At 38.1% G+C, this 288,358-nt stretch overlaps 15 protein-coding genes, 1 long non-coding RNA gene and 5 pseudogenes across 25 annotated transcripts in view; 12 read left to right on the top strand and 9 right to left on the bottom strand.

Annotated features, from left to right (window-relative positions):
* The window catches only part of LOC113055236 (RNA binding protein fox-1 homolog 3-like), a 137,934-nt gene extending 96,853 nt beyond the window's left edge, over positions 1-41,081 (top strand). The window contains exons 3-13 of one of the 4 annotated variants that reach the window (XM_026221361.1): positions 9,065-9,298; positions 13,166-13,297; positions 22,148-22,201; positions 24,741-24,833; positions 25,874-25,934; positions 26,022-26,075; positions 30,071-30,203; positions 30,478-30,517; positions 34,224-34,282; positions 36,730-36,808; positions 39,798-41,081. In XM_026221361.1, the coding sequence (XP_026077146.1) occupies positions 9,065-9,298; positions 13,166-13,297; positions 22,148-22,201; positions 24,741-24,833; positions 25,874-25,934; positions 26,022-26,075; positions 30,071-30,203; positions 30,478-30,517; positions 34,224-34,282; positions 36,730-36,808; positions 39,798-39,842 (984 nt within the window). In that variant the 3' untranslated portion in view covers positions 39,843-41,081. The remainder of the gene's footprint in view (positions 1-9,064; positions 9,299-13,165; positions 13,298-22,147; positions 22,202-24,740; positions 24,834-25,873; positions 25,935-26,021; positions 26,076-30,070; positions 30,204-30,477; positions 30,518-34,223; positions 34,283-36,729; positions 36,809-39,797) is intronic. The other 3 variants (XM_026221368.1, XM_026221377.1, XM_026221387.1) reach the window with 3 other exon arrangements.
* Positions 41,082-49,320: 8,239 nt separating this feature from the next.
* LOC113055131 (nuclear factor 7, brain-like) lies at positions 49,321-56,111 on the top strand. The gene is made up of 6 exons (XM_026221141.1): positions 49,321-49,722; positions 49,821-49,916; positions 54,868-55,098; positions 55,176-55,198; positions 55,279-55,400; positions 55,615-56,111. The coding sequence occupies exons 1-6, from the start codon at positions 49,321-49,323 to the stop codon at positions 56,109-56,111; spliced, it is 1,371 nt and encodes a 456-aa protein (XP_026076926.1).
* Positions 56,112-60,440: 4,329 nt separating this feature from the next.
* On the top strand, positions 60,441-67,066 carry LOC113055147 (nuclear factor 7, brain-like; annotated as a pseudogene).
* A 1,642-nt stretch (positions 67,067-68,708) lies between these two features.
* LOC113055099 (tripartite motif-containing protein 35-like) lies at positions 68,709-74,100 on the top strand. The gene is made up of 6 exons (XM_026221083.1): positions 68,709-69,335; positions 69,738-69,833; positions 72,797-73,027; positions 73,113-73,135; positions 73,216-73,337; positions 73,514-74,100. Exons 1-6 carry the CDS (start codon positions 68,940-68,942, stop codon positions 74,032-74,034), a joined length of 1,389 nt encoding a protein of 462 aa, XP_026076868.1. The 5' UTR covers positions 68,709-68,939; the 3' UTR covers positions 74,035-74,100.
* A 3,206-nt stretch (positions 74,101-77,306) lies between these two features.
* On the top strand, positions 77,307-84,056 carry LOC113055452 (tripartite motif-containing protein 35-like). The gene is made up of 6 exons (XM_026221773.1): positions 77,307-77,710; positions 78,107-78,202; positions 82,260-82,490; positions 82,573-82,595; positions 82,676-82,797; positions 82,980-84,056. The coding sequence occupies exons 1-6, from the start codon at positions 77,315-77,317 to the stop codon at positions 83,498-83,500; spliced, it is 1,389 nt and encodes a 462-aa protein (XP_026077558.1). The 5' UTR covers positions 77,307-77,314; the 3' UTR covers positions 83,501-84,056.
* A 1,063-nt stretch (positions 84,057-85,119) lies between these two features.
* Positions 85,120-95,279, top strand: LOC113055155 (nuclear factor 7, brain-like; annotated as a pseudogene).
* A 2,386-nt stretch (positions 95,280-97,665) lies between these two features.
* Positions 97,666-102,343, top strand: LOC113055093 (tripartite motif-containing protein 35-like). Its single transcript, XM_026221069.1, has 6 exons — positions 97,666-98,284; positions 98,441-98,536; positions 100,401-100,631; positions 100,714-100,736; positions 100,817-100,938; positions 101,122-102,343. Exons 1-6 carry the CDS (start codon positions 97,889-97,891, stop codon positions 101,658-101,660), a joined length of 1,407 nt encoding a protein of 468 aa, XP_026076854.1. The 5' UTR covers positions 97,666-97,888; the 3' UTR covers positions 101,661-102,343.
* A 1,327-nt stretch (positions 102,344-103,670) lies between these two features.
* Positions 103,671-115,017, bottom strand: LOC113054994 (E3 ubiquitin/ISG15 ligase TRIM25-like). 2 transcript variants are annotated; one of them, XM_026220904.1, is made up of 7 exons: positions 114,904-115,017; positions 109,650-110,230; positions 109,137-109,232; positions 106,777-107,010; positions 106,536-106,686; positions 106,411-106,455; positions 103,671-106,304 (listed from the first exon to the last, which is right to left on the bottom strand). In XM_026220904.1, the coding sequence occupies exons 2-7, from the start codon at positions 110,205-110,207 to the stop codon at positions 105,766-105,768; spliced, it is 1,623 nt and encodes a 540-aa protein (XP_026076689.1). In that variant the 5' UTR covers positions 110,208-110,230; positions 114,904-115,017; the 3' UTR covers positions 103,671-105,765. The 2 variants fall into 2 exon arrangements, with proteins under 2 accessions (XP_026076689.1, XP_026076681.1); XM_026220896.1 differs by having other exon boundaries at positions 109,650-110,247; positions 114,904-115,009.
* A 1,243-nt stretch (positions 115,018-116,260) lies between these two features.
* LOC113054974 (tripartite motif-containing protein 16-like) lies at positions 116,261-122,194 on the bottom strand. 2 transcript variants are annotated; one of them, XM_026220821.1, is made up of 8 exons: positions 122,134-122,194; positions 121,988-122,036; positions 118,812-119,409; positions 118,578-118,673; positions 118,017-118,250; positions 117,254-117,398; positions 117,101-117,160; positions 116,261-116,970 (listed from the first exon to the last, which is right to left on the bottom strand). In XM_026220821.1, the coding sequence occupies exons 3-8, from the start codon at positions 119,367-119,369 to the stop codon at positions 116,321-116,323; spliced, it is 1,743 nt and encodes a 580-aa protein (XP_026076606.1). In that variant the 5' UTR covers positions 119,370-119,409; positions 121,988-122,036; positions 122,134-122,194; the 3' UTR covers positions 116,261-116,320. The 2 variants fall into 2 exon arrangements, with proteins under 2 accessions (XP_026076606.1, XP_026076617.1); XM_026220832.1 differs by lacking the exon at positions 121,988-122,036 and having other exon boundaries at positions 122,134-122,192.
* A 1,738-nt stretch (positions 122,195-123,932) lies between these two features.
* LOC113054276 (uncharacterized) lies at positions 123,933-130,229 on the bottom strand (annotated as a pseudogene).
* A 2,432-nt stretch (positions 130,230-132,661) lies between these two features.
* On the top strand, positions 132,662-142,582 carry LOC113054270 (E3 ubiquitin-protein ligase TRIM39-like). Its single transcript, XM_026219699.1, has 6 exons — positions 132,662-133,000; positions 135,049-135,144; positions 141,309-141,539; positions 141,618-141,640; positions 141,711-141,832; positions 142,038-142,582. The coding sequence occupies exons 1-6, from the start codon at positions 132,800-132,802 to the stop codon at positions 142,580-142,582; spliced, it is 1,218 nt and encodes a 405-aa protein (XP_026075484.1). The 5' UTR covers positions 132,662-132,799.
* A 5,140-nt stretch (positions 142,583-147,722) lies between these two features.
* LOC113054612 (interferon-induced very large GTPase 1-like) lies at positions 147,723-165,859 on the bottom strand. 2 transcript variants are annotated; one of them, XM_026220274.1, is made up of 7 exons: positions 165,806-165,859; positions 165,552-165,653; positions 165,176-165,235; positions 164,418-164,993; positions 155,353-155,952; positions 153,026-155,118; positions 147,723-152,638 (listed from the first exon to the last, which is right to left on the bottom strand). In XM_026220274.1, exons 2-7 carry the CDS (start codon positions 165,571-165,573, stop codon positions 147,884-147,886), a joined length of 8,106 nt encoding a protein of 2,701 aa, XP_026076059.1. In that variant the 5' UTR covers positions 165,574-165,653; positions 165,806-165,859; the 3' UTR covers positions 147,723-147,883. The 2 variants fall into 2 exon arrangements, with proteins under 2 accessions (XP_026076059.1, XP_026076064.1); XM_026220279.1 differs by having other exon boundaries at positions 165,552-165,648.
* A 4,548-nt stretch (positions 165,860-170,407) lies between these two features.
* On the bottom strand, positions 170,408-190,250 carry LOC113054263 (trichohyalin-like; annotated as a pseudogene).
* Positions 190,251-193,329: 3,079 nt separating this feature from the next.
* Positions 193,330-221,511, top strand: LOC113055174 (tripartite motif-containing protein 35-like; annotated as a pseudogene).
* Positions 195,877-196,313, top strand: LOC113055914 (uncharacterized). The gene is made up of 3 exons (XR_003277615.1): positions 195,877-196,061; positions 196,159-196,181; positions 196,262-196,313. It is a non-coding gene; the product is annotated as an uncharacterized LOC113055914 (long non-coding RNA).
* LOC113055406 (kinesin light chain 1-like) lies at positions 196,416-207,455 on the top strand. Its single transcript, XM_026221708.1, has 10 exons — positions 196,416-196,473; positions 196,554-196,767; positions 197,018-197,107; positions 197,500-197,601; positions 197,888-198,061; positions 198,391-198,490; positions 198,912-198,955; positions 199,044-199,111; positions 199,440-199,548; positions 206,299-207,455. The coding sequence occupies exons 3-10, from the start codon at positions 197,060-197,062 to the stop codon at positions 206,464-206,466; spliced, it is 813 nt and encodes a 270-aa protein (XP_026077493.1). The 5' UTR covers positions 196,416-196,473; positions 196,554-196,767; positions 197,018-197,059; the 3' UTR covers positions 206,467-207,455.
* Positions 221,512-230,851: 9,340 nt separating the features above from the next.
* Positions 230,852-242,996, bottom strand: LOC113055625 (jupiter microtubule associated homolog 1-like). The gene is made up of 5 exons (XM_026222046.1): positions 242,822-242,996; positions 240,325-240,464; positions 236,909-237,021; positions 234,803-234,833; positions 230,852-231,272 (listed from the first exon to the last, which is right to left on the bottom strand). The coding sequence occupies exons 1-5, from the start codon at positions 242,875-242,877 to the stop codon at positions 231,157-231,159; spliced, it is 456 nt and encodes a 151-aa protein (XP_026077831.1). The 5' UTR covers positions 242,878-242,996; the 3' UTR covers positions 230,852-231,156.
* A 444-nt stretch (positions 242,997-243,440) lies between these two features.
* Positions 243,441-250,345, bottom strand: LOC113055712 (small ubiquitin-related modifier 2). Its single transcript, XM_026222103.1, has 4 exons — positions 250,190-250,345; positions 248,956-249,087; positions 244,911-244,982; positions 243,441-244,027 (listed from the first exon to the last, which is right to left on the bottom strand). The coding sequence occupies exons 1-4, from the start codon at positions 250,208-250,210 to the stop codon at positions 243,965-243,967; spliced, it is 288 nt and encodes a 95-aa protein (XP_026077888.1). The 5' UTR covers positions 250,211-250,345; the 3' UTR covers positions 243,441-243,964.
* Positions 250,346-251,947: 1,602 nt separating this feature from the next.
* On the top strand, positions 251,948-259,324 carry LOC113054909 (nuclear pore complex protein Nup85-like). Of its 2 annotated transcripts, XM_026220712.1 has the most exons (19): positions 251,950-252,126; positions 252,414-252,507; positions 252,583-252,739; positions 252,813-252,883; positions 252,972-253,015; positions 254,260-254,329; positions 254,409-254,530; positions 254,617-254,751; positions 255,583-255,705; positions 255,780-255,911; positions 256,904-257,010; positions 257,089-257,172; positions 257,322-257,387; positions 257,968-258,119; positions 258,196-258,313; positions 258,386-258,486; positions 258,632-258,783; positions 258,952-259,041; positions 259,125-259,324. In XM_026220712.1, exons 1-19 carry the CDS (start codon positions 252,094-252,096, stop codon positions 259,221-259,223), a joined length of 1,950 nt encoding a protein of 649 aa, XP_026076497.1. In that variant the 5' UTR covers positions 251,950-252,093; the 3' UTR covers positions 259,224-259,324. The 2 variants fall into 2 exon arrangements, with proteins under 2 accessions (XP_026076487.1, XP_026076497.1); XM_026220702.1 differs by having other exon boundaries at positions 251,948-252,126; positions 252,414-252,739.
* Positions 259,325-262,769: 3,445 nt separating this feature from the next.
* Positions 262,770-270,853, bottom strand: LOC113054884 (ADP-ribosylation factor-binding protein GGA3-like). Its single transcript, XM_026220667.1, has 17 exons — positions 270,584-270,853; positions 269,750-269,834; positions 269,603-269,675; positions 269,424-269,522; positions 269,071-269,194; positions 268,890-268,993; positions 268,702-268,782; positions 268,214-268,351; positions 267,199-267,280; positions 267,004-267,120; positions 266,677-266,928; positions 265,968-266,041; positions 265,726-265,877; positions 265,254-265,537; positions 263,757-263,926; positions 263,414-263,524; positions 262,770-263,272 (listed from the first exon to the last, which is right to left on the bottom strand). Exons 1-17 carry the CDS (start codon positions 270,630-270,632, stop codon positions 263,162-263,164), a joined length of 2,106 nt encoding a protein of 701 aa, XP_026076452.1. The 5' UTR covers positions 270,633-270,853; the 3' UTR covers positions 262,770-263,161.
* A 3,950-nt stretch (positions 270,854-274,803) lies between these two features.
* On the bottom strand, positions 274,804-286,867 carry LOC113054703 (sterile alpha motif domain-containing protein 9-like). 3 transcript variants are annotated; one of them, XM_026220435.1, is made up of 5 exons: positions 286,213-286,867; positions 284,530-284,610; positions 280,021-280,080; positions 279,860-279,902; positions 274,804-279,739 (listed from the first exon to the last, which is right to left on the bottom strand). In XM_026220435.1, the coding sequence occupies exons 4-5, from the start codon at positions 279,881-279,883 to the stop codon at positions 275,267-275,269; spliced, it is 4,497 nt and encodes a 1,498-aa protein (XP_026076220.1). In that variant the 5' UTR covers positions 279,884-279,902; positions 280,021-280,080; positions 284,530-284,610; positions 286,213-286,867; the 3' UTR covers positions 274,804-275,266. The 3 variants fall into 3 exon arrangements, with proteins under 3 accessions (XP_026076220.1, XP_026076212.1, XP_026076230.1); XM_026220427.1 differs by lacking the exon at positions 286,213-286,867 and having other exon boundaries at positions 284,530-284,766; XM_026220445.1 differs by lacking the exons at positions 280,021-280,080; positions 286,213-286,867 and having other exon boundaries at positions 279,860-279,913; positions 284,530-284,766.
* Between the last annotated feature and the right edge of the window lie 1,491 nt (positions 286,868-288,358).

Here is a 288,358-nt window from a genome sequence, read left to right as displayed (position 1 = left end):
ACAAGAGCTAAATGCAGGTGTTTGTGACCTGTTTAAGTGTGCAAGACTATTTGAAAGCGCGACTGGCAGAATAACATATATCTCTCGAGCTGCAGGATTCTGGCTTTCGTCGTACGAACGAACACATCACGGACAAGATTATTTCAAAATACATAATAGCTTGGCGAATATAAACGAAAACAGCCACGTGAACATAAACTGGATCTACTGGATTTGAATATTAAAGTGACCACATTTACCACTTGCTTCTGTCTTCAATTTTAATCTATATAAAAAAGGAAACTCATTCGACTTGGCTGCTTTTTTAATGTGTGCGTATTTATTTATTTACCTTTTTATACATTTTGTATAATTTCATAGTTTGTGTATTACAATTATAAAAACCAAAATAAATTTAGCCACTCACATAGAAATAGCTTAGGCCTTAACCTTTTTCTGACAGTTTTAGGGATTTTTAAAAATCCCAAAAAAAACTTATTTGTGCTGCAAATAATAATTTCAAACTCATTTGATACTGACCTATGACATCCTGTGACATTATATTTATTTGAATTTACATAATCTCATGGATGTAACAGTAAATCTGTTCAGCTCACAGATCAATACTAAGCTGTAATGCAAGCAGAACTTTCACAAATGCTTATGAGTCATTTAAGGATTTGATAACACTGTAAAATAATGTCTAATTTGTTAACATTAGCAAATGCATTGATAACACTTTATAATAACTGCACTCATTAGTAAATAGTCAGTTCATGCTTTATAAAGCCTTGTCCCAATATTAATAGTCAGTAGTAAGCAGTTTATAAATACAGCTATAAATAGCTTGTCCTTGGTTTATAAGCACATTTATTAAAAAGGAGAGTAAAGGGTCAGTTATCTTCCTATGAAAAATAAAAGATAAAAATAAACAAACAACAACACAGATTGATACAGAACTCAGAAATTTTATTGTGGATTTATGATAAAATCAGCCTGTAAATGAATTCATACTCCTCCTCATACTACTCCATACTCCTTTTTCAACATGATGCCAATATACTGAGATGTTAAATTGTGAATGGGTTTAGGATAGCTTAAATGGTGTTGCCATAGAGATTTATTAAAGTAACATAAAAAATACAATAGTTATTTTACTATATCTTTAAAATTTTTCATGCTAACTCTTCATAATTTTTTATATAAGTAGAAGTCCTCATTTGAAGGAAGCACAGTAAGTTTCATAGCTTTATCATTTTCAAGAGCCAGCATAAAATTAAAACTATCATAACTTATAAATCAAGCTTGCAATTCTTAGTACCTATAATGGCCACCAGAGGGAGCTATAGGATTACTTTTAAATAATTATTGGAGAAACGAGTATGATTTAAATAATTTATAGAAATCTTTCAAATAAAATAATATGTATTTTAGGAATTTTACTGATAAAATGACCCTCACTTAATTAGAATAACAAGCTGAAGTATTGTGAACTGTATATTAAGAATAATTCTTAATAGGCTTTATGGACAGATACGTTTTAAGTGACTCTTGAAGGTTCAGCACCACATCCTCTTTTACCACTGTTTAAAGAATTAATCTTACAGAACAGGTGTGAATGAATTTTGGATAGCTTGAATGGTTTTGTCGTGGTGATTTTTTGAAATAATAGTAAAAAAGGAACCAGTAAAAAAAAGTGCAGCTTCTAAACACTTCAAAAAAATGTACACATAGAAGACAAGTCATTCTGAGGAAATATGCATAGTTTCATGACTATACAACATTATATGGATGACAGAAAATTAAAAAACATACATCTGATGTCACTCTGTCCCTCTGTCACTGTGTGTGTGTGTTTTAAGTGAATTAGGTGTGAAACTATCAGTGAGCATTTAGTCTCCAGCGCCAACATTTTACAGAACTGCCACTTTCCTGGAGTCTCAGAATTACTCGGTGTCAGGTTCTGAGAGATCTAAGATTCCAAAAAAATATTTAATTAGAATACCATGAAGTATTGTGAAATACTATATATTAAGACTTTATATATAGGCTTAATGAACAGATTAGAGTGACTCGTGAAGGACCAGCACCACCTTCTCTTGTCCGATGGTTTGAGGAATATATCTTCCAGAATCCGGGATTAAGATTTAGGAGCTCATTTTTATTCCACCTCCTTTCCTGAAAGTCTGTCTTGCAGAATTGACTAAAAATTAATCTTCACATTAATTCCTAATTCTTTTGCAATTCTTTTGTCAGTTCTTCTTGACCTGTTTTTCTCTTCCAGCTTTCCTGGACTATTGTATAGCACTCATAAATGATTAAATAAAAAATAATGGTAGTTATTAAGATTGATATGGTTTGGAATTGGTAAAATGTGCTTGGAAAAAAATCACAATAAAACAATGTTTTAATGTTTAAGTTTGGAATATTAACTGACATGAATGAATGCTATATAAATATTGTTCATGTTAACATAATGTTTATAAATGAAATCTTATTGTAAAGTGTTACTAAAGTTATATATATATATATATATTGTTCTGTGAATGTGATTTTAAAGTCTAGATGATTCGGATTAACCCTTTAACTGCCATATCAAGTTCAAGTTCAAGTTCAAGTTCAATTTATTTGTATAGCGCATTTACAACAGCCTCCTGGCTGACCAAAGTGCTTTAACATAAGAGCAAGAATATTACACATACATAAAAATAGACCAGACAAAAAATTTAAAACCACCCATTTCAAAATGTAGCATAACACAGTAGTCAGTACACTAAGGAAAATAAAAAAGTTTTTAGCAAAGATTTAAAAATAGACAAGGAAGGGGCCAGTCTGATCTCTAAAGGCAGGGTATTCCAGAGTCGTGGCCCAGCCACTGCAAATGCACGCTCCCCTCTACGATCCCCTCTATCCTTTAAAACCTCACTGCCAGAGGGATATTGTGAATGCATGTGCCCGCTGGGCACAGTTTACCTGATGCCACCGGGGTGGTGATGGCATTGGTGGCTTGAGCCCGCCATCGCTGCTTGCAGCTATATTTTTTTTTATAATCCTACTGCTCAAAATACCTGGAATTTTTTCCAAAATAACCACTATATGGAGTCAAGATATATTTTTGTTGTTGATATGGACTACGCTGACGAGAGTAATGTTCACTGTGAAGCTTACACTGTGATGTACCTGAGAGAAAACAGAGATGACCATCTGATTTTCACCAGTAAGAACAAAGTATTTTAAAGTTTGTTGTTTTACAGAACATCACAGTTATATATGACATGATAATAAGGCCTGAAGATTTTAAGGAAAATATAATTATATTTTCATAATGATTTTTTCCTTCTCAAACCTTGTCTGGGGTGTAAAAACACCCCTGGCCAAACGGGTTGCATCTCTTCCCCTCTTTGATAATTACTGTAGTTACCATGTTCTGAACATCACATCCTTTCTTTTCTCCCCAGATGTAATCTATATATATATATATATATATATATAGGTGGTTGAATAACGTCCTTTATCAACGTCCTTAATAACAATGGATGAAAAGTTTAGAGCTCTACTGATGATTAAGTCTAGAGTGTGTCCACCTTTGTGTGTGGGTCCATGTACATGCTGAATCGACAGGTAAAAAAAAGCCTCAAGTCCAAATATTCATTTATCACCAATTAACTGTTTGACAAACACTTCCTGCTTCGATGTCTGAATTTAAAAAAATCTCAAACATGCTCCGATGTCCCGATCTGAATCAACCGAGTCGCGAACAGGCTCCGAATTGCCGATCTGAATCAACGGAGTCGCGAACAGGCTCCGAAGTGCCGATCTGAATCAACCGAGTCGCGAACAGGCTCCGAAGTGCCGATCTGAATCAACCGAGTCGCGAACAGGCTCCGAAGTGCCGATCTGAATCAACCTAGTCGCGAACAGGCTCCGAAGTGCCGATCTGAATCAACCGAGTCGCGAACAGGCTCAGAAGTGCCGATCTGAATCAACCGAGTCGCGAACAGGCTCCGAAGTCCCGATCTGAATCAACCGAGTCGCGAACAGGCTCCGAAGTGCCGATCTGAATCAACCGAGTCGCGAACAGGCTCAGAAGTGCCGATCTGAATCAACCGAGTCGCGAACAGGCTCCGAAGTCCCGATCTGAATCAACCGAGTCGCGAACAGGCTCCGAAGTCCCGATCTGAATCAACCGAGTCGCGAACAGGCTCCGAAGTGCCGATCTGAATCAACGGAGTCGCGAACAGGCTCCGAAGTCCCGATCTGAATCAACAGAGTCGCGAACAGGCTCCGAATTACCGATCTGAAAACTTCGACCAAAGAATGTAAAAAAAATTAAAAAAATAACTCAATTTCTCTAATAACTCTACAAATCTATGAAAGCCTCAGATCACGTGTCTAAAAATAAATCGCTATAGTAAAAGAGAAGTAATAAGAGGAGTGAAGTTTCCTACCGTTCTGCTGTGTTTGGTCCTCACGCGCGTCTGACGCTCCGCGGCGCGTCTCCGTCCCTAACACGCGCGTTTACAGCGCTAAATTAATCATCTTTGCTAATTATTATACATTTACTTCATTGTCAGCTCCAGGTACTTCATTTATTATTGTTCATTGAACTGTTTGAAACAAAAAAAGGTTGTATTTCAGTAATAATTCTAAATTATCAAAATAAAATATATAAAATAATGGTTTCTATTTTAATATCCTTTAAAATATAATCTATTTCTGTGATGTGCGCTGTATTTTCAGCATCATTCCTCCAGTCTTCAGTGACACATGATCTTTAGAAATCATGAAAATATGATGATTTATTATTAGAACTATTAATAGTTGTGCTCCCAAATATTATTTTGGAATCTGTGATCTGTGAAAGTGTTTTAAAGTTTGTGGTTTTACAGAACATCACAGTTATATATGACATGATAATAAGGCCTGAAGTTAGGAAGAACATTTTAAGGAAAATATAATTATATTTTCATAATGATTTTTTTCTTTCTCAAACCTTGTCTGGGGTGTAAAAACACCCCTGGCCAATCGGGGTGCATCTCTTCCCCTCTTTGATAATTACTAGTTACCATGTTCTGAACATCACATCCTTTCTTTTGTCGCTAGATGTAATCTATATACATATATATATATATATATATATATATATATATATATATATATATATATATAGGTGGTTGAATAAAAATATTTGGGCATTATTTATAAGAAATTAGTTTAGTTAGCTTAGTTAGCACCAGCAAGCTTGTTAGCTAGACATTTAGCATCAGCTACAATATTTACTTATTTTCAGTACTGTTATGAATAAACATTCATGTCTGTCTAACGTTGTCTAGTTAATCCAAACAATATACATATGTATAACGTTACTGTTAATACACAATATAAAAACAGATGTCATGGTAGCATTTTAATAAAACTGTTAATATTACGGTAGAGGGGAATTTGGACATGCATGAGTTATTTTATTTAATCTGTGTTAGTTTAAGGTTATTTTATTTTATTTTTTAACCTAAAACACAGAGACGCTGACTGATGTGTCTGCATGTCAGCATTTCAGTGGGCTTAAACAGATCACTCTTTACAGCGGATTTAGTTCCCAAACAACTGACAATTTTGACCTAAAAATGATTTTCAGTTACAATAATTAATCCTAAATTTCGACATTAATAACTTACTTTTAGCAACATCAGACGCACGCACGCTCACAAGATCTGCCGGTTCTTACTTCTGGAGACTCGCACTAAACGGTTCATTTGAATCGGTGAGTGGTCGACTCCAGAACAGCTGCAATCGGATCATTCTAATTCGTAAACGAATCGTTTGGTCCGATTCGCGATCCGATTAAAGTTTATTTTGAAAAGACTCAGTTCGTTCATGATGAATCAGACACCGCTTCTGCGTGTCGGAGCACGTGATATATAGGGAGTAACGATATGTTTTATGAAATGTAGTGAAGTTAAAAGTACGATCTTATGCTTTGGAATGTAGTGAAGTAAAAGTAAAAGTTACTCAAAATATAACTACTCCAGTAAAGTACAGATACTTGAAAAATGTACTTAACTACAGTAACGAAGTAAAGCTACTCCGTTACTGTCCACCACTGGTGGTTGGAGCCAGAGAAGCTGAGCTCAGTCTGGAGTGAGGTGTCTGTGATGATGGTGAGGGATGTGAGGGCATCAGGGCAGGACTCGTGGTGTTTGAAGCTCTCTCCGAGTCTCCTCTGATTTATCAGCCTAATTTCTTCTCATCTGCTTCATCTGCCCTCAGAAAACGTGTTTGTCACGCACTTCAGAGCGCACTGGAGATCACACACGGCGAGACTTAGGTCTCTGCAGAGCAAAAGTGGGCGTTTATCACCATATGGGTGTTTTGAAACTGCTGGGTGTTTCTGAATCATGCAATCTAAATTATCCCCCTTACCCAACCCCACCCCTAAACCTAACGTCACTATTACATCAACTAATCAGGTATCATGGTGTAAAAACACCTTGATCTCGTAACTCCCATTACTTTCCTGCAGAGACCTATACTTGCACACGGCAGCGAGCTCAGCTCTGTGTTTCACTAATAAGCTCCTCCTTCTCCCTGTGTGACTCGAAGCGAGCCTCTGTGTGTGTGTGTGTGTGTGTGTGTGTGTGTTTCGCTGCTTTGAAACTCATGGCTGCTTTGTACTGTGTTTTCAGTTGCATCATGAAAGTTTTTACGTGTGCTAAAAAGGTCATTTTGGTCACTTTCAGGACTGGAAGCTTGTTTCTGACACACAATGTGAAGTAAAAATGATAGTTGTGACTTTTTATCTCACAATTCTCACCTTTTTTCTCACAATTTTGAATTTGTTTGACAATTCTGAGTTTATGTCTCACGATTCTAACTTTTGTTTTTGCTATTATGACTTTTTTTCTCACAATTTTTTTTGTTAACTTTGCACAATTCTGTATTTTAATGGCATAAATTAAGACTTTTTGTTAGTATTTGTGTGTTCTCACTACTTATTTTACATATTTACATACAGCTTAAACTAAACTTTATTTCAGGGTTAAAAAAAATTGTATTACTTGAAGTAAAATAAACATTTAAATAAATAAATAAAATAAAATATTTAAAAAACTTAAACAAGGGACAGTTGTGGTCTTTCATAGCAATATACGTTTTATAAGGTTAAGAATACTCTAAAAGTTACTTAAATGTAAAATGTTTTTATCTATTTAACACTCTTACCTGCAGTAGTGAAAGATGACTTCCCTTACTGATGATATCTTCCCTCGGGTAGATGGTATGTAGACAGCATATTCCTTAAATCGGGACAAACGACACTCCGTATGGCTTTCATACAAATGCTTTTTCTGATGCCTTAAATACAGGACAATTCTGTATTAACTGAAATGTTGTCAACTCTAGGCTTGGTGTGGCCTAAATACTTCACTTATGTGATTGGGCTCTAAATAGATACATAGTTAGCAAAAAATGCACACAATGAATGACGACTGACGAAAGAAAAAGCAGAATCCCGAACTTTTTGGCCAATTTAGAAAATACTGATGCATTTTTAAGGTGCAAAAAGACACGTCTGGGGAAAAGAGGATGTATGGTCACCCTAATGTAATGTAGTTGGCGTTTTGTTTTGTTTTTTCAATCTGTTCTCATAAAAATTCACGTTATACGTAGCTACCTTACTGCAACTTTCGCAGCTGTTTCAAAGAGAAATGTCCACTGAGTGGAGCTAAAACACAGGTTAAATGCGCTAACATGCTTGTATTAAATTGAAATAGGTACGTATTGCTGTGTTTTTATTAAGTTGCTTCTTGTATGTATTGTGGCGGCTCAGAATTCAGATATCTGGGGACTGTCGAAAAATGCCACACCAAACTCAAACCTTAATCTACCCGATAGTGTTAAAAAATGCAAATTTGATACAAAAAAAGCATTTTTCTGATGCAATAGTGTCATTTCAACTTCCATATATTGACGAACTGTGGCTACACGGGATTCAAACCCATAGATATAAAGCGGGATATGTGCGATGCGAACATTCAAAAGCATCATTTTTCAAATCTCCCAGCATATTAATATTGTTTTGGAAGTCATAACATTATATTCTACATATAATTAAATATATATAATGTAATTGTTTAAACCATATAATGCAATGCAATATAATGATGACTGAGAGACAATAAACATTCCTCAAAAGATGAGATTTGAGATGTTTTGGAGGCTTGTGAAGATCATTTCACATGCACTAATATGGTATTTTCTGGAAACCTTCCTCAAAAGCCAGATGATCAGATTTGATACATTTTAACATGTTCTCTAAATAAATAAAAAAGTTGTGTATATATATGATCTGTACAATCTGAAAGTGTTTATGTGAAGATGCGTCTGAGCGCTGTTAGCATTAGCAACCTGTCAGGAAAATCAAAGCTCTCAGTCAAAACATCATAAAGGAGGCTGACTGGAAAATCCCAGTGTCGTCTGGTCCTCCGAGCGGCTTCTGCAACACAGAGTCTGTTCATTAGTAATGATCAAGCATGTCTGTAATCCTCCATGAGACAGGATCGTGGTTTTCTTGGCCTATTTGATGTGCGTGGCAGCTGTATTCCCCCATCGACCCGTCAGAGGCGCAGATAAAAACGCAGATTGGGATTGAACATACAGCAAGTGCTGGGCAGATTACTTACAAACTGTAGTTACATTATGACAATTACAGTCAGTAATGTAATCTAGATTACTCATTTAAGGTAATGTAATCTGAGTACTTTCGGATTACTTTCGGATTACTTTCGGATTACTTTCGGATTACTTTCGGATTACTTTGGATTACTCTGTTTACTCTCTGATTACTTTTGGATTACTTCCGGATTACTTTCTGATTACTTTCGGATTACTTTTGGATTACTTTGGATTACTCTTGACCTTACTTGTTTATTTAATTGGGATTATTGTTGTAAAATGTAACATAGTCTAATTACAAGACATCCAACATTTTTTGTAATCTGACTGCACGTGCTACATGAGTTGTAATCAGATACCCAGCACTGCTCATATGTGAAAGCCACAGGGGTTTAATGTATGCTTTCATTTGCAGGGTAACCAGGAGGCCAGCAATCCGGTGGACGCGATGGCCCAGACTTACACCCCGCAGTTCACACATCCCCCGCAGAACGGCATCCCCGCCGAGTTCACCGCGCTTCCCACGCAAGACTACGCAGGACAGAACCGCGTCCCGGATCACGGCCTGACGCTCTACACGCCGGCACAGACTCACAGCGATCTGGTCAACGGCGACAGCAACACGCCAGCCATCAGCAGCACAGCACCGGTGCGTAAACACACCACTCAAAAAGGGTTCCCCCTCATTATTTGTGTCTTGTTTTCCAGTGCAAATATCCAAACGTTCTTAAATAAAAAAAAACAGCCATTTTTTAAAAAGTGAGTAATTTTTGGACACTCTTTGGAATAACATGCGCTGATGAATCATTCAAGCAATAAGACCGCAAGCATGCGTTGAGAATAAGGGTTTCACACTACGCCACTCGAACTTCGTCTGATGAACCTGTGTGTCCCGGAGCATCTGTAAGTGGACAGGGTTCACCTCGCATGAGTCAGAGTAAAAATATTCAGATGATGCAGTGATTATTAAGCTGTGCATGAGCAGGTGTGTGAGGAGCTGCTGTGTTTCGGGAGTACATGCTCCTCTGTCCAAAATAATGAGGCGAGAGCGAGCGTTTGACGCCAGTGTAAGGAGGTGTCACCCTCGCTACTGTTAGAATGACATCACCGTGTCTGTTTGCATCATTCCTGCTCCATGCAGTCGGGACGTTAATTGATGTTACTCTGCTGAAGACTCCTCTAAATACCACACTGTGTGTTCAGTGCATTGGGGAGCATTAACACGAATTCAGTGCAATGGCGTTCCTGTTGACAGATTCATTAGTTTTTGAGGCCCATGGCGTCTTACATAAGAAGCTACGTTTTCTCTGTGTAGTTTTCTCAGCGGCTGTGCTCAGAAAATCATCTCGTCTTTTATTGCTGTAATGCTCTTTTGGATTTCTGCTTTCTCTTTTCCTCCTGGCCTGTTTTATTTTTGCGTGTACATGGTGTAACATGAATAATTTATTGTAGCAGAAAGGTGGACACACTCGCTAGTTCATCTTGCTGTGCTGGGTGGATTTCTCACAGATCACTGTGAGATCACAGATCACTCTCTTATAGTCTTTCTATGGCTGATAATGTGCTTATATATAATATATATATATATATATATATATATATTGTATAATTAAAAATGTAAATATCCAAAAGAGGATATATTATTATGAGCATTTCAGTTATTTATTCTAGTTATTTATATTTGCCCTGTTGTCAGATTTATATTTTAGTTTTTCTTGAACTAAGCATAGATGTAACAATATTTAATGAGATTTACACTTTAAACAAGAAAAACACACACGCAAACCAATAAATAAATACATAAGATTGATTACAGTATTACTTTTTTATAATTTATGTAATTTATTTAATAATCAAAAATATTGAAAATGTATTTTGATAATTTAATAAATGCATTCAAATTAATAAAAATCTATGAATAAATATCGATTTATTTATTTTCAAAGGACATTAATTATTATGAGTGTTTTGGTGTAATGTACCACTATTTAGAGGTGTTTATGCTTACAACAATACTAACATTATTATCAATAAATAGATTATATTAATTAATAGATTAATTAATATAAATTAAACAAATTAAATTTGATATTTCTATATTTTTAGATTTATATTTTTTATTTTATAATTTCTATAATTAGGTTATCAAACTGATTGAAATCCAATACCCTGTTAGCGAACTGGTTTAGTATTTCTTGTTAGGAATTAATCTTATTATATTAGTGAGTTTTATGCTTGCAAAAAGAAAAACTAATTATTACAAATAAATACATATTATAGATTTAAAATCATTTAACGGTGTGTGTATGTATGTATGTATATATATAAACACACATGCATTTTCTCTTTTTATATATTTTTGTAATTTATTGTATTGTTTATTAAAATCTAAGTATTTAAGATTAAATTTGCTATTTTTTGTATTGACAGATGAAAGATCAGATTTTTTTTTTCTTGTTAAGCTTAAATCTAATCATATTTAGTAAGAATTATGCTTACAACAATATTAAAAAGATAAAGCATGAGTCATCGTGTGATCTTAAGCTCTGTCCTCATGGGGAGGGGGCGAGTCTCCTGTCATTACCCAGGGTGCAGTGAGGGCGTGAGGGGAGGAGTGGGTCGGTGGCCCCGTCTTCACCTGCGGCCCCAGAAACACACGGGCACAGCGATTGAATCAGACAGCTGTCAGTGAGAACAGAGCGTGTCAGAGCGCAGGCGAGAGCGATAAAAGAGCACAAACCAGCCTCGTTACTGCCGGAACAGTGATTATCATAATGACAACAATAAAGCCGACGGTCGTTACGCCGGTGATGATGATGATGCTGGGGTGATTAATGAGAACGATGCATCACACTCCTCCCTACAGCGGAGCAGCACGCTGAGTGTGTGTGTGTGATGAATGATGTACTGCATGTGTCTGCATGATCATACGTGTGATCATAAATCACCAGCAGCAGCCTGTGTCTCACATGAAGAAGAGAGGAAAGAGATCCACAAGGGGAATGTCATGAAACAGCTCATGTTTGACCCTCAAATCAAAAGAAAATGTAAGATATTAATATTTTTGGAACATCATTATCATGACATTCAAACACATTCCACCGTTTCTCATGTCGTAATGCAGAAGGAAAAACGTATACGTGATGTTATTTAAATTACAGCATCTGTAGTATTTTTTTTAGTTGCTGATTCAAAAAAAAATAAAAAAATTTTAAAAATCAAAACATATAACAGTTATTTTTAGAACATTAACATTGAAAATGACTCTATTACAGCAATGAGAATATAATGAGAAACATCACTGAGAACTATAAACAAACAGATGCATTACAGTAATGAGATTTGGGGGGTAAAAAATAGTTTATTGCCTTTTTTTGTCAGTGCATTGCAATAGTCTTAAAATAAGGCTTTTATGTGATTTATCCTTTTTTTTTTTTTTTTTTTTTTTTTTTTTGGTGACCAATGTTATTTTAGTATTATTTAGATTTTATTTTTTACTGACAGTTTTAGTTGGTTTTGATTTTATTTTTTATTTTAATTTCATTTAAGTAATTTTGATTGTGTTTTTTTTTTTTACATTTTTTTATAATTTTTTGTAGTGTGTATGTATAACTAATATATCAGTAGGCTTTAGTTTTTATTGCTTTTTATTTTAGTATTTTGTTTAGAGAAATGCTGAAATAAAGTAAAAAAATATATATTTTTCTTTTATTTAAAATTAATTAATTTAGTAATTTAGTTAATTTAATTGTTATTTTATTCAAGGGACAAAACCTTTTTTATGCTTTTAGTTTACTTTAATAATGCTGCGACCTTTGAGACCTGCAGCAAAAGAGTTTTTCAGAGAATAATGCAATATATCATACAGGATATTTTCGTGTTTTCATGAGATCCACGAAAGTACTTGTAGATCTGACTGCGTGTGTGTCTGTGTGTGCGTGTGTGTGTGTCTCCGTCACGAGCTGAAGCAATAATGTTGGTGCTGTGTTAATGTTTTGATGAAGCCCATGATGCTCTGGGGAGATTTGTTGAGGTTGTGTGTCTGAATGAATCTGAACATTTGTTACCTCAGTGATGACATTTTGATGACATGCTGCTGTAAGCGTGTGTGTGTGTGTGTGTGTGTGTGTGTGTGTCGTTCTGCTCGACTGAGCTAGCGGAGAGAGAAAACATCTGTCAAACACGTCTGAAGTTTCATTTGTGGCGGCTCATCAACATAACGATGGAAACATCAAGCCAATGGCCTCGGAGAGCAGGAGTGTGTGTGTGTGTCAGTATATCTGGTGTGTGTGGGCTCCTCAGACAGTAACAGGTGGAGATTAATAATCCTATAGTAGATGTGTGACCTCAGGTAGGCCACGATAACTCAACGTCTGTTTAGTGAAGAGTAGGCTAACTTACTTTCCTTGATCTCTTCTTTTCTTTCTTCTGACTCTCTCTCTCTTCTTTCATTGCGAGTCTAACCTGGAGGCACTGATGAACGGATGTCTCTCTTGTCTTTGTTTTGCTCGGACAGACAGAAGACGTGACGCAGACAGAAGTTTCCCTGCTTCATTTAGAGTCCACGGAAAAACAGCAGCCCAAACGGCTACACGTCTCCAACATCCCCTTCCGTTTCCGCGACCCGGACTTACGGCAGATATTTGGGGTGAGTTTGACAACTTCCATGTTTCGTTTCATCCAGCAGCTTCTTTCTTGGTTTCATCGCCTGGAGATTCACGCTCTTTAAAGGAAAAGTTGACACAAAAATGAAAATGTATTCACCTTCAGACCGTCCGAGATGTAGCTGAGTTTCTTTATCAGATTTGGAGAAATGTAGCATTACATCATTTGCTCAGCAGTGAATGGGTGCCGTCAGAATGAAAGTCCAAACAGCTGATAAAAACATCACAATAATCCAAACTCATCAAATGCCTTAATTATAGATTTGTTTCTAATAAACACGCAACTTTTCACTTCACAAGACATTAACTGACGGACTGGAGTGGTGTGGGTTACTTGATTATTGTGATGTTTTTATCAGCTGTTTCGACTCTCATTCTGACGGCACCCATTCACTACAGAGGATTAATTGATGAGAAGGTGATGAAATGCAACATTTCTACAAATGTGTAGAAAATGAAAAAGTCTAATTTATAATCCAATTTGAACTGTTTGCATAAAGTTTAAAAATAAAAATAAGAAAGAGTGAATGTGTACATGAACTGAAAATACAAAACGGCAAAATGTTTCTTCCCTCGTCACATTCAGTTATGGATTACATGATTCACTTAAAGGATTCATCCTATTTTTGTCAGTCGTTTCTGTTGTAAATAAAATAATTTCAGATAATAAATATTTAGATACTTCACTGCAAAGATAAAGAATATTTTTGTCTCGTTTTCCACTGCAGGTTACATTTACTTTAGAAGCAAAATTACTTATCAAGTCATTTAAATTCTAAAAAAGCAATTTATACTAATTAATTGCTATCATTACTTAAAATATCAGGTCTTGTGTTTTGCAAAAACACAAAAAATAAAAAAATAAGTTTGAAACCAGAGAATAAGAAAAAATCTGCCGATGGGGTAAGAAAAATAATCTTGTTGTCATTTTTCTTTCCTCATTGGCATGGAGACTTGTCTTTTAAGCATGAACTCTCTTAATTGTGAAGATCTGTTTATTAGTTTATTTCAGAAAACAGTATAGTATCGTGAGTTCATATTCATGTTTATTTAAGAATGAGGATATATTTGCAATGGAAAACAAGACAAAAATACTGAGTTTTTTGCAGTGTCGGAAAGAGATATGAGAGATATGTTCCCACTTTCCGAATATCTGAATTACATGAACTGTTCTCTACAGATGATGTGGTGAACTTACCTTTAGGGTAAATAAGATGACTATGGGCTCAGACACACACACACACACACACACACGATCTGCTTCCTTCTCATCATCTCAATCATCTTAATGAGCTGTCAGCAGCAGGCTGGCCAGGAAAGCTGCTTTAAACAGCGCTCGTTTGTTTGGGCTGGTGTCGGCTGGTGGCTCTGTCGAAAAGATGATGTTAATTACAGCACAGACTGCCGCTGAGCTGTATAAATTACATACAACATGGTCTGTGGCCCCTCGCTCACTTCCCATCATGCTCTCTGATAGCAGGATTATTGTTCTCGGAGGCTGCCAGGTTTGTGTGTGCCAGATCAGCACAGTAATTAGCTCACAGTTATTGTACATAGGAGGCGGAGAGATATAGGATGCAAACCTGATATGGACAACTAGAGACATTTGTCTAATTACTACTAACCAAGCTGGCATCGTTTCTTAGTCAGTCGTTTTGTCTCGATTTCTATTATAAATACATAAACATTCTTAAAAGATAAAATGAGAGATTTGCTGAAATGTAACATCACATCACTTGCACATCAATGGATCCTCTGCAGTGAATGGGTGCCGTCAGAATGAGAGTCAAAACAGCTGATTAAAACATCACAATAATCCACACCACACTAGTCCATCAGTTAATGACTCGTGAAGTGAAAAGCTGCGTGTTTGTAAGAAACAAATCCATCATTGAGACTTTTGTAACTTCAAAACATTGCTTTGTGGTTAAAATGCGTAATCCATAATATTGCTTTCTCAAATCAACTTGTCTGAATCAGGAGAGAAATATGCTCAGATCAAGAACAAAACAAAAACAAAACCGCTCTAAATAAAAAATAAACCGATGGAAAGGTTATTGATTATGGACTGATGATTATTCCCGGAAACAAAGGTTTGAAGTTCAGTAATTAATAATATGGAAAGAGGATGAGTTAAAAACGTCTTAATGATGAATTTGTTTCTTACAAACGCGCATCTTTTCACTTCTCAAGTCATTAACTGATGGACTGGAGTGGTGTGGGTTACTTGTGGATTATTGAGATCTTTTTATCAGCTGTTTGGACTCTCATTCTGACGGCACCCATTCACTGCAGAGCATCCACTGCTGAGATAGCGATGTAATTCTACATATCTCCAAATCTGATGAAGAAGCAAACTCATCTACATCTTGAATGGCCCGAGGGTTGGGTACATTTTCAGCAAATTCTCACTTGTTTTTCTTCACAAGTAAGCAGTTTTCACTCAGAAATTGCTTGAAGTTGACAAAATGAAATAGTATTTTCTTGAACATGCACTCCAATAATCATTAGTTTATTTACAACTTTAAAAAAGAAAATCTTGTTTTGTATTGTATTAATGGACCACGCACAGCTGTGATTGCTTGAAGCACTACAAGGTTCTGAGTGCATGCATAAGACATCACAAAAGGTAAACAAAGGCAATATGGCCATACTGTAAACCCAACACCTTGAGACCCAATCTCTCGCTATAAGCTCCATCTGCCTGCACGGACTCAAGTGAGCCACGCTAATGACTCGGTCCCTGCGCTAACAAAGCTTGGCGCCGTTGATTAGCCTCGTGGCTAATGGAGATTTAGCCTGTGGTGAGCGGGGCCGAAGGTTTGCCAAAAGAAAGCAGTGTGGCTAATTAGCTGCTTGGCTAACGGAGAGTCAAAGCTAAATGAGTGGGGCGTCAGGTTAGTGTCGCAGGCTAAAGCGCTGGAGTCTGGGAGTCACTAATGAGTGCAGAAATACAGGACTCATTATCCGGAGCCGAGCGGTTTATTCCTGAGGATGTCCATATGGAAATGTGTAGAAGAGAGCGTTCCTGGAAGTAAAACCTCTGGCTTTGTGTTGGATTTAGGGCTGTTTCTTCTTACCATCTGCCTGGGGCTCTCAAGGGCCGCTGGGAATTTCTCTCACAGGGGGCCTTACCTTCATCTCCGGCTTTCCCGCTGTGCAGACACTGTTATCATTGCACCTGTGGCTCTCCTCTTTTAAGAGACGGAATTAAAACCTGCTTAAATCGGACTCCTGTGAGATGCGAACAAGTCTTCATCGGCATGGAGAAACCACTCGCATTAGAGAAAACCCCACCAACCTGTGCACTTCAAAAGATGCAGAGCTCTGAAACAGCCTTCAATACTGCCTTGGTTTGCAGAATACAAGATCAGCCTTTTTTTTTTTTTTTTGGCAGGGTGCTTTGTGCATTGAGTAATTCCCTGTTCCCTGTTCTCCCTGTAATCCAGCTCCTGACGGAGATTTGTTTTACTCTGGCCATTCAAAATTGACTTGACAATGTCTTGCAAACTGCAATTTAATATCTGCATAAGTATTGAGGTTGCAAACAGGGTTTAGAATCGCTAATTTAATTTTCAAATTGGTCAATCAATTTCTGATTATGAATTGAGGTTGCAAACAGGATGCTAAATTGCTTAATGAATTGAAATTAAAGAGTGTAATTTTCAGCTAAAAAAGCTCATTTAATTTTTTTTTCAAATGTATCAATCTTCAAAAAGACTTTTAAAACTGTCAACTGTCATTTTTATCTAGATAAGCACATTTTAATGTAAGTTTTAATATTCTGTTTAATAATGTTTAAAATATTTTTAACTGTTTATGCTTCATACACAAACCAGTAAGTTTTATTTAGTTTATATATTCATCATATTTACAAATTCTAACTTTTGTGAACCAGGATGGAAGAACATCATTTCCCAGAATACACTGCACCAGTGTTGAATTTCTTTGAATGCATTTATGTTAAAATCACTCTTTTACGTGATTTCCTAGTGTAGTGTTCTTCCATAGTAAACGATGATACTCTCAAGCTGTCAGTCATATCATAATATAATAATTTGGCATTTGACTGGCGCTCTCATCTAAAGCGGCTTCAGTTGTATTCAACTGCAGTGCAATCCTCTGCTAAACTAATTGCTTCATTCCCTGCAGCGCTGCGCTAAGGTTTTACTGCACGTATGCATGAGATAACTGCCACCACAGGGGGTCACTGAGCATGCTCAGTACAGACAACCACTTCCCCAACCGTACCAAACTTTCCCACCAACTAATTCATCTCTATCACTGGTCCATTAGGCCTGGTTAAAACAATTAGCATCTGCAGCATGCTAGCCAGGGAAAACCCCACCATACAGCACAGAGCTCACACTGGGGAGTTAATGTGCTCGTGTGTGTCTCTGATTGAGCCCTCCACAGAATGAGCATGCATTTGAATAAACTGATAGATTTCAGCCCACAGTTTCCCACAGATGCTGATTGGATAAGCACTAATATTAAGCCATTGCGGCTGTACCACAAACAAAGAGCAGTGGTGGACGAAGTACACAAATCAAGTACTTGAGTAAAAGTACAGATACATATGGTAAAATATTACTCCAGTAAAAGTAAAAGTACTTCTTTTTCAATTTTACTTAAGTGAAAGTACAAAAGTACTCAATTTTTTATGTACTTAAGTAAAAAAGTACTGCAAGATAGATGTTTGCAATTTTATATAGGCTACTTAATTTAATTTTATTTTAGCACATTTTTTATAATCCTACTGCTCAAAATACCTTGGATTTTTTCAAAATAACCACTATATGGAGTCAAGATATATTTTTGTTGTTGATATGGACTACGCTGACGAGAGTAATGTTCACTGTGAAGCTTACACTGTGATGTACCTGAGAGAAAACAGAGATGACCATCTGATTTTCACCAGTAAGAACAAAGTATTTTAAAGTTTGTTGTTTTACAGAACATCACAGTTACAGTACAGACTAAAAGTTTGGAAAACTCATACAAAGAGTTTTCTTTATTTTCATGACTATGAAGATTGTAGAGTCACACTGAAGGCATCGAGGGCTATTTGAGCAAGAAGGAGAGTGATGGGGTACTGCACCAGATGACCTGGCCTCCACAGTCACCGGACCTGAACCCAGTCGAGATGGTTTAGGGGTGAGCTGGACCGCAGACAGAAGGCAAAAGGGCCAACAAGTGCTAAGCATCTCTCGGGGAACTCCTTCAAGACTGTTGGAAGACCATTTCAGGTGACTACTTCTTGAAGCTCATCGAGAGAATGCCAAGAGTGTGCAAAGCAGTAATCAAAGCAAAAGGTGGCTACTTTGAAGAACCTACAATATGATATATTTTCAGTTGTTTCACACTTTTTTGTTATGTATATAATTCCATATATAATCCACATGTGTATATTCATAGTTTTGATGCCTTCAGCGTGAATCTTCTATTTTCATAGTCATGAAAATAATGAAAACTCTTTGAATGAGAAGGTGTGTCCAAACTTTTGGTCTGCACTGTATATGACATGATAATAAGGCCTGAAGTTAGGAAGAACATTTTAAGGAAAAAAATAATAAAAAAATTTTCATAATGATTTTTTCCTTCTCAAATCTTGTATGTGGTTTAAAAACACCCCTGGCCAAACGGGGTGCATCTCTTCCCACTGATAATTACTGTAGTTACCATGTTCTGAACATCACATCCTTTCTTTTCTAACCAGATGTAATCTATATTATGTAATCTATATAATATATATATATATATATATATATATATATATATATATATATATATATATATATATATATATATATATATATATAGGTGGCTGAATAAAAATATGTGGACATTATTTATAAAAATTACATCAACTTAGCACCAACAAGCTTGTTAGCTAGACAGTTAGCATCAGCTAACAATATTTACTTATTTTCAATACGATGAACCTTCATGTCTGTCTACTCGTCTAGTTAATCCAAACAATATACATATGTATAACGTTACTTTCGATAAACAATATAAAAACAGACGTCACATAGGACATTTTAATAAAACTGTTAACATTACGGCAGCGGTGAATTTGAACGTGCATGAGTTATTGTATTTAATCTGTGTTATTTTATGGGTTTTTTTGTTGTTGTTGTTGTTTTTACCTAAAATTGATGTGTCTGCATCGTCTGCACTCGAGCATTTCAGTGGGCTTAAATAGATCACTCTTTACAACGGATTTAGTCCCCAAACAACTGACAGTTTTGACCTAAATATGATATTCAGTTACAATAATTAATCCAAAATTTCGACATTAATAACTTACTTTTAGCAACGTCAGACGCACGCGCGCTCACAAGATCTCCCGGTTCTTACTTCTGGAGACTCTCACTAAACGGTTCATTTGAATCAGTGAGTGGTCGACTCCAGAACAGCTGCAATCGGATCATTCTAATTCGTAAACGAATCGTTTGATGTGATTCGCGATCCGATTTAAAAGTTTATTTTGAAAAGATTCAGTTCGTTCATGATGAATCAGACACTGCTTCTGCGTGTCGGAGCACGTGATATATTATAGGGAGTAACGATATGTTTTATGAAATGTAGTGAAGTAAAAAGTACGATTTTATGCTTTGGAATGTAGTGAAGTAAAAGTAAAAGTTGCTCAAAATAAAACTACTCCAGTAAAGTACAGATACTTGAAAAATGTACTTAAGTACAGTAACGAAGTAAAGCTACTCCGTTACTGTCCACCACTGACAAAGAGTATCAACTTTGCCTCAAATTCAAGATCATTTGAGATATATTTGAGTGCATATTGAGATCTCTGGCGTTTGATTGCAGATTTCGATGTTTTTTAGATTTTAAAGAGATCTCATATGTGATTTTTCTTTTCTAATTGCAGTGTTGTTAATGAAGACGAAGGCTTCCCGAATCTTTGCTTCTCATGTCTAGCGACTCCTCTTTCACACAAACAGCTAATTAACATTATCATGTAATCTGATTAGTGCTGACCTTGTAACCCAGTCTATTCATCCTATTTTGTAGCCCTGTGTCTGTAGACAACAGCACCGCTCTTGATCCTATTAGCACTTCCAGTGTCATCTCTCTCCATCCGGCACGGCACTCGCAGAGCTTTTATTATATACCGCAGTGGCCAAATGATGGCCATGCAGCACGCTTGACAGGGGAATTACTTTTAATGAAATAATCCGACCATCGCAGACATCAATTAAAAGCCGCCCTCACTCTGCGCTCATTAGAGAGGTTTGCGCTCGTCCCTCATCCCTCCGCTTTCTAACGATCCACACAGCACGGGAGCTAAATCGAAGATTGGTGAACGTTTCCCCCCTTGGGAGCGATGGCACACAACAACATCAAGAGAGAGAGAGAGGAAGAGAGAGGAAAGTGGATCTTGTCATCAGTGAGATAGACTGTACACAAACAGTTCTGTTTATCTTTATTGTAATAATAATAAAATGTTGACATAATTAAATTGAGGTCACTGTCAGGCCTATGACGAGAGCTTATGCCAGAGACTACAGAAACATCACATTAGACATCTCACCTCACCTCACACAACAGACTTCTACTGAAAAACCTCACCTGAGAGACCTCACTGCAAAAACATCATATTAGACACCTCACACCACTGACTTCTACTGAAAAACCTCATCTGAGAGACCTCACGCCAGAGACCTCACTGCAAAAACATCATATTAGACACCTCACACCACTGACTTCTACTGAAAAACCTCATCTGAGAGACCTCACGCCAGAGACCTCACTGCAAAAACATCATATTAGACACCTCACACCACTGACTTCTACTGAAAAACCTCATCTGAGAGACCTCACGCCAGAGACCTCACTGGAAAAAACTCACGATAGACACCTCACACCACAGACTTCTACTGAAATACCTCACCTGAGAGACCTCACTGCAAAAACATCACAATAGACACCTCACATCACTGACTTCTACTGAAAAACCTCATCTGAGAGACCTCACTGCAAAAACATCATATTAGACACCTCACACCACTGACTTCTACTGACAAACCTCATCTGAGAGACCTCACTGCAAAAACATCATATTAGACACCTCACACCACTGACTTCTGGCGTGGACCTCACGCCAGAGACCTCACTGCAAAAAACTCACGATAGACACCTCACACTGAAAAACCTCATCTTGGAGACCTCACGCCAGAGACCTCACTGCAAAAACATCATATTAGACACCTCACACCACAGACTTCTACTGAAAAACCTCACCTGAGAGACCTCACTGCAAAAACATCACATTAGACACCTCACACCACTGACTTCTACTGAAAAACCTCATCTGAAAAACCTCACGCCAGAGACCTCTCTGCAGAAACATCATATTAAACCACAGACTTTTAATGGAAAAATCCTCACGTGATACATTCTAAAAAAATAATCTTAGAGACCTCACATCACAGACTTTACATGAAAGACCTCACACCAGAGACTCCATGTACATCACACTATATACCTCACGCCAGAGACCTTGGAGTCTGCAGACACTTAATAATACTGTGGAATGAGATTAAAGCAAGAGAATTGCAAAAGTTTTTCACAATCTAAACTCTGGGAAAGTAGTTTTCTGAAGCCTGCAGTGGGAAGCGTCTAACATGTCCTGTGTGTTATGTAATTTCCAGTTTTGCCGGATGCATGATGTTATTATTTCATCCCAGGTTTCGAGCCCCACTTTCTCATGGACACAGAGACTTCTAATCGATTTATCTCTCTCTTATTCCCGTTTTCATCTTGCTTTTCTCTCCCTCACTCTCTCTTTTTCTTGCTCTCCTTTTCTGCAGCAATTTGGGAAGATCTTAGACGTGGAGATTATCTTTAATGAAAGAGGATCAAAGGTAGGAATGAGGCTTGCTTTCTTCTCCTCTCTGTTTGTGAAGCCGCAGTCTTTCTCGTTCTCTTCTGAACTCTTTATTGGCTCAGAGACGCCGGTTTGATCTTCCTCGACTCAGATTAAAGACTATAAAGTCAAAGAACAAAACAGACACAGCAGTGCACATAATCAGAGCGCTGTCCATGGATAGAGGTCAGCTGAGGACTTCACACCGATCCACTGTTTGTTCAGACAGAAGACAAAATAAAGGAGAAACTCTAGAGCAGCTGATGTTTACTTCAGTGCTGTATGTGTAAAAATATTATTAGAAATTTCAAAATTTACTATTTTCCCTCCAAAACCTATGTTATGATATTTTGGAGATATTTTTGGAGCCATTAAACATTGAAATGCTCTTAATGTTTAGCCAAAAAAAAAAAAAAAAAAAAGTTTTTTGTTAATTGAAATAAAATTTGAATAAATAGAAAATAAAAAATAAAAACTGAAATATTTGGTGAAATACTTTAAAAGCACTAAAAATTAGTAAAAAAAACAATAAATCAATGAGTAAATATTCTACAATTTTTTTTTTTTTTTTTTTTTGAAGTAGAGGTTAATTTTTAAGTAGTAGTGAAATAGAAATAAAATAGAAATACAAATGTTAGATGAAAAACTTAAAACTAAAATTACTCATTAGAAATTAAAATAATAATAATAAACTGAACCTAGGTTATAACAAATGTATTTAAAAATAAAAATAAGAACAGATGACAAAAGTACTAAAACTGAGCTAAAATTGAAAATTAAATGAAAATATAAAATGAATCAGAGTTCAAAATATTAATAAAAATATAATAGTGCATAAATAATAGTATTTAAAGTCAGTTTGAATAGTTGAAAAATATCAGAAAAAGTAGCATACTCAGCTGATTTGCAATAGATTTCAATCAATTAAATTACATAAAATATAAAAAATGTATATACCAATATTTATATGTTATAACATTGACCTGATTGCTTCATTATATAGTGACTCTTAATGTTTGTCAGTGGTTTGATTGTGACATCTAGACCCGGTCTCCTCTATAGCCATCTACTAATTGAAGCTTTAACCCTGTGTTACTATAAAGTTGGCACATTTTTCGTAAACACTACAGTACAGTTTTATATCTGTGGTATCTAACAGAAATAATAGTCACAATGACATGACATACGTGCAGGTCAGTCAGTGTTCGGTGTGTAATCGTGTTCCTCCGTCCCCCACAGCTAGATAAGATAGAGATGACAACCACTCATTGCTGTGTGCCCCACAAAGCCCATTACCCATGATGCCTTGCTGCCCCCACCTCCAGTGTTGATGTGTAATGAACCCACCGGCCCATTAATAAACAATCTATTTTCTAAGAAGCAGCAATTTGCATTCAATATGTTTGTCCCTTTTGAAAAATGGTCTGTGTTTTGGCCCTCTGTGTGAGCTCATTAATGTGTGATAAAACAGAACAGAAGCAGACGTGTGAGATGTCCACGGTACTCACGCGGCCCTCCGTTTATTCCTTTATCTCTCTGACTGATATATTACATGAAGTTTCTGCGTGTGAGAGCGTCCACCCCTCGAGCTGATAGTAGCTCATCCTGTATTAGCCAAACAGCACCAGTCCATCATCAGTAGCCCCGCCCCCTCTCCACTCCTATTGGTCAGTGTGTCACCACAGACCACCTATAGGCAGACAGTATGAGAAATGTGTCTCATTAGAAATGTGTTATTAAACCAAATAAACAAACTATATGATCGATATCTTGTACTTAATTATAATAAAAATTGTAGTAATAGTGTAATTGTAGGAGACAATATAATTAATGTCACATTAGAATATATGATATATGTATAATTTATTTTAATATAATAAAGACAATATATTTTTAATTAATATTAATTGAATTATATATATATACACACACACACACATACACACACTTGTGTATGGTTTTAAGTATAAAAAAAATCTAATAACATATTTAAATAAATTATATATTCAATAATAAATTATAATAATGTAAATACTTTAAATGTAATACAAAATACAATGTAATAAAACAGTTGTTTACCGAAAGGAATATTTATATTAGTCCTTTATTAATATTAATTAAGCACATATTATTGCCTTACTCTACATCCCTAATACTACACAATACCTAAACTTAACGACTATCTTACTAACTATTAATAAGCAGCAAGTTAGGAGTTTATTGAGGGAAAAGTTGTAGTTACTAGTGAATAAGCGGTCCATTAAGTCTTACCATAAGTTACATTACACGTGAGCGTCTGAAAGAGGTTGATCGGTGTCGTATGTTATTTCTGTCACTAACATTATCTGATTGCAGCTCTTCACACACAGACTGTTGCTGGTGTTTTACTGTAGTGTCTCTGTATCCCTCCTGATCATGTTCCTCCTCTCGTGGGCTCCTGGCTCTCTCTCTCTTTCTCTCTCTCTCTCTCTCTCTCTCTCTCTCTCTCTCTCTCTCTCTCTCTCTCTCTCCTCATGCTTCACTCCATGCGTCCGCAGGGCTTTGGCTTTGTAACTTTTGAAACGAGCACAGAAGCAGATCGTGCGCGGGAGAAACTAAACGGTACAATCGTAGAAGGACGTAAAATCGAGGTGCTTTCCTTTTCCCCTTCTCTCCGTCCTCCCTTCCTGCCTGCTGACCTCATTTCCTGTCCTCATCCTGAGATTCCCGAGCATCTGCACAATACCTGTCCGAGTTTGTGTGTGTGTGTTTGTGACATCTGAAAGCAATATTCTGGGTTAAATATGACTTATGATCTGTTGACAACTTTTGTGAAAAACGTTTAATCTCACAAAAAATGTATCCAGGTCATATTTATTAAAGGCGTCATATGATGCATTTTTTGTGTATTTGGTGTAACAGAATATGTTGACATGCTTTAATGTTCAAAAAACACATAATTTTTTAAAATACTGTACATTATTGTAGGTCCTCTATGCCCCACTTCTCAAACGAGTCGTTTTCTACAAAGTCCCTCCTTCCGATGAGTGCAGTCTGCTCTGATTGGCCAACTGACCCAGAGCATTGTGATTGGCCGAACACCGCAAACACTTGTCAGAAATGTAACACCCATTTCCATAATCGCAATCTTGTCTTTGGTGTTACCATCAGTTCAAGCCTGAAACATCAATACAAATGAAGTTGAATATGACCCAGACTATATTTTAATCTCTGAGAACAACTGAATCTAATTTGATCTAAAGTTGAATCTTTAAAATACAGAAAGAGCTGAATCTCATTTTATTCAACATCCTCCACCGTTTTACTTTTAATAATGCACAACCAGTTTAAAACATCTGTATTTCATATCATACATCTTGTGTTGTTTACTTTTGTTATTAATGTGAGATTTTTTTTTTTCCATTGCTTGTATGTGTCATCAATTCAAAGCAGCAGTTAAATAACAAAAACTGCAAAAATGAAGCAAAATATCCAAATATAGTAACACATTCTGTAAAGTGTGGTGTGCATGTCTCAGAACAGCCAGAAGAGATGCATTATGGGTGATTACAGGAAGAGCAGAGGGGTATTACTCACATGCATGCATGTTTGCATGAGCGCAGTGTTCGTATGCATGTGTTTGTGATGTATGTTCCTGCGGCGCGCTCACATCTCTCTCTCTCTCTCTCAGGTGAACAACGCCACGGCGAGAGTGATGACAAACAAGAAAGTAGTAAACCCGTACACAAACGGTAAGCATTACAGCTGTTTAACGTGTCTGACTCTCCCTGACAGAAGCAGGATCTGGTAAAGCACATCTCTGTCCTGTGTTTCTGCAGGCTGGAAACTCAATCCGGTGGTAGGAGCAGTTTACGGACCTGAGCTGTATGCAGGTGAGCATCAGAGCATCTCTGTATTATATTGTCTTGCACACACAGATGACATTTGGACCACACCTTCTGCTTTTGGTGAAGCTGAAGCCAGCCTCATTCACTTACAGTATATGAAGTTGAGAGACGGTTCACTTGACTCTAATTCCACGTTGCATTGCAAGTGAAAATAATCGTTGTGATGTAGATGAGAATCTGTGGTCCAAAAGACCATTGTTTTTGCATGTGTTTGTCATGTATCTGCTGCTATTATCTCAGACGGGCTCACTGCAGATGTATTAGAGGCTCTGTCCCGTCCGGGCTGATTCGGGGTTAAATGTCTTGCTTAGAGGCACAGTGCTGATGTCAGTGATTTCCCACTTTATGGACAAGAAGCTAAGAGCGCTGTGTTAGCACTCCTCAAACGCCAATCCAGCAGCACCAATAAAACGACTCATGCTAGCGTGATATTAGCGAAACTTGGTTTCCATTCCTAATAAACGCACAGGCTATTGAACACAGCGTAACCGCTGCTGTAATTTATGGCAGTCAGATGGTGGTCGTATCATTAGCGCTGCTAGTTAGCTCTGGGCTCCATTTGATTAGCAGTCACGGATCACATTGCTTTTAAAACTCTTCGGTGGCACAAATGAAGAATTCAGTGCAGAGTAATTGGCTTCAGTTCGTTTCGCACACTCTGTTTTGAGTTCATCCTGATATGCCCTCGAGTCTCGATGACTGTAAAAGTCTTTCAGAAGGAAAATTAAATGACATTAGAGCTCAGCAGAGCCATACGCTAACACACACACACACTCTCTCTCTCACACACACGCACACACACACACAGCTAATTCACCAGAACATACAGGGTTACCTACAGATCCAGGTAATAGATTTAAATAAATCAAGTAAATAGATGTGTTTAGTTAGTTATTTACGTATATTTAAAAATATTTAAATATTACTTAATAGATAGATAGAGAAACAGAGGGATAAATATGTATTTAAATGTATATTTGTATGTGTATATAGAGGAATTAACTGGCTGATATTGATCTTTTTTGTATTTTCATGTTTTACTTTTATTCTGAAATTTATTAGAAATAAAATGTAATATTTAATACATTAACTATTAATGCAATATATATTTAATATATTGTTTTTTATTAAGATAATAATAAATTTATTTTTTTAATTATAGATTTAAAAAAATGTATATTACATATTGAGTCAATTTGCATGAATCAGCACTGAACTGATTCACAATAATGAATCAGACTTTGTTAAATACATATCAAAAGTGCATTGAAATATTTACAATCATGCTTTCATGATTTTATTGCAAATATAACTTTATGTACAAATAGATAAATATAATATACATACATGGTCCTTCAGGCTACATCAGATACTATTATGGTAATAATGTTGTAATTTAAGTGTTTTTAGCTAGTGTAGACAGTATAAAATGATGTACTGTGTGTGTGTGTGTGTGTGTGTGTCCTATGGATGGATTTTGTGAGTGTCTCAGATTAGCTTTCAGTCGGCTAACAGATCGAGAGCTGACGGAGTAATCGAGCAGTGACACACACACACACACACACACGTGCACACAGGGGTTTCTCTTCCTCTACTGCCGTCTGTTATACCGAGACTGTTTCGTCTGGAGGAAGTTCACGATCCGTCTCAGATCTCTGCCGTCACACTCAACCCTTTAGATCCCGCGGTTCCTCTCAGGGGTGTGTGTTCCCTCGTCTGCTGCTGAGATGCTCTTCATCAGGACTAAACGCCAGCATATGTTCAGTCGGCTACAGCTACAGTCGATAACATGCTCAGGAAAGTGTTTCTCCTCTCACTTAGAAATCAGACCATCACCCAAAAGGAACATTTTCATCATTTATTCACACTCATGTCTCGTTCATCATCCTTCTTAGCAGCGTCTCCACGTGTGTGTGTGTGTGTGTTGTGAGGTCACATGCAGGTGTGTTTTATTGAGCTGTGTGTGTATGTTTGAGAGTATTGTAAGGTGTATGTGCGCTGATGAAGTCTTTGTGGCGCCAGATTCTTCTTTGTTGTTTGCAACCCAACCCTTCCCATGAGCCTCTAGTGATGAGCGTGAGGTAATGAGCTCAGAGAGCACCTCTGTGTCTGATGGAAACCTAGATGCTGCGGATCTTTTCAGATGACTTTGACGAATGAAGAACTCCTAGTGATGATGATGCTAGACATTTTATAAAAATCAATAACATATATTTACTATTTGATTTATTTATATAATTATGTAAGTTAACATAAATGATAAAGATATGTTTTATGTTAATAAGGAACAATTATATAATGTATATAGTACTAAGTTGTGAAAATTAAGTAAATAGTGTAATTATTTTAAATATACTAGTATTTTAAATATATAAAATATAAAAAATACAATATATAAAATTTCATATAATAAATATATGTTATAATATAAACTGTAGCTATAAATATGCTTATATAAATAAAATAATTATACTATTTCTATTATATGAATAGTTTAGTTATTGTAAATATTTCTAAAATGAATAATATTAATATTAAATAGTATATCATTTTTAAAAGTTAGCCTATCACCTGCTCATTATCAGCTTCATTTGCATACATCAAACAACACTGATGAGTCCAACTGATTGTTACCTTGGTTTATGTAATTATTTGTTATAGATTGTTTTACACGCTTGTGGGACAGATAAACATTTTTTTGATGGGGTCCAAATTCTGTTTTCTACTTTTGTTGTGTGATTCATTGATAAATCTCGATAAACTTGGAGAGATTTATGAAGAATGAAACCATCATGATGTCATCTAGCAAACTTACCAATGGTGCAGCAAACCAACAGAGCTATGGTTAGTTAAAGCATTATGGTAGTTCAGTTAAAAAATATCCTGATCATTTACTCACCCCCATGTCATCCAAGATTCATGTCTTTCTGTCTTCAGTCGGAAAGGAATGAAGTTTTTTTTTAAGGAAAACACTTTTTCTCCATATAATGGACTTCAATGGGGACCAGTGGTGTAAAGGTCCAAATTGCAGTTTTAGTGCAGCTTCAGAGAGCTCTACACGATCCCACACGATATACTTTTTAACCACGAATGCTCGTCTTGCTCTTATAACAGCATTATTCCTTTGCTGGGATCATGAAAGCCCTTTGAAGATGCAGTAAAACTGTGGATTTTTTGAGATTTTCCAAAGTCCATTATCTGGAGAAAATCATGGAATGTTTTCCATCAAAAACCTTACATTTTCTTTTCGTTTGAAGAAAGACAGACATCTTGGATGACATGGGAGTGCGTAATTTTTTTTATTCTGAAAGTGAACTAATCCTTTAAGCAGAAAAAAACAACATTTAATGAGAAATAAAATATGTAAAAGTTTGGAAAAACAGCAGAAAAAATATATTCATTGCCCAATACAATGGATAAAAATAAGAAGTTTTTTTTTTTTTTTTTTGTATTGTTGACCAATAAAATGGTAATCAAAATGCATTTACTAGCCATTTAAAAGAGAGATAAAAAAAATCTTTTTCACACTTTTTAAAAAAAAAAACCTTTAGGTGGCCAATAGAAAATGCAAAATGTTAAATAAGAGTTGTGAAAGGAAAATATTTTTTGGGTGGCCAATCCAATTGAAAAAATTGAATTTTGCTGGTCAATAAAGTGGGTAAGAGTGAGAAAATAATGTTTAACAAATATTTTGGATGCAAAATAAAATGGGTAAACACAAGCCAAAAAAATAAAAAATGGGGACACAAGCCATATCTAGAGACCAAATCATACACACGTGTGGACACAAGACAGGAAAAAACAGACCAAACAGACTATTCTTTAAACACTTCAGCAAAATGACACAAAAAGTGAGTTTTGCACATGCACTCAGCACTCAGAATGTCTTTATCCATAGAGCCAGGTTGACTTCATCTGCAGCACTGTGTCCTGATAAACAGCAGGAGTTGCTGATGTTCAGTGTGTCTGTGTGTTTGCAGTTGCCGGTTTCCCGTATCCCACAGCAGGAGCCACGGTGGCATACAGAGGCGCTCATTTACGAGGCAGAGGTCGTGCCGTTTACAACACCTTCCGTACGGCGGCTCCTCCTCCACCCATCCCAGCGTACGGCGCGTGAGTCTCACCCGTAAACAGTCCTCTGCAGCTCAAATATCCATCTACAGTAATTAAATGAGCTGCTACATAATGAATGCAGTTAAATTATAATCGATTGACAGCTTGTATTTGGATGTGATGTCCTGCTTCAGTGCAATGTTTTCAGGTGCACCAAAATCATGTATTTCTCGGTCACATGACTTTATTCTGCACCCGTCCTCCTGATGCAGCACTTTTCCTGCTCATATCTGTGATAATCAAACGCTCTCCTTGTCTCTCCTCCGTCTCACAGGGTGGTGTATCAGGACGGATTCTACGGCGCGGAGATCTACGTGAGTAACTTTGTTTCTTGTGGGATGAGAGCGGAGTGTAATTCCAGTCCAGGATCTCTGGCGTCCATTAAGCAATGCCTCACTTGTGCCAAGAAACCTGACAACCCAATTCTAGACTCCCTTCAGTCACCACAAACTCAGAGTTTGCCAAAGGAGCAAAGCGCTCTCCATGTCTTTGAACTTCTGTACACACACACACACACACACACAATCATGCTTTCAAAACACTCATGCATTTGGCCGATGCTTTTATCCAAGGTGAATTGCATTGCATTCAAGGTATATAGGTTTTATGAGTTCATGCATTTACTGGGAATCGAACCCATGGCCTTGGTGTTGCTAGTGAAATGCTACAGACCTGACATTTTAACAGTTAAAAGAGAAAGAAAATGGAAAACTTGACATGTTTAAAAAGCGGTATGTTGGTAAAATACCAAGGAGAGCATTTACAGAGAATGAAATGCACTCCAGGTTAGTGTTCATTTATTCTGCTGTCAGTGTTTGTGAAAAAAGAGGTAAGGAGGTGAACTGAATGAAAAAGACAGGGAAAAATAGATTCTTCTGGTGGCCAATGAAATGGATAAACATAAGGTAAAAAGGGGGAAAATAATGCATTTGGTGGCCAGTAAAAATAAGAAAAAAAGACGAATGTGGGGGGAAATTATTTTGGTCGACAATGCTGAACAATATGCATTTAGTGGCCAATAAAATAGGTAATTTTAGCAAATAAAGTTCATTTTTGGTATTCAGTAAAAGCGGTAGAACAAGGGAGAAAGTGGTGATATACATTTATGGGCAAAAAATGGTAGAACATAAGAAGGTGAACTAAATACTTTTGGTTGCAATAAAATGGGCAAAAATAATCAAATCAAATAAATAAAAATCAAATAAATGACATTTGCTTGCTAATAAAATTGGTAAAAAGAAGAAACAACTGTGAAAAATTACATTTTAATGGGGAATAAAATGGGAAAAAATAAGAAATTAATGTTAAAATAAATTACATTTACTAGCTAATAAAACTGGTAAAAATAAGAAGTAAATGAGAACAAGTTAAATTTGGTGGCAAAACATGGGCAAAAATAAAGGACGAATTGTGAAAAATATACCCTTTGTGCATGGCCAATAAACGGATAGAAAATCGTAAGCTTCAACTTGATGATAAAACAAGTGAAAAAGATGAGCACACATTGAAGAAGGGACGTGTGCGTGTGTGTGTGTGTGTGTGTGTGTGCGTGTGTGCGTGCGTGCACCAAATGTCCCCACAAGTATAGTAATACCTGTATATTTTGACCTTGTGGAGACGTTGTTTGGTCCCCATGAGGAAACAGGCTTATAAATCATACAGAATGAAGGTTTCTGAAAATCTAAAATAGCAGAAAGTTTTCTGTGAAGGGCAGGTTTAGGGTAAGGGGATAGAAAATACAGTTTGTACAGTATAAAAACCATTATGCATATGGAATGAATCCACAAAAATTGGAAATGTGTGTGTGTGTGTTTGAGTGGTTTGTTCATTGGTGGCTGTGGACCCTCAGTAGTAAGCATTTTGTGGTTGCTTCGCAGTGAGTCACTGATAAGGTGAAGCGGCTTTAGATAAATGGATTCATCTTCCCACCAGCACTGCTCTTCACACACACACACACACACACATCTGTGTCACCCTGATAGTGACACACTGACCCGCAGGAGAACACACATATGCACACATCTCTCTTTCGTGCTCATTCTCTGCTCTCAGCTTATCTGCCCACTTTAAAAAAAAAAAAAATAATAATTTTATTTATTCTGTTCTTTATTTTATTTTATTTTGTGAACTGATTTTATTCAAATGAGAGTCTGTGTGGAATATACTGATATTTTTTGGGCGCTAGTGGCTTATAAATGGTTAGATTGCTTTTCTCTTTCATTTTAATTACTCCTTTTTCTTTTCAGATTTCACTTCTGTTCTCTCTTCTGCTGTTTCTTTGATTTTCTATCTTTTGTCTCTTCTGTTTCTTTTCCCTTTCTCTTCTCTTGCTCTCCTCACTTCTCATTCTCTCTCTCTCTTCTCTCATCTTCAGCAGTGTGGTCTGTTATATTTAGTGTCCTGATAAAGGCATGTTCTGTGTATTGGGCCGGAGGTGCTGACAGTCTGATTTATTACCCCGTGTGTTTGCAGGCGGGGGCTCCAATCAGCGCAGTCCCGCAGGAAGTTCACCACGCCTGCTCCTCCTCACTTCCTGTCCCCAGGGGAGGGGTCACATGACCTTGCAATCCCCCGCTCAACCTCTAACCTGATTTCATTGCGTTTTCACTCACAAACTTCTTCCGATTCTCAGTTTTCGGAGTGATGAGAAACCCAGCCCTTCCCGTAGCGTTGGAGAGTCTCCGTGTGCTCGTTTCAGTAACGCACAAGCCATTCTGTGCTGATGGTCTCAAATTCTCCACTCAATAAACTTCTTGTGCCCGATTTAAACGCGACACACACTATCAGTGTAAGCCTTCCACACTCAGCATCCCAAATATGAATTACCAGCGTTACCGTGTGTCGCAGCGCCCCCCAGTGGCACGGCGCGCTCGCTCATGGCCACTGTGTGTTTGTCGGGCCAGAGAATGTGAAACAGCGTCTGTTCTCATTCTGACGATCTGATTAATGTGTGTTATTAGCGATCTGCCTACAGACAAATGATCTTGACTACACCTCAGAGTCTCTGCTGATTATGATACAAGCGGCAAATCAACAGAATCTGCTCTGTTTTCGAGAAAAACCAAGAACAAAGACAGATGTGTTTTCAAAATACGGTATCTGAAGGCATCATATGCACACTTCAGAGGATGCTGTACAGATACTAGGCTGCAGAATTAACCCTGTAAAGTCTGATGTGTGAAATAATAATTTGAAAATTTGAAAAAAAAAAAAAAAAAGTTTATGGAACCTTTAGACAAAATGTTTTTTTTTTTGTTTTTTTTTGTGCGTATGTTTTTTTGGGGTATCATTTTTGACTTATTAAGCTTTTCTAGCTCATATAGTCTGATATAGTGAGAATGGAAGGGGGAGGGAAAAAAAACGTTTTTATTTTTAAGTTTTATTCAAAGGCCCAAACTGAGCAAAGATATGCAATTTGATGCTGAAAGGGCAATAAATTTAGTAATTCAGATTTGTAATATAAATCATGGACATGAAATGATATAAATATCAGTTGTCACTCTATATCTGTTAATAATATGTCTTAGAAAGATGATATTTAAATGCTTAGTTTGGTGAGCAAAACACATAATAATATAATGGTGACTGAGAGTTTGAACAAATGTTGAGATGTTCTGGAGGCTTGTGAAGATCATTCCTCCGCTGAGGAACAGTGAAAGTAAAGCTTCTGGAAACAAACACTCCTTGAAAACCTGATGATCAGATTTGAGACTCGCATTTCAATAATAATCATGTAAACCTAAGCTGCTTCAGTCCAGTAAGTTTCATCTGGAAATATTACTTACAATATCAAAGTTATTGTTACGTTTACTTTATTAAAATCATTAAGGATTTGACGGCAAAATGACATGTGATGCATGAGATGAAGGTGGACATCTGTACCACAATATTTTTGCGTGTGCTGCTCACTGGGTTTGTTTAACAGATAGTTGGTATATGTCTGTTTGTGTGATATAAGTGATAGTTTTGTTGATATTTGTCGGTTTTGTGTTGATCTTTTTGTCATTTTTGTGTTTTCAGGGTGGATATGCAGCTTACAGATATACTCAGCCTGCAACAGCTACAGCGTACAGTGACAGGTACCGTTCATACACACATGCAGTGTTGCATAACATGATAATGACATTTATTATGGCACAAAATAATGCATGCATATCAAGTTATTAAGATGAACAAGATCTTTTTTTTTGGGGGGGGGGTAGATGGGCTCTGCTGCAACCATAGGTTGATAGACCTCCTCATTCTGAGCAACTTTGCCTCTGGAACCATTGCTGTCAATCAGATATTTTGCTAAATAATTGAGAATATGTAAAAAGCCTACTTTTGCAAACTAGTCCTAGGTTTTTAGCTCCAAAAAAACACTGCAGTAAAATTATCTGGACATAATATCACTGCACCTGCTGAACACATGGTACGGCAGAAAAGTTCCTTGATTATTACGCTGGAATGAGAGAATAGTTCCTAGCCATATCGGTCTATAAAATTGCAACTTTTCATTTTACTTCTGTCTTAGTACATGATGTAACTACAAGTCAAGTTTTAAATAGGAAAAATATAGAAACTCTTTGGTCATTTTTGAGCGAGATGCTAACGGTCTAATGAGATTCAATGAGCTATGCTAAGCTACAGCTAAAGTGCTACCATCAGACCCAGAGCTTGGCTGAATTGATTCGAAAACAGTACAACACAACTGTTTCACTCTAGGGGAGTTGGAAAATGAGATTATTTTCCAAAATAGTGGAGTGTTCCTTTAATTCCCTTTTATTTCAGTTTTAGTAATTTTAGTGCTTACATTAATTTCTCTACAACAACAACTTTCGAATTGTTATTTAAATTTTCCATCTAATTTATTTCAGCTTTATTTCACATGAGGAGAAAATGAAATAGAGCCAGGGTCTGTATAGCGAGTGACTGTGGCTGCAATTTGCTAATGAGGAACTTGATTCAAGACCCTTCAACGAAACCAAGTCACCATTTTAAATATGCAGTTTTGCTTTGCAAGCAAATTTGTTTTAAAGGATGTTTCGATGTATTCAGTTTGAAACAAGACAATAATACTGATTATACAGATTAATGAAATGTTTTGGGCTGTGCTGAAGTCAGTGTTGTGCTTTCAAAGCAGGTTTCTTGCCAATCCAGACTGAGTCAGCACACTTAATGTCCAGTCTCACACACACACACACACACACACACACACACACATAGACATTAAAGTGTATATATCTATTACAGTAAAGCTGGCCTTTTCTCTCTCAGCCTCCATTGGTCTGCTGGAGTTGTTGCCCGCAGCCAGGGGCTTGTGTTTTCTTATCTGCTGTCTGCAGACCTTCATTTGCAAGCTATATGGAGAAGAAGCAGAAGAGAGTGGAATATGTGCAATATATAAATGAAAGGAAATGACACGTGTTGTCCGTCCTGTGGAGGATTAGTTCCAAACCAGCGACACAAAGCCCACAGCACCTTGTTTGCTTCCTTCACCTTTTTTTCTTTCGCTCATTATCTCTTTTCAGTCATTCTTTTGCTCTCATGCTTAATTCATTTTCTTCAGTCTTCTCTTTTCTTGTCGTTTACCCAAAGAAAGTGTCCTTATGCAGATTAAAATAATGCTAAAAGCAAGCAAGATTTGACTCCCTGTGAACCCGTTTACATCAAGTCTGAAAATGTTAATGCACTTTTAGTTGTAAAATGCCCCAAAAATTCCAACATATTGCTCACTGAAAAAGACCAAACTCCAAAATCTGTTTTGCAATACTATGTTATGACCTCAAAAGGCTTTTATCATAGTACCTGGAACATAAACTAAAACATTTTGAGGTTTGCATCACATAATCAGCTTCATTTGTATGGCTTTTCTGACGTAGAGAACATGCTTGGTAGCGCACCCGGTACAGCATTGCACTTGTGATACGAATCATGATAAAGACATGTGAAAGTGAGCTAAAATGTCATGGTTGCAATTATTTATATACTATAGGAAAAAATTTTCATATTGTGGGAAATTATTAGTGTGTATATATATATATAGTTATAAGTTTTATTTTATTTTATTTTATTTATTTTTTTCATTTTTAGTTTACATAATTTTGTTAATTGGTATATACTTCAGTTTAGTTTTAGTAACTGCACACCAGTTCTCACACAAAGTCAGAAAATGTTGATACAAATTTATATACTGTACCAAAAATTCATACTGTGCTTGGAGTGAATAATTTTGGTGCATATAGTGTTTTTTAAATGATATTATTAATTATTTTTTTTAAATGGCTTTAATTGTTAATTTTTTCAGCATGAATGAATTAGTTTTTATTTAATTGTTTAATGCATTTTTGGTTTAGTAATTAGACTAAGTATTCACATTAAGTGTGAAATCTTGGAGAAGCTTCTTTGTGCAAAAAGTAAAAAGATTCCTACCAAACTTAGTGAAAATAATTTTTGTGTATACATTGTATTTTGATTGGATATTTTATATTTACAAATGCAGTTTCATGAGTTGTGTACATGTCTTAAAGCATCTCTTTTTCTGCAGTTATGGGAGAGTCTATGCAACTACTGACCCATATCACCACACCATCGGCCCGGCAGCTGCTTACAGCGTGGGGACCATGGTAAGATAAACCACTGTTATAGACCCAGAAGAGTCAAAAACAACATGCAAGTGTATTGTGCACTTTGTTAGGATTGCATTAAGAACTGTTTTCCACCTTTACTGTCCACCACATATGTGCCAGGTGTGATTTTCCATGGCACGCTCCCTGACGAGAGGAAGTCAGTCGGTTAATGTCTGTTTTTAGCTAGAGTTTGCAGCTAACATCAAAGATGAAGGCACTAATGGGCCGTCAGAGTGAGGAGAGCTCGTCTCTTCTCCACTGCGTCGTTTGCTCTCTATTTCCCCTAAATTAATGAGCATGTAACGCATGCAGCAGTGTGCCGTGGGACAGATTTGACTAAAGGAGACGACAGAGGATGGTTTATTTCCAACCACCTCTCTCTATCAGAAAGAAACAAAAAAGACTCTTGTTTGGCACTCCAGAATGCATGCAATTTCTCAATGACAAGGATGTCAACAAAACACATTAAAATGAAATAAGAAAGAAAGAAGAAGCAGTAGTAAACAGTTCCCCCGGTGCAGCTGCTAGCTAAAAGCTTTCATTAATTAAGACGCTTTGTTTGAGACTCCCTTCTTTTACTTAATTAAGACTGTGCTTGTACGCTTTTCTTTAATTCCTGCTTCCCTGCAAATTTCCTTCCTTGTCTCTTCATTAACAGTGAGAAAAATGACCCCATCAGTGGCTCCGCTCCAAAACATAGTGAGCCGCCCGTCACAGACTGTGTTCTAGCAATAAAACTGCTATAGAGCACAGTTTACTACTTTTGTCTTGATACAGCACATTTAAAAATGTGTTAATACTCTATTTTATTAGTGTGATCAATATTTGTTTGTTTGTTTGAAAATAATCTTACAAGCTTTGGTTGCAATGCATACTGGGATTTTTTTATAATAATAATAATAATAATAATAAGGTTAATATAATAAGTAAAAGGTTAATATAAAAATAAAACTATTAAAATGACAACAGTTATCTGCCTTTCAGTCTGAATAAGTTGAAGTATTTTTCTTACCCCAATGGCAGACATTTTTATCACTTAAGTTTTAATTGTCGTCATGCATTTCAAGTATATGCATCTTGATGAGTATTGTTATTAAGTAAACGTTTAAAAAAATGGGTTTTGATCATTAAAATAAAGCTAAAATAAAATTAAAATATTAGATGAAATGATTAAACATAAAAATAAAGAAAAAAAACCTCCTAAAATCAATAAAACTAAAGACAAAAAGAAATAAAAATTTGAATATATATATTTTTACATATATATATATATATATATATATATATATATATATATATATATATATATATATTTTTTTTTTTTTTTTTTTTTTTTTTTTTTTTTTGTCGTTATTTTATTTATTTATTCTTTTTTTTTTTTTTTTTTTCAGCTGACGGTTTATTACAATTTTGCAAGAAAATAAGAAGCTCCTTCTGAAGTGCCTCTGTATTGTTTAAGAATGCTTTTGGAGCTCACTAGGTTTTGGAACAGATCCCAACGTGTCTTTTTAGATATACAGTATTTGTGTGTGTGTGTGTGTGTGTGTGTGCGTGTGTGTGTGTGTGTGTGTGTGTGTGTGTGTGTGTGTTTTAGTACTGATGTGGAAGAACCTGAGAACTCTGATTTACAGAGCAATCAAATGATCCCTCATCTCTCAGAGAGAGAGCACTTATGTTTTCGGCTCTTTCATCATAACTGATTAACGCGTCAGCGCGAGATGGGAGAGCTTTCACTTTTAAAATTCCTTTAATAATTAGTTCTTCTGAGGTTGCACTCAATTCTCTCTGCTGGTTTTCTCAGCGTCATGGATTTGCAGAAGGCTTCCTCACAGACCAGTGAGTGGGTTCCCCCTTAAATTAGGGAGAATTCTGCTTTGAAGGTCTCTGTTTTCTGGAGTAAATTAGATGCATGGTCTGGTATCGCTGGGCGTGTTAGAAGATGATCACTCGTACCCAGCGCCTGCAAGCTTTCTGCATGCTAAACTTTAAAGAAAATAATTGTACACACTTTTAAACACCATCAGCATTAATTTGATGCATAGTAGATCTATAATGCTTTCAAAGGCGACCGATGGCATTTCTGCACAATGCATGCAGACTGAGCACTAGTGAAGTCGCTAGTTAGTGACATGCCAGTCTCTTCATGGGCTGCATGACTCCTCGATCTCATCATTATTAAACTTAAGTTTTGAGAAGTTCTCAGTTCATCAGCATTAGTGAACACACACACACACACACACACACACACACACAGGAATAGTTCATGGAAAAATGAAAATTTGCTGAACATTTGTCACCCTCAAGCCCATCTAAGATGGAGATGAGTTTGTTTGTTCATGGAAACAGTTTTTGAGAAATGTAGCATTACATCACTTGTTCACCAATGAGTGCTCTGCAGTGAATGGGTACCGTCAGAAAGAGAGTCCAAACAGCTGATAAACACATCACAATAATCCACAAGTAATCCACACCACTCCAGTCCATTAGTAAATGTCTTGAGAAGTAAAAAGCGCACATTAAAATGTTTCATGCATCTAATAGTACTGCATTCCAAATGGCATGAATGAATGCATATCTAAAGTAAAACACAGAAGGTGGAAGCATACACTGTCAAGTCATGTGCAGCGTGTCTCAAAGCAAAAAGGAAAAGAAAAACCCAAGCTCAGAATCAATTCTGAAATATTCAGAATCTATTCAAAATAACTGAAGAGGGAATTGTGATTGAGAATAATTTATTTTTTCTCTCCAACTGTTTGGACTCTCATTCTGACGGCACCCATTCACTGCAGAGGATCCATTGGTGATGTAATTATATAGTTCTCCAAATCTGTTCTACTAAAACCAAACATTTGTTTTTTTTAAACGAACTGTTCCTTTAAATCAGTGCCGAATTCTAAAGGAAGGAAGTTTGAGAAGCAGGAATTCCGTGGTTGCCGTGACCACCAGCTTGACTCTGATTGGTGCTCTGTCATCTTTGATGTTGCAGGCGAGTCTGTACAGAGGAGGCTACAGCCGCTTCACGCCCTACTAGAGACTAAACCCCTGATTACCCAAACTAACACAAAACTAGAGACTCCTCCTGCTACACGAGGGCCATTTCAAACTAAATGCTTCCAGGTTACCCTTTGACCTCATCCCGACAACATTCTCTCAAAGGACGTTGTGGAAATCAATGGGAAAATCAGAAGAGCAGCTCATAAATGTGGAGTTGATGTCTGATTTTTAGACTTTCTGATTTTAGACTTTTTTTATGTCTGTTTTTGCATTTGTGTTCGGCCTGCTAAAGCAAGGACAGTATGTTAAAATGCGTTTTAAAACAGGAAGAGTGTGTGAACTATGTACTCCTTTAGATGTTTGTTTTTCAGTATTTATCATTGTGTTATGTACAGTATACAGTATAAGCTGCTAGTGTGAATTCAGACATGAGAAAAAAATATCTCAGGACTCTATTCCACTTTTATCTTAATACAAAACCACCCCAGAAAACATCTAGACTGACGATATCTCACCAGATATCGCCAGCATCCTCCGTGTGTTTGCTGTATGAATAAGCTGCTCTTGTTCAGTTGTTGGGGTTTGATCTGAAGAGTTTCTATGAATGTTGTTTCGGAGATGAGAGGACTCATCATTCGGCCCTCTCACGTTTGCACTAACAGATTTACCTCTGTACAGAGCGGACAGGTTTAACTCAAGCTAACTAATGCTGAATGAATGTGTGAGCGCTTGTACGTTAACATAAAATATTTAACCATCATTTCATATATGGAAATACTACATAAAATAATGTTAGAAGTCAACATAGAGACGTTTGGACCAATATGTAGAGAGAGAGAGAGAGAGGAGATTTTAAAAGCAAGGAGAAATAATTAGATTGATGAAAATATAAGGATTTAAAGAGAAATGTCAAAATATTAATAAATAGACTTAAGAAAATATATAAGGAGACATCTGGAGATTGAAGCAGATATACAGAGAAATGAAAATAAATAAATAACATAATTATTTAATGAGACATAGGCAGATTTAAGGAGAATTATAGAGAAACTGAAAAGAAATATTACGCTTAAGAAAATATGTAAGGAGACATGGAGAGGTTTAAGTAGACATATAAAGATTTAAGGGAACGTGAGAAATAGTTACATTTAAGGCAAGACACTGCAGGAAAAAAAAAAAATATATATATATGTTTTATGCCACTGTTCAATTTTGAAATTTTGGGCTATTTTGCTTTGAGAAAAAAACCTCCAAAATACATATTCAAGTGTTTATTTTATTACACGTTTTAGATTTGCATCTGTAGATAAATCTTACAATAAATATCTTTAAATCTGATTCCTTAAAAGTTTTTTTTTTTTTTTCCTCTTTAGTTTTACCTACAACAAACTTAACCGTTTCATTCCTCTCTATTTTCTGGTGGTTTTTAATGAGGGTTTTTTTCAGAAATCATTCGCTTGATTTTATTATTGCACTACAACTATTTATATCTGTAGATTTCAATTACAATACATATCTTTAATGGCATTTTTCACAAAATGAATGTGTTTCTCCACTTCAGTAGAACTTAAATATACTAAATTTTAGAGTTTTATTTCTATCAATATGTTGATAGTTTTTACAGAAATGTTTGTCCATGTACATAATTTGCTTGATTTTATTATTGTGCTTTATTTGCATCTAGATTTAAATTACAATACATAAAATACATTTTTCTAAATTAGTTTGTTTCTCCAATTCAGCAGCACTCATATTCACCATGTTTTACACTTTCATTCTATATTCTGCAGTTTTTTAAAGAGTTTGTTCATGTATCATTTGCACTGATATTACATTTTATCCCTAAAAACACTATGAGAAATGTCTTTTTTTCTGGCTGTTGACAGTGTTTTTTTTTTTTTTTTTGTATATATATATTTAGAAAACGTCTCTTTTGAGAAAAAAAGCATTAACGATTGAAAGTGAATCAGTTCAGACGTAATGTCTCTACCTCACTGATTCAAATGCAAAACATTGATAGAGACCTTAAGCAGTGCGACATTTGTAAGATTTAAGATGGAAACTCTCAAAATCACATCCCTGAGCTCCTGTTATTATGCTTAGGACTGAATTCATCTCCCATGTGCCGTAAAATGTCATTTTGATTAACATAATTAGGGCTATATCCTTAAAGTGTAAGTTTAAACTTAACTTTGAGTGAAGTGATTCGTGCAAAAGGGCCTTTATGCTTAAAATAAGTGAGTTAACAATGTTTACACACAAACATATCAGCAAAGTCTTTAAGGACATTTCCTTTGTTCCCAGATCTGCTGCAGATTTCTTCTTTCTCTTAGGCTCTGTCCACACAGAGATGCATTTAGCTGTATACGCATTCATTTTGTATCGTATAAGCATTTCGTCCACACGGATCTGGTGTTTTGGGAGAGTACATTGTTTGTAAACGGGTCCCAGATTGGATGAATCTGAAAACGCTGTCCTTGCGTTTTTGTGTAGACAGTGAATTCTTATATTTTCTGAAACGATGACGCCATCAGCTAATGTCTGGGCCCTAATTGGACACCTTTACGTCCCATAACAACCAAAACATGAACAAACACTGAACCATTGTCTCTTTATTGACTAACATTAAATAAAACACTAACACAGATTAATAAAGATTGTGTTTCATGTTGGTTTGTATACCGTGCGCAAGGTTTATGCACATAGTCCAAGTCTTCTTCTCTGGTTTGAGTGTATCTCTGTGGCAGAATTACAGCGCCACATTCTGGTCTGGCATGTATACTACATCTGTTTGTGTTGTTTTTCGTTTGGATGCAGATATTTCTTGAGACAAGGATTAAAAAAAGAGCAGATAGGCTAAGCTCTGGCTTCGTGTGGACATAGCCTTAAAGTCAGTGTCACATTCATTTATCACTTTTCTTTCATGGTCTCTTTTATGGGACTTGGTTTGCTGTTTCGAGAGAGCTCTTGTCATTTTTCATTGTGTAACAATTGCATCTCCAGCTGCAGTTGCATCTTCTCTGAAGGGAAGGTGTGAGAGAATAGTTTACACACGTTATTGCACTGAACTGCAGTATATGTGAGTCTCCAGCTGTATCTCCTGCGCTTTTATTCTGCTTTGACCTGTTAATGCTGCTGCTGATGATGATGTTTAACCAGAAAGAGCCTCTGTGGATGTGAAAGATGTGATTTATTGTTTTATTTCCACTGTGTCGACTCGCATAAATGTACAAAGAACCAGCAGATGGTAAACGATACATATATATATATATATATGCTAATTGTTTTAATACATTAAGTACATGAGGGAGATTTAATGTGTTGCATAATTATTGTGCAGCTCGTAAAGTCGACACATCAGCACAAGGATTGATTTGATTATTCCTCACATCTATGAAGTCTTCAGGTCTCGACTCATTCAGGCCGGCATGTTTACCTGCTGTTTGAGCAAAAAAAATTAAAATGAAAGACACTTAGTGTTGGAAAAAAAAGGACAAAAAGCAAAAAAAGTAATACATTTTATGTATACTTCATAAATATATGATTATCTTCCTAATTGTTTCAATACACCTATATAATGGATTTTGTTTTATTCTTTAAACTGTAATTTATTTTCATTTGCTTTTGTCTGAGAGTTTTGTCAAAAGTACTTTGGTTTGATGTAATCAACACTGTATATGATGTGATCGTTTTGCATATGAAAATATTTGATGTTTAAATATACAAGTTCATTATAATTCATGAATATGTCTACATAAAATAAAAATGTAACATGCGCTGGGGTCTCTTCCCTTGTGTCTGTGTATAAAATACAGCGACTCCGCATTTAAGAAATGTTGTGCTTACAAAATGTGCCTCTGATGTCATTCTTAAAAATAAACTACAGTTGGTTTAATATTTTGTCATGTGACTTTTGAGGAATAGTTGATTCACCTTTCTGTTGTTCTTGTTTTCTGTAATTTTGAACAAGCTTTACGTGTCCCTCACTAAATTTAATGAAAAACAAGGCAAATCACTTATTTTTTTTTATTTCATTAATTAATTAATTTTGCAGTGTATAATATCTTTGTGTGAGGAACAGACCGATGAACTTCTGCATGAAAACTGCAATGTCACACTCGTATTTAAAAACTGATGTCGTGCATGTTTCATGACTTAAGGCATTGTTTACTGTCAATAACTGTAATTTTCCTGAAACTGAAATGATATCATCTGAAACCAACAAGCGCCAATGAATAAATTCTTATCTGCTTTTGCTTTTTCAGTAAATACAGCAGAAGAAAAACACTATGAGAGCGAGCGAGATCAGTACTGAGCACTTCAGGAAAGCAAGGACCATCATCTAGACAAAACCGGAGGAGAACGAAGATAAGTGCCAGCCAAGAACATAAAGAACAAGAAGACAAACAGATGGAGAGAAAGAAAACACATTCAGAAACATTTTATTTTTCTATCTGTTCGCGTTCATGGATGGAGCAGAGGCGTGTGTATATCAGAGACGGACAGTAAGCTGACGCTGATATGACTGTGATAGGATCCTCATGCTATGGCCCCGCCCACAGCTTCATCCACCAATCAGAAGCGATATATGACAGAGCAGCCAAAGCAAGCCGAATGCTTCATGACTAATGAGTCGTCGTCTGCGCTGTGATTGGTCATCCATTCACTCATTTCTTGTGGAGACATTTCGTCGAGCCACTCACAAAATCGATTCATCCTTTGTGGGAGGAGCTGCTCTTTCACTTCCTGTTGCTGATGTCATAACCGATGTGATTGGCCACGCTGCTGACCAACTTCCTGTTGTGTTCCTGGTTAGGGCTCTGAGACTAAAGATGTCAAATACTGATCAGTGTTGTCTGGCGGTGGAGTATGTGGGTGTTGGTTCAGAGGGGGCGGAGCAAAATCTCTAGTTAGGATTTACTAAGGTTTATATAAGAATGATTTTATGGACAGTTTACATTGATATTCATTCTTAGCTCCTGTTTTATTAAGAATTTTAATACAGTGTCAAGCAACTCTGTCAAGTTGTCAGCAAATTAAAAAGTTGCAATGCCAACTTGCTTCTGTAAACAAAAACTCACAACACTTGCCCCGCCTCCGGGGTCTTTTGATTGGTCCACTGTTTTGAAACTGATCTTGAGGAGCTTAAAGTTAAATGAAAAGTTAAAATTCATATAAATTCACACAACGTTAAAAAACGTGGCACTCTTGCAAGACTCTGCAAAGATGTGAGTGCAACGGTCACACACGTTATTGCATTAGAAAAGTATTGCATTGGATTGAAAAAAAGGCATTCTGTGTGAAGAGCCCCTAAACTATTTCCCAGTACCACTCAGAAGATTGAGATTTTATAAAGTTTATTATATTAGTCTTATCTGCTTATACCAAAGTCTGTATTTACATGATCATAAAATACACGTAATACTGGTAACACTAATATTGTGAAATATCATTACAATTTAAAAGAACTGTTTAAAAAAAATAATAATTTTAAATTTAAAAATAAAATTTTACAACATATTCAAATAGAAAACAATTCTTTTAAATGGTAATATTATTTCACTTTTTTTTTTTTTTTTTTTTTTTACAGTTTTTACTGTATTTCTTATCAAATAAATGCCGCCTTGGTGAGCAGAAGAGACATATTTTCAAAAGCACTGAAAATCTTAAAAAAGATTAGTAACTTTTAAATATTGCTGTAATGTTATATGCATTTTGTTTAAGTTTCTTTTACTTTATTTACTCTATTTAAATTCAATTTATTTCTATTATTTGCAATTATTTTGATGTCTCTCAGCTAAGTAAGAGTTGTCGATTTCTGCATGAGTTCCCATGTTTACCATTACAGTGCCACGTGTATGAAACATGCGTGGAATGAATGTCTATGTAAATCATTTTTAATATTTATGCAACAACTTATGCAAAAAAAAAAGAAAGGCTTTGCATTTCCACCTAAACACAAAGTGCTGCTCCATGGGGCAGACAAAGATGTCGATCAGTGATTTATGGGCTATGAAACTCACTTGACAGAAGCGCTAGATTACGATGTTTACTCTTAAACCAGGGGACAAACTTCCAGCCAAAATGAACTGAACCACAAATGTAGTATCTAGTATTTAACTTAGGAGAAAAAAGTATAGTATTATTCATTGAATTATCATAGTGCTATATGACAAATATATCCACACGTTTATCTACACCGACATTAAATGCTTCCTTTAAACCTTTTTTACACAAACAGTGACTGTTAACCTGTTCTCTGGTAAGTTTTGGTCAGCTGTATGAAGTATTTCTGGGGTTTGATACGCCTGCGGGTGCGAGGGAGGGAGGGAACAGACAGAGTTTTATTTGGGGAAAGGCTTGAAATGTTAAAGCACTTTTTCCCTTCCCACATGTTTTCAAGAATGTATTGATATACGTTTGGCGTGTAACAGTAGTTGTATTTGTACATACATTAATAACATTTATTATCGGGCTGACGGGTTGAGAGCAGGAGCTGGTGTGTGTGTGTGTGTGTATTTCTGCGTGTGTGTGATGTGAATCTCATTCTGTTTTAATCCATTTTATCCTGTTTTAATTTGACTACTATTGTGTTAATATTAAGCTTCTTATATTTGCAGCTCTAGACGCCCTACAGAAACCCTTGGCATGATTAGCGTTTAATTAGGATGTTATTTAGTCCTTTTAATCAACAGTTTTATTTCTCTAACCAAAATTTCTTTATAAGTGCATCTACATTTCTACAAAACTTAGACTTGAACTCATTGAATAAGCAAGCAGAACATTAGCAAAGGCACTTTATATGCAAAATGAAATCAGATTAATGGATTTATCCGAGAGTGCTTTTATGACTTTTATATTTGGTTTTATGACTTAAGAACACTTAAAGGTTTACATTTAATGATTATTAAACGGCTTACATCAGGGATTCCCAAACTTTTTCTTTTATTGGTTCATATTTTGATAATTGAACAACACACTCACATGTTCATAGGTCTCCAGTGTTGATTAATGGTCACATGACATGCAGGTAAACAAACGTTTCCTTTGTTTAGTAAGTGGTTCATTTTTATGGTTTTATTTTGACATTTTTAAGGTTTAATTTGCTTTTCATTGCAATTAACTGATGAATACGCCGTTCTTTTTTATTGTTAAACTTTTTTTTTTCAATTTTATATTGTATAATATGTATTTATTTAACTGTTTTTTTTTCCCCCTAATTTTTCCTATTTATTTATTTATTTATTTTAACTTTTATGTTTTACTTTCAGTTCATATATATATATATATATATATAATTTCAAGTACTGGAAATGGTTTTAGTTTTAGTTTAACAACCCTAATCTGGATCACTCATCATTCATGAAGTTCTATGCATCTCCATCCCATGTCTGTTTGTTTATTAAACTTTACATTATTAATAATTTTGCATATCTCAAAAATCAACAGGAAAAATAGAGTTTTTTTCCGGTTCAGCTTGAACTAATAAGCTGACACACTTTTCATGTATCATATGTCATAAATCTGAAGCGTCTGCACTCATTACATTCCCTTCAGACATCACTGCACCTCATACATCTACACCCAGGCTGAAGGAGGAGCTGTGTGTGTGTGAAAAGCCTGGTTTTACCGTAGTAAACAGTTGTTTTTCTATCTGTGCTGTGCTGTAAATATGTCACGTCTCCTCTACCCCTCTTATTATAACCCAGCAAAATCTTGTATTTTGTTCTAAAATGTTTATTTGTAAGGATTTTTACAAATCTATCTCTTTCTCTTTTTGTAAGCACTCAAATGATTAAATATCTTAAAAAAAAAAAAAAGTTTTAGAAGAGAAATCCTGAAAGAGACATGTGTCTCTCTGAAGCGCTCCAGATCTGTGACCGACCGTATCAGTTTCTGCTTTCTTTCTCTTCTGTTATCGCTACAAGCTTCAGATGAGAACTCTATTTGTTATTCTGACATTAAAGTTATTATCATCATATTTATTACTACCCATTGATATGATCCCCATCGTTATTACATAAATAAACTTGTCTACTTAAGCATCTGATGGAGTTTATTTTGTCTCTATGTCGTCTACAAGTATAAAAAACAGTTTCCCAGTCTGAAACCCCTTGAGTCGTACGATAACTGCCCTTAAGAAAACATGATTCGTCTGTTTTCAAATTGTAATATGATACAGGAGCTTTTTATTATATATATATATATTTTTTTTATATATTTTTTTTTTTTGTGGATTGCATGATTGCACATTATTCTCACAGTAGCAATAACTTATTCAGAATTTATTGATTCTCCCTATTTTTTTTTCTTTTTACCTTTCAAATGTTTCTTTCTAAAATATCTTACAGCTTATGTACATTTAGTGTTTTCTTAACATTTCCACCTTGCATCAACTACGGATGAACACATTATCCATGTATTAATGTGTCTTTGGAAGCCTTTTTTTCTTTCAATCCCATTAAAATTACCAAATTCATGTTATTTCTTATGTGTAATGCAGGGATTCCCAAATTTATTTTTTTGCTTTTTTTTTTTGCATATTTGATTGACGTAATGTGTGATGCTCTTCATGCTGTTGTTAACAAAAAATTAAATATATTTTCATTCTAAGCAAGAAGAGAGAGAGGGGTGCAGAACTCGGCACAACACAGGACTTTAGACTTCTGTAGCTATTTAATGAGAATATATTGCGTTCTCAAGAAGCTTTGTTTATAAATCAGTTCATGTAACAGGACATAACTTGTTTAATTTAAAGGTTTAATGCCAGGATGATGTTGCATGGATGCGTGTGGGACTTCAGTGTGGCTTTACTGATATCTAGTGGTGAAATGGTGCAACAGACTCTAAACATGATGTTTTAGGTCCAGAGGACAGTGTTTAAACATCATCTTGAACATTAAAATAAATCATAATATCTAGACTTTCATAATATCTCTTACAACACTCATAATGATAATGTTTCACTTCAGTGAATATATCCTTATCCTACATGTGTGTTTTTATATTGCAAGTTTAAAAAACATATAGATGTGACAGAGTATGAATGTTAATTTGAAGGCTACACCCGAGGTAGATTTTTGGATTGGACTGACTCATTAAGTTTTTCTGAGGAGGTAGATCTCTGTCTGTTGCTGTATTCTGCTTGCATGTTTTACTGTAGTTTTGTTTTGAAGGGAATCTTGTTGATCAATGACGGCACACATGAACTTGAAGAAATCTTGATGGTGCTGTCTGACCTGCCACACAACATTCCCAAAGATGATCAAAAACTGATCCACCCTCTTAAAACACATACCAGGACGCCAGTCTCATCATTTCACTCCTTTCTGTCATGCGTTTATGAATCTCTGGACATAATCGAATCATAATAAAAACACGTTCAAACAGGATTTCTGAGGAGATTGTTTCTGAACAGACAGCGGATCATTGTGATTCTTCTGGTGATTGAGTTTTGAAACCGTCGTTCACAAAGTGAAAGTAAAGTTTAGATCGCTGGAGCTCAAACTGTGAAAATGGATTCACTAAATGTACCTGTAGAAGAACTTTCTTGTCCTGTGTGTCGTGAAATCTTCAAGGCTCCTGTCGTTTTATCATGCAGCCACAGCTTATGTACAGAGTGTCTTCAGAAGTTTTGGAGAATCAAGGGAACTCAGGAGTGTCCCGTCTGCAGGAGAAGATCCTCAAGAGTCAATCCTCCATGTAATCTGGTGTTAAAAAACGTGTGTGAGCCGCTCCTGAAAGAGAGAAGTAAGAGGCATTCATCAGAGTCTGAGGAGCTCTGCAGTTTACACAGTGAGAAACTCAAACTCTTCTGTCTGGAGGACAAACAGCCGGTGTGTTTAGTGTGTCTTAACTCTCAAAAACACATCAATCACACATTCAGACCCATCAGTGATGTTGTTCCATCATATAAGGTAAGACGTAACTCTTGTTTCAAATGTAAAGAACAATAAATAGCTATTAACACTGATAGCTAGACAGATAGATCAGTATTCAATTTGTTCAAATCTAGGAGGAGCTGAAAAACGCACTGACCTCCTTACAAGAGAAACTTACACATGAGGAGAGAATAAAAGGAGAGTTTGAGAAAACAACTGAACACATCAAGGTGAGGAAACAGAAACAAGAATCAAATGCACAACAGTCACAACAGAGTTTATCACGAACTTACACTATACACACGTAATCGATATAACTGGAAAAAAATGCTTGTTTAAAATCTAGCCCAGGCCTGTTTGAAGTTCCTCTACACTCAAAAAAATGTACTTTCACCTTTGCCAATTTTATTTAATCCGTTTTGTTATGATTACTTAAAAAAAATTATTTAACAATGTGAACTTGATTTAATCCAGTTCATTCAACAAAAAAGTGTGTATTGTCAGCTTAACTTAAAAATTATTTGTTCAGCCAACATAACATTGTTGCGTAAAAGTGACCAGATTAATGAAACCAACACAGACTTGCATCTCATTGGCTGAGGATTTCTGCAGTGTATTGTGGGTAATTGTTATTCTGTCACCCTCTTGGAGAAGTGTAGCACCATTAGATAGGTAGATGAGTAATACAATGTATAGTAATTATGCTGTTCTAATATATTTTAGAACAAAACAAACAAAGAAACAAATGGTTTGAAATGTTGCTTTGTGTTTCTAGTATGTTTGTTACATAATTGATAAATTGTAATTATAGTAAGGTCTGAATGGAGATGCATATTAATCAGCTGCTCATGATCCTAATGCAAGGGGGTGGCGTTCCTAAAATGGCATTATTCAAATTTTATGTCATCATTATTTAACGTTTTCAGGTACAATTAACTCATTTTTTGTTTGTTGACTCTATTAAGGTTTGTTAAGTTTACTTAAACTTATTTTGTAAAATGAACTTAATTATTAAAAACATTGTCCAAAACATTGCAAATTAGTTGGGCTGACACTATTAAATTAAGCTTTGCCCAACCATTGTAAATAAGTTGAATCAACCTTAATAAATTAAGTTGACCCAATGTAAGTACATTAAATTGGAGTAACAGAATTGCATAATGCTGAAATGAAGCAAATTAATCATGTGGAAATCCTTTCCATGATTTATGTTCGTACAAAGAGTTATTTTTTTGAGTGTATTATGGGTTATCAAAGGTTCATATTTTGGTTACGGAAGTCCAAAACAACCGGTTGACATGCATGCAAGGTCAAAAAAACACTTTCATTGTCTCATAATACCGTATTTTCTGGACCATAAGTCACACTTTTTTTCATAGTTTGGCTAGTCCTGCGACTTATAGTCAGGTGCGATTTATTAATCTAAATTAATTTGACATGAACTGAGAGAAATGAACCAGGAGAAAACATTACCGTCTACAGCCGCGAGAGGGCGTTCTATGCTGCTCAGTGCTCCTGTAGTCTACACTGAAAACATAGAGCGCCCTCTCGTGGCTGTATACGTTAATGTTTTCTCTTGGTTCTAAATAAATGTGACTTATAGTCCAGTGCGACTTATATATGTCTTTTTCCTCCTCATGACGTATTTTTAGACTGATGCGACTTATACTTAGAGGTGACTTATAGTCCGAAAAATACGGTATGCATATATTTTCACCTTATTTTCCCTACGACTACAATTATTTTTTTCCAAACCCCTCCGTTGCGTGAAGCTAATCTGAGGTTATTGGTCTGATTGGTCTCATTTTCCTTACATCATGCCTGTAATGACTGATAAAGCAGCATTTGTGAGTGCAGTGCTGCTTTAGTGCTTTTTATGTACAGTGTTACCGGGAAAGCTCTATTTTACTGCTCCAAAATCGGCACCTAGTGGCAAAGAATGAATTAGCATTTTCATTCAGACCAATGCAAAAAGAGTGGCCGGGCAAAATGCTAACGTTTCATGTTGACATCAACGACATTCTAATTTATTGAGATGCACCAATGTGTTTGTATCATATATTCCTTTATTAAAAGTAAAAAAATAAATAAATAAATAAATAAAAAAATAAGCTCTTTAGCTGAGCTCTCGTTCAGCAGGTGCACTGCAAACCTTAAGACCACCACCCATGTTTCACTCAAAACTGAAAGATGATGTGACTGACTACATAACCTGTCTATAAACAAACAGTGCACAAACATTTTTTAACAGTATAATAATCTTTACAAATAAAAACTTTTTTATGCAAGCAAAAAAATTCAAATCACAAATTGTATTGCAGCATTTGAATGTTGCTGTTGTTTCATGTAAAAATTACATTATTCAGTTTTTGTTGACTGTTATACAATGTTCAGGGAAGGGCCATCTCACTCCCACGTGAGTGTGTGTGTGTAAGGGATACTGGGGGAAAAGAGGTATAGGGGTTTCCCGCTGGTTCAAGTTTGGTTCTCTGAGCAAGTCAGTGTGTGTGACCAACACCTGCCTTAATAAACAGCCCTTTTGGTCCAACAATGGCATGTCATCTTCTCAAGATCACTATAGTATCTTCTTCAAAGTTGACATCTTTCATAGTTCCCTTTCAAGAGAACTTCGAATTGCGTCCTCTAGGGGTCGCTATGGGGAACACCTCGCCGTGACCCGTGTCTGAAGCATACATTGAAAATCACCAATGAGTTGGCTGGTGACAGCCCCTGACGTCACTATCGGCCTGACTATTGATAAATAGGCACCAGGAGAACAGTCACTCTCTTCTTCGTCTTCATTGACTGTTTTGTTTGAAGCATGCATCTGAACGACCACGGTAAGAGCGACCTTTCTCTGTTCTTCATGGCATCCACTAGCAAGAAATTTAGATGGTGTGTGCATCTGTGTCGGCGTTATTTGACACCTGATCACACACACAGTCTTTGCTTCATTTGTTTGGGCGAAGAGCACGCACGCGATGTCCTTGATGGGGCAATCTGTCTGCATTGCGTGCGTTTTTCTATAAAAAAAAGCTCTCCTCGTAAAGTCTCTTTTTAAGGAAAGAGGGGCAGCCATCTGCTTCCCATGGTTCAGGACCCACCGCTGCTGAGGCATGGAGGAGATCTCGCTGAGGAGTTAAGAGAGAGACTTTCCCTTTCGTTCTGGGAGGCGAAGGAGCACTCAGCTGCCTATAAATCCTTCATTCCACAAAGGTCGAGGTCCAAAACCGAACAACAAAGGGGTCCTGGCCCATCTCGATCTGAGGTTCAAAGACAGGCACAGAAGGCTAGTGTCATGACTCGCACTCCTCCCCCACCTGCGGGTAGGGGTAAGAGGAATCGTGGGTCACGAGGAGGTAGGCAGGACCTAAGGGATGTGATCCAGACGAGGCAGCGTTCTCATCCAAATCGGAGCGATACTTAGGAATCTACTCGTCTCGTTTGGGGCTTTTTAATCTGCTCTTATCCTCCCCATCCTAATTCCCCTGTAACCACCATCAGGCGGCCGAGATCACAGGTTTTGTGCTGCAGCCTCCTTGATCTTCAGGCCTGGCACGGCACTGCAAGGAATTTCATGGCCATTTAGCTGTTGCTGTCACATTAAGCAGGAAGTGAAGGTGGCAGTTACAGATGTCTTCTTGTATATTCTGCTTCAGGGGATTCTCCCCTCGCCAGAGGTTTGAAAATTTGAGCTTGCCTCCCCCGTGCGGTTCAGTGCCTCTGCGATGCTTAGGAACCCTTAGGTACACATGCTAAGCTCTGTGTACTTTCTGAAATCCTGTACTGTAAGGATTACGTGCTCAACTTTGTTCCCTTTCTTGAGATGGTTAGACCTCGTTTAGCAGCGCTTCCCTTTTACCAAGAAGGGTCGCATATGAGTCTGCTACTCTCTTTCTGAATTCGGAGTTCTCCTCTCATGTGAGACTGAGTTCTCCAGCATTATTTCCACAGATCGAGTTGATGACTCTCAAAAATATTGTTTTGAGATGCACTATTCCATCTATGAGCTTCTCTATCAGGTAGTGATGTCAGGGGCTGGCGCCGGCCAACTGGTGTGTTTTCAATGTATGCTTCAGACATGGGTCATGAGGTGTTCCCCATTGTGACCCCTAGAGAATGCAGTGTCTCGTTCCCCACTCAGGGAACCATGGATACATTAGTAACCTGAGACAATTTTTTTCTGCATTAATACATTTCTTAATTTGTAAAGAGAGAGACAAGTCGTATATGTCTACAAATCTAATTTAATCAGAAGGACATAAAGGGTTAGTTCACCCCCAAAAATTTATTAGGCTGTGTTTTACTCACCCCTGAGGCATCCTAGGTTTATATGACTTTCTTCTTTCAGATGAATTCATTCTGAGTTATATTAAAAAAATGGTCTTTGTTCTTTCACACTCTATCATTGCACTCAGCGGGGGTTGCATTGCTTCAGTCCAAAAGACTGAAAAAAGTCTCTCACATGGAGATCAGCTTTGCTCATGTCCCGCTCAGAAGTGACACACGCAGAAACGCAGTGGAGATATCAAAACAAAACACTGGTCACTAACTAGAAGTACAAAACGAGGATTTGTAAAGAAGAATGTTGGAGGACTTAGATATAAACTAAGAGGAGACTGGATTTCCTTTGCTAAAGTATGGAAACTTTGCTTCCTTTGATCCTGTAAACAAACGTTGGTTTTCATGAGACTCACCAGCGCGTGCACAACGCTGACCTCCATACGTCACAGTACTGGAACTGATTCTGTGTACAACTGTTGGAGCAAGCTAGATTCAAGTGATTATTACGGTTTGAATATGGATATTTGTCATTCAAAAACACGTCAATCTGCTACAGGGGGATTTTGTTCATCCCCCGGAGCCGTGTGAGACACTTTTTTTATGGAAAGGCACTTTTATTTAACATGTTTTGGACTGAAGCAATGCAACACCCGTTGACTGCAATGATAGAGCTTAAAGATTAAAGACAAATTTTTATCTAATGCAGACTGGATTCGACTGAAAGAAGAAAGTCATATAAGATGCCTCAGGGGGTGGGTAAAACACAGCCTAATTTTCATTTTTGGTTGAACTTACCCTTTAAATAGAAAGGTTAACAGAGATAACTTCAGCCTGCACATTAGACTAGTGATATTTGTTGATTGAGATGAATTTGATTTTAATGTGATTTGATTTCAGTCTCAAGCTGATCACACAGAGCGTCAGATTAAACAGCAGTTTGAGACGCTTCATCAGTTTCTCAGAGATGAAGAAGCTGCTACAATCACTGCACTGAGAGAGGAAGAGGAGCAGAAGAAACATATGATGAAGGAGAAGCTGGAGGAGATCAACACACACATCTCAGCTCTTTCACACACAATCAAAGACATGGAGGAGATGATGAAAGACAGTGACGTCTGCTTTCTGAAGGTCTGATTTCAGATCATTGATTTATTGATTGATTGATTGATCAGTTGTTGATGATCAATGGTGTGTTTGTTCTGCAGAAGTTTCCAGTCTCGATGGAAAGGTGAGTGATCTGCTGCTGTCTCTGCTCTCTCTGCTTCTGATCCAAAGTCACTTCAGTTCTGATCCTGAATGTTCTTCCAGAGTCCAGATCTCATCACAGCCGGATCCACAGACTCCTTCTGGAGCTCTGATTCATGTGCCACGATACTTGGGAAACCTGCCCTTCAGAGTCTGGAAGAAGATGCAGGACATCGTCCAGAACAGTGAGTCTGCAGAAGATCAGAGCTCTTACACGCACACACACACACACACACATACACACACTGGAAATGGTGCAAAGGGGAAGATTTACAGATTTAAAGATGTCTGTGTTTGATCAATAGGATGAGTGTCATTATTCATAATCTGTATTCAGGTTCACTCTTGATCATTATATGAACATCAGAATAAGATCATCTGTTGATTGTGTCTCATCAGCTCCTGTGATTCTGGATCCAAACACGGCTCATCCACGTCTCCTCCTGTCTGATGATCTGACCAGTCTGAGATGGAGCGTGAACAAACAACCTCTTCCTGATAATCCAGAGAGATTTGATGAGTGTTACTGTGTTCTGGGTTCAGAGGGGTTTAACTCAGGAGCACACTGCTGGGACGTGGAGGTTAAAGAGAGTCTGTGCTGGAGTATTGGAGTAACTACAGCATCAAACCAGAGGAAGGGACGGGATTTCTATAACACTGATGTCTGGAGTGTGCAGTATGATCAGTATGAACTTTATGAGCGGTCTGGTTTTAATATTAAACAATATCTTGAGCGTGTGAGAGTGTATCTGGACTATGACAGAGGAACCGTGTCATTCTCTGATCCTGTATCTAACACACATCTACACACATTCACTAACACCTTCACTGACACGCTCTTCCCATCCTTTGACAGTTTTTCCCCTCTCAGGATCTTACCATTGAATAGTCAGTAAACGTTACACCTGTAGGTCTGGATCTTCCTGCTTCTTTTATATTCATCAAATAGTTTTCATTTTTCTGTAGCAATTCAGAGTTTGTTAACATTTACCCTGTCAAGCCTGTGTGGTTTTCTTTTGTCTAAAATGCGTATATTATCATTGGGATTCACTAAATGACTGAAATCTCTTTCAAAGTTAGACTCAGATTCAGAACCAATTGTGATGATCTCTTGAATGTATTTAAACAGATATATGATTGTTATATCAGTGCTATTTTCTGAATAAAAGGTTAAAGGGGATGTCTAATGCTATTTTATGCTTTCTGACTTACACTGTTAAAGAGTTGGATTCTCATGCTAAAGTTGTTATTTTTTTTCCAGACAGTTTAGAGCTGTAACAGCAACACCTTGATACCATGATATTTTTTGCTTAATGTTGTCATAACGTCAAGATCTCATACCGGCCCATCCTTAGTTCACACATTGCGAGTTTTCTAAAAATGCAGTCCTCAAAACAGGTGTTTGTTTGGTTATAAAAAGCAGTTGTTAATCGCTTAAATAACAATGTGTGAACCTAACCATATTAAGAACTCAAATACAGGACGGATCACTGTATTCTGCTGCTGTGTGAGCATGCTCTGTGTGTCAGTCATCAGTGTTGCTACTGAAAGAGAGAAAAGAGAGGCATTCATCAGGATCTGGAGGACAAACAGCCGGTGTGTTTAGTGTGCAGAGATTCAGAGAAACACATCAATCACACATTCAGACCCATCAGTGAAGTTGTTCCAACTTGTAAGGTAAAACAATTTTTTTTTTTTCATATGTAAAGAACATGTTAAAGCTCAATGTAAGGACTAAACCAGTTTAGCCAGGTTTGGCCCAAACCTCTGGGATGGTTAATTAAGTTAAGCTATGCATACAATTCATATTTATTAGTATCAATTCTTTTAAAATTACATTTATTCAATCATAGTTTCATGAAAAATGTTCAACTTGTTTCTGAAAGATGCCATCAGCTTATATGTTGTATGGGGGAAGTCGTGGCCTAGTGGTTAGACGCCTAACCCTAGGGTTGTGGGCAGTGGTGGACAGTAACGGAGTAGCTTTACTTTGTTACTGTACTTAAGTACATTTTTCAAGTATCTGTACTTTACTGGAGTAGTTTTATTTTGAGTAACTTTTACTTTTACTTCACTACATTCCAAAGCATAAGATCGTACTTTTAACTCCACTACATTTCATAAAACATATCGTTACTCCCTATAATAGGGATTGGGCGTCGTGACGTCATTACTTGTCGTGGCCGCCACGTTGACTGCCTCCTTTACTGCCACTCAGACTACTGTGCAGTGTTTAGACATACTCCCTCTCATCCGTGTGTCTTAATTTGATTAATTAAAAATATATTTTAACCATTTTCAACTGTTGCTGTATTGTGGGGTGTAATAGCGCAACACATAATCGCCATGGGGAATATAAAATGAGAATGGATTAACTTTACATCGCTTTCCTGCTTGGAGGCACCACTACGGAGACCATAACATCTGAATATTAATTTATAAAGCTTAAAGGCAGGGTAGGTAAATGTATAAAAAACTTTTTTTCCAAATTTGTTTAAACTTTATTTATCAATACATAATTAAAATGTAAGTACTCTGAAAAAGAAAGTATAAAAATCGAGTGTCTGTAGACCTCTCACGACATTATTTCCATTCACTCCACCCCCTCCCTTCTGGGCTCCTTCCAAAGCCACGCCCCCAAAACACATGAACGCGCAACTCCGACCACTGAGCTGGAAGACGCATTATTTACCTGAGACGAGCGGAGAGGAAGGAGCACAGTGCATGTAGTGACATCATGTCAGAATCACATGTAATAAAAATAACTTTATATGAAGCTAAACCTGTTCGCAACTCGGTTGATTCAGATCGGCACTTTGGAGCCTGTTCGCGACTCGGTTGATTCAGATCGGGACTTCGGAGCATGTTCGCGACTCGGTTGATTCGGATCGGCACTTCGGAGCCTTTTCGCGACTCGGTTGATTCGGATCGGCACTTCGGAGCCTTTTCGCGACTCGGTTGATTCAGATCGGGACTTCGGAGCCTTTTCGCGACTCGGTTGATTCGGATCGGCACTTCGGAGCCGGTTCGCGACTCGGTTGATTCAGATCGGGACTTCGGAGCCTGTTCGCGACTCGGTTGATTCGGATCGAGACTTCGGAGCATGTTCGCGACTCGGTTGATTCAGATAGGGACTTCGGAGCATGTTTGAGATTTTTTTAAATTCAGATCTGGACATCAAAGCAGGAAGTGTTTGTCAAACAGTTAATTGGTGATAAATGAATATTTGGACTTGAGGCTTTTTTTATTACCTGTTGATTCAGCATGTACATGGACCCACACACAAAGGTGGACACACTCTAGTATTAATCATCAGTAGAGCTCTAAACTTTTCATCCATTGTTATTAAGGACGTTATTCATAACCGTGCTGAATATAAGTAAATATTGTTAGCTGATGCTAACTGTCTAGCTAACAAGCTTGCTGGTGCTAACTTGAGGTAATTTTTATAAATAATGTCCAAATATTTTTTTTCAACCACCTATATATATATATATATATATATATATATATATATATATATATATATATATATATATATATATATATATAGATTACATCTGGGGAGAAAAGAAAGGATGTGATGTTCAGAACATGGTTACTACAGTAATTATCAAAGAGGGGAAGAGATGCAACCCGTTTGGCCAGGGGTGTTTTTACACCCCAGACAAGGTTTGAGAAGGAAAAAATCATTATGAAAATATAATTATATTTTCCTTAAAATCTTCAGGCCTTATTATCATGTCATATATAACTGTGATGTTCTGTAAAACAACAAACTTTAAAATACTTTGTTCTTACTGGTGAAGATCAGATGGTCATCTCTGTTTTCTCTCAGGTACATCACAGTGTAAGCTTCACAGTGAACATTACTCTCGTCAGCGTAGTCCATATCAACAACAAAAATATATCTTGACTCCATATAGTGGTTATTTTGGAAAAAAATCCCAGGTATTTTGAGCAGTAGGATTATAAAAATAAAAATAAAAACGTGCTAATATAAAATTTAATTAGCCTATATAAAATTGCAAACATCTATCTTTCAGTCCTTTTTTACTTAAGTACAAAAAAAATTGAGTACTTTTGTACATTCACTTGAGTAAAATTGAAAAAGGAGTACTTTTACTTTTACTGGAGTAATATTTTATTATACGTATCTGTACTTTTACTCAAGTACTTGATTTGTGTACTTCGTCCACCACTGGTTGTGGGTCTGATTCTCGGACTGGCAATAGCACGACTTATGTGCCCTTGAGCAAGACATCGAGCCCCTGACTGCTCCCTGGACGCTGCAGCATAAACGGCTGCCAACTGCTCCTGTCTGTTAAAAGAATACATTAATTGTCCACACCCTAAATACAGACTAAGAATCCCTGTGTGTTGTTGAGTCCCAATGTGAGTGTCCAGCAGTGTATTAATTATCCAATCTGAGTGAAATCCTGCAAGTGTCCGGATAGGTGTGTCTAATAAAAAAAACTCCACAGTGTGGGTGTGAGTGGAAGCTGTGAATGGCCTCCCTGTTTTTTCGCCGTGCTGCTCTTCTTATAGTGTTTCTGCTTCCTGTGAGGTGACTGATCACCAGACAGACCAACCATACAGTGCTTAAAGACACAAATCAAATACATCAAATCAATGTAATAAATAGTCACACACTGACAATCCTCAAAACAGAGGTGTGTTTATTACTGGAACTTCGGCAAGTGAAGAAATCATTTAGACAAATATTTTATAATAACAGACTCTGGAGAAGCTATGTCAGCTTCAAACACACCAGCAAATAAAGTGGGGGAAAAAATGAAAACACTTGTGGCTTTAGTCTTTTTGTTAATGTGTTTTCTCATTGTTCCTCATTGGTTTCCATTATGTTTGAGAGTTTAAATGCACATTAATGAAAGTGAATAGAATAGAAGCCTAAAGATCCTGATGTTCCTGTCTAACCTGTTGCAAACCTAAACAAATTTGTTCAGAAACTGATCCACCCATTTACATCACTAACCGGGAAAAGACTGACGTGTTGTTTATCCTTTATATTGTTCTGATTTTGTTTTCTTAACAAATAAAAAAAAGATTCAGCAATCAGTCGAGAATCAAGAGGAACATGTCGAGGGAAGATTTTAAGGAAGTCTATTTCTGAACAGACAGCAGGTCTTTGTGTTTTTCATTCTTGAAGACATCATTCAGAAAGTGAAAGTAAAGTTCAGATCGCTGGAGCTCAAAGAGAGAAAATGGATTCACTGTCTACAGATGATTTTTCTTGTCCCGTGTGTATTGAAATCTTCAAGGATCCTGTTGTTTTATCATGTAGTCACAGTGTCTGTAAAGAGTGTCTTCAACAGTCCTGGAGAACTAAAGAAACTCAGGAGTGTCCTGTCTGCAGGAGAAGATCCTCAAGAGATGATCCTCCATGTAATCGTGTTTTAAAAAACTTGTGTGAGTCGCTCCTGAAGGAGAAGAAAGAGAAGTGTTCATCAGAGTCTGAGGAGCTCTGTAGTTTACACAGTGAGAAACTCAAACTCTTCTGTCTGGAGGACAAACAGCCGGTGTGTTTAGTGTGCAGAGATTCAGAGAAACACATCAATCACACATTCAGACCCATCAGTGAAGCTGTTCCAACTTACAAGGTCAGTTGAATTTGCATATGATAATAAACACTTGTTTAAGCTCATGCATTAAATACATGAACATATTACAGAAATCGCTGATGTTGTGTTTCTTTCATTTAAAATTCCAGGAGGAGCTCAATACAGCGCTTAAGGCTTAACAAGAGACACTTAAACACAGAGAAACAATGAAAGAAGAGTTTGGAAAAACAGTTCAACACATCAAGGTGAGATCAGATTCTTCTAACATATTTTACATGACATTGATGAGAACGGAACTTCGTATGACAGACACACACATTTGTTGGGTAGAAATATTAAATGTAGCAAATTTGCAAAAACGTTGACTGGTTCGATATGTTGCCCTCACGTTTAGTAATGACTTAACTCCTATCGATAAATGAATCCTGCTTTACCGCAGTGCGAAGAACTGTAACAAGTCATGTGAAACGGAGAACTAGCCCAGGGTTCCTCAAATCTTGCCCTGGATTTTCTAAAAAAGACATTGATTGGCATTGATTAGTGTGCTCAAGCGTGTTTGATTAGGGTTAGAGCTAAACTATGCAGGAAAGTGGATCTCGCGGTCCAGATTTGAGGATCCCTGCTCTAGCCTGCCAGACAGTTGCTTCAGTAGTGGGCAGGACTTAAAAACAGGTGGCAATGCCATTGGCTAGTAATGATGCAAAATCCAATTAATTTCGGCAAACCTTTTTTTTTTTTTGGACAGATTGGTTCAGTGAACCAGTTCAAAAAGCTAATTCACCATTTCAAGCAATGATATCACTATACATTTATTTTCTAACAACACATTGTCATGTTAGAGGGGTCATATGATGTAACCAGCTCTTGGTGCATAAAGAAGATCTGCAAAGTTGCAAAGACTAAAGTCTCAAATCCAAAGAGATAAGTCAAGACTCTTCTATGCCCCCCTAAAATGCCTCATTTCAACACACCCCCATGTCTACGTCCCTATGTTGAAATAATGCCACCCAAATGTTCACACAAAGAAAGGCACAGTGGTTTCAGTAACACAGTTAGTGTTGAAGCAGTCATGTCAGGGAGATGCTTGTGTGTTTCTAGGCAAAAGCAAAAGCACTTTATTTGGTCTTCAGAAAGTAGATGCATTTAGGAATCTTTAAGATTACTTTCAACAGAACAGCAAAGCAGACTCTGTTCCTCTTTCGGGCTTGAACTGATGGTAAAACTAAAGAAATTTTTAGCTGTCTTTACATCTGTTTTGAAAGAAGAAGATTGTGATTATGGAAAGGGGCATTATATTTCCAACGAGTGCTTGCGGTGTTCGGCCAATCGCAATGGACTGGGCCAGTTGGCCAATCAGAGCAGACTGCACTCGTCAAAAGGAGGGACTTTGTAGAATACGACGCGTTTGAGAGAGGCGGGCATAGAGGACCTACCATACAGTATTTAAAAAATAATGTGTTTTATTAACATTAACCCATGTCTACATATTCTGTTACACCAAATGCACAAAATAATGATTTTTTTCAAAAAAAGCATCATATGACCCCTTTAAATAAATGAAACATGCAAATTGTATGCAAATTGGAGATTACCTTTCATTCAAGTTAATGGTGTGATCACAGTTTAATTCATTCTTGCTGGATATGACAGATGTAGTGGCTTACTTTACAAGTTTCCTAAAAGGTTGGCATATTTTTATCCAAAGCGACTTACAAATGAAGACAGTGGAAGCAATCAAAAACAACAAAAAGAGCAATGATATGTAAGTGCTATAACAAGTCTCAGTTAGGTTAACACAGTACACGTAGCAAGGGCTTCTAAATAATATAATAAATAAAAAGAAAACAGAATAAAAAATGAATAGAGCAAAGCTAGTGTTAGAGGTCTTTACACACACACACACACACACACACACAATTGCATAATATATGAAAAGAAAATAGAATACAAAAAGATTAGAAAGGTAGTTAGATTTTTTTAAAGAATAGAATTAGAACAGTGAGTGTTAAAGTTAAGGGTCAAATAAAGATGGAAGTGATGTGTTTTAAGCCGATTCTTGAAGATGGCTAAGGACTCAGCTGCTCGGATTGAGTTGGGGAGGTCATTCCACCAGAAGGGAACATTTAATTTAAAAGTCCGTAAAAGTGACTTTGTGCTTCTTTGGGAGGAACAATCAAGCGACGTTCACTTGCAGAACGCAAGCTTCTAGAGGGCACATAGATCTGAAGTAACAAATTTACCGGTAGGTAAATGGGTGCATAGCCAGTGGTGGTTTTGTAGGCAAACATCAATGCCTTGAATTATATGCGAGCAGCTATTGGAAGCCAGTGCAAATTGATAAACACTGGTTTGACGTGTATTCTTTTTGGCTCATTAAAAATTAATCTTGCAGCCGTGTTCTAAATTAATTGTAAAGGTTTGATAGAATTGGCTGGAAGACCTGCCAAGAGAGCATTGCAATAGTCCAGCCTGGACAGAACAAGAGCTTGAACAAGGAGTTGTGCAGCATGTTCCCAAAGAAAGGGCTTGATCTTCTTGATGTTGAATAATGCAAATCTGCAGGATCGGACAGTTTTAGCAATGTGGTCTGAGAAAGTCAGCTGATCATCAATCATAACTCCAAGGCTTCTAGCTGTTTTTGAAGGAGTTATGGTTGATGTGCCTAACTTGAAGGTGAAATTGTGATGGAACGATGGGTTTGCTGGAATCACAAGCAGTTCTGTCTTGGCAAGGTTGAGTTGAAGGTGATGGTCCATCATCCAGGAAGAAATGTCAGTTAGACAAGCTGAGATGCGAATAGCTACCGTCGGATCATCAGGATGGAATGAGAGGTAGAGTTGAGTGTCGTCAGCATAGCAGTGGTATGAAAAGCCATGTTTCTGAATGACAGAACCTAATGATGCCATGTAGACAGAGAAGAGAAGTGGTCCAAGAACTGAGCTCTGAGGCACCCCAGTAGTTAGATGTTGAGACTTGGACACCTCACCTCTTCAAGATACTTTGAAGGACCTATCTGATAGGTAAGACTCAAACCATTGAAGTGTGGTTCCTGAGATGCCTTTTGCCAGTAGAGTTGATAGAAGGATCTGGTGGTTAGCGGACAGATCAAGCAGGATAAGTACTGAAGATTTGGATTCTGCTCTTCCCAGTCTTAGAGCTTCAACAACTGAGAGCAAGGCAATCTCAGTTGAATGTCCACTTCTGAAGCCAGATGGGTTGCTGTCAAGGAGGTTGTCGTGTGTGGGAAATGCAGACACTTGGTTGAACACAGCTCGTTCAAGTGTTTTTATAATGAAAGGAAGAAGATAAACTGGTCTGTAGTTCTCTAAAAGAGATGGGTTGAGGTTGGGTTTCTTAAGTAGTGGAGTTATACGTGCCTGTCTAAATGATGAGGGTAAAACACCAGTGTGGAGGGAAGTGTTGATGATGTGAGTGAGTGAAGGTACAACTGCAGGAGAAATGGCTTGAAGGAGATGAGATGGAATGGGATCAAGCGGGCAAGTTGTAGGGGGATAAGAAATGATGAGTTTTGAGACTTCTGCCTAAGAGAGTGAAGAGAAGGATGTAAATGAGTGTATGTTTGCTGTTGATATGAACTTGACTGATTCTTGTATGAAAAATTAAATGTGTTAAATTTTATTAATGAAAAACGTGGCAAAGTCATCAGCTATTAGAGATAAAGCAGGAGGGGGAGGAGGAGGACAAATAAGTGAGGAAAATGTTTTAAAAAGCATGCGAGAGTTAGACGAATTGTTAATTTTGTTATGGTAGTATGTCATTTTAGCAGTGGAGACATTAGCAGAGAAGGAAGAGAGGAGTGACTGATTAAGGTCAGCAGTATTTTTGGATGGGCACCAGACACTTTCAGCAGCTCTAAGCTTAGAACGGTGTTTTCGCTTAGAACATAGGATAACCAAGGGGCAGAAGGGGTGTTACGGGCTGGCCTGGAAGATAAGGGGCAGTGTCTAAACAAGATGTAAGAGTGGAGCAGAAAGTATCTGTTGCATATATACTCTAGCACACATTACAGGATATGTTCTGCATGTCTATGTAGGCTATATTGTTTTAGTTTAACTAGTACAATTATAATATGTATGCACAATAATCATAGCCTACAAATAAAGCTTCATCAGATTGATTTGTGAACCGTCTCGACCGGTTACTTCATAAGATCCGACACAAAATAATGATTCGTTCAAGGATCGAATATCACTACTGGGTAGTGCTCACCTTTCATGACAGTGACAGAACAAAAAACACTTATTTTTTATAAAATAAAAAATACAAGTAAGTAGGTAAGTAATAACAAAAAACAAATTGTCAATTGTATGTATATTACAATAGGCAGTTTTGTATGTACAGGTATATTATTACACACAGATCGTGCTTTTAGGGGATCATTAGACAAATGTAGCAAAGAATTTAATATTCATCAGTCCAAATGCTTAAATATGCATCTATTTACTTACTTTACAATCAAGTACATTTCAGTGTGTTCTTAAATGTCGAATATCGTTATTAGTAATTTTCATCAAAACACTGAATGACCAATAATCTGTCAAGCTCCTCCATTCTATAAATCTCTGTGGTCTGTTTTTAATGCAGAATACACATTTTCATTCAGACAAGGTTGCATACATTAATGATTAAGTTAACCTTTATATGCCATTAAAAGATTTTACTGACTGAAAGTTCAGTTGATATGCAGTTTATATTTATTAGATTATTTATTGTATTATTTCAGAAAAATAATAGAATTATACAATTGTATTATTGAAGATTAGTTATTGTATTATTTCAAATTATATTGGTTAATCGAGGTAACTATTCCACATTTTCCCAATCAATCTTTCTGCTGCTCCAGAAGAAGTTGCATCTTTGAGATAATTGAAGTGAATGTGATTTGATTTCAGTCTCAAGCTGATCACACAGAGCGTCAGATTAAACAGCAGTTTGAGAAGCTTCATCAGTTTCTCAGAGATGAAGAAGAAGCTACAATCACTGCACTGAGAGAGGAAGAGGAGCGGAAGAAACATATGATGAAGGAGAAGCTGGAGGAGATCAACTCACACATCTCAGCTCTTTCACACACAATCAAAGACATGGAGGAGATGATGAAAGACAGTGACGTCTGCTTTCTGAAGGTCTGATTTCAGATCATTGATTGATTGATTGATTGATTGAGTTGTTGATGATCAATGGTGTGTTTGTTCTGCAGAAGTTTCCAGTCTCGATGGAAAGGTGAGTGATCTGCTGCTGTCTCTGCTTCTGATCCAAAGTCACTTCAGTTCTGATCCTGAATGTTCTTCCAGAGTCCAGATCTCATCACAGCCGGATCCACAGACTCCTTCTGGAGCTCTGATTCATGTGCCACGATACTTGGGAAACCTGCCCTTCAGAGTCTGGAAGAAGATGCAGGACATCGTCCAGAACAGTGAGTCTGGAGAAGATCTGAGCACTTACACACACACGCACACACACACACTGGAAATGATGCAAAGGGGAAGATTTAAAGATGTCTGTGTTTGATCAATAGGATGAGTGTCATTATTCATAATCTGTATTCGGGTTCACTCTTGATCATTATATGAACATCAGAATAAGATCATCTGTTGATTGTGTCTCATCAGCTCCTGTGATTCTGGATCCAAACACGGCTCAGCCACGTCTCCTCCTGTCTGATGATCTGACCAGTCTGAGATGGAGCGTGAACAAACAATCTCTTCCTGATAATCCAGAGAGATTTGATGAGTGTTACTGTGTTCTGGGTTCAGAGGGGTTTAACTCAGGAGCACACTGCTGGGATGTGGAGGTTAAAGAGAGTCTGTGCTGGAGTGTTGGAGTAACTACAGCATCAAACCAGAGGAAGGGACGGGATTTCTATTACACTGATGTCTGGAGTGTGCAGTATGATCAGTATGAACTTTATGAACGGTCTGGTTTTAATATTAAACAATATCTTGAGCGTGTGAGAGTGTATCTGGACTATGACAGAGGAACAGTGTCATTCTCTGATCCTGTAACTAACACACATCTACACACATTCACAACCACCTTCACTCACACACTCTTCCCATCCTTTGACAGTTTTTCCCCTCTCAGGATCTTACCATTGAATAGTCAGTAAACGTTACACCTGTAGATCTGGATCTTCCTGCTTTCAACTTTTATATTCATCAAATAGTTTTCATTTTCTGTAGCAAATCACAATTATTTATTTATTTATTCATTTAGTGGTTTTATTAACTACCTGCTGTCTTAAAAGTGTGTGCGTGTATATATATATATATATATATATATATATATATATATATATATATATATATATATATATATATATATATATATATATATATATATATCACACATTTAACAGATGCTATTTGCAGTGCTATTTTCTGGGTGAAAGGTTAAAGGGGATGTCTAATGCTATTTCATGCTTTCTGGGTTAGAGCTATTTAGACTAAAATTAAATAACTGTTACATCTGTGAAGTAATGCTGTTATTCTTTGGCTCTGTTGTTTCTGTTATTTTCTATTTATTCTTCTGGATTGGTTGTGTATATAATAGGAGGTTGTTGCTGATTGGACCAGAGAAGAGGCCTGGAATATTAGTTCTTCTGGAAGTCGTCTGGAAGGAACCTCTGGGAGTCTCTGCTTGTTCTTGATTGACTGTTGTAGCACTGTGTGTTAAATGGTGGAAATGTAGTGTGACAGAGTGTGGTTTCTGTGAACTCTTTAACAGAGTGCTGTTAGCCTTTGGATACCCTGTGACCTTTCATGTTAATAACATCATTTTTCTATTGATTCTATATGTATCTTCATATTTATTTGGGAAGTTGAAAGGGGTAAGTGCATTTGTTTCTTTTGTAGGCCAAGAGACCAGTATCTGTTTATGGATAGACAAGGAGATAGGGTATATTATTATATGTTTTTTTGTTTGTTTTTGTTTTTTAGCCTGGTTGTCTATTATTTTGCAGTAGCTCACCCCTGAATGTTTTGCTTCTGTTATTTCTTGATTTAATTTTCTGCTGCTTTCTTTGTTATCTCTTTCAAGATATTGTTTGTAAACACAGAAGAACAATGCTATAAAAAACAACTAAGGGAATGATAATTGTTTCTTTTTGTCGTTTATGTTACACCCTGACCTCGACCGAGGATCGCCACACTGTAATTACAGATTTAGCTTAAATTAATATGTCCGTCTATATTTTTCTTAGAGCAGCAGTAGCTCTAGGGCCATCTACATCAAAAGCAGCAGGTCAGCCCACAACACAGCAAACATTTCAGAAACAATAATAATAATAATAATAATAATAATACTGTTGCAAATATTCTGTATGTTGTTTAAAAATCTAATATATTGTGGTCGGTAAAAGAAAAGTTTTTCTTTTTACCTAGAAATTTTAGAGCTGTAATCACAACATTGTTGTGATCAGAACTGTGTGTCTGGTTATAAAATGCGGTTGTCACTCCTGTATATAACAGTGTGTGAAAGTAACTCAAATACAGGACTGATAACTGTATTCTGCTGCTGTGTGAATGTGCTCCATGTTTCAGGAGTGAGTCATGTTGCATACACAGAATGAGAGGATTCACTCCTTCATTAAAATGCACTTGTAATTCGTGAAACTGTGCAGTGTGTACCTGGCCTTTGATGTATTTGTTTTCAATATTTAAATCTGAATTAAGTGGATGAAGTGGACACATAAAATATTCTCTAATTCTGTCATTCAATTTTTAAAAGTGCACTTAAGCATCTTCACACAGACCTGAAGCACCAGAACTGTCTCTTTCCAAACCTTTATTTTGTTTTCTAACAGTAATGGCAGACAATCATTCATATTCAAAAACTAAATAACAATCTTAAGACAACAAGCTCAGATTCAACACAGCAGCAAAGGGTCAAAGTACACAAGACACAATCAGTAAGATAGTAAAAATGCAGAAACTTTACCCTCTCAAAACACTTACCAGGAAACGACTGTCTCATTATTCCACTGCTTTCTGTCTTATCTGAATATCTGGACAAAATCAAAAACAAATTAGGATCAAGAAGGATTTTTGAGAAGCTTGTTTTTGAGTAGACAACAGATATTTGTAATTCGTGTGGTTATTGATGGATCGTTCATAAAGAGTGGAAATGGATTCACTGTGTGCAGATGATTTTTCTTGCCCCGTGTGTATTGAAATCTTCAAGGATCCTGTTGTTTTATCATGTAGTCACAGTGTCTGTAAAGAGTGTCTTCAACAGTTCTGGAGAACTAAAGAAACCCAGGAGTGTCCTGTCTGCAGGAGAAGATCCTCAAGAGATGCACCTCCATGTAATCTAGTGTTAAAAAACGTATGTGAGTCCCTCCTGAAGGAGAAGAAAGAGAAGTGTTCATCAGAGTCTGAGGAGCTCTGCAGTTTACACAGTGAGAAACTCAAGCTCTTCTGTCTGGAGGACAAACAGCCGGCGTGTTTATTCTGCAGAGATTCAGAGAAACACATCAATCACACATTCAGACCCATCAGTGAAGCTGTTCCAACTTATAAGGTAAGACAAATATCTATTTTTTTCATATGTAAAGAACAAGTTAAAAACCCAATGCCAGGACTAAACCAGTTTAGCCAGGTTTGGCCCAAACCTCTGGGAGGGTTAGTTAAGTTAGTTGTTTATAACACAAGCTATGCATACAATTAATATTTAATAGTATTAACTGTCTTTAAATTACTTTTATTCAATCATAGTTTCATGAAATATTTCAAATTGTTTGGAAAGCTGTGCATTTACAACTTTGTGACCAGCAGGTGTCGCCAACATGTGGATGTTTCCTCTCATTTTGTGAAGCAATCAACTGGTTCAATTTGATTCACAGTTTCAAAACACTCAGTTTCTCCCATCGCACATATCATATTCGGTTAATGTTTTATATCTTCTAAATTTGTTATATTGCAGGATGAGCTCCATACAGCACTGAAGTCCTTACAAGAGAAAGTTCAGTACAAAGCAAACATTAAAGAAGAGTTTGAGAAAACAGTTCAACACATCAAGGTGAGGAAGAAAAATCAAGAGTCAAATACTCAACAATCCATGCACCATGTTTACCATGCACATACACTATTAGTAAAAGTTTGAACACATATACAAGGTTTTGGCATGAAACTCTAGATGGTCCAGTCTGATAAGTCTAACTCAGTTTGACCTAATGACATCTTTATCACATGGCACAACTGATTGGTTTTCTCCTGCATCAGTAGCCAATGAGCTTGCTGCTCAACATTCAAATATATGACTAGTGTTTGCAGCAGCAGTCGCAGCTTGCTTCAGAAACCCCCCACTTTCCCCCCAATTGCTCTTGTCACGCTGTCTGGTCTCTGTTTCCCTGAGTCTCCACTAGTGGTCTCACTTCCTCATAAGCACCTCACCGTAGGCACTACAAATCACACAAAGCCTTGTCCCTTCATCACAGTAATTGCACTCCTGTTAATTGCACTCAGGTGTCTTCACTTGATAGTCATTACCCTACCTATATGGAGTCCTTTCTTTCCATCACCCCGTTTCCTCGTCTTCCGAGTTCCTGTTTCTAGTTCCATTCCTGTTCCTATCCCTATTGTTTGTTTTGGATTGATTTCTGGTTTTTACCCCTGCTTGTTGGATTCTGATTTGGATTACCCATTAAAACCCACACTGCGTTTGGATCTCTCGTCTCCTGTGTTTCCCTGGGTTCCCGAACATAACAGAAGGACTCCATCAATGTCGAGATCCAGCGGTGTGGGACTTCATTCCCGTTCCCCAGCCAGTATGGTGGAGCGAGAGCTAAATTCATAAGATTAACCACCCTCCCCCAAGAGGGGAATGAGGTGGGTGCTATGGCACATGTGTTCTGGACCCTGGCAGAGGGAATGGGATATAATGATGCGACCCTAAAAGACATTTTCAACACCGTTCTGGATGACCCGTTGCCTCATATGGAAATGGATCAGTTGGAAGCGTTTAATTTCTGGGAATTCGTGTTCTACCTACAACATCGGCTTCCGTGGGATACCCCAGCCACTCCTGTCTCTCCCGGTGGGATGGCCGATTCTATACCGGGGTCTACAAACAGGAGGACTGCCAGCCCAGCACCACTGCACAATTTTGCCACCAGCCCAGCGCCACAGCACAAGGTGGTCGCAAGCCCAGCGCCACAGCACAAGGTGGTCGCCAGCCCAACGCCACGGTGCAAGATGGTCGCCAGGCCAGCGCCACAGCTCAAGTAGGCCGCCGGCCAAGTGCCACTGCATAAGATGGCCGCCAGCCCGGTGCCACAGCACAAGGTGGTCGCCAGCCCAATGCCATGGTGCAAGATGGCTGCCAGCCCAGCACCACAGCGCAAGTTCCCGTTGACCCTCCAGAGTTGGGTCAGGTCCCTGTTGAACCTACAGAGTCAGGTCAGGTCACCGTTGACACTCCAGAGTCAGGGCAAGTCACTGTTGACACTCCGTAGTCAAGTCAAGTCACCGGTGATCTTCATGGGCAAAGGAAAGTCACCATTGACATTCATGGACAAAGGCAAGTCACCATTGATCTTCATGAACAAATGCAAGTCACCATTGATCTTCATGAGCAGAGTCAAGTCATCAGTGATCTTCCTGAATCCAGTCTAAACACCACGGAATTACCAGAGCCTCCCCACGTCTCTGCTGAACTACCAGAGCCTCTCCTCGTCTATGCAGAACTTCCAGAGCCTCGTCACGTCTCAGCCAAACTCTCTGAGCGCTCGACTGATCCTGTCGTGGCCACGGAGGCAACCCTTAACTTGTTCATGTTCTCTGTTTCAGACTTGCCTAACCAGACTTGCTCTCCTGTGTCATCGATCCCACTGTGGTGGTCTTCTGTCTCGACCGCACGGATGTGGTTGTCTTCTGCGCCACCCTGGTGGGCCTCTGTCTCGACCGCACAGATGTGGTGGTCTTTTGCGCCACCTGGGTGGGCTTCTGTCTCGACCGCACAGATGGGGTTGGTCTTCCGTGCCGCCCTGGTGGGCTTCTGTTTCGACCGCATGGCTCCAATTTCACTTTGCTCCTCTCTGGATTCCTGCCCTGTTGGCCCTGGGCCACTGAACATAACGTTCCGTTCCTTAATGGACTTGTGTTTTGTTGTTGTTTTTGTTTTTTGCTCTTCTTCTCTCTGTTTCCCTCTATGGACCTGTCCCTCCGTCCCTCCCCCTGATCCTCCGCCGGTCCACCTCCCTCCTGGGCTCCTTGTTTTTTTTTTTCTCTCTGTTTCCCTCTACGGACCTGGCCCCTCGTCCCTCCCCCTGATCCTCCGCTGGTCACCTCCCTCCTGGGCTCCTTGTTTTTGTTTTTTGCACTTGTTGTCTCTGTTTCCCCATTTTACCTGTCCCTCCGTCCCTCCCCCTGGTCCTCCGCCGCTCCACACTTGATAGTCATTACCCTGTTATATTAACCGGTCGTTTCCTGTTTGTTTTCATGGAGTCCTTTCTTTCCATCACCCCATTTCCTTGCCTTCCAAGTTTCCTCGTCTTCCGAGTTCCTGTTACTAGTACCATTCCTGTTCCTATCCATATTGTTTGTTTGTTTTGGATTGATTTCTGGTTTTGACCCCTGTTTGTTGGATTCTAATTTGGATTACCCATTAAAACCCACACTGCGTTTGGATCTCTCGTCTCCTGTGTTTCCCTGGGTTCCCGAACATAACAGATCTGCTATGAGGTGATCATATATGCTATATTGGGGCTATTTAATTTGTTATATTAGCAGCAGCAGTATTTCTTACATGCTCACAGCAGCATGTTGTGGATGTATTGGCAGGTTGAAGTCAGAGTGCTTGCTCTGCTGCAGCAGGATCGTAGCAGATCTATTCGGCCAAGACCAAATACATTAAAATTGTCATGTACATAACCATGCAAATTACTCTTGAAAGCTAACATGACAGAACTAATCTTTACCTTCAGTTTGTTTGGGACACTATAATTGACTATGATGACTGAAGTGAATTTGATTTGATTTCAGTCTCAAGCTGATCAAACAGAGCAGCAGATTAAACAGCAGTTTGAGATGCTTCATCACTTTCTCAGAGATGAAGAAGAAGCTACAATCACTGCACTGAGAGAGGAAGAGGAGCAGAAGAAACATATGATGAATGAGAAGCTGGAGGAGATCAACACACACATCTCAGCTCTTTCACACACAATCAGAGACATGGAGGAGATGATGAAAGACAGTGACGTCTGCTTTCTGAAGGTCTGATTTCAGATCATTGATTGATTGATTGATTGATTGACTGATTGATCAGTTGTTGATGATCAATGGTGTGTTTGTTCTGCAGAAGTTTCCAGTCTCGATGGAAAGGTGAGTGATCTGCTGCTGTCTCTGCTCTCTCTGCTTCTGATCCAAAGCCACTTCAGTTATGATTCTGAATGTTCTTCCAGAGTCCAGATCTCATCACAGCCGGATCCACAGACTCCTTCTGGAGCTCTGATTCATGTGCCACGATACTTGGGAAACCTGCCCTTCAGAGTCTGGAAGAAGATGCAGGACATCGTCCAGAACAGTGAGTCTGGAGAAGATCTGAGCTCTTACACACACACACACACACTGGAAATCATGCATGAGGAAGATTTACAGATTAAAGGTTGCCTGGTGTGTTTTATCGATTGGTCCAGTTCCATAATTTATAATTACCTTGATAATAAAGAATAAATTCACCTGTTGATTGTGTCTCATCAGCTCCTGTGATTCTGGATCCAAACACAGCTCAGCCACTTCTCGTCCTGTCTGGTGATCTGACCAGTCTGAGATGGAGCAACATCAGGCAACCTCTTTCTGATAATCCAGAGAGATTTGACATCTATCCCTGTGTTCTGGGTTCAGAGGGGTTTAACTCAGGAACACACTGCTGGGATGTGGAGGTTAAAGAGAGCTCATCCTGGGGTCTTGGTATAACTACAGCATCAAACCAGAGGAAGGGAAGTGATTTTTTTAAGACTGATGTCTGGAGTGTGCAGCACAAAATGTTTGAAGACTTTGGTTTTTCAGTTAAGCAGGTTCTTCAATGTGTGAGAGTGAATCTAGACTATGACAGAGGAACAGTGTCATTCTCTGATCCTGTAACTAACACACATCTACACACATTCACAACCACCTTCACTAAAACAGTCTTTCCGTTCTTTCATAGCATCTACCCTCTGAAGATCTTACCAATACATTATTCTAAGTCTAATACTATCTACAACCAAAGTAAATTCTAGCATGAACCAGGGGCGGCTTTAGGGGTGGGCTAAAGAGGCTGAAGCCCCAAATGTTTTCAGTAAAGCCCTGAATGTTTTTATGACCATGTCTTGTGCGCATCATCATGAGTTTTCATGTGCATTAAAATAATTTCTATTATACCAGCACTGCTTCAGATATTACTGTATAGCCTATAAATTCATAATACCAATCTCATCATCTGTTAAAATTTCATTATTGTTCTTGTACTGTACATAAATGGTAAACTGAAGCAGGATGCCTTAATCAGTTTTAGTTTTGTTTTTACCTTATCAATTCTGAGTTTTTAATCTAAAATCAATGACAATACACAGGGGAATTCTGGGCCCTGTGCACTTAATTTGGTATGAGGTCCCCTATTTTGCTTTAAAAAAAAACAAAAAAAAAACAATGTGAACCATTTAAACAGACAAAAATGTTTATATTTTAGAAATCAACTTTTTTTTTCCATTTAGTGGTATTATTAACTCCCTGTTGTCTTATTTAGACTAAAATTAAACAACTGTAACATCTTCAAGGTAGTGCTGTTATTCTTTGGCTCTGTTGATACCCTGTGACCTTTCTTGTTAATAACATCACTGTTCTATTGATTCTATATGTATCTTCATATTTATTTGGGAAGTTGTAAGGGGTAAGTAGACGCCTTTTGTAGGCCAAGAGGCAAGCATCTGTTCTTGTGTTTATGGATAGACAAGGAGATAGGGTAAATTATTATGTTTTTTTTTTTTGTTGTTTGTTTTTTAGCCTATTATTTTGGCAGTAGCTCACCCCTGAATGTTTTGCTTCCGTTATTTCTTGATTTCATTTTCTCCTGCTTTCTTTGTTATCTCTTTCAAGATATTGTTTGTAAACACAGAAGAATAATGCAATAAAAAACAAATAAGGGAATGATAATTGTTTCTTTTGTCGTTTATGTTACAACCTGACCTCGACCGAGGATCGCCACACTGTAATTACAGATTTAGCTTAAAGGGGGGTGAAATGCAATTCATGCATACTGAGTTTTTTACGCTGTTAAAGAGTTGGATTCCCATGCTAAACATGGACAAAGTTAAAAAAATTTAGTTGTACGTTTGAAGGAGTATTTCTGTTCCAAAAATACTCCTTCCGGTTTGTCACAAGTTTCGGAAAGTTTTTTTCGAGTATGGCTCTGTGTGACGTTATGGAGCGGAATTTCCTTAAATGGGTCCTGAGGCACTTTTGCCGGAAGAGCGAGCGCTCCCGTATAGCAGAGCACTGAGAGCACAACAGACTTCACTGATCAGAGCGAGAGCGTCGCCAAATGTCACAAAAGGAGTGTGTTTTTGGTTGCCAGGGCAAGACAACCCTGCACAGATTACCAAAGAAAAAACAGCATTAAGGGACCAGTGGACGGAGTTTATTTTACAGAGCATCAACGGAGTTGTGCAAGTGTTTGTGTTTGTACCCTGCATTTCGAAGATGCTTGTTTTACAAACAAGGCCCAGTTTGACGATGGATTTGCACATCGTTTATTTCTTAAGGATAATGCAGTCCCAACGAAAAAGGGTCACGATCGTGTGTTGGAACCACAGGCGGTGAGTAAAACTGCTTCAAATATCTCTGTGTTATTAACTTAGCTATCGGCGCGTAAGCACATAAAGTAAACAACATGTGATGTTGTCATCAAACTGCACTTTCCACATGTACAGCTTAAAAAAAAAAAAGACGACATAAAGTGGAACTTAGTCATTTTCCAAAACCGCTAAGCAAATATATACAGTTTCAGTACATACCACATAGAGACTGATTGCTGATGCTGCTCTTGTTCAATTTCAGCCTCTGGATCTGATTCTGGATCATAAATATATGCTGAATCTGACTGTTAGCCATGGTTTGTTTTGGTTGGTTTTGTCCTCACGGTATTGTCACAGCTTCGCTCTCAACGCAAAAGCCTACTGGCGCTCATGATTCTTTAGGGCCGTTTCATAGTCAACGCGAGAAACGCGAGCAAGCAATGCGAGCGACGTGAGCGACGCGCTCCCTTTCATAGTCTAAACAGTGAACGCAAGCGTCACGGGTGATGCGTGTATGCAATACACTGCTCAAGCAACAGGGGGTAGTAGAGTCGGGTGATATTAGTAGACTCGGGTCGCGTGATATTCAGATTACAATGGCAACTGAAGAGGAGTGTATTCTGTTGCTGATGAACTATCGTATAAATGTGGATGAATACATATAAGTTTGCATAATTTTTCCTCTTCGCCCGCCATTGTATTCAAACCTTCTTCTTCTGTAAACACAATATACTTGAATCAATGTACAATATTGCAATGTCGCGCCCACCGACAACGCATAGTATTGCGTGAATCGGCGCGCCGCGTATCAAAAACTAGGACGACACATTTTGCTACGCACCGACGCATAATGGCGGCCGAAGCGTAACGATGCGTAGCCTCGGGGACGCATATGCGTACAGATGCGTTGACTATGAAACGGCCCTTAGCTCTGCCCACACGTCACGCCTCCAGCCAATCGTGTTTTTCCGGGAAAAATCGGTACAGACTATCTTTCTCTTATGAATATAATAAAACTAAAGACTTTTTGGAGTTATGAAGGATGCAGTACTACTCTATAGGTACTCAAGATTAACAGGATATTGAGTGAAAATGAGCATTTCACCCCCCCTTTAAATTAACATGTCCATCTTTATTTTTCTTAGAGCAGCAGTAGCTCTAGGGCCATCTACATCAAAAGCAGCAGGTCAGCGCACAATACAGCAAACATTTCAGAAACGTTTCAGGAGTGAGTCATGTTCTATACACATGTTCCATTCGTAAATCTGTATTAAGTGGATGAAGTGGACAGATAAAATATTCTCTAATTCTGTCATTCAGTTTTAAAAGTACACTTAAGCGTCTTCACACAGACCTGAAGCACCAAAACTGTCTCTTTCCAAACCTTTATTTTGTTTTCTAACAGTAATGGCAGACAATCATTCATATTCAAAAAACTAAATAACAATCTTAAGACAACAAGCTCAGACTGAAGACAGCAGCAAAGGGTCAAAGTACACAAGACACAATCAGTAAGATAGTAAAAATGCAGAAACTTTACCCTCTCAAAACACTTACCAGGAAACGACTGTCTCATTATTCCACTGCTTTCTGTCTTATCTGAATATCTGGACAAAATCAAAAACAAAATAGGATCAAGAAGGATTTTTGAGAAGCTTGTTTTTGAGTAGACAACAGATATTTGTAATTTGTGTGGTTATTTATGGATCGTTCGTAAAGAGTGGAAATGGATTCACTGTCTGCAGATGATTTTTCTTGTCCCGTGTGTATTGAAATCTTCAAGGATCCTGTTGTTTTATCATGTAGTCACAGTGTCTGTAAAGAGTGTCTTCAACAGTTCTGGAGAACTAAAGAAACCCAGGAGTGTCCTGTCTGCAGGAGAAGATGTTCAAATGATGCACCTCCATGTAATCTAGTGTTAAAAAACGTATGTGAGTCGCTCCTGAAGGAGAAGAAAGCGAGGCATTCATCAGAGTCTGAGGAGCTCTGCAGTTTACACAGTGAGAAACTCAAGCTCTTCTGTCTGGAGGACAAACAGCCGGTGTGTTTAGTGTGCAGAGACTCAGAGAAACACATCAATCACACATTCAGACCCATCAGTGAAGCTGTTCCAACTTATAAGGTAAGACAAATATCTTTTTTTTCATATGTAAAGAACATGTTAAAAGCTCAATGTAAGGACTAAACCAGTTTAGCCAGGTTTGGCCCAAACCTCTGGGAGGGTTAGTTAAATTAAGGGTGTTTATAACACAAGTTATGCATACAATTCATATTTAATAGTATTAACTGTCTTTAAATTACTTTTATTCAATCATAGTTTCATGAAATATTTTCAAATTGTTTGGAAAGCTGTGCATTTACAACATTGTGACCAGCAGGTGTCGCCAACATGTGGATGTTTCCTCTCATTTTGCGAAGCAATCAACTGGTTCAATTTGATTCACAGTTTCAAAATACTCAGTTTCTCCCATCACACATATCATATTCGGTTAATATTTTATGTCTTTCTAAATTCCAGGAGGAGCTCCATACAGCACTGAAGTCCTTACAAGAGAAACTTCAGCACAAAGCAAACATTAAAGAAGAGTTTGAGAAAACAGTTCAACACATCAAGGTGAGGAAGAAAAATCAAGAGTCAAATACTCAACAATCCCAGAGAGTTTACCATGCACATACACTATTAGTAAAAGTTTGAACACATATACAAGGTTCTGGCATGAAACTCTAGATGGTCCAGTCTGATAAGTCTAACTCAGTTTGACCTAATGACATCTTTATCACATGGCATAGCTGACTGGTTTTCTCCTGTATTGGTAGCCAATGAGCTCACTGCTCAACATTCAAATATATGACTTGTGTTTGCTGTAGCAGTCACAGTTTGCATCAGAAACCCCCACCTTCCCCAGCTCTACCTGCATTGATCTGCTATGAGGTGATCACGTATGCTATATGGGGGTTATTTCATGTATGTTATATTTGCAACTGCAGTATTTCTTTCATGCTCACAGCAGCATGTTGTTGATGTATTGGCAGTAGGAAGTCACAGTGCGTGCTCTGCAGCGTAGCAGATCTATTCTGCCAAGACCAAATACATTAACATTGTCATGTACATAACCATGCAAATTACTCTTGAGAGTTGACACGACAGAACTAATCTTTCCCTGCAGTTTGTGTGGGTCCTAATGTGCCAGTATAGTAACAGGGACACTTGTCAAGTCAAGTCACCTTTATTTATATAGCGCTTTAAACAAAATACATTGCGTCAAAGAAACTGAACAACATTCATTAGGAAAACAGTGTGTCAATAATGCAAAATGACAGTTAAAGGCAGTTCATCATTGAATTCAGTTATGTCATCTCTGTTCAGTTTAAATAGTGTCTGTGCATTTATTTGCAATCAAGTCAATGATATCGCTGTAGATGAAGTGACCCCAACTAAGCAAGCCAGAGGCGACAGCGGCAAGGAACCGAAACTCCATTGATGACAGAATGGAGAAAAAAACCTTGGGAGAAACCAGGCTCAGTTGGGGGCCAGTTCTCCTCTGACCAGACGAAACCAGTAGTTCAATTCCAGCCTGCAGCAAAGTCAGATTGTGCAGAAGAATCATCTGTTTCCTGTGGTCTTGTCCTGGTGGTCTTCTGAGACAAGGTCTTTACAGGGGATCTGTATCTGGGGCTCTAGTTGTCCTGGTCTCCGCTGTCTTTCAGGGCAGTAGAGGTCCTTTCTAGGTGCTGATCCACCATCTGGTCTGGATACGTACTGGATCCGGGCGACTGCAGTGACCCTCTGATCTGGATACAGACTGGATCTGGTGGCTACGGTGACCTCGGAATAAGAGAGAAACAGATTAATATTAGCGTAGATGCCATTCTTCTAATGATGTAGCAAGTACATCGGGTGTTATGGGAAGTGTTCCCAGTTCTGGTTAACCTAATTAATGCAGCCTAAAAATCCTTTAACGGATTTGGATATTAAAAACATATTAGTATGTTATGTGTAAGCCAGGTTAAAGAGATGGGTCTTTAATCTAGATTTAAACTGCAAGAGTGTGTCTGCCTCCCGAACAATGTTAGGTAGGTTATTCCAGAGTTTAGGCGGCAAATAGGAAAAGGCTCTTCTGCCCGCAGTTGATTTTGATATTCTAGGTATTATGAAATTGCCTGAATTTTGAGAACGTAGCGGACGTAGAGGATTATAATGTTAACGGAGCTCATTCAAATACTGAGGTGCTAAACCATTCAGGGCTTTATAAGTAATAAGCAATATTTTAAAATCTATACGATGTTTGATAGGGAGCCAGTGCAGTGTTGACAGGACTGGGCTTATATGGTCATACTTCCTGGTTCTATTAAGAACTCTTGTTGCTGCATTTTGGACTAGCTGTAGTTTGTTTACTAAGCGTGCAGAACAACCACCCAATAATTAATTATAAGCATTACAATAATCTAACCTTGAGGTCATAAATGCATGGATTAGCATTTCTGCATTTGATATTGAGAGCATAGAACGTAATTTAGATATATTTTTGAGATGGAAAAATGCAGTTTTACAAATGCTAGAAACGTGGCTCTCTAAGGAAAGATTGCTATCAAATAGCACACCTAGGTTCTAACTCATGACGAAGAATTGACAAAGCAACCATCAAGTCTTAGACAGTGTTCTAGGTTATTATATGCAGAGTTTTTAGGTCCTATAATTAACACCTGTTTTTTCAGAATTAAGCAGTAAGAAATTACTCGTCATGCAGTTTTTTATATCGACTATGCATTCCATTAGTTTTTCAAATTGGTGTGTTTCACCGGGCCGCGAAGAAATATACAGCTAGGTATCATCAGAATAACAGTGAAAGTTAACACCATGTTTCCTGATGATATCTCCCAAGGGTAACATATAAAGCGTGAAGAGTAGCGGCCCTGGTACTGAGCCTTGAGGTACTCCATACTGCACTTGTGATAGATGATACATCTTCATTCACTGCTACGAACTGATGGCGGTCATATAAGTATGATTTAAACCATGCTAATGCACTTCCATTAATGCCAACAAAGTGTTCAAGTCTATGCAAAAGAATGTTGTGGTCAATTGTGTCAAACGCAGCACTAAGATCCAATAAAACTAATAGAGAGATATAACCACGATCAGATGATAAGAGCAGATCATTTTTTTAACTCTAAGGAGAGCAGTCTCAGTACCATGATATGGTCTAAATCCTGATTGGAAATCCTCACATATGCCATTTTTCTCTAAGAAAGAATATAATTGTGAGGATATACCACCTTTTCTAGTATCTTGGACAGAAAAGGGAGATTCGAGATTGGTCTTGAAGGTTTTGGGGACATATCCTAATGACAATGAGGAATTAATAATAGTCAGAAGAGGATCTATGACTTCTGGACTCACCTCTTTTAGGAGCTTAGATGGTATAGGGTCTAACATACATGTTGTTGGTTTAGATGATTTAACAAGTTTATACAATTCTTCCTCTCCTATAGTAGAGAATGAGTGGAACTGTTCCTCAGGGGGTCTATAGTGCACTGTCTGATGTGATACTGTAGCTGACGGCTGAATGGTTGCAATTTTATCTCTAATAGTATAAATTTTAGAAGTAAATTAGTTCATAAAGTCATTACTGCTATGATGTTGGGAAATGTCAACACTTGTTGAGGCTTTAAAGTGAAAGTGAAAGTGAAAGTGAAAGTGAAGTGACATTCAGCCAAGTATGGTGACCCATACTCAGAATTTGTGCTCTGCATTTAACCCATCCGAAATGCACACACACAGAGCAGTGAACACACACACGCACACTGTGAGCACACACCCGGAGCAGTGGGCAGCCATTTATGCTGCGGCGCCCGGGGAGCAGTTGGGGGTTCGATGCCTTGCTCAACTGTACATGCACTACCCCCACCCACAATTCCGTCCAGCCCGAGACTAGAACCCACAACCCTTCGATTGGGAGTCCAACCCTCTAACCATTAGGCCACGACTTCCCCCTGATTTTATTTTTCGTTAATTTAGCCACTGTATTGAATAAATACCTGTGGTTATGTTTGTTTTCTTCTAAAAGAGAAGAAAAGTAATCGGATCTAGCAGTTTTTAATGCTTTTCTGTAGGATAGGTTACTTTCCCTCCAAGCAATGCGAAATACCTCTGGTTTTGTTTTCCTCCGGCTGCGCTCCATTTTTCGGGCTGCTCTCTTTAGGGTGCGAGTATGCTCATTATACCATGGTGTCATGCTGGTTTCTTTAACCTTCCTTAAGCGTAAAGGAGCAACTCTATTTAAAATGCTAGAAAAGAGAGAGTCCATAGTTTCTGTTACATCATCAAGTTGTTCTGAGGTTTTGGATATGCTAAGGAATTTGGATACATCAGGAAGATAACTTGTCACTTCCTTCCTTCAGGTGTGATGTTTAAACCGAGGTCCTGACTCTCTGTGGTGGCACTTCTTGTAAAAAGAGTGGGGCTGTATGATTGTAAAGAGCTTTGGGTGTACAATAGTACATAAGAAAAGCATTACATTTTTCATTCATTCTCTATCAACATTTTACAACACTAATAAAGTCATCAAACAACAGAATTATAAATTCAGTGTGTCTAAACATTTGACTGGTGCCACAGATGATGTGAGGTGTTTAATCAGATGACTGAAGTGAATGTGTTTTGATTTCAGTCTCAAGCTGATCAAACAGAGCAGCAGATTAAGAAGGAGTTTAAGAAGCTTCGTCAATTTCTCAGAGATGAAGAGAAAACTACAATCACTGCACTGAGAGAGGAAGAGGAGCAGAAGAAACAGATGATGAAGGACAAGCTGGAGGAGATCAACACACAAATCTCAGCTCTTTCACACACAATCAAAGACATGGAGGAGATGATGAAAGACAGTGACGCCTGCTTTCTGAAGGTCTGATTTCAGATCATTGATTGATTGATTGATTGATTGATTGATTGAGTTGTTGATGATCAATGGTGTGTTTGTTCTGCAGAAGTTTCCAGTCTCGATGGAAAGGTGAGTGATCTGCTGCTGTCTCTGCTCTCTCTGCTTCTGATCCAAAGCCACTTCAGTTCTGATCCTGAATGTTCTTCCAGAGTCCAGATCTCATCACAGCCGGATCCACAGACTCCTTCTGGAGCTCTGATTCATGTGCCACGATACTTGGGAAACCTGCCCTTCAGAGTCTGGAAGAAGATGCAGGACATCGTCCAGAACAGTGAGTCTGAAGAGGATCTGAGCTCTTACACACACACACACACACACTGGAAATGATGCATGAGGAAGATTTACAGATTAAAAGATACCTGATCTGTTTTATCAATTGGTCCAGTTCCATAGTTTGTAATAATCTGTGTATGGTCATCAGAATAAATTCACCTGTTGATTGTGTCTCATCAGCTCCTGTGATTCTGGATCCAAACACAGCTCAGCCACTTCTCGTCCTGTCTGGTGATCTGACCAGTCTGAGATGGAGCAACATCAGGCAACCTCTTCCTGATAATCCAGAGAGATTTGACATCTATCCCTGTGTTCTGGGTTCAGAGGGGTTTAACTCAGGAACACACTACTGGGATGTGGAGGTTAAAGAGAGCTCATCCTGGGGTCTTGGTATAACTACAGCATCAAACCAGAGGAAGGGAAGTGATTTCTTCAAGACTGATGTCTGGAGTGTGCAGCACAAAATGTTTGAAGACTTTGGTTTTTCAGTTAAACAGGTTCTTCAATGTGTGAGAGTGAATCTAGACTATGACAGAGGAACAGTGTCATTCTCTGATCCTGTAACTAACACACATCTACACACATTCACAACCACCTTCACTAAAACAGTCTTTCCGTTCTTTCATAGCATCTACCCTCTGAAGATCTTACCAATACATTATTCTAAGTCTAATACTATCTACAACCAAAGTAAATTCTAGCATGAACCAGGGGCGGCTTTAGGGGTGGGCTAAAGAGGCTGAAGCCCCAAATTTTTTCAGTAAAGCCCTGAATGCTTTTATGACCGTGTCTTGTGCGCATCATCATGAGTTTTCATGTGCATTAAAATTATTTCTATTATATCAGCACTGCTTCAGATATTACTGTATAGCCTATAAATTCATAATACCAATCTCATCATCTCTTAAAATGTGATTATTGTTCTTGTACTGTACATAAATGGTAAACCTAAATGGTAGCTTTCAAAGCAGGCTTCTACCCGGCAGTCAAAGTGGCATTATGTCACAAAAGTGTGGGCTCAAAGGAAGACCACAAGGGTTTAGGATGTGATTTGGGACAGGAGCAGCGTCGAGTCTTCTGAGGTGAAGTGTTCATGGTTCACACACACTTTACACAGTCTGTTTAAGTGACATTTTACAGGCTCATTTCTGTACTGTTTTCATTGAAAGTGACGTGACATTCAGCCAAGTATGGTGACCCATACTCAGAATTTGTGCTCTGCATTTAACCCATCCGAAGTGCACACACACACGGAGCAGTGGGCAGCTATTTATGCAGTTGAGCAGTTGGGGGTTCAGTGCCTTGTTCAATGCCTTGCTCAAGGGCACCTAAGTCCTGGTATTGAAGGTGGAGAGAGAACTGTACATGCACTCCCCCACCAACAATTCCTGCCGGCCCGGGACTCGAACTCACAACCTTTTGATTGGGAGTCCGACTCTCTAACCATTAGGCCACAACTTCTCGACTTGGGTTCAGCAATACTTGTACTTCTTTTCTGGCATCTTCGTACTGAAATAAAGATTAAGTGAATATGATGAATTCGTTCAGACCTGAGTGATTTTGAGTGCTTGTGCTTGATGTTTGGAGAGAGAACTGCTACTGAATGTCTCATGATCACAAGTGAAAAATCATTTAAAAGGCAGCGCCAGTGAAAACAGACAGAGACAATGGTAGATTTAAGTGCTACTGTAAAGTTACCACCCCTGCCATGGTTCAAATGTTTGATAATGATAAACAGTTGAAAACATTCGCTAGACGTTTAGAAAATTATAAAATGTAATCAGTAACATTACTTTAATAAAGTAATTTAAATAGTTACATTGCTTATTACATTTTAAACAGGGTAACGTAATCAGTTAACCAACACTGCTAACACTTTCCCAACACTGATCTGTAGTTAATTAAAAAAGTTTCTTTTTGTATTTGACTTTTTTTTTTAGAATGTGTCACGTGCACTTACAAGAGACACTTAAACATGCAGAAACAATGATAGAAGTGTTTGGGATCACAGTTCAAACACATCAAGGTTAGCATTGATTATTCTGACGTAAATAAAAATGAATTCAAACATTCAACATCTTCATCAGCTTGACAACACAAGTGTTGCAAATCATCACAACACATGCATTCGTTATATGCATGTGTTGTGAAGAATTTGTAGTGCATTTCGCTATATGCATGTGTTGTGATGATTTGCAACACTTGTGTTGTCAAACTGATGAAGATGTTTTCTTCACTTACTGATGTTTTTTCAATTTGCATGTGTTTTCTTAAGTTGCAGCGTGTTGAGCTGTCTCGGTCACCATAAATATTGGGTAGAAACGTATACATTTATACATTTACACGCATACATTTACATTCATAATACACTTTAGATGGTTTCTGTCAGGAGTCTTGACATTTGCGTTGAAGCTCTTTTTAGAAACTTCTGGCAAGGTGGACGATTGAACTTTTTATTCTGGGTACAAAAATAGAGATTTTCAAATATAATTACTGTATAAAGACATGTCATGTATCCATACTGAAGTATTTTAACATCAGATGTCTGATGACAAATCTTCTTTAATATTTCAAATCACTATCCAGGGTCAAATAAGGCAGACAAAGAGTTAACAAACATGAGATCCAAAAAAAGAAGCAGAAACTCCACCCTCAGCACTTAGCAGGAAATGACTGTTTTTTATATTTCTACTTTCTGTCATACTGACTGTCTACAAAAGCATTAAGGAATTAGTGATCAGTTGAGAAAGAAGAGAAATACTTCAAGAAGGACTTTTCTTTGTTTTGTTTCTGAACAGACAGCAGATCTTTGTGATTCTCGTGTTTTTCATTTTTGCAACATCAGTCAGGAAGTGAAAGTAAACTTTAGATCACGAGAGCTCAAAGAGGGAAAATGGATTCACTGTGTGCAGATGATTTTTCTTGTCCCGTGTGTATTGAAATCTTCAAGGATCCTGTTGTTTTATCATGTAGTCACAGTGTCTGTAAAGAGTGTCTTCAACAGTTCTGGACAACTAAAGAAACTCAGGAGTGTCCTGTCTGCAGGAGAAGATCCTCAAGAGATGATCCTCCATGTAATCGTGTTTTAAAAAACTTGTGTGAGTCGCTCCTGAAGGAGAAGAAAGAGAAGTGTTCATCAGAGTCTGAGGAGCTCTGCAGTTTACACAGTGAGAAACTCAAACTCTTCTGTCTGGAGGACAAACAGCCGGTGTGTTTAGTGTGCAGAGATTCAGAGAAACACATCAATCACATATTCAGACCCATCGGGGAAGTTGTTCCATCATATAAGGTAAGTCGAATATAAATATGAGGATATAAACTTATATAAGTTCTATATCATGTACATGTCTCTACACCATTTTGCATTTGTGTATTATGTATGAAAACATATTACACAGATCTCTGGTGTCTTACAGATTTTAATTTTCATTTCAGGAGGACCTCAATACAGCACTGAAGTCCTTACAAGAGAAACTTACAAACAACGAAAAAATTAAAGGAGAGTTTGAGAAAATAATTCAACACATCAAGGTGAGGAGTCTTGATATTTTTTTGCAAATTTGATTAGAACAGCTGGACTGGGTTGCTTGACATAATTGCAGGTTTACTAATTGATTGGAATAAACACACACAGTTGTTTGCATAAAATGGAGAAGCAGAAGCCTCGGTTAGCGAGCTGCTTCATCAGTGGGCGGAACTTACACGCAAGCTGCAATCCCATTGGCTGGCACTCCCCTGTCATGTTTCACATTTTGATGTCAACAAATTAGTTAGGGAATGTAATTTGTATTCATGAGTCCATTAACCTGTCAGCCATTAGGTCGCTCAGACACTCAGCTTTTGACAATAGCCTATACATACTGCCTGAGCAAAAAGAGAAGTCCATCCATCCATTCTCCACACCACTTGTCCTATTGTTTGTCCCTCAGCTAGTCTATCACAGCATCTCGGGCCAAGGCAGAGAAACACACTTGACAGATGGCTAGTCTACCACAAGGCTAACAAACATGAACACATTCAAAAAGATAAATCATTTTTGATTACTGTAAGTTCACAGTAGCTATGTTTCCATCCAAAGATGCGAATTTAACTTATGCGCAAAACTGGAATATTGCATATAATATTTGCGAATAAAGCACTGTTTTCATCCAGCATGTCAAAGAGAACAAAATCGCCACTTCCTGATTAGCGACTTCCTAAAATGACCTAATTTTTTAAGTGAACTAGGAGAAGTCATTAAATACAATAAACTTCATATGTAATAAATTACTTGCGCTTCAAAGAGAGCAGACAAACACAATAAATGCGGTGCTTTTAGAGGTGGATGCCTGCTGTTTGGGAACGCAGTCATGTAAGACAGTAATTATACAAAAATACTTTGATGACAGACTTTCCTCATGCATTTCAGAATGACCAAAACAATATATAGATGCTGTGAATGAGATTTGTCTGCTGGTTACTCAATTTATCCCATCTCACAGCGCAAAGTCACACTTTTTCAAAGTGCATGGTGGAATTTATTCGGTAAATGTGTTTCCATCGTAGTTTATATGCATTTTTTCTAATCTGAGAAAAAGTTTATCCTACTGAGTGGTGTGCATAAGTTGTTATGTGCATTTTTAGAATTTATGTGCATCTTGGCATTTCCATCCATTGGTTTTAATGTGATAATCCAAAATGTGCATAAAAATTGGTGGATGGAAGAATAGCTAAAGCTAAACTGATGAAAATACTTTACTTTATTTTTACTTATTTGTTAGTCTTTAAGATAAACATTTAATGAATGTCCCAAGCACCACCACCATATTATTTTTTCTTATTAAAATGCCATTTGAAATTGCTCTTTTATGAAAAGATTTTATGTCTACAGAATAAGTCATGATTTTGAGATGATTAAAGTGAATTTGATTTGATTTCAGTCTCAAGCTGATCAAACAGAGCAGCAGATTAAACAGCAGTTTGAGAAGCTTCATCAGTTCCTCAGAGATGAAGAAGAAGCTACAATCACTGCACTGAGAGAGGAAGAGGAGCAGAAGAAACATATGATGAAGCAGAAGCTGGAGAAGATCGACAGACTCATTGCAGCTGTTTTATACTCAATCAAAGACATGGAGGAGATGATGACAGCCAATGACGTCTGCTTACTGAAGGTCTGATTTCAGATCAGTGATTGATTGATTGATTGATTGTTTGATTTGTTGATGAATTATGTGTGATGAATTATGTGTTTGTTCTGCAGAAGTTTCCAGTCTCGATGGAAAGGTGAGTGATCTTCTCTCTCTCTGCTTCTGATCCAAAGCCACTTCAGTTCTGATCCTGAATGTTCTTCCAGAGTCCAGATCTCATCACAGCCGGATCCACAGACTCCTTCTGGAGCTCTGATTCATGTGCCACGATACTTGGGAAACCTGCCCTTCAGAGTCTGGAAGAAGATGCAGGACATCGTCCAGAACAGTGAGTGAGGAGAAGATCAGAGCTGTCACTATTCATTTCTATGGTATCTCCAAATTAGGGAGCATGACATGGATTGTGATTGACTTATAAGACACACATGATTCAAGTTGATGGTTATGCTTTCTCTAATGTTATAGATGAGGAGGTTGGTATCTCCTCATATAATAAGAAAATCTTTGGTTTGTCTGACTGAAAATTTACAGGGAGATCCTCTGAGTTTCAGTGTGTGTGTGTAAGACTGATGGCGTGAAAAGTTTAAAATGCAGAATATTAATTATTGTACTTGAAAGTCGCTGAAGTAATAATTGTCAGTTATTCATGAATTAAATCAGCTGTAAAACGGCAAACTGTTTAAAGCCATTGTGCAAGATTCCAGTGTGTCCTTAGTGCTGGAATGTGGACATGGTTTATGCATTTCCATCTGAAGGGATATGCTACTTTACATAAAAACTAGCCTTTAAATAATATTAAAATGATGCCAATTAATGGCCATGCATCTTTTCTGTTGCCATAGCAGTTTCAAATTAAATAAAGCAATTATTTATGATTTCGTCCTATACCAACCACCAACCAATTTATTTTAAAGGGGTCATGAAATGGCTTTTTTTATCTACTACTTACGGACGTCTACTTGTGTTTTTTTTTAACTTTCAAAAACATCCATATCAATAAGTAATAGATTATTTTCTAACCTGGTTTTGAGGCTAAAAGGAAGGAGAAATTGCATCAGGAATCTGACACCATAGGGAACTCCCCAACTTAACATACCTGAAATCTTATTTCACAACACCAGCTTCACAACATGAAGTTGCAATTCACACTGGCCAATGCCAGCCAAGACGGTGAAAAGGGGGCAAAGTATGGCCACTATATAATGCACCGTCTTGGTGGCATAAACTAGGAATCTTCCGACTGAACTACCAGCAAACCAGATCTGAACAGTTAACACAGACATGTACGCAATGTCTCATTCCCGTCCTCAGATAATCAAGGTTACAACAGTAATCAGCTGGGTGATCTCCTCCCCGGTGCCTGGCGGTGGCACTGGACGGCCCTAGGCGGACGGCACGTCATTCCTCTGCCGTCCGGTGGACGGCTCCTCCGGGGTTTGGGCAGCCGGCAGGAGTCCCCCGTTCCCTGCTCCTCCCCATTCTTGGTGAATGGCGCCGACTCCTCCGCTCCCTCACGGATGGCAGCCACCCCTCCACATCACGGGTGGCCGGGAGCGAGCTCGTCCATCCCAGCAGCGAGCTCCAGCCCACCGAATCTTTAATAAAAAAATAAACAAAAAAAGCACAGCAGCCCCTCACGGCCGACAGCCGCGCACAAACAAAATCAAAACACAAACTAAAATCCAGGCTTATTTTCTTCCTTCACTGTCGTCGCTCCCATTTTATATCCTTCCATCTCCTCCGTGGCACTTGAGAAAGGTGGGTCGAGCAGGTGTCGCTCATCTCCAATCACTCCACAGGCCTCGCCCCGTTTCCACGGCTCTCGGCCCCGCCCCACTCATCACAGCTTGCTCCAGTGGTACTAAGTGAGCACCGCTGTCTGGGTGGTTGCCCTGCCTCTGAATTACAACTATATGCCGTAGTCAAAACAACATAGTCTAGTGGCTAGATACCACATGGAAAAGCACAAGTCCAGCTCACCAACAAGACCTGTGAGGCCAAGGAACATGTGTTCAAATTGTAAAATCGGGCAAAGTTATTCAGCAAAGATTATCCAGCCACCATACAAATGCCTTTGGTAAAAATGCCCTTAGAACAAGGCCATGAGGAGGTGACTGTTTCATTGAATGAGCTCTAACGCCAATGGGACAATCTATTCCCTGGCTAGAATAATCCAAATCAATCACATTGACTACCCAATGTAATAGCCGCCACTTAGAAAGAGGCTTCCCTTTAGTTCCACCTCCAAAGCACGCAAAAAGCAGTCAACATAAGTATGCAAAGCTCATACCGGACACAGTACATGATGTGGGGTGGCATCCGGGGAGGCAACCTACTCTGGATTGAAAGCAGAAATTATCATCACTTGGAGCAGAGAATACCCCACGCGGTTAAATGAAGCAAGGACGAGGTCGAGCCGCAGTGTGGTTTTAAGCAAGAGCTCCTTTAGGCCGATAGACTGAAGCAGCTCAAAGGGTGGCAGAGTCAGCATCCCCAGCACCAGAGCCAGATCCTAGGGTGGGATAGTGGAAGGGTGTAGTGAAGGGTGAGATGGTCTCGCACCTCTCAAAAATCTGATCACCAAATCATGTTTACCAACTGAGTTCCCATTGGAAGTAGCTTGAGAGGCTGAGATAGATGCAAATAAACCTTATGGGAAAGTTCTTTGGGTTGCAGCCATTCGATTCTCACAATTTAACAAAAACTCCCCATTTAAGAGCATACAAGCACCTCATAGAAGGGGTCCATCATCGTGTCCATCATGTGGCGACACAATGAGCACAGGTTTCCCGGTTCCCACACACCACACAGCCATACCAAGATGCCCACTTGAGAGTAGAGTAGTCAGTATCTCAAGCAGGTCAGGAAACCATGGTCTGTTTGGCCAGTATGGAGCTATCCTGCACAGGCACCCTCTCCTCTTTAATTTTGTGTAGCAATTGTGGAAAATCTTCAGTGGGGGTAACACATACAGACAGGCTTTCAATCACGGTATTGTGAGTGCCCGAGCATGAAAGAGGAAAGAGCTGTCGCAAATAGATACACTTCTGCCTTCCCTAACCACTCCTAGATCAGTCTCACTGATCCAGGGTTCAGCCTCCATCCTCCGTATGAAATCCCATTCCTCAGTAGCATTTCTGCGGCACTCTTTAGGCAACTTGGCTTTTAAGGCAAAGTCCGTCGTCACGTGCAGATCCTTAAATGCCTTAGGATCTGTCTCCCCCTTGGATTTCAGAAGCTGTGCCTGAAAAACCTGTAGCACTGCCATCGTATGAGGCACAGAAATCACCTCTGCAGAGACAGCATGTGCTTTATCCAGGATGTAGGTGGTCAAACGGCAGGGCTTCGATGGCAGCATCACCTCTACTTTCAAAGAGGCCGATGAGGGGCAGAGGAAGGCAGCGACAGATTCCTCTACAGGTGGAATGCACATATAACCATGTGTGTCTGCTTTTAAAGAAAATCTCAGCTCCACCAGCATGGCTGCGAGCCAACTTCGTCATGCAGATTGGCTTCATCATTACAACAGCTCTGCGATCCGAGGAAAGTAACCACAAATCCAACTTACTCTTAGTCCTCCTCGGTTGCTGTTAAAGACATCTCTGCAGCGCTGAACGAAATAATCTCTAAAGCACCAGAGCTGGGTCGAAGACTCCCTTCAGATGCTCCCATGCAGCATTCTCACCAGCGGCTCACTGGCAGCAGTGGGACACTGCCAGGAGAAATCAAGTGCTGTTTCTGCATAGGCGAGACCCAGGCACAGGATGCAGTAATTGTGGGTGTCCGGAGCCTCGGTGGGTCCCAAAGACAGCAATAACTCGACATTCTACAGCTGTCTTGAAGAAGGATGCTTGAAAGAGGAAGATTCTGTGTTTATGCCACCAAGGCAGCTCATTATATAGTGTGAGGCCCTGCCTCTTACCGCCTACTTGGCTGGCATTGACCAGTGTGCAGTGCAACTTCTCTGGCATTGTGCAGTAAGATTTCAGGAAGGTTAAGGAAGAAAGGTAGTTCCCCGTCGAGTCGGTCAAAGTGAACCATCTTCGAAAGGGAACTAACTTTCTGTGTGTCTGTTTGACAAGCAATGTCCTATGTAATTGGAGCTTTCTGTGACTTAGGTTAGACAGGTACACATAATCAGGACATATCAAGTGATCTCTATTAAAGAAATAGTGACACACAGTACAAATAATTTTTTTACTCACATAAGGGCCATTCCTGTCGGATCCAACATTGCTTTTTAATCTGTCTCTCTGCAAATCCAGGGTCGACTTGTGTCTTGTTTACAAAAGAATCCTTGGTGAAATGAAGTTCAACTACACATTCCTAATATTTGAATCCGAAGGAAGGTTATGCACTGAATATGTTGTCCACAATTAGGCATTGCAAAATATTTTATGATCTTAATGGCATGTTTATTGCTGGGTTGCTCAATCCAGTTTAGTGCCACGTACTGTATGTTGTTTCCCTACTGTATCCTGTGTGAATCAGTGGGCGGGGATACAGAATTAGATTTTGATTCTTCGGTGGAGGTTGTGTTTAATCTATCTATGACATCATTCATAGGCACATTCCAAGAAATGGCGTTTGCTGGGTCTGGTGTCAATAAAAGCTTTTATTTAAGTAACAAGGAAGTTTTCAGTTCTGAAACTTAGTACAATGATCTCTTATGTCAAAAGCTCAAGTAAAAGCTGATTTCTCAATTCATGACCCCTTTAAAAACTAATTTTTCTAAAATATTATCTTTGCATGCACGTTGTGTTCTGAAAATGTTTAAAATCTAAATGTTGCCATATAAACTGTATAACTTATACTATATGTTCTTATTAAATATTGCTTCTTGAGTAAATGTGACTTCAAGCACCAAGTCAAACAATGGGAAAGCATATCTCAAGCGATCTGTCTGTACCTGACGCAGTATCCGGCATTGTGAAAAAACGGATCCTTCAGGACGCCAAGCTATCCTGCCTGTTCAAATAACTTTTAATGGGTACATGCACACATTTTAAGGCCCAATATAATGAACATGACAATGTGGCTAAAGAAACACAGAATGTTTAAAATTTTTCATTTATAGCACAAGTCAAAACAGGTCTAACCATGTACATGCTGAATCGACAGGTAAAAAAAAAAGCCTCAAGTCCAAATATTCATTTATCACCAATTAACTGTTTGACAAACACTTCCTGCTTCGATGTCCAGAACTGAATTAAAAAAAATCTCAAACATGCTACGAAGTTCCGATCTGAATCAACCGAGTCGCGAACATACTCCGAAGTTCCGATCTGAATCAACCGAGTCGCGAACATACTCCGAAGTCCCGATCTGAATCAACCGAGTCGCGAACATACTCCGAAGTTCCGATCTGAATCAACCGAGTCGCGAACAGGCTCCGAAGTGCCGATCTGAATCAACCGAGTCGCGAACAGGCTCCGAAGTGCCGATCTGAATCAACCGAGTCGCGAAGAGGCTCCGAATTGCCGATCTGAATCAACCGAGTCGCGAACAGGCTCCGAAGTGCCGATCTGAATCAACCGAGTCGCGAACAGGCTCCGAAGTGCCGATCTGAATCAACCGAGTCGCGAACAGGCTCCGAAGTGCCGATCTGAATCAACCGAGTCGCGAACAGGCTCCGAAGTGCCGATCTGAATCAACCGAGTCGCGAATAGGCTCCGAATTGCCGATCTGAATCAACCGAGTCGCGAACAGGCTCCGAAGTGCCGATCTGAATCAACCGAGTCGCGAACAGGCTCCGAAGTGCCAATCTGAATCAACCGAGTCGCGAACAGGCTCCGAAGTGCCGATCTGAATCAACCGAGTCGCGATCAAAAAAAATAAAATAAAATAAAATAAAATAAAAAATATATATATATATATATATATATATATATATATATATATATATATATATATATATATATATATATATATATATAATATTCTAAGTAAACAACAATAGCCCAAGTTTAGTAAACATTTTTTATTGAAACTATATAAAATAATTCTGCATCTATTTTTAGGTGTGCCTGCTGCCACTGTGGGTGGCACATGCACACCCGTGGCTACGCCACTGATCTGTGTTTGGTTCACTCTCGATCATTATATGAACATTAGAACATAATCTGCTGTTGATTGTGTCTCATCAGCTCCTGTGATTCTGGATCCAACACGGCTCATCCACGTCTCCTCCTGTCCGATGATCTGACCACTGTTAGCTGGAGTGACAACAATCAACCTCTTCCTGATAATCCAGAGAGATTTGACATCTATCGCTTTGTTCTGGGTTCAGAGGGGTTTAACTCAGGAACACACTGCTGGGATGTGGAGGTTAAAGAGAGTCTTTGCTGGCATCTTGGAGTAACTACAGCATCAAACCAGAGGAAGGGAGATGATTTATTTGATACTGGTCTTTGGAGTGTGCAGCATGGACTGGCTGATTATTTTGGTGTTCCTGTCAAACAGAATCTTCAGAAGGTCCGTGTGAATCTAGACTATAACAGAGGAACATTGTCATTCTCTGATCCTGTGACTAACACACATCTACACACATTCACATCCACCTTCACTGACATTGTCTTCCCATTCTTCTATAGCTTTGCCCCTCTGAGGATTTTACCATCTGATAGTCAGTAAATGTTACACCTGTAGGTCTGGATCTTCCTGCTTTCATCATGTTTCCAATATTTACTCCATATCACATGAGTAAGAGTGCTGTTGATCTGAATATTAGTAGGCTATGGCTGTGATTGGGCCGCAGCTGATCACATGACTGACATCAGCACTAGAGACACACTGTCAGTGCAAACTAAAATGTTCTCATTGATTTGGTTTCTTTGTCATTGTTTTCACCTTGAACACATAGTAGACATACAGTACTACTTCTGTCTTGGCTTTACCTTTACTCAAACTGTTTATGAACGTACAGATGCATCCTACATGCCTGTAAGAGCTATACTCTATTGTGCTTATGGGTAAATTCCAAAGTTTATAAAAAATATTTTTTTATTATTATTATTTCAATCATGACAATGCTCAAAATAGTTTAGTATGCTGATATGACGACGTAAATGTTTTTGCTCTTGGTGGAATAGATATGTTACACTGCTGCTGCTGCTGATTACTGCTCCTTCTGTTATTGTTGCTGCACGAATAAATAAGTCATAATTAAATTAGAACAGAGAAAATATGTATGATGCAAATAGAAAAAAGCTTCAACCAATAAAATCACTCACAGAAATCAGATGAAAATGTCAGTAACAAAAGTGTATAGGTACATTACTTGACATGTATTTATATACCATCATAGTGTTTTCTGCACTGCCTTTATAATTTGTGCTGATTTAAATAAATAAGATAGAAAATAAAGCTTAATATATATACAGTTGTACTCAAGATTATTCATAATTATATTTTTTTAGTGTTTTTGAGTTGTCTGTAATGTAAGAGTTTTATAGTCTCCATGTATTTATTAGGTGACAGACATCTGAAAGAGTAACAAAGTGATATTTCAAGAAATGTTATTTCATGTGTATTATAGTGACAAATATTTAAAAAAAATGGTCATTTTCAGAATTATTCATACCCTTTGTTTTACAAAGTCGAAAGTGTTTTTCAATCATCAATATCCTTGGTTCTTGATCACGGCCTCCAATCGCTGCTTGTAGGTCCTCACAAGTCTACAGGTCTACTGAGGGACGTTTCAGTGGTTGATGAAGTTTTCTCAGTCTTGCTTCACAAAATACCACTGTTGGAGACTGGAAGGCTTCCTAGCCCTGACCCGGGTTTTCAACTCTTTCCACAAATCTGGTTCATGTCAGGGCTCTGACTTGGCCACTCCAGAACTGATGTTATCCCTGTCCCTGAACCACTGCTTGAGCACTTGTAATCTATGCTTCGGGTCACTGTCCTGATGGTAGCTCCAGTCCTCTGGTAGGTTGAGCTGTGCTGACACCACAAGTTTTTTTGTCCAGAATCTTGTAGTCCTCCTTTTTCATGATATCATTTTCGCGTTGTTACCTGTACCACTGGCAGAGAAGCATCCCCACAGCATAATGTGACCACCTCTGTGCTTGACTGTTGGGATGGTATTAAGATGGAAGGCTTCCCCTTTCTTATGCCAAATATATGCAATATCCGTATGTCTCAAGATAATTTAGTTTCTTCTGACCAGAGGATGGATGACCAAAAGTTTGTATCTCGATCTAGGTCAGGCCTCGCAAAGGCCATACGTGTAGCCCGATGTTTCTGGGTAAGGAGTGGTGTTTTTCTGGGATGATGTCCATAAAGACCACCTTGATGCAAAATTCGCTGAACAGTGGATCTTGATACCGATATTCCTGCTTGGTGGTTAGGGCTTTGGTTGTGACACTAGGGTTGTTGCTTGTCATTTCAGATCTTTCTAGAGACTCTAGAGGATACCATGTGCCTCCTGCCACACCTCTCCTGGTTTTTAGCTGTGTTGAACTACTTTTTGATGCAGTTCACTTCTGATTTTGAGCTTCTTGATGAAACTCTGTACGGCTGATCCAGGGACAAGGATTCTTTTGAAATGACCTTGTAGCCTTTGTCTCTGGGATGGGCTTTGACTATATGTGTTCGTAGATCAGGACAGAGGTCTGTCTTTTTGGCCATGGTGAGAGTGCTGAGGATAATTAAAGCTTTGCCACCTTAATTAATTATTTGCAGAGCAGGTGTTACCATTTAACATTCTTAGGCATAAACTGATAGGGATAAGAATTTTAAATTAATTTTCAATGATTATGGTCATGTGCACTTTCAATTTTGTAGATTGGAAAATAATTTAATAAAGATTAATTTTGAACAGTTTCAAAAAAGGCCACTAATAATCTATTGATTATGGGAATAATTTTTAACCAACTAATATGCAAGATTCTGCATAGCAGCTAATAGATATTTGATACAATGAAAGTTCCACCAAAGTAGTTTTTAACAATTAAAACTTTTTTTTTTAATTATTGATTTTTCAAAGGGGAAAAGGGAATGGGTAATTTGTCTGTGTGTGTGTGTGTGTGTGTAGCTTTTAACTATATATATTTGACTAACATTCCTGTCAGGTAATGCTTGTTAAATCCTGTGATATAAAAGCAGCTTTTAGTAAAATGACCTGTGGCATTATCTTTCTGGTTCTTTATACCAAGTTCCCACATGTTATTTGATGCTATCAAAACAGGGCGTTACATCATGATTGTGTGCTTGTGACTAGATCTGCGGGAGTTTGGGTAAGACTTTATTACAGCGGCTCCAGCTCATGATCATTTCTGTGCAGACTTAGACTCCAAATGAAAACACTGGCATAAGACATAGCTGGGACATTTTGCCTTCACTTTTCTAGCAGAAGAAGGTGCAGACATGGTTTCCTTTTTTTAACAGTCTATGGTCCTGGACCTGGAAAATGGCAAATCTCATTGCCCTTTACACACACGCTAAGCATAGCCCCAAAATTCACATATGTTTAGTAAAATGTTGCAGTGAAAAAAAAAAAGTGACGTGACATTCAGCCAAGTATGGTGACCCATACTCAGAATTTGTGCTCTGCATTTAACCCATCCGAAGTGCACACACACAGAGCAGTGAACACACACCCGGAGCAGTGAGTGAGCTGTAAGTCATTTATGCAGGAAATATGTCATGTAAGTAGTCAAGTGGTAAGACCGTTACCACTGAAGTAACCAAGGAGACAGACATTGTGCAACAGGCCTTAAAAGCTCCACCCAAATTCAGCACTTAACAGGAAGAGAATGACTTATTTCTCCGTCATACCAACTCTCTTCTTTCTTGACAAAAGCAAAAAACTATTGAAAAATTAAAAGAAAACCTTTCAAGAAGGATTTTTGAGAAGTTTGTTTTTAAACAGACAGCAGATCTTTGTGAATCTTGTTTTTTTTGCAACATCATTCAGAAAGTGAAAGTAAAGTTCAGATCGCTGGAGCTCAAAGAGTGAAAATGGCTTCACAATCGGAAGATGAATTGTTTTGTCCTGTATGCAGTGAAATCTTCAAGGATCCTGTTGTTTTATCATGTAGTCACAGTGTCTGTAAAGAGTGTCTTCAACAGTTCTGGAGAACTAAAGAAACTCAGGAGTGTCCTGTCTGCAAGAGAAGATCCTCAAGAGATCATCCTCCGTGTGATCTTGCATTAAAAAACTTGTGTGAGTCGCTCCTAAAAGAGAAACAAGAGAAGGGTTCATCAGAGTCTGAGGAGCTCTGCAGTTTACACAGTGAGAAACTTGATTTCTTCTGTCTGGAGGACAAACAGCCGGTGTGTTTAGTGTGCAAAGATTCACAGGAACACATCAAACACACATTCAGACCCATCGGTGAAGCTGTTCCAACATATAAGGTTAGTCGAATTTAAATATGAGGATATAAACTTAAATCATAAATTGTATATTAACAATATATACATTTCTCAGTATTTTGTTCATACTATGTAGCTATTACATACATGAACAAATTTAAAAAATCTGTGGTTTCTTATATTCTTTTTAAATTTCAGGAGGAGCTCAATACAGCAATGGAGTCTTTGCAAGAGAAAGTTAAACACAGAGAAAAAATTAAAGGAGAGTTTGAGAAAATAGTTCAACACATCAAGGTGAGGATTGATTCTTCTGACATTATGCATTTGTTTAGAACTGCTGAATTGTTTGGCGGGAGGGGAAACTTCTACATGACGCCATTTCCATGTTTACTCTGAGTGTAGACAAGTCAAGTCACTCGGCGGCCATCTTTGAAACACCTCTCGGGCAACCAAATGCAGCTCTTGTCCTGGTTGCATAAACACCTTCTACAAGTCATTATCAGCTGCTTTATTTGTTATATGTTTAACAGATTTTAATTTATGCATTTATTAACATATAAACAATTATCAACTTACAAACGGTTCATAATTAGCTCAAACGTCTGCATCAATTCACACTCTCAACAAATTAGAATACTTCACCAATAAATAAAAAGATTTGTGAATTGTTGGCCCTCTGAAACATATGTTCATTTACTGTACATGTACTCAATACTTGGTAGGGGCTCCTTTTGCTTTAATTACTGCCTCGTTTCGGCGTGGCATGGAGGTGATCAGTTTGTGGCACTGCTGAGGTGGTCTGGAAGCCCAGGTTTCTTTGACAGTGGCTTTCAGCTCATCTGCATTTTTGGGTCTCTTGTTTATAATTTTCCTCTTGGCAATACTCCATCGATTCTCTATGAGGTTCTGGTCGGGTGAGTTTTCTGGCCAGTCAAGCACACCAACACCATGCTTATTTAACCAACGTGTGGACAGGTGACGAATCCTGCTGGAAAATGAAATCAGCATCTTCAAAAAGCTGGTCAGCAGAAGGAAGCATGAAGTTCTCCAAAATTTCTTGGTAAACGGGTGCAGTGACTTTGGTTTTCAAAAAAACACAATGGACCAACACCAGCAGATGACATTGCACCCCAAATCATTACAGACGGTTCTCTCAGTTGGTTGTGAATCTTTTTCTTCCACACTTTTTTCTTCTACTCAACTTTCTGTTAACATGCTTGGATACAGCACTCTGTGAACAGCCAGCTTCTTTGGTAATGAATGTTTGTGGCTTACCCTCCTTGTGAAGGGTGTCAATGATTGTCTTCTGGACAGCTGTTAGATCGGCAGTCTTCCCCATGATTGTGTAGCCTAGTGAACCAAACTGAGAGACCATTTTGAAGGCTCGGGAAACCTTTGCAGGTGTTTTGAGTTGATTAGCTGATTGGCTTGTCACCATATTCTAATTTGTTGAGATATGCCGCGTTTCCACCGCAATTACCCGGAACATTTGTACGGGGAACTTTTTCCCCCCACACCTGTTGCTTTCTGTGTTTCCACCGTAGTCTAAAGTACCGGGAAGATTAGGCAAATAGACTGGTGACGTAGGTCTGCACACGTTTCTCAATACAAGGTATGCTGATTTTGGACTTGCATCCTCTGTAGTTCGGACTTTGTGCATTTGACTCGAGAGTGTGATGTCCGCGACGATGCAAGTCTGGTAATTCTGCAAACAGCAGCGTACTTGATAACATCAGTCAGCCTGCCTTGGCTACTGCAATTTTCCTCTCTGTATATTTACAATAAAACAAATTATGACAATACATGAATTATGATAATAATGATAATAATATACAAGTTTCACAATTTGATTGAATTACGGATATAAATGAACTTTTCCACAACATTCAAGTTTATTGAAATGCACCTGTACATGCATATTTCATTGTTCAGTGGATATGCTTACAAATGCTATCACATATAAATTGATCTCATTAAATAGCCATTTCAAAATGTGATTTTGTGACAAGATTTTATTCCGCTACAGTGACAGAACATCTAATGCTTACAGTACTAGTACTTTAGAAAGTTGTAGTTAACTAACCAACATTTATCTTCATGCTGCACCAGAATAAACTGCATCTTTGAGATAATTGAAGTGAATGTGATTTGATTTCAGTCTCAAGCTGATCACACAGAGCGTCAGATTAAACAGCAGTTTGAGAAGCTTCATCAGTTTCTCAGAGATGAAGAAGAAGCTACAATCACTGCACTGAGAGAGGAAGAGGAGCAGAAGAAGCAGATGATGAAGGAGAAGCTGGAGGAGATCAACACACACATCTCAGCTCTTTCACACACAATCAAAGACATGGAGGAGATGATGAAAGACAGTGACGTCTGCTTTCTGAAGGTCTGATTTCAGATCATTGATTGATTGATTGATTGATTGATTGATTGAGTTGTTGATGATCAACTGTATGTTTGTTCTGCAGAAGTTTCCAGTCTCGATGGAAAGGTGAGTGATCTGCTGCTGTCTCTGCTCTCTCTGCTTCTGATCCAAAGTCACTTCAGTTCTGATCCTGAATGTTCTTCCAGAGTCCAGATCTCATCACAGCCGGATCCACAGACTCCTTCTGGAGCTCTGATTCATGTGCCACGATACTTGGGCAACCTGCCCTTCAGAGTCTGGAAGAAGATGAAAGACATCATCCAGAACAGTGAGTCTGCAGAAGATCTGAGCTCTCTATCGCACACACTGAAAGATTTACAGATTTTCATGATGCCTGAAATGTTTCTTCAACAGGAGAAGTGTTGATAATACATAATAACCTATGTTAGGTTCACTTTTCATCATTATATAAACATCAGAATAAAATCACCTGTTGATTGTGTCTCATCAGCTCCTGTGATTCTGGATCCAAATACTGCGAACCCAGATCTCCTCCTGTCTGATGATCTGACCAGTGTGAAATGGAGCGAGAACAAAGAACCAGTTCTTGATAATCCAGAGAGATTTGATGATTGTCTTTGTGTTCTGGGTTCAGAGGGGTTTAACTCAGGAACACACTGCTGGGATGTGGAGGTTAAAGAGTGCTCACACTGGAGTGTTGGAGTAACTACAGCATCAAACCAGAGGAAGGGAGAAGAATTCTTTAGCGCTGATGTCTGGAGTGTGCGATATGATGAGTACGGACTGTCTGAAAAGTTTGGTTTTCCTGTTAAACGTAAGCTTGATCGTGTTAGAGTTGATCTGGACTATGACAGAGGAACAGTGTCATTCTCTGATCCTGTAACTAACACACATCTACACACATTCACAACCACCTTCACTGACACTGTCTTACCATTGTTTCGTAATCTTGATGAACAAAACTATCTGAGGATTTTACCAGTTAACATTAACAACAGAAAATCGCTGTTGAATCTGCTACTAAATTAATTACAAAAATAGATGTAAGACACAAGATTAGAATAAGATATACAAATCTTACATATTTATTCTGTGGAATCAGAAATGAATGTAGTAAATAGTACAAACATTAGTTAAAATTCAAATGGGTAAATATCAATATTCTCAGTCTGAAAGAAGATTATAAAGGTAATTGATGAAAGACTGATATATGACAGGTGATGAACATCATCATGAGGTGGATCAGTTTATAGTTGCTGTGTGGAAACATTGTGAAAATTGTGGCTAACTCAAAAGCTGCATCTTATCTTATAAGGCTACAGTATGAGGATACTCCTTCAGAGCTTCTTTTGAACTTCACAACTTATTCAGTTTGCGTGTTGAAACTTTTCAAGATTAATAATAAAATTGTTTTATGCAAACAATAATATGCATTTGTGACACTTGTGAACACACCTAGTGTAAACTTGTAGTTTATTTGGCTAAATAGAGTATTATACGGTGGCCTCACAACACTCAAATTAAGAAACAATTAATGAAGCATTGCAAATGTATTTCCACTAACCTTGAAATTATATTTAGTTGAGGGTTTTAGAGTTAGCCATCTTATATAGTAACATTTAACAATTAATCGTGGGATTTTTCAGCTTATTTCTGCTAATAATATCCAAAAGACAAAGGAATCATGCAATCAGGGAGTAAAAAAAAAAAAAAACATACAGTTTACCATCAACCCCACTAACCGGTAGCAACTGCAAAATAATCAAATCCTAGCCGGGTCCGACACTTTTTTGGGTCCCCTTGAAACATTTCCATTGTGGTCAGTGGCACGTTTTTTAATTTTTTATTTGTATGTGTTTATTTGGGACCGTTTTCTTACATTTACATTTATGCATTTAGTAGACGCTTTTAACCAACGTGACTTACAGTGCATTCAGGCTAATGTTTTTTACCTTACGTGTGTTCCCTGGGAATCGAAAATTAAACATGATTGCATTTAAATAATATGAAGTAAGCAATTCTAAACCAAAGCACCACACATGATAAAAATATTGTGCTTTTTTTTTTTATTAGCGTTAACGTTTAAACAAAACTGCAACTAGCAGCACCTCAACTAGGAAATAACTTTACCATTAAATAAACACAGAGAACTTTGAAAATACTCTCTCGATATAATTTTAACAAAATAAATACAAAATGAAATAAAACAAGAAAGAAAATTAAGTCTTCTTAATTTTATCAGGCTAATTAAAATGTATTTAATATATTAATCTAACCTTAGCAAGCATAGCCTACCTAAAATGCAAAAACTGAATAAGTGTATTTTTAATTTCGTTCACTTTATTTTTGTGAATAGCTGCCGTTGTTGTACAATAGAACACTCAAAACAAGCTCATTAAGACACAAACGCACACACATCTGAGATTAAATGTACGTAGATCTTTACAAAATACACCTGGATTATTAAAAAAGTGAAAAGCACATACAAGATAAAATGCAAACGCTTAGATTATTGACTGAGTGTATTGACAGAGCGAAGCGTAAAGGCGCTCAGCAACCTTTAGGAAATATTACCACTCCACTCCGCTAATGCTATGGCGGGAATGCTCAAAATAAATGCAGTTACAAATGAGAATTGTTTCCAGACGTCTGACTTGCCTTGCTTTGCTTTAGTCAAGTAAACAGCAGCTTTAATTTGTTTCTCAACTTCTTGTGTTGACTCCATTTCTACTACACCACACCACCGTTCCCCACGGGACTCCTGCGAAATGTTCTGACTGCCCACAGCAAAGGTAATACTGCCCGCTCCCACGAGATTTGCTAACCCAACGTAGCCCTCTAATTTGCAACATTTGTGTCGTCAAACTGAAGAATATTCTTCATTTGCTGGTGTTTTTTCAATTTGCATGTGTTTTATTAAGTTGCGGCACGTTGAGCTCTCTCGGCCAACGCAATATTAGCACCAACTAGTGGATATATTGAGTGAATTACAAGCGGCATTTTGGTCTACATAAAAGACACTGAAGGACACTCAGATTCAGTCAGAATACATTTTATTAGTCAAATGTGTAAGACAGACTGCGATTTATTGTGGTACTGGGCATTCCAGTACTAAATATTAATATATTATATAGAATATTTACAAAAATGCAGTTTACACAATTTACACAAGCCTATGTAAGTTATTTACACACAGAGCACATGTGCAGATATTTCATCCTACCTGTCAGATTATCCTACCTGACCACAAACTGGTCAAATTTCTCACACTGAACCTTACTGTATTTGGATTACTGTAATGTTAGGTTTAGGCACTGTTCAGTACGGCCCACTTTTGGGGGGTTTTCCACAGGGTACAGTAGCTACCTGGTACTTTTTTTAGTACCACTTCGGGTGAGGTTCCAAGTGAAACATACAGTTACCAAACCATGACGTGTAAACTCTGCTGATCACGGATTGGCCGGAGAGAATCGTCACTGCTGCGTCACTTGAACTTGGGACACAAACACAAAAGAAAAGCTAGATTTAAATCAACCCAGGCAGCGAAGGATCGAACGCAGCTGTTTTGAATGAGCGCACCTTTTTTAACAACCCAATATTGGCTGTTCCGTTGTCTGTTGAGGACTGTTTTATGTGTCTTCAGCTGTGGGTTGCTGTGAGCCAATAATTATCTGCTCCTTTCTCCAGAGCTCAAAATTAAAATGAGCAGCTGAAATTTTTCATAAAGATTTTTTTACATATAGACATTTTCAATTGCCAGGTGTTCTGTTCAAAGTGCTTTTGGGGGATATTCCAGAAAGTAGGTCGTGACATACTCGGATGTTTAAGGTAAGCAAGCAGATAAACTCAGCTTTCGTTTCCAAAAACGGAAAATACTTTCAGCATAGACGCTGATTTATGTTTCTGCCCGTGGGTGCCCATGACTTTAATATCAGCGGCTTCTTTCTTCTTCTTTTGTTCAATGGTCAAGTGTTTGTGTTTTTTTTTTTAAGCTAGTTATATAATAAGAAATATCACATATGTATTTTTATGATATAAATACATTATATAAAATGCAGACCCATGATGTGTGATATAAAATATAAATATTACCTTGTTATAATAGTGTTTTATAATATATAGGCTATATATGGAACCAAAAGCTGAGTTTATCTGCTAACTTACCCTTAAACACCCGGGCATGACACACAACCTACTACTGGAATACACCCCTGGTCACGTGATCTTGAGTCGTCATGTTCAGTGTGAACAAGACATGGCTTGTTTTTGATTGTTTGTGTGTTCTCCTGTAGACACTGTTGTGTTACCCTTTCCTTCCCTGTTTATTCTACCTGTGCTCTCTGTCATTGATTGTTGTTTTCACTTAGACCCTGTGTTCTTCCCTTAGTGTTTTGTTTTATTTTTAATTGTTAATAAAAAAATCAATATGTTCTTTAGACCTTGTGACCAGTCACTAGTCAAGCTCTACATTGTTGATTTCAAACTATTCTGCGCTGTATCCGATGTACATTTATCAAATGTTATGTTCTTGTTTATGTTGTGATATTTTACTTAAAATACGATGTAATGTTTTTTATTTTATATTTATATATTATGCATTTATTTATACATTTTTGACCATCAAGTGTCATTGCAGGAAAACGTAAATTCAATTTTTTTTATTTATTTTTTTATTTTTACAAAAGATATATTTCAGATAATTCATAAAACTATTTCCTTAAGTTATTTTTTTAAGAGTTGCTACTCTGTGTGACGACCTTTTATACAGTGTATGGTGAAGACAGACAGCAGTTATTCCTCTCCATCCTGAACTTCAGACTGATACGTTTACACTTGTGCGTTTTCGTTTAAATTTTCTGTTGGAGCTATACCCCCATCAAGCCCCGTCCTAGTGCCACACCTGCCAAATGGATGCCCTGAGCCAGTGGTTCCCAACCACGTTTCTGAAGGCCCCCCAACATTATAGGTTTCCTTAGACACACCTGATTCAGATGATCAGTTCAGTAGTAGAGACTCCAAGATCTGAATTGAGTTTGTCAAACAAAGGAGCGACACAAAATGTGCAGCGTTGGGCGGCCTCCAGGAACAAGGGAACCAATGCCCTAAAATATCTTATTTAATATTTTCTGATGAATTATATTTTCAAATTCTGCTCTTCTATGATCCTGACAGATGAGCCATAACCAGCAAAAAACGCAGGGTATAAGGGTTCAGTGAAAGTGGTCTGGACTCTGTGAAGGAGGGTCATTTTGTCAGAGACACTGTAGAAGGACAGACTTCCTGCTCCATGATCCAGATACACTCCTACTCTAGAGGAGCAGACAGCAGGGACTGAGACTTTCTTTTTGTCATGTGTGAAATAGAAATTTTGTAGATAAAAGCTGAAACGCCAGGACTTTTTGTTGTCACCAAGTCTACACTCATCACTGTCTCCTTTACGTCCAATTCCTTTGTAACAAACTGCTACAGCCCATTGCTTTCCAGTGCACTCGACCTCCCAGTAACCACGACCACACAAACCTTCTCGACACATGACATTCACATATCTATCAAATCGCTCCGGGTGATCAGGATAATGCTGTTTTTTATATGTAAATGATACTTTCCTGTTGTCCTCAGATAGTTTGAGGGCATTGTTTGTAGTGTTTGGATCCAGGTGAAGATCACAGAAATCTGAGGAGAAATGGGGGAAAATGTATATTATGCATTTAAGCTATAACAGATCATATACTTATTAATTATTAAATGTTTGCCTCAAGAAAACCGCGGATGAACTTACACTGCAAAAAATCATTTTGGGTCTTGGCAACACAGACTTTTGACACTGAAGAGACAACACAAACAAACATGTGATTTAATCCTGCAGAGTATGAATAGTAATATAAGATATCAAAATATTCAGACCTTGTTGTGATATTTTCGCTGTTTGTTGTTGACAGACGTCCTCCAAAACCTCCTTAAATATTGAGATTGAAACATCTTTAAAATACAGGTGAGTGTGCTGAGTGATGGGAACGTTTTCAAATGTCGGTAAAACACACACAGATTGACAGCTCTGAAACAAGACAAACAGCTTGCTATGTAAAACAGACTATTTAAAAATGTGAGTCAGTATAGAACATGGAGGTATACTGACGTTCATTACCTTCAGAAAATTGACCTGATCCTCAGTAATCAGAAGTTTTTCAATCTCAGCTTGTCTTTTTCTGAGTTCTGTCAGCTCTTGATCCAGATGTCTGTGAAGTTCCTCTGCTCGATCTATCTCTGTCTTCTCCTGAGCTCTGATCTGCTCTTTAATCTCAGAGCGTTTCTTCTCAAGAGAGCAGATGAGCTCAGTGAAGACCTTCTCGACGTTCTCCATGGTCTCTAGCGCTGAACTCTGTCAGAGACACAAAGATCTGATCTTGCAGATCATCGTTGTTACATAAAACAATGTAGATAGACAGTAAATTAGTGGCTGTCAAGCTCCAAAATGAACAGAAGTCTCAATAACAACATTGTGAAATCGTCTTCAAGTTACGTATGTAACCATGGTTCCCCGACGGAACAAGATGCTATGTCTAGCAACACTATAGGAACGCCCCTGCATAACCCCATTCTGAATATGTGTAAAATCCGCCCATTGGAGAAGCGAGACGCCACAAGTGGGCTGACATGAGCAACCAGGAAGTATAAAAGCGCATCCGGCAGAGCACAAGTTTTGATGAAGTAGCGCCTGCAGGGAGTATGATAAAGAGATCCAGCGTCTCGTTCCTTTGGAGAACCATGGTTACATACGCAACCTGGAGACATTCCCCTTCAGGAACTTGAACTGTGTTGAGAAAGGTTTTTGGAACAAGAATACCCACTGCGCCATACTAACAAGTCCCTACCTGAGTGTGTATCTCTTGAGCAGGACCCTGGAGAATTTGGGACCCTGGGGTAGATGCCAGGTCTAGATTATATTATTATCAGAAGACAGAGACCTAAGATTGGACGCAAGCCAACCCCCCAACCTTCTTCAGAACAATGAAGTAACAGCTGTAGACACGTTCTAAGGCCCCCTTCCTCAAGAGAGTATCTACTTCTTGATCCATTACCACAGCCTGCTCAGGGCCCACTAGTGTGGGAATGACCCTGTTGAAATGAGTCGGATGAGGTAGAGGTTTCCACATTGCCAAAAAAATCTACTAAGGGAACCAGACTCTCGAGGCTGACCTCTGGTGTTATTAGTGGAGCCAGTTTGGTGCCCTGAAGTGGATGACCAGAAGAGAATGATCGACCTGACTGCCGTAGCACCCTCACTCTAAGGGACGAGCTCTCCTGTGCTGTACCATTGCCAGGCGGCAGCTGGGAATTTCGCTCGTCGGAGCTCACTGAGCCCTGAAGCACAGAGAGTGGGGCTGTCCTCAGGGACCTGACCTGGTGGCATCAGGACCACTTTGTCAAACTCCTCTTCGACAAAATAAAGGTCTGCAGATCCTTTTCCGGTCTATTAGATCCAGACTGGAATGTGTTGCCCCGACCCCTGTTCTGTTGACGTAGGGTTGTAGGTTGCAATTCTCTGTTTTTGAGACTGGCAGTATGAGGAACTTGACACCTGGGGCTACTCCAACTCAGCAGCCCCATGGGAATGGGAGCGATGTGGGAGTATCTTTGAAATACCGTCCCTTGCTTCCTTGCTTCCTGAAACCTCTCGACAGCAGTGTTGACTGCATTGCCAAAAAGGCCAGAGGGCGAGTGCAGGGCGTCTAGGAGGAAGAATCTGTCCTTATCTTGCATATCGGACAGATTCAATGACAGATGTCGCTCTGTGGCCACTATAGCTGCCCTTGAACGGCCAATGGCTCTGTCCATTTCTTTAGTGGCCTAGAGGGACAAATCTTTAGCACAATGCAGTTCGGCTACCACGCCTTATTCCTCCTCCCTGTCATCCAGGTCCCTGAGAAGGTCAGATTGGTATGCTTGTAACACCGCCATGGTGTGCAAACATGCGCCAGACTGACCTGCCACCGTGTAAGCTTTCCCAACCAGACTAGATGTCAAACTAACAGGCCTGGTGGGAAGTTTTCGAGGCCTTCAGGGATGGTGCTGAGAATGGGGAGAGATAACTCGCAAGTATCTAGTCCAGCAGTGGCATGCTCCATATACCTTCTCATTCAGCCCCACAATGTTGGAATAATTTGAGACTGTGGGGCTGTAGATACGGGTTGAATACGTTTTCTCCCACAATCTTGACACCTTGACATGGAAATAGGGAAAACTGAAAGGCCCCATCATGAAGTCTGTTTATCTAGCTCTCAGGAAATGCAAATTTTACTTGTAGGATGAGTGTCCTGTTTCTCGGCTGGCCAATTAATATTTAATTTGAGTTCCTGAAGGGAATTATGTGATTAAACACTTTTTATATAATTTTTTGGAGGTCAAAACCCATTGGTCATTATTGTCCACTATTATTGAATTTAAAAGATCTACTTTTGTGTGTCAAACAAACTTTAAAACTAAAGAAGACATAAAGAAACATACTTTAAGAAGTTTCAGAGCGTCGCCGAGTTCCTGCTTCCCTCTCTCTCGTTCCTGGACCAGTTTGTGGCACGTCTCTTTTAACTCCTTTAACTCTTCCTGAGGATGTTAACATACAAAATAATAAAACAAAAGACAAAAATAGACTTAACACCATTCCACCGGTAAAGGGGTGTAACAAGGGGAATCAAGATGAAAGACTGTAAACAATAGCGGCTCCTGACTATACATTTTGATTGATGAGCACGATTAAACAAAACATTTATGACTTCATTATTTTTATATGCTACTCAGAACAGATGTTCCAACTAGCTACTGACTTGATGCAGACTAATATCTGACCAAAGCAGTTGTCATCTTTTGAGTCGTGAACACATCTACGTCGATTGAGTTTATATAGAAGTCTTTGTTTTGGGTTAATATATTGGTAGGCCTCTGTCCGAATTACCCTTACAGGCGAGCCACGGCTGATATATATGTATGCAATAAATAATGCATTATTATTGTTAATAATACCTTTTTCCTAGTCCATTCTGAATCCACAGACACCACACTGTGTCCTTTATGATCATCAGTACACAAACAACAAATGCACTGATGGTCGTCCTGACAGTAGATCTCCAGAAGTTTCCCATGACTGGGGCAGATGTTCTCCTGAATGTTTCTAGAGGCTTCGACTAGTTTGTGCTTCATAAACGCAGGAGATTGATAGTGAAGCTGCAGGTGAGTTTGACAGAAGGAGGCCAAGCACTGCAGACAGGACTTAACAGCTCTGCTCTTCTCTGTAGTGCAAACATCACACTCCACAGCAGCCGTTTGTAGAGACGTCTTCTGCAGCGTCTCCATCATCTCCGCTATCAGAGTGTTCTTCTTCAGTAGAGGTCTCTGACTGAAGCTCTCTCTGCATTGGGGACAGCAGTACGGCGGTCCCTGCTCCTCCTGGCCCCAGCAGTCAGTAATGCAGCTCATACAGTAACTGTGTCCACAGGGAATCGTCACCGGCTCCTTCAGTCCATCCAAACAGACTGGACAGCTGAACTGATCCACAAACCGACTTGCTGCTGATTCTGCCATTTCTTTCCAGTGATTTTTTACTTCTGTCCCGTAATAAGAGCTGTTTTGCCAAGAAAAGCAACAATATTTGTCAAATGTTATTTTTCACTTAAATGTGAAGCATTATAATCACAATGTTAGTAACCATATTTGAAAAAAGGGTTCTCTTATCAACTGCAGGCTCGGATATTGTTGCTTGTGGTGTCAATAGAACTCACATCTGGCCCATAATAGTCTTTTCAGACTTAATCGCCACAGAAATAATTTTGTGGTTTTAAAGTGCCCCTATTATGGATTTTTGTAAATTACATTACTTGCAGTGTGTAATACAGCCCTGTGTGAATGTAAACAGGCTGCAGAGTTGTAAAGCTGAAAGTGAATCATAAATAAATATTGTCTATGATGCTGTGTTCACACCAAACGCGAATAGAGCGTCAAATTCGCATCTACCGCATCTAGTTTGCCGCTTGAACATTTTGAATGCATTCACACGTCTAGAGCGAAATAGACAGCAAAAGTTTGAAGCGGTATTGACGCGCGTCCGAGGCGAAATCCGCTTCTTGTGGGAGGGGCAAGTGCTAGGCGGTTGTCTGTTTGCAAGATGGCTGATGTTGATCGAGCACTCGGGTCTTTTCCACTTTTTCACATGTCCTCTGAATAAACACATTATCTTTAATATAGCTGTAGGCTATATTAGGGGGAAAATAGTTGTAAAAAATGGCAGGAAGGCCTCAGGTCAATAAACGTGTACGTGACTCAAAAGTTAAGTGTGTATTTACAACACACTCTTCCAAGCGAGTTCCTTTTTATTTCTGAAATATGAACTTGTGTATGATACTTGCGTCATATAGCTCCTGTTGACTTCTCACTAACAACATCAGTCATTCCTCCATGGTGAATGAGTGACTCTTGAACAGGCTCCTGATTGGTTAAACGCAGCGCAAATTGATGCCAAAGTTAAAATTTTTCAACTCGGGTGTCAGACGTGAATTTGCGTCAAACACATGAATGCAAAAAAAAAAGCACCATCCGTGCCAGACGTTCAATTCGCATCATTGATGCATCAATGAGGCGTCAATGAGGCAAATTCGCATCTACCGGCGCGCTAAATGCCTCATTCATGCCACGAGACCTCCAGACGCGCGTAAACTCGTCTTTACATTGCACCAGACGCTCTATTCGCGTTTGGTGTGAACGCAACATAAAAAGAAAGTGGACTGAAAGAAGTATTTTTCTTCTTTGCACAGTTCATTTAAATGAATGAATTTTTGAGTTTTAAATTCAAATCCCATTCCATGAATTTCACACACCACAAATTCTCATATTTGAATAATGCCCGCCTACAATCTGCGTGGACCTCCCGCGAAACTGAACCGGCTTTAAACGCTGCAGTTGGTTTGTGTGGATAACAATGTTGAAAAGACGCTGTGCTCTGCGCTGAAAGTAAATTTGGGTTATTTTCACTTCCAAAGGATGAGGCTGTAAAGAATCAGTGGTTAAAATGCAACTTTACTAAGATACTACAGCAGTATAATCAAAAAGTTCTCATCATTTCACTGATGACTGCTTCTCCGACTGATTCGTAAACCCGTTGTCTTTGAAAAGATGAGTCAGTGCCATGTTTATTTGGACCTGCTTCCTCCTCTGAATAACAACCTGTAAGTATGATTAATAACTGTTGCTTTGATGTTCAGTCGAGTGTGCAAAATATGCAGGCTAACGTTAGTTGTTGTGCTATGTATATGCTCAGGATAACTCACGTTATAGTTTTGCTAATCAGTTATCTGTAATCAGTATTCAGTCATCTATTATCAAGAAATTTGTTGATTAGTGTTGTCAAAAGAGCCTGTACTTCGGTACCAAGTCGGTACTAAAAAATTGTTATGGTACTAGGTTTTTTAAAGTACCGGTGGCACCAAGTACCAGGTCAACCCGGTTCTTGATGCGCTATTCGAAAGGTGCATAGATGCGCTCTCTTCATAAAGCAACGAGACATGGCAACATCAAAAGGAGAAAACACACCAAAACAACAAAACACTTTAAAGACAGAAACCCAGATCAAATTAAATAGTTCAAGCAGGTTATCTTCACTATGTTTCCCATACATTTATTTATTTGTGGCGGATCAACACACCGCCACAAATAGATTTTCCAAAAGTATTTGACTTAGGGCCGTTTCATAGTCAACGCATCTATACGCATACATGTCCCCAAGGCTACACATCGTTACGCTTCGGCCGCCATTATGCGTCGGTGCGCAGCCAAATGTGTCATCCTAGTTTTTGATATGCGACGCGCCGATTCACGCAATACTATGCGTTGTCGGTGGGGGCGACACTGCAAGTATTGTACATTAATTCAAGTATATTGTGTTTACAGAAGATGAAGGTTTGAATACAATGGCGGGCGAAGAGGAAAAATTATGCGAACTTATACGTATTCATCCACATTTATACGATAGTTCATCAGCAACAGAATATACTCCTCTTCAGTTGCCATTTTGATCTGAATATCACGCGACCCGAGTCTACTAATATCACCCGACTCTACTACCCCCTGGCATACACGCATCACCTGTGACGCTTGCGTTCACTGTTTAGACTATGAAAGGGAGCGCGTCGCTCGCGCCGCTCGCGTTGCTTGCTCGCGTTTCTCGCGTTGACTATGAAACGGCCCTTAGTTGAATAAACATGATCACTGCATCAGCCACAGTCGAAACCTGGTGCGGGTGTTTTTATATCACTGTGTTTTTTTTAAGGAAACCGACTGTCCTCAGAAAGTTATTGATGTCATTTTTATTTAATCTTGTCTGTAATGCATGAGCAGTGTTTGTGAGCTTATTTGATTACAGCCGTTACTGGGGAAACCTCTCTAGCATGCTCTACAAGCGCCTCTTGCTGGCAGAGAATTAATTTGCATATATATATATATATATATATATATATATATATATATATATATATATATATATATACACACAACAGCCACAAATAGAGTGCAAGGCTGTGGGTAACATCGGGTTCTGTTATGAATAATATTCAATATTTTAATTTGAATGTCAGATTGAAATGAACGCTGTTATTAGAGTAGTTAATCGTTAGCATAAGCATGGCTAACGCTAATACAATGAGCATTAAAATTAGCTTTCTTTATTAAAGGTGCAATAGGAGATCTTGGAAAATGCTGACATTAACCTGTTAGTACTGAAAGCGAACGTCCCATCCTCCCTGCAATCACTGTCCAAAGCCATGCCCCCTGAACGCATTTATGCTCACAGACCAGAATACCAGAGACAACATTACTACGATAGGCTACATCAGCAGTTCCCAATTCCAGTCCATGTTCCAAAGTGAAGTAAACCCCTGCTCAAGGAGTAGGGAGCAATGAATAGATTGGAACACAGTTCATTCACATAGCTCGAGTTGGTCATCTGAATCGGGTGTATTAACTTAGCTAGACGTAAAATATGTGCGTGATCACTGGAATTGGGAACCGCTGGGGTACATCAATGTCATTAACCAGCAAGAAAACTTTAAAAGTAATACAATACCAGGAAGGAAGACCGGGTTGTTGCTGTTTGTCTGCCATTCTAGCTCTGTCTGTACAGTGTGTGTGAATGCACTAATGACATATTCTGTCTGCAAAAACAGGGTACGCAGAGGTATGCAGATACATACATTGACAGGCAGGTAGGAAAGCTGTTTAAAACGCACGGACCGTTTTGATTGGACGTACATTTCTTGGTCCTATGCCTTCGACAGAAAACATAAAAACATTTAAACCACTTAACTTAATGATTGCTATTGGGATGTGAGAAGACTTTCAACCAGTATAACAAAAAATGACAATCACCTATTGCACCTTTAACAATTTAATGTTCCTATAACTTTCATTAGGGTAAAAAAACAGGAGGACATGATGATATTTACTATCTTTACACACCAGAGGCTTTTAAATGAATTGTGAATCTAAAATGTGAGTGTTAGAGAATGTACACATGGTTAACACTTTTTTCATCTTTTTTTTTTTTTTTTTGGTTTTAAAATTTAAAAGCCCTTTAAAATTTAATATGTACAAATTGGATTAAATGAAAGTGTTGTGTTTTGCTTTGGTTCCGAAAAATTGTTCCAAGAACCGTGGATTTTCAATGAAATTGGAGTGTCTTTTGGAGTCATGATAAAGGATGGAGCGACAACCTGCAGTGCTTTAGTTCTTTGTCTGTGTTCAGCTATTACATTAAACCATTTTTGTTTGGGTCTTACAAGCTGTGGGTCCGGTTCTCTAACATATAAGTAAAACGACGTATTACTTATTATTATGCGGCTAACGCAGCATAGCCTATGGCTGAAGGCCTGACTGGAACCCCACAGTACGTCACTGCATTGCATACATGTAAACCTGTTAAATGGATCCCCCAAACCAGATTATAAACATTTAAAATACCATAACAGTGGCACTGTAAAGAATTATTGAAATTGTAAAGAATAAAATATAGTTTTGTAGTATAATTATGTAATCGAGTATACTGTTCCAAATGCTTTGCGCTTTTAGTATAACAATAGTATAATCTAAAAATTATCGTTTAGCAATGAAGTGCAAAACTGCATTTATCTACAGTAGTAGAAACGATCTGTAAAGTTACCCACTTACGAACTAATACATAATTGCATGCGATTTGTGTTTGAAAGCTATATTTTGGATGCTATGAAGCCCTTACCTCGAGAGAAATACACCTCAAAATAGCATTTGCCTTTATAGCTTCGCCCCAAAGAACAGTGCAGCGGATCTATTACAGCGGATGACGTCACGCGTTTTGTGAGGAAATAGGTTTGGTTGCTTTCATTTCTCTTGGTTTTTACTTCCTGGTTTCAGTGCGTACACAACTGGGCGTGTTTCAAATGAGAGAAATGATGAAAAACAGCGAGAAAGAGAAATAGGATATTTATTGGTGGTTTTTTTTTTTCATATGATCGACTGGTGTACATTATTGGACTGTAATTATTACACTTAAAACATTTAAAAGAGATCATTTCTAGGCTTAAAAAACTGAAAGCAGATTATCTTGACCACAAATAATGACAGATGACATTTCTGCAGAATATGAAATATATATTTGTTAATTTCTTTATGTAAAATGTTGAATTAAACATTCTATATAAATCTATGTATTTTGAAAAATTAGTTAAATCACTGAATAATGACAGACGAATTAAACGACAAAATCTCAGTCAATGCATTACATGTGAATTACACACACAGAACAGTTCTATAAACTATACACTTGTTTTTTTTCATAATAATAACAGACTTTTAACTGATATTTAAATGACTGAACTTAATTGGCCTACATAAAGATATCTAAAATGTAGCATAAACAAATGATTACATCATTAATAATAATTTTAAAATTAAATTATAAAAACACAAGCAAAGTTGGGATATGTATCAATTCTAATAAGGTTTTATTACCTCAATGGCTTAAAAATCACATTTGACTTTGAAATGAAAAGAACTATCATTCAAAACTATATTTATTTCTTGATTATTCTTATAGAAATCCCATTTTAAAATAAAATAAAGTTCATAAAATCTAAAATCAAATCACTGTCATCTAAAAAAGAAAAAAGAAAAGATAGGTAGGTAATTTTACCTCAAAAACCAATTGAATAAATCTAAAAAATATTGTTTTCTTAAAATTATTAAATCATGATAAATGAGAGCATAATCATTTAATAAATCTTTTAAGATATTTAATGTGAAAATTGACCCTGTGCTATACTCTACATAATGACCTCTTGCATTCATGAATAGTTCAGTTAATTTATGGTATAATTTATGGAAGTCTTGGCCTAGTGTTAGAGAGTTTGTCTCCTAACCCTAAGGTTGTGGGTTCAAGTCTCGGGCAATAACACGACTGAGGTGCCCTTGAGCACGGTACTGAACCCCCAACTGCTCCCCGGGCACGGCAGCATAAATGGCTGCCCACTGCTCTGTTTGTGTGTGTGTGTGTGTGTGTGTGTGTGTGTGTGTGTGTGTGCATGCGTGTGTGTGTTTGAGTGTGTGTGTGTGTGCGTGTGTGTTTGTGTGTCTGCGCACACTTTGATGGGGTTAAATGCAGAGCACGAGAGTATGGATCACTGTACTTGACTGTATGTCACGTCACTTCCGTTAGTTTCAATTTCCAATTTAGTTGAATAAAGAGGAATTCTGACACGTTCATAAAGACTTTCGTTCGCGCTGCAAAATAAGGTGGATACTTGGTCTTTTTTCAGCTCTATGATCCTGACAGATGAACGGTTTCCAACCTTAAACGCAGGGTATAAGGGTTCAGTGAAAGTGGTCTGGACTCTGTGAAGGAGAGTCATTGTGTCAGATACTCTGTAGAAGGACAGAGATCCTGCTTTATGATCCAGATACACTCCTACTCTAGAGGACACAGGGATTAGGATTTTCTTTTGAGCATGAATGAAACTGAAAATCTTCAGATAATAACCCAGTCTCCATGACATTTTGTTGAAGCCCAGTGCACAGTCATCAGTGCTTCCTTTACGTCTTATTCCACTGTAACAAGCTCCTACAGCCCATTCATCCCCACTGCACTCCACCTCCCAGTAGAAACGACCGGACAAACCGTCTCTAGACAAGATATAGGGACGCTCATTAAACCGCTCCGGTTGATCAGGATATTGCTGAGCTGTATCTGAAGATAATATTTTCCTGTTGTCATCTGATAGTTTTAGGCTATTGTGTGCAGTGTTTAGATCCAAGTTAATATCACAGATATCTGAGAAGGAGAAAATAACAAAAAACAAATGTTGAACAACATACACTTTGGTTCCGATATGGTCACAATGTAACATATTGTAACCACTGATACTTATCCATTAATAAGTGTTTCCCTCGATCACACTTACACTGCAAAAAATCATTTTTGGTCTTTGGTTCTGGAGGGTTTGTAACATAGACATTCGACACTGAAGAGTCAAAACAAAACATGCATACGGTCAATTTGTTGGTTTTACACTACAGAGTATGAATGGCAATATAACATAACAAATTATTCATACCTTCTCTGGATATTCTGGCTGTTTGTTGTTGAAAGACGTCCTCCAAAACCTCCTTAAACATTGAGCTTGAAATGTCTTTAAAAAGTGTGTGTTGAGTCATGGGAACGTTTTCAAATGATGGCAAAGGACACACGGACTGACAGCTCTGAAACGAGAAAAATACAGCACTGCTTGTTTTGTAAAAAACAAGAAACAAATAAAAAAGTGAAGCAGTGAGTAAGTACATAAACATGGTAGGATACAGTGATGAAATGACTAGGGCTCTGACGAGTTAATTAAAAAGCACAAACTGTGTTAAATAGACATATACTTTTATTTGACATAAAAGTAAAAAGGTGTCTGTCCTACAGTGTTTTCAACTTCATTAAAGTAAAGGATTCAAATATATTAATTAAAAATTTAACAAAATAAACGAAAGGAATAAACGTTTATAGGCTAATTTCCAACAAAAAATGGGTGAGACAAAAGTGAAAATTTGGCAAAAGAAACAAGATTCCATGTACAATGTAAATTTAATGAAGACAAATCGTAATTTGTGGAAAAACAGATAAGCAGATTGCAAACAGAATGCATGTTCCATGTTTGCAAAACCTATTATTTATTTTGTAAAGAAAACTTTGTACTTCTCTCATATCATAATATTCAACAGCATTCACATACCAGAAAATAAATAATAATAAAAATGTTTTGGCGTACCACTCGGACACTGTGGTGAGGCTGTTGTCTTGTTCACAAGCACAGCCCTAGAAATAATTTTTATTACCTTCAGAAAATTGACCTGATCCTCAGTAATCAGAAGTTTTTCAATCTCAGCTTGTCTTTTTCTGAGTTCTGTCAGCTCTTGATCCAGATGTCTGTGAAGTTCCTCTGCTCGATCTATCTCAGTCTTCTCCTGAGCTCTGATCTGCTCTTTAATCTCAGAGCGTTTCTTCTCAAGAGAGCAGATGAGTTCAGTGAAGACCTTCTCAAAGTCCTCCATGGTCTCTAGCACTGAACTCTGGTGGAGAAAGATGTGATCATGCAGATCATCGATGTGACTTGTTTTGGCGCAATAACCAAAATAAATGCAGTTAATGTGAGCAATTTCCAGCAAGTTCTCTAAATGTTCGAGCATTTAAATTAAGCTGCTTCTGTTCAGTGTAAACAGACAGTAAACAAGTGTTTGTCAGGCTACAAAATTAAAAATGTGATTATTTGTTTGTCACTAATTTTATAGCACGTTTTAAATCATTTTTGGACCTTAAAACCAATTGGTCACTGTCTACCGATCTACTTTTCTGTGTCAAACAAATTTTAAACCTAAAGAAGACATGAAGAAACATACTGTGAGAAGCTTCAGAGATTCACTGAGTTCCCGCTGACCTCTCTCTCGCTCCTGGATGAGCTTTTGACACGACACCTTTGTCTCGTTTAACTCTTCCTGAGGATGTAAACGGACAGAATTAATAAAACCATAATTCCCAGTCTGGTAAATTGGCATAACAAGGGGAAAATACAAAATAACAATAACAGTTATTATTAAAATATTTTATGCATTTTTTTGTATTGTCAATATTACCTTTTTCCTAGTCCAATTTGAATCCAGAGACACCAGACTGTGTCCTTTATGATCATCAGTACACAAACAACAAATTGACTGATGGTCGTCCTGACAGTAGATCTCCAGAAGTTTCCCATGACTGAGGCAGATGTTCTCCTGAATGTTTCTAGAGGCTTCGACTAGTTTGTGCTTCATAAACGCAGGAGATTGATAGTGAGGCTGCAGGTGAGTTTGACAGAAGGAGGCCAAGCACTGCAGACAGGACTTAACAGCTCTGCTCTTCTCTGTAGTGCAAACATCACACTCCACAGCAGCCGTTTGTAGAGACGTCTTCTGCAGCGTCTCCATCATCTCCGCTATCAGAGTGTTCTTCTTCAGTAGAGGTCTCTGACTGAAGCTCTCTCTGCATTGGGGACAATAGTACGGCGGCCCCTGCTCCTTCTGGCCCCAGCAGTCAGTAATGCAGCTCATACAGTAACTGTGTCCACAGGGAATCGTCACCGGCTCCTTCAGTCCATCCAAACAGACTGGACACCTGAACTGATCCACAAACCAATTTGCTGCTGATTCTGCCATTTCTTTCCAGTGATTTTTGACTTCAGTCCCGTAATAAGAGCTGTTTTGCAAAGAAAAGCAACAATATTTGTCAAATGCCATATTTTTCTGAAGTTAAATCATGGATATTCCCAAGATTTTTCATCTGGTCAAAAATAATATGAGAGAAGCTTGGGAATACGAGCGCGTGAATCATCTATTCATTTTATAAACCGTTGGTCCACTGCATACAGCGTAATATAATACAGGTACAATGCATTTAACCCTTCAGAGGCGTGCGTGCTGCGCATACGTGTTGTGTCATCCACCAGAACGCCTTCCGCGTATGGCAGATAATGGAAGTGAGAGAAAAGTGTTAATACATTTGAAATATGGATATTTTTCTTACAAAAATGTATGGATTCGCTACAGGAGGCCTTTATTCTGCAATAATAGAGCTTGGAATAGCCAGGACAATTTTTAATATAACTCTGACTGGATTTGTCTGAAAGAAGAGGATCATATACACATAGGATGTTTCAAGGGGAGTAAAATAGTCTAATTTTCATTTTTGGGTGAACTAACCTTTTGAGGTTATCTCTTGAATAAGGTCAGCTTCAGGAGTAACTGGTTTACTCTGAAGCGCTGCGTCGTCTTCTCTTGAATTGCATCAGGAAGGCTGAATTACAGTCTTGCACTACAGCGCCACACTGGTGAAACTGCATTATTGCAGGCTCTTATATTAGGTGTATTATGTCTTATATCGATCTGCCTTATAATGAGATCAAACAACTACGAAAACTTGTAGACAAATTTTTATAATGTTGACTATTCGTTTCAGCCCTAGTGTCATGCCACATCTGGTACTGTGGAGTACCAGATGTGGGCTACGTAGCTGCAAAAAAAGTTTTTTGTTGTTGTTGTTTTTTTGTCATGGTTTAGGGTTTAGCCCTGCACAAGTCTCCCTCATCTATCACACCTGATTCAGCTCATCAGCTCATTAGTGGAGAGACTGCTAGACCTGAAGTGGGTGTGTCAGATATAGAGAGACATAAAAAATAGCAGTGCTGGGGGTACTTCATGGAGAGCTTTGAAAACCACTGACCTAGTGTGTGTGTGTTCAGATGATTATAAGGTTCGAAAACGGTTGAACTATCTTTATGTCTGCAGTCTCCCATGGTTTTAAAATCATTTAGCTGCTAGCCTTATTCTCATGCCAAATTGGCAACTCTGCTTGCAATGTGAAACAAAGTATCAGTAAGTTTTGTAAGTTTTAATACTAAATTCAAACCAAAAATACTGTTTTTGCTAACTTAATGTAGCTTCAGTTGAAGCAAGAGCCATTGAAAAACAAGTTTTGATCTCGCCGCCATCGCTGCACGGTCACGTGGTTCATGGAGCTCTCCAAACAAACCAGCGCACAACACAGCTGAGTGGGTTCAAGTAGGATAGACAACAACTTCTTTATACAGGTATTTGCAGCTATTTTTCAGTAAACAGTGCAGCATTTTATGCATTGATTATAATGTCGATGACATTCACAGTATCATATTTATTCTGGCTTTCTTAAGCCTCAGGGTAGGCCTATTGTTTACTGATAATGTGAACATACAGCTTAACTATTTTTTCAGTTAAATAAGTGATTTATTTAATATTTTGAGGAGATCTTTTGGAACTTAATACAATTTGTGTAATAATTATGGTCCATTAATATCTCTCTCTCTCTCTCATATATGTAATTAAGGTTAAAATAGAGAAATACGTGGGGGGAGTGCATGAACAGTTCTCTCCACCTTCAATACCATGACTTAGGTGCCCTTGAACAAGGCATCGAACCCCCAACTGCAGACTGCAGACAGCATAAATGGCTGCCCACTGCTCCGGGTGTGTGCTCACAGTGTGTGTGTGTGTGTGTGTGTTCACTGCTCTGTGTGTGTGCACTTCAGATGGGTTAAATGCAGAGCACAAATTCTGAGTATGGGTCACCATACTTGGCTGAATGTCACTTTCACTTTCACTTTTCAATTACTTATTTTTAAGTACTTCTTTTGAATAAATATGTAGACATGATTAAACACTAGAAATAAAAAATACTAATAATTTGCATCCCTTTATACTGATACTTGAATAATTACATACAATTAAAGCAAGCAAATACTTTGTTTACAATTGTGACAAAAAGGCTTTCAACTGCATTCAATGTGGTAATCAATACAATAAAACTACCTGTAGCTTATTTATTATATTATATTAAAAAAAATCAACAGGTCTTTTTTTTATTTTATTTTATTTATTTTTTTGCATGATATATTATAAATATATCATGAATCTACAAAGATCAGTTATAAAGGCACCCTTTTGCTGAAGTTGTTTCAGTTTCACTTGATCTCTATTGTTCCTGGGAAAGAGCTGAAAACCACATGTTTTCAGACAATCACATGATCAACTGAAAATGATGCATCACTTTTCTTTCCAGTCACATGAATACTTTCCTTTTAGCTGGTGTAGTGGATTTAAGTATTGTATAATTAAAGAAAGTTAGCATTGTAATGTTTGAATCGGATGTCATAACACATATAAGTAGACCAGAAAGATTTTTATACGAGCAGTTCATTCATGGGTTTTCCAAAAGCATTGACTCTAGGCTCCTATCAACTTACAGTGCTTCTGAGAATCACAGTCCAGGCCCGTTACAGGAATATAAATGCTCTGTACACAGATGAATAATACATAATTGTATAAGATTTCTTTTTAAAAGCAGACAACATGATGAAGTCATATTTTTGGATCATTTTAAAGTTCTTACCTTGACAGAAATACACCTCAAATATAGTTGCTTCGCCCCAAAGAACAGCGGTGTGGCTCTTTTAGAGGTTACATCACTAGTGAGGAAAACTGTTTCATTTCTCTTGAATTTAAAAGACTTCTGGTTTTCAAGTGAGTGCGTAAACAAAATTTGCATGTCAAAGTGAAATAAATCTGTGAGAGAAAGCGAAAGAGAAGCAAAAGAGGAAAAAAGAATTTCCAATGTAAACGACTCGTATAAAAATAAATTGTTGAAAGTGAAAGTGAAGTGGCATTCAGCCAAGTATGGTGACCCATACTCAGAATTTGTGTTCTGCATTTAACCCATCCGAAGTGCACACATACAGAGAAGTGAACACACACACACTGTGAACACACACCCGGAGCAGTGGGCAGCCATTTATGCTGCGGCGCCCGGGGAGCAGTTGGGGGTTCGATGCCTTGCTCAATGGCACCTAAGTCGTGGTATTGAAGGTGGAGAGAGAACTCTACATGCACTCCCCCCACCTACAATTCCTGCCGGCCCGGGACTCGAACTCACAACCTTTCGATTGGGAGTCCAACTCTCTAATTAGGCCACGACTTCCCCTTAAATTAAGTCAACTTGGCTATTTAAATGAAATTAGGGCATTGAAAACATTTAGAGAGAAAATACGGTATATGTAAAGTGTATTAACAGTAAAGTGGTTATAAGAAAATCTTATTGTAGATATACGGAGACAGAGGCGGATCTACGGGGTGGCAAAGGGTGGCAGTTGCCACCCCTGGGGTACAGTTTTGCCACCCCATTTATAAATCAGATAATATTTTTTAAGTATATTTTATGTCCATAGAGCGTACACGTTGAAGGTCAAGGAAACCTGCGCCAAACTCCTTTCAAACAGAAATCGCCGATTTAGAATCCCCCCGAACCCCCCTCAGAGTCACAATGGTTTCACCCATCACCAGCACGGCAGCGAACCCCGCGAAATTTCACCACCAGTCACTGGCAGCAGGGCAGGCTGTACAGTTTATCTGTCTGCAGTACACAGTGTCTCGTAGAAGAGAGGTTGATAAGCAGTTAGCAGTGAATAGAGGTAAGTTTGAAACCAAGTCGAGAAACTCCATAAGTTACGTTATTTACATCCGAAATACTTGTCTCATCGAATTTTTCTATGATCGTCAGGTCAGAAAAGGGTCTTACGTTAGTCTAGCCATTTGTGTGTGTTTAAACCTATGGTTTAAACTAACTGTACTGCTGTCACAAAATTGCCATGCATCCACTTTCCCAGCATCAATGACTATCCAATTTTGAAAAATGGTCGACATGCCAAATTAAACTGAAATATCTAAGCGGTGTCATAAGCTGGTGATGCACAAGCACTGCACGTTTGACTCACACGGACTGTAGTGTAGAGAACAAAACACATTCAATGGAAACCGTCGCATTTTAAATTATGAATAACGTCCATGTCCCCCCTCCTGAAACCTCATGCCACCCCATGAAAAAAATCTCTAGATCCGCCACTGCACGGAGAAGAACACTTTATTATATTGTGCATGGTTTCCCAATAATGTAGAAATAACTGTCCAGTAGAGGACGCCAACTCACCAACAATGTGGAGAAAAACACTCTCCAAGAAGTCCAATTTTTTTCAATGACATATTAAACTTGTCACAAGATTTGAACAAACAGTAGAAGACTACTTATTGATGTTTACATTTTTTTTCCATTGTGCTACGAACATCGTTTACACACACTTACACAGCTTAGCGTCAAAACACATGAAGATACGTTTTATAATATATACATATGTAAAGGAAAATTACTTATTTATTTTCAGGCAGACAGAAAGTATCCACATTGTTATTTTCCACACATTTCCAACATTCCATTCCAGCACTGGTTCTCTTACACCGATAAAGAGGCACTATCGCATTCATCTTTAGAAATGCCTCCTCCAGTTTATTATTTCTGTCCTTCATCCAGATCTCTTCGAAGACAAATGCATTCATTCCATTTTTTCTTGTGTTTATCCAGTTTAAAAGACCATTCAAAATATTGTCTTGCCCACAAATGCATCTGTTCACACAAGGAGAGTTGTAAGAATAGAAAACTACACAGCTATTCTAATCTGCCTGCTCTAGAAGTTTGTCCATGGGTGATTCCCCTAAAGGATAGAGCAGAACATGCTCAGAATGTTCTTTTGTGGTAAGATTTGTCCTGGCAGCAATGACGTTGCGTGAGTCTGTGCAGAGTACACATTTCTGTCCTTTAGTGAGCTCATCTTTCACATGTTTTGCATCTTTATTGCTGAACACATTCTGGATATCAGCATGTACGTCTGTACACTGAGCACGTAGAACAGAGATCGCTATTGCATACTGAGCATCTCTTTGGTTTTGGGTTTTTGGCTGGACACTGTAGAAATAACATTTTTACAATTTAACGTTCACAATCACAATTTAAGAACCGAACAATGCAACTTTCCATCATGCAACAATTTTAACATGCATTTTACTGATTTAATATGTTGATTTTAATTTACTAAATTGTAAAAATACAGTACACTTACTTGTCAGCAAAATACTTGAAGATATTAGCAAGGGCTGCAGGGTTCACATCCCTCTCAATGCTTTGAACACCCAGATAAAGTAGGATGGTGAGCAAACTCGTTGGAACCAGTAATGCCTTCAAATAATAATAATACATGAATAATCTGAGAAAAGATTATACACTGAGAGAAATAGTTTTACATTATTTCTGGTTTTCAGAAGCCCATAACTGGGTTTAACTTTGGCAGACTTATTAAAAACTGCTGCTGTTTTTGCCTTCTTGCAAATGGAAAACTCCCAACATTCCTATAAACTTATTTAAAATACACCTATAAAAATATAGTTTTTAGGAGCTGTATGAATGTAACCAATATGAATGTGTACTAATTAAAAATGAAATATAGCAACTAATTAATCTGCATACAATGTTGCTATTGCGATTTACATGGAATGAGACATTGGTTCACTTTTCGCAGTAATGATGATGATGATGGTTATGGAGGAAATTAACCTTGTTCATTCAAATCGAAGTCATACTCCTAAAATGACATTTGAATGGGGTGGCTTATGTGTTAACCATGTCAGAACAGCACAAACTGTTTGTTTCAGTAGTGTTTAAGATCATATAAAACATTAGAGGGTAACTCAAGAATACAGCAGGTCATTGAGAAAGCATTCCTATGATTCTTGAGTGATGATGCATATCCTGTGAGCATGGGTATATCCTGTGCAAAAGTCCTTTCCACCTAAAACCCTGACATACACGTTCATACTGAACAGGTTCATCTCAAACTTGAAAATATTTATTCACTGATGCAAAAATGAGACAAATTCTGCTGTATAGCCGCTCTAATAAAGTCAATAGTGTCATTGTTCATTCTCAGCGACTGTGTAAAGTTAATCAATTATGAGTCCAATTAATCTAAAAAGCAGCTCTGGAGAAAACAGCGATGTCATCCCTATTGAAAATTTAATATACTAAAATGTATTTGAAAAACAAGTATACTAATTGTTTTTTTTTTTTACATATTTATGTACATTATTACAATTTCTCGCAATTGGTATACTGAACTCGTATACCTGTCTCGTCTGCTAACTCAGACTCGTCTGCTAAATTGCAATTACCAATTGTGTACTTTGATGAATTCCAAATAAAGATATACTGAATTAGATTGTGCTGAAGTGGAATTACTTCAGGTACACTTCAAATATCTTGCATTTAAAGACTGATATTATTCAAAGATTTGAATACTCCAAATAAAGTTTAGTTATAATTTTAAAATCATTCAGTCTTGAGTGATATGTCAGCAAATACATTAAGTATAACGTAATTAAACTTTCTCATGTCAGTAATATGGCAGAACTAACTACACAGGTCAGAGGCAACAGTGGCAACGAACCCAAGCTAGTGTTTGTTATAGCTTTTAGTTAAAGTCTAAAATAGTTTTTGTTCACAGAATGAGCTTTCTTCTTAGTGAGACTAAAGGGCATAAACGCAATCCTCATTTAAACATCCACATTTTCTTATAAATGCAATTCCCCAAAAGGCATGAAAAAACATACTGTACAGACCTTGCATAGTTGTGATCGTCTCACTGACTTCATGTTTTGTCTGTAAAAAGTTTCTCTCTGTTATGAGAAATGGTGCTGAGTTGTGAGTAACAAGAAAAACATCAAATAAGTTTTAAGCAAGGACATTTATAGGAAAACTATAGGCAGTTGCTTAAGGATTCTTCAGTTTAGGAGGAGCCAACAAAATGTCACATTTTCTTTCAGTTTCTTGAAAAGTAAACTGAAACAAAAGGAGATAGGACACCATTGTTGGCTATTCTGGAGCGTAGTTTTCCTGGAAATGATCTTGCTTATACCTTATTTTCATCATTAGTTCTCTAAGGAAATTTTAGTTTGTTCATTTTTTTGGAGTGGTTTTGGTGCATATCTGTTACGTTTGCCCTTTGTGTTGGATTATCTCGCTTTTGTTTTATTTACTAAAGCATTTAGATCAACTGTGCTTCCTCAGACTGGCTTTGACAGAGGGAGACATAAATGGGAACAAAATTCTACTCTGTTACAAGAGTTTGAGGCACTAAATGGCTAATAACCATCCATGAGCAGAATTTAATATTATGTCTGCAAGGTCATTTATTATAAATATTATAGCAGTTTGAGACCGGACACGATTACAACTTTATTAGTCACAAAACATGTTTAATTATTATACTGTGTGTATAATTCTAATTTAATAACCCGATGTGAGCTGGGAAAAAACAGTTGTATAAAAAATAAAAAAAACGACATGTGGAATGATCATCACTGTTTGATCATTGACAAGGATTTTCCAAAAAATTAAATGTCATCATTTCTTTTCAGGCAGACAGAGCACCAGTCATTAAATTACAAAAATAGATGATTTATTGAGCTGTATAATGTAGGAAATAAATGGCATGTGAAACATAGCAACTAATTGATTTGCATACAGCATTACCATTGTGGTTTATATGGATGAAATAAGATATTATGTGAAGATGGTTCCCCTGCCAGAGTAGTTAGTGATGATGTAAGTGATGATGAGGATGATGATGATGATTATGACTACACAGATTTGATCAATACTATAAGGGATAAAATTCTAACCATGCAGCCATCAGCCACCGTATTGCTTCTGATCCTCTGAGGAACAATTTCACACATTCTCTGCTATAGGAGATGAAGAAATGTATAAACTCAAATCATCAAAACCAAAATGTGTGTTAGACCCTATTCAATCTAAACTCCTAAAATAGGTGCTTCCAGAAGTCATAAATCCTCTTCTTTTATTAATTCATCAATATCATTAGTATATGTCCCCTTCAAATATGCAGTTATTAAGCTTCTGGTTAAAAAAAAAAACATAACTTGATCCTAGAGAGTTAGTTAATTACAGAATGATCTCAAATCTTCCTTTTCTGTTAAAAATAAATCAGGATTTAAACCGTATCATAGTACTGAAACTGCTCTCATCAGAGTTACAAATGACCTGCTCGTGGTTGTATCTCTCTATTAGTTCTTCTGGATATAAAGGCTGTGTTTGACACTATCACCAACAACTTTCATTTGATTAGACCACAAAATTATGTTGGCTTTAGTAGAATAACAACTGCAGCACAGAGCACCACAAGGGTCAGTACTAGGACCGTTGCTTTTCACACTTTCACCTAGCGTTGTTCGGGAGGCAGACACTCTCAGCTTAAATCTAGATTAAACACCAATATCTTTAGCCTTGCTTCTTACACACTATCACATTGCTATAATTCATATACGTTAAAGTATTGTTAGGCTGCATTATGTCAACTGGTACCTGGAACATTTCCCATAACACTTGATGTACTCGCTGCTTCCTAAGAACAATGGCATCTACGCTACTATGAGTGTTATTCCGAGATCACCGTAGCCACCTGATCTAGTCCATATCTAGACCAGATAGTGGATCAGCACCCAGAGATGACCTCTACAGCCCTGAATGCCAGCGGAGACCGTGTCAACTAGATGCGCTCTAGATACATATCCCTTTTAATAGTTCATCACCTCGACAGACTCACCAATGGAGTTTTGGTTCCTTGCCACTGTTGCCTTGGGGTTACTTAGTTGGGGACGCTTGACTATTTGCACAGACACTATTGGAAGAGAGCTGAACTGGATGATGACATAACTGAGTCATCAGTGAACTGACTTTACCTGTTTTTTCCCATCGTTGACAAGTTATTTTCCTATTTTACACTGTAAAGATGCTTTGACAATCAGTATTGTATAAAGTGCTATAAAAATAAAGGTGACTTGATGTCTGGATTGTGTAGTATGATCAGTATGTAGTGTCTGAAAGGTTTGGTTTACCTGTTGAGCAGGTTCTTGATCGTGTGAGAGTTGATCTGGACTCTTGACAGAGGAACAGTATCATTCTCTGATCCTGAAACGAACACACATTCACAACGCCCTTCACTGACACGTCTTTCAATTGTTCCGTAATCTTGATCAAATAACTTATCTGAGGAAGTTACCAGTTAAACTCTAACAACAGAAAATCACTGCTGAATCTGATCCTGCTAATAAATTAATTAAAAATCTAGATAAATATGAGATACTAGATGAAAACCAGTGTCCAGACGTAAACTTGCTTGTTCAGCTCCAGTCCTGATCTCAAACAACTGAAGCAGCTGATTAATCAGCTGATCTTCAGGAACACGTGATAATTAAAGGTGTGTTGGAACAGGGTTAGAACAGAACTGAACAGGTTGATTTCCAGAAACAGGACTTGGTACCCAAATATCACGTAAAGGCAGTGACTGTTGCAGTTTGTGACTGACTTTTATTTGGAACGCAGGATTTACTTTACTGGAGTTGTCAATTTGGTTTGGTATTTTTATTTCATCCACTGAAATGATCAATGGACTGCTGTTACTTTATTATTAATGCTTAAATATGCCTTAAATAGGCCTTAATGAATCATTACCACCCATTTAATTCACTCAATAATTTTACTCACCAGAATTGGAAATGTTGTGTTTTAATGAAAATTAAATTTTATCTGATTGTAATATAATAATTTCCTTGAATTAACTTGCTGAATTCAACAATCTGAGGTGTTTATGTATGTAGTGTAATGTTTTAAACAAAACTGAAATCTACAACACTATTTCAGTATTTTAAATCTTGTTTATTGTCACTTTATAGTACTTTATTTTTCTAAAAAAAATCTCAGTGAATAATTCTGAAGAAGATTGTGACAAGCTAATAAAACAAAACAATACATGATAATTTATACAACAGTATAAGAACATCCAAGTATTTATCATGCAATTTAGCATGTAATTAAACACTTTCAAGACCTGTGGACAAAAATATTACAATAGATAATTTGTTTACAAAAAATGTTGCTTTCATTTTTCAATTTATAAATGTGCCAATATATTTAACAATATATATTACTCTGACAAACAACTAGAATGACCCGTTTTTACAAATTCAATAATTCAAGCATGAACAGGGTTTTCACAGGTTTGGAGATTTCCCAGCTTCTAGCTGAACACATATTAGTTCAATCCCAGAGTTTCTCTTGAACTCCTCACACAGGCAGATCAAGTCAGGAGAACTGTTTTCATGGATGACTATAACTTGTCTAGAAATGCAGACATGAGTTGTGTATTTCTCATATTTCTCATTTATACAGATCTCCAGATATTTCAGGACCAAACTGAGGATGGACCTAGTGAGTGGACAGCCTTCTTGTAGCTCTCTGAAATCATCTGAACCTTTTGGGATAATATCCTCTAAAATATTGTTGTCCCCTGTTTCCATAGGAATTAAGCCTTTAAGGAGGATGTTGATAATTTTTGATCTTTTCTCGTTTGGCATCTTTTCTACACTTTTTGTGAGTAGATATGAGGGGATGTTTTTTAAGAAAGTCCATTTGATTTGCTTTGGTTTTTCTGTGAATTTCACACAGTGACATGAATCACCGATGTTTTCTTGGCTCCTTTCCTCTGAGAATGCCTCCAGTAGCACATTGATTCGTTTGGCCAGAACCATGGTGAAAATCAAATAATCCACATTGAAATGTTTTCTGCCACCTGATGTAGAGATACTTGCTCTGAAATCTGGAGGTAATTCATAGGATTTCATCAAACTGTTGAAACATGTTTTTAAGATCTCTGTAAATTGACAACAGAAATTCTTGTATGTTTGTACACTTATACCATCAGGCCCTTTGTGGCCAGAGTCAGTTAAAGACTTGATCACACTCAGTATTTCTGCACCATTAATCTTTCCTGCTCTCTTTTCTGGTTCATGGAATTGTTTTACTTGTGAAGCAACATGTGGTACTTTATTCACTTTGAGACATATCAGTAGAAGCAAATGATCTTGAACAGTCTCTTTCTCTTCTTGGATTTTGACATGTTTTATTCGCTCCAAATTGTCTTCACACAGAAGAAACATGTCTAATCTAGAATAACTGTCATTTTGACGGTATGTGAATGCCTTGACTGTTGGGTGGAAGTATGCCCAAGTATCCATAAGATTTAGAGAGGCAGTGAATCTTTTAAATGGGTCCCACTGTTGTGTATGACGTACTGTGTCTGCTGCTTTAGATGTTCGATCACAGCTAAGATCAAGGACTGTGTTGAAATCACCTCCAACCACAAGCACACCCTCAGCTGCTTCCCTCAAGTATTCCTGCAGTCTGTTTAGCATTTCTTTGTCATCTTTGTGATTGTACACATTAACTAAAGTGAACAGCTCACCATGAAGACGACAGAAGAGTACGAGATACCCCCCACTATAGTCCTCATCATGGCCAAAGTACTGGAAAGGTACAACATCTTTTATAAGGATCGCAACTCCTCTGCTTCTTGAATCATAGACCGTAAAGAAAGATTGCCAGCCTTTAGGCTTTTCTAAAGGCATGTCACTTTCAGGTCCGATACGTGTCTCTTGCAAAAAGAAAATCTCTGCTTTTAGCTCTTTTGAGAAATGGTCAATGTTTGGGTTTCTTTGTCCAGATATATTCCATGAGACAAAGCAAAGAGTTGACTCTTTGGATGATTCCATTACTGCAGCATTTGCGTGTGACTCCTCTGTTGAGCAAGTAAACAGAGCCTGGCCCATATGCATTTTTGGAAAATAGATTTTACAGTATTTTCATTACAATTAAACACAAAATCAACATGTTAAATTGACAGTCATTTTGAAGGAAGAAATAAGAATTTAATTTCTACTGTAACTATAAAATGAAATTCACTTAAAATATTGTGAAACTTACCTTTTCCACAATGACAAATTTCTAGCCTACTCGCTGCTTGCTTTGTTGTCTGTACAGTATGTTTGCATATGGTGTTGGATAACAACCATGTCATCACTGTGGGTGAGGCTTTATTCTAGTGCTTTCCCTTAAGAAACAAAAATATATGTGAATATATTGGCAGATATAATGTGATATAGGAAATATATTTTGATATATGGGTCTCTACTTCTTATATTGCAGAATATTGAATATATATATGAATGAACCATCCTTTTTATTAACAAGGGTTTACATACAGAATTAAATGTCTCAAAAATACATTCCCAATCAGCCTACAAAAGTCTGCAATTTTATACAGATTCAAGCAAATTAATGTCCATATTTTAACATACAGCAGACACTTTTATCCAAAGCGACTTAAATAAGGACAACAGCAATCAAACCAACAAAAGAGCAATGGGCTAGGTGCACAAGATGGCGCCGGTGAGCTTCAGCGACGCGAGTGTGTGCATACTTCTGGTCTTGCGACTCTCGCATTTACTGTAAGGGAAACTTACATACGAAACTTGGCTAGATGTACATAATTAATGATTTTCTAATTTAACAGCGGATAGTGGTATATCAAAAACATGGGGAAACATCCTCCCTACATTTTGTGTACCTCTGTGTGGAACTTCATCAAGATACAGCGCGGAGATTGCTTTATTCTTCTGTTGATTATGCAGATCAGCGTCAGCGTCAGGTTAATCAGTCCACAGGGATTTCTTCTTTCAAACACAAACCACTCAAATATGCAATTCTTTTCATTTTCGAATAGCTGGTTTTGTTCTGACTGTTAGGTCAGATATCATATACTTGTATTCTTACCTAGTATGTCTGCATGGCCTTATGCGATTCCAGTACGGTACAATGCTGCCTTGCGGCAACCTGATAGGCTAGCAGATCTCTACTTCAGGGTAGTGTTTTGTTTTATTTTTGATTATTAATAAAAAGTCCATCACTCTGTTCTTAAGACCTTGTGTATGACCAGTAACTGGTCAAACTTTAAATTGATTTCAATCCTATCCTATAAAAGTCATTTTCACTGTGTGCAGTTGGTGTTACTGTCTGACCTGCTGCACAACATACCTAAACTGATCCACCCTCCTAAAACACTTACCAGGAAGAGACTGTCTCACTTCTCTCCATTCTGAGGCTTTTTATAATATCTGTATGTAATCAGATAGGAATCAGCAATCAATGGAGAATGAAAACAAACACTTTCAAAGAGGATTTTTGAGGACTTTATTTAAGAACAGGCAGAAGATCTTTGTGAGTTTTGTGATTATAAATTTTTGAAAGTTACGTTTAGAAAGAAATGTTTCGATTTCTGAAGCTTGAGCAAACAGTGAAAATGGATTCACGCTCTGTTGAAGAGCCTTCTTGCAGTTTACACAGTGAGAAACTCAATCTCTTCTGTCTGGAGGACAAACAGCCGTTGTGTTTAGTGTGCAGAGATTCACAGAAACATGTCAATCACACATTCAGACCCATCAGTGAAGCCATTTCATCATACAAGGTAAGCTAAATGTGACCCTTGAGCACTAAATCTTAAAGTACCCCTATTATGCCTTTTCGAATGGACATGTAGTGTATCATGTAGCTGTATGTGAACATAAACTATCTGCAAAGTTGTGAAGCCAGCAGTGCACGATAAACAAAACAAAAAAAAAGTAGGCTCACGATGTCTAAACGATATACATCATGAAGTACATCATGTAGTAGCACATTTGCATAAAAGGAAGTGTGACCATAATGGTTAGAGAGTTGGACTTGTAATTGAAAGGCTGCCGGTTCAAGTCTGGCAGGGATTGGCAGTGGGGTAGTGAATGTTCAGTGCTCTCTCCACTTTCTATAAACGGTTTCATCGGGCGCACGCGCCTGGCCCTAAGTTAACTTCCGGTGTGTGTTGTGTATATCGGTCTGGCTGCGGTGCCTTCTACAAACGCAGTTAAAGTCAAGGTGATGAGTAGACTGAAGTTGGGCTCAGGTGGTTGTGCTGCGGGATGTTTCCCATACATTTATTTATTTTTGGAGACTCGCCACAATTTTAAAATTGATCAATTTTCAAAAAGGCTTCGTTGAATAAACATGAGTAACGTTACGTACTGCACGTTTAATAATAATAATTCCTTACATTTATATGTTTAAATATCAAAACGAGGCACGGGTGTTTTTATATCACTATTTCTGAAGGAAGACTTGCATGTTATATGCCTGATAAAGCAGCGTGTGAGCGTAGCTCTGCTTTGTTTAAAGCTGTTACTGAGGAAACGTCTATTTCTCGCGCTTTAAATGCAAGCATCTCCTGCTTGGAAATAATTAATTTGCATTTTCATTAAGTCCACCTGATTTACGCAGCAAACATATTTAGTTTGTTATCAAAAAAATATCTACTCTAGAGGGACTTGGCTGTTGTTATTGATTCTATTTGGAAGTCTACCGGAAGTTAAGTTAGGGCCACAAAAGCGCACATGCGCAGTAACGTTTGTTTATGTTATTGCCTTTGAAACCGTCTATACCATGACTGAGGTGCCCTTTAGCAAGGCACTGAACCCCCAACTGCTACCCTGGCACCACAGCAAAAAACTGCTCCGGGTGTGTGTTCATGGTGTGTGTGCAGGTTGGAAGGGAAAAATGCAGAGGACTAATTCCGAGTATGGGTCACCAAACTTGGCTGAATGTCATGTCGCTTTCACTTTCATAATATCCAACCATGTTTTACATCGCCAACTTGCCTGCCCACAAACACAGTAAAATGCCTGTTATGTTTGATTAACATCATGTTGTTTATCATACACTGTGAGAGTAAATTTGTTTTATCACATCTTGTAATTACCAAACTTGTCAACACTTGACGCTTCCCACTGAGAAACGTCCTGCTCCAGTTATGCTTGTTGATCAGTCACTTCTACGGTTTCATCATCAGACCTCTGCCATTGGTGAGGTACAATCAATACTATCTTTCCTATGTATTGACAAGTCTCCAGGGCTGTCATTCCATCATGGCAATGGGCATTTAGTTCCCGACACGCGCTGTACATGGTAGACCAATCCAAAGCCAATCTCTACAGCTATGGGACAATCACAAAGGACTGCGCAATCTGACCAATCACAGCAGTGAGGACTCAGTGAGGGGTTTAGAGAGACTGATTCTTTGAACTACTTTGCACAAGTCGTTTAAATTATTGATCTTTCTTATATGCCAAAAATCATTAGGATATTAAAAGATGATGCATGAAGATATTTTGTACATTTCCTACTGTAAATATATAAAAACTTATTTTTTTATTAGTAATATGAATGGCTAAGAACTTCATTTGGACAACATTAAAGGTGATTTTCTAAGTATTTGGAATTTATTTATTTTGCACCCTCAGATTCCAGATTTTCAAATATTTGTAACTCTGCCAAATATTGTCCTAGCCTAACAAACGATACATCAGTGAAAAGCTTATTTATTTAACCCTTATGGTTTTGAGATCCAGGGTCACAAATGTCTCTTGATTCATATGTTAACAACAATACGTATTTTATTTTATTTGTATATATATATATAAATTCTAGGAAGAGCTCAAAACAACACTGAAGTCCTTACGAATTAAAATTACACAAGGAGTGAAAATGAGAGAAGAGTTTGAAAAAACAGTTCAACACATCAAGGTAAGGAAACAGAATCAGGACCAAAATTTGTAGGATAATTTATAAGGTATAGGTAACTATACGGATTTGTTATATTTTATGTATTCTAGTTTATTACTGTTAAACCCCTGGTTTAATAAATAGGAAATCAGCACTATGTAAGGTCACTCACCCATTAAGATCAAAAGCCGTCTTTCAATTAAACCAGAAAAAAGGAAAAATCACCAAGCCTGCATTTATTTGATTAAATATACAGTGAAACATCAATATTATGAAATATTATTATGATCTAAAATAAATAAATAAACCTTTTCTTTGCAAATGAAATGTAATGCAAATTAATTCCTGTGATAGTGAAGCTGGATTTTCAGGAGCTATTATTTGTCACTCCAGTGTGTTTAATTTCAGATCAGACAAAATTAAGCCTTTATGGGACATTTATGGGGATTAAATTATTATTATTATTATTAACATTATTATTTTTATTTTCCTAAATAAAAAGCATCAAATAAGAATTGTTTTATTAAAAAAAAGAAAGAAAGAAACATAAGTCTGAATATTATCTGAGAAAAGATCTTGGTTGGTTTACTATACATGTTACACAACAGCATTGTTGATGTTTCAGTTAAAAGCAGGGGATTTTAATATCATGGAAATTCGTACCCCGCACTTTTTCAGTCAAATGTGTCCGCATAGATGTTTTCAAGAGCTGGTGTGAATAAATATAGATTTAAACTCAAAGAGACAGGATAGTCTGTGCATGACCTGATATTTTATTCGGACCCAGAAGCGCTAAACACTCCTGCAGTGTGTGTTTCATTCATCCTCGAAGCCGGTTTAGGCTTCAAAAACTCTCTTCAGGAGTCTACGGGTGACGTCACGGACACTACGTCCATGTTTTTATACAGTCTATGCTGCTGTCACAGCCGTTGCGCTAGGTGGGCGTGGCTTCAGCAACCAGCTCCCGCCCTTTTGCCCATTTTCGATTGTCTGGGAGAGTCGCACGGTGACGCACTGCCAAGATGGCGACGGCTCGCTCTGCACACTTTAGGCTTCAAAAAACTCTCTTCAGGAGTCTAGAGGTGACGTCACGGACACTACGTCCATGTTTTTATACAGTCTTATATGGTTTTGACAGGAGAACTGAAACTTTTGGAAACACGAAGACATTAATATCAATTGCGACAATATATGGTTTTTCAAGTCATCTCCAGCAGGTGATAAATACAGTATATCAACAAAATAGTGCTAATTGACATAGATTTATTACAGTATAGAAACTATTCTGCCTTATTATGTGATAAATAAGTGTTTGTAGTATATTTAAAAAGAATCATTATTATTTTTTTATTGTCAAGCAGATATAGATTTCTAAGCAAATTAAAAGCTAGAAATTAGAGAATAATTAAAGTTGCCTATAGTATCCACCACCAGTCAAGTCTGTTCTGTTCACCAAGCCTGCATTTATTTGATCCAAAGTACAGCAAAACATTAAACTCTGTATGTAGATTCTCTGTATGTTTTTCTCATACAGGTGAAACATTGTTGAAAACATGCAGCCTGTTTCTACTGTGGAGTCGCCGGCTTTCAGTCAGCTCCTTAGCATGATAACATAGATTTCATTTTTAAACAGCATTTATATATATATACATATATATATATATATATATATATATATATATATATATATATGTATGTGTGTGTGTGTGTGTGTGTGTGTATGTTTCTCTAAATTGTTTCTGAATAATTCAGATTGCTTTCATTTATTTATTTAAAAATGTTTTGTGTTATGTAGTCCATTGTTGATAGTTTTCATACTTAAGCTGTGAAAGGAACATTTTTAAGGGCTCAACACAACAGCTTTTATGATGCAGAAGCCACTTTAGTTTTTGATTCTGAATATATTATTCAGGTGTTTTGTTATTTATTTCAGAAATCCTTGTGATATAATATTCAGTTTGTGCTGGTCTGACTTAATCAAAATAGTGTTTAAAAATTACTTTCTGTTTTACTTTGTTTTTGTGTAGTAAATAAAAAAAAGAAAAGTTCAAAACGGGTTCGCGAAACATTTGAGTCAGTTTGGGAGTTCGGAGCATGAATCATTTGAGTCAGTTTGGTAGTTCGGAGCGTGAATCATTTGAGTCATTTTGGCAGTTCGGAGCGTGAATCATTTGAGTCAGTTCGGGAGCTCGGAGCGTGAATCATTTGAGTCAGTTCGGGAGCTCGGAGCGTGAATCATTTTAATTAGTTCGGGAGCTCGGAGCGGGATCGCGAATCATCTTTTATCAGTCTTTATTTTTTATTTTATTGATTTTTTTTTTTTTTTACGTTTTGTTTGAACAGTAGCCAGGTGGGAAGACGAGAAAAAAATTAACTAACTTACAATGTCACTTGCAATCGCTACTTGCACTCTCTGCTACCTGCGACACTTGCAACACTTGCAATCGACACAAATCGTGCATGTTGCCAATGGAGACAAGAAGCTGTGGTGGTGAATAAACGCAACACGCAAAGTTTCGCGTTAAGCATTTTTCCATATAGAATAAACTGTCTACAACTCGTTTATATCACTGTCTTTGTCCATTAAGCTACATTGTGTGTTTTATTTAGAATGATTTTCTATAGGAGGAAAACATTTAATGTACAATTTAACGCACTGCGTTCTGTACTCGTCTGCTTGCCTGTACGGAGCTGATCATTTTAAAATCACTTAATGCATTTCATAATGCACGTTCATATTTGCTGGTCTGTATATACTTTGAGTCAACAACAAGACATATAGGCTATGCCTACTGAATTGTCTTTATCATCTTAGTCTGTTATTAGGCCACATTAAGCGTTGTGTTCATAGCCATCTGCTTGCCTTGTTGTACATTAAATAATAACTATATATCGAATTTGGTCTTTTAATTGAACTTAACATATCCTAATACATTATGCCATATTAAGTGTTTGTTTTTTTCTATAGGAGGAAAACACTTAACGAAAGACTTTCTTTATAGTAGTAGGCCTACTAATTTAGTTTTAATCGTTTAATCACCACCACAGCGTCTTCTCTCCATTGGCAACATGCACGATTTGTGTTGATTGCAAGATTGGAGAGTGCAAGTAGCGATTGCAAGTGACATTGTAATTTAGTCTTGTCTTAACCACCTGGCTACTGATGTAAAATGTTGAGAGATTCAAACAAAAACTTATAAATAAATAGAACAAATAAATAAATAAATAAAGACTGCAAGTGACGTCGCTAGCGGAAGCACAAGTGTCTGAGAGTGCAAGTCTGAGAATGCAAGTCTGAGAGAGCAAGTGCAAGTCTGCAGCCAGACCCTTCTCGTCAGTTCTGGAGTTCGGAGCGGGTTCGCGAATCATTTGAATCAGTTCGGGAGTTCTTAGCGTGTTCGTGAATCATTTGAGTCAGTTCGGGAGTTCAAAGCGGGATCGCGAATCATTTGAGTCAGTTTGGCAGTTCGGAGCGTGAATCATTTGAGTCAGTTCGGGAGCTCGGAGCGTGAATCATTTGAATCAGTTCGGGAGTTCAAAGCGGGATCGCGAATCATTTGAGTCAGTTCGGGAGTTCAAAGCGGGATCGCGAATCATTTGAGTCAGTTTGTCCAGTGTTGGGCAGTAACGCGTTATTTTGACGCGTTTTGACAGTAACTAATACTGTAACGCATTATTTTTTAAATAAATTAACTCCGTTACCGTTACCATATGGTGCAATGTCCCTTACTTTTTTAAAAAATTAATTAATTTTGACTGAAGTGCCTAACCTGTTTGCAGAGGTATTGTATGTGTATGTTTATGTATGTTTCTCTAAATTGATTCTGAATAATTCAGATTGCTTTCATTTATTTATTTCAAAATGTTTTGTGTTATCTAGTCCATTGTTGATAGTTTTCATACTTAAGCTGTGAAAGGAACATTTTTAAGGGCTCAACACAACAGCTTTTATGATGCAGAAGCCACTTTAGTTTTTCTGAATATATTATTCAGGTGTTTTGTTAGGCCTATTTATTTCAGAAATCATTGTGATATACAATATTCAGTTTGTGCTGGTCTGACTTAATCAAAATAGTGTTTAAAAATTACTTTCTGTTTTACTTTGTGTTGAGTTAATAAGAAAAAAAATCCTGCAAATGCAGTGATGAAGGTCATGTTCTCATGATTTATTTTATGAATTAAAATGTTTCAAAACATTATATAATGTTTCAAAACATATATATATATATCTGAATGGTATAGTGTATAATGTTGCAAAAGCTTTTTATTTCACATAAATGCTGATCTGTTCATCCTTCTATTCATCAAAGAATGCTGAAAAAATGTACTAATCTGTTTTACATATTGATAATCAGCAAATCAACATATTAAGAATGATTTCTGATTAATGTGACACTGAAGACTGGAGGAATGATGCTGAAAATTCACCCTTGATTACAGGAATACATTACATTTAAAATATATTTAAATAGAAAACAGTTATTTTAAATAGTATAAATATTTCACAATATTACTGCTTTTACTGTACTTCGGATTAAATAAATGCAGGCTTGGTGAGCAGAAGAGACTTCTTCCAAAACATTAAAAATCTTAGTGTTAAAAAACTGTATAGTAGGCTATATAGATTACAGAAATGTTATGTATATATATTTATATATATATGTCTGTGTGTGTGTGTAATTTCTGTCCCCCTCACTTCTGAAAAGATGGCTATGCCCCTGGTTAAGAGTGATGTTAAATGGGTCAGAAACCTTTTCAGCATGATGTGCCATTTTTAAAGGGGTCATATGGTGCAATTTAAATTTTTCCTTTCTATTTGGAGTGTTACAAGCTCTTGATGCATGAAGAAGATCTGTAAAGTTGCAAAGACTAAAGTCTCAAATCCAAAGAGATGTTCTTTATAAAACTTAAGACTCTGCCAAGCCCTCTAAAAAGACTCTTTCAAACACGCCCCCACATCTATATGTCACTATGTGGAAATATTTAAATAATGGGACCCAAATGTTCACTTAAAGAAAGAAGGCGAGGTTTCAGCAACACCGTTAGTGTTGAAATAGTCATATCAGGGAGATGCTGTGTGTATCCAGTCGAAAGCAAAAGCACTTTATTTGGCCTTCCGAATGTAGATGCATTTAGGAATCTTTAAGATTACTTACAACAGAACAGCATAGCATTTTATGGACAGTCATTTCATGAACCTAGGAGAGGAGGTCATTCAGACTTTGATATGACAATTGACGCTTTTGAATCAGCTACTGGAAGTATGTTGTGTTATTAGTTGAAGTATTTCCTATTGACTCAAGAGGCAGTTGTTGCATCCAGTGGGAACATAAATACTGATTATAATGACTTATACTGTCTTTTTACATTTTGCGTTACATACTGCGCCGCATAAACATAAAACCATGTCTGCATTTGTGATTTAAGTACTTACAAACAACAAGTGCTCTACACTGCTCAAAACTCGCATTGGAATCATCAATGGCAAATCCTTTTCATATGTAAACCTGCTTACATACCTTGAGAAGCACCAGACTGTCCTCGCAAACAATGAGGAATGGCCGGGGGCTTGAGTGAGGAAAGACCCATGGCCTGAGTGAGCGACATCCAGTGGCTATAATGTGGAACAACCGGCAGATTTAACAAAGGAGTGGGATTGCGGCAACCACATGTGACTAACAGAGGAACGACTCCTGTCTTTGCATGAACATTTGGGTGGCGTTTTGCAAATCTTCAACATAGTGACGTAGACATGTGGGGGGGGGGGGGGGGGGTGTTTAAACAAGCCGTTTTAAGGGGGCTTGAACAAGTCTTAACTTTTATAAAGAATATCTCTTTGGATTGGAGACTTTATTCTTTGCAAAAGCTTGTAACACTCTAAAGAGAAAGGAAAACTTGAAATCTCATCATATGACCCCTTTAATTCTCACTATATAACAGTATTTATAGCTCTTAACAGGCTGTGTGACTGTGAGAAGTTATTTCCTCAAAATGTACTTCAGTATGTATTTTTTTTCTATTGCTTGCTTGTCTGTGATTGTCCCTCTGCGTGCCACTGTTGGCACACATGTCGTAGTTTGCCAACCCCTGTTTTAAAAGAACATTTGTTTTTGTTTTGAGTTTATCATGAATGATGTGTTGTGTTGATGTGTGTTTGAGATAAAATGAATGGGGTTTGATTTCAGTCTCAAGCTGATCAAACAGAGCGTCAGATTAAACAGCAGTTTGAGACGCTTCATCAGTTTCTCAGAGATGAAGAAGAAGCTACAATCACTGCACTGAGAGAGGAAGAGGAGCAGAAGAAACAGATGATGAAGGACAAGCTGGATGAAATCAACACACAAATCTCAGCTCTTTCACACACAATCAAAGACATGGAGGAGATGATGAAAGACAGTGACCTCTGCTTTCTGAAGGTCTGATTTCAGATCATTGATTGATTGATTGATTGATTGATTGAGTTGTTGATGATCAATTGTCTGTTTGTTCTGCAGAAGTTTCCAGTCTCGATGGAAAGGTGAGTGATCTTTTCTCTCTCTGCTTCTGATCCAAAGTCACTTCAGTTCTGATCCTGAATGTTCTTCCAGAGTCCAGATCTCATCACAGCCGGATCCACAGACTCCTTCTGGAGCTCTGATTCATGTGCCACGATACTTGGGAAACCTGCCCTTCAGAGTCTGGAAGAAGATGAAAGACATCATCCAGAACAGTGAGTCTGCAGAAGATCTGAGCTCTTACACACACACGCACACACACACACATTGAAATTGATTAATGGGGGAAGATTTACAGATTTTAAAATCTATGTTTTTGATCAACAGGACAAGTGTTATAATTCATAATGTGTGTTAGGTTCACTCATAATCATTAAATGAACATCAGAATAAAAGCAGCTGTTGATTGTGTCTCATCAGCTCCTGTGATCCTGGATCCAAATACTGCGAATCCACGTCTCCTCCTGTCTGATGATCTGACCGGTATAAAAGACATCTTATTAAAAAGTCAACCTCTTTCTGATAATCCAGAGAGATTTGACTATTATTCCTGTGTTCTGGGTTCCGAAGGGTTTAACTCAGGGACATACTACTGGGATGTGGAGGTTAAAGAGAGTCCATGCTGGAGTATTGGAGTAACTACAGCATCAAACCAGAGGAAGGGACGGGATTTCTTTAATACTGATGTCTGGAGTGTGTGCTATGGATTGTGTGAGCCATCTGGTTTCTCTGTTGAACAGGATCTTGAGCGTGTGAGAGTGTATCTGGACTATGACAGAGGAACAGTGTCATTCTCTGATCCTGTAACTAACACACATCTACACACATTCACAACCACCTTCACTGACACCATCTTTCCATTCTTCTGTAGCATTTTCCATCTGAGGATCTTACCATATAGTTATGGTACTGTAATTGTTCGTAAACGTTGCACTTATAGCTCTGAATCAGTGCGAGTGCAGTGAAATAAAAGCTGCTAAACTCAAAAACCCTTCCCTGGACAGCTTTACTTACTGAGTTTATCTGATCTGGTTCTTATTAGTCCTGTCACATACCATTTATTTGGTGTCAATCAATCATAATACACTGATTAAACAAAGAAATTAAAAGGTTGTAGGACTTGAAAATGATTCTCTTTCATGACTGTTGGATCTCCTCATATAAACTATTCATTAATACAGGTTTAAGTATTATTAATGTTTAGGAATTTGCAAAAATGTACTATGTGCCTGTAGGAGTTCAATTTGATCCTGTTTATGGATAACTTCATAATCTGTTATGAGAGTTATTTTTAGCTAATTTCTTCAGTAGCCTTTCAATCTTCTGTAAATACATAATTTTAGAAAGTTATGTTTTTAAGAGTTTGTAGTAGTCCTTGTGTTCAAGTAGAAGTATTTTGGAGGCAGTGCACAGAGGGTTTTTAAACAGGTGTTTCATTCATGTATGGGGAGGAGGCTTTGTGGAGGTAGGAAACATAATGCATACAGTCTTTAACACACACTTAAAGTAAAGTTAAATGAAGAATTGCATAAGTGGTGCGCATGCGCAACCAAAATCAAATATGCAATGTGTAAATATGATCAGACCGCTTATTTACATACTGACATTGTTTGACAGCTGTTAATACATAATCACTGTTTTAGATCGACTAATTGTAATACTGTACAAGATTTCCAGTTAAACTGAAATCATGAATCTAGCGTATGCGCCTCTGGTTTCAGCGCAAAATGTAAAACTGACATTCATTCACTGACACGCTTCACTCGGAAGCACACCTGAGTCACACTATAAGGTCAGTGTGAGTAGACTACCTGTGTCAGAAGTGGACTCGGTGAACAGCTGTTATTTTGTACGCAGGGCCTTTCTTATGTGAATGGGTTCAGCTGGCGCAGACGCACCAGGCCCCACGGCGTACTGTGGGTGAGATGTTAAACAGAGGTCCTGACTCCCTCTGGTCATTAAAAATCCCATGGCACTTCTCTGTAAAGAATAGGGGTGTATGCCCGGTGTTCTGGATAAATTCCCTCCACTGGACTTTGTCAGTCATGGCCTCCTAATAATCCCCATTCATTCATTGGCTCTACCTCTCTCTCTCTTCTCCACCTGTAGCTGCAGTGTAGTGAGCGCACAGGCTGTCTACATTGACTCATTAATTAATCCATTCACTCATAATAAAGCATAAATATTTTTGGCATAATTTATAGGCTACTATGTGATCTAAAATGTATGTATATATATATATATATATATATATATATATATATATATATATATATATATATATATATATATATATATATATTTATATATATATATATATATATATATATATATATATATATATATATACACACACACACACACACGTAAATAGTGTTTATTTCTTATATTTTTATTTTGTGACTTAAAAATGTTTTGAATAGAGACACGAGATAAACCATAAACTTACGTTTGAATTTGAATTCAGCGTCGTGCACAAGTTTGGTCTACTGTGCACGCGCCTGAATTTAACGGTCACTTTCCAGCGGACGGATACCAGAGATAAGGTAAGCCCTATCAATCCCGATTTTTATTAATCGATTTTGCTCTTGTAAATATAAATGTAACTCTAAATGTTTACTGTTTTGTGTCTCTAAACGTGATTTTGTAATTAAATGCACTTTTTAGTTAGCTGGAACATATTCTAGGCGAAATTTAAGATAGGCTACATAGTTCTCTCGTACTCCTAGCCTTGTTAAACCACAATAGACTGCCAACCACATAGTATTCACTTTCCTATTTTTGAACTTCAACTGTTGTGGAGAGTTTGTCGCTTTTTCTGGATCTATAATAACGCTCACTTGAGCCATATGCTGATGCTCTGATAATGAATCATTTACGAATCATTTCCATTTCTTCGAGACTCACTGTTTTTCGATGAATCATCGAGTCAGTGATACGGAGAGTTGTTCAAATCAAAAGATGCTCATGTGTCACCACCTACTGGTTAAATTGCTTAGTTGCTACTGATGTTTGACTTGATAAACAGCAGTAATTAGTGCTCAGATTGTTCAATAATATTTGTGCTGATCATCTATAATACTGTGCTATAAAATACAATTAAATGTTTTTGTTTTTTATCATTACCATCAGTGCACTGTGGATTGAGATGTGACATCACATCCTAAAGATATGGTTTAAAAAAAGGATTCAGACTGATAATTGAACTGATAATTAGTGCTTACAGGTTAATTATGCTAATAATGTCCTCCGTGTGTGCTAGAGCTGCAGTTATTGCAAACATCCTTTGATGAACAGTCGCCTGTACCGAGCATCATGGGACACAGTCGACATCTTCACTAGTCGGTTAATTCGTTTACTCCTTTAAGTGTTAGTCTGAATGTGTAACTCATGTTATGAATAGATTGTTGCCAAAACAACACTGCATGTCCTAATTATTATCTGTTCATTTACAAAAAAATTTATGTTAGCTTAAAGTCCTTATATTTCAATCATTATGATCGTTACATCAGTAACAATAATAAAGATTTAAAACTGATATCAGTAATATTCAATTCTACGTTAGGCATCACAACATTATAATTTACAGTTTGAGAAATTAATGTTCATTTTTCAGATTTGTTAAAGATTCAATTTAACAAAGTTCATCAGTTATTAGTGTTTTTAAATCGATATAAAAGTAATCTCATGACCCAGTGTAAGCCACATTCAAGTTGTGTTTTTAAATGAATGTATTTTTTTTACTTCATGTGGTTAAAACCAAGAATAATTGATGAGAAACAGGTGGGTGCAGTTCAGTACATTTCCACTGAACTGAAATCTAGATCACCTGAACTTTGTTTCTTTAATGTTCATTCTGTTCATACACTGATTGAAAGTTTCATTTGTTAGAGAGGGATCAGAACACTTTGTCTTTCAGCTGTTGATCTGCATACAGTATTTGACCAGGACTTTCAATGATACTAGAACACAAACGTTATTATTAAGTTTTGTTTTATTCTTACTTAGTAAATTCATTGTTTACATAAGACAACAGAGCATTGTATCATCTGTTGATTACAGCATTATGGTATTTTTAATAATATATGTTTTAGTGGTTTTAGCAATCTTATTAAATTATTTTATGTAACATTACTTAGAAAATCTGAATAAATTAGATCCATTAACAACATTTTCTTTGGTTTAGCACTGAACCATGCTATGATGAGTCACAATTGTCGATTAATTTAAAGGGCTCATATGATGCGATGTCAAGTTTTCTTTTCTCTTTGGAGTTTAACAAGCTGTTTGTGAATAGATAAAACCCTAAAACCCAAAGATATATTCTTTATAAAAGTTGAGACTCAACCATGACCCCCTCGCTTAAACACGCCCCCACATGTCTACGTCACAATCTGGGAAGATTTGCATAGCGTCGCCCAAATGTTCATGCAAAGGTAACGTTTATTCTCGCTGTAGTATTCTTGCTGCCGCCATGTTGTGTAGAAGATGTTTCGTTGTGAAAGTGGAAATACTAGAAATCAGTGGTTAGGTTGTATTTACAACACTGTTCCAGAACAGTCCAACCCAAATATTCAGATGTGTGCAGGTTTTGCCACTGATGGTTCAAACGCGGGTTTTGAGCAGTGTAGAGTAGCGCTTGTTTGTCGTTTCTCCAAACACAAATGCATGTTTTATGTTTACGCAGCATGATGCAAAGCAACAATAATGTACATTATGTGGAAAATTAATGTTTTTTAATCTTAAAGCGCATAAACACATTTAATTACACTTAATAGACAAAATAATGTTCTTTTTAGCAACATCATATGGCACAAAGTTAGTGAAGGCAGGATAGGAGGAATTACGTTGATAGAAGTGCTTTCTCTCTTGCGCATGCTCCACTTCTTTAGTTTTCACAATTAATAAATACAGTCAATTTTGGATTAAGTGAATGTAAACGGGTGAAAACTGAACGTGTCAGTACTACATATCTTAAAGAGACAGCATTCCTAATTAAGTATCTATCCATGTCATTCATGAAAATAAAATGTATTAAACATTTTAAATAAACCTACTGTATCTGATAAATGTATCTCTTTCGAATTTGTCTTATTGTCTTTTTCTGCTTCTTTTTCAAAAATTCGCAACTATATACATTATATTTCAACAACTGTAACTTTTATATGTTGCTCCCTTTTAACTTCTGTTAAAGGGATAGTTAATCCAAAAATGAAAATGCTAATTTTCAAAATCCTTGATTGAAATTTCTCATAAGCTTAATTGATTTAAAAAAGAGAAAAATAATTAATGACTATTTTAGTTTGAAGACTACATTTAAAATAAATTAATATAAAATATTGGTAACTGCAGTTTAACCACAAGTAATGACTAAAGGTTGACAAAAACACATCATCGGTTACATCGACTAAAACTATGAAAGACTTAAATGACTAATATGTGACTAAGAATATTAAGCATTTTTGCCTAAAGATAAAGACCAAGACTAAGTCAAAAATGGCTGTCAAAATAAACACTGTTTCTCAGCTAGCAGATTATTGGCTATTTTCATAACAATTGCAGTTTCACATATGAACGGGATATTCACAATAATAGTTTATAATGTCAAATCAAAAGTTGCACATTTATATATATATATGAAATAACTGTAAGAGGACACTTATCACCCTCCTGCTGTCCTGTATTGTTGCCAGAAGACGTTATCATCTGAGGCATCGGGATAAAAAGATCGATTGCTTGCTACCGCTGATGTGCAGATGCTAGTCGACAAGCTTTACAGAACGGACACTGAACCCAACAGCACTGACAGAAGTGATCACTCAGAAGCTCATGTGGTCTAAACTTATAGTCCAGATACTTGGGAAACTTGTTTTAACAAAAAAAAAAGTAAATATATAAATTAAAAATAATAATAATAATGAATGTAATCAATTAATAGCTCAGAGCTTAAAAAAAAAGAAAAAAAGAAACACTATTCTGCCCCACATTTACGTATTCACACTCATATATGGTCATGGTCATGTATGACATTCTATCAATAATAGCCTTAATTGAAAATTTGGAGCTTTATATTTTTGTCAAAAAAAAAGTGTGTTCTGTAAAAATGTTTTGAAGCGCAAATAATTTTGCAGATGCTTGTATGAGGAACCAGGTCTTGGCAATCAGCCTCTTGTAACAGGAGTATTTGCTAAGATTTATATTAAAAATTCTTCTCTAACTGTGATCTGAGAAGAATCCAGTGTTGCGCTCTCATTCTGTATCTTTCCTCAAATATATTGATCCAAACTTTCAATAGCATCCTGTTTTGAACATTTTCTCCATTCATCTGGTATCTTCCCCTTCCCCTCAAATGTTTTATTGTAGTATTTTTCCAGATCTTTCTTGAATCTGCACACAAACCACTTCCAGTACGGCAGCTCAGAGAGGTCAGAGGTGATGCTCCAGTCTGCATAATCCCCTCCTGCTGTCCTATATTGTTGCCAGAGGACATTATCATCTGAGGTATCGGGATAAAAAGATCGATTGCTTGCTACCGCTGATGTGCAGATGCTAGTCGACAAGTTTGTTGTATTCTTGTAATGCATCCCATTTAGTCCAATAACACGATGGAAAGGAACACTGTGATCCCCCTCATGGTTTTCTATGGTGTTGGTGCAGGTAGCTTTACAGAACGGACACTGAACCCAACAGCACTGACAGAAGTGATCACTCAGAAGCTCATCTGCTCTGAACTTATAGTCCAGATTCTTGGGAAAAGCCTTTGTGTTGAATCTGAGGCTGATCTCAGACATTACATCAGGAAGTTTATCTCTTATCACATCTTGTAGGAGGCTGAAATCATCAACATCATCATGTTTCACTCCACTGAGGTCTTTTTCAGAGAAGATCAGGACGTCTGAGAGCTTCTGTGTGAAGCTCTTCAACCAAAAACCAACATTTCCATTGTTCACTTGAACACCTTCAGTAGATTCATGAGCTGCTTCCATGATCTTCTGCTGCAGGAGTTTAATGTTCTCCTTCATCTTGGGTAAAACACTGAGACTGAACTTATCAGTGATGTACCGATTGACTTCATCTCTGATGAAACTCTTGAAGTGATCTCTGGGATTATGAATGTAGTTCATGTATTTGTCAAAATCATTCTCTTCTGCCAGTGTCTTCAGGATGTATTTCTCCAGTTTTGATCGGTTTCCATTCAGTGATTCACAGTTTATTCTGATTTCATCTGCTAAATCTCTGGCCGTCTGCTTGTAGACACTCTGCTCAATGGGCTCTTTCAGTTTCTGACAGATGATCTCACCAAAAATGGTAACTGATGTTGCTTCATGACAGTATTTCTTAAAACTACTGTAGTACTCTTCTCTCTTCTTCTTAACATATATTGCAGGATCATTGGCATCCTTGAAAAGTCTGTGTTGGTCTGTGATCATCTTGTTTGCTCTCATACAGATGGAAAGAACCAAATCCCTGAAGAATTCATTCTTGAACACATATTTCACTGGTCCTTCCTGATGTTCTGTTACCATCTTCTTGATGTAATCAGTGATTTGTTGAATGCATCTGATGTTGTAGCCCATCTTTGAAATGTTAAATGACATGATCATTGAGTCTGTATGCTGAGCAATGTCTGTGACTAATGATCTTATTTGGGCTTCATCTTCTCTTGATAGACTGTAACCAAACTTCTTAGTTGATCTGCGGATGTTTGTTCCTGATCCTGTGAATCCACTGGATTTCTTTAGCTCTACATAATCTGAATAACTCGGTACAGAAAAAACATCCTTGCTCTCACTTTTCTCTGTACGTTGGTCCACAGAAACACTTTTATAGATGTCACTGAGAAGGAGTTTCAAATCTCTGATTATGTCAATGTCTTTGATTGGAGGACTCTCTGTGATGATCGTCTTCACACACTGTTTCCAAAACAAATCAAACTCTTTCTTCAGGATTTCTGCATCACTTGTTTTGTCTTTCAATTCTAAGGCAAGTGTTTTGCTCTTTTCAATGAGAGTGTTTTCATGGTGTGTCCTCTGAGCATCAATCTTTTTCTTCAGGTCACGTTGCTGAATAATCTGATTTAATTTCCTCTTTGTTTCTCTCACAATGTTTTCCGGAAGTTCTTTGATTTTGATTTCAAATGATGTTTTCCATTGAATCAGTATTTCAGCGTCAGTGTCTTTGTCAAAAAAATCTGACATTGATTTTGTCACTTCTTCACTTGTCTTCTTCATTTCTCTCTGAAGATTAGTTTCCTCAACTTTATGAATTGTTTCGTTTTCTATTTGATTGTGCAGTCTGTTCTCAGTTTCCATCATGGCACTGCGCAGACTCCAGGACCATTTGCTGTATTCGGTCTCCAGTTTCCTGTAGGCTGAAATCTCCAGAGATTTTTTGAAGTGGATGATGAATTGCTCCTTCAGTAAAGCGTCCCAAAGATCTTTAACACGATCTTTAAAGTGTGTCAGCGTCATTCCATGTGATTTTGATGCATAAGTCTCAATAGTTTCCTTCAAGTCTTGAATGTTCTCACAGTAGTTTGGGTTTGGTGGTGCCATTGGTGGGCCGCCTTCCCAGAGCTGAGCAAAATATTTCACATCTTTCTCAACATCAAATCTAATGACATCACTGAAACATTCCGCATCATAGCCTTCATCTTTAGCAGCAATTTTTGTCATCTCATCCAGTTTCTCCTGCAGTCGTCTCCTTCTCTCCATGTTTTTCTCTCCATCTGTGACGTCTGAGACGTTCTGATGCACAAACACACAGCTGGGATTCAATCTGACCTTCTTCATCCTCATGAAGGCCTGACAAACAATCTGAAGAATGTCCTGCATCTCAGATGGGTTTTCTCCAAATATACTGATCAAGGTTTGATTTGCAAGACCTACAACAAATGTGGCCAGTTCATTGTCATGATCTCTTGTTGACCTTCCAGACTGTTCTAGAGCATGAAGACCCTCAGTATCTACAACCAGAATATAGTCAAAGATCATCTGTGTTTTCATCTCGTCTGAGACCCTGATCAGTTGCATGAAAGCTCCTCTGGTGCACCTCCCAGCACTGACAGCAAACTCAAGTCCAAACATGGCGTTCAGCATGGTGGATTTCCCAGAGCTCTGAAGCCCTAAAACTGACAGCACAAAGACTCTCTGGTCTCCCAGTTTCTGGACGAGTTGATCTAGAACAGCAGAGATCCAGATCACAGGAACATGAGCAGCATCTCCATCCATCAGCTCCAGTGGAAATCCAGAGATCATCATCTCAGCTGCAAGACTCGGGAGAGAAGAGAAGTGAACCTGCAGGTCTTTCTTGTTTTTCTTCACAGATGAACATGATTCATAGATCTGACCGATCTCACTCATGATGTGCTCCAAACCAAAGCCCGCCATTTGAATTTCCTCATATATTCTCTCAAATTCTTCTTGTTCAGTTTTGAGTTGTTCAGGTTTATAATTCTTCTCTTTCAGTTTTACAACTGCTGACCACTGTTCCTCATACTTCCGATGAAGAACAGACATATCCATTGAAATATATTCATCCAGGAAGATTTCAAGCCATTTTAGAAAGTAGATTTTGTTCTCAGCAAACAAGTTAAATTCTTTAATAAAGAACTGTATGAAAGTACTTATGTTAAATGCATGCTGCTGCTCACGTAATCTCATGAGGTTGGCTTGTTTTCTGCTGATGTCCATTTCTGTCTCATCTGCTCGAGGCCGATGTAGTTCTTTGTTCTTCTGACTCCACTGATGCCACAGTTTCCCCTGATGAGGCAGAAATGATTCTTTGATTTCTCTCAGATCTTTCTTCTCCAGTAAACTCATCATCTGCTGTGCTGCTTCTCTTCCTTTCCTGCAGTCATCATCATCTTCTTCATTTATTCTGATGTTTGAGTGTTTGGACACATCTTCAAGTCTGAAAGTGGAAGAAGTTTCTGACAGACAATCATTTATAGCTCTCCTGAGTTCTTCAGATGCATCTGAATGACTTCTTTCCTTCAGACCGATTTTGAATTTTGTGTTATTGATCTCTGTTACAGTAGATTCATCCTCAGTAAGAAGACAAATGAGTGGCTTTTTGTTTGTGTACAGATTTTGGATCATTTTAACGCTTTCATTCCTGTCAAGTTGTGGTAAAAGAACAACATTGACTGAGCTCATTTCAGTGAGGATCTCTAGCTGTTTCTCATGGTCTCCTGCGTCACCGTGTAGATTACAGAATGCAACACAGTCAGTGAATTTATCATCATTTGTTCCAGAAGGGCAGAACCAGGCGATCTCCACCACTCCATCCATCAGGAGTCTGGATCTGCTGCTGCCGGGACAGTTCCTGTGGAAGAACGTGTTGTGTTTCTCATTGATCAGACTGTTCATCAGCTGAGACTTGGAGGACGACACCGAGCCAAACCTGAAGAAAAACACCATTGGAGTTTCTGCCATGTAGATGGGCTGGGTTTGACTGATGATTTCATTGTTGGTGTTGGTCATCTTCCAGCTCTTGTTGATTTGTCTAAACGTCCAGAGAGGAAACTCAATCTGTTGAGTGAATGGATCAGGAACAAGCAGAGGCAGAGCGTACTGACACTGGGACAGTTTAGTGACCATCAGCTGCTTCAGGAAACTATCAGCACAATGAAACACTGCCATCTGAACATCCATCGGGTGAATTCGCTCAGATTGGCCTGTTTCTTCATTAGACATGGACATTTCTTTCAAATCATCACTGTCTCTCTGTTGTGTATCATGCTGTTCATTGGTATCTTTAACATAAGTGTATTTTGCTCTGTAGTTCATCATCAGTAGTTTTTGTATGAAACTCCAAACCAGCTTCTCCTCAGCACAAGACTTATGGGCCTTTAATGAATGAGCAGTTAACTGAAGAGCTTCTACAGTTTTCAGTTTATTTTTGTTCTCGTCCAGATGAAGTCTGTGAAATAGTTGCTCTATTTTTTCTCTTTCAGTCTTTTCTTTTTGAAAGTGTTGATCTGGACTGGCTCCTGTTGTGTCTGTGTCTGTGTTTTCTCTCTGTTTAGTAGACAAAACAATTATACATCTTTAAACAGTGTTTTCCAGTTCTGTTTTAAACAAATCTGGCATTTAATCTGGGCTTTCTCACAATTTTAATAAGTGTGTTTAAACCACATAGCACCATTTACTATTCTAACACAATTCATTTTGTAATTTTTCCTGTCCACCTAATTATTCCCATAAGAACGGGTACGGCCATTTTTCAATTTTATGGCTCTGGCTTGTGGTATCATTTACTTCTAGCTATTTTTATTTGCTATTCTCTTCGCTATTTCCCTACAGCGGCTAATGAACCGGAAGTCTCGAACATTCACAGAAAACCACTTACTTCAGCATTGCAAAATAAAGTGGATTGATGTTTTTAAGGTTTCTTTAAAAACTCACCTGTACTTCCTCTTTCATCTCCAACTGTCTTCTATTTAGTTTCTCTTCATGCTGTTCTTCAAGTAGTTGGAGTTTTTCTTCAAACGTCTTTTGTTGATCTTCTCTGATGTTTCTTTCTTCTTTCAGTCTCTTCTCAAACTCCTCTAGTTGTTCTTGTCTCTCTCGTTCCACTCTTTCTTTCTCTCTGATCACTTCCTCCATTTCCCTCTTGAGTCTCTGATACTGTTCCTCAGAGATCTGTTTCTCTCTCTCCCACCTCTTCTTATCTTCGTCTTCTCTTCTCTTTTTCTCTTTGTCTTGGTTCTGTTTTGCTTCCTCTATCATCATCTTCATGGCTTCTCTCTCTTCTTCTAGTCTTCTCATCATTTCTTCTTTTTCTCTGTTCATTTGCTCCACTCTCTCCATCAGGATCTTCATGTTGTTTTCTTGTGTTTCATGTTTAGAATGAAGATCTTCTTTCTCTGTTTCCACTCTATCTCTCTCTTGTCTCAGTCTCTGATTAAATTCATCCCACATTCTCTGTTCTTTCTCTCTTTGTTTCTCATCCTCTTCTTCTCTTCTCTTCTTTTCTTCATTTTGTTTCTGTCTCTCCCATTCCTCTCGTTCTTTCTTCATGGTTTCATGGATCTCTCGCTCTTTCTTCTCCTTTTCTTTTATTTGTGTTTTGTATTGTTCTTCCCTCTTATTAAATTCTTCTTCTCTTCTCCTTCTCTCTTTTTCTTGGTTCTGTCTGTCAGTCTCCAGTTTATTCATCAGTTTGTCTATTTCTGTGTCATATTGGAGTTGAAGTTTTTCTCTTTCTGTTTTAACTTTTTCTTTCTCTTGCCTCATTTTCTCAATTTGATGTTCGAACATCTCTCGTTCTCGTCTCATCTCATCTCTTATTTCTCTCTGATGTAGTTCTTGTTCTGTTATTTCTCTTTTGAGTTTCTCTTCTCTCCTCTTTTTTTCTTTGTCATGATTTTGTCTTTCTTCTTCTATCATCGTCTTCATAATCTCTTTCTCTTCTTTTAGTTTGGTCATCAGATCTTCCTTTTCTCTGTTCATTTCCTCCACTATCTCCATTAGGAGCTTCATGTTTTCTTCTGCTTCTTGTTTAGATTGAAGATCATATTTCTTTTGTTTCATTCTCTCTTTCTCCTGTTTAAATCTTTGATTAAATTCATCCCACACTCTCTGTTTCTTCTCTCTTCTGGTCTCATCCTCTTCAGCTCTTCTCATCCTTTCATCTTGTTTTTTCTGTTTCTCCCATTCCTCTCGTTCTCTTCTCATTTCCATTTTATATTGTATTTCTCTCTCTCTAAATTCTTCTTCTCTCCTCGTCATCTCTTTGTCATGATTTTGTCTTTGTTCCTCCATCATCATCTGCATTCTTTCTTTCTCTTCTTCATGTTTCTTTGTCAGCTCTTCTCTTTCTCTGTTCAGTTGCTCCACTCTCTCCATGAGGAACTTCATTTGTTGTTCTTGTTTTTCTCTTTCCATCTTTCTGAATATCTTACATGAGTAGAAACTCCCACCGTTTGCTTCCACCATGGCGTCTATCTTCTCCAGCAGATCAGACACCTGTGTTCGGTCTTCAGTCTGATTATTATTGAACACATGGTATCTGTTTCCACAAGTTTCTATTAGATTCATCAAAAGAGATCCAGGTTTCCCCAAACACTGTTCAATAGTTTTGTTCTTCAGACCATCTCCTCTGGTGAAGAGCACCATGGTGTACATTAAAGAATTTTGACCAAATGTCTCTTGGATGATCTTCACTGATTTAGCTTCTTCTGGAGTGAATCGTCCCAGTGGTATCAGTAAGAGAAACACATGTGGTCCAGGCAGTACCATGGAGATGCAGTTGGTGATTTCTTTCTGGATCTCCTCATTAGTAAGTTCAGTATCAAACAGTCCTGGAGTGTCGATCACAGTAATTTGTCGGCCGTTGATTTCGACTGTTTCTCTCTGAGTCTCACTGGTCACTGATTGAAAAGATTCTTCTGCTTTGAATGCATTTCTTCCTAAGATGGTGTTTCCAGTAGCACTCTTCCCAACTCCAGTTTTTCCCAGCAGCACAATCCTCAGATCATCTTGGCTGTCTGTTGGACCTGTAAAAGAAGAAATGCATTAGGCTTGACTTATCTTTTGAATAACCCTGTTTGTAAGAGGACTGCTGTCTGCTTGTGTATCATGTCACATCAGTATATTAGGAGTCTTAAGTGGTTTGTTTGGTATACTTTACATATAGTGTACTCTAGGTTGTAATGATGTTAAAAAATCTAAACTTTAGGCATTTCTTTTTCTCTATAGTGTAAAACCCCAGCTGATGTTGTGTTCATTACCCTTGGACAGAAAATGTGTCTCTAATGAATGAATTTTTTTCTTCATCTCTTCAAATTGCAGCAGTTTTTTCATCTGAGCCTCCAAAAATGTCTCTGCAGAGAAATACTGTCCTCTGTTTTCTTCCAGCATCTGCTCGATTTTCTCCATCAATGTGGACACTTGTGTGCTGGGACCAAAGAAATGATGTCGTCCTCCAAAACTCTCAAAGACAGACTGTGTTTCTGCATTGAGTTCTTCTGTCTGATGCTCTGAATCCTGCATTATGAGGATCATAATGTGTTTGTTGATTCTTGAGCTGAAAATCCTCTGTATCTCCTCCATTTCTGCTTTGTCTTCATCAGTTAGTGGAGCATCAGGAATAATGAGGAGGAAAACATGAACTCCAGGGTGACAGAGAGACACACAGTGAAGAGTCTGACGCATCACTTCCTCCTCTGAGCGCCGAATGTTAAACAGAGCTGGAAGCTCCACCAGACTGATCTGATGTCCATGAAGCTCCACATCTGATCTTCTGTCTGTCTGCTGGAGGATCCGCTCTGATATGAAGGATTTCAATGTCCCGTCACTTCCACACACAACCAGATTCAGCTTCACACCATCTGAAAATAACAGAAGATTAAAATGATATATATATATATATACAGTATTGTTCAAAATAATAGCAGTACAATGTGACTAACCAGAATAATCAAGGTTTTTCGTATATTTTTTTATTGCTACGTGGCAAACAAGTTACCAGTAGGTTCAGTAGATTTTTAGAAAACAAATGAGACCCAGCATTCATGATATGCACGCTCTTAAGGCTGTGCAATTGGGCAATTAGTTGAATTAGTTGAAAGGGATGTGTATAAAAAAATAGCAGTGTGGCATTCAATCACTGAGGTCATCAATTTTGTGAAGAAACAGGTGTGAATCAGGTGGCCCCTATTTAAGGATGAAGCCAACACTTGTTGAACATGCATTTGAAAGCTGAGGAAAATGGGTCGTTCAAGACATTGTTCAGAAGAACAGCGTACTTTGATTAAAAAGTTGATTAGAGAGGGGAAAACCTATAAAGAGGTGCAAAAAATGATAGGCTGTTCAGCTAAAATGATCTCCAATGCCTTAAAATGGAGAGCAAAACCAGAGAGACGTGGAAGAAAACGGAAGACAACCATCAAAATGGATAGAAGAATAACCAGAATGGCAAAGGCTCAGCCAATGATCACCTCCAGGATGATCAAAGACAGTCTGGAGTTACCTGTAAGTACTGTGACAGTTAGAAGACGTCTGTGTGAAGCTAATCTATTTTCAAGAATCCCCCGCAAAGTCCCTCTGTTAAAAAAAAGGCATGTGCAGAAGAGGTTACAATTTGCCAAAGAACACATCAACTGGCCTAAAGAGAAATGGAGGAACATTTTGTGGACTGATGAGAGTAAAATTGTTCTTTTTGGGTCCAAGGGCCACAGGCAGTTTGTGAGACGACCCCAAAACTCTGAATTCAAGCCACAGTACACAGTGAAGACAGTGAAGCATGGAGGTGCAAGCATCATGATATGGGCATGTTTCTCCTACTATGGTGTTGGGCCTATTTATCGCATACCAGGGATCATGGATCAGTTTGCATATGTTAAAATACTTGAAGAGGTCATGTTGCCCTATGCTGAAGAGGACATGCCCTTGAAATGGTTGTTTCAACAAGACAATGACCCAAAACACACTAGTAAACGGGCAAAGTCTTGGTTCCAAACCAACAAAATTAATGTTATGGAGTGGCCAGCCCAATCTCCAGACCTTAATCCAATTGAGAACTTGTGGGGTGATATCAAAAATGCTGTTTCTGAAGCAAAACCAAGAAATGTGAATGAATTGTGGAATGTAGTTAAAGAATCATGGAGTGGAATAACAGCTGAGAGGTGCCACAAGTTGGTTGACTCCATGCCACACAGATGTCAAGCAGTTTTAAAAAACTGTGGTCATACAACTAAATATTAGTTTAGTGATTCACAGGATTGCTAAATCCCAGAAAAAAAAAATGTTTGTACAAAATAGTTTTGAGTTTGTACAGTCAAAGGTAGACACTGCTATTTTTTTGAACACACCCCTTTCAACTAATTGCCCAATTGCACAGCCTTAAGAGCGTGCATATCATGAATGCTGGGTCTTGTTTGTTTTCTGACAATCTACTGAACCTACTGGTAACTTGTTTGCCACGTAGCAATAAAAAATATACTAAAAACCTTGATTATTCTGGTTAGTCACATTGTACTGCTATTATTTTGAACAATACTGTATATATATATTAGTGCTGTCAAAATTAGCGCGTTAACGCATTCGATTAATTTGAAATATTTAACGCGTTAAAAAAAAATAACGCAATTAACGCGGTTGCAGTTTTTTTTTATTTCCAGTTGTGGCCTATGTGTGTTCAACGTGCAAAGAAATATGGATAAGACCAAGGAAGGACTTTTAGACGGAAAGTTTCAGTATAAAACTCTGCCGGATTACTCTTCAGTCTGCCACAAGAAACATTACTCTTCATTTAGTCTGCCACAAGAAACAGCAACATTAAAATCATGAACTCAAATGTCATTGTTTAAATTAGACCTTTCTGTAACGCTAACGTTAATAAGCTAAAACGAATATAACGAAATAATTGTGTAGCGGAGTATTTTTTGTACACAGTGCCGCGAACTGTCAATCACCCATGTACGCGTGCATCACTGTCCTCCTCAGCTGTAGCAACTTGCGCTCTCTCTCTTCATCAAGCTTTAAAACAAAAAGGGAACAAAAAGATCATATTGTCTTTGTGCATAGGCTATAGATTAATTAGATAAATGAATATCTAAATTTGTGCCTTGCCGTCTACGGTATTTGTTTAGAACTTAGAAAAAAGATGCTGCAGCCAATGAACAGCCAGCGGGGGCTGCAGGACGACTCAACCTCCGCAGACAGTTTTTAATGTTTATCAGACAATAAATACTCAAGATTTTGCTTTAGTATAACTCACAACGAGTTTCACACACCTTCTCCGGCCACGTTGAGTTGTTGACACTTAACAGTGGGAAAAGCGACACATGCGCTATTCACTTGTATGACTTAAGGGTGAATGGGTAATGTAGTTTCTGCTCTGGGTGGGATGAATTAGGAAGCTTGCATTGTGAAGGGCGCTCTGAAAATCGGCAGTGAAGGTAAAAGATTAAAACCTCTATTAAAACAGATGTCCAAATGAGCGTACCGGTACGCTACAAGCACGTTCTGGGCGCAGGGAGAGGTGGCGGTACGCTAAAGAGCTATATTTGGAAGTGGCGGTACTGAGTCAGGGCCTGAATTTCGTTTTTTAAACTGGGGGGGAATTCCCCCCTTACATGGGTCACATGGGGGGGATCTAAAGATTATGGGGGGGAGAATAACTTTTGATGCATCGGTCTAATTTAATCATGTTAATTTATTAATATCTAAATATTTGTATGCATGAAGTGTGCATTTCCAGTTCTCAAATCAGTTAACAAAAAAAAAAAAAAAAAAACTTTATACAAAATACATCATGCTCTTCAAATTGACATTAAGACCTCTGTTTAAACTATGCCTATGCTATATATTAATGTCTATTTCAGTTCACGTGTTTCAGTTCAGTTCAATTCTTTGCTTTTTTTTACTTTTGATTTTGATATCGTAAATTGATATTAAGAACTCAGTTTAAACTATAAGTATTTATGTCTTTCATACATTTCAGTTCTATTTCAGTCATTTTTTTCCATTTCTTTTTTTCATGTGACTTATTCTAAGTTTCTCATCTGTCTCCTCATCTTCATTTCTTTCCATTTGATGATGGCTCTGTTGAAGTCAAACTGTTCAAGGGAAGGTCCAAGCTCTGAAATGATCATTAGATTTGTGAGACTTGTATTATTCAGTGAATTTCTGAATTTAGTTTTGATCCTGTTTTGTGTGCTGAATCCACGTTCACACGACACACTCGCTACTGGTATGACCATGGCTGTCTGAATGAGTTTCTCCATTTCAGTGAAAAAATTTTTCTTTGGATCGTGATCTGCATCATCCGAACTTGTCTTTCGCTTCAGCCAACCAGGGCCGTGCACAGACCTTTTGAGGGGCATGTGCTGAAACCGAAAAAGGGCACCCCCTCCATTTTTTTATATCAATTATATATATATTCTCTTTTTAGCTATTCTGTTTGGTTTTATAAGCTAATTTGTATTATTTGGTTAACATGATTATGAATGACATTGAGAAGAGGGGAAGGTGAGCAATGAGTCAAGTATTTTTGACAAACTTTTTTGAAATATAATTTAAGTAATTATGTCCAACACTACGGTACAACTCAATTCCAGATTATAAGAAACTATAGCCATACCGTTACTATAACATATCCAACATGTATCAGCCTACCTGGCAAAAATTTGATAATTTGGTGGACCAGGGATGTTGGTCTCCTGAAGGTCTCTTATTAACTACACTTTCCCTAAAATAAGTCAGCAATGAAAAAATAAATAAAAATAGTGTGAAAAGTACAGTTGCAGTGAAAAACATTTCTGAAGGATCACGTGACACTGAAGAGTACTAAACTGGAGTAATCATGCTGAAAATTCAGCTTTGATCAGAAAAATAAATTACATTTGAAAATATATTCAAATAGAAAACAGTTATTTAAAATTGTAAAATATATTACACAATATTACTGTTTTTGCTGTATTTTGGATCAAATAAATGAAGCTTTGGAATGAATCATGAATTACATTCTGCATGATAAAATATAAAGATTTCACAGAGATCTTCTGTAATTTTTTTTTACTACATTTTATACATGTCAGGACGAGCGGAGAGTATACCATAACATGATTAGCCTAAATGTTAATAAATTAAGTGTATCAGCAATCATAAATCAAAGAAGAAAATTTCTTAGAAATATATGTTATCAAGGTGACAGGTACGAAACAGCGCGGGGGCGCACCTGTTATGATTTTTCGATAGTAAAAACAAATTATATGGTGTTGTATTACTTATCAATATATAGTTTTTGACCAGTGAATGTGTGCAAATGTGAATTTTTTTTGCCCGTCATTAAAACGGCGACGGCGCCTGCTGCTGCAGCAGTCGATTCTGTTCCCCTCGGAATGTCTGTTTCCCCTCGGGTTGCCAGGTCCGTGTAATAAACCCAACCAAATAGTTAATCAAACATTTTCCCAAAGTAGCCTAAATTCCGCGGATTTGGCAACATTCCCGCATGCAAATACACCAAACACACCTGGATTTAAAGAATGCAAAAAAAGGACAAATTTCTTGCTACACTGCAGCATAGTAAAATGTTTCTCACACTCCCGTTTATGTTCCTTTTTATTATTATTCATCTTGCAGTTGTTCCGTCATTTTTGTCTTATATTTTTACATTTCAAGTTGAAAAACCTCTCGTCCTAAATTTATTTTCAAGTTTAAGATTTAGGACGGTATTTTGAACTATTTGACTTGCCGTACATCCAGTCACGCTTCTTGCGCACGCTAGTTCTGATCGTACGTATAGTAACTCGGGAACCACGCAACAATTGTAGTATGTTTGCGTTAAGGGGAACAGACATTCCGAGGGGAACAGAATCGACTGCTACTACACCGAAAATCTGACAGCGTATGACAAATCGACAGAACACCGGCATCACATTACATTTTCATCTACAGGTTACAAACTAGTTTTTGTAACGTTAGCTATATAGACGGAGCGCTCAGTTTTTCCTGTGGTAAAATGCATTTGGCCTAAATCGCATTTTATAAAAGATGAAATGCTACTATCTGCACAGGCTATTTAAGTGTTGGCTATGGCTATGACTAGATGGCAAAATGCTAGCCCTCTCTCTCTCTCTCTCTCTCTCTCTCTCTCTCTCTCTCTCTCTCTCTCTCTCTCTCTCTCTCTCTCTCTCTCTCAGGCGACGTCCCACATGTCTCAGTCGGTGAGTCAGTCAGACATCAAATAAATAAAATATGAGCCTTTATAGACGTAGTGTTTAGTAGTACTTATTCAAACAAGAAGGTATTTATTTACCCTTCGCAAAACTTTGTTCAGCTCAGCTGGTGTCTACTGTGCGGCTGCTGTGGAACTTCAGTTGATTCAATGAATATAGAGGGTGCGGAGTTATCAGCTTACTGACAGCTTGAGGATCGAATAAGATTTACACAAGCTCGTTTTAAGAACTTTCATTTGCGAAATATTTGTAAAACAGACAGACAGACGTAAAGGGTGACCAATAGCATTGATAAAAAAAAAAGAAAAAAAAAACACTACCAAAAAAAGGGCACTTCGGAGTGTAAGGGCAAAAAGGGCATGTGCTCTGCACAGGTTGAGCCCTAACGTTACCTGTGCACGTGCCTGCAGCCAACGGTCCATATTTAAACTACTACGCTAACCAAACAATTAATTGTCTGTGGCCGTGTTTGTGCGCGCGGGAAATATGCTGCGCATAATGAATAGGAAACAATGGGAAACGCGCAGTCACATGCTCAAACAAGTGGAAAGCTCGGGCGCGCGCGCCGCAGTCTCATTTCCACAAGCGCTTGCACTCTCGTGGCGTCTGTCGTTGCCATGCAACCAACTGCGCTCTCCATGATGACAAGAAGGATCAGCAAAATATTAATTGATTTCTAGCCCTTGCGTTAACTTTATTACTAGATATATTTATAGATATATTTATGGAGATGAAAAATAATAAAGGCGTCCTGTACAGCTATGATCAGCTGTTCGGCCGAGCATTCAATGTTGTGACGCTGTAAGCTGATCAGTTTGTTCGTTGCTGCCGCGCTCTATCACTCGCACACCATAAAGAGCAAAATGTTTTTTAATGTTTCAGTTTCGTTATTACAACGACAATTTGGAAGCGGATAATTTCTTCACAAACAGCTCATTTTGACTCAAAATGTTAGAATGCTGTACCTACACTTGATAGTGTGAATAAGATCAGCGCAACGCAGACCGCTGCATTGACAGCGTGAAACATGATCTGTCTACAGCAGCCAGGGCTCCGCCGTTTACTGTCTAGGAGCTCAGCGCTGAGACAGAAAATGCCGGTCCAGCGCTGATTGAGGAATTAAATTCGAAAATAAAAGACAATTTGACTAGACAATTTGACATATTTTTTCTCGCATCTGTGAATTTATTTTTTAATCAATTGCTCTGAGATGAAGCAAATATATTTGTGCGGGAATTTCTAATCGATTAATCGTTAACCATAATACTGCAAAATGCGTCTATTGCAGGCACGCAGTCAGCGGTATGACAGGATGTGCAAAAGCCACACACACACACACAAAACGCTTTCTCACTTGAATTAAAGAGGTTTTAGTCTGAATAAAATGCTAGTAGCAGGATTATAAAATGAATAGATGCGATTATGATCATTTGATAAAATGAAGAGAGCGCGCCATACTTTTGAGGTCATTTTACTTTGTTGACAGTTTCCAATCCCGCACGGAGAACGCTGAACGCGCATCTTTAAATGGTTTTGTGGTGCTCGTTGTTGTATTTTAAAGCACAATTGCAATGTTTTCAACTGACATTATTGTATAAAATTATCCGAAATGTGGAGCGCGTGTGACTGCGCTGCACATTAAGTGAACTACATCGGCGCTGCTGCACCAAAACACAGTTGCTCACATTAATTTGATCCTGCTGGATTCTGTCCTAGAAAATGTCAGATTTTTAAAAATCCGGCATACAGCGCATTAGATCGTGACAGTGCATGCGTGCACACGAGGATGAGCGAGCGCGGCTTTGGCTAGATTCTCATTCGGCACAAATCGAAATGTTTCCATATTCGCAATGTATTTGAATGTTTAGTACTAGGCTTGTACTTAACACGCATTCGCATATAGACGGAAAAGATGATCCTCTTCATATGAGCAGAAACGTCCTTGACATAACAGCAAAGTGGACCGGTATACTACGGTCTATTTAAACTGACCAGTGTAACCTTTTAATGTTTAGTTGACATTTTATTTTGATAATGAACAGACTGCGATGTAAGTTTGAATCGCTAGAATATACGTGTGCAGCAGGCTCCGGTGCGATCGAAACAGCTGAGACATTAAAAAAATATATATATTTTCCGCAAAAGTGTTTACTTTCATTTGTGCACACTCACAATAAAAACAGAAGATTTGTGCTCTTGTAAAATAAAGCAAACAAACAGAATGCGTTGTCATCCTTTTTTTTTTTGTGAACTTATGGAGCGCCCACACTTCTGTTTTAAATCCGTTAATCTTAATTAGCCTATTTAAGTCGGATATATTTCGCATAGCCTATTTAAAAAAAAAAAAAAAAAAAAAAAAAAAAAACATGAAAACAAATTGTTATTTTTATGTTGGGCCTACATTTGTTCTGGTTTGCCGGTTGGTCACGAATTTCCACAAATTCAGTATATTTAAGCATTGTTTCTTTTCCTAAATCTAAATAGTCTAACCCTCTAATTTCCCAGGTTTATTTTATTATCTTTCGCTTTTAATAACTGTTTTCGCATCTCTTACTGTGGTAAACATGGGAAGGGAAATTAAAGATTTCATGAATTAAGAATTCGTTCGATTTATTAATTTGTTCCCTTATTTCACTTAAATCATGGGTTATTTAGGGAACAAAATTAATGAAACATGGACAATTGCCACATTAATAATTCGTAGGAATGAATTAACAAGTTGTCCCGCAGCCCTGCAAAGCGCACGATATAAAACAGTTATCTGATGAAATGATTAGTAACTACATTTCTATTGCATTTAATGTTGAAGAACTTTTATGTTGTTTCTATTTTAGTGTACTTTAAAGTTTAAATCACATTAAAAACTTAATTTGTACATTGTGAATGAATGATGATGCTTTTATATATCGTCACCGTCACTCACAGCAGCTCGCACGTGTTGAGTGCGCATGAGCCGCACGCAGCCCAACATTGAATCGGTTAACCGACCATCCATAGCCTTAATCGATTGCATCTCTTATCGACAATTAATCGATCATCGATTAATCGTTGACATCCCTACTGTATATAGTATTATTGTTCATTTATCAGTACAAACATGTTGTCAAACTCACATCTTTCTATTGGCTGTTGTTTCACTGTCAGACTCTGTGGAGCTTCATATTCAGCACAAACCAGGTGATGTCCATCATTCATTTTCACAATGTCCTCAAACATCTTGAGAAGATCATCTGGAGAGCTGCTTCTCTGCAGACTGAAGTGTCTGTTTGCACATTTCTGAATGATTTTCTGTAGGATGTCATTGGTTTCATTGGTCTCTTGTGTCGTGAGCATCATGGTGTGTTGATAAACACAGTCAGAGAAAGAGTGCAGCACCTTCTCCACACACTCGTGATCTTCTGTTGAACACTGCTCATGTTTGAGGAGCAGCACGATCACATGAGGTCCTGGATCAGACAGATACACACACTCTCTCACTGTCTGTGTGATCTGAAGATCTGAGATGTTTGTCTGGAGCAGCTGAGGGCTGCTGATGATGGTCACATGTCTGTCCTTCAGTCTTCCTCCGACTCGCTCTACAACATCTGGAGGAGCTTCACTGTCAAACGCTGCTCGTCCTAACAGGAAGTTTCCCACTTGACTGTTTTCTGCCACGTTCTTGCCCAGAAGAACAATCCTTAGATCACTCACTGAAACAAACATGTGATATGCAACAAGTTATGATGCTAAATACTTCTATCATCTTGGATTGAAATAAAACAAATCCACCTTTAGGAGGTGAACTTGTTTTTTGTATTATGTAATACATTTCCCTTTATTTCCATACACTCTTCATCAGTCCATGTACTTGTTTATCTATATAAAAACTTACATTGAGGAGGTAAATTACAACTCCCATTTCTCCTGAGAGCCTGTTTTTGAGCAACAGCCACTGTATGAAACAAAAGTTTTATGTTAAATTTGACTCTAATCACAGTAGCATGTACTAACAGAAAACTAAATCTTCAAATGATTATTACAAGAAGGAATATGAAAGTGAGAAATCAGATTAATAAATACAGTCAGTTCAGAGTTGGTGTTTTAGCTTTGAGCAATGGAAAAGAACAATGCTAAATGTAACTAAATATGTAGTGAAGAAGCTATATTGAAATTTCCTGAAAAGTTACAAACAGCAATCTAAAATGTTTTTACTGTAACTTTCTCATTTGGTCAACAATATTTGAAATGGATTTGTCTATGATTCTTACCTCCGCCAACTCTGCTGGACATGATGATATTCACTTCACTCCTCTGTCTCTTTCTTAAGTCTTCATTCGATCAACTTCTTCGACTCCTGACATCTGACTGTTCTTTGTCCAGTAGATTTCAGAGAAATTATTAAAACAATAACATCCATTTATTACTTATTCAGAATTAAACTAAACTCATCATTTATTGTTGTATGACACATTTACATTTAAAATAACCATTAAACATGGTATTTGTAAGGAAAATAGGATACCTGTACATGAAGGTTTCATCTTGCGGTAAGTTTCTTATTACCGAGCAGGAAAAGATTTTATCAGGTGTCAGTTACATTGCAGGTAAAAGGTTAAAAAACAACCTGTTTGTCTGTCTTGTTTAACAACCTGTCTAACTTGAGTCAGTCCACTGGATTCTATGTAGCAAACTTTGTCACATTCTGCTCGCTCCTCAAGAATTTGTGATATGGCACCAGTCACATTACGACACATGTCTGTGTATTTTTGTCACCTTATTTATATATTTGTTTGTTTCTTACTAGAATCACTATTATTACAGTAACAAGGTATGTGGGGTCACCCTCCCATGTTTCATCCCCCAAACAGTGTTTAATACAATTTTAACAATTATTTTGTATTTTTATCAGTGAAAATCAATGCTATGTCACCATCTTGCCAAAAAGTTTCTGATAGTCTTTTTTGCTGTTCATCATTGAATGATGCTCAATTTCATGTTCTTCATGAATAAAATCAGCAAGAACATTTGAGGAGATGATGACATAATGAAATCTGCATATTATTAAAGGGGGGGGGGTGAAATGCTATTTCATGCATACTGAGTTTTTTACACTGTTAAAGAGTTGGATTCCCATGCTAAACATGGACAAAGTTTCAAAAATTAAGTTGTACGTTTGAAGTTCCAAAAATACCTCTTCCGGTTTGTCACAAGTTTCGGAAAGTTTTTTTTCGAGTATGGCTCTGTGTGACGTTAGATGGAGCAGAATTTCCTTATATGGGTCCTAAGGGCACTTCTGCCGGAAGAGCGCGCTCCCATATAGCAGAGCAGAGAGAGCACAACAGACTTAACTGATCAGAGCGAGAGACCGAATTGTCACAAAAAAAGTGTGTTTTTGGTTGCCAGGGCAAGACAACCCTGCACAGATTACCAAAAAAAAAAAGCCAGACCAGTGGATGGAGTTTATTTTTACAGAGCATCAACGGAGTTGTGCAAGTGTTTTTGTTTGTTCCCTGCATTTCGAAGATGCTTGTTTTACAAACAAGGCCCAGTTTGACGCCGGATTTGCACATCGTTTATTTCTTAAGGATGATGCAGTCCCAACGAAAAAGGGTCACGATCGAGTGTTGTAACCGCATGCGGTGAGTAAAACTGCTTCAAATATCTCTGTGTTGTTAACTTAGCTATCGGCGCGTAAGCACATCAAGTAAACAACATGCGATGTTGTCATCAAACTGCACTTCCCACATGTACAGCTTTAAAGAAAAAGAAAAAAGAGGACATAAAGTGGAACTTAATCATTTTCCAAAACCGCTAAGCAAATATATACAGTTTCAGTACATACCACATAGATACGTCGTTGCTGATGCTGCTCTTGTTAAATTTCAGCCTCTGGATCTGATTCTGGATCATAAATATACGCTGAATCTGACTGTTAGCCATGGTTTGTTTTGGTTGGTTTTGTCCTCACGGTAATGTCACAGCTTCCAGATGCTTTCAACGCAAAAGCCTACTGGCGCTCGTGATTCTTTAGCTCCGCCCACACGTCACGTCTCCAGCCGGTCGTGTTATTCCGGGAAAAAATCGGTACAGACTATCTTTCTCTTATGAATATAATAAAACTAAAGACTTTTTGGAGTTATGAAGGATGCAGTACTACTCTATAGGTACTCAAGATTAACAGGAGATTGAGTGAAAACAAGCATTTCACCCCCCACACACATATCACTTTTTGGCTAGATTTAAAGGGAAAGGGCACTTTTAGATAAACAAAGCAATAAGATGGCACTCGTGGAAGAAGAAAAACAAAGTTCTTTATGAATGGCAGGATGGCTTGTAATAAATATTTTTAAATAGGAAAGGCAGTAGAGCTGACTATTTCTGTCAATGGTAAGTTTGTGATAATGTAAGAAAAGTAATTTAAATATTTTGCCACTTGCTTGAGCAAATTAATACATAAATCTAGAAGTTAATGCAAAAGTAAAAGCATTGATTGAATAATGTGTTGCATATATTTATTATGTTTAAACATGTCACTTATAGATTGTATTACTGTACTGTGTAAATAAAGAAAAATAAAACAAATCTTCTGTGAAAGCACTGTCCGTGCTGCTTCCCCTCTCACAATAGTCACCTAAGAGGGGAATTCCCCCATTTTCAAAAATGAAATTCAGGCCCTGAATGAATTTCTTAAAATCCTTATTGGAATATCACTATTTATAGTTATAAATTATTTTAAAAAGGCTTTTAAAAGATTGGCATCGGCAGATACTGCTTTCTGTAATCGGTGATCAGCCTCAAAAATCCTGATCGGAGCACCGCTAAATTCTACATTAAAAGTATCTGCAACGCCTATCTGTTTCATTGTCAGTAAAAACCAAATATCTTGCATCTGACTATTTGTTTTAAGCTTTAAATTATAAATATATTGGTGCTTCTCATGTAAATTTGCACACTATCTTCTCGCAGTGAGACTGCAGCTCCAGATATTACAGTAGGAATTACTTTATACTGTAGTCTGTGTTTTCATTTATAGTTATTCAAGTGTAATGTTGAATTCTGATTCTGGAGTTTACGTAGGTCATACATATGACTATATCCTGCCTCAGCACACCCTCAGCAGTGGTAAAGTAGGCAGGGCTTTTCTCTGAGCCCTCGCTCTCCACTGTCTGATTAACCATCATGTGCGTTCTTGCCGGGTTTTGCACCTGGTCAGACAATCGGTGAGGCTCTGACTCCAGGGCGATACTCAGCTCTGTCACTCTTTCTTGCAATGGCTTGTTGGTTGTTGTGGGCTTTGGCTCTTCGTCTGTGGTTGAATCTGGCTGTTGCTCTGTGCAGCGGGGGGACACTTGGCCGGGCTCTTAGTCAAAAGTGGGGCTGGTGGGCCCAATCCCAATTCTATTTTATACCACTTGCCCTTCCCCTGTGTCAAGTGTCAAGGGGTAGCGGAGAAAATATTCCTTTAAGGATTGAGACACCACTACCATGATGTCACACGCCATCATTCGTCATCTAGCTCTTTCAATACACACATATACTGGTGGTCATTAGAGCCTTTAATTATCGTTCTGTACTAATGAGCTGCTTACTCACACACACACACACACATATCGGAAATCGCGCAGCTCACACATCCAGGAGAAAATAAACTTGTCAACGCTGCCCCATGACTTTTATTAAATACAGTTTAAATACTGAATCACTACATTATATTTTCCAACGATGAGAGGATACAATCGCTGTTTTTAAGGGATCTCACTCTAAAAAGATAAACACACAGACGCGAATAAACGCAACTTCCATTTCTCTCTCTCTCTCTCTCTCGATTAGATTTATGTGTCTTTTTGTTCGCTGTAGCAGCCATGTTGCCGTGATAATTCATACCCCTTCTTTTGAAGTGTGGTCCCGAAAAATCTTCGTTTGAAGGGCTATCTGGCCCTTACCCTTACCCCTGCCCCTCCAACTAGGGATGCACCGATCATGATTATTTTTTTTTTTAAGCTAAAAACAAGAAAGAAGGAAAGTGTGCATAAACAAGATATTTAGTATTTAATACGCCAAACTTGCTTTTGGCTATTGAAAAGAATAAATGTAACCATCTGAAATTAATAGCAGTAACTGCACAGTAAATAGCCTACATTCAATACAAAAAATAGATGGTACAGCATTTAGGTTTTTTATTTTAAATTGGGTTAAAACTACAAAGACCTGGCCTTAAATAAAAGATTAACTGTAACCATGTGAAATTAAAGACAATAACTGCATTCTACAATCCAAACACCACAATCAACACACATTCAATAAGATGTTTCTTAAATCAGCATTCAGTATTTTAGTTTTTAAATTTTGTTTTAAATTTAAAAAAAGATCTTTACCAGTGAGACTAAATAAAAGTATGCTATATAAATACATTTTCCAAAATGTTAAAATCAAATAATGTTGGTGCAAATAAATCAAAGATGCATATTGTTTCATTCATCCCAAAAAAAAAAAAAAAAGAAAAATATATATATATATATATATATATATATAGGGTAATGATTCACATCTATATTTTTTTTTTTACTTGAGCCAATGAAAAATAAATAACTTATTGTCTCAAGTAAAAAAAAAAAATAGATGTGAATCATTACCCTAAAATGTTTTAATTGGATTAATTTTAAGGTAAACTAAAATAATCATCCTAATGCAGAATTGACGTTTATTTTTGGCTTTTCAAACGTGTATGCAAGTTGTAATAAAAAAAGTTTAGTCCGTTTCGTTTCTCATCCAACACGTGAGAAGTTGAGCTGAACATCTCTTCACGGTCTACTCGTGTTCAGGGCGTGGACCAGTACAGATATGCTCGCACAGCTTCAGTGCGCAGGAAAGGCTCTTATTTGTGCGGCAGTACACCAACGGCTGATCGCTTCCTGCTATCTGTGCCTCAGACATGAAACTCTGCATTTCCAGAACTGATCGGCTGCCTGTGTCCTGCGCACAGATTTCGAAATACTCTTCCACACAAATGACATAGCAAACGATTACAACAAAAAATTGCAGATCGTGTATTTTAAGCAAAAACCGTCCGGTTCCGATTTATGGCCGGTCAACCGGTGCATCCCTACCTCCAACCAAAAGAGAATTGAGACCCCCCTACCCCTTCACCCTTCACCTATGATGAAACTCCCTCTACTGACCTAAAAGAGCACACTCACTGACATTACCGAGGACCATTCTCACATCTCTCACTACATCGATATCAGAGTGTCTGATGAACATATTATTCCCTCAACAAATCAAACTTTTTCTTCAGTGTTTCTTAATCATTTGTTTTGTTTTGAAGGCAAGTTCTTCGCTCTTTTCAAATAGGGTGTTTTCATGTTGTGTTCTCTGAGCATCTACTTCTTTGGATCTTGCTGCTTAAGAATTTCATTTAAAACCCTCTTTGTCTCTCTCACAATGTTTCCCGAAGCTCTTTGATTTTAAGCTCAAATAATTTTTCCATCGAACCAGTTTCAACATCAAAGAATTTTTGACATTGGTTTTTCCTCTTCTTCATTTGTCTTCTTCGGTTCTCTTTGAAGATCATATTCCACATCTTCATATATTGCTTCATTTTCTGTTTTCTTGTGTAGTTTGTTCTCAGTTTCCAGAATGGATGTAACCTTTTGGGATTGAAACAAACACAAATCAGTCAGTAAGCAATTATCTAGAAAGGCCTTGAGACCTTCACTGTCTGAGTTTGGTAGTGCTAACACTAACCCATACTGGAACAAAAGCAACTTGAACACTCACCTGCAGTGAAGCTTCAGTTTCTGAGCAAATCTCCACCTCTCTTTCACATTTCTCTCTACACTCCACTTGTCTTCTCTTCAGTTCATCTTCTTGTTGTTCTTCATGGAGTTTCTCTTCTTTCAGTCTCTTCTCAATTTGCTCTAGTTGTTCTCGTCTCTCTCTTTCCGTTCTCTCTGTCTCGCTGATTTCTCCTTCCGTTTCACTCTTGAGTCTCTGATACTGATCATAGGAAATCTGTTTTTCTCTCTCTCTACAGTTTTCATCTTCTATTATCACCATCTCCACTTTATATAGTTCTTCTTTCTCGCAGAATGTCTCTTCTTTTTTCTTGCTCTCTTTCTCTTCTCTCAGCAGAATTATTTGTGTGTCATAAACGGTCTGAATATTTTCTTTTTCTTCCTTCACACTCTCTTTTTCTTGCCTTATTTCCACCATTTCTTTTTGAAATGTCTCTTGTCCTGTTTTTGTATTATCTCTTATCTCGTTCTCATTTTCCCTTTTCTCTTCAACTTCTCTTTTATATCTTACTTCTCTGTCTATGAGATCCCTTTTTAATTGTCCTTCTCTTTCAACATATTTAGCTTCTCTTCTCTTTCTCTCTTTTTCTTGATTCTGTTTTGCTTCCTCTATCATCATCTTCATGGCCTCTCTCTCTTCTTTTAGTTTTCTCATCATTTCTTCTTTTTCTCTGTTCATTTGCTCCACTCTCTCCATCAGGATCTTCATGTTGTTTTCTTGTGTTTCATGTTTAGAATGAAGATCTTCTTTCTCTGTTTCCATTCTCTCTCTCTTTCTAGTCTCAGTCTCTGATTAAATTCATCCCACATTCTCTGTTCTCTCTCTCTCTGTTTCTCATCTTCTTCTCTTCTCATCTTTTCTTCATTTTGTTTCTGTCTCTCCCATTCCTCTTGTTCTTTCTTCATGGTTTCATAGATCTCCCTCTCTTTCTCCTCTTTCTCTTTTATTTGTGTTAGGTATTGTTCTTCCCTCTCATTAAACTCTTCTTCTCTTCTCTTTTTCTCTTTGTCTTGATTCTGTTTTGCTTCCTCTATCATCATCTTCATGGCCTCTCTCTCTTCCTCTAGTTTTCTCATCATTTCTTCTCTTTCTCTGTTCATTTGCTCCACTCTCTCTATTAAGATCTTCATGCTGTTTTCTTGTGCTTCATGTTTAGAATGAAGATCTTCTTTCTCTGTTTCCATTATCTCTCTTTCTAGTGTCAGTCTCTGATTAAATTCATCCCACATTCTCTGTTCTCTCTCTCTTTGTTTCTCATCTTCTTCTCTTCTCATCTTTTCTTCATTTTGTTTCTGTCTCTCCCATTCCTCTTGTTCTTTCTTCATGATTTCATAGATCTCTCTCTCTTTCTCCTCTTTCTCTTTTATTTGTGTTAGGTATTGTTCTTCCCTCTCATTAAACTCTTCTTCTCTTCTTTTTATCTCTTCTTCATGATTCTGTCTAGCAGTCTCTAGTTTATTCATCAGTTTGTCTATTTCTGTGTCATAATTGATCTGAAGTTTTACTTTTTCTTTTTTTATTTCCTCTGTTTCTCGCACAATTTCCTGTATTTCATCTTTAAACATCTCTCTTTCTCGTCTCAGCTCATCTTGTATTTCTTTCTGACGTGCATCTTGTTCTGTTATTTCTCTTTTGAGTTCCTCTTCTCTTCTATTGCTCTCTTTGTTATGATTTTTTCTTTCTTCTTCCATCATCACTTTCATGGTCTCTTTCTCTTCCTCTAGTTTTCTCATCATTTCTTCTTTTTCTCTGTTCATTTGCTCCACTCTCTCCATTCAGGATCTTCATGTTGTTTTCTTGTGCTTCATGTTTAGAATGAAGATCTTCTTTCTCTGTTTCCATTCTCTCTCTTTCTAGTCTCAGTCTCTGATTAAATTCATCCCACATTCTCTGTTCTCTCTCTCTTTGTTTCTCATCTTCTTCTCTTCTCATCTTTTCTTCATTTTGTTTCTGTCTCTCCCATTCCTCTTGTTCTTTCTTCATGGTGTCATAGATCTCTCTCTCTTTCTCCTCTTTATCTTTTATTTGTGTTAGGTATTGTTCTGCCATCTCATTAAACTCTTCTTCTCTTCTCTTTCTCTCTTCTTCATGATTATGTCTGTCAGTCTCTAGCCTATTCATCAGTTTTTCTATTTCTGTGTCATAGTTGATCTGAAGTTCTTCTTTTTCTGTTTTTATTTTCTCTGTTTCTTGCTTCACTTCTTTGATTTCGTCTATGAATTTCTCTTGTTTTCGTCTCAACTCGTCTTGTATTTCTCTCTGGTGTACCTCTTGTTCCTCTTCTCTCCTCTTTATTTCTTTGTCATAATTTTGTATTTGTTCCTCCATCATAATCTGCATTCTTTCTTTCTCTTCTTCGTGTTTCTTCACCAGTTCTTTTTTTTCAGTTTTCAGATGCTTCACTCTCTCCATGAGGAACTTCATTTTTTTTTCTTGTTTTTCTCTTTCCATCTTTCTGAACATCTTACATGTGTAGAAACTCCCACCGTTTGCTTCCACCATGGCGTCTATCTTCTCCAGCAGATCAGACACCTGTGTTCAGTCTTCAGTCTGATTATTATTGAACACATGGTATCTGTTTCCACACACTTCAATTAGATTCATCAAAGGAGATCCAGGATTTCCCAAATACTGTTCAATGGTTTTGTTCTTCAGTCCATCTCCTCTGGTGAAGAGCACCATGGTGTACATTAAAGAATTTTGACCAAACGTCTCTTGGATGATCTTCACTGATTTAGCTTCTTCTGGAGTGAATCGTCCCAGTGGTATCAGTAAGAAAAACACATGTGGTCCAGGTAGTACCATGGAGATGCAGTTTGTGATTTCTTTCTGGATCTCCTCATTAGTAAGTTCAGTATCAAACAGTCCTGGAGTGTCGATCACAGTAACATATCTGCCATTGATTTCAGCTCTTTCTTTTTGAGTCTCTTTAGTAATTGACTCATGAGAAGTTTCTGCTTTAAATGCATTCCTTCCTAAGATAGTGTTTCCTGTAGCACTCTTCCCTACTCCACTTTTTCCCACCAGCACAATCCTCAGATCATCTCGGTTCTCTTTTGAACCTGTAAATGAAGAAATCCATCAGCCTGAAATACTGTTTAAACATTATTATTTCATTAAAACATCACAGATAAAATTTGCAAATACTGCACACAAGCTCTTCCTGATTAGTGGTTGATCAAAATAAGGAGAGTGACAGGACAGAACAGAGACTGTTGCTCTTCTACCAAAGTATTTTATTTTATCAAAGGTGGCAGATTTGGTCCAAACTTGGGAGTCAGTTGGAACCAGGCATAGGCACTGATTTATGTTTCTGCTGGGGATTGCCCCACCCTCATAACACCCTCCTTATTATCTTGTGTCTTTCTGTGGGTACTTGGCCATTGGGATTGGCACCTATGCAGACAGGTTTTTGTAACAAAACTTGGTAGGAATCTAGCTCTCCAGGAGCAAGACTGAGTACCTTTCCTATTGTGTTTGGATAAAAAAATGCAAAAAAAAAAAAAACTAAGGATCCACTTAAGGTACTTCAAGGTTGTCATTAAGTATTTGCCTTTAATTTCTTAAGTGTTCTCTTAAGTTCTGGTTTAGTATGTGTTACAGCAATGTCCCTTAGTAAGCATTTCAACATAGAAGAATTAAGGGAACAAAAAAGCTTCAGTCGCCATGTGTTGGAGTTTACCCTGGTGAATGAAAGGGTCGCTTCCCTGTGCCATTGGGTCAGGGATAGGTCTCTCACTTTCATTTGTGCTTACGGGCTGAATGGCAGTGTAGAGTACCCGGCCTTCTTGGGGTCTCTGGGAGAGTGCTGGAAAGTGCTCCGACCGGGTCGTTCTACTGTTGGACTTCAACGCTCACATTGGAAGCAACAGTGATGGCCTCCAGCCGTATGTCTTGGACACTCTTGGACTAAAGAGAGGGGCGGAGCTGTCAACAGATCACCCTCTGGTGGTGAGTTGGATCCGGTGAGTGAGGAAGCTGGATAGACTAGGTGGACCCAAATGCATTGTCAGAGTCTGTTGGGAACGTTTGGCTGAGCCCCCTGTCAGAGAGATTTTTAACTCCCTCCTCCGGCAAAGCTTCGACCAGATTCCGACAGAAGCCGGAGACATTGAGTCCGAGTGGACCATTTTTCTCTGCCTCCATTGTAAATGTGGCCACTCTGAGCTGTGGCTGTAAGGTCTCTGGGTTCTGTCGACGCGGCAATCCCCAAACCTGGTGGTGGACACCGGAAGTAAGGGATGCTGTCAAGCTGAAGAAGGAGTCCTACCAGGCCGGGCTGGCTTGCGGGACTACTGAGGCAGCTAACAGGTACCGGCAGGCAGAGTGGGCTGCAGCTCAGGTGGTTGTGGAGGCAAAAACTCAGGTCGTGGAGGAGTTGGGTGAGGCCATGGAGAAAGACTATCGGTGGGTCTCGAAGAGATTCTGGCAAACCGAACGATGCCTCATGGAAGGAGAAGTAGTGCCCTGCCAACACAGTTTACAGTGGAGGTAGGCAGCTGTTGACCTCACCTGGGGATATCGTTGGACAGTGGAAGGAATACTTCGAGGATCTCCTCAACCCAACCGACATGCCATCCATTGAGGAAGCAGAGGCTGAAGAAGGTGGACTCGTCCATCACCCAAGCTAAAGTCACTGAGGTAGTTAAGAAGCTTCTTGGTGGCAAGGCACCAGGGGTGGATGAGATCTGCCCTGAGTACCTCAAGTCCCTGGATGTTATGGGGCTGTCTTGGCTGACATGACTCTGCAGCATCACGTGGCGGTTAGGGACAGTGCCTCTGGAATGGCAGACCGGGGTGGTGGTTCCTCTTTTCAAGAAGGCCTCAGGCTGTGTTCCAACTATAGGGGGATCACACTCCGCAGCCTTCCTGGGAAAGCCTATGCCAGAGTACCGGAGAGGAGGATTCGGCCGATAGTTGAACCTTGGATCCAGGAGGAACAATGTGGTTTTCGTCCCAGATGTGGAACACTGGACCAGTTTTATTCCCTCTCTGAGGTGCTGGAGGGTTCATGGGAGTTTGCCCAACCAATCCACACGTGTATTGTGGATTTTAGGGGTGTAACGGTACGCAAAAAACACGGTTCGGTACGTACCTCGGTTTTAAAGTCACGGTTCGGTTCATTTTCGGTACAGTAAGGGAAAGAAATGCAAACATTAAACTGCAGGTTGTTCATTACTATAAACTTTTAACAATTTGTTTACACTTTTAAAATACTTTTTAATAAAATATATATAAAATTAAAAAAGAATAAGAAAGAAAATACTGCTGCAAAGTCCTTCACTAAATAAAATACTCTCAGTCTCAAACCAATATCATATAATAAAATATAATGAAAAAATATAAATAAATAACTATGATTACAGTGCAGCATTACCAATCCCAGCTTGTAGGCCTGCTCATATTTAAAAAATATATATAACTTTTCCAAAGTGTAAAGTTTCAGCATCAACAGTTTCAGTTTTTAGACCTGATCAGATTTCGTTATTGCATTGGACCGATCGGAATTAAGAGCAAAGGTCTGTTTAAATGCCGACGGGAGCTGCGTTTGAATTACAATCTTTTTTTTTCCTAGTTGTAGTGATGTTCACACTAGCCTGATGCCTTTTGAAAACCTTAGGCTGGTGACACACTGGCATATTGCAATAGACTATGTTTGACAGGTGCAATATTTGAAAATCGATAATTATAAATTTATTTTTTAAATTACATTTATATCTGAATATATGTCAACCTATAGACTTTCAAACATCAAAGTGTCATGAATTAATATGTATTTGTGTACAAAATGACATATAAACATATTATCCTATTCTATTTTGCCTGGAAACACTTCCAACATGCTTGCATGTCGCATGAAAAATACACGCCACGCAGCTGAGACGCTTGCGCCACGCAGCCAATGTGTCACCGGCCTTAGAATCAGCTGCAGGGCGGGATTTGTGCTGAACGCGGAGACTTCCGCCATTTAATATGTTCGTTTGGAAACACGAAAATGAACCTATGTTCCGCATACAAAATATTGCATTCAGTCATTCGGTACACACGTGCACCGTACCGAAAGCCCTGTAGCGAAACGGTCCGGTTCGAATACACATACCGTTACACCCCTAGTGGATTTGGAGAAGGCATTCAATCATGTCCCTCGCGGTCTGCAGCTTCTGCAGTGATGCGGTCGATGTACCTGTCTGTTGTGGTGAAGAAGGAGCTGAGATGCAAGGCAAAGCTCTCGATTTACCAGTTGATCTACGTTCCTATTCTCACCTATGGTCATGAGATGTGGGTCATGACCGAAAGGACAAGATCCCGGATACAGGAGGCCGAAATGAGCTTTCTCTATAGGGTGGCTGGGTGCTCCCTTAAGGCCCATTCACACCAAGCACGATAACTATAAAGATTAGGATAAAGATAAAGTTCTAAATATCGTTCTCAATATTAAAGAATAGCGGAGTCCATACCGCAACTATAACGATAAAGGCACAGAGAAACGATATCGTTGTAGTCACTTTCAGAATGATTTTTTTTTTTCTGATCCAAAAATCCAATCAGAATCAATCCTGCTGTAATGAGCTCAAGAATTTAAAGCAGCAGACGCGTGTCCACTTAGAATACACGGACAATATTGTTTGCTGGTGTGGATGCTAATATCGTTATCTTTATAGTTATCTTTATAGTTATCATTCTTGATGTGAACGGGCCTTTAGAGATAGGGTGAGGAGCTCGGCCACTCAGGAGGAGCTCAGAGTAGAGCCGCTGCTCCTCCACATCGAGAGGAGCCCGCTGAGCTAGCTCAGGTATCTTTTCCGGATGCCTCCTGGACGACTTCCTGGGGAGGTATTCCGGGCATGTCCCACTGGGAGGAGATAAGATAGATATCCGGCCCCGGATAAGCGGAAGAAGATGGATGGATAGATGGAGAAACCACTTCCCCATTGCAGGGTTTTGCCAGAAACTATCGCAAAATGCTTAGTATAAACACGTAGGTAAGGATGACAGATGTTTGTTGCAGTATTCTTAAAGAAATTCCTTGCCTCAGGGATTTAAGTGCTCTCCTGTGGGTTAAGTCCTACCTCTCTGACAGATCATTCAGTGTGTCTTGGAGGGGTGATGTTTCAAAGTCACACCACCTTGTTACTGGGGTTCCTCAAGGCTCAGTACTTGGACCACTTCTCTTCTCCATCTACATGACATCTTTAGGATCTGTCATTCAGAAGCATGGCTTTTCTTATCACTGCTATGCTGATGACACCCAACTCTACTTCTCATTCCAGCCAGATGACCCGAAGGTAGCTGCTCGCATTTCAGCCTGTCTGAGTTTCTAGCTGGATGAATGACCATCACCTTCAGCTTAACCTTACAAAGACTGAACTCCTGGTGGTTCCAGCTAACCCATTGATTCATCACAACTTCTCTATATAGCTGGGCTCGTCAACCATAACTCCTTCGAGGACAGCCAGAAACCTAGGAGTTGTGATAAATCATCAGTTAAGCTTCACTGACCAAATTGCTACAATGACCCGGTCCTGCAGGTTTGCCTTATACAACATTAGGAAGATTAGACCCTTCCTGTCAGAGCAAGCAACCCAACTTCTTGTCCAAGCTCTTGTTCTCTCCAGACTGGACTATTGTAATGCTCTCCTGGCAGGCCTTCCTGCATGTACTGTCAAGCCTCTGTAAATGATCCAGAATGCCCTCCAGAAGTTTGCGCTCTGCAAGTGAACGATGCCTTGTGGTGCCATCCCAAAGAAATTCAAAGGCATTCTCACTCTCACGGACCTTTTCCTGGACTGTGCCCAGCTGGTGGAATGACCTCTCAATCTCAATTCGTCTTAATCTCAATGAGTCTTTACTCATTTTCAAGAAACATCTTAAGACTCATCTTTTTCGCCTGCACTTAACCTACTAACACCAGCACTTTTCCTTTTCTTGTCTTTTTCATTTAATAAAAAAAAAAAGATACCTTGTTATGCATTCTATACTAGAGTAACTGAGACTTGTCATGGCACTTGTATACTGTTGTTGTTCTCTTGTTGACCTGACTGCTTCTGTTGTTCTCATTTGTAAGTCGCTTTGGATAAAAGCGTCCGCTAAATGATTAAATGTAAATGTAAATTTAAGGAATATCTTTAAGTCAAACCAACCAGGTCTACATCTATAATATGGTAAGACTGTGGTATTATGCCCAGCTTAGCCTGTGTGTAATAAAATAATAGTACATCAGTTAATTTATTAATACATATTGTATAAGTTAACTATCCCAGTACATAAATCATTACAAAAATCATATTGTGTACTCACATCTTTCAAGGCTCTTTTGCTTCATTGTCAAATACTGTGAAGCTTCATATTCGGCACAAACCAGGTGATGTCCATCATTCATTTGCACAATGTCCTGAAATGTCTGCAGAAGATCATCAAAAGAGCTGCTTCTCTGAAGACTGAAGAGTCTGTTGAAGCATTTCTGAATAATTTTCTGTAGGATGTGATTGATTTCCATGGACTTTTGTGTGGTGATCACCATGGTGTGTTGAAAAACCTGCTCAGAGAAAGAGTGCAGCACCTTCTCCACAAACTCTTGATCTTCTGTTGAACACTGCTCATGTTTGAGGAGCAGCACGATCACATGAGGTCCTGGATCAGACAGATACACACACTCTCTCACTGTCTGTATGATCTGATGATCTGAGATGTTTTTCTGGAGCAGCTGAGGACTGTTGATGATGGTCACATGTCTGTCCTTCAATCTTCCTCCGACTCTTTCTACAACATCTGGGGGAGCTTCACTGTCAAATGCTGCTCGTCCTAATATAAAGTTTCCCACTCGACTGTTTTCTGACACGTTCTTCCCCAGCAGAATAATCCTCACTGCAAAGAGTGACATCAGAAATCATGATAAACTGCTCATAATTTCTAAACACTATTTATTTCATTATGTAAATATTTTTTAATCTATAGAAATACTCACTCCCAGGAGGTTCTTCTTTGCTCCATCTTCTCCTGGGAGCAGGATTGTGGGCAACAATTACTGTATGAAATAAAACTCTTAAATTACAACTGACCTTACATGAACCAATCGAAAATGCTGAGAAAACTGATTAAAAGTATAGTATATTTTTGTGATTGTGTTGTAACCCTGAGGAATTTTGCTAACTGTAACTTGTTAAGATGTTAGATTTTATGTATTCTATATTTCTCTTTCTGTTCACATTTGGTCAGCATCATTTGGAACTGTTGTGACTTTTTCATGTCTCAGAATCAGAATTCACTTTTATCCCTTAAATGCATATCTTGGGTCTTTAGCGACCCGGGACGTAATTCACTGCCCTCTTATTCCTTCATTTTTTTTTAAGTTAAACATCAACTTTTTTAGTATTCCTCAATCTATTCATTATAAACAAGTTATTCATATAACAAGAAAACAATTCTAAAAAAAAATATATATATATATATCTGATGTATCAATAATTAACTAATGTGTTTTAATGACTAAGGCCAACCAGCTGTTCTCCCTAGTAGATGGTTACTGTACAATGTCACAAAGTAGAAGTTAAAGTCTCACACGTGCAATATGACGTCTGAATGCCACTGCCATTCCATAAGTTCCGGATGCTTAAAGGGTTACTCCACCTCAAAATGAAAATTTTGGCATTAATCATTTACCTCCATGTCGTTCCAAACCCAAAGCTTCATTCGTCTTCGGAACACAATTTAAGATATTTTGGAAAAAAATAACTTTATTCAACAATTTGTCTCCTCTGTGTCTCTCTGCATCCCTATAGCGCCATTTTTGTGAATATGAGCTGAATGCAGGCAGCGTACGCTCTTCTGTGTCGGACATGCCACATGGAAGCACTGTTTTCTTTCAGATCAAATCGTAAATACACATACAAAACGTATCCTTATGGCGCAAATGGAATAATTTAGTTATTTTTTGTGTTCTTCACATACAAAAAGTATTCTAGACGCTTCATAATGTTACGGTTGATCCACTGATGGCAGATCAACTATTCTGAAAATGCTTTTCAAACTTTTCTGGACCTGGACACTGTTATTTACTTGGCAGTCTATGAAACAGTCACAAGCCTCCCTGTTTTCATCCAACATATCTTAAATTGTGTTCCAAAGACAAACAAAAGTTTTACTGGTTTGGAAAGACTTTGGCATAAGTGATTAATCACAAAAAAAAAATTGGGGGGTTGGAGTTTCCTTTTAAAGTCCCTGCCACATTCATATACTAAACATTAAAGAAGGGGCTGAGTCCGGAATGAAAACCAGGAACTTTACTGCTCCATTTCTGATGGAAGCAGTATCACTAGATAATCAGCCACTTGTTGATTGCGCTCGTGGGGCATTGCGAAATCATCCCGGAGATGAAGAACCAACAAGGGCTTTGTGCTTGGACTACATTACACCCACAAAATGGAAGATATTCTGCAGAAGGCAGCCAAGATGCAGCAAGTTTCTTTTGAGGGGCAAATAATCAACATCATCTTGGATTACGCTCCACCAGTTGTAAAATGCCCCGCGCTTTTCAAACGAGAAAGGGAATTCCTGAAAGACAAACCTGGTGTCAAGTATGGTCTGAAGATTTCAGCAAAATTAAGGGAACATTATTTCCCGGACGCAGTAAAACTGCTTCGGGTCAGGGTGACTGTTCAAAGGATGTCACGTACTGTAAATGAGATAAGTGCGAACAATATTTCACTTGTTGAGTGCAATTATTAATGTTTCGGTACGTGGGAAATTTTCTTTATCGCAACCCATTCTTTAGCTGTTCCTTTTCCTTTTTTTCTTTATGTATAATGCTACTCTGATATAATTCTGAAATCCTCTACTGTGGAGCTGTGTTGATTTTATGTTCGAAGGTCAACAAATAAGATGTTAGGTGTTTTCTACAGTAGTTAATTTCTTTGTTATCATTATTACTTTTCTGATACAATTTTTTTTACTTTCTACTTAGTCTACTTCATCTCGCGCCACTGGTTCTAGTTGTTGGTTAGATGATGGGGTTGTGACTTATATTGGTTGGTGGGTGGGGTGAGGGCCTGTTTGAGATACTTCAAAGCAGTAAAATGTTGGTGAAAAGAATATACATATAGCATTCCTTTTCCTATTTATTTTAGTCAATGTCTATGCTCCAAATTATGGTGACCCAGATTTTTTCAAGAAAGTGTTTTATCTTATTCCTATTATGTCTTAAGCTAATCTAATTGTAGAGGGGGACTTACAATTAAGTTGCTGCGTAATATCATAGTGCCTGCTGCACTCATGGTATGGCAGCAAAGTTCTTTGATTATTAACTCCGGAATGAGAGTATAGCTCCTAGCCATATCGGCCTAGAAAATCGCAACTTTTAATTTTCCATCAGTCTTAGTACACGATGTAACTACAGAAAAGTCAAGTTTTAAATAGGAAAAATATCGAAACTCTTTGGTCATTTTTGAGCAAGATGCAAACAGTCTAATTAGATTTAATTATCTATGTTAAGCTGCAGCTCAATGTGCTACCGGCAGACCTGGAGATCAGCTGAATGGATTCAAAAACAGTAAAACTCAAGTGTTTAACTCTAGGGAAGTAAACATTTTTTTGCCTATTTTCAAAAATAGTGGCGTGTTCCTTTAAGACGTTGTATAAAAGTCCTACAGCTCAGGTATTAACTAACAATACTTTGGCCCAATCCCAATTCTATTTTATACCCCTTCCACTACCCCTCCGCCTACCTCTTCCCCTTGTCTCTTGAAACAGAGTGACAAGGGGTAGGGGAGAAAATATTCCCCTAAGGATTGGGACACCACTACCATGATGTCACATGCCATCATTTGTCGTCTAGATCTTACAATACACACACATACTGGTGTGCTTTAGAGCATTTAATTATCTTTCTGTATTAATGATCTGCTTACTGACACACACATACATATCGGAAATAGCGCAGCTCACACATCCAGGAGAAAATAAACTTGTCAACGCTGCCCCACAAATTTTCTTAAATACAGTTTAAATACTGAATCGCAGCATTATATTTTCCAGCAGCCAGAGAATACATCGCTGTTTTTAAGCAAACTCACTCTGATAAACGCACAGACGCAAATACGTGCAACTTCCATTTCTCTTTCTCTCTCTCTTTCTCTCTCTCTTTTTCTCTCGATTAGGCAATATTTGAGAAAATGATTTAGCGATTTCTAATTATTGAGGTTATTAGCCCCCATCAATGTCTACAGCAGTTATCGCCCTGATCAGACATATGCTGTGCCACTATCATGCAATCTGTAATGATATGACGTTAGCAAATATTAGCGATTTTTTTGCAAAAATCTTAGTTTGAAGGGCTATCTGGTAGAGATCGACCGATATGGGTTTTTCTATAGCCGATGCCGATGTTTAGAGGTCAGGGTCAGCCGATGGCCGATATGTGCTGCCGATTTTTAGGGCCGATATCTTGGAGTTTTCCTCTTGATTTGCATGCTAAAATGTCACACTAATAATAAGTGGATGCACAACCTTTCTAAACTTATCATTTATTGAGCACTGACTTGAACCATCTCTCGAAACTTAATTTAGTGCACTGCACGGTATTAAAATAAAAAAAATTATCCAAAGTTAACCAAACAAATCAATAAACTGACCAAGTATTAAATATATAAAACAGGTAATATATATATATATATATATATATATATATATATATATATATATATATATATATATATAAGTCAATCATTTACATAAAAGTTTTAGAGCATTTACAGGGAGTGCAGAATTATTAGGCAAGTTGTATTTTTGAGGAATAATTTTATTATTGAACAACAACCATGTTCTCAATGATTCCAAAAACTCATTAATATCAAAGCTGAATATTTTTGGAAGTAGTTTTTAGTTTGTTTTTAGTTGTAGCTATTTTAGGAGGATATCTGTGTGTGCAGGTGACTATTACTGTGCATAATTATTAGGCAACTTAACAAAAAACAAATATATACCCATTTCAATTATTTATTTTCAGCAGTGAAACCAATGTAACATCTCAACATTCACAAATATACATTTCTGACATTCTAAAACAAAACAAAAACAAATCAGTGACCAATATAGCCACCTTTCTTTGCAAGGACACTCAAAAGCCTGCCATCCATGGATTCTGTCAGTGTTTTGATCTGTTCACCATCAACATTGCGTGCAGCAGCAACCACAGCCTCCCAGACACTGTTCAGAGAGGTGTACTGTTTTCCCTCCTTGTAAATCTCACATTTCATGATGGACCACAGGTTCTCTATGGGGTTCAGATCAGGTGAACAAGGAGGCCAAGTCATTAGTTTTTCTTCTTTTAGACCCTTTCTTGCCAGCCACGCTGTGGAGTACTTGGACGCGTGTGATGGAGCATTGTCCTGCATGAAAATCATGTTTTTCTTGAAGGATGCAGACTTCTTCCTGTACCACTGCTTGAAGAAGGTGTCTTCCAGAAACTGGCAGTAGGACTGGGAGTTGAGCTTGACTCCATCCTCAACCCGAAAAGGCCCCACAAGCTCATCTTTGATGATAGCAGCCCAAACCAGTACTCCACCTCCACCTTGCTGGTGTCTGAGTCGGACTGGAGCTCTCTGCCCTTTACCGATCCAGCCACGGGCCCATCAAGACTCACTCTCATTTCATCAGTCCATAAAACCTTAGAAAAATCAGTCTTGAGATATTTCTTTGCCCAGTCTTGACGTTTCAGCGTGTGTGTCTTGTCCAGTGGTGGTCGTTTTTCAGCCTTTCTTACCTTGTCTCTGAGTAACATGTCTCTGAGTATTGCACACCTTGTGCTTTTGGGCACTCCAGTGATGTTGCAGCTCTGAAATATGGCAAAACTGGTGGCAAGTGGCATCTTGGCAGCTGTACGCTTGACTTTTCTCAGTTCACGGGCAGTTATTTTGCGCCTTGGTTTTTCCACACGCTTCTTGCGACCCTGTTGGCTATTTTGAATGAAACGCTTGATTGTTCGATGATCACGCTTCAGAAGCTTGGCAATTTTAAGAGTGCTGCATCCCTCTACAAGATATCTCACTATTTTTGACTTTTCGGAGCCTGTCAAGTCCTTCTTTTGACCCATTTTGCCAAAGGAAAGGAAGTTGCCTAATAATTATGCACACCAGATATTGGGTGTTGATGTCATTAAACCACACCCATTCTCATTACTGAGATGCACATCACATAATATGCTTAATTGGTAGTAGGCTTTCGAGCCTATACAGCTTGGAGTAAGACAACATGCATAAAGAGGATGATGTGGTCAAAATACTCATTTGCCTAATAATTCTGCACACAGTGTACATTTATCAAGTAGAATTTTTAAAGTTTGTTGGAACATAAATGTAAACTTAAATATACATTTAAATAAATACAATTTTAGAAATAAAAATCATTTAAACTGAAAAATATAAAAACATAAATATATAAAAAATAAATAACAGTAGTGCTGCAAACACACTAGCAACCAGCAACATTTGTGTTTGGTATAAATGACACAGAACATCTAAAGTTCATTCTAATTTCAAACTTACATCGCAGTCTGTTCATTATTAAAATAAAGTCCAGTCAACCAAACATTTAAAAGGTTAGTTACACTGGTCAGTTTAAATACACCGTATACCGGTCCTCTCTGGTTTTATGCCAAGGACATTTTTGCTCATGTGAAGAGGATGATTTGTTCCGTCTAGTTTACATATATATATATATATATATATATATATATATATATATATATATATATATTATAGTTTAACATTCAGATACACTGCGAATATGGAAACCTTTAGATATGTGCAGAACGAGACGTGAGCAATAACCTCCAAATACATCTAGTCAAACTCGCGCTCGCTCGTCCTCGTATGGATGGGTTCATTTTTCAGATCAGCAAAAAAAAAAAAGAAAAAAGGCCAAGACAAATAAACATACGTTTTGTCTTTTTTTTTTTTTTAAATTAAATTATTAAATTAAAATATATGAAATTAACTTAGTGCACATGGCATAATATCTTCTTTTTAACATAATACCCCGACTTCTCATCTCTCAGTCTGCTGTGATGAAGTGAGCAGTTATCGTCACATAGCTCTCAATCCCCTGAGCGCAACAGGGGATGCTCGGGATAGTTCATCCACAACTTTTTTCTTCTCCTCTTCATAAAGATCTGGCACAATCTTTTTGCTCTAACCTCTTTCCTTCATCATTATATCTGACAGGGAAGCGCATTCAGCGGTCTCCTTGATGGGTAACAGTCAACAATGTAACATGATCTCCAACGTATGGCGCGCTCTCTTCATTTTATCAAATGATCATAATCACATTTATTCATTTTACAGTCCTGCTAGTAGCATTTTATTCAGACTAAAACCCCTTTAATTCGTGTGAGAAGGCTTTTTTCCAAGTGGCTTTTGCACATAATTAAGGTTATCACTTGATCGTTAATTTAAACGACGATCGATCATGGAAATTAATAAATGTTGACATCCCTAAATACAAATGAGTTGGATGGAAAACTGGTTATTGTCTGCATCAAACCATGCTTCCGAACAAATGCTATTCACCGTTCTGAGGAGCTCCAGGACAGCTGTCTCTCCGAGCGTGGTGCTGTCTGTGAGCGGGGCGGAGTAAGGGAGCCCTCAATCACGCTGCAGTGTTTGTGAGAGCTGCCAACTTCTCCACACCATTTACAGAGTGAAATTCTCTGACTACCTTTATCTCCCAGGTCTGTTGTTGAATCTTCCAAATGTTTTGGCTTGGGGTGCTTCACATGCAGTGGCAGCAGCAACACTTTCCACAGCGCCAATAACACGGGGCTGCCCGACGACGTGCCTGACTTTAAATCAGCGCTACTAAACACGGATATCGGCCGATGCCGATATATTAAAAAATGACAAATATCGGCCCGATATATCGGCCGAGCGATATATCGGTCGACCTCTACTATCTGGCCCTTCCCCTTACCCCTACCCCTCCAACCAAAAGAGAATCGAGACAACCCTACCCCTTCACGTGAACGCGCGAAACGGAGGGAAAGGGGAAGGGCTAAGGGGTAGAATTGGGATTGGGCCTTTGTGTGGTCCCGTTAATCCCCCTTCTCCTCTCTTATTTGCGCTGACAGTAGAGCCCCTTGCTCAATACATTTGTTATGTACAATTTAAATAGTCAATAAAATATATTTATATGCAGATGATATCCTGCTATATATTACTAAACCCCATGTAAATCTGCCGGTTATTCTGGAAACTATTAATGTCGTTGGGAGGTTTTCGGGGTTTCTTCTATTGCTACTCATTCCGGTCTCAACCTCATGGCACTGATTGAGACTTGGATCAAACCTGAAGACACTGCCACTCCCGCAGCCCTCTCCACTAATTTCACTTGTTCCCACACGTACCACTCGTACCACTGGGAGGGGTGTAGGTCTCCTTATATCAAAAGAATGGAAATTTGATCTTAAGCCATCACCTACAGGTAATTGTTCATTTTAATCCCATGCCATTACTGTAACCCACCCTGTTAAAATACAATTTGTAGTCATTTATCGTCCTCCAGATCAATTGGGAAACTTCTTGGAGGAGTTGGATGTGCTGCTATCAAACTTTCCTGAAGATGGTACTCCTCTGGTACTGCTTGGTGACTTCAACATCCACCTAGATAAACCCCAGGCTGCTGACTTCAAAACTCTGCTCACCTCATTTGATCTCAAGCGAGTGTCTACTACAGCGATTCACAAATCAGGCAACCAACTGGACCTCATCTACACACGCTGTTGCTCTGTGGAAAACTCTTCAGTTGCTCTACTGCACACCTCAGACCACTTCCTCATTACTGCTAACCTAGCACTTAATCCTGAAGCGGCACACACTCCAACGCAGGTCACCTTTCGACGAAACCTACGCTCACTCTCTCCATCTCGCCTATGTTCTGTGGTTTCATCCTCGCTTCTTGCACTCTCTCAGTTTTCAACTCTGAACATGAACAGCACTACGGACACTCTTTGCTCCACTTTAACATTTTGCTTGGACAACTTTTGCACGCACCGCCCCATCTGCCCCCTGGCTGTCCAAGGTTCTCCGTGAACATCGCTCTAAACTCTGGGCTGCAGAGAGGAAATGGCAGAAATCAAGAAACTCTACCAACCTCAGTGTGTATCAGTCTCTCCTCTCTTCCTTCTCTGCAAATGTCTTCACGGCTAAAACATCCTACTACCACAACAAAATTAACAGCTGTTGTGATGCTCGGACACTCTTCAAGACTTTCTCTTCTTTTCTTAATCCACCTCCACCACCACCTCCATGGACTCTTACAGCGGACGACTTTGCAGTTTTCTTCACAAATAAGACAAGAACCATCAGTGATCAGTTCTCCACACCGCAGACTGAGGACAACTTCACAATGACCAATGCACACTCTTTCTCCTCCTTCTCCCCACTCTCAGAGATGGACATTTCCAAACTGCTCCTGTCCAATCATCCTACTACTTGTCCACTTGATCCAATCTCCACTCACCTCCTTCAAGCGATCTCTTCTTCAGTCATACCTTCGCTTACTCATGTTATCAACTCCTCTCTTCACTCTGGAACATTTCCCTCAGCATTCAAGCAGGCTCGGGTAAGCCCGCTGCTCAAGAAACCATCTCTAAATCCAGTGCTTCTTGAAAACTACAGACCGGTATCCCTTCTTCCATACATTGCAAAGACACTTGAGCGAGCTGTGTTTAACCAGCTTTCTATGTTCCTTGTACAGAACAACCTCCTGGACAGCAACCAATCTGGCTTCAAAAGTGGCCACTCAACTGAGACTGCTCTGCTCTCAGTTACTGAATCCCTGCGACTAGCAAGAGCAGCTTCAAAATCCTCAGTACTAATCTTACTGGACCTGTCTGCTGCTTTTGACACAGTTAACCACCAGATTCTCCTGTCCAGCCTCAGAAAGATGGGCATCCTGGAACCACACTCCTCGATTCATCGAGTGCAGACTTGAGAGAATCGAGCCGTTAGAAATCCCATAAGACGCTGTGGGCAGGCGGCCGGTGTACGGAAGCCTGCAAGCTTTAAACTCACTCTTGCAAATGATTGACGGTACTTGGAAGTAAACATTTATAATTTTGCTTTACTTAAAGTTATAAGACCTGAAAAGAGTGCAGTATTTTTATTGGCATATTAAAATGAAATTTTTAAGTTTACTGTTGCAGCAGTTAGAGATCCATTTGTGTTGGTTATCTAGTTCTGGGTCACTAAAGACCCGAATATGTAATAGTGATTGGCGAAACATCCACGCATTTAAGGGTTTGATCAAGTTGCACTTAAAAGCATTGTAAATGCTAGAACATTCCTGCATCTCACTCAATCCTATTCCATTATCATTTATAGCACAATTGTTTATACACTTATTTATTTGCCAATTTGTACATTTTTTTTATTATTTTTATTTTTTCTGTGTGTTGTTGTCTCTGTGTACTGGAAGCTTATGTCACTAAAACAAATTCCTTGTATGCGTAAGCATACTTGGCAATAAAGCTCTTTCTGATTCTGATTTCTGATTCTGAAATGGACGTTTGAATTCTATAGACAGAATTAAATGGAAATTTTGATTTGTTTGTGAATCTCATCACCTCTGTCCTCTCTGCTGGACATGTTTCTTTAGCCTTCAGATGATCATCTTTTCTGACTCGTTATGTCTTTGTTCATTGTCCTGCAATAGATTCAACATAGACTGTGTTTATCTCAGCAGTCTGCTCTGTCTTTTTGAAGTCACTTTAGATAAAAGCATGAGGAGTGACACACCTTACCAGTGTAAAATATGTTTTGTCACACATTAATAAAAATAAATTTGACATACATAAATTAAATACAGTTTGTGATGTTAATACTTCAGTTGTGTTGTGATAGAAATAAACAGTAAATATCTATTCTTCTTAACACGCTTCTTAAAATAGTATGTTCTGCGCCAAAAGAGATAAGTAAAACTCACTTTTACTGCAGCTCATATATTCTTGATTAAAACCATCATTCATTGTTTCATCTCACCTTTATAATTATTGTAACAAATGTGAATACAATACTTATAACAAAATGTGATACCTGTATGTCGAGGTTTCATCATGCTTAGATGTTTCTTTCCTTTTTGCCTGTACGAAAACAAGAGATCTAATTGTGTCAGTTCAGTCGGTCAATATCCAAAGGTTGGAAACTTTTACCTGTCTCTGAAGATAAAAGTTCAAGATACATTTCCTGTTGGAATGAAGCATAATGAGTACAACCTCAACAGCAGCTGACCATAAACATGTTAGATATTTTCTGTGTTTTAATAATTTGACTTGGTCTTACTGGGGGTTTTGTTCAGGGGTTCAGCTGGACATGTTTTGGCTAATAAAATCTGAGAGGGTCTCTCTTCCCTAGTATGAAGAAATATGTATATATTAAAAGGGTCCATGTGAAAAAAGTTAGAAATGGTTAGAGAATCAGACTTGTTACCCAAACTAGGTTCTATTCTCTGTACTGGCAGTAATTGTAGGTGGGGAAATGAATATACAGTGCTCTTTTCCACCCTCGAGCCCATAACTGAGGTGGCCTTGAGTTAGACACCGTACTCCCACAAAACCCCTCACGAAAAGCACTCATAAGAAATTAAAAAGTGACATTACACAAGTAGCTCTCTCTTACATAATTTGTCAAATAAAAAATCAGCTACAATGCACAATACACATAAATGGAGTGACACAAATGCAAACACACATAAACACACTTCTACACACATAGAATAACATTGGATTTGACTGTGATTTTTGTAGTTGCAAAAAAGTATACTTCAGTCAAATAAAAAAAAAAAAACTTTGACCAAGTCATTTGTATTATTATAATAATGATTTTATAATATCTAAATAAAAGATCTTGAGAATTTATCTATTACTATGTGGAAATGTTATAATGATTTGTAAGATCGGAGATCTTACACAGACACACACACACTCACACACACACACACACGGGAAATGATGCATGGGGAAATATTTACAGATTTTAGCATTATGTGTGAATAACCAAAGCAGCTGTTGATTGTTTCTCATCAGCTCCTGTGATTCTGGATCCAAACACGGCTCATCCACGTCTCCTCCTGTCGGAAGATCTGAAATGTGAAATACAGTAAGAACCAACCCCTTCCTGATAATCCAGAGAGATTTGATGAGTGTTACTGTGTCCTGGGTTCAGAGGGGTTTAACTCAGGAACACACTGCTGGGATGTGGAGGTTAAAGAGAGTCCATCCTGGGGTCTTGGTATAACTACAGCATCAAACCAGAGGAAGGGACGGGATTTCTTCAATTCAATTCAGGTTTATTTGTATAGCACTTTTTACAATACAAATCGTTACAAAGCAACTTTACAGAAAATTACGTTTTCACAATATTTAGTAGTAGCTTATAAATTGTGACTGTCAGTTTGTGCATGTATGACAGGATTTTTTTAGAAAAATTAATACAAGACGTAGTCAGCCAGATGATTAACATTATTAACAGTAATTATTATATGATGCAGCCACACTTGTAGCAATATTTATTAGTTCTGTTGTTGATTCAGGGTTAGCATCATCTGGGGTACTCTGAGGGTCAGCATCATCTCTTCTCAGGTGTTCTGGATCCAGACTGGAGCTTGTGTAAATCCTAGTTACCCTGGGATGTAAAATCCCAGCAGGAACATAGAAAAAATAGAGACATCATTAGCATAGCAGCTGTTCCAACAAAGTAAAATGAATTAGTTTAACCCAAGCTAAAGAGTAAGAATGCGCATTTTGATGAGATGCAACTACACTCACAATTTAAGAGATACATTATTCGAATGCTTGGCGAAAGAGATGTGTTTTTAATCTAGATTTAAACAGAGAGAGTGTGTCTGAACCCCGAACATTATCAGGAAGGTTAATCCAGAGTTTGGGAGCCAAATGTGAAAAAGCTCTACCTCCTTCAGTGGACTTTGCTATCCTAGGAACGACCAAAAGTCCAGCGTTTTGTGACCTTAGGGTGCGTGATGGGTTGTAGCGTGGTAGAAGGCTAGTTAGGTACGCTGGAGCTAAACCATTTAGGGCCTTATAGGTAAGTTATGATAATTTGTAACTGATACGGAACTTAATAGGTAGCCAGTGCAGAGACTTTAAAATTGGGGTAATATGATCATATTTTCTTGACCTCGTAAGGACTCTAGCTGCTGCATTTTGGACTACCTGTAGCTTGTTTATTGACGAAGCAGGACAACCACCTAGAAGTGCATTACAATAGTCCAGTCTAGAGGTCATGAATGCATGAACTAGCTTTTCTGCATCAGAAACAGATAACATGTTTCGTAGCTTGGCAATGTTTCTAAGATGGAAGAATGCAGTTTTTGTAACATTGAAAATATGATTTTCAGAAGACAATTTGCTGGCTAATATAACACCCAGATTTCTGACTGTAGAGGAAGTAACAGTACATCCGTCTAGTTGCAGATTGTAATCTACAAGATTCTGTGTAGTGTTTTTTGGTCCAATAATTAATATCTCTGTCTCTTAGATAATTTAGAAGTTGAATCTGGTCTCGTTGAGATATATATCTGAGTATCATCAGCATAACAGTGGAAGCTAATTCCGTTCCGTATTTTCTTTAACAATGATGTCTGGAGTGTGACATTTGAACAGTTTAAACTGGATCTTGAGTGGATGTGAGTAAATCTGAACTATGACAGAGGAACAGTGAACATTCTTGCCATTCTTCTGGTGTGAGTGGTTTGCCCATCTTAGTATCTAACTATTCGATAGACAGTAAACTGCTGTCTTAATCTAGTCTGAAATTAAAACCCTTATATAGTTACAGCATTAGGTCAGAGCTCAGTTTATCTTGTGATGCCATCACTTTAGATGGTTTCTGTCAGGAGTCTTGACACTTGGGTTGAAGCTCTTTTTAGAAACTTCTGGCAAGGTGGATGGTTGAACTCTTTATTCTGGTAACAAAAATAGAGATTTTCAAATATAATTACTGTATAAATATATGTCATGTATCCATACTAAATTATTTTAACAGAAGATGTTCGATGACAAATCTTCTTTAATATTTTAAATCACTATCCAGGGTCAAGTAAGGCAGACAAAGAGTTAACAAACATGTGACCCAAACAAGCAGTATGATAAAGAAGCAGAAACTCCACCCTCTTACAGCACTTACCAGGAAGTGACTGTCAGGAAGTGAAAGTAAAGTTCAGATCACTGGAGCTCAAAGAGAGAAAATGGATTCACTGTCTGCAGATGATTTTTCTTGTCCCGTGTGTATTGAAATCTTCAAGGATCCTGTTGTTTTATCATGTAGTCACAGTGTCTGTAAAGAGTGTCTTCAACAGTCCTGGAGAACTAAAGAAACTCAGGAGTGTCCTGTCTGCAGGAGAAGATCCTCAAGAGATGATCCTCCATGTAATCGTGTTTTAAAAAACTTGTGTGAGTCGCTCCTGAAGGAAAAGAAAGAGAGGCATTCATCAGAGTCTGAGGAGCTCTGCAGTTTACACAGTGAGAAACTCAAGCTCTTCTGTCTGGAGGACAAACAGCCGGTGTGTTTAGTGTGCTTTACTTCACAACAACATGACAATCATAAAGTCAGACCCATCAATGAAGTTGTGTCATCATATAAGGCGAGTCAGATTTATTTCTGAGCTAAATTTCTCAGTACCATTTTGCTTATATACAGTATATTGCATGGACATATTACATAAGTCTGAAGTGTTATATTGATTTTCAATTTAAATTCCAGGAGGAGCTCAATACAGCACAGAAGTCTTTACAAGAGAAACTTGAACATGGAGAAACAATGAAAGGACAGTTTGAAGAAACAGTTCAACACATCAAGGTGAGCACTGATTCTTGACATTTCCAAATGTGACCTTTTTGACTGGAAGACAGAAACTTTGAATGCACATATTTTAATTAAAATAAATGATACCACGGGGCCGTTGAATGCTTGAATCTGATTGGCTGCCAAACGTTCTGAGGCGTGCAATTATTTTCTTGGAAACGTACGGCGAACGTAGTTCCAGGCAGCTCTCTTGACCGCATTAGCAAAATTAGCAAATTAGCTAATTAGCCATATCACTTCGCATAGTTAACAGTAATAACGGTCACACAGTTTGCACAAAAAGGTGTTGTCAGCGTTGCCCTAGCGATTTTATCAGTTAGTCTATATAGTGTAGCAACTTAAAGGCTACTCATGACATTTCTCACTTAGCGAGGAGACATCGCTGTTTAGAGACGCAAAGAGGTAAGTTAGCCTAATTCACACAACTTCTCTGTCTCTCTCGCTCTCGTTCTAATAATTTAATTAATAACTGCATTAGAATGCTTTTTAACATTTATGTTTTGGAACTAGCACAAGAGCCATTGGATGAGATGCTGAAGAAATAGTCCTACTCACATTAGCCATTTAAAAGGTTTGTTCACCCAGATAGCCAAATTATGTAATTAATAATTACCCTCATATTGTTTCAAACCCGTAAAACCTCAGTTCATCTTCTGAACACAGTTTAAGATATTTTAGATTTAGTCCGAGAGCTCTCAGTTTCTCCATTGAAGCTGTGTGTACGGTATACTGTCCATGTCCAGAAAGGTAAGAAAAACATCATCAAAGTAGTCCATGTGACATCAGAGGGTCAATTATAATAATTTGAAGCATCGAAAATACATTTTGGTCCAAAAATAGCAAAAACGACAACTTTATTCAGCATTGTCTTCTCTAACGTGTCTGTGTGAGAGAGAGTTCAAATCAAAGCAGCTGGATATCCGGTTCGTGAACGAATCATTCAGTTCACCAAATCGAACTGAATCGTTTTAAACGGTTCACATCTCTAATACACATTAATCCACCAATGACTTAAGCTGTTAACTTGTTTAATGTGGCTGACACTCCCTCTGAGTTCAAACAAACCAATATCCCAGAGTAATTCATTTACTCAAACAGTATCTGACTGAACTGCTGTGAAGAGAGAACTGAAGATGAACACTGAGCCAAGCCAGATAACAAACAAAACATTGACTCATTCACGAGTCATATTTGCATAATGGCAGTGCAAGGGCCAAATATAACCACTTGCGTAAACAAAGTTTCTGCAGTTGGTTGCTAGTTGGCAGGACTGTGCACAAGCAGGAATAATTTATTTGCTAGTAGCGACCAACATTCACTGTCATCATTTAAGAGCATGTATATATATGATCATATTTATAAACTGTACTGACAATATGCATCTGAGAAAAACATGAGCAAAAAGATAAGATGTTTAAAATAATGTTGCTAATTTGGTGAAAATATCTTAACGTATGTCTAGATATCTAGATGTCAAAGATCACTTTCCAGAGACACACAACTAGATCAATTAATTTCAAAACAACTTTGACTGACTAAATCTCACAAAGAGTGACGTTATTCATTAAAAGTGCTGAGATTAGATTTTTTGCCATATTTGGTCGAGAGAAAAATTAAGGTGGGGGGTCAACTTTCTCCAGGGTGACATCTTAAACCATCAAAGATAAAAATGTATTTATCTAACCTTCATCAAGTAGTGATGTATATATGCACCCTGCTGTGTACAATGTGTATTTGTACCTGCAGACACTGAACATCTTCTGCTACAGTGTTAGTAAAGTTAAAGTAGTAGTTAACTAACCCACATTTACTCACTCGGTCTACATGCTGCTTCAGAATCCGTTACGTCTTTGAGATAATTGAAGTGAATGTGATTTGATTTCAGTCTCAAGCTGATCAAACAGAGCGTCAGATTAGACAGCAGTTGAGAAGCTTCATCAGTTTCTCAGAGATGAAGAAGAAGCTACAATCACTGCACTGAGAGAGGAAGAGGAGCAGAAGAAGCAGATGATGAAGGAGAAGCTGGAGGAGATGAACACACACATCTCAGCTCTTTCACACACAATCAAAGACACGGAGGAGATGATGAAAGACAGTGACATCTGCTTTCTGAAGGTCTGATTTCAGATCATTGATTCATTGATTGATTGGTTGATTGATTCACTGATTGATTGATCAGTTGTTGATGATCAATGGTGTGTTTGTTCTGCAGAAGTTTCCAGTCTCGATGGAAAGGTGAGTGATCTGCTGCTGTCTCTGCTCTCTCTGCTTCTGATCCAAAGTCACTTCAGTTCTGATCCTGAATGTTCTTCCAGAGTCCAGATCTCATCACAGCCGGATCCACAGACTCCTTCTGGAGCTCTGATTTCATGTGCCACGATACTTGGGAAACCTGCCCTTCAGAGTCTGAAGAAGATGCAGAACATCGTCCAGAACAGTGAGTCTGGAGAAGATCTGTCTGTCCAGGGACCACTAAATGATCTCCTTCCCAATGATGAGGAGAAGCACATTCAAACAATGAAAGGAAGTATGTGAATGTCACCCTCAGATGTGCGATGCTGTCAATCCTGTCACACTAACCCTGCCTCTGACCTTTGACCTCTGCAGTGCAGCACCAAGACCAAGCTGGTCAGCAGAGCAGCAATGAGACCAGCACCCACCTCAGAATCCTTCATAACCTGGTGAAAGAGTACGCAGCTCTGGGCCGGTACGAGGTGGCGGTGCCGCTCTGCAGAAAGGCTCTGGTGGACCTGGAGAAAGCCTATGGACATGATCATCCCAAAGTGGCCACCATGCTCGACACCCTGGCACTCATGTACAGGTGAGAGAAAGTCCTGATTCACTGGGTGAGGATGAGGAGCATGTATTTGTCATGATATGAAGAAATGCAACTTCACATTTTGGATTGACGATGTCTGTTGAATCAGCGGACTTGATTTTAGACTGCTGGATTTTAACATTTGGGTCAAGTGGAGTGGAAAGTGGCTTTTCCACTCAGAATTAAGAAACAGCCAGAATCAATGACATGCATCTGAGTTATAGGATGAAATATCTCTGTTTGTCCGTTTCAGAAATCAGCGAAAAATATAGAGAAGCTAATCGCTTGCTGATTGATGCTCTCTCCATCAGAGAAAAGACACTTGGGAAAAGACCATCCTGTTGTAAGTGAAATAAAAGTTGATTTGAGCAACTGATGGGAAGTTATTTAACATCTTTTATGTGTAGAAAATGGCAGCAAAAGAGATGCTAGTAAAATACATCTTATAAGATATTAGATAGAATTTAGTACAGCTCAAAAGTGTTTCATTACCATTATATGCATTTATAAAATACCAAAGCAAAGGCTGGTGAAAGGATGCAAATTCTTTCAAAAGTATCTCAGATGTCTCAGTGGTTAATGATGAATTTGGAGAAATAGATTAATGTTAATTATAAATTATTGAGCACTAAAATACAAACTTCACATGGCCAGCTGGATTTGCTCATGTACCATAAAGGTGAAATGTCATTTTGTATCCCATCAAGATATGTGATTTGTGTCATTGTGTTTCAGGTGGAAGCTACTCTCAATAATCTGGCTATGCTGCACAGTGAACGAGGCCAATATAAGGAGGCTGAGCTATTGTATAGACGAGCGCTAGAGATCCAAGAGAAGGTCAGTGAAAGTCCTGTTGTCACACCGTACTGTATGTGAAATTCTGCATGTCAGTTTTACTTTAGTACCATATATTTTTTCTTTTTTTGGTTATTTGTAACTAAACTCTGTCTGGTTGAGTCAGACAAACCTTGACATAGAAAATGACTATTGCTTTGAGTGTTAAATATTTTATGTCTAATGAAATCTGATGCAAGAAACACAAACGTAGAAAATACAGTTTGGAGTCACTATAGGCAGACCACATGAATAAAGGGAAACCTGTCTGTTTCTCTCTGTCTTTCAGTTGTTTGGGAAAGATCATCCCGATGTGGTGAAGCATTTGAATAATTTGGCCCTGGTCTGTCAGAATCAGGGCAAGTATGAGGAGGTGGAGTGTTATTACCGCAGAGCTCTGAAGATTGATGAATGCAAACTCGGCCCAAATGACCCCAGTGTGGCCAAAACCAAGAACAACCTGGTTAGTTTGTCAAACTGCTCATCTGATAGAGAATAATGTTAGATACTATAGACCGTATCAGACCACGTTAAAGAAAACTACAGATGTGTCACGGAGGAAATGAATATATGAATACTTCCACTAAAACTTGTTGTTTCTGTGGAATTGATGTGACTCTAAGTTGTGAGTTCTTGACCTCAAGGCAGTGTAGTTTTATATTTGTTATCTTATCAAACATTGGTTGTTCTCCACACTTTTTGATCCATACCTGTCAAATCTTAGCCATGCTCACATTCACTCCATTCACACTCCATGTATGAAGCAGTGAAATATTCCTTGTCTCTGTGCAGGCATCCTGTCTTCTCAAACAAGGCAAATATAAAGAAGCTGAGATTCTTTACAAAGAAATTCTGACCAGTGCTCATGAGAAGGAGTTTGGATTGGTGGACGGTGAGCTGTACATTTTTATTTATTTTTATTTGTTTTGGATGCTGTTGTAGCTTTTATATAAAACAAACATCTTATTTGTTATAAAGTATGTAATAAGACTGTTTTTTTTTCTTCTCTTTAAATGTACTCTACTTTGCATACAGTATTAATCAGACTTTAGTATATCAGTGTTAATTTCTGACATGTTTGTACTCTATCTGTTCTGTTTGCAGACATAATTACATATTATGAGATGATATATTTGGATTGTCACATTCCTTTTGAAAACTGACCCAAACATAACTAGTGTTCCCCTTGATTCATCTCTTTCTGACAGGGACAGATCTAGATTCAGTGGTAGCAGAGATCAATATAGGCAGTATTAGAGAGCCTACTGGCCCACAGCATGATGAGTAATGATGTTACTTGTATGTGTTTGCAGCTGAAAACAAACCCATCTGGATGCACGCTGAGGAAAGAGAGGAGGTGAGCAAGGAGTGTGTTGTGGATGAAACAAGTGTTTGTGTTTCTGCCCATCTGTTGTTGCTCAAACTGTCTGTCTGCTGATATTCAGGGGGAACTCAGTGACAACACACTGTATCAAAAACAAGGCTGCGGCTATAAAGCCAGTAAAGTCGACAGGTAAGCTGCAGGAAAACATTGCTCTTAAAGCTGCCTGTATTTGATTCTTAGTAAGTTCTTTGATGCCATAAATCAGACAGACGCATATATTAATGATCAAAAACCACCTGACGGAATATTGTCACATAGTCCTCACATTGTCAAACAGTGTTTTTAACCAGACACAGAGTACACGAAGAAGATGAATGTGTCGAAATTCCTCAACATCACAAAATCAAAAGAAATAAATCAAGAATGAAGCCTATAAAATTTTGTTCCATTACATTTGATTAAATTTTTTCTCTTGGTTGTGTATCCTTCCTCACTGGATGTGTTGTTTTGTCTGTAGTCCGATCATAAATGTGACACTGAGGAATCTAGCAGCTCTGTACCGCAGACAGGGTAAGATAATGGCAGCAGAAATGCTGGAGGAATGTGCCACAAGATCCCACAAACAGGTATAGAACAGACTTCATTTGTCATTTGTCTCACGATTTTCCTCCTGCATATTATTTGAAAAGTGCTTGCACCCCGTAAGTGATCTGTAAGCCGAGCCTCATTCAGTGCACTCTCAATAAAACTTCGGGGTTTTTTTAGTACGTGTTTTGATGACGTGTTTTTTCACTTGTCATAATCAGATTTTTTTACTAATATTTGTTACCCTAATTTTCTGCTGTGGAATTGGTAATTGTGAAATTTCTCTAAATGTCTCTAAAAAGTAGATGTCATAGCAATACTATATTTACAGAAGATATATATTTGATATATCGCTATCTTTAAATAAATCAGTCATATAAAGTTTTGCTCATGTGGCCCACTCATAATCGTGTTATATAATCATGATTACAATATTGACCAAAAGAATCGTGATTATGACTTTTGCCAAAACCGAGCAGCCCTACCCAATGTTGTCCTAAAACTGTATGAATTTACTTCTTCCATTGAGCACAAAAAAAAGATATTTTGAAGAATGTTGGAAACCAGACAGTTAATGGATACCACCTTCATAGTATAGAAAACAAAAATGCTATGGATGCAGAGCCAGCGCCAGACCATAACTAACAGTTAACAATAACTTGCAAAAACAAGGCATAAAAACAACAAGTACAGTGCTAGCGTGAACAACATAGGCTACAAATGGTAAAAACTGTCAGCTCATTCCCCATATAAAGTGAAGAAAATCACAAACTAATCAGTATTAGAATAATCAAGTTGCAAAAAAAAAAAAAAACAGATTGACAGTTATATGCTGTTGATGTTCTAATAGCCACACTTCACATTTAAGCTTATGTAAATTAATTAAACGCATAACTTACCTTTTAAAAAAGCTGAAGGCGGCGCGTGTAGATTTGTAAATTCAGCTTCATTAGCCCTAATCTCCAAATTTGAGCCAACCGGTGTTTGCGTGATTGGCAGATGGAGTAGGCGGTGCTGGATGAGAAGGCAGGGGGCTAATAAGGCTTTGCAGAAGCAGAAACGACGATCCATTTTCTAATATACATATTTTACGCGATCAATAAAATGTTGTGAAAGAACTCAATGCTAGCATCCAGGGCCAAATTCTGGCCAAATTGGTGCCCTAAGCAGCATTGTATTGTTGTGCCCCCCTTCCACAAATATGACGAAAAAAAATCACCAATGGGTGAAAATAGAACTTACAAAAAATAGAAGAAAAAAAGAAAGTTAATAAATTGTATTGTTTACAAGTTACAATTGTAGCTCTCATCATTTACCTATGGCGATAACTTTGTTTCTAATTTATTTTATTGTCTCAAGCATTCAGAAATGACAAAAGATAGAAATTTAAGTAGTTTTACTATGATAAATCCATGGTTAATTTTTGTAAGGGTTGTGATGTTCACATGTTTTTGTTGAAGAAATTATAAAGAATGTGTCATTTATAACGAAAAGGTGTCCAAAAATGAAAGATTAAGTGAATAAAATTTTTGGCCAATAGCTTAAACAAGGATTTGATAGTAGTGTAAGTGTAGCAGCAGCAATTACCCTTTGGCTATGTTGTACATAAATTGTTTTAGTATTATTTTTATTAAACCATGTTATTAATCTTTATTACCTCATTGTTTTTATATAATACATTTTAAGTTTTTAGTTTATATAACTCTTGTTAAAACCATGGCTAATTTTTGTAAGGGAACCTGGAAAATAAGAAAGAATATTAGATGTGTTGATGGTTGTGACATTATTTTCAACATTAAAACTCAAACACGTAAACAGCCCAAAAAAAAAAAAAACAGGAATATGCCTGAAACGGGCCTCGTTTTTACCTAAATGATTTACAATTCATTTTAATAAACATTAAATGTATAAGGTGTGCATTATAGGTGACACCTAAATTAACACATTACAGTTGTTTATGACTGTAAATCTTTCTCCTCAAATGCCAACCTCCTGCTCTCTCTAATGAAGCCAATAAGGAAGTGACTAAAACTGTAATTTATTGACTGGCCACTTGAGGCTGGCTGCAACTTTACAGCAGGCAAAACATGTTTACAGCCAGGTGCAAAAAAATTAGTTTGGTCTAAATAGCTAATTTTGCCCTTCATGACAACTGTGATGGGGGGTGAATTTTTTTTTAGAAGTCAGAATGGTTTTTTTTTTTTTTTTGAGCAACTGGGATGGTTGCCCCTCTGGGAGTTTGTACCTTACACAAACTGTGTACTCTGCATGTAGGGAGCAGCGGTACTGCTAGCATCATGTCACATCAATATGCTCAAGACGTAATGATGCATGAGACACCGCAATGCAACCAATCAGAGAAACAGATAAATAAAAATAAAATAAACTGATATCAACTATATTTTCTAGTTTTTAATACATTAAAAGCATGGAACATTCAATGTTTTATTTTATTATTCCTCATATATATTAAATTAATTAAAACTGTGTGGGGTGCACAGCAACCTTTTTGGGGGGGGCATAGCCCGCGAGTGGAACCAGAAACTGTTTTGTTGCCAACATTCTTAAAAACATCTTCTTTTGTGCTCAACAGAAGAAGAAAAAATCTTACAGGTTTGGAGCTATGTAAGAGTGAGTAAATGATCATGGCCCGGTTTCCCGATAACGCCACCTTAGCGCTAAACCTAAACTCGAAAGATATATCTTACCAAAGTTGTTTATGTTCCTAAGTGTGTTCCCCGAAGTGTCACTTAGGAAGCTTCTTAGCACGCTGCCTCTTACGTCCGACGTTGCAAAAAGGTGACGTGACGTGACATTCAGCCAAGTATGGTGACCCATACTCAGAATTTGTGCTCTGCATTTAACCCATCCGAAGTGCACACACACAGAGCAGTGAGCACACACACACACACACACTGTGAACACACACCCAGAGCAGTGGGCAGCCATTTATGCTGCGGTGCCCGGGGAGCAGTTGGGGGTTCGATGCCTTGCTCAAGGGCAGCTCAGTCGTGTTATTGAAGGTGGAGAGATAACTGTACATGCACTCCCCCCTCCCACAATTCCTGCCGGCCCGGGACTCAAACTCACAACCTTTCGATTGGGAGTCCGACTCTCTAACCATTAGGCCACGACTTCCCAAGAGCGCTGTCCAAAGTGAGGGTGCTGAATTATTTGGCATCGATTGTACAGGAACTGATTTTCCACTTCACGCGAAAGTGCATTACAGCGTTAAGAAAGACAACACGTTCTATGCAAATGAAATATTCCTCAAATTATTATAGTAACATTTATTTTAACATATTTTAAGTTATCAGTAGAATATAGACTATAAATTAAATTATCAAATGGTCAGTAATGTTCGTACGATATGTTGTGACGGATAGACGAACCGGGTATCCCTCGCTAATCATCCACCCTCCTTATCCCATTGTGCCACTTGTGCCGCTTCTTGGCATGGGTTTAACGACTTATAAAAATTATAGAAAACACTTTTATATTAATGGTAAGGTACTTTACAATCTGAATTGATTGGCAAGCAGCTGCAGTTACTTCTGTTTAGTGCGGTATTGATTGCAATTGGTTTGTTTTAAATAAAAAGAGAGACAATGAACAGAGAGAGAGAGAGAGTTAGATACAGAATATAATGGCGAAGCAACGTAAAGAAGGGCACCAAGCCTCTCGTCAGAGGAAGTTGAAGTTTTGCTGTATCCATATGCCTGTATCCATTGCAAACATAATTTATTATGAGTCTTAAAAAATAACATAAAATCATTGTTGAGCCACAACATTGTCAACATACCATAGTTTGACTTGTACTGCGCTGCGCTGATTTCTAAAGACTGCTGTACAGTAGCGTCTTGAGCTCAAACAACGCTAAGAGAGAGCTTACGAATGGTTCAGACCAACCTTACGAAAGTATGACTTACAGAAGATATACTTAGCGTACGAACGTGTCGGGAATCGTGCCATAAGGTTAAGAGAGAGGTTAAGGAATAGGTTAAGAACTACTTAAAATGAACAAATAAGTTTCCTTTTTTAGATTTTTTTTTTTTTTACTTTTTAAATGCATAAAATGCATTGCATACATCAAAAATAAACATTTAATTATTACCCATTGTTTCTCTGTCTGTACTTGTACTGTGAACAATGACAATAAAGTTGACAGATGAATTGAGTTCATTTAAGTGCCATTCAGTTGGGGTTTAAAATAAAGCATTTTCTGAGATGCACATTAAACATTAAACACATAAAACATTAATTTAATTTATCTTTTAATTATTAAAAATTAAGCAAACTTAACTTTTTGGTAAACAAAGGGGATTTACTATTAAAAATAAAACATGGAAGATATGTTGTGTGAGTAAACCTTAAAAAAAAACGGACTTTTATTTTGACGGGTCGACGTACCTTTACAGTTCTTTGTATTGTGATGTGACAACGGTCAAATGCTCATGAAGTGACTGTCAGTGAGGTTCTTTAGATGTTGTTCATGTATTCACGTCCTTATTTAGTGAGACAGCACGCGCGCTTCAGTGTGTGTAATAAAGGAACTCGCGCTTCTGCTCCATTCATTAACAGAGACACGCAGAACATGCAGGATTCATATTTAAATAGACTGTTCCGGCTTAATATTTACAGATATTAGTCCATATTTGATTTGATGTTAGTGCAATGACCTATTTTTGATTAATTCATTCACAATTTGTCAAATTCCGTGCCATTCCGCGTTAAACTGTAAAATCCGTTTTTATGACTGGATTCCGCGATTCCCTCCGTGTTTTCTGCATCGTGGAAATCATAGGGCCCTAGTTGTGGTATGCCAGCTCTATCTTGCAATGGAATGAAGCCACAACGTTCTCGTTACGTTTGCCCACGCGCTCGAATCAAAACACTGCTGACTCCTTGCAGTATGCGATAGGGATGGGCGATACCACATTTTTTCCATGCGATACGATACCGATACTTTTTGTTACAATTTTAACGATACCGATACCGATAACGATACTGCTTATAATTTTAAAAGTGTATGTTATTTTTCAAAATAATCTTAATTTAATATATATATATATATATATATATATATATATATATATATATATATATATATATATATATGTATACATTTATATATATATATATATATATATATATATATATATATATATATGTATACATTTATAAATACATTTGCAGTTACCATGGCTACAAGAACGATTATTTGTGGTGTTATTGTTAAAACTATTGGTAATTTTCGTAAGGGAACCTGAAAAAAAAAACTAAACAAAAAAACAACTTTCACAGGAATGTGCCTGAAAGTGATAAACGGGCCTCATTTTCACCTAAATGTTTTAAAATTTATTTTAATATATATTAAAAATGTTTAAGGTATGCATTGTAGCTGACACCTAAATGAACACATTACAATTGTTTTATGACTGCAAGTCTTTCTCCTCAAATGCTATTGAGCTTCAAATTTGTGTTTGAGTTCATGTGAAAAAGTAGCACAATTTACATATGATTTACAGTTTATTTTAATAAATATCAAACATTTAATTCAATTGTGCATTATAGCTGACACCTACATGAACAATTACAGTTGTTTTTATGACTGTAAGTCATTCTCCTCAAATGCTACTGACGTTAGAAAAGTGTATACCAATATCGCATGTAACTTTAGAGACGGTCCCTAAATTTGAGACTCTCGAATGTCCAACGTCCAGCCAACTTCATTTTTTCATAGTTTTCTTTTCTCTGCGCCGGATTGGTGATGTCCTTTACCCAGGCATAGATGTCCATCCATCAATTATGAACATTCAGCCGCAAACATCAGGTGCGAGCGGTCGCGAGCGCGGATGGGAGAATGGTGCAGTTTTTTTGTTTTTTTTGTGCAACTGGGATGATGCCCTACGCAGACTGCGTTTTTTGCGTATAGGGACTTTCACGCAAGTCACGACCGTGCATGCCGTTTTGTGATGGTGAATGGCACATTGCACTGCGCGCAGCCGCAGACCAATCGGTGTTAACGTCATACCACCGCGTCCGCGAGACCTTTTCTTTTTATATCATACACACACCGTCCCGATTGGCCTGCACACACTGCTTAAAACATTTATTTATAAAGAAATTATAAATATAATTAAGTATCGATACTTTTGCAGAAAATATCGATACCAAAATAGAAGCTTCTGAGTATCGATATATCGATACTGCAGCATCAATGTGCACATCCCTAGTATGCGATCTCGGATGCAGCGCTTGCGTCTCCTTCCACTTTGTGGGTGACGTAAACGCAATGTGTCACATTAAAAAATCATTGCGAAAGAACCTGACGTGAGATTTAAAATAAATTAAAAGAGGCTTCGAGGCGGAGGAATTTGCCTCGATCATTTTTTGTAATCGAGTTACTCGAGGAATCGTTTCAGCCCTAATTACTATTAAATTCACAAAAAGTATATTTATTAAAAATCATCAAGCTTGATGAAAAGCCTCAAAGGTGAATTACAGAATCTGATGGGTCAAGCAAGCAGCATGAGAGATTTCTGTGCTTGTTTCTGACAGCTGCTTTGTGAGGCTCATGTTTGTCATTCAGTAGCAGAAAAGCTGATCTAAGTTGTATAAAGTAAACATACTGTGTGAGAATAAGATGAAGGCTTATATAGATTCATTCTAATGCAATACACTAAAGCTAATGTGTTGTAAATACTGTAGGCCAAACTAAAGTGTGTTTAATTGTCACTTTTAAATGTGAGTGTGTGGGATGTGTATTGAGTCTGTGTGTGTTTGTGCAGGATGGCAGTGGAGAATTGAATCGCAGCGGCTCAATTGCACAGCTCAGAACTGTGTTGCTAAAGAAGAGCAGTAATATGCTGGATAAGAGACTACAGGACCGCAAACCCCCACAGATGCACAAACAACTCGGGTTGTTTAAGCACATGCAACAAAAACACACAAAGTAATACACAGTGTAGAACATTGTGGCCAAAACTTAACCCTTATAATTGTTACAGCAAATCCTGATCTGATCTAATGGGACAGAATCTACCTGAGGCTTCCTGTAAAACACCCTAAGCGACTGACAAAATGTAATCTCGCTGCTAGTTAGGACAGATCCATGTTAAATAGTTGTGCATTCTAATGTTTTACTGATTTATTTTGGCCTGCACTGCAATCTTAGTATAATTAGACAATCTCAGCTTGTGATAATGGCAAATACTTTATGATAATGAATGTAGTCTGACCCAATCCTTAAAAGAGAACATTTAGTATTACAAAGATTTTATTAGTCATTATTTCTATTTGAAGGTGTCAGTGGAAGTTTTGTAAGTTTTAGTTAATTTTGGTGACAAATTACTCACACACGTTAGTGTCATGACACACAAATCACCACAAACATACAATGACACACATTTGAAGACAGGAGAAAAGAATGAAGATTGTCCTTTCGACATTTTTTTTTTTTACATTTTCATTTTTATTTTAGTTGTATTTTCATTGTATTTTTCTTCTTTAGAGAATGAAAGCATGACACCTCACTGCTCACCTCACTGATTTTAACTCAATAGGAGTTAAAATCTGAACAAACTAAACTGCTCTACTCTTAACCAACCAGAACCTTCATATGAGACTTGTAAACTTAAAAAAAAAAATCCATCACCATTTTTTTTTTTTTTACATGCATACATTGCATAGTTAAAATCTATGGTGTCTTCTTTTTTAGCATGCACTTTTTGAGTATTTCCATTTGCAATTAATTCTTACTGTATACAGGCTGATCCTTCTTTGTATTAGTTGGCTGAGTAATTATGTAATTACTGATTGTAAAAGACCCCACAATCGGACTTCTAATGCAGATCAAACTACATGCATGATCAAATCAATCAGTTGCTTTAATAACTTTATTATCATAATGAATTTGACAATCACCAATAAAGCACAGTAAATAATACTCACAAATAAAGTGTCTTAAGACTTTTTATTATCATTATTTGTGCTTTCTCATTGTCCTTTACTGTCTTATCTGAGGTTTCTGCATTATATATGAGAGAATATCAAAGCGAGTTAATTCTGAATGCATTTTTTTTTTTATGAAATCTGAAGAAATTATGCTGTCTGACCTGTTTTCCACACACACAAAGGTGATCAGAAACTCCACCCTCTTACAACACTTACCAGGAAGAAGCTGACTTGTTTCTCTTTCTGTATTATTTACTCTGTATTCATTTTCTTGGCAAGATCAAAAATGAATCAGCATTCAGCGAAGAATGAAGAAAAGTACTTTCAGGGTGGATTTTTGAGAAGTTTGTTTCTAAACAGACAGCAGATCTTTATGATTCTCATGGTTATTCATTTTTTAAACCATTAATCAGTAAGTGAAAGTAAAGTTCAGATCACTGGAGCTCAAATGAGAGAAATGGATTCACTCTCTGTGAAGGAACTTTCTTGTCCTGTATGCTGTGAAATCTTCCAAGGATCCTGTTGTTTTATCATGTAGTCACAGTGTCTGTAAAGAGTGTCTTCAACAGTTCTGGAGAACTAAAGAAACCCAGGAGTGTCCTGTCTGCAGGAGAAGATCCTCAAGAGATGATCCACCATGTAATCTAGTGTTAAAAAACTTATGTGAGTCGCTCCTAAAAGAGAAACAAGAGAAGTGTTCATCAGAGTCTGAGGAGCTCTGCAGTTTACACAGTGAGAAACTCAAACTCTTCTGTCTGGAGGACAAACAGCCGGTGTGTTTAGTGTGCAGAGATTCAGAGAAACACATCAAACACACATTCAGACCCATCGGGGAAGTTGTTCCATCACATAAGGTAAGACTAATTTAAATCTAAATAATTAGAGGATTTAGCCATACAAATGTCTGATATTTGTGACACAAATATATGACACTGTGTATCACATTCATGAACATACTACAAAAATCTCTAATGTCTTATAGATTTTCCTTTTAAATTTCAGGAGAATCTCAGTACAGCACTAAAGTCCTTACTAGGCAAAGTTACAGACAAAAAAAATATTGTAAGAGAGTTTGAGAAAACAGTTAAACACATTAAGGTGAGGAAACCAAACAACTTCATGATTTGTAAAGACATTGAATTAATATAAACTCACTCTATCCAGAAAGTTGGCTGATGCTGCAGATGATGTAATGGGTATTTCTTCAGATGATTGAAGTGAATGTGATTTGATTTCAGTCTCAAGCTGATCACACAGAGCGTCAGATTAAACAGCAGTTTGAGACGCTTCATCAGTTTCTCAGAGATGAAGAAGAAGCTGCAATCACTGCACTGAGAGAGGAAGAGGAGCAGAAGAAACATATGATGAAGGAGAAGCTGGAGGAGATCAACTCACACATCTCAGCTCTTTCACACACAATCAAAGACATGGAGGAGATGATGAAAGACAGTGACGTCTGCTTTCTGAAGGTCTGATTTCAGATCAGTGATTGATTGATTGATTGATTGAGTTGTTGATGATCAATGGTGTGTTTGTTCTGCAGAAGTTTCCAGTCTCGATGGAAAGGTGAGTGATCTGCTGTTGTCTCTGCTCTCTCTGCTTCTGATCCAAAGTCACTTCAGTTCTGATCCTGAATGTTCTTCCAGAGTCCAGATCTCATCACAGCCGGATCCACAGACTCCTTCTGGAGCTCTGATTCATGTGCCACGATACTTGGGAAACCTGCCCTTCAGAGTCTGGAAGAAGATGCAGGACATCGTCCAGAACAGTGAGTCTGCAGAAGATCTGAGCTCTTACACACACACACACTGGAAATGATGCATGGGGAACAGTTACATTTCAGCATTATGTGTAAATAAACAGATGAGCTACTGCATCAAAATGAGCTTTAAAAAAAGAGAAGAACAACTTGGTCCACAGGATGTTTACAGTTGCAGTGATACAGGAGATCGCTGCATTGTAAGAAAAAAACACTGTAGAAAATACATTTCCTTCAATTCAATTCAAGTTTATTTTTATAGTGCTTTTTAAGATACAAATCATTTGGACTACCTGTAGCTTGTTTATTGAAGATGCTGGACAACCACCTAGAAGTGCATTACAATAGTCCAGTCTAGAGGTCATAAATGCATTAACTAGCTTTTCTGCATCAGAAACAGATAACATGTTTCGTAGCTTGCCAATGTTTCTAAGATTGAAGAATGCTGTTTTTGTAACATTGAAAATATGATTTTCAAGAGACAAGTTGCTGTCTAATATAACACCCAGATTTTGGACTGTAGAGGAAGTGATAGTACATCTGTCTAGATGCAAATTGTAATCTATGAGATTCTGTGTAATGTTTTTTTTATTTTGGTCCAATAAGTAATATTTCTGTCTTATCTGAATTTAATAAGAGAAAATTATTGGTCATCCAATCTTTTAAATTTTTAACACACTCTGTTAGCTTAGATAATTTAGAAGTTTCATCTGGTTTCATCAAGATATATAGTTGAATATCATCAGCATAACAGTGGAAGCTAATCCTGTATTTTCTAATGATATTACCAAGGGGCAACGTGTATTTTGAAAAGAGGACCTCAGACAGATCCTTGTGGCACTCCATATTTTACTGGTGATAAATGAGATGACTCCCCATTTAAATAAACAAAGTGGTAGCGATCAGACAGGTAGGATCTAAACCATCATAAAGCCTGCCCTTGAATACCTGTATAGTTTTGTAATCGATCTATGAGTATGTCATGATCTATGGTGTCAAAGGAAGGAGCTCAATTGAGCAGATAATTTTTTTTCCCAAAATTTTAGACATAAATGGAAGATTTGAAATGGGTCTGTAATTTGCCAGTTCACTGGGTTCTAGTTGTGGTTCAATAACGCAGAGCCATAAAGTTAATATCATCAATACGTAGAATGCACGTTCCAAGAATATGGTCAGTTAGACAACCCTCCCTGCTCCATTCTGGATCAGTTGCAGAGGCATTATACATGCAGGAAGGCCCGCCAGGAGATCATTACAATAGTCCAGTAATTTTCTGTCACTGCTCAGTAGTTTGGTGGAGTAGACTTATTTAGACCAATATAATCATTTTGTTTTAGCCAGGTTTCAGTAAAGCAGAGTACATAAAAACTATTATCTGTGATCATTTCATTTACAATAACTGCTTTGGGTGTGAGTGATCTAATATTTATGAGCCCAAACTTTAGAAACTGTTTTTGTTCATTTATTTTACGTTTTTCTGGTTTAATCTCAATAAGATATTTTACTAGACCCTACATTAAATTTCTATTTTTACCTCACTATTCAGGGAACAGAGACAGTCTTAATAGACTGGACAGTGCACGTACTTCTAACATTTAAGCTGGTAGAATAAAAGCCATCATAGCAGTTATTTGAGTATTGGCTTACTAGTCACATGGAGCGAAGTGTTCTGGAGATGTTGTCAGAGAGCAGCTCCCCTCCGCCTCTGCTGGGGTGCAAGCCATCAGCGCGAAACAGCCTAGGGCACTCCCAGACAAGGTTCCATTTATTAACAAACAGCAGTTTCTGTTCTTTACACCATGACAATAACCATTAATTTAAAGCAAAAAGTCTACTGAACCTTTCGTGTCCTCGTCGATACGTGGGCAGTGGTCCTGACACGATCATCGTCGCCGCGGGCGTCGTGCTGCGAACCGTCTCGATCAGGCTCCTGAAGTCCCTCTTCAGTGTCTCCATCTGCCGCTGCATGGTGTTGTTGACACCAGCATGAAGCACGACCGCTCTGGGGCTCTCGTCGTCCTTCAGGATCACGGGTATCTGTGCAGAAACATCGAGAACACGAGCACCAGGCAAACAATGAGTGTGCACTTTACCTTCGGCTAACGTAGCACGGATGTGTCGGAAGATGGAGTCTCCGATGATCACAGCGTCTCGTCGCGTCCCATCTCGCAGTGGGGAGTGAAGCGGTTCCGGCTGGAGATCTCGAAGACCGGAGGGGGAGAAGTCGTCGCCCGGGACCCAGCTCGCAGTCCTCTGCTGTGGATGCACCCAGGGTCCGTGGTGTCCCGGCACCGGAGTGAAGGACATCTGGGAGGATCGCGTCCTGGGTGCACCGGGCCTGTGCAGAGAAACACACGGAGTAGACGTGGTGAGACTGTTAGGAGCACGCTGTATACTTACCATGGACTTGTGAGCATCAGCCCTGGATGTTTCCAGCTCTCCACTCTCTGGGCCTGCCTCTGCTCCAGGACCCGAATCTGCTTCTCCATGGCCTCCGGCTCGAGCTGCACCAAATGCAGCTCAAACACATCTTCACCAGCACTCAAAGGTAGACATACGTCCGCCATTTAAGCAAGTAACAGTGAGTAAAGCAATGGTTATGTGTGTGAGTAGAGTATTAGCAATGCACACGGGTTAAGTGGCAACCATGCTGCCAATGCTAATGGGCTATAAGCTACTAGCGGATTTGGGAAATCAAAATAAAACTAGTGATAACAAGGCACTCTGATTGTTTCTGTTGTAGAATATAATATATTCACATGTTATAGTGCATTTGGCTCCACCCTACCCTGTTAAACATGTCCCACCATGATGAACTCTGACAAGGAATTTTCCTGTTCTGTGGAAGCTTGTTGACTGACTCCTGAATCTCCCAACTATGGTTCCCATACCGTAGGGACCAAGGGTTGACCCTCTTGACATCCTCCTACAAATTCACTGAGGTGTCACCATAGACTGTGCTCATCCCTGCCTTCAGCTAGGTGTCCACGTACGCCTTTCATCTTGACTTCTCCACAATTTCATTCCACTCCCCTTGAAGGGGCCTTCAGTCACCTATCCAAAGCCATGTTTCCATCGATGGAACTTTACCCAAGAACTAGGGACTTTGGGGTGGTACTCTGTGTGCTTCCACCGCCGGAACCAGGATCTTAATAAAGTCCCAGGTAAAAATAAAATGCCCCTAAGAAAGTCCCTGCTGGCGAGGTAGTACTTTTTCAAAGGTCCAGAACTTTCGAGCGCTGAACATGCTGATTGGTTGAGTTCACGCAGCATTGTGATTTCAACCACCATTTATTCAGATAATTTTCTTCACTACTGTTGTTGTGTCATGAAATGTAGTTTTTAAAGTATTTCAGGCGAGAATGTAGTTGTTTAAAACTCAAATCTGCAGTAATAAATAAATATATACTGTACACATTTCCCTGAACTAAGTACATTTCTTCGGCTATTATTATGTTTAAATGAAAATGAAAGGAGGCAGTGGTGTTTGATATATTTCGTCTTATTGTAAATATACAGTAAGGAAATTTGAAGGTGAGCTGACTGATGTGATCAAGTATGTTACGCTGCTGTTTGCAGAATTGCCAGACTCATACGTACCACAGTCCGGGTTCGATTCCTCCATCTCTGTAAATTCAAAGGGGATGTTATTCTTCCATTCCAATTTGGCAAGTTTGTAATCATTTCAACAAATTTCATTGTTTCAGGCAAAGATGTAATTTTTTGCATGTTTGTAATTTTTGTGGCAGTGCTCGTGCCCACCCCGTGTGTCCCATGTACAAATATTTGGCAAAAAATTAAAGATCTAAAAAAATAAATAAATTTTGTCATTTTTTTAAGAAATTCAATCAATAAATACCATTTTGTGGTTGTTTAATGTGTCGTGACAGATCACTGTGTGCCTCAGTTCAAGCAGCACGTGTACCGATCTTCTCTTCCTCTTTACATGTTATAGCAAACATGAATGAACATCAGAAGGCATCTTGTTTCAACCACGGAAAGACGTCAATACACACCCTTTCTCAAGTTCAAATCCACCGACATTGATCTCAGACTGGTTTGATCAATACTTTGCCAGGTCTTCTTAGGTAAATGGAAACCCTACTTAAAGAGGTTGTTCCACATTATTAAGCAAGTCTCAGTTCTCATGATATATGGTGAGGAAGAAAGATCTTTCTGAAGATGAAAAGTATGAAAACATTGGAATGTCTTGCAAAAGGCTTCAAAACAAAAAAATATTTTGCTAAAGCAAATAGAGATTATTGAACAGTCAAATGATTTGTAAATGACTTACTGTAGAGCACATAAGATCTTGGTCAGATGAAGATTTATTAAGAAAAGTTTCTGTCAAAAAGAATGAACTGTATTGTAATGCCAGCTGTAAAAAAGACACTGCTGAGCAGCAAACAGGTGCTTTAAGGGCCTGAAGTCTCAAGATCCTCTCCATGCAGACTGGAAGTTGTGTGTAAAGCTGCGTTTCAGTCACTACTAAGCAAACCTCACAAAGAGAAACCTGCTCAGTGGCTGTAGAAACACATGAAAACTTGTTTTTAAATAGTTTTAAAAAAATAGCCCCATGTGTCGTGTGGAAAGAGGACCAGAGAGAGCAATTCGCGGAGCAAATATTGTCTTTAATGATCAAACACAGGAGCTTGAGAATAATAGGGAATGCAAACAGAAAAAATCCCAAAGGGAAAAACTGGAACCAAAACTCGTCCTTGTTCAAAAGGAGAAAGCAAAAGCCACCGGCCGCCCCGGCGGATTGAGTACGGTGGACAGCTCCGCAACCTCACAGTAGAGAGAGAGAGATCGGCAGGTCAGGAGACGAGCAGCGGCTAAACTTCCAGGCTCACACTCACAGCACCCCGAACAAACAGGACTAAGACTGGGACAAACGACAGGGGATAAGACATACCAGTTAAGCGTATTTTAGGGGAATAATCTGGCAAGGCAGGTAGGGAGGAAAGGGAAAGAAGTAGGAGTGTTAATCAAAGGAGAAGAGGAAACAGGTGCGGGAAGCCAAGCGCAAAGAGTAGCGCAATGAGGAGCAGCTGAAGGAGATTAACAAGAGAAGAAAGATTAGTGCAAAGTAGGAGAAGAGAAGAAAAAGCATCAGAGAGGGGAGGGGAAAAGGGGAAAGGGAACCAGGATCATGACAGTGCCCCCGCCTCAACGAGCGCCTCCTGGCGCTCCCAAGGGGGAAGCCTGGCGGGAGCGGAGGAAATCATCAATAAGCGAACGGTCCAGAACGTCCCGGGAGGGGATCCAACTTCTCTCCTCGGGACCATAACCCTCCCAGTCCACTAGGTACTGTCGACCCCGACCCCGGCGGCGGACGTCCAATAATCTACGAACCCTGTAGACAGGGGATCCCTCAATCAGAACGGGGGGGGTGGAAGACCGGGGTGGGGCGCGGATAACCGGTTTAATGCAAGACACATGAAAAACAGGATGGACACGACGGAGATTGGGAGGGAGTTGGAGGCGGACCGCGACAGGACTAATAATCTTAGAAACTCGAAACGGCCCAACGAAACGAGGGGTCAATTTGCGTGAGATCGACTGGAGGGGCAGGTTAAGAGTAGACAGCCAAACCCTTTGACCACAAATATATCTAGGGCTCTTGACTCGGCGGCGATTAGCGATACGTAGGGTCTGGTCTCTAAAACGGCAAAGAGCGGATCTGACCCTCCTCCAGGTACGCTTACAGCACTGAACGAACGCCTGACCCGACGGGACGTTGGACTCCGAGTCCTTGCACGAGAACAGGGGTGGCTGATAACTGAGACTAGCTTGAAAAGGGGATAGCCCAGTGGCCGAGGACGGGAGCGAATTATGAGCATATTCAGCCCAAGGGAGCTGTTCAGACCATGATGCTGGGTTGCGAAACGCAAGACTACGTAATATGCGGCCGATGGTCTGATTGGCTCGTTCGGCCTGACCATTAGTCTGAGGATGGAAACCGGACGAGAGGCTAGCGGATGCACCGATTAAACGGCAGAATTCCTTCCAGAACTGCGAAGCGAATTGTGGACCTCTATCAGAGACAACATCAGAAGGTAGACCATGTAGCTTAAAAACATTCTCAACGACAGTCTGGGCGGTCTCCTTGGCGGAGGGGAGTTTGGGTAGAGGAATAAAATGCGCTGCTTTAGAGAAGCGGTCGATGACAGTGAGGATAACGGTATTTCCAGCCGACGGGGGAAGACCCGAAATGAAATCAAGGGCGATATGTGACCAAGGGCGTGAGGGAATGGGGAGGGGTCTAAGAAGGCCGGCCGGAGGGGAGTTCCCAGATTTCGTCTGCGCGCACACCGCGCAGGCGGCTACAAAACTACGAGTGTCCCGTTCGCGGGAGGGCCACCAGAACCGTTGGCCTATGGAAGCCAGGGTGCCCCTAACGCCGGGATGGGCAGCTAATTTGGACGTATGAGCCCACTGGAGGACAGCCGGACGGACGGATGCAGGGACGAAAAGAAGATTGGAGGGGCATCGACGGGGAGTGGCGGAGTGAGAAAGAGCTCGTTTGACTTGTCTCTCGATTCCCCAGATGGCCGCACCAATCACACGCCCCTCGGGGATAACGGGAACGCGTGACTCGGAGCACTCTGAGGAATCGAAGAGGCGGGACAGAGCATCAGGCTTGACGTTCTTCGAGCCGGGTCGGTAGGAAATAGAAAAGTCGAAACGGGTGAAAAATAATGCCCAACGAGCCTGACGGGCACTCATCCTCCTCGCAGAACGAATATATTCGAGATTCCTGTGATCCGTCCATACCAAGAAAGGAACGCAGGAACCTTCTAGCCACTGACACCATTCACTTAGCGCGAGGCGGATAGCGAGTAGTTCACGATTACCCACGTCATAATTACGCTCGGAGGGAGTTAGTCGGTGCGAGAAATAAGCGCAGGGGTGGATCTGACCATCGGAGGCAGATCGCTGGGAGAGTATAGCTCCAACGCCTACTTCGGACGCGTCAACCTCGACTATGAACTGTTTGGAGGGGTCAGGGGTCATTAGGATGGGAGCGGACGTGAAAAGGGTCTTCAGGCGGTCAAAAGCGCGCTGGGCAGACTCGGTCCATTCAAAACTGGACTTGACAGAGGTAAGGGCGGTTAGGGGCGCTGCGACCTGACTGTAGTTGCAAATGAAGCAACGGTAAAAATTGGCGAACCCCAAGAAACGCTGCAAGGCGACGCGAGAATCAGGAACTGGCCAGTCAATAACCGCCTTAACCTTAGCGGGGTCCATGCTAATGCCCTCCCCTGAAATGACCGATCCCATAAAGGTGACCGAGCGCGCGTGAAAGCAGCATTTCTCCGCCTTGACGAACAGCCTATTCTCGAGAAGCCTTTGAAGAACGCGGCGAACCTGCTGGACGTGCACCTGGAGGGAGGGCGAGAAGATAAGAATGTCATCAAGATAGACGAAAACAAATATATTTAGCATGTCTCTAAGAACATCATTTACCAACGCCTGAAAGACCGCGGGGGCGTTTACAAGGCCGAACGGGAGAACGCGATACTCAAAGTGCCCAAGGGGCGTGTTAAACGCGGTCTTCCATTCATCCCCCTCCTTTATGCGAATTAAGTGATAGGCGTTGCGAAGGTCCAACTTCGTGAAGACCTCAAAGGCCGATGACATGAGGGGTAATGGATAACGGTTCTTAATAGTTATCTCGTTAAGGCCCCGATAGTCTATACAGGGGCGCAAGGAACCATCCTTCTTCTTAACGAAGAAGAACCCGGCGCCCGCGGGAGAGGATGAGGGAACTATGGTACCTGCGTCCAGGGACTCCGATAGATATTTTTCAAGAGCTTCGCGTTCTAGCCTCGACAGGGAATACAGTCTACCACGAGGTGGCGTAGTGCCCGGGAGAAGGTCGATGCTACAGTCATAGGGACGGTGAGGGGGGAGAGAAGCGGCCCGCGAACGGCTGAAAACCATCCGCAGATCGTGATACTCCTCCGGCACCCCAGACAAATCACCTGGATCTTCCTGAAACACAGAGACAGAGGACACAGGAGGAATGGCAGAGGTTAAACAGTTGACATGACAAGACACATTCCAAGAGAGGATGGTACCCCTTATCCAGTTAATCTGGGGATTATGAAGTATTAGCCAGGGATGCCCTAAAACTACTGGGAAATAAGGAGAAAGAAAAGTTAAAAAGGATATGGTCTCACGGTGGTTACCGGAGATAGTGAGTGTTAAGGGTGGAGTCTCATGGTTAACCCTCGGGAGAGAGCTTCCATCTAGAGCAAATAGGGGAGAGGGTGCATCTAACTCCATCAGGGGAATACCTTGCGCACGAGCCCATGACTCATCCACGAAATTGCCCTCGGCCCCGGAGTCGATCAGAGCCCTGCAGGAGGCAGAGGAGCCAGGCCAGCGAAGATGGATCGAGAAGGTGGTGCAGGAGTTAGGAGGAGAGACTAGAGTGGTTGCGCTCGCCAGAAGCCCTCCCCTCACTGACGAGCTCTGTCTTTTAACGGGCACACGGCGACAAAATGCGCAGGTGAAGCGCAATACATGCAGAGTCGATTGACCACTCTTCGCTCTCGCTCTGCAGCGGAAATGCGGATGCCGCCCAGTTGCATGGCCTCAGGTTCAGAGGAGGGAAGTGCCAGGGGATCGGCGGGCGGAGGAGCCAGTAGGGCGGACTCCAGACCCCGAGCGCGGCGGCGCTGGTCAAAACGCTTCTCGATGCGTAAGGCCAAGTCGATCAGTGCATCCAGGCGAGTAGGGACCTCCCTGGACAACATCTCATCCCTTATACCCCCGTGGAGCCCCTCCAGAAAACGAGCGAGCAGCGCCGGTTCATTCCAGCCACAGGAGGTTGCCAGAGTGCGGAACTCGATAGAAAAGTCTGTAACTGAGCGCTTACCCTGGCGCAGAGAAGACAAGAGGCGGGAGGCCTCCTCCCCGTAGACAGACCGGTCGAAGACACGGATCATCTCCTCCTTGAAGAGGGAAAAACGCTCGACACACACGGCCCTTGACTCCCAGACTGCCGTTCCCCACTGGCGAGCCCGTCCGGAGAGGAGAGAGATAACGTAGGCGATCCTGGCCCTGTCTCCAGAATAGGTTGACGGCTGGAGGGAAAACACAACCTCGCATTGGATTAAAAATGAACGGCACTGGGTGGGCTCACCGGAATAGCACGGCGGGTTGTTAATGCGAGGCTCCGTGGAGTGAACGGATCCGGACAGGGCTGGCGGATTGAGACTACACTGGTGGAGTTGTTTAGCCAGATCCGTCACCTGAGCCGCCAGCGTCTCCACGGCCTGTCTCGCGGCCGATAATTCCTCCTCGTGCTTACCCAGCATAACTCCCTGGATCTCGACGGCCGTCTGGATCGGATGCTCTCTTGCTGGGTCCATAGTTGGCCAGATTATTCTGTCGTGTGGAAAGAGGACCAGAGAGAGCAATTCGCGGAGCAATATTGTCTTTAATGATCAAACACAGGAGCTTGAGAATAATAGGGAATGCAAACAGAAAAAATCCCAAAGGGAAAAGCTGGAACCAAAACTCGTCCTTGTTCAAAAGGAGAAAGCAAAAGCCACCGGCCGCCCCGGCGGATTGAGTACGGTGGACAGCTCCGCAACCTCACAGTAGAGAGAGAGAGATCGGCAGGTCAGGAGACGAGCAGCGGCTAAACTTCCAGGCTCACACTCACAGCACCCCGAACAAACAGGACTAAGACTGGGACAAACGACAGGGGATAAGACATACCAGTTAAGCGTATTTTAGGGGAATAATCTGGCAAGGCAGGTAGGGAGGAAAGGGAAAGAAGTAGGAGTATTAATCAAAGGAGAAGAGGAAACAGGTGCGGGAAGCCAAGCGCAAAGAGTAGCGCAATGAGGAGCAGCTGAAGGAGATTAACGAGAGAAGAAAGATTAGTGCAAAGTAGGAGAAGAGAAGAAAAAGCATCAGAGAGGGGAGGGGAAAAGGGGAAAGGGAACCAGGATCATGACACCATGTAGACACACCCCTGCTGATTTGGAAGTGACTGAGTAAGCATTGCTTCATGCATCGCTGCATTATTGACATGGACTCCATGAGTTATTCTAATGTGACTGACTCAAGAACAAGTACCGATGGGGTCTGCATTCCCCGCATCAAGAAAAATATCAAGAGATCAAGCATTTGCGTCACAGCTGGCTATGTTTCATTGTCCATTCATCTCTGAATGTCTTCACAAATCTAAGCGAAGTTCATTTTAATGCACTCATGCAGTTTATTGACAACATGCTTGTTCCTAAAGACTGATTCATACTTCTCCATCGTACCTACGTCATAGCCTCTACGCCATAGGCTACGCGTCGGTTTTCATTTATATTTCTTCATCATTTTCCTTGTCAACATGCAATTACACATGCAGACTGCTAGCATGCAGTGTCCACTGGAATGTTGTTGGTGTAACCCGCAGTCTCAAGGCAAAAGCCATAGAAGAACCTGCAGCAGTGATGGTGGAAAATAGAAAGCAACTTCTTTCGCAGCTGGAGTTGTTACATTTATTTAAAATGAAAAAAAAATAAGAGATGACAAAAGAAAAGGAGAAGATGGTGTGATTTATTTTTCATTTATTTATTTTTTCACCGGAAAGGGAGGGGTTGTAGCAGACCAATCCAATACTACAACCACTGCTCCGGTTGTTTGCTCACAGTGTTTGTGTGTGTGTTCACTACTGTGTCTGTGTACTGTGTACACAAATTTTAAGGCTCTGGCTTATGGTATCATTCGCTTTGAGCTATTTTTAGCTTTAAAAAAAATAGCTCATTTTGCTGCATTCAGGATTCTTCTCATTGTTTCCCGGCAGCGGCTAATGAACCGGAAGTCTCGCTCATTTACATTAAACAGCTTACATCCACACTGAAAAATAAGGTGGCTTGAGATACCAAGAAATGAACTGCAATTAACATTAATACCCTCTTAGGTGCCGTTGAATGATTTCAATGATTTGTTAATAATACTACTAATAGTAATAATAATAAAAGTGTTAGCTTAACCAATCTTTTAGTTTAGACTTGGAGATTGCTGTCCTCATTTTAATGCATTGTTTTTCTTCTCCTTTGTCTTTTGTTTTCTGTCGGTGGCAGTAATGTGTCAAAGTGTGAGCGAATGATATATTCAGTTTATAATAAATACATTTTTGAACTAATTAAAATGGTAAACAACCGTTAAATAAAAATGTTTCATTACATTATTTTAATAACTAAACTTTTGATTATTTAAAACATTTTATTAAAGATTTTCAAAGATACCCTACTGTATGCGCAAGCTGATCTGTCTATGCTTCACTCTTGATCATTATATGTACACCAGAATAAAATCACCTGTTGATTGTGTCTCATCAGCTCCTGTGATTCTGGATCCAAACACTGCGAATCCAGATCTCGTCCTGTCCGATGATCTGACCAGTCTGAGATGGAGCGAGTACACTAAACCTCTTCCTGATAATCCAGAGAGATTTGAGATCTATCGCTGTGTCCTGGGTTCAGAAGGGGTTTAACTCAGGAACACACTACTGGGATGTGGAGGTTAAAGAGAGTTCATCCTGGGGTCTTGGAGTAACTACAGCATCAAACCAGAGGAAGGGAGAGGATTTCTTTAACACTGATGTCTGCTGTGTGCAGTACAGACTGTATAAATGGTCTGGTTTTCCTGTCAAACAGAAGCTTGAGTGTGTGAGAGTGTATCTGGACTATGACAGGGGAACAGTGTCATTCTCTGATCCTGTAACTAACACACATCTACACACATTCACAACCACCTTCACTAAAACAGTCTTTCCGTTCTTTTCATAGTTATTCTCACATGAGGATCTTACCGCTCAATAGTTAATAGCCTAAATGTTACACCTGTAGGTCTGGATCTTCCTGCTTTCATCATGTTTCTAATATTTAATCCATATCACATGAGTAAGAGTGCTGTTGATCTGAATATTAGTACAACTATGATTGGGCTGCAGCTGGTTAACACAGTGTAAAAAATATTACATGCTATCTGCTAAAAATTATGGTAACAATATTACACATATTATATTTGAGTAGATTTTAAGGTTGTTGTTTTTTTTAGTGAAATTTACCCAAATAAATTAAGTAAAAATTCCTAAATTATTTAGTCTGTGGCACTATAAATTTAATATAATTAGGGGAATGTGCTCATTTATTTTAAGTTTATTCTCAAAAGTCTGTGGTTTTAAATGAGATCTGTTTGTATTTTGTTATTTTATACATTTACAAGACTGTATACAGCCAATCAGCTCAAATAGGAAAATACTTGAGAAATACTGGAAAGTACTGCACTAGCAAGGCTACTGTTCATTAAACAAGGTTATAGTACCTTGAGTATTACTACAAGAGTAGTATCCATAGTACTATAAGAGTAGTATCCATAACTACAAGCTCTACTCTTCTGCACAGTGGTAACGATTGCACTGTGCAATGGAAACTTCGATGTTACAGAAACTCTTACAAATGTCAAATGTAACTGAACATTAAACATTAATAGATGCCTCCCTTCACTCAAAAACATAAAGTAGCATTTAATTTAAAAATGTACTCTCCATATCCAGCCATATGCAAAGCATGCTGGGAACTAAAAATCACCTCTAAAATAAAACTGCAAAATTGAGCTAATTCACTTAAATTAAATAGGCAGCCTTCTTTCCTTAATTATTTTAGTTTAATCAGTTCCCCAATTCAAGCACCAAAACTGCTTAAGTCTCCAAAAAAAAAAAAATGAGGAAAATGCATATCTTGGTTTTATTAGTAAAAAGTCCTCATTATTTTCTATACAACACTGAATCACAATTTCTTTAAGGAAATCCACACATTATTTTTAATTATCACCTTAATTTTTTTGATGAAAATTACAAGACCCATGATTCATTTTTTACAGTGCATGTCCGCTCTACAGATGCTGACAAATTGCTTTCAACAGATCAGATGGTTAAATCAAGTAAATTAACTATTTTTAAGTGTTATTTTTGTTTCAAATTAAGGCAAAGTGTGATTAAGCATTGAAAATGGGGGGGGGGTGTTGTATGCTTATGCTTTTAGATTGATTCATTGGTGTGCAAAACGGTTCAAAATCATGTGTTGTTCTTTAGTAGTCAATTGTTCTGTGAAGCTTGTAATGTATCAACAAACATTGCACAATAAATAAACACGGAAATAAAGTGTCAAGTTTTTATAATCAATGTTTGTGTTCTTCAGTGTGCTTTTGAATGCATTTTGTCTCACCTGCTGCACAACAGCATGTACCAAAAGAAGATCAGAAACTTATCCACCTTCTTAAAGGCAGGGTAGGTAAAACATGTATAAAAAACTTTTTTTCCAAATGTGTTTAAACTTTATTTATATATCAATACATAATTAAAATGTAAGTACTCTGAAAAAGAAAGTATAAAAATCGAGTGTCTGTAGACCTCTAACGACTGTTTTAAAGACAGCTCATTATTTCCATTCACTCCACCCCCTCCCTTCTGGGCGCCTTCTAAAGCCACGCCCCCAAAACACATGAACGCGCAACTCCGACCACTGAGCTGGAAGACGCAGTATTTACCTGAGACGAGCGGAGAGGAAGGAGCACAGTGCATGTAGTGACATCATGTCAGAATCACATGTAATAAAAATAACTTTATAATTATGAAGATAAACAAACAAGATGTATTTTAGTACTCACTATCAAGCTAGCATATTGATATTGGTAAAGTTTAAAATATATATTTTTTGATTCGCTAACGAGCTAGTTATCTATAAGGCAAAGCTAAAAACAGGTTGCATGATACACGTTTTTCCATTACCATCATTTACACTGTGATGAAGATGAATTTCGTGTAAGATTCATAACATATACGTTGTTCTGCATGTAAGAGTTTCCATGATGAAAGCATTGTTGACTCTGATGAGGACTAACGTTACACTCCAGAGACAAGTACCACATCGTCAGCTCGAGGACAGGTCCGGGGTCGAGGGCGAAGCAGAGGAGGTCGTGCAAGAGGCCGTGCAACTAGGGTCCGAGGAAGTATAGACCGAGGACGGGGTGGTCGAAGTGCAGGGCAGGGCAAGGAGCACTTGAGTTCCCTCAGTTCCAGCCATCGCTGGAAAGGCACGCCGATATTAACTCGCGTTTTATTTCTTTGTTTATCCAAAGACTTTTTGTTCATTGCCTTTTCTTGTACTGTTACTGTCTTCCTTTTTTTGCCTGGTTTGCCTTCACTAACTGCATAGGCCGGTACAGTGAATTTTGCTTGCTGTTTCTCTGCCATTGTTTTGGTATTCCTAGGATCCGTGCCTCTTGAATTCCTCAAATCAAACGTGCGTACGCAAGTGGGCAGGTCATGTGTGGCAAAAGGGTGGTTGCCATGGTTGCGAGAGAGTGACAGTCGCCTAAGCCAATCCTATGTTTCGTGCCGAAAGGAAATAATGAGCTGTGTTTAATACAGATTAAACGGTCTAGAGTCACTCGATTTTTATACTCTTTTTATCAGAGTACTTACATTTTAATTATGCATTGATATAAATAGAAAGTTTAAACAAATTTGGAAGAAAGTTGTTTATAAATTTCTTACCTACCCTGCCTTTAAGACACTCTTCTGTCTGGAGGACAAACAACCAGTGTGTTTAGTGTGCAGAGATTATAAATTAAGACAAATGTCTCTTGTATCATATATGTAAAAAAAGAGGGGGGGAAAAAGCAAATACACACAGCAACACATTTATGCACTCAGCATTTCTGTCATTTAGCTCAACTTCATAACACATACAGTTACAGTATATGATCACATCACTGCTTTTTATTTTGCTTATTTCTAGGATGAGCTCAGTACAGCACTGAAATCCTTCCAGGAGAAACTTCAACAAGGGTGGGGTAGTGGGTGGATGTTTATTTGTTAAAATGTAAGTTATATATGTTTGTATTTTAAAAAAAAAGTGTAATTACAAATGAATATCTACTAACATTTCTAATAATACAAATATTTAAACCAAGAAACTTCAACAGAAAGAAAGCATGGAAGGAGGGTTTGAGAAAACAATTAATCAACACATTAAGGTGAGGAAAGAGTATCAAGAGTCAAATACATTTTCATCACGAGTGTAGGATCTGTTATACAATCTTTGGATCATTATACACAATTTTATTTTATTTTTTCATTTAATGTAATGTTTTCCAGTATTTCCACTTGAGCTCAGTTCACCAGTTTTCAGCATAACTGAAAAGCTATGACCAGTCTATATCTACATTTTTAAGATTAGTCTAAGCTGTTTATGGAGGAAGAGGAGCAGAAGAAGCAGATGATGAAGGAGAAGCTGGAGGAGATCAACACACACATCTCAGCTCTTTCACACACAATCAAAGACATGGAGGAGATGATGAAAGACAGTGACGCCTGCTTTCTGAAGGTCTGATTTCAGATCAGTGATTGATTGATTGATTGATTGATTGATTGATTCATTGATTGATTGATTGATTGATTGAGTTGTTGATGATCAATGGTGTGTTTGTTCTGCAGAAGTTTCCAGTCTCGATGGAAAGGTGAGTGATCTTCTCTCTCTCTGCTTCTGATCCAAAGTCACTTCAGTTCTGATCCTGAATGTTCTTCCAGAGTCCAGATCTCATCACAGCCGGATCCACAGACTCCTTCTGGAGCTCTGATTCATGTGCCACGATACTTGGGAAACCTGCTCTTCAGAGTCTGGAAGAAGATGCAGGACATCGTCCAGAACAGTGAGTCTGGAGAAGATCTGAGCTCTTACACACACACACACACACACACTGGAAATGATGCATGGGGGAGGATTACAGAGGCATGGGAGGCAGTGTCTCCTCAAAAAATGCAGAAAATAATAGATATTACAAAAATAGAATGATGCAGTTGTTACTAAATGTGACATTAAAAGTGTAAAAGTCATTCATTTTTATAAAGTAATAATCCCCGACAGCGACACCCACAGCTAAAGTTACAGCGGAGACATGCCTACATCACACTATGTTTGGATATGATTGGTTAAATCATTGTGCGATAAATCCTGCCTCTTGTTTTTACACAATACTCAGATAAACGTCACATCAATGCTTTTCATGCCACATCAAAATCAAACTTGAAATGTAAGTAAATTAATTGATTCATCATTAAGACTTCTGGAAGGATGCATTAAACTAGACAAAGGATGTGCTGTTCAGGTAAATTAGCAAATTTTACTATACCGATATTTTTTTAATTGCCTGTTAAAGTGTTATATTTGAACTTTACACAGCACACTGATCCTTTAAAAATGCATTTGCGCACAAACACAAATACTATCCCAAGGAAATATTGATTTTATTAACTTTTAACTTGTTCCGATATTTTAGACTGTGTTCCGTGTTTTGTGTTTGTTTTACTCCCTGTGACCCAGTGTTCGTTCTCATGTTGATTAATTTGATTCCTGGGGCCTGTACCATGAAACTAGATTAGCTGGCTAGTCAGGTCAGTTTCGGTTTAGTTTTCACCAATCCTGGATTTTAGGTACTACCTATGTGGCTTGGCTTTTAGCCAAGATCGTGCAATATTAATAAGCTGTATTATCAAAAGATTGCACTATTTAAAGTGGGGGTACAATGGTGTTTTGTGTATGCAGAGTTGTACACACTGTTAAAGAGATGGATTCTCATGCTAAACATGGCCAAAGTTGTAAAAAAATATTTTTTAGGAGTAACTGACAATTTCTGTGCTGGAAATCTTACTTGTGGGTTGGTACAAGTTTCGGCTGTTTTTTTTCGATCATGGATCTAATGACGTAGACAATAGCGGAACTCCTTATAAGAGCATTTTTGTCTGAAAACTGCGCTGCGCACATGTTGGCCAGAGGAAAGCCAACATGTATTTGTATCTATCTATCATCACGCTACACATAATGAGTATTTAAACAAAAGACACAAGAAATCAGTTACAAACTTTCATTTTATACTGTAAGACACATTTTGAGCCTTTTTTTTTTTTTTTTAATTAATCCATAAAACAAAAAATTTAGTCTAAGTATTTTATAGACAAATTTTTTTTTTTTTTTTTTTTTTTTTTTAGGCAAATGTAGTAATTTTTTCACCAGAACAAACAGTAACTAAAACTAAATTTTAAAGTTAAAATGAATATGAATAATGTCAGCTTTAGTTAGATGTTGAACTATAGCCTTTGGACAAACATGTCTATATTTGTAAGGAATAGTTTACCCCAAAATGAAAATTATCCCTTAATTCATTCACCCTCAATCCATTCTAGTTGTACAGGACTTTCTACTTTCAGTCGGACACAATCAGAGTTATATTAAATAATATCCAATATTCAATATAACTTTAAAGCTCTAAAAAGCACATCCATCCATCATAAATGTAACCCATACGACCCCAAGGGGTTAATAAACCTCGTATGGATGTCTTTTATGATGGATGGATGTGCTTTTTATAGCTTTAAAAACTCTGGCACTATTCAATACCATTACAAAGCTGAAAATAGCCAGGATATTATTTAATATAACTCTGATTGTGTCCGGATGAAAGAAGAAAGTCCTATACAACTAGGATGGCTCGAGGGTGAATCAATTATGGGATAATTTTCAGTTTGGAGTTAACTATTACTTTAATATACTGAACATTTGGAAAACCAGGACAGCATGATCAAGAGCAAGATTAACCATAATACACCAAATGTTTCCAAACCCAACTGAGCCCTTTACCAGAGCCGTCAGGAGGTTTTGTAACTCTGATTCATCAAGTACCCCTCTTGGAAGGAAGAGCTCCACTGAGCAAGTTGATCCATAAGGCATCCATCTTCTTAAGTGTAAGTCAATTTCAGATTTTTTGAGAAAGCCAAAAGAAGGACGGCATTACCACCAGTCATGAATGTCAGAAGTTCCTCAAATGTTTTTTTCTGTTAAGCACATTATAAAACATCAATCCTGGTTTCACAAACAAGATTTAAACCTGGTCCTGGACTAAATGTTAGAGTGGTTTTAACAAAGCAACTTACACTGCCATCTCTTAAAATATGTCAGTGCCATTCTTTTGTCTCAAGATGCACAACAGTAAGATTTTGTCCAACCAAGCTCATGAAACAACATTATAAATGAAAACACATTAATTATATTTCAGCCCTAAATGCTGTTGAGTAAACATTCCCAAGCGAAGATGGTGATAGCGCTATGCTCTATACATAAGTTTAAAGAGTAATGCATGGCTATTAGTATTAGCAAAATTCAAATCTAAAACTGGTCTATAAAAAAAATATAATTATAATAGATTCCTTTTGAAAAAGCCCATTCACTGTCAGATATAATTTCTGCAATGTAATTCATAGATATACAAACAAATGTGATTTTAATACAGCCAAAATATATCAAACAAAATGTCAAACTTTCAGTGCTTAAAAATCTGTCCTCTTAAAAATCAATGACCCTACCTGATCAGGTTGAGACAGGTCGACAGAAAAAAGCATGCTGTCTTTAAAAAAGCATGCATAGTATGGTTCCAGTCAATTCAACTCCAGGTTCCAGTGTAGGTTTGACCAGATGTGTATTTAAAGCTCTCAATATTTCCAATCTTACAATTAAAAAAGAAGGTAAATTAAATACTGAAAAAGTGTGTTTAAATGTGTAATCCTCACCCACTCGCTGGTGTACTGTGGGGTCAAAAAGCCTAAGACCACATTGAAAGAACGTTGAATTAAAACAATTCAAAAAGACAATGTGTGACATTAAATGAGGAAATATTTGAGATTCTGCACAACATCTAATCAAATCATTGCAAATTTGTGACGTTGAATCTTCTTTGTACAAGACATCATTACTGCTTGTTTTCAGTAAAAACAAAAGATGCTCTATAAAACATTCTCAAATCACGCTGAAATAACACATTAATAGGTTTGGGATACACTTGAGGCCAAGCTAACTGGAGTGTGTGTTGTCAAGAGGGCCGGAATACTAAGAATTTCTGAGATTTTTGAGATAAAAATTACAATTCTTTTACCATTGAATCACCCAACCTTCCATCATTTGTTGAAGACAAAAGGAGAGATTAAGTGTGGGGGAAAAAGATGCAATGAAAGTGAATGCTGTCTGAGAAAGGTCATGAAAGCTTTGGACGAATAGGAAATTAAATATTCATTTTGAGGGGAAATACCTTTAAAGGGATAGTTCACCCAAAATGTTTTAATATTTTCATCACTTACTCACCTGTATGAGTTTCTTTCCTCTGTTGAACACAAAAGAAGATATTCTGAAGAATGTTTGTAACCGGATATTTGATAGTAGTCATTTATTTCCATAGTATTTTTTTTCCTACTATGGAAGTTGAAGGCTGTCAACTGTTTAATAACCAACATTCTTAAAATTAATTGAATTGCAACACCTGTTGAGCATTCCGGCGTTTTTTGGATTGTACTCCACTGTTAATCCAACCATTGTTTAGGAGTTGGACTGTTGTTATTCCTTTAGGGACAACTGTGGTTTCCAGGGAGGTCAAAAGACACACTTCTCTAATGAAAGGACCACCTGTGTTTCTTTGGCAGCCTCCCAAAAGGAAATAAGAAAATTTAATTGTGCACTTGTTTTTTCATTAACTAATTCAGAAATAACATATCTTACTTCAGGCAGTTAAATATTCAGTTATAAGAATGTCTGTGACTTAATGCAATGCTTTGCAAGATGAATAAGAATACATTGTAATTGTATATTTTATTTCACTTTTTACCCTCAAAAAAAAAAAAAATATATATATATATATATATATATATATATATATATATATATATATATATTTATATATACACACACACACACCCTACCCTATTGCATTTAGTAAACTGTGACTAGCTTTGGCTCTTCCTGCTGACTTGAATGGTTATGTTTCCCGTTTGTCAGATTATAGCTGGGGAAGTCGTAGCCAAATGGTTAGAGAGTCAGACTCCCAATCGAAGAGTTGTAAATTCAAGCCTTGGGGCCGGCAGGAATTATGGGTGGGGGGAGTGCATGTACAGTTCTCTCTCCACCTTCAATACCATGACTTATGTGCCCTTGAGCAAGGCATCGAACCCCCAACTGCTCCACAGCATAAATGGCTGCCCACTGCTCCGGGTGTGTGTTCACAGTGTGTGTGTGTGTGCTCACAGTGTGTGTGTGTGTGTGTGCACTTCGGATGGGTTAAATGCAGAGCACAAATTCTGAGTATGGGTCACCATACTTGGCTGAATGTCACGTCACTTTCACTTTCATTTTTAACCATAAATGTGGATGCTGTTTTTCTGATGTTCACTGAAGTTTTCGTGTCTTTTCTTCATGTCACTTAAAATGTTTCCATTTTGAATGGTTGTTACTAAGGCGAGACACATGAGGAAAAAATAAACGATCAGATGAGAGACTGTTATAAATAACATACCATTCATTGCTGAACTTTCTACCATCCATTACTGGAAATTAAATTAAATTGCTGGTTGATATGTCCTGATTTCAGTAATGTCTATATGCTTTTGGTACATGAATTAGATCTCGTTCAGACAATGGAATTGATATTGGTTCTGGTTTTAATATTAAACAATATCTTGAGCGTGTGAGAGTGTATCTGGACTATGACAGAGGAACATTAGCTGCGTTTACATGGACCCTTCTAATCCGATCGTAATCGTACTAGAAGCACAATCGGAATAAAAATGTCACATGTAAACACATCAATCGGATTGAATTGGCTCGATCCAACTAAAATTTCGTTCGGATTGTAAGGAGTGGTTTATCCCTTTAGTAATCCGAGCGAGAGGACATGTAAACACTTCATTGGATTGAAAACCGAAACTGGAAAGTACTGCGCATGCGCAGTGACGTAGAAATAGCGTAATGACGTATGACGCGCGGAACGAGGTGTTCCTCCTGGTGAATAAAGTGTCATAAATAATTGTCCTGTCGTCTTAAAGCTCTCCTTTCACTCGTCGTATTTGAAGTGGAACACGACCACGTCCCCCAGTCCTTGTTTAAGACTCCATCAACATTTACCTAAATGTATTTGAGAATCACACTGTGAGACAGCTCATTGTCTAGGTTAAGTTTTTGAATATTTGAAAGTGACAGACTTGACGCGTCAAGAATTTCATTTTAAAACGCGTTTTATTTTAGCTGTCTCTCCCAAACACTCATTTCAGTATTACTTTCATTTTATATTAGTTTTCTATTACTGGTTTTAATGTTGCTGAAAGTGTTGTCTTCTCAAGTTAGAAATAATGAAAGTTTTTTAGTCACATGATTTTGTGTAATGTTTCACATCATATGGTGTCTGTTAATGGTTCACCATCACTTCCACTTCCGTTTCCTATGACACCATACACTGAAGAAAATGTGCACAAACTGAAATATGTTCCTGCATGAGTTGTGAGGGATTGTGTGGAAATGTCTAGCTAGTGTGGACCTTGTTTAATGTGGAAACAGATGACTGTTTAACAAGCATGCCAACACTTTCTGTTCTTTCATTTACAACTAACAACTGATGAAAAAGTTACAAAATGCATTAATTAGATTTGACAATACCATTCCAATCAAACACAAACACAGTGAAATTCATATCAATCTTTATTTGTACTTAGAAATTTTGCGCAACAAATCTTTTTTTTTTTTTTTTTTGTCCTTTTTCCTTTAATGATTTACACCAGGGCAGATTAAAAGTCGATCTGAATCTCTCATGCCATTATTCCTGCAGGAGCGGCTGAAACGGACCTCTCACATAAAGTGCTTCTGTCAACGATCGCTTCTCTCTCTCTCTTTTTTGCAATAGAAAAAATGAAAAGACAGCGGAGGGCAAAAAATTTCCATGGCTCACGAGAAAAGTGAAGGAAGGGGAATTCCTTAAAAAAAAAAAACCTGGGTGAAAAAAAGACTGAAAGAGCAGAGAAAGTTCAGTGAAGGCGTTCTCAGCCCAGGATCAGACTGGATTTGCCGCCAGGTGGGTTCCTCCGGCCGGAGGGGTGGGCAGCAGCCGACGGGGCAGCAGGCTGTGCGCTTTCCTCCTTCTGCTCCACGACCTCCTCTGGAAAACACACACAGATACTAGTGACCGACTGCACAGACGCTTGCATTAGCAATGTGTGAAACAGAGGTGCCCAAACTTTACAAAGGGACAAAAATCAAACCTGAAGACTGTGGGTCAAAGCTAAATACACTACAAAATACATTAAATTAAAAAATTATTATTTAGATTTTTTTTAAACAAACTCCCTTATACTTTTGTTTTTTTCCATGCCCAAAAAAGAGAAAGAAAAGTCATATGCTTTGATGCCATGCTTTTTTTTTTTTTTTTTTTGGGGGGGGGGGGGGGGTGTTCAAATGAATAATAAATAAAACCCCATATAACCATATGCATGCTTCTAAACTATAGTATTCTGCTAATTTCTGTCGGATTCAACACTGATAAGACGATATGATCCACATGAGTTGAAGATGAAGTGAGTGAACATGGTTTATAAATTATTAACTGCATGAAACCATTCACAGGACATCTAAAGAGACACGGAAACAATGTTTCTTGTTCAGTTTGTTGATCATTTTGTATATTATTTGGTCTGTGCAGTTCATGGTAATATTAATACATTTCATAGTTTGATTTTAAGACATGTTTAACCTTTTGACCTCTCGGCCCTAAGATGGATAGTTCACCCAAAGATGGAAATTCTGTCTTCATTTGCTCACACTCGATATACTCCAAACAGCCATCGACTAGTCTGATCAACAAAAATCATATTCTTCAAAATATATGCTCTTTTCTGCTCAACAGAAGAAACTACAACAGGTTTGGAACAAGATGAGGGTAAATTAACCGTCCCTTTACTGTGTAAAATCTGGATCTTGAAGCAAAACCAGTTAAGAACTGCTGCTCCAGACGTTTAGTTTGGACCTGGTACTACATGGATGTGAAAACAGAGACTGGATCTACAATCACAGACTCACTCAGCTCATCACCACTGGGTCTCTAATGGATTATAAGGCCAGTGTATTAGCATTTCATGGGGATGGGAGCACTGGTCTTCCTGGAAGTGTTCGACTGAAGTGTGTTTGGTAAGGTGTGACTCAGAAACGTCTCACTGAAGGACTCATCATGCGCTCACAGGAGAAGTGTTCGGGCTCATGCACACTCACTAATGCACACTTGTCCGGCCTGAAATAGATGCTACTCAACTATATGAATGCAGATGCTTTCATTTGACAAACTGAGTCCAGAAATGCACCATAGATAATAATATAACAACTACAACAAACTGACACATAATTGCTGCCACAAGGGGCGATATAAGACGTTCACAGAAACTGATCTGAGAGAAAACTGAGTGTAGAAGACCAAAAGAGACTGATGAGGATCTTACTGTGCTGGTTAGTTATAGTTTAGTTTGTTATACAGCATCAGCTCTAATGCTAACTGTTTGTATTCTGATTACAGACATTTGAGGACAGATTATATGCAAAGTGAAAAAGCCCACAGCCAGCAGACATGAAGAACCCAGGAGAGGATGAGATTTACACTGTGCATTGACTAATGGCAGAACATGAACACTAGAGCAGGACTGCTGACCCCAGATCAGCCCGAACATCCCATAACACTGAACATCACAGCACACATCAGAGCTACAGTATATGGCCATAATATATAAAGTTAAACTTTTATTTATTTTTCATTTTTAAATGGGGAAAATCAGTCTGTGTGCATTTTATTAATTTGTGAACTATACATTTATCAGTAATTAGAAAATACAACAAAAGTGTCATTTATTCATACTAAGACTTTTACCTTTTTGTTTTATCATTATTATTATTATTAATAATAATAATAACAACAACACCATGGCCAAAAAGACACCTGTCATGTCCTCTAAATGTAAAAAAAAAAAATAATAATAATAATAATGTTTGTAAAATTTTACTTACATTATTATTATTGATAATAATAATAAATGTTTGTACAATAGAAATTAATTATTAGTTGTTAAACAATCACATTTTTGGTTTAATAATTTAAGTGAAAATTTTTTTTACTACTAACAATTTATAAAAACATTAAAAAACAACAACAGATAGAACATTTAAATGGGGAGACCGACTTCATATGTGCAATAATTACTGTGCTTTTAATGTGCAATAATGTGCATAATACATGAACGTACATATGTTTTTAAGTGTATGATTCTCTGTCAGGTGTTTAGTTGGGTAGATAGGTCTGTGTGAAAGGACTGAGGGGAGGTTTCTGCAGTAACAATATCATTTCCTGTGAAGGATTAATAAAGTAACTAATAGATAATAATAATAATCCCCAAACAGACATCTGGGCCCGTATTCACAAAACATCAAGGCTAAAAGTAGCTCATAACTCTCTGACTTGGGAGAAAATAATAGGCGTGTCAGTCCTAAATTTAAAGCTCCTAAATGTTTTGCTCTAAAAGTATTTCACAAAGTGTTTTAACACTAAAACCATTTCCTGAATCTGTGAAAGGTTAGGAGTAGTGAAGAGGACTCCTAAATCACTAAGATCCTGAAATCTGCCTCTGAATGTAAACATCTTTGGCGATAATGAGCTTTTAAAAGCCATCGCCTTTGGTTTTGGAGGTCATCCCGACTCTAACTCTTCCTTTAATCATGTCCTTGTTTTCATTAACCAGCTGTGCATGAACTAACAGCTGTTCTTGTGTCCAGTTTGACGTTTCCATGTCTCACTATCAGCCATGATTATTCTACGGTTAATAAAGAGACTGTTTATACGCATATTCACCAGTTCTGAGAAGCACACATGAAAGAGGCTGACACTAAGCTGAACATATACTGGTTTAAATAGTGACACTTAACCTGCATTTTAAAACCTTTATTTGAATATGGCAACATAATATTGTGTTCTACAACATTTCTACGAATAAATCTCTGACAGAGACCAATCAGTGCATACATAGTTAATAAGCACACTGACATCATCAACAGCAATGAGGTAAACCCCGCCCACTTTCTCTTAGCTGAAGACTTCGGTCTGTTCCTCAGTAAGAGTTTGCCTCAGCAACTTAGTGAATAAACTTTGCTATTTAGGAGAACTTTTAGTGGCTATATAAAATGTTCTGTGAATACAGGCCCTGTCATATTCAGAGATATATATATAAACAATCATTTAAAGCCATTGACAGAAGATTTAAAAGAGGTGGGGATCCCAGAGGTTTAATCTATATTCATTCATCGGTCAAGATAGTTTGTTAAAAAACCCAAATGAAAATGAGTGGTGCCAACACAAGTCCGAATGGACATCATTTAATTACACCAGAGTCAGAGTTTCCCTAGACGTGTTGGGTTTCTAATGGGATCCCCTCATTGTGAACCGAAACCGTCAGAAACAGCGCTACTGCAGACGTCCTTAATGAGAAGAGCAGACGTGGACTCATGGAATAAACCTTAACTGAGAGAGAGAGAGAGAGGAACATTCCAGAGCTAAAGCAGAGCTTCAGCAAGCCTTTATTAGCAGCATTCCTCCACCAATGAGAGTCACACGTCACCCAAACCCACAAGACCACCAAATACTGAGAAGAGTCTCACCGTTGTTCTCCTGCTCGCTTTCAGTCTGATCCTGCAAAACAAGAGCAGAGTCCAGATCACATATCAGGATTTACTTCAGCTCAGATCACATGAAACACCGTTTTAACCCCTCGATGTGACACTGAATATCCAGTGAGAAAACAAAGGGTTTTAATGTCGAATAAAAACATTTCTCTCTGCATTTAGTACATCAACAGAACACATTTCAAGTTTCTCGTTGTGATTCAAGATCATGTTACTAAAAGTGTTCTGTAAGAGCAGAGACATTAAATACAGACAAAACAGAAACAAACGCCTGTAAGAACCAGACAAAATCAGGAAGAAATTCCTCCTGTGAAGGACGAATGAATGAATCAGTCCACATACAGTAGAGAGCTCTGTGGTTTCACTGACCCAGAGAACAGCTGTGTGTGTGTGTGTGTGTGTGTGTGTCGTCCACGGACCCTGCGGCTGTTCATTTAGACCCCACCCAGCTAACGATGTTATTTGAGACACACATCCAGTCCGTGAACAGAAGTACTGCAAGCCAAATACATTTACAATAATAAAACCACTCTGAGCTTCAGCCACAGAATATTTCTCACAGTATTCTTCAATGATTTACCTGACCTACATCTCACTGCTGCTCATATATTCTCCATATAACCTTGTAATCGATCTATTAAATCTCTTGTGGAGAAATAGATTTAGTCATTTAATAGGTCAATCTGATAGACCTGCTATAGAAGAAGAAAGATATATAAAGATATATATATAATAAAATAATTTTCTCTGTCCTGAAAGTCTCTGAACTTATAGAACAATTTAAATTAAAATTATTAAAATTTATATAAAAATATTTCAAATAAAATGGTTTATGCTATGAATATTTTCTATTTATTTTCTATGTCTTTTCATCTAAATAAATACAAAGTAAAAAAAAAATCTTACAAAATAGTTTCTGTTTGTCTTGAATTCACATTGTTTGTTTCTAATCAGAATTTTGATGACGATGAGAACAATATTTAAAATATTTTTAAAAAATTATAATAAATGAATGCATACACCAAAAAAAGCTTGATAAATAAATTAGTATTTTCAGTCTGTCCTGAATTTATCAGGCTTTAAAGTTCAAGATAAAATCACTGTAAGGTTAAAGAAAACAAAAACAAATAAAATAAAAATTTATTTTAGATTTAAATATTTAAGATATTTAGATATAAGGTTGCAATATAAAAACGTCTGACAATATACATTTATAATAAAGAGTGAATTATGTATTTTCTGTCTCAAATCTCTCTGCTTAATTGTGCTTGATTTATCATTGCTCACATACTTTTAAACTCATTTTGATGAAAGGTTGCAGAAAATAATGTTTCATTAAAATTAACAAGTGAACAAACAAACATTTAAAGAAAACATCAAATAGATTTGTTCTGAATTTCTTAAATCTTTAATTTCAGGCAAATATTTCAAATGAATGAAAACATGTTTACGCTATGAATAAACATTTATTTTGATGAAAGTTTGAAGGAAAACATCTCACAAAATAAATACATTATAAACATTTAATTACGCATTTTCTGTCTGGCTTTCTAGTACAGTACTCCTATTTATTTTGATGAAAGGTTACAGGAAACAATATTTCAAATGTATTTCTAATAAATATGTGTTTTGTGTCAGACTTGAATTTGTCTGCTATCACAGTGAACTGTTGACAGTAAGAGCAGGAGCGTGCATGAAGTCAATACAACAGTTCATTACAGACATGAACTACACTGAACGACCTACATTCACACCACACTCGTTAACCTCCCGTTTGATCTGAGAGTTGTGTGTGTGTGTGTGTGTGTGTGTGTGTGTCATATCAGGACACAACTCTGTATAATGACATGGGTATGACACAGGTATATTACAAGGAGAGGGTGACTCATGAGGAGATAACCCATGTCCCCATTTTTCAAAACGCTTATAAATCATACAGAATGAGTTTTTTTGAGAAAGTAAAAATGCACAAAGTTTCCTGTGAGGGTTAGGGTTAGGTGTAGGGTTGGTGAAGGGTGATAGAATATACAGTTTGTACAGTATAAAAACCATCTGTGTGTGTGTGTGTGTGTGTGTGCTCACCGTGCTGTTGGCGGGCTGATCAACAGGAGTGCCGTTATCATAGATGATGGCTGGCTGGCATCGCCTCAGAGGAGCCGAGGGTTCACCGCACAAGACGCCAGACGCTTCTCCACCTGAGACCAGAAAACACACACACACATCAGACCACAGAACACACACACACACACACACACACACACACACCAGTGCATACCTCGTTATCAATAACTACAATAGAAACCTAATAAAAAGGTATAAAATGAAAGGCTGTGCATCCAGTCCACATTTGTTCAGTGTGTTTGGCTGGAGGTAAATCACTCTGGCTGTTTGAGTTCACATGCATTTACAGTTCAAACATCATGTCAGAAATATCCTCCATGTTAATGGTCCATGGTAAACGTTCACCACTTTGATTTTAAGGTCATTTTGTAGAATAAACAACTGTGGTTCAATGTTGGGTCACTGCTTGATGTTCGAAGTCAATCTGAGTCATGAAATAACATCAAGCTGTTTTCTGCAATCAGACGCTGGAATAAACATAAGACACATGTGCAACAGGTGTGTGTGATGAGAGAGGAAAACAGCCACTGGCACACACACACACACACCTCGAGGCTTTGAGGAGTGTTTGAGTGACACGACCCTGAGGTCAGAGGACAACAACATCTCAACACACAAGACACAAAGAGCTTTTGGTTTGAGGAGAAAAAACAGCATCCCATTGAGAGTCAATGGAGTCAAACCAGCTCAACGCTAACAAACGCTCTCCTTCAGCGGTCTTTGTTCGGGACGGGCTTCTCACGATGGAGAGAGTTAACCTTTCAGAGTCATGACACAGAGCAGATATGAAACTACATATCAACATCACACTTAGATTTAGATAAAGAAACAGAAAAATAATAAAAAATATGGTTGAAAACGAGAAAAAAGTGATTCTGCAGGATTATGGGGAGAGGAGTTTTTGACAGGAAAAAATATTAAAGCTGCTTTAAGGAAAGCCTTCAAGGTTAGCACAAAAAAGCATTACGCTGCAGTACACTGGCAAAGAGACAAGAGGCTTCTTCTCTAAACGGATGTCAGTGGAGATGCTTCACTACGCTAGATAAACTGCTTCTGTGGCTAAAAAGCTGATTTAATGAATCGACAGACTACTGGCTTCTCTTCAACATGTTCACCAATAAACACTGGCTTTGGATTGATCTATTTTTAGTTTGCACTGAAAAAACAAAAAACAGCCGTTTTATAAGAGATGTCATGGACTATTAATAAAACATCAAAATGTGCTTATTTTATTACACTTTTCAATTTTGGCCTGTAGATTTCAATTATGACATATCTTTGTTTCTCCACTTCGGTATCACTTACACACACCAAATCTAGTTTTATTCCCATCCATATTCTGAAGGTTTTTACTGAGGGGTTTGTTCATACATCATTCGCTTAAGTTTATTACTGCACATTTCTTAAAAAATAGTTAGTTTCTCCATTTCAACAGCACTTCCACCAAATTTAACCAATTTATTCCCATCTATCCTCTGAAGGTTTTTACTGAGGGGTTTGTTAAGAGATCATTTATATAACCTTTTATTCCAAAAAAAACATGATGAAAATGTCTTTTTTTTCTGGCTGTTGTTAGTATTTTTGTGATAAAAAGAGTGATTCAAATCCCCTCAGTAAAAAAATCAAGCTAAATAAAATAAGACTTTTGAACCTGGCTTTATCCAGTGTTCAGATTAATTCTCTGGAAATGCTTGCAAATGATTGCTTATCCAATTAGAAACACGCTTATTTAAACATAACATATCAGTAATGCTAAATAATTGTCTCAGATGTACCGCGATTACTCAACTGGGGACAGTATAATGATAACCATTCGTTACACTTGTACCCTTTTCACCCTTGCTGTCTTGCAATAATGGAGAGAAATGTTATGGGATTTTAACTTCCAGAGCCAACTGTTATACTCCATTAGCTGACAAAAAAACAACCAAAACCCCTTACAGAACACAAAAGACAATCACAAAGACATCCTGCCAGGCACCTCTGACGTCTCGCTCAACTTCCTGTCAGCTCAGACCCACATTATAAATCCACAGATCCTGCGCTCATGCATACTGCACATAAAAAGCCCAAGAGTTTTCCCTAAAGCCATGATGCAAAATTCATATCAGTCACTCACAATCTCAAGACCTGGAGATCATGGCATCAAATCTCTGAAAGGCACTCAGTTTTTTGGGTCACTTAGATCCTCTTATGCATGTCTTTTGATTTTGATTTCTACTGAATTTGAGCCTTGTTTTCTGAGTAACGGCTGTAAAACAAGCAGACGACCCAAACGCTGCGGCGGGATTCAACATCTCAGACGAGAGCCAGGGAAAGGTCTTCAGAGAGAGAATCAGCAGATCTATGAAGGACACCTGGCCGAGTCGAGCATTAGCGCTGAATCAGAGCTCAGATTATCCTGATACAGCTCCTGCAGGGCTAACGGTGTTCACAACACAACACACATTTCTATTCCAGAAGATAAAGATGCTGTCAGACTCTGAACATCTAAACACAGAGGAGCCGTGCTGTCTACATATACAGCTCCCTTCTGAGGGAACATCCTTCAAGAGTGACAGATTCGGAGCAGCACGTGAAGCACACGGGAGAGGAGAGTTTGACGTGTTGCTAAACTAGCAACATGTTACTTTCAGCACACAGACACAGCGCTGGCAGTGGGGACATGGTTTAAATTATTAAATAAAGTTCAGGTGTAGTCAACATTTCCCTTCACTGTGTGAAAGTGTTTCAACATGATGTCACACACTATCTTTCCCTACACCGTGAATCACTTCCTGAATCACTGGACGGTCGGGTTATTTGTCCAGGAAATGACATCATGCCAAAGGCATGCTGAAACACTTGTGGTCGTCTGTGAACAAAGCAAATATAGTGAGGGCAGATTACTAAGTTAACAATGATAAAACGTTCAAAGGCAGGTTTTAAACACCGAACTCAGGCTAAAATCAGTTCACACTGCTGCTTATCTGAGCAAACACACGTGTGAACCCAAGACGTTCTCTCCGTGTGCCGACAGACGACAGAAAGACGCACAACCGGTCTGACAGACATCACTGTAAAATGTAGACGTTTCTGCTAAAAGTTCTGCTTGTTTCATCCAATAAATGCAGAATTGCTCAGCAAAAGAGATTTTCAAATATGTGTGTGCGTACATCCCAAACTAGTGTATACTTTCATACAGATGAGGTCCTTGACTTCCTCATTTACAGTAAACATTCCTGTAAATCATCACAGTTGTTGAACATATAAAGGTGACATTGACGCCATGCAGGTTTTAAATAATGCAAGCATTAAAATCTAACCAAACCCAGACCTGACCAGCAGCAGAATTCAAACCAGATGTGTGTGTGTGTGTGTGTGTGTGTGTTCTGTACCTGGTGGGTTGTTCCTCCGGTGGGCGTGAGGGTCATCAGGTTCAGCAAAGATACTGGAGGCCATCTTGTTTTTGCGCACAGGCTTCTCCTCATCCGAGCCGAAGGAAATATTTGAGGCTCCGCCAGGGGGACGCAGCACCCTACGAGACACGGGTCAGAAGATTTCGGCTCAACAAATCAATTACACAAGCTTCAAATAAACAGCACATATCGCATGAAGGAAACCGCAGGACTTCATGGTGCTTGTGACATGATGCAACGATGCGAATAAGTCAACAGTAGAGATTTAAACCCTCGATAACAGTACAAATTATCATTTTACATGCTTTACATGTGAGAACGAGGAAGCAACATGCAAAAATTCAAAGCAGGGTATCTCATAAGTCTCGAGTTTAGTCAACTTGGTGCATTGATATAAAATTTAAGTCTTTCTTCTGACCGTGTGCTCATATCAGAAGTGTATTTCCATGACGAGCTTAGAGTAATAACAAATGAAAACCAGCACAGTAACATTTCAGTAAACACTATAACATACAAAAGATTTCATTCTGAAATCTTTAAAGAAAAAATGCCCACAAGTATATTTGCCTAATATCATATATAGCAGAAAAGTCCAATAAAATACGGTTTATAGTCAGTGAAGTCAAATCATATTATTAGTTGTATCTTTCATGCACGTATAACTTTTGACACATAAAACAATTTGCATAATCAATTAAATAGCATTGATAAGACATAGGCCTTATACATTTTAATGTGTGCATTTGACAGACACTTTTATGACTTCATCAGGTCATGCATACGCTGGGAATCGAACCAGTCACATTTGCATAAGCTAATAAAATAGGCATTACCACATGTATGAACTATGCACCACTTTGTACAAATATCTATATTGTGATAGATCGATCAAGTGACTCATACAACGAATGGCTTCAGTCATACCACCCAACCCCAAACTGAAAGACACAACACACACACACACACACACACACACACAGCTGACCAGACCAGAGCTATTCCAGTGCTGGATGGTTTTGATTCAGCACATATGTTGATTCATTAAAAAGACACGAGGGTGGGTGTGTGGACAAACCCGGGGTAAAGTGACTGATGTGGTCGAGGGAAGCCCTAATCAATGCTTTTGAAAAGCCCAGAGCTGATCTCAACACCCTCCCTCCATCGGCGCAGGAGGAGACCAGCTGACACCCGCCGGCAGCTGTCAGGGTCACCTCCATCCCAACACAACTTTCTGCTCCTTTTGTCAAAGGAATCGACGGTGTGGCGATTATAAAACCAACCAGTGCCGTCTGGATGGACTGGTTAAACAGCTAATGCCTTAACCAGACTAAAGCTTGGGATCAGATCAAGAGACTTTATTAGAGAAGAAGGCCATTCGCTCGAGACCCCACCCAACCGACACGGGAGACACATGGCATTAAAAAGCCCTCCTCAAGCCCAAGATGCATGCTGAAAACATCCCTAAATCAGTCCGAGTGACCAATAAACACGCCTGCTCTCGGCTTGACCTACATTTCTGTCCTCTCCACCGAGGGGAACCCCAGACACGCAGGATTTAACGACTAAAACTGGGGGAAATGACAGGGGGACGAGAATCAAAGGTGGTGAGGGAGGCAACATGTTGCAGCAAGACCCAAAGCCAAGATGTCTGATATTAGGATTAATATACCAGACGATGCCCTAATCCTCGTTTAAGATGTGTGCATCAGGCGGAAACAAAAGCCAATGCAACATTTCTGACATGCAAATGTCTGAATGCATTTCCATCCCTCCCTTGAAAGTTACAGACCATATCATTTCTGGATACACAAACACACCTAAAAAAATGAGTTAGTTTGCATCCCAAAGTCCTTTGGCCAGACGAGCAAACCTTCCACTGGCTGGCTGGACCAAATTCAATGCATCTGTTCCAACCCTAGTATCAGAAACCTTTTAAGGACAATGGAGCGGGTATTTTTGGGCCAGAGCTGGAGGTTACACCAAACAGTCAGATGACTGGGACTAAACGGATGACAATATAAGCAGCAGAGAAAACATGTATTGATGAAACACGATGCAAATAAACTTTAAAGCAAATCACCCAGTTTGAGATGGCCTGCCAGCCCCATTCCTTTAGGCTGGGTGAAGTTTGGGCACCATCCACATCAAAACACCAGACATCACATCAAACCTGCATACAATGAGCCTGGAGTGAATCTCAGATCATTATAAGGGTGGATGGGTCTTCATGGCCAGGAGGATGATGATGATGATGATGGTGACAGACAGTCTGGGCTCATTCAGACCAAATGAAAACGTGAATCAATCCATTCCAAACCCATTAAATATTCAGGTTGATAAGCTTCATTTGCGTTCGTGTATTGGTGGAGGAATCCATCCATCATCATCATCATCATCATCATCATCACCTCCAGCTCTGAGCTCCTCTTCTTTTGTCTTCCTTCGGATCTCAACAAACCCTTTTAAAAACACTTACCTGGAGCTGTTTTTGGCGCCAGGCTCCATGCCTTGGAAAGTGGTCGTCGTGGTCATGTTGAGCGGGTAATGTGCTCGCTAAGCCGCGTTAGAAACCCTTCAGCAGGACTGAATTCGTCTAAATCCTTTCTCCCGCATGGGCTCCACCCGGACCAGCTGAAACCCGAGCACCCTGAGCGGCGCTTTAGACCAGCCCACGAAGCCCCGCCCACCGGGGCGACGCGCGACCTGATTGGACGGGGGCCAGCGGTCCCTGGCGTTTGATTGGAGCACTGGCCATCATTCACACTATAAGTTTATGTGATGTGTGGCTTACTGCAAAAACAGCCATAGGATATCGACGTGTTATGCAAATTGAAACTTGCTCTTTTATTCCAATATTTTAAAATACCTTAAAGTTTCTTAAAGTTAATAGACTGAAATACACATATCATGCCATTTTAGTGAAAATTTCAATCATATTTTTAATAATTCAAACTACAATGGATTTTTAATAATCTAGAATTACATCTAATGATACTTTGCTTCAAGAATAATTGCTAAAATTATGCACAAAACAATTATTCAGAATGCAAAAGCAGTTTAAAGATTGAGCACAGTGACTAAAACACACTGACAGCTTGATAAAAAGAGAATATTTTATTTCAACAAGAGATTAGACAATACAGACAGATGCTGGACTTGTCTGAAACAGGACTTCGCTCGAACGCACTCGAGGAAAAGCCTGTTTAACACAAGACTCGCACTTTACGTGACCACTACAATAAAAAGTCTTAAAACCAATTTGTCTGAATGGAAAACAGAAAGCCGATCTGAATTGCAGGTTTGTCTGCGTGAAGTATAACAGAGCAGAACATTTCTTTATCACTTCTGGAAAAAGCCTGTGAGCTCAGATCCGAGCCAGAACAAAACCCACACGTCTTAAGGGGAAACATGTATTAGTTGGTCTATACACAGATGATGCTTTACATGTCAGATTTCACACCAATTAAAAATCCCAATGTAATAATTACTGCAGCAGAAACCCTTTATGTACAAAACGAAAGAAAAACATGATGAACTGAAAACACTATACAACAGCAGTTATAGATAACCATGAGGAGCGGAGAGAGAGAGAGAGAGAGAGAGAGAGAGAGATGGTCATTCAGATGTGTCCTCCTGTCTGTTGCTGGAAAACGTCAATTGTGTCTTCATCCTCCATCTCCAACTGCAGGAGAACAAGACGAGGTCGTTTATTATTCACTGTTATTAATGAACACAAGCCATGTGAGGTAACGTGAGTCACATGTGATCACAGTGCAATGCTGTCACGCCAGATTCATTCAGATCAGGTCTATTATGTGTGAAAAAAAACACTCTTCTTCTTCCCTAAACGTTCATCTGAGAGCACACATGACACCCGCTCTTTCTAAACCAGACAAAAGCGTTGAAGACAGGCTTTTAGTTTCCAATCATCACCGAGAAAATTATTAAGCTGACTGGATGAATAAAAAGTGATTGCTTAATTTGCCTAATTCATCAACGACAATACAAACTGGATTCTGATTATTATACTCATTTTGTATGTTACACTAATTTGGCAAATACACGTTTTAACATATCTTTTTATTACCATAAATTAAAAATTACGCTAAATTAAAGGCAGTACAAGAAACTATATAATATGCAGTAATTCTCTACAAATTCATATACATGTATAAATTCATTATAATGAAATATAAAAAATTACATAGGGAGATGATGTTTTAAAGCAGCTTTACAGAAAATGCACGATAAAAAAAAAGTAAATTATATATTTTTTTCTGTTTTGAAGCAATTATTTTTCATTGCAGTAATTAACAGTAATTTTGAAGATAATGTCACAATGCAATTAAGCGTCATTCTCTTAATGTTTCTAACAATGCCATTAGGCTTTTTTTTAATGACCTGGATATTCACAAACAGGTTTTGCAAGCTTAGTCTTTTCCTTTACATTAAACAGGGTTGACTGAAGTCCATCCGGTTTAACACCCCTGCACGCACACACACACACACACACCTGTACAGAGTGATGTCACCGTTAGACCCAGTGAGCGTCAGTGATGTCATACCTGTGCGGGCGTGTCTGTCTCGTTAATCGGCTGTCCGTCAAACCGGAATCGAATCTGCCTCATCGTCAGTCCCTGGAGAGACAAGCACATCAACACTCACTGCTGTTATTGAACTAGTATTCATATACTGCGACAGCTTTTATTTTTGTACTTTCAGTTTCATTTAAATTTTAGTTAAATTTTTATCGTTTTATGTGATTTTGACATTATTTGTAAACTCAAGTCTTTCATCTAATATTTATATTTTATTCCAGTTTTATTTGAATAAAAAAAAAAAAACCAATGAATTATTCTTAATAATTACTATTTAGGTTTATTTTTTATTTCAGTTTTCTTTTTTATTATTTACAGTTAGTCATTTTAATGCTTAAACTAAATTAAAATTAGAAATGTTGGCAACTAATAATAATTAAGTGTTTAATCTAATTTAATAGTTTTAGTAAACAAAGCCAGCTAAAAACAGGAAAAGTTTTACATATATTTTCAGTTTTCATTTTAATTTTAATAATTTTGTTCAAATGATTACTTAGGGTTATTTAGGGTTTACTATTATTTATATACTGTTATATTTTTTATTCAACTTGTATTGAAATCTTGCCTTAAGAACTAAATTAAATTAAGTTTGTCATCTTATATTTATATTTTAGCTTTATTTCAATCAACTTTTTTTTTTTTTTTATAGTTTTAGTTAGCGAACTTACTGAAAACTGAATAAATCCTGAATCCTGAATGAATTAATCAATTAGACCGTTTCTTTTTAACGAATGGATTTGTAAATCAGTTTCTTAAAATGCTAATCTGAAGGTCTCCACAGTATCCGACATCATTTCGGACATCCCACCCCTTCAAGGGAACTCAAAGTCTGAGATAAAGATGACTGATCAGCCTTCATATTTATTTTCCGCTGCTGACAAGGATTTCCTGACGTCTGAATGAACATGAACCTCAGGGCCGGGACACTTCCTTCCAGCAAACGCTGTCCTACTTCTGCTCCACGATGAGATTAACCCCTCCTCCTCCGCCAGGAAACACGTGAGTGACCTACAGATCAGGCGTCTTCACCTGCTGTGTTTACAGCACTGAGCGAGCGCTTCATAAAGCCTGGACACTTCTGATGAGCTCAATCTGATCTCAGGAGTGATCTAGCGTCGCTCTCTGTCAAACGTGAACATTAGAGTCATTGTTCTCTCTCTAACCCTCTCTAGCATGGAAGAAACCTTGACTTGGACATGAGGGAGAGATAAAGCCAGCAAAAAGATGGATGTGCGAGTGTTTATTGATTAGAACGAAGAGCTTTTGTAAGCTTCTTGTGGCCTTAGCATTACTGCGACCCTTTCACACGCTGCTTCACACTGAGTCTTTGATTTCTGTTACACTGACAGCGAGGTCAGGATGTTTCTCCACGACATTATCTAGCAAATATCAGTTATTCTTCTTCTTGCAATGTGTAGAAGAAAGTACACGAATATTCAACCAAATGTCTAGGTAACAACTGGATGTATTTCTGATTTAATTTCAAAGGTTTGAACACCGTGTTCTTTCATTTTAAATAATATTATTATTCCCCCGAAGCCTTGATTTCTGTGCAATTCTATGCAAAATGAGCTTATTATAAAAAACAGAGTAATACTTGCCAAAAAAAATGAACTTAATTCAAAAGTAAAACTAATTTTAATTCCGCACTGACAGATATTTGCTCATTTTAATCATAAACATCGGTTGAGATGCTAAACAAATAGTGATTCATTTAGGGATAGGTGTTTATATGAATGTATGTCTGAGGAGAACTTACTGTCTTTAGAAAGGTTTAGATGGTATTTTCTTTTTATCTTCCTCTGTATAATACATATTAAAGTTCACAAGTGCAGCGCTGCTTTGTTTACAGCGGTAACCAAGGAAACGCTTTAAGCTCCACCTGCTGCGGTGTTCATAGGTGCTTTGTTTACAGCGGTAACCGAGGAAACGCTTTAAGCACCACCTGTTGCGGTGTTCATAGGTGCTTTGTTTACAGCGGTAACCGAGGAAACGCTTTAAGCTCCACCTGCTGCGGTGTTCATAGGTGCTTTGTTTACAGCGGTAACCGAGGAAACGCTTTAAGCTCCACCTGCTGCGGTGTTCATAGGTGCTTTGTTTACAGCGGTAACCGAGGAAACGCTTTAAGCTCCACCTGTTGCGGTGTTCATAGGTGCTTTGTTTACAGCGGTAACCGAGGAAACGCTTTAAGCTCCACCTGTTGCGGTGTTCATAGGTGCTTTGTTTACAGCGGTAACCAAGGAAACGCTTTAAGCTCCACCTGCTGCGGTGTTCATAGGTGCTTTGTTTACAGCGGTAACCAAGGAAACGCTTTAAGCTCCACCTGCTGCGGTGTTCATAGGTGCTTTGTTTACAGCGGTAACCGAGGAAACGCTTTAAGCTCCACCTGTTGCGGTGTTCATAGGTGCTTTGTTTACAGCGGTAACCGAGGAAACGCTTTAAGCTCCACCTGTTGCGGTGTTCATAGGTGCTTTGTTTACAGCGGTAACCAAGGAAACGCTTTAAGCTCCACCTGCTGCGGTGTTCATAGGTGCTTTGTTTACAGCGGTAACCAAGGAAACGCTTTAAGCTCCACCTGCTGCGGTGTTCATAGGTGCTTTGTTTACAGCGGTAACCAAGGAAACGCTTTAAGCTCCACCTGCTGCGGTGTTCATAGGTGCTTTGTTTACAGCGGTAACCAAGGAAACGCTTTAAGCTCCACCTGTTGCGGTGTTCATAGGTGCTTTGTTTACAGCGGTAACCGAGGAAACGCTTTAAGCTCCACCTGCTGCGGTGTTCATAGGTGCTTTGTTTACAGCGGTAACCGAGGAAACGCTTTAAGCACCACCTGTTGCGGTGTTCATAGGTGCTTTGTTTACAGCGGTAACCGAGGAAACGCTTTAAGCTCCACCTGCTGCGGTGTTCATAAGTGCTTTGTTTACAGCGGTAACCGAGGAAACGCTTTAAGCTCCACCTGCTGCGGTGTTCATAGGTGCTTTGTTTACAGCGGTAACCGAGGAAACGCTTTAAGCACCACCTGTTGCGGTGTTCATAGGTGCTTTGTTTACAGCGGTAACCGAGGAAACGCTTTAAGCTCCACCTGCTGCGGTGTTCATAGGTGCTTTGTTTACAGCGGTAACCAAGGAAACGCTTTAAGCTCCACCTGTTGCGGTGTTCATAGGTGCTTTGTTTACAGCGGTAACCAAGGAAACGCTTTAAGCTCCACCTGCTGCGGTGTTCATAGGTGCTTTGTTTACAGCGGTAACCAAGGAAACGCTTTAAGCTCCACCTGTTGCGGTGTTCATAGGTGCTTTGTTTACAACGGATACCAAGGAAACACTTTAAGCTCCACCCGCATCTTTGTGTGGATCATGATTAAAATACAGTGGTTGTCTCTTATTTTAAATGTAAGAGCACAGACAAAATCTTAGTTTGTTTATATGAAGATATTTATTTTATTTGTGTTACTTATGACTTGGGGCTCACTTTAAAATGTAAATTAAATTTTTGTTATTTACATTATATAAAAATTTTGCTTTTTAGCAAACACTTATGCAAAGCAACATACAAATGAGAACAGAAGCAAACCAACAAAAGAGCAATAATATGCACATGCTACATTAGTATTTAATTAATTAGTGTTATATTCAATTTTACAAAGTGTACAGTATTTTATCCAAGCAATAATAAAAGGAAACATTTAATTTATAATTTGTCTTAAATCTCATTTTGTTAAAAAAATTAATAAAATTGTGAATAGAATCTAGAGTTGACTGAATAGTTACATCCCTAATAACAAATGCAATTTAGCTAATAACAAAATTTTTGTTATTCTTGTGATAAAATGCTACGACTGTATTTCTTTAAAACAACAGTAAAGAAATTACGATGTAAAATTTTAACACAAACTCTAATATGTGTAGCCAGGACTACAGAATGCTGTTGGGACGGTAAGTTTTCGTGCTTGTAGCTGACACGAGCTCACAGAGGAGATCATGTGTGTGTGTGTGTGTGTGTGTGGCCGGCACCTCACCTGTCTCTCACAGTAGGCCTTCATGAGCTTGCTGAGGGGTGTGTGTCTCTTAATTTTAAACTGGACCACTGACCCGTCCTGTCCCGCCACCTTCAGGTTGATGTGGTCGTTGTTCTCCGTCTTTACCCCCTCCTGAGAAAAACAAAACAAAATGTACATACATAAAGGTTAATGAGATATTACATCATTCTTCATTGCATATTTTATGCACATCTCATTTGCAATCACTGGATGAAATTATTCATGGACATTTCCATTAGCTGCTGGTTTGGAAATCTCAGTGTGAAACATAAAAATGCATTACATATAATAGTTACAATTAGTGGGAAGATCAACAGGTAAAGAACATTTACCTTTTTTTAACAGAAATGTCTTGAGTCTGGCTCAATCTATGCCCTTGGGCAACGACAATTTATTTATATTTTTATGTATTCATTTTTTTTAAATGTATTGTATGTGTCTGTTTCAAAAATACTGTACTATTCTAAAAAAATGGCTGTCATCAATGATTTATCAACAGGAGTGCTGTTCGTGGATTGATGATTAAAACAGATTGTGAATTCATGCAGTAGTTAACGTGGACAGAGAAAGCCAGAAGCTAACATAAGCCTATTTTGGTCAATACAAACACTACTTTTATCTGAGGTACACAAAACCACGTGGTCTTATGATTAATCTGGAATTTTCATAATGGATATGAGTGCTGTCAGTCATAAACTTGAACAAAATGGATACATGGGATTGATAGATGGTTTGAAAATCCAATGCAGTAATAAACAAACACGTGCATGTTCATCTTCATGGTGGTTTTAGCGGGTTTGGGTGTTATTAGCAGTGCTGTGCATGAGCTGCTGTGGCTGCACGTGATGAATGGATGCAAATGTGAGCATCAGACTCGCATCATCAACAGAAAACATGTTTCCATTAGAGCTCGCACATGACGCGTTTCTATCAACAACATACGCACGATATTAAGTCGTTTTACCGTCTTTTCTCCTTCTTATGTTTTATGTGAATGCGTCTGTGTGTGTCGCGCGCGGTGTGAGCTCGGCATGCGCGTTCACGCGTCTCCTTCCGGTGTTTCTGAGGCGGCAGTTACAGTATTTATCCGCTACGCGCGATATTTCACGTTAAAAATCAAACCATCCGCGTCCTTCCGTGTTTTCGCAACCCGTCAGACGCCTTGAACTGTTCCCAATAATAAACGATCCCTTCCTTTCTAAACGCCACTCACCTTGGGTTTCTCGTCGGCCATGGTTATTGTGTTTGCGCTTCTCTCGACGCCGCCACACAAAAGACTCAGCGGGAGCGCGCACGTCCGCGCCCCCGATTAAAAACAGGCGCTGCGTGCGCGGTCACGAGCGGGGCGTCCTCTCTCCGCGCTCCGCCGCGATTGGCCAGAGCGGGTGACGTCATGCGCGAGACCAGGGAGACGGGGAAACATGCACGCGCATTCGTGCACAGTGTCTTTTCTTGAAAAAAAAAATGTTTGGCCAAATATGAACAAAAATAACACAAAACGACGGTGATTTCCCTCGTGATTATCATATGTTATCAGATATATGACGTGGACATCCATGAGTTTATTATTTCTTCTGTTGATTCTGAGGGAAAGATCCTGTTCTCCTCACACTGGAGGGAAGGACGCCATTTTGTTCTTCATGTCAGTCACAGATCAGGCTGAATGGACCTCAGCCTTTATTCGTTAATAGTTTAAAACGAGTGTGAGCAAACTACAACAAATGTGTGATATAATCTGCAGCAAACCCATTCTGAACCTCTCATGAGAAACATTTACCCATTAAAGTGACAGTAAATAAAATGCATTATAGGACAGTACATAAAACAGTTCAGTATCTTAAAGAAACACTACACGCTGTACCAAAATCGTTATTTTATTTATATATACTAATAAAAACACAGCAAATGAAAAAAATGTTTTTTTAGAGTAATAACATCACATCATTGATTATACAGTTAATGAAACACTACCAAGTATTTTTTTATGGTTTGTTTTTGGTTAGCCAGGAGAGTTTTGAGAATATAAAGTACAGTTTTTGGCTCGCAGAATGTTATTCTAATGATAAACTAAAGTTATTATAACGTTCCCAGAACATCAGCTTTTGGTTCGCAAAATATTATTCTAATGTTAAACTAAAGTTATTGGTTGCCAGAACGTTATTTTTTATGGTTTGTTTTTGGTTAGCCAGGAAGGTTTTCTTAACACAGATAGAACAGTTTTTGGTTTGTAGAAGGTTATTCTAACATTAATCTAACATTTCCCTAACATTAGGATTCCCAGGACTTTCCAATTCGGAAAACTTTTCCGTCAAACTGACGTAGTCAGAGATGTAATGCTATTCTAGGTCGGAAGAAAATGTTCAGATTTTAATTAAAGATGAACAAGACAAACTGTTTTTTTTTTTTTCAACGGATTAACTTGCACGAATTAATTGTTCACATCAAGACTAATGTGAGCTAGTAAAGTAAATAAATTCCATTTGGACTTTAAAGTCATACGGAGTTTAAACTAAAGTTATTATATTATAACGTTCCCACAAGTTTATTTCTTGGTTCTAAAAAAAAAAAAAAAAGAAAAGAAGAAAAAAAACCGTGACCCAACAACTAATCCTCGGACTGGGAACGTTCTGTGTTTGCTGGGTAGAACCTTTTACTGTCTATGGGTAGAACAGATTTTTGGGCTTTACAAATAATGACCCTAATTTTATGCTAAATCAATTTTAAATAAAACATATAAGTAACATTTTTGCATTTATAATGATCAGATAAATACTTTACGTTCATTCACATCACCAGAATTGTCCTCGGACCGACCAGTTGTCCAGAAAACAGCGCGAAATTATGTCAAAAAACTGTGCACAGTGCAAACATGACAAACATTTGTGAATGAATGGCATGTGTTAAGGTTAAATATTGCTGATAATTCTACAACACTGGTCGTTTTGGAAAGAGACTCGTATTTTGTTTAGGCACTCAGTGCGTCGTACTAACCGCGCAGAGCATCAGGGGTCCTTCAGACTCATGGCGCTAGTTTCTGAGCGCCGAGTGTGTTGAATGTTTTTCAGATATTACAACATTAAACGTCGGTATTTCAGGAGGATTTAATATCTCGGTGTTATGGAGGAGGTGGATGAAGAGCCCAGTCCCACGGTAACCTCTGATTTAAACTCTTTCATCTATGCTTATGAATATTAATGCACGGTACACTTATGTAAATGTGAAGAATATGCATGTGTGGAAAAAATATAAAGTAAGTTAGCTCTGAGGGCATCTTAAGACAATATTAGGCTACTAAACTAGATACCAAATTAAAATACCATGGTATGTTTATATATGTGTAATAATATGTATGTAAAATGGTGTGTTTTATTATATAAGTAAGTATGCATGCATGCATGAATAAAAGCATCATATATTTAATAATGTGATCCTTGCAGCTGATTCCAAGCGCTGGATTTCATCAGAGGCATTTGGGTTTTGAGTGGGGTCCTGGAGATCTGTTGGTGTATGAGACCAACTACCGACTGCAAGGTATTGACCTCCTCGAGGGAAACACTGAAGAGGGACGAGGACATGAAGCTCATCTTGTGTTGTGTTTGTGCTCAGGTCCGAGGTCTGCAGGCTCTCCGTTCGTCCACATCGTGAGGAGAGATGAAGACATCTGCTCTCCCATCCTGCGCAAACTCTTCAACGAGTCCCATCTCATCTTCGTGGGGCTGCAGAAGATCAGAGAGGACGTTCCCAGCAAGAACAAGAAGTCACAGTGAGTCCTGCAGCCTGACAGTGTGGACGAACTGATGTGTACACACTGTCTGATCTGTCTCTGTCTCCTGCAGGTTTGTGAGCGTCAGTAAGAACTACAGGTCTGTGATCCGAGCCTGTATGGAGGAGCTGCAGCAGAACGCAGGTAAACACACACACGACACACGACACACATCACACACGAGGAAGAGGATGCTCTCCATCAGATGATCACACTCTCCTTCTCTTCTCAGTTTCAACACAAGATGGTTCTTTAGCGTCGCAGTATGGAGATCAGGTACTGTCAAGAGTCCACATCAACTTAAAACAGACTGATGTATTGTATCTGTACGAGCAGTGTGGTTGTTAAAACTGAAAATATAAAAATTAAACATATAAATAAATTCTATAAGAGTATATGAAGTATCATTATGCATGCTTTATTTTATAAAGGTAAATTAATCATTATATTTACAACAATAAAAAAAATGCATGCATTCTTAATATTATTAAATGCTTTATTTTAAGATAAATTAATCATTAGATTATAACAAAACAATATGCATGCATTTATAAAGATAGATTAAACACTAGATTACAAGATAAAAACCGCATGCAATATGCATGCATACTAAATATTAAATCTGAAATAAAAGGAATAAAAAACTAAAACAGAAACTAAAGTTATAATTAAAACAAAAAGAAACAAACAAATGGAACATTAATACATTCTATAATATAATATTAATATATGAATAATTAACTTGTATGCTTTATTTTATAAAGATAAATTAATTATTACATTTACAACAACAAAAAATAAATATGCATGCATTCTGAATATTATTAAATGCTTTATTTTAAGATAAATTAATCATTAGATTATAACAAAAAATATGCATGCATTTATAAAGTTAAACTTTAGTTTGCGAAATTAAAATTGTATGCATGCATAATAAATATTAAATCTGAAGTAAAATTAATAAAAACAAAAAAAGAAACAACACATTTTTTTAAAAGCCTAAATTGAAGTTGAAAAATAAAAACGAATTAAACATATTAATACATTCTATAATAGTTTTTAAAGAATAATTTTGCATGCTTTATTTTATAAAGATAAATTATTACATTTACAACAATAACAAATAAATATGCATGAATTCTGAATATTATTAAATGCTTTATTTTAAGATAAATTTATCATTAGATTAAAACAAAATATGCATGCATTTTTAGAGATAGATTAAACACTAGATTACAAATGAAAACCGTATGTATGCATTCTAAATATTATTTTAGGTTTTATAATGTTTTTAATGATTATTCCAACCATAAAAACATTGATGCATTCTGTATTTTAATGTATGTTAATGTCTTTTTTATTGCAATGCCTCTGAAACAATCTTTCTGCTGCCATAATCAAGGACACATAAGCAAACATGAAAATAAAGTTATGATCCAGTCAGATCTCTACTGAAAGTCCTGTCCTCTTGATTTTGACTGAATATTTGACTGAAGTTAAGGCTGGTCTGATCTCTCCAGGTGTCTATCCTCTTGGCGATCGAGCTCATATGGAACTTGTGTGAGGTTCTGTTCATCGATGCGGCTCCAGGTAGAGAGAGGCGTCTGAAATATTCAAGCAGACCTTTTTCTTCTAGTCTGTCTGACCTGGTTTTGTTCTCTGGTTTCAGCCGGGTCTCTGCTGCTGCAGCTGCTGGATTGGGTGCGTCTGCACAAGTCAGACGTGGACACGAGAGCGCGAGAGGTGTTACAGAGCGAAAACCCCGCCCTGCATCGCTCCTACTGGGACGTGGTACGACACACACGACCCCTGACCTCCAGAACATCTGCATATCATCAGCCGTGTCCTTACGTGTGTGTGTGTGTGTGTGTGTGCAGGTGATCAGTTTAGTCCTGCAGGGCCGCATGGATGAAGCCCGTCAGGTGCTGTCCAAACAGGCGTCTCTTCGGCCCGAGAGCAGCTCTGTGTTCAAACGCATGGACGTCCTGTTACAGAGCATGCCCATCTTTAATGTACGTTGAGCAGGACGCCCTACACTTTTCCTAAAGCTGATGAGAACAGGTGTTATTTCACCCCAGAATCAGAAGGAATTATATTTTAATGAAGCATATTTTTTAAGCTTTCGTAGTATGTTTACATTATACTCATTACAATTAAATGCATTTTTAAAGGCTACATTCTTAATACTGCAATGCAAAAAAATAATTAAACAAAAAATAATATTACAATGTTGTTCAAAATGATTTCTGAAGATCATGTGACACTGAAGCTGAAAATACAGCTGCGCATCACAGGAATAAATTACATTTTAAAACATATCTGCATAGAAAATAGTTTTTTGAAATTGTAATAATATTTCACAATATTTTTGTATATTTTTAAGAGACTTCTGCTCACAAAAAAGAAAAGAAAAAAGGAATTGATCTTTCTGAACCCAAACTTTTGAATGTTATAGTACATTTCAAATCTATAATACCTTATTGACAATTTAAAGTATAAAATCTGTTTTTGTATAATACGTTGTTTAATTAGTGGTATCTTAATTACACATTGTCACATTTGTTGTACCGTCTTTCATTTGCTGATGTAAAGTATGTAAACGATTGCATTATAACAACTGACTCACAATTGAGAACTACAGAAAAAAACTTTGAATGCAATGAGAAATTTAAATGCAAAAATATTAATGGACCGTAAACACTACATTTTCTATATGTAAAATACAATATTTTATGTTTTGGGGTGAAATCGAATGATTGTAAATCACTTCAGCAACAGTCTTTAGAAATCATTGTTTTTATAAAACTAAATAATTGCGTGCATGCTGCTGCTTGTTGTTGCAGCCCACAGGAGCTCAGACGCTGACTGAGTTTGATGTCAGATGGAGACAGTGGCACGAGGAGTGTGACCGCTGTCTTCAAGACAACACCTTCGCTGGGAACCGTCACCTGGAGACCCTGGTGAAGGTGAGGGGTCGTGACCTCTGCTGTGACCTCTGCTGAGAGCGTGTGACCCCTGACTCTGACTCTGTCTCTGTCAGGTCCTGCTGGGTGATGAAGACACGTTACTGGAGCAGAAGGAGCTGCTGGGCACCTGGTATCACTTCCTGGTCACACGGCTGCTCTTCACTCAGCCCACCATCAAACCGCCCGACCTGCACTACTACGCACAAGTACACACTGTTATACTTCTTATTTCACTTCTTATTTATTTGACATTTCTATCTGGTTTTTATTCATTTGTATTTCAATTTTAGTTTGAGTTATTTTAGATCATCTAGTTAAACTTGGCAATTAGCTGCATTAAAATTAGTTGAAAATAAATATTATTTACTATTTTATTGAAATTCCAATAAATGGATTAATTTTTATTATTATTTTTTTTTGGTTGTGTTTTTTTTTTTTTTTTTTTTTTAAGGTGACTGGTTTTTATAAATTTTTAATCCAGTTTTAGTTAGTTACATTAGGTTCATTGGGTTCAATTGGTAAATGAAAATTAGAAGTCTTGCCCTGACAATTAGCTGAAATAAAATGTTTAAAAATAATAATAAATAAAATAATAAAAAACATATTTTAAAGTTTTTAATTTTATTTCAGTTCAATTTTATTTTATTTGAGTAAACTAAATTAGTATTCATTTTAATTTATTTAAAGTTTTTTTTTTTTCCATTTGTTATTTTTTTATAGTTTGTATTATTTATTTAATTTAATTTTGTTTTAGTTATTTTGGTACATCAAGTTAAAGAAAATGAAAAATGGAGCATTGACAACTAGTGTTTTTTAATACTATAATAATAATTTTACATCAGTTAAATTTTTTTCAATATTTTCAATAAGTTATTATATATATAAAAAAACAATATATATATATATATATGTCAAATTAAATGAAAATGAGAAATGTTGCTTTGACAGCTAGCTGAAATTTATACATATATATATATTTAGATTTTATTTCAGCTTAAATGTATTTTGTAAGTAACAAATAGTTTTCTGGGTTTAGTGTGCTGTAACTATAATAACTCTGCATGAGGCACAAGTAAAGCTGCCAGATATCACACAAACAGCTGAGAATTAGTCATGCAATGATATCCAGACTTGATTTGATGGATTTAACAGTGTATAAATCTCCATGTATCATACTGAGCTTGTGTTGGTGTTTCAGTCGAGCATGAACATGTTTCTGGGTCCACGGGCGTCTCCGGAGCCTCTGGACATCATCCTGCTGTCGGCCTTCGAGTTCGACCTGCATCAGGTGATCAAAGACTGCAGGTGTGTTAACTCTCTCTCAGCACACACACACACACACATTCATCTCCAAACTAACACAGGTGTGTGCTGTTCCTGCAGCATCGCGCTCAACAACTGGTGGTTCGTGGCTCATCTGACAGATCTGCTGGATCACTGCAAACTCCTGCAGTCGCACAACCTCCAGTGCGTGTCTCACCTCACATCAGACGATTGCACACTATGACACTGTCATATTCCCATTCATATATGTAGAAGCTTACAGATCCACCTGGCTCTTTGAGAAGGTTCTGGTTGATGTGATGCTCACCTTGCTGTTCTGGTTGTGTTTGTAGTTTTGGGTCTAATCTGCGTGAGTTTCTGGTTTTGGAGTACGCCTCGGGTCTCTTCACACATCACAGGTGATTAAAACCCATTATTGATCTCTGAAGACAAAAGATTTCAGTCTCATAAACTAGGCTAGATCACACTTCACCTTAAAAGAAAAAAAAAATTATGAAGTCTATATATATATATATATATATATATATATATATATATATATTTATAGCTTTGTAAAGCATTACTTTATTTTCTTCATGCAAAATATAAATATTTATAAAATAAGTATTATGAGATTATATTTAAAATACAATATTTTTATACAATTAAATAATGTTAATATATATATTTTTAGATACATTTCATAATTTTAGATACATTTATTATATATAATAAACATTTGAGTTAACTTATAATAATTGACAATAATTGTATTTAATATTATAAAATAATATATAATAAATTAAATTATTTAGTTAATTTGTCAGTATATAATTTATCATCATTGTATATGAATATAATTATTTGAATTGACATTTACTGTAATTATCTTTCTATATGACTCACATATTCTTGACTCTTGATTCATCCAGTTCTGAACTGCTCAGAGTAATGTACTCTTCATACGTGTGTGTGTGTGTGTGTGTGTGTGTGTGTTAGTCTGTGGCAGCTGGCAGTGGATTATTTCGATCACTGTCCTGAGTTCGGCCGTGTGTATCTGGAGCTGCAGATCGAGAGAGTCCCTCTCGACACTGAACGTAAAGCTGTTAAAGTCCTGCGGATCTGTGAGGACCGACAGATGAGTGAACAGGGTGAGTGACCGCTTCACAAGCTCGTCCTCCTCTTGAGTCATTGTCTCCAGAAGTCATTGATCCGTGTGTGTTTCAGTGCGCAGTATCTGTAAGATCATGGCTAAGAGAGCTCTGAGGAACAACCGCCTGGGATCTGCTCTGTCCTGGAGCATCCGAGCCAAAGACGCTGCGTTCGCTACACTCATCTCTGAGAGGTTACACACCGTCCATCTGTCTAGATGCTGTTCGACTGCTCTTTTAGCTAACCCATGCTTCGTATCCCACAGGTTTCTTCAGGATTACTGTAACAGAGGCTCTTTCACGGACCTGGATTTGTTGGATAATCTGGGTCCTGCCATGCTGCTCAGTGACAGACTCACGTTTTTAGGTACAATATGAGATAGCGACGCCAATTCCCAATTGATAAAAGGATGTTTTTCTTTTCTAACATACTGTTTCACTTTAAAAGACGTCCAAATGGTTTCTAATGTCCCATATCCATGAGATGCATGACTGTGTGTGTGCGTTTACAGGAAAGTACCGTGAGTTTCACAGGCTCTACGGTGAGAACCGTTTCTCCGAGGCCGCCAGACTCCTGCTGTCCCTGATGACGGCTAGGATCGCCCCTCGCGGTCTGTGGATGACGCTGCTGACCGACGCGCTGCCGCTGCTGGAGCAGAAAGAGGTCAAGACACTCACATTTTACTGGAGTCGAGAAATGAGTAGAAACAATGAGTATTTGGCTACAGAGCTTCAACCGGTTGAGCTGTACTATTGCAGCTTAAACCATAAAGGTGTTTAGCATTCATCTGTGGGGTTTCGTTTAAATGCCTCCGTTTGTTCTCATGTAAAGGTGATCTTCTCCGTGGATCAGACGTATGAGCTCATGTCCTGTCTGGAGGAGCTGAACTCAGGAACCAAAGCCTCGAACACCACAGACCAGGTACGAATCCTCTCTAGAACATCCCAGAGATGCTCATTATCATGTTTGGTTGTGAAACAGGATGTGTTTCTTCTGTGTTTCAGGATGAAGACATCGAGTCCACGAAGACGGAGCTCCTGCGACTGGCTCTGGCCCGTAACCTGGCCATGGCCATCGTCAAAGAGGGAACAATAGAAACATAAATTCATCTGATCATCCAGCTGTTTTTCACTCTCTTTGTGTCCTGTACATAATTCACAAACATGACTTCTTTTATAAAACTTTTTCCAGTATTTGCAAAAAACTAGTTTGTCTTCCTTATTAACTTCTTCTTCTTCTTCTGAGGGAAAACTTGATTGCTCATGCTCTATTGAATTAGAATTTGAGGTACATCAACTTAACCTATCAACTGTAAGCATTATACAGGGATAGAAAAAACTATGCAAGAAACCTCAGCATGGGGTTGATTTAAGTAGCATTTGCATTAAGGGAGACGCTGCAGGCAAAAACAGTTTTTTCATGCATCTGTCCATTTTTAGATTTTGGGTTTTATGGCTTTTCATAAAGTTGTTTTTTCAGACTTATGGAAAGAAAACATCCAAATGACACTGTTAAGTGTTTCTTTTATACCACTTTATCTATTTGTGTCAAAATATTTCAATTACAATAATATATTTAAATGCCATTTTCTCAAAATGAGTTTTTTTCTCCTCCACTGAGCCATAAATCTCCGCTTTGGTGGCACTTACACACACACACACACACCAAACTTTACATATTTATTCAGTCTACATTCTGAAGGTTTTTACAGAGGTATGTGTTCATATATAATTTTCTTGACTATATAAAACATTTGAATTCCCCAAAATTGTGAAAATATATTGTTTTCTGGCTGTTCAAAGTATTTTCTGAATTATGCAGTGACAAAAAGAGATACCCAGAATTCTCTCTGTAAAAACATTTGACTAATATGTCAAAAAAATAAATAAACAAGAATTTTTGAAACTGACTTCATCCAGTGTTCAGATTTTTGTACTAGAAATTTATGAAAAATTGGCGACATTTCATTAATGCATAATTTGCATATTTCAACAAAATTTTTGAAAACTTACTTTTTTTTTTATTATAATAATCAATGTAAACAATCAACTTGGTAAGTATAACTCTTTAGGTTTTTTTTTTTTACTCTATTCACCTGCATTTCAGCGGTCATTCTAACTTTAAGAAAAGAACGGAAATTATTAATTTTCAATATCGACAGATGGACGATATTGGATTCACTAAAAGAGCAAATTTGTCCCGCTGATAAACTACAAAGACAGACAGCCAATCAGAAACATTCCTAAAACCGCGCGCTCGTTGTAATGACGTCACTGAAGCGCGCGTTTTGAAAAAAAAAAGACCGTTATTGACCGTTTGCGTGACGCTTAGGGTGAGCAGCAAAACTCTATTGTACAGTTGTGACAAACAGCTATCACTTCACAAAAATAGATGAGCAAAACAACATCAGGGGTTCAGAAGAAGAGGTAAATCTCATAAATCCGTCTTTCACAGCGGGAAAAGAAGGTTAGACACCCATCTTCTCCATTTATTATTTTGAATCATTTACAAATGTCACATCTCATAGCAGCTGCAGTTCAGACTCTAAATTTAATTAGGCTGTATAATTAGTATATGCAGATCAACATTAAGTTCGGGGTGCTTGCATCCCATTTTCTTTTTCATTCTGGCATATTTCTGAATGAAACGATAGACAATGAGAGTAAATTTAAGCCAATACTTGATTACAACTTTCATGAAATGACTACATTGTGAAAATTGCCTCTTTATGTTGAAAAGCAGAGGGATTACTAATTTCCAACCCATGAGGAAACAGGTAAAGAAGAAAACTATGCAGGTAAATCCGTTTGATAAAGTCTTTAATGGCGCGCAGTACACATGATGGAATCACTATTAAACACCAGAGCAGTGCTTCATCTACATCATCATCATCTATAATAACTTTTACAAAGGTCTACTTTTGTTCCACATATTTTAATGAGTCCTCTTAAACCATCTCTGTCATCAACTTCAGACCTGATGAGGCTTTGAGTCTTAAAAGGAGACACGACTCATAATAATACACAGACAAGGTTCCTCAGAAATACTCGAAACACTTTGATGCAGATGCACAATGAAGCTCTGAGACCTTCAGATCCTGAAACACATCAGACAGAATCAGCAGAGATGCTCCATGATGTCCAGAAATACAGTGCAATGTGTTCAAACACACAAGATTCACAGCCATGAAGCAGATGAATCTCATCAAACTCAAAAACCACCAAGAATTCACCCCGAAATCAATAAGGCGACATATTTTGCTATATTAAAACTGTTTTAGGACCGAAAACGCTTTCAAGTTTACCCCAAAATTAAGTTGTTATATTTTCGTACAGGGATAAAAAAAGAAAAAACTTTTCTTTATGCAAAATATGATTTGTTTTGTTTCTGTGGGTGAAATACAAGTCATTTTTTGTGTGATACCAGAGTCTAAACACATGATCGTAATGAACTGTACGGTTTGCTCACTTCAGAGGAGCAGTTGTCCTCTTCTTCTGCTCGGACACATTAAGTTTTGTTTGGGACTAAAATCACATGAGGCCTTTATCTTATTTAATAAATGCTCATTTGCCCTGCTACAGTGCTTAAAAGAATCAAATCACGTGAAACGCTTGGAGGACTGACTGCTGATGCCTCCACTTTACCAAAACACATCTCCAATCAGACTTATGATGAACTGTGCTAATCATTACAGTTCATCCTCCATCAAGATCTTCATCGCAAAAACACTATATAAATATGCCACAATTATATAAATAAATCTAAAATGGTCAATAAAAGCTGCCGACTATCAGAGACAGACTGTAATGCTGAAACTTGAGTCCAAACGTTCCAGTAGCAGCAATAAATAAAAACAGAAACCGTTGAACTATGACACAGGCAGATAAAAACTCAAAATGGACAACATAATGCTACTCTGACATTATGCGTGTAAACTCAAAGCGTCCTCCGTGTAAACTCGTTTGACTGCAGGTACATTCGTTCTGATGCTTCGTGACTTAGAGAGCTGAAGTTTGCGGGAAATGAATCATTTAGTTCTAGAAACAGCAAAGTTCTACGGCTTCTTTGTTTTGAAGAGCGCAAGAACATCTAGCACTGTCTGAACAGTGAAATCACGGTTAAATACACTCCACGGACAGCGGCGAGGTCATGTGACACCATCAGCATCAGCTCGGCTTCTGAGCTTACCAACATTTACCATAGTTTACTTCAAAATACCATAGGTACTAGTGCTTGAAAATTTCTCAACATGTAGTCAATGGAAAGAGCCACTAAACTAAACAGATTTTTGCAAACCTGTTACCAAAACTTCAGACATGAAAACTTTATAGACATAAAAATTACATAAAATTATCTATGTATGCATGCATGCATGTATGTATAACTAGGGTTAAACTAAAACCATAATTTCTTTTCTATAAATTTCACAAATTTCTCATTTCCATTTACTTTAACTTAATGAACTAAAGTAACTTAAAAAATGGAAATACAAATAAAAACTATAAATGGAGAGAAAAAAAAAACATAAATGACAAAACAAAAACTATTTACTAAAACTTAAAAATTACAATGAAAATTAAATACAAAATATTATAATCTTATAAAAACAACTATTATATTATCTCTATAACAATAAAATGTCACTGGTAAGAGGTGGTAAATTAAGTCTAAATTAATTCATAAATCATTCAAGATATCTAGCTTATTTCTCAAATTAAAGGATTTTTTAAAATTTACTTTTTTAAACAAATCGTTGTAGTGTTTGTTGAAACTGCCAGTTAGTTATTGTTTTACTATGGTATTTTGACAGAAACTATGATTACCATGGTAAACCGTTTTAAGAGCATCTCTGAACCGTGTGTGTCCGCTTCAGACCATCATGTGTGTCACTGATGTTTTGTTACTGTATTAATATCCAGCAAACATCAAGCATCGAATACTGCTTCACAAGCCTACAGTAAAACACTGACTGAAAACAAATGAATGCTGATACTTGGGAATGAACATTTAAGAGTTGAAGCAGGCAAACGGCGAGGTAAATCTACAGGGACCCCCATCTGTCCGCTGGAGGAAACTGATCCAGCTCTCCCACCTCCGAATACTGATGCTCTCCCAGAAGATACGTCAGCTTATAGCGCAAACGCACACGCTCCTGAAACACACACACACACACACACACACACACACAAGTAAACCTTCATGTAAAAGATTCCTTAGAGGAGAATCAAAGTGCTGGCACAATTTGATTGGTTGGATTGTTTTATTATTTATTCCCCTCCTTTTTTATAATCACCTTGAGTGGGTTGGCGAGCAGCATGACCTGAGTGATGGATGCGGGGGGCAGGATGGGGTTAAAGGGCGGGATCTCTGCACCTGATGGAGGCTGAAGCTTCACTCGCATAGACTGACACAAACACAACACAATACAGGGTAAACGGTCACGTTAAAGTCCCTTGAAGAACTTCTGAGAGTCATCAAACTAACATGTTTCCAGAAATCTCTGTGGCACTTTATATTTTATAGTGAAAGGAATGTTGTGCATTGGTTCAACTGAATCATTAAAAAGAACCGATTCAAATGAACAATTGATGTAAAATCTCTGTGTAAATCTGTGTTGGCAGCGGAGGAGGGCGTACCTTGGGCACAGCTGCTTGCAGCACTATGCTTCGCACAGGTAACGGCGCCGTGTTGAGCAACGACACCACCATGACCAGGACGTCCGGTCGACCCGGTGGACAGTCCATCGCAAAGTGCAGAAGAACACGGACTCCGTCCTTATCGTACATGGTCACAGGTAAGACTTTACCTGAGGACACCAGCAGAAACACTGAGTTACAGCTCAGTTACAGCTTAACTAGATAAGCTGCAGGATGACTTGAAAAAGATACTTATAAGTTGTATCATAGTCATAATAATAAACTATAATGTCATATTTTAATAAAAAAAATATCAAGCTTATAGATTATAATATAGTCAAATTGAGATTAAAATTTTGTATGAATTGGGAAGCACAAAACCTTTATGGGACACATTTTAGTCCACAGAAATAATAAATGAAAAAAAAAAATTATGTAATTAATAACTTACCCTCATGTTGTTCCAAACCCGTGAGACCTCCGTTTATCTTCTGAACACAGTTTAAGATATTTTAGATTTAGTCCGAGAGCTCTCAGTCCCTCCACTGAAAATGAATGTATGGTATACTGTCCATGTCCAGAAAGATAAGAAAAACATCATCAAAGTAGTCCACAGCGCTGCAGTGACGTATCACGCTGCTGACGTGTTTTCTGGCGCACCCAATAACAAAGAAAACACGTCAGCAGCGTCGTGAACGCACTCACAACAGACCCGGAAGAGAAGACTTTTATTATTTTTGGACCAATAAATTGTATTGTAATGTATTTTCGATGCTTCAACAAATTCTAACTGAGCCTCTGATGTCACATGGACTACTTTGAAGATGTTTTTTTTTTGTCTCGGACTAAATCTAAAATATCTTAAACTGTCTCACTGGTTTGGAACGACATGAGTGTTACTAATGACATAATTTTTATTTTTGGATGAACTAACCCTTTTAAAACCCTATAATATGTAACATAGTAATTAAGAGTTTAATTTATTTGTTAGCATTTTGACATTTTCAAGAAGAATTATTATCTTATATCATTATTATTATTTTTTTTTTTAAGTATAATGCTTCACTTCCTGTTAGTGTAATTAATTAAGGCCCGTTCACACCAAGGATGATGACTTGTAAAGATAATGATAAAGATATAGTTCTAAAATTCATTCTCAGTATTAAAGAAGAGTCCATATCACAGCTGTAACGATAAAGGCATAGAGAAACGATATCATTGGAATCACTTTCAGGAAGATTTTTTCCAGCTGATGAACAATACAAACATTGACAGCCAATCAGAATCAATCCTGCTATCACGAGTTGAGAGCAGACGAGCGTTCGCTTGGAATAAACAGACGATATCGTTCTCGGATGCGGATACTAATATCGTTATCTTTATAGTTATACTTCTTGGTGTGAATGGGGCTTTAATCATTTCAGAATTAAAAACAGAATCATCCGTTGAATTAGGCGACTCGTCAGACTCATTCAGATTCAGGCTGTGGTCACTCACTGGGTCTGATGGACTCGAGCGGGACGTTTAGGTTGGAGAGGCTGGGGTCTGAGCTCCGCGCTGGGCTGCTCTGAAGCGAGTGAGATGGAGAAGAGAAGGGCTGAAAGAAAGGGCTGCCTGGAGCCGAGCCGCCCGTCACCACCTGAGCCCGGGCCACAGCGGGCGAGCTGGGTGCCGCCGCGCTCACAAACGGGTTAGTGGACTGAAGAGGGGCAGCTGCGGAGCCCATCACACCTCCAGAAAGACCAAAAGTACCTCCAGCAATGCCACTCAGACCAGAGACACTGTGGAAGACAGAAGAAGATGAGCTGAAATCTAATTTATATACTCAAATAAGCGATCTACATCGGCATCTCCCTTCTAAAGGAGCTTAATAACATCATGGAGCCTCATAAGTGACTGACATGAAACGGTCTACATGTGAAAACCACTTTAAGCTGGTTTGAGGGGCTGTTTTAGAGCAGATCTGTACCTCTTTCCACCTCCAAAGTCCAGCATAGAGAGGTCCTGCAGCCCCTGACTGACGGCCAGTGTGTGTGAGGCTTGTGCAGGTGTGTGTGTTGTTGGAAAGACAGCGCTCGGTGCCGAGAAGCTCCCAAACAGGTCCAGGCCCGCATCAGGAGCCTGACCGCAAGAGACTGACTCAATCATCTCTCTTAACATTCCACACATGCCTTGAACATCTGTAAGTCCAAGTGGTTTTGTGTGTCCTACCTGTAGAGACGTCCACTGACCAGACAACTCATCCAACTTTGGTCTGTTTGGCACAGTGGGAGGATCATTCAGTCCTGAGAAACACATTTAAGCATGTTATATTGCTTATAAACAGTAATATCATGAAAACCATGCTAGAATTGGTGGAAGAATTTTAAAAGAATATTATTCTTATTTTAATGAACCTTGGTTTTAAAATTGTATTTATTATTATTAATTTATTATTATTATTTATTTTATTATTTTTTCAAAATTATAATTTAAACATAATTAATGATAAAATAGTTATTTATCAAAAAAATTTATTTACCTAGCACTATTAATATTTGTATTGCAATATTATTAATAACAATAATTATTATTAATAAAAAACATTTAAAATAACTATATAACTATATTTATCATAATTATATTATTTTATCAATTACAATTTTATTTACTAAACATGTTTTTTATATGCTTTACAATATTTTATTTTAATATTATTATCAAAAATTACATTAATTTCGACAAACATTATCAAGCTTTTATTTATATTATTTATGTACTTAATAGGTGTTTTTTGTTGATGCCATTTTATAAAGCCCAAGAGGTTTTTTTTTTATAAGTGATTTTACCACAGTTATGTAGGGTACCGTGTAAACGCATCACATGACCTCTCGGCATACTTCTTTAGGGGCATCACAACAATTGAAAAGAGATTTATTACCGAGAGACAAGAGTTCATCGTCCAGCAGGGAGAGAGAGTTCTGCTGCTCAGGTGGTTTGTGACTGGGGCTGCTCGTCTGACTGCTGTGACCGCCGGCCAATCGGCGAGGAGGAGGCGGCAGCACGGGGATGGACGAGGCCGTGGGATTGGCTGACAGGACCTGAGGAGGAAGAGAAGGAGGGGGGACGGTCGGGGGAGAGGAAGGTTCATCCAGTCCAGCCAGATCAATCAAAGTGCCCGTGGTCTCACGTCCTGAGAGAACAACAATGTGTCATTATTAATATTATGTCAGAGGAAAATGTGATTATCAAAATATCAATCATCCACCTTCACTAGCAGCTGGTCTGAGATCTTCACCGTCCCCGTCGTCTGCCTGTCCTTCTACGATTCGTTTATAAGAGCTGATTACTCTGGACAAATCATCGTTTGCCTTGAGAATGTCACCTACAGGATCAGAAAAATAATAAACATTTCAAATAAACATCTTTCCCTGAGAGTAGAGCTGAGCATCACGCCATTTACCCAAACTGGAGTCGTTGTCCTCTGCTTCAGTGGCCAGTTTGAACGCGGTGCGTCGGAGTTTATCACAGCGCTCATACAGCTCCTGGACACAAGACGTCAGGTCACATGTGAGCGCCGCTGTCATGGTTACATCAACTTAATTATTCAAGCATCAGATCCACTGATCTATTACTGGATTGCTCATGACATCATGAAAGTGAAGCCGCCACACCGTCATATTGGTAACCCCTAGTGTGCGGAAATTGTATGATTTTCTAAATGGTTAAAGTTGGTTTAGGTGGTTGATCAGATGGGAAACCATCCAGCAAGGCTGAGGTCAACCTAGAAGACCAGCTTTAACAAACAGGTTAGAGCCTCTAAACCACTGGGTCTCAACAGGGAAACCAGTTGCTTAATTAGTTCATTAAACATAAATACTTCTAGTTTCTTTCAATAAGTTATTTCTATTAATAAGTTATGCTCTATTAATAAGCTTTATCATAATCACAGCAGAAATAATTGAAATATATAAGGGCTAAGCTGGTGATGATCCACGATCAAACTAGTTTCAAGCAACAAATGTGGAAGATTTTTATTAAACAAAATATTAGTTAAGCATACTCAATGTGAGTAAAACTATACAAGTTATTCTACTATTATAGTCAAGTTTTCAACTATGTGTGCTCAAATATGATGAGCTACCATTAAGAGAAATCGTGTGATGAACCAAGACCTCTTTGTGTTACGCTGTCATGTGGAGACAGACTGCGGTCAACAGTTAGTAAGCAATAGTGGCTTGAATGATATGTATTGTTTATGAAAACCATTAAGAGAGTATGCAAAGACAGACTGGTCAGATTCTCTGCTTCATTATCTCTGATCATAAATCTTCAGGCATCCAAACCTCAAACCTTGGAGGGATTTCTCTGATGCATAGGAACTCAACTTTAGTATAAGTTACTAGTCATTTCTTTAACTTTTCTTTGTCTGCTCATTTCTAAATGTTGTTTGACATGTCCACTGATTCTGATCTCACCTTGATGAGCTCACGGTCAGCGTCTGATGATCGGGTCCTGTCGTATTGACTCAGCATTTCACTCAGGAGCTTGACGTTGTTGTTCACTTCCTCCAGAGTATTGCTGCGTTTAGTCATTTTCTGCACTCGGGCCTCGTCCTGCATGCACAACACAGATTCAGTCCATCACATGATTTATGATTCAGAATCGGTGTGAATCAATGTGAATTCATATAGTTTAAACAAATGCAACCACCTGTAAACTGTTTTTGATATCCACCTTTTTCTTTATGCATTCACTTAAATCCCTTTAAATGCTTCAATTGTAATGTAGTTCTTTAACTGCATTGAAAAAAGACCATTGCAAATTATTTGTTCACCCCCAGTGTTTATCATGATTCATTGGGGTAAAATAGGAAATGCTGTTTCTTGGTAATATAAACAGGAGCTCTTCTCTTCTTCGTTAAATGTCAGATCAATATCTCCATCGTGTCTGTAGAACCTCTCACCTCCTTCACCATGTTTTTGATGAGTCTGTTCGCCTCCTGAAGATCTTCTGGGTTTTTGCTTCTCAGAAGTTCAGCCAACAACTGTCATCAAATCACAGAACAACACACTGTAGATTCATCAATTGAAATCACATTGAGTTAAACCTCTAAATCAGCATATTTAAATTCAAATGTTGCAGACGTCTCACCTTCCCCATGTCCTCATTGTCAAACACTGGGTTTTTGGGCCGTGCCGGAGGGGACGGGATCAGGGTTTTGTCCACCGTCAATTCTGGGTCTGACATAACGAGTCCTGAAGGAAACACAACCGACATCAATCAGATGACCGCTCATGAGAAGAGTCCAGAAAGTTTGTCAGTAAAATCTCACCTTGTCTCTTGAGCGTCTGGTACGCGTCTGCTATCTTGGCCTCATTGGGAAACGCCACCGTCCAGCTGTACAACATCTCAATGATCTTATTCTTCACTTTTTCAGAAACACTGTCCCCCATATACTGAAACACACACAGTTTTTAACATACGTTTCATATTAGACATACAAAGCAGTCCTAAAACCAGGAACAAGGTCACATATTTGAACTTCTGATTTCAACATCTTGAATTTAATTGGTTTTTGTTTAAATGTTTGAAATAAGGTCTGTACAAGCTCAAGATATTTTCAAATTTTATTCCAAGTTGTGGGTAACCCTCAAAAAAATCTGTCTTGGTAGAAAAAACACCAACCTTGGGTGAAACCACTTTAATCAGCTCATTTAAAAAGCGATATCTGGCTATTTCATTGTGAAATCTCCGCCCACAGTTCTTCATACATGCCTCTAATACCTGCAGAGACACAAAATCATCATATCATATGTGAAAAACTCAAAGCATCAATGGTGAACTAGCGTTAAAACATCCCTCACCGTCAGAGCTTGAAGAGCTTCCCATTCTTGAGAATGGATTTTGTGAACCAGGAGTCTCACAGCTATCTGAGGACTACAAACACACACAAACACTGTTAGAGAAGAGGATCCTGTAGTTTACAGTCATGTAGGTTTACCCATGCTTACCCTTCCAACTCCTTATTGATCTGGTCACAAAACCCGATTATGTATTCCCAGTCCTCCTGTCTGTTGGTCGGGTGTGTGGCTTTGTCTGTGGAGGACACACATCACCGTAAGGGCCAAACAATCGCCCCGTTGAGCTCTGTGTCTGTGATACACTGGCACAACAGTGTGAGGGCCAATCACAGGGATGCATATCAATAATACCAACGGTATTTCAATAAAAATATATTTACCGTGCTATATATGTATGATATAAGCATATTTACATACAATTGTATTTACATAGTATGCTCATGGTGCATGACGAGAAAATAATTTATTATCATGCTTATACACACTTGACACACTGGATAAAATCATAATTTAAATGGTTAATTAGTAATCGTTCCAGTGAATCGCGAAGCTCTGGGTCTGAACACATCCTACATCTGGACTCATGATCGTCAGATTTGACGGACAACATGCATTTTGAATTTATAAGTTATACTATACTGAAGGCTTGACTCATGAATATTAATAAATGGCCTTGACGTTTGTACAGCGGGAATATCTGATTGGCTGGAAGGCAGACGCTGGTGAATTAACGAATCCTACTATGGTGAAGTCTTAGCTCTTTGATATTATTCATCCATCATAATTGGACGCCCCGAGAAGGTTACCAGGCAACGTCAATATGAGAAAATTAATATTCATGAGAAGATCTTCGTCATAGTATGAATCGAAATTCCGCTGTAACAAGCGCGTCAGATGAGTCTGTATTAATGCACGCAGTGAAGACATTACACAGCAGTGTTCTTTACATCTATTATGAAATGCAAATTATAATAATGCACGTACTGAGCCAGGATTCGAGTGATTCTCCCTCCGGAAACGCCATGATCCTCATTTAAAGCTTTGACTCCATAAACTCACGCATTTCCTCCTTAAATTACACCGACATTCGTCAAATTATACTGACTATAATAAATGCAACCATCCTCTGTTCCATCCGAACAGGTTTGCAGCGACAAAATGCTGCTTTATCTATTTTTTTTTTTTTATGAATAGTGTATCAGCTGGCAGTATCATCAGCTGCCTGTATGGAGGTCCTTGATTTAGACGCCTCTGGTGATTACAGAATAAAAGTCACGGGCAGTACGAGTCTTGCAGGATTACAAAATAAAAGTCAAACTAAAATCTTTAAGGTGCTATTTTTGGTTTATGCTACATTATAATATAGAATAGAATTTTCATGCAAAAAAGATCTTTAATGATGGGTCCCACACATCAGGGTTGAGATGAAGAACCGTAATGATGGTAAAACAATTATTTTTATTATTATATTGAATAATTTTTAATATATAAAGCATTGTTTAGTACGTTTATTTAACCATTAAATTATGGGGACACAACTGTATGAGCTGTCTAAATGAGGAAAATTGGACTATTAATTTTATTCAGTTATTTTATATACAGTAAGATATCTAAGTTGTAATACATATAAATAAAAATGAACATGAAGTATGTGATACAATAGAGTAGGAAACACAAAGCTTGACCATTGTAAAGAATTTTTAACTAAAATTTGTAGTAGATCTTGCCGGCAGCCATATATCCCTGTAGCCCAAGACTGCTCCCCACTGAAGCTAAGCAGGGTTGAGCTGGTCAGTACCTGGATGGGAGACCTCCTGGGAAAACTAAGTTGCTGCTGGAAGAGGTGTTAGTGAGACTAGGAGGTGCTCACCCTGTTGTCTGTGTGGGTCCTAATGCCCCAGTGTAGTGATGGGGACACTATACTGTCAAAAAGCACCATTCTTCGGATGAGACATTAAACCGAGGTCCTGACAGGTCATTAAAACTTGGGTCAAACTTCACCCATTGGCCTCTGTGCAACATCATGGCCTCCTAACAATCCCCATGACTAATGATTAGCTTCATCACTCTGTCTCCTTTCCACCAATAAGCTGGTGTGTGGTGGATTTTCCACATGGATGCTGCACACTAATTGTTATTATTATTATTTATAGAGGATTATTTTTTGACTTACCCAACACTGGTTGTGTGGCACAATTTTCTGCAAAGTTGCTTTGGAATAATAATACAAAATATAAAAACAATACACACATATACCAGAGGCGAGCATGATTTCAACAAGTACATCATGTTCCTGGAACAACATTCCAATCAACCAATCAGAATTGATCTATGTTTTAGGCTTATGATCAGAGTTAGGTGCTTCTACACCCTTGTTAATCTGTTATCATTTCCAACTGATTTTAGGAATAAATTATGGGTAAGGTTAGGTTTAGGGGTAGGGATTGGATTAAGTTTATATTTTTATACAATAATGTTGATTCAGGATCATCAGAGGATGTTGATCCAGGAATAAAATCATGGCAACCCATTTACCAGACTTCAAATGACTAGATTCAGGAGGAGGGCAGAAGACAGGAAAGTAAGTGATAAGAAATAAGTTTATTGGTTAAACTTTGTCTCAACAGAAGACAAGTTTTATGATCACGAGCAAATGTAATGGAACTTTACTACTTCTTATGAGTGTGCAACTTTTAGCAAAGAATCTTAAACATTAATCCTTATACAACATATTGTTACACAGCAATGACAATACTTATCAAAAAACAAATGCACAATGAAAGAAAAAAAAAACAGTAGAAATTAAGATAATGTCCTGGCAAAACATTACCAGCATCTCTTCTGATTACAAACATTTCCTTCAACCTTAAAACACAACACCCTGCAAAAAAAAATTCAAATTACATGCAAAAGCACCCGTAAAAATAAACAATGGAAAATTCCATTATATTAAAATGGTCCAATGGGCCTTTTTTTAAGTTAAAGTAAAATAAATTTAAATATAAAGGATATGCAATAAATGAGTAAATTGCAAAAAGAAAATGTATAAAAAGAAAAATAAATAACCCAATACAACTGAATTACAACACAGTTGTGTTGCAGATTCATTGCAGTACTGGCAAAAAAAGTACATTTTAATGTGGGAAACCAAACAAATGCGTACGAACAACAACAGGGCTTTGGGTCATGAGCTCCTTTGACTTGAGTGTCTTAGGGCCATCATACACCCGGCGCAATGCGATGCAAGGCCGGTGCTGTTTGCATTTTCCCCTCCAGCGCCATGTCGTTTAAAAGCAAATGCATTTGCGTCCATTTTGTGTGCCCATGGGCGTGCTGGCCAAAAAAAGATGCGTGTTCAAGCGCATTGCTATTTTAAGGAGCTGAAAATTGACTGCGCCATAGACCAACTGAAACCTGGTCTAAAGTCTTTAAGTCAATGGTGCAATACTTTTTTTTTTTTGTAATTTAAAGAGCGTGTTGGTAGAAAATGCGTCTCTGGGCGGGTGCACAGTGCGCATTGACTTTGCTTATTACACACAGGGATGCGCATCACACAAACATAACAAATATTAAAAACAAAAGGATTACAGTGTAAAATAATATTATTGTGTAGGCTCAGGGGCGGATCTACCAAGAGGGTCTGGCTGCAGACTTGCACGTGCACTCTCAGACTTGCATTCTCCGACTTGCACTCTCAGACACTTGCACTTCCGCTAGTGACATCACTTGCAGTCTTTATTTTTTATTTAATTGAATTTTTTATTGCTTTTTGTTGAATTTCCCAACATTTTATAACAGTAGCCAGGTGGCGAAGACAAGAAAAAAAAACTAAATTACAATGTCACTTGCAATCGCTACTTGCACTCTCTGCTACCTGCAAGACTTGCAATCGACACAAATCGTGCATGTTGCCAATGGAGACAAGACGCTGTGGTGGTGATTAAAACTAATTTAGTACTATAACGTACAGGGTCCTGCAAGAAAAAGACAAGACCGGCAAATCAAATTAAATATACAGTTCATTATTTTAATGAATATGCATAGAATATTTTTCTCACATTCCGCAAAATGTGGCATAATGGACTAAGATGACAAAGGCCAAATTCAATATGCTTCTCTATATTATTGAAATACATAACTAATATGTACAAGCACTGGTGAGCCCAGAAAAAACGCAACACGCTAAATTTTGTGTTAAGCATTTTTCCATATAGAATAAACTGTCTACAACTCGTTTATTTCACTTTCTTTGTCCATTAATATACATTATGTGTTTTATTTATAATGATTTTGTATAGGAGGAAAAAGTTTAATGTACAATTTAACGCACTGCGTTCTGTACTCGCCTGCTTGCCTGTGCAGAGTTGATCCTTTTAAAATCACTTAATGCACGTTCATATTTGCTGGTCTGTATATACGTTGAGTCAACAACAAGCTAGGCCTACTGAAATTGTCTTTATCATCTTAGTCTGTTATTAGGCCACATCAAGCGTTTTAATGTTTATCATGTTCATGATGCTCACTACTGTAATGAATGTAGCTTTTTAATAAGTAGGGGAAATTCCCGAAATGTAAAAAATAACCGTTTACATGCCTAGGGTGTTCGCATTGTAATAATGTACAGAGATACTTCATATTTATAAACGCTGACCTGTTAGGTGTTGTTTACTCATTAAAATCAGAGAAATTCCTATTATTTTAAGGAACGTTTTCACATACTAGGGATTACCAATATGGCGGCGCGGCGGCTTCACTTTAATGACGTCATGAGCAATCCAGTTCTATATAATGGATCAGTGATCTTAATATTTTATGCCATATTAGGTGTTTGTTTTTTCTACAGGAGGAAAACGCTGAACGAAAGAATTTGTGCATTGTGTTCATATTCTGTTGTTCTGTGGCCACGGATTTGCCGGTCTTGTCTTTTTCTTGCAGGACCCTGTAAATTATTGTAGTAGGCCTACTAATTTAGTTTTAATCGTTTAATCACCACCACTGCGTCTTGTCTCCATTGGCAACATGCACGATTTGTGTTGATTGCAAGTGTCACAGGTAGCGGAGAGTGCAAGTGGCAATTGTAAGTGACATTGTAATTTAGTTTCTTTTTTCTTGTTTTCACAACCTGGCTACTGTTGTAAAATGTTGAAAGATTCAAACAAAAAGTTATCAATAAATAGAAAAATATAAAAGAATAAAGACTGCAAGTGACGTTGCTAGCAGAAGCACAAGTGTCTGAGACTGCAAGTCTGAGAGTGCAAGTGCAAGTCTGCAGCCAGACACTTCTCCGACAGAGCGGCAAGAGACTGATTTGTTTCGAAAACTTTCTGAGAGCACTGCGAAACGAGTGAAACTGGAGTCGCGAGGAGACACAGGAGGACAGAGATAAAAATGGATTATCTATCTATTAAGAAATGAAGCAAAAATCTGCCATGACGCGAGCACATCTCACTCTTAAAGGGAATGGGAGATGACACTCATTTAGAGAATAGGGACAACCTGTTCCAAAAATACGCCCCAGCGTACGGTCTGTTTTTCCGTCATTAAAATAGCAAAAGTGAATTTGGACACGCACTTTGCGTTTAGATTGCTAAAATAGGGCCCTTAGTTTTAAACTGGAATTCTATAAAGATTTCTGAGTTATGTTTCAAATCAGTCAGATCCATTAGATCAGGCTTGTGAACCTTGTGACTCAAAGTCTATGTCAAGTGCAACTGGTCCATTCATTGAGAATCCGATGAAGAATGACACTCTTGTGCCAGATTCATTATGTAACTGGCTTCTGAACATTGGATAGACCTTCACACCAGCAACACTGATAAAACCATTGCAAATTTCACCAGAAACTCTGTAGAGTTTCTCACAGTCTCTCACTTGCTTCCACACTTTTTCATCATCCCATTTAGTTGAGATGTTCTGTCCTGATCCTAAACAGTTGTTTATATCCCTATGGGAAATCAGGCCACTGTAACCTTCATCCTTCCCTAAGTAAAAATGGACAGCTGCTCTCTTTCCATTAGACACAGGTCTCAGGTCTTTTAAAAATGACAACTTAATTTGTGACACAAAAGTTGGTAATCCACAGTCCTCCTCTCGTCGTAACAATAAAACTGTGATGTAGTGCAATGGCAGGATCTCACTAAAGGATGTGGGGTGATCGATTATTTGAAGTATTAAGTTACGAAGGTCTTGGTAGGGCCTGATGTACTGAGATTCAGGGTGGATGTTGGCCAAAATAACATTGGCATAGATGAAGTTGATTTTGTCCATCAATGGTCTGGCCTCTTTTGTCAACTTCAGAATGAAATCATACTGCTGGATGATCTCTTCAAGAGCTGATGCAGAGTCTTTCTCATATAAATATTCCAGAAGACTGGTATAGGAATCACCCTTGTTCCTCTCCAGACATTGTCGCGTCTGCTCAATTTCAACCATGAGGCCCATGCGCTCGTTGGTGACCAGCTGACTCCAATGTACGTTACAAAAGAGGTCAGCGTACTGTTGAAAGTACCTGGAAACCTTGGGCTTTGTCAGTTCCTTTTGTTTGTCTTTCTCTGCAAAAAAGGGTACTAAATTGACAAACAAATTGTCAAGAAAATAAAAATGATTCTTCATGGTGCCCTTTAGTTGAAGAAGATAGCTCTTGTGCTTCTGCAATACATGGCAATATTGCTTGAGTTCGGGGTTCTTCCTTGGCAAATCTTCAAAGGTAATTTGACCTGATAGGACTTGACCAAGGCAGTTAAACAGTGGTGTTTTTTGCAGTATTTTTATGACAACAGCAGCAGTTTGAAGTTCACCAAGATGCCCAGCGGTGTTGTAGGTGTTGTAATCCTTTAGTCTCTGCAATCGAGTCATGGCCTCTTTGTTTGCTGTTTGTTGTGTTTCATTGCAAGCTTCTCCTGCAGACTTAGCCAGTGTAAGATACTCCTCAAGACTGTCTGGTTTGATGGGATTATTTTTGTCTTTGCGAACAGCATGCTTTAGTTCACGTACAAGGACCTGTGACACTGTATCGCATATGTATGAGTTGTCCTTTAAAAGGTCTTTAGCCTTCTTTGCCCAACTCATGGCTGTGGTAAAGTCCAATTTTTTGATGTAATGATACCTTGCGAGGAGTTGAAACATTACTGCATCCTTTGAGTAGCACTTCGCTGCATTGTATAGAACAATTTCTTCAAACCCTGGGGTCTCTTTAATTATATCCTGGATAAGAGGTGAAAAAAGTGAGTCTTCAAACTGAGCTGAATATTGCCTCTTAACTAACATGTTGTGAACATCCTGCATTAATTTTTGTTTTCCCAGAGCATACTCATAAAATAATTCTGTTGTGAGCAGAAGGTTAGTGATCTCTGCTTTTGTCACCCTATGAGAAGCTGAAAGCACTTTCAAACAGCACTGAGCTATACTTGGGTGGATCACTGACACACCTTCAAAGCTAATTTTGGAATTGACTGTGCATCTTGTCAAAAGATTGGAAAACCTCTCAAATCCATCTTCGATCTTGCAGTGTTCAAAATCTGCTTTTGTTTGCAGACCAAGAAACTCTTCACATGTAGAGACTGACAGCAATGCATTCTTGCAGTAGACATTTAGGAGGACAAGAACAGCAAAAAGTTGAGCATGTTTGTCTTGGAAGTTAAAACCCTTCAGAGTATTTTTCACAACGCCCTGAATATACTCAGGTGAAAAGTTATTCTTCAGAATCATAAACCCATAAAATGTTTTAATATTTGTGTTGGTCCGTTTAAAATCCTTTAGCTTTTCCTCAAAACGTTCCTGTTCCTTCTCTGATAATTTGTTTCCGATGAAAACTGCATCATCAGTCTGTTCACTGGATTCAGCTCTCATGCAGTTGACAATTATGACCTGTGGAGACTTTGAAAACATTTTTTGCTTCAGACACTCATCCTCAATTTGAAGTTGGAGTTTTTTTACATCGCAAATGTCTTGGAAGTCATCGATCATGAGCAAAACAGGAAGTCGTGTAGGTTGCTCTTTTGTCTCATATGTCAGTAGCTGCACTACCTGTTTTGCTATTTCAGGATGATCATCTGTTGTGTCCTTCAGCACTGCACAGCGAAATTTATCCCTGAGTGTCCACAGAACATGCATGGCTAATGTAGTGCCACCGCAGCCTGGAAGATGCAAGATGCTGAAAAACTCACACACTCTCTTCCGACTGCTTATGTCTGGAATAACGAAATTGATGATGTAGTCGAATTTGTCTCGTTTGATGAATGGCATTGACCCGGGCTGTTCTGAGAAGTAGAAGTTCCACCAGGACACCTTCCCTCCCTTGTAAAATCTCTCCTCATGTTGTTGTTTGTCCTCATTTCCTCGATCACACTGGTTCACACAAAGAACACTCAGCATATCTAAGGATGCATCCATTTTCTTTGACAGCACAACACTACTGCCACCACCACAAGGCAGAAAGCGGCTTGATTTGCGATTCTCTGACCACAGACTGAGCACGGTTCCATTGACTTCAGCGAAACTCAGCTCATAAATGCATCTTGTTGAAATGTCAACTCCATATCGGCCTTCAATAAGTTGTTTCCAGTAGGTGTATGATGTCTTATTGTCACTGATACACAAAATTTGGTTTCCTCCTTTGAGCTCCTGTAAAAACATACTGAAGGTCTCAAGCAAAGGGTCTTTTCCATCACTCACCTGACTTAATAGCAAGAAAATGGTAAGAAATTTCTTGTGAGGCAACACATCTTTTCGGCACAGGAAAGAAACCACATCACGCACAGAGGATCCTTTCTCAGTCAACCAGCGATCAGCATCAGAGGGGCTTTCCTCATTGATGCCTCCATTACAGAAAACCCAGCTTGTATTTCTGGTAAGCTTTAACCTGTTTGCTATGTCTTCAACTGCACCTGTGATTTTAAACTGAGCTGGTAAATGAACATTGATTTTTCTCTCTTCAAACATCTTATTCAAGCCCTTCTCAGCAGATTCTGGATCAAAATCTAAAACAGCCACTGGATCCATGTGAAGAAGGAAACGCAAGTTTTCCAACTGGACAGGATGAGACTTGTTAGCCACCACAATGTACCATGCAAAGTGTGACCTGTCCAAAGATTGGCTCCCTCCTGTTATCATCTCGCACAGTTTAAGGCCTTGCACACTGATTTTGACAGTAGAGAGATGCTTTTCTTCCGCATCCTTCCTCAACTGAGACAAATGTGGCATGTCTTTGATATATTTCTCATACTCCTTTGAGGAACCAGATGTAATCAGATTCTTGCTGCTGCTGCTGTCTCTTATAAAGAAAGACTTTCCATCATTTTTCTTCCCTGTTGCTTTGGCCTCTTGCATCTTGTCTTTATTTTTGAGTTGCTTGATATTTTTGTCTACTTCATATGTGTTAAAATAGATGTCTTCACATATTAAAGAGGATGGCTCTATGTCTACCTCAATAACACATTTTCCTGTGGATGTCATGTCAGCTTTGAGAACTTCAACAAAACGCGGGGGTTTTATACACCTCTTTGCCACTTGAACAGATCTTTCCAATTTGAAATGTTTTTCAATTGCATGTGACTGCTGTACATCAAAACCATCAGTTTTCTGGACACGAACACCCAGAATTTGTCCATGTGGGTCATCTGCCACTCCAAAATGAATGGTGCCATTTGTGCGGCTGTTCATGCAAGCTGCTGCAAATCGAATGACTTCATATGTGTATTTTTTCATTCTGTCCTCTTCTGTTGTGTTTACAAAGGCTTTGAATTCATGGCATGGTTGTATGAGGTCTTTAGGACCAGTTTCAGTCACATCTAGAATGCTGTTTTCTCTGTACCTGTGAGCCGCATTAAATCTGCTGAATGGATAAGGTTTCAAGCTACAAGCCTGAGTCACCATGTCATTTTGCTGCTGAGTCTTTTGTTTCAGATGGTCTATGTTGTGAATAATCAGTTTTTTTGCATTCAGTGATAGGTTTTGAATGGAAGAAAGATCAGTCTCCTCCAAGAGGAGAAGACTAGCTCCATTAATTCTCTGATTGTAAAAAATCTCTGCATCTTCTTCGTCCACTTTTATCTCAAGTATCCATTGTCTCACATGGTCTTTATTCCAGTCATTGATGTCCACTGGACGTTTAGATGAAACAGCTGTCTGGCCTTTCTTTTTCTGAAAGAAAATCAGCAGCTAAAGTAATGATGCTAATAATGCTTGATGCTAAATGTCTTTTATCAAATGGAGTGGTAAGATATTGCACATAAAAATACTAGCCTTTATGGTGCTACTTACCTCAGAATGACTTGAGGCTTCCATTACTGAACCAGATACTCTTCTGTTAATGAGTTTATGGTAAGAAATGTAAACATGGAATCAAAACACATGTATTATGCCATAAATCACAATAATTATATAATAATAAATAATAATAATTAAAATCACTAATGACTTACTACATCAAGGAACAGAATTCATATGTGTTGTTCACGGGTTTTGTAAAAATTGAACGCCACCTGGAAGGAAATATCATACAGGAAGGAAATTAAGAGAGAGAGCGAGAACTATTCCATAAAACTTAAAAATGATTTAAACTAAAAGAAGGAGAAGGAAGGCAGGTCATTTGCACACAAAGAAAGCAGATAAATGGTGAATTGAAAATGGTTCAACTATTCAATTGTATTTTAATCCTTTATTTTTAGTGTTGTCTCATTATAAAAATAAATAAACAAATAATTTATGTATTATATTGGAGTTAAATGATTTGAGGTGTATAATACATTGGAGGAAAAAGAAAATAAATATTTCATAAACATTACTCTATTGTACTTAGACATACAGGTTAATTAGTATGAATTAGATGAAAGGTCCGATTTAAGAGCCATTCAATCCATTTTGATCAATTAAGGTGCTGGCAACAATATTGAAGTCTACAAAATAGTCTAACATTACAATGAAACAATTTCATTCAATGGTGTTTGGAGGTGTGTGTGCGAAAACGTTGTAATATTAGGGGTCACTTCAAGAAACCTTCTTGCCCGGAGCAGGCAAAGACTACCCGCATGACCTGCTACTTCTGAAGAGATTCTTAAGTGCTTTTACAATGGACACTTTATTATCCCATGAGGCCATGGGGCTGGTAGATCACATGAAAATGACAACATGGCAGATTTATACAGCGTTCATTTACACTCGTGCAAAAGCTCACACATACGCAGTAGAAAATAACCCCCCCCCCCACCTACTCAACATTTTTAATGACTGGTAACATCTACATTGTCCAATTGGCCTAACTGAATTTATACAATTTTATTTACACTAATTAAGTTTGGCCATTTGAAACATTTAGATGTGATCAGTAAATAGAAGAATTTGAGTTGGAGAGGTCTGAATTTTTTTTTTACAGTTTAAAAGTAAACCTAAAGAAATGGCAAATTCGAAACTCAAGCACAAAACGTGATGATCGTGTACACAGTTGTGTGACAGTGGGGTTGATTGCCAAAGACATATGCTTGCTATGATAACAAATGCTGTTGGCTACTAGCCAAATCCTGTATTGATTGGCTGCTCATCTTCGGACTGGCTGTTGATGAGGACAACTACAGAGAGTGGGATGGGATGATGGCAGATTTTTTCTGAAATTCATACTTAAGATTATTATTATATTAGCCATCTAGATTTCTGTATAGGTGCTTCAGTTCAGATGGCAGCTCCGGGTTTGAGTACCTGTAACATCATCAGCGCCAGACCACTGTTCAAGTGACGAGTCATGCTTTAGCAGAGGTGTGTGCGGTTGATTGACCGAAAGTTAACAGCCTAGTAAAGGTTTTTTGTTTCAAATTTTGCATTTGTAATCTTGAGGCTTTTCACATCACAAGACTATGTTAGGGAGCAACAATTTTCCATTTTACTTGCTTTGTAAAATAACAGTTGTGAAATCTTTGCTGGTCAGATGAAGACTGATCATAAAATCATAAAGAGAAATTCAACAAAGATTGTTCAGTAAACTTTATTCAGTTATTTTTCACTCATGCTTCCTATTCTTTCTCTGTAGGTATCTCTCAAAAGTGAGAGTTAAGATGAGTTAGCATGCCAAGGTGTTAACTGCTTTGAAGAACTTCTGCTTCAAACTGGTATTAATCCAATTTTAGAACTATGCAAAAAACATATCTAGCTGTACTAGAGTACATCTCTACTCCTTTATATTTGTCAATCCAAAATGCAGCAGCTAAAGTCCGTAGCAGGTCAAGCAAATATGATCATATTACCCCAATTTTACAGTCTCTGCTCTGGCTACCTATTCACCCATATAAGCCCACCAGCAATTTAGTTATCATTTTCCTTTTGTAAGTTTTTTTCTAGATGTTAACCATGTTTTATTTCTCAATGACATGCAAGCAAACAACCAAATAAAGGGAAAAAAAGAGTCTTCACTTCCTTCCTGTCACATGAGGTTGTCAAGTTCCTAACCCAACTTTCAGGAAGCATGGTGAAGGCAAACCCTCCAAAATAAATTACATTTCCATGTTACTAATAAGTATTTTTTGTTGACACACACACACACACACACACACACACACATATATATATATATATATATATACACACACACACACACACATATATATATATATATATATATATATATATATATATATATATATATATACACACACACACACACACACACACATACATAATTATGAAGGTCTCTAGAATCGTCCAAACAACATTTCCAGGTTTCAAGTGACAGCAGCAGTTTACTCACTTCCGTCAGTCACACAAAAGGAAGAATGAAAAGATAAAGAGCCAATGCATGGGTTTAATTGCTGTAGATAATCTTTTCCTCCCTTTTATGGCATTATTTCTTGTTAGGGGCAAAATATTGAGGCCCCTTTATCCAGTTTTTGGATGTTTCATTCTAATTGGTCAAGAACCCTAAATGTTTTTTTTTGTTTTTGTTTTTTATTATTAGCTTATGATTCCATTGTAATGCTGAAATTCAGACAAGTAATGAATTTACATTTACATTATTATATGAAATCACCTAGTACAGTCAGCCACTGAATACTATGGGCCTACAAAATGAGTAATTTTGTTTTAGGTATACCTTTTTTTTTTAGATGTAATTATATTTATTGTTATTTATCTAACACCTATAAGAATGAAAATACCTGCATGTTTAATAATAAGTTAATAAATAAACAAACAAACAATCTTAGGTGTAGCTTACATGATAATTGTATAAAAAGCATATATTTTAAAAATACTATAATTATTTTCATGAATATCTAGGACTTTTCTCAGGGTTAATCCATCTTACCTAATCAATATGTGCCTTTTTATAAAATATATATTATATAAATATATTTAAATACTTGTACCTTCACTGCTTACATAATGGAAAGTCCACCCAAAGATGGAAATTGTGAATCATTCACCCTCAAGTTGCAAACTTTTCAAATTTCAAAAAAGTTTCTTTCTTCTGTTGAACAAAAATATGATATTTTGCTGAATGTTGGTAACCAAACAGTTAAATGCGTAATCTTCTTTCAGGTATACCTTTTTTATTTTACAAATGTAATATTTTCTTCATTCTATTTATTTTATTTGAACACACACACTGTGAACACACACCGTGTGGGTTCAGTGCCTTGCTCAAGGGGCACCTAAGTCGTGGTATTGCCGGCCCGAGACTCGAACCAACAACCCTAGGATTAGGAGTCAAACTCTCCAACCACCAGGCCACAACTTCCCCAACTTCTGCACTATGTTCCACCATTTTAAGACATATGGATTTGTTGTCTTATCATATTCAGGAGTTTATAAGCTAGATGCAACTTTCTTGGGTTTGCATTGAATGTTTTTAGACTTTTATGAAACTTCTAGATTCATATTGCCACATATTTGCGATAGGGGATGAAGGAGTAATAGTCACAGGTTGTCTAAACAACTCTTGTACATAATCAGTCTTTCAATTCAAAAATAAAAAGTATCTGCAACATAAAACAAACTTAAATGGAATGTCTGTGGTCTTCATTGTGTGCACATTTTCACATTTCACATTATAAGTTGAATGCATACAAATAGTTGCTGAGACAACCTGTGACTATTTCTCCTTCATCCCCTATCACAAGTATGATGCAATATGAATCTAGAAGTTTCATTTGGAACTGTAACTCTTTCAAAATAGTCATGTTGCAACCCATCTTTTTTTTGCCAGTTTCAACAGATTTTTGAAATCATGCATTATAAGTACATTTATTTTTAGAATAGATTCCTACTGACTTTGTACATGTTTGAGGCATAAAGTCGTTATGAATCGTTAAACGTTGTTATTATTGTTTTGGTTTTATTGCAGAATTAAAGCATTCAAAATGTATCACATATATGTTTTTGTTTTGTTTCCCCTGTGTTTCCTGCCTCCTGTGTCTTTATGCCCATATTTGCTCGCTCCTGTTTCCTGTTTTATTAAGTTCCATTGGTCTCAGCTGTGTTTTATTAGTTATCCTTGATTACTCCTCACATGTTTCTGTTCTCCATGTTGTTTACCTGGTTGTGTTCTCCTGATTTTCCTAAGAGGATTTATTAAAAGACTGTTTGTTTGACATCTGCATGTGCTTATCACCCTAGCAAACTGTGACATGTCAGTTTTTAAAGTTGCTGTATAAGTCTTATTAATTTAATGTTTTATGAAGACTTATATAATATGCCTGTAATATGAAATAAATTAATTGACAAATATGGAGAACAAATAGTACAGTTAGATGTTTTTAGCTATGAGATTGGATTAATACCAGTTTGAATCAGCCTTAGAAGTTCTTCAGTAAAAGGGCATTCAACTTGAACGACTAGTTTATTGTCCATTTTAGAGTCTTCATCTGTTCTCTTCTTTGTCTGAACAGCAAAAATTCCACAACTGAATAAATGTAAGCATAAATGTAAACTGAAAGAGTTATATTTACCCCAATATCCTTGTTGGAAGAGTAGTAATATGAACTCAAAGTTCAGTATCTTCATTTTCTTCTTCTCGTTTTATAGGACGTCTGGGTATGTAGATATGAAAGAATTCAGTAATGTTGCCAAATGTTTTCTGATATCACACGTTTCAGCACTCTTTCATCTAGTGTAAATATACTAATAGTGAACATACTATGAGAGAAATGTTTCTGCAAGAAGGCAAAGAAATCAAGCAAAGCTAGTTCCTGATGAAAACAGGATGTGTGTGTGTGTGTGTGTGTGTGTGTGTGTGTGTGTGTGTGTGTGTGTGTGTGTGTGTGTGTGTGTGTGTGTGTGTGTGTGTGTGTGTGTGTGTGTGTGTGTGTGTGCATTTTGTGGAACTGAAAGACCTTACTACGTATTTGGAAAAACAGTCATTCCAATACAGTAGTACTTATAATTTTAACATTTTGCCTAAAAGAAATATAGCATATATATTATTATTATTAATTATAGAAGTTTGTGTGTTTCCTGATTCTGGACAGATTATCTAGATTCAAAAATGTATGTAGAGAGATTATCTGGAGGGAAAAAGGGAAAAACTTTAAAATGTTATCCTTTCACTTTTCCCTATGACCGTTCCCTCATTATTCCTTGATCTCTTCATGTTCTGGCTTTTACTGTTTTGAACAATGACTGAAACCTTGTATTACTGTCGCTTGTTGTATTCCTCAGCTGTAAGTCACTTATGCCCAAACATGGCAACAGAGCTGAAAGTTGGTTGGTGAAAAGCAGCCATCTTGTGCAAAAAAAAAAAAAAATAATAATAATAATAAAAGAAGAGGAAGAAGAAACCACAACCTACTCTTTCCTCAGGAAGTGGCAATGAGAAACACAAATGGCAATAAAACTGCCTCCAAATCTCTTTAACTCAGCCTTGTCTTTATTTCTCAGAACATTAGTGTCAAAATTAGACTATTTCAAAATGCAACATGTTATAGAAATATTTGTGTTTGTGTTCCTCGTTTACTTCTATCCACAAAGATTACACACAGTGTATAGTGTTATTTGGTGTGTCCTTTTTATCTTACACCTTTACCCAGTAGTGATCATCTTGTTCACTTCCACTTGATCTGTGTATATTATATAATATGAATAATATGACAGTATCTGTAGTCAGTATTGATAAAAGAATGATAAGCAATAATGTTCATTTACTGAAGTGGAATTAGGAACTGTGAATAAATTAATGAACTGCTGCTAAATAATAACAATAATAATCACGGTTATAATAAGATCCTCAACAACCAAAAAACTAGATTACCTTAGATAAAGTTTGATTAATACTTTATGTACACACAGTACAGGTCAAAAGTTTGGACACATAACAGTTTTTTATGTTTTTGAAAGAAGTCTCTTATGCTTGTCAGGCCTGCATTTATTTGATCAAATAATAACAATAATTTTCAGCATGGATGTGTTAAATTGATGAAAAGTGATAGTAAAGACAACAAAGCTTTTTACTCCAGAAAATAATATCACAGGTACTGTATTAAGTAAAAACATACCAAATATAAAGTTATATAAATAAAAAGGTAATCACATTTGTTTTCAAATGCTTTTTATTGAGATCTGGGGGCCTCCAAATGACTACAACCGGCCCCAAGGCTAAGGATAGTCAAATCTAGCCTAAACCATGAAGTACTCACCCGCACACAGGATGAAGAAGACTCCCTTGTGGTTGTTCTTGTTTCAGACTCAGTTTGTTATAAGTAAGGCAATTGCAACAATAACATCTCTTATTTTATTAGTTACTTTACAAAGCATTTAATGCAAACATAACTTCAAATCAGTTAAGATATGAGTAAATCAAACTGTTAATCTCCCCTCAGTAGGGTTTGACGTGTCCTCTAGGCACCACACTCCTCAGACTTCATATGTTTCTTTTTGGGGAATTTCCAATCACATATAAAAATCTGTGACTCATTTCTAATTAAGCGGATATCCTTCCTCTATCGCTTGCGTTGCTATCTGTGTCTCTGCTTCTTCACAGTATGTCTTTGTCTGTTTCGTGTCCTCTTGATGGTGCATGCTCTCTCCACCCTTTTGTACATTCTTGTCAAACTTTATGGTTAATTACAGAGCATCAAACTAAATAAACCTAAGTTTCACAACAGTTGCTTATTCATTTTATTTTAAAATATTCCAAGTACAAGCATTGGTATCACTTTATAATAACTGGAAGTGATGAATAATTAGTTCAGCATTAGTAAATAGTCAATTCATCATTTATAAAACATTGTTCCTACATTAAAAGACATTAGTAAGCAGTTAATAAATAGAGCAATAAATTCTTTGTTCTTGATTTATAAACATATCTATAATATGTATAATATAATTTCTACATATTATTCTTTGGACATATAGTAATAGTGTGATGAGGAATGCTTTATTAGCATGTATTATAATAGGTAGTTATAGGATTATTTATGCCTCTTTAAGCTTTTACAAAGGAGATTTAAAGGGCCAGTTATATTCTAAACAGTAAGAGGAAGCATCCACAACAGAGTGATACATTACACAGAGATATTTATTTCAAGACGCAAAATAATTAAACTTTTTAACTGTACACTTGATATAAAATGAAACATAAACCTCTGCAATGTCATATAAAATGAAAAAATGAATTTAATAACTTGAGCAAGAAAGTGAATATAAATAAATAAGCAATAAATAGAATCCACATCAACAAAAAAATCTACAAAACTAACAGCTATTTTTGGCACTCCTGCAATCCAGTGTTGGCACTGGTACATTTTTATTCAGCAATGTTTACACTTTACGGACATGTATTTTTATATCAGATTGCAGATGCTCAGTTTCCTTTTACTGCACAGTTATGTTTTCTGGGGTGTAGAGGATTTTTTATTTATATGCATTGCAAAGGTTTATTTATTTTTTTATTTTATATCAAGTTAACATTTGCAGTTTCACTTTTTGCATCTTAAAATAAATATTTCTATATTATGTAGCCTCAGATCCGAGGCAAGCCCAGAGAGGGCCCCTGTTTCCACATCCAGCCCAGAGAGGGTGCAGTCCCCAAGTTTGGCCCAGAGAAGGCAGCCCTGAGAGCCCGCAGGCTCAAAAATGACCACCAACCCTTCAGCTCCTATCTCCTCCATTGCTGTAATCTAGCAGCCCCTCTAGCAGGTCACTAACAGCTCAGGGGTGCGTTTCCCAAAACCATAGTTGCTAACCAAGTTAACAACTTTGTTGGTTGCAATGCAGTTTCCCATTGCAACAGGTTAGCAACTATGGTTTTGGGAAACGCACCCCAGCTCAGTGAGAGGAATGCACTCTACCTTCATCAGTGGAGGTGTATCCTTAGGAAGAGCCTGAGGGCTGAGAAATTTAAGCAAAGCACCTTGAGGGAGAAAGAAAAGATGGTAACACTTTATAATAACAATCATTAATAGGTGGTAAACTGATAGTTAATTAATATTTAGTTAATTGTCATTTAACTGTTAGCAAACAGTGTTTTTACTTATTATAAAGTTTACCAAAAACTTAAAGATATGTTAGCATTTCCATATTTGATATTAGAAGGGAAGGGATGCAGGCAGCTGCTTTCACTACCAATGCTTAAAAACATCCCAAGCTAATGTTTGATGCACGGAATTTATTATGTGGTTTCATAACTCCCATTTGGTAAATAGATTATCACAGTGGAATAGTATAGCATGCTATTTGCTATGCCACTTTCATCAAAACCTATTAGAAAGCTACAGCAATGTCATGTCATTAAATACGATAAACAGTGATTCTGGAACAGATCTGCGTCTTCCTTATCCCGTT

This window comes from Carassius auratus, chromosome 3 (assembly GCF_003368295.1).
Source record: "Carassius auratus strain Wakin chromosome 3, ASM336829v1, whole genome shotgun sequence".
Taxonomy (NCBI): Eukaryota; Metazoa; Chordata; class Actinopteri; order Cypriniformes; family Cyprinidae; genus Carassius; species Carassius auratus.
Note: the sequence above shows the minus strand (reverse complement) of the source record. Positions and strands in the feature narration are given on the sequence as shown.

Bases quoted from the DNA above. Each gene is read 5' to 3' on its own strand.
- LOC113055625 (XM_026222046.1), bottom strand. From the start codon at position 242,877: ATGACCACGACGACCACTTTCCAAGGCATGGAGCCTGGCGCCAAAAAC. The intron at 234,834-236,908 runs GTGAGCACACAC...CTTGTTTTGCAG, and splicing joins ATCAGCCCGCCAACAGCACG to GATCAGACTGAAAGCGAGCA. The intron at 231,273-234,802 runs GTGAGACTCTTC...TGTGTTTTCCAG, and splicing joins AAGCGAGCAGGAGAACAACG to AGGAGGTCGTGGAGCAGAAG.
- LOC113054994 (XM_026220904.1), bottom strand. From the start codon at position 110,207: ATGGCAGAATCAGCAGCAAGTCGGTTTGTGGATCAGTTCAGCTGTCCA. The intron at 109,233-109,649 runs GTATTATTAACA...TAACATCCTCAG, and splicing joins CAGAATGGACTAGGAAAAAG to GAAGAGTTAAAGGAGTTAAA. The intron at 106,456-106,535 runs GTCTGAATATTT...TTGTCTCTTCAG, and splicing joins AGCGAAAATATCACAACAAG to TGTCAAAAGTCTGTGTTGCC.
- LOC113054884 (XM_026220667.1), bottom strand. From the start codon at position 270,632: ATGAGGATCATGGCGTTTCCGGAGGGAGAATCACTCGAATCCTGGCTC. The intron at 266,929-267,003 runs GTGGATGATTGA...TTGTTCTCTCAG, and splicing joins CAGACCAGCTGCTAGTGAAG to GACGTGAGACCACGGGCACT. The intron at 263,273-263,413 runs GTGATTATAAAA...TGTGTGTTTCAG, and splicing joins TGCTCGCCAACCCACTCAAG to GAGCGTGTGCGTTTGCGCTA.
- LOC113055406 (XM_026221708.1), top strand. From the start codon at position 197,060: ATGCTCTCTCCATCAGAGAAAAGACACTTGGGAAAAGACCATCCTGTT. The intron at 197,108-197,499 runs GTAAGTGAAATA...ATTGTGTTTCAG, and splicing joins TGGGAAAAGACCATCCTGTT to GTGGAAGCTACTCTCAATAA. The intron at 199,549-206,298 runs GTATAGAACAGA...GTGTTTGTGCAG, and splicing joins CCACAAGATCCCACAAACAG to GATGGCAGTGGAGAATTGAA.
- LOC113055093 (XM_026221069.1), top strand. From the start codon at position 97,889: ATGGCTTCACAATCGGAAGATGAATTGTTTTGTCCTGTATGCAGTGAA. The intron at 98,537-100,400 runs GTGAGGATTGAT...ATTTGATTTCAG, and splicing joins AAATAGTTCAACACATCAAG to TCTCAAGCTGATCACACAGA. The intron at 100,939-101,121 runs GTGAGTCTGCAG...GTGTCTCATCAG, and splicing joins GAAAGACATCATCCAGAACA to CTCCTGTGATTCTGGATCCA.
- LOC113054974 (XM_026220821.1), bottom strand. From the start codon at position 119,369: ATGGCAGAATCAGCAGCAAATTGGTTTGTGGATCAGTTCAGGTGTCCA. The intron at 118,674-118,811 runs GTAATATTGACA...TTACATCCTCAG, and splicing joins CAAATTGGACTAGGAAAAAG to GAAGAGTTAAACGAGACAAA. The intron at 118,251-118,577 runs GTATGTTTCTTC...TTTCTCCACCAG, and splicing joins AATCTCTGAAGCTTCTCACA to AGTTCAGTGCTAGAGACCAT.
- LOC113054703 (XM_026220435.1), bottom strand. From the start codon at position 279,883: ATGGAAGCCTCAAGTCATTCTGAG. The intron at 279,740-279,859 runs GTAAGTAGCACC...ATTTTCTTTCAG, and splicing joins AAGCCTCAAGTCATTCTGAG to AAAAAGAAAGGCCAGACAGC.
- LOC113055712 (XM_026222103.1), bottom strand. From the start codon at position 250,210: ATGGCCGACGAGAAACCCAAG. The intron at 249,088-250,189 runs GTGAGTGGCGTT...TGTTTTTCTCAG, and splicing joins TGGCCGACGAGAAACCCAAG to GAGGGGGTAAAGACGGAGAA. The intron at 244,028-244,910 runs GTATGACATCAC...GTTCTCCTGCAG, and splicing joins AGACAGACACGCCCGCACAG to TTGGAGATGGAGGATGAAGA.
- LOC113054612 (XM_026220274.1), bottom strand. From the start codon at position 165,573: ATGTCCAGCAGAGTTGGCGGAG. The intron at 165,236-165,551 runs GTAAGAATCATA...TGTTTCATACAG, and splicing joins GTCCAGCAGAGTTGGCGGAG to TGGCTGTTGCTCAAAAACAG. The intron at 152,639-153,025 runs GTGAGTTTTTAA...TCTACTAAACAG, and splicing joins AGATGAAAGAGGAAGTACAG to AGAGAAAACACAGACACAGA.
- LOC113054909 (XM_026220702.1), top strand. From the start codon at position 252,094: ATGGAGGAGGTGGATGAAGAGCCCAGTCCCACG. The intron at 254,752-255,582 runs GTACGTTGAGCA...TTGTTGTTGCAG, and splicing joins AGAGCATGCCCATCTTTAAT to CCCACAGGAGCTCAGACGCT. The intron at 258,120-258,195 runs GTGAGTGACCGC...TGTGTGTTTCAG, and splicing joins CCGACAGATGAGTGAACAGG to TGCGCAGTATCTGTAAGATC.
- LOC113055099 (XM_026221083.1), top strand. From the start codon at position 68,940: ATGGATTCACTGTGTGCAGATGATTTTTCTTGCCCCGTGTGTATTGAA. The intron at 69,834-72,796 runs GTGAGGAAGAAA...ATTTGATTTCAG, and splicing joins AAACAGTTCAACACATCAAG to TCTCAAGCTGATCAAACAGA. The intron at 73,338-73,513 runs GTGAGTCTGGAG...GTGTCTCATCAG, and splicing joins GCAGGACATCGTCCAGAACA to CTCCTGTGATTCTGGATCCA.
- LOC113055131 (XM_026221141.1), top strand. From the start codon at position 49,321: ATGGATTCACTAAATGTACCTGTAGAAGAACTTTCTTGTCCTGTGTGT. The intron at 49,917-54,867 runs GTGAGGAAACAG...ATTTGATTTCAG, and splicing joins AAACAACTGAACACATCAAG to TCTCAAGCTGATCACACAGA. The intron at 55,401-55,614 runs GTGAGTCTGCAG...GTGTCTCATCAG, and splicing joins GCAGGACATCGTCCAGAACA to CTCCTGTGATTCTGGATCCA.
- LOC113055452 (XM_026221773.1), top strand. From the start codon at position 77,315: ATGGATTCACTGTCTGCAGATGATTTTTCTTGTCCCGTGTGTATTGAA. The intron at 82,491-82,572 runs GTCTGATTTCAG...TTTGTTCTGCAG, and splicing joins GTGACGCCTGCTTTCTGAAG to AAGTTTCCAGTCTCGATGGA. The intron at 82,596-82,675 runs GTGAGTGATCTG...ATGTTCTTCCAG, and splicing joins TTTCCAGTCTCGATGGAAAG to AGTCCAGATCTCATCACAGC.
- LOC113054270 (XM_026219699.1), top strand. From the start codon at position 132,800: ATGTTTCGATTTCTGAAGCTTGAGCAAACAGTGAAAATGGATTCACGC. The intron at 133,001-135,048 runs GTAAGCTAAATG...TATAAATTCTAG, and splicing joins AAGCCATTTCATCATACAAG to GAAGAGCTCAAAACAACACT. The intron at 141,540-141,617 runs GTCTGATTTCAG...TTTGTTCTGCAG, and splicing joins GTGACCTCTGCTTTCTGAAG to AAGTTTCCAGTCTCGATGGA.